The 288,358-nt window shown below is 41.3% G+C and overlaps 1 long non-coding RNA gene across 1 annotated transcript; it reads left to right on the forward strand.

The window, feature by feature from the left end:
- The first annotated feature begins 103,341 nt into the window (after positions 1–103,341).
- On the forward strand, positions 103,342–106,667 carry LOC310706427. The gene is made up of 3 exons (XR_014525871.1): positions 103,342–103,480; positions 104,803–104,874; positions 106,574–106,667. It is a non-coding gene; the product is annotated as an uncharacterized lncRNA (long non-coding RNA).
- The last annotated feature ends 181,691 nt before the right edge of the window (positions 106,668–288,358 follow it).

A 288,358-nucleotide genomic window follows, 5' to 3' on the forward strand; every position in this document is an offset into this window, starting at 1 on the left:
GATACAGAGCTGGAGGAGTAGCTTGACAGTAAGAGGGGAAAACATTGAAGGAAGAAAAAGGAAAGAGGCAGAGACAGATAGGCCTGGCCAGATCCTGAGGTTGCCTCTCCAGTCCCCCAGTCCACACAACTTAGATTGCAACACACATGTTCTCCTTCTATGGAAGGAGAAGGGTCCTTTCTCCCTAAAGTGTGAGTGGGGGTGAGAGGCAGTCCCTCCTAATTTTCCTAGACCTCTCACCAAGGGTTGGACACTTGATGCTGCCTGCTATGCTTCTCAGCCCCCACAATTCACATGGCTTGGGGAGGAAGCCCTGCCTGTGAACTGGTGGGGTGGGAGAAGGCTGTTGAAGTGGGGGAAAGACCCTCTCTAAAAGGGTCTGAAAGGGGTACTTGTTCCCCACCTCACCCATTCATACAACCCAAAGAGAGTTCATGCAATGGGATAGATAAAGAGACACGCCGTCCCCACTTTCTCCCTAAAGGGTGCTGCCCCTGATCCTTTCCCCCCTCTCCCATCACCCTTCACATGATCCTGGTTAGAAGCACATATTAAGTCCAGTCAAAGGTGACTATGGGGTGCGGTGCTCATCTCACTTTTAGGCCAAGGGAACCAGTGTTTGTCCACAGACAGCTTTCTGTGTCATGTGGCCAGCATGACTAAACTGCTTCTGGCACAATGGGATGAGTGCCAGAGAGCATGGAAATGCTGTTTACCTTCCCACCGCTGTAGTACCTATTTATCTACTTGCACTGGTATGCGTTCGAACTTCTAGGTTGGCAGAAGCTGGTTTCATATATAGAGAGGGGGGATCTCTTAAAGTATTGTAAACAGAAGAGATATCGCCCCCCGGTGTTAACTGGATGATCCGTTTGGTTGGAAACTTTATCTTATACGTCAAAGCACTAATTCAGTTATGAATAAAAGATTCTGGCCTTCCACTTATTAGAGAACTTTAAAGCATCTGCTTTGAGCAGTTCTTAGAAGCGACAATGTACATTGCTTTAAAAACCCGCTTAGATAAGGTGCCCTCTTTCTTAGAAAATGTGGTTTAGGGAAAGGAAAAAGCAAACCTTTTGAAACCTGTCACTGATGGCATATGTCAGCTTGATATCCATGGTCAAAAATCAAAGTCCCATTGGATGAAGGGAAAAGTCACTTACCTCACAATTTTCCTGAGTGACAAAAAAAAAAAGATGGCATCTTCTCTTTCAAGGTTCTGCTTTGATGCTTCTCCCTAGAAAACAGCAATTGAAAAGATTATTTTACTGCCAGTACTAAATAATGGAGTGTTCTTTGGCATTCAAAGGTCTAAAGCTCCCTGTGGTACAAATGACATTTGTACAGCAAGTTAAACTGCTTCGACAATAGAGTCTGGAGGAAACATAAAATGGATAGATTTATGACACAATTTTAACCCTACATTAACAGATTTTCTGACAGATTCATCTGCTGGAACACCAATGATGCAAACACCTGTTGAGTCCTGATGAAGGCTAAGGTGATCCTCAGCTCCCATATGTATGTAGTGTTGTAGCATAATGTGAAAAGACAACTAGCCAGCAGTTCATTTACTGAAGGTGTGGAACCTTTGAGATGCAAATGAGATAATGACTGGAAAGTATATAAGAGCACTTAATGAGGATCAAGGTTAGGATGAACTTGTATAGTGTTTTCTCTCCAGATTTAATGCACTGTTTCAACTCAAGTAGAGGTAATGCAAGACAAATTATAACAATCAAGGATACAAAAACATTTCCACTATTGATTATGTAGGTTGCCAAGATGGGCTTTGTGGGAATCCATGTGAAATGAGCTACTACCTGAAAGTAGAGCAGAACTCAGAGCGTTGGAAGGGTCTTGAAAGTCATCGAGTCCAGCCTCCTTGCTCAGTGAAGGACCTGAATTGCAGGCTGCAAGTGCAGCATCCCTCACATATAGATGCCCAGTCTCTGCTTAAATCATACCCCCCATGAATGGCAGCCCACTACCTCTCAAGGCAATTCGTTTCACTGTTAAGCAGTTCATGATGTTAGTGGTTTCTCCTAATGCTTCTCCAAAATCTGCCCGCTGTTTCTGTACATGGTTCCTGTCCTGCTCTCTGGACCAACAGATAACAAGTTTGTTCTGTTTTCTACATGACAACCCTTCAGATGTACCAGATACACTGATCTGGATTGGGATATGTAAATACAGATGATGGAAAACTATTCATAGGGTCGCTCATGTTTTGCAAGCTTCCCCAGGCCATCCCGGTACAACAAACCACACTCCTTGACCTAATATTGGATCCTGTGTGGCCACTGTATGGAGCACCTTTAGCTCTCCAGATGTTCCTGAACTACAGCTCCAATCTCTCATGGTCATTGACCATGCTTGCTAGGGCTGGTGTGAGTTGTAGTTCAGGAACATCTGGAGGGCCAAAGATTCCCCATTCCTGCTATGGAGGAAGAGAGATGCATCATATACCTTGGGATGGTTGAGGAAGTCATTCTTCAAGAATTCAGATATGCACTTTTTGGACAAAAGGAAAAAAAACTGAGCTTGAACAAAATGCTGTATCCTTCACATTCAAAATTAAACCAAACTTAAAAAGGGGAAAAAACCCTCACAGATTTTTTTTAAAAAAATACTAAGTAAATTGTATACCTTTTCTTCTTCTTCTTCTTCTTCTTCTTCTTCTTCTTCTTCTTCTTCTTCTTCTCCTTCTCCTTCTCCTTCTCCTTCTCCTTCTCCTTCTCCTTCTCCCTCTCCTCCTCCTCCTCCTCCTCCTCCTCCTCCTCCTCCTCCTCCTCCTCCTCCTCCTCCTCCTCCTTCTTCTTTACATTTTTTTGCCTTCATCATACATGATTCCAGGTTAATTTATTTGTATTATTAGCAGTTTTGGTACCACTGCAGTAGCCTGATCTGTCTATCCATACATCTCTGTGCTGGTTCAAATAATTCACATGGCTACGCTATTAACAGCAAGGTGGGGGGAAGCCCATGACGGCACTCTTATTTTGTCTTTATTGTTTCCCCCTCCATGGGTAAGAGCAGCTTGAAGGAAGGGCAGTTTGGATTGGTTCAGTAATAAAAAATAGTAGGAAAATTACTGTTTTCATAAGGAATAATGCATAAGTTCAAATAGCTCTAGTTTTTCTTCCAAGACAAGTGCTTCATTAGCTTAAAATATACTGCATTATCACTCATTTATATTACCCTTAAAATGAAAAGTAGGCAAGCTTTCTCAAAACCATTCTAATTTAAACCTATTCCGCTTCCTTAACCCATAAGCAAATAAAATAAACCACTTGGGCTGGATAGATTTCTACTTGCTGTTTTCCTTCTGCAACCCTCATATAATTTGTTAACTTTTGACATTCATGCTGTATCCCAAGCACCAGGGGGAATTGTCAGTAACTGGGGGAGCACCTTGCCTAAAGCAGAAGTGCATAAGCTCCTAGCCATCATGGCTATGTTTTACCCCAACTGCTGGAGGCAGTGTGCATCTGCATAGCAGTTTCTGGTCTTCCTATGTGGAGTGAGTGCTGTTGCTCTCTGGAACTGCCTGTGGGTTTCTCATAGGCATTTGTTTAGTCACTGTTAGAACAGGATGTTGCGTACCTACGGGACCGCCTCTCCTGGTATGCCCCACGGAGAGCCTCAAGGTCCATAAATAGCAACACCCTAGTGGTCCCGGGCCCTAAGGAAGTTAGATTAGCTTCAGCCAGAGCCAGGGCCTTTTCAACACTGGCTCCAGCCTGGTGGAACGCTCTGCCTCATGAGACCAGGGCCCTGCAGGATCTGATTTTTTTCCGCAGGGCCTGTAAGACAGAGTTGTTCTGCCTGGCCTTTGGCTTGGAGCCAATTTGATTCCCTCCCCCTCTTTCTTTTTTCTTTTCCTTTCTCCTCCTGCGATGAGGCTACATTTTAATATTTTAATGTTTCAATATTTTAATGTTGTATTTTAATTTTGTTTTTAAGTTGTATTCATTCAACTTTGTTTTATTATTGCTTGTTAGCCGCCCTGAGCCCAGCCTTGGCTGGGGAGGGCGGGGTATAAATAAAAATTATTATTATTATTAGATGGGCTTTTGGCCTGAACCAACAAGGTTTTTCCTTTTCCCCCCAATGCTTTTTATTAGTTTTCAAACTTAACACACACACACACACACACACACACACACACACACACACACTGTATTAACTAAAATACTAAAACAACAACAACATAAACATAAACATAAACAAAACCATATTCTTAATTCCTTATTTTCCTTAATAGACTTCCGTCTTCCTCAAAGGCTTTTCTTATGTCCTTATGGATTCCGGATGCTATATGCTTTCACACCCTCCTTTCTTGGGTTGTGGTTTCATCAGATTGAAACTACTTTCTCCTCTTTGTACAAAGAACAAACAAACACACTGGGCTGCATTCTGATTATGTTGTGAGTTCATTACAGTTCACAGCCAACAGTGGTTTAATTTATTTTGCTCTGTTCAAAGTCAAGTACAGTAACCATTATAAAGGTAGTTTTAAGCCAGGAAGCTCTGTGTAACATGACTTGGGAAGAACAAATAATCAGTAATTACCTTCCCGGCTCTCAGAAGCTACGGTTTCTTATCAACAACCAGTCTAGAGTGATCTAACAAAAGACACAATAGTGTCATATCCATGGAATTAAACTTTCAAGAGGAAAACACACATCCTGCTCACTAATGGGTGCTCCTTTATCAGAAAACCAGTCATGGCTGGTGCAGGGACTGAAAGTGGTCCTTTATAATACTTTATCTGGCCCTCAGGACTGTCCACCTCTCCTCAGGCCACATCCCTCATGGACCCTGCTCTACACCCTTCTCAAGTGCTTTTGCCTAGCTGAAATGTGCCTTCCTTCTTGCCTTGATGGAAAGAGGCATGCATGCAAAGAACCTTCTGACTTTGGTATGGTTGAAATGTAGCCTTGTGTAGAAAAGGAAGTGTCACATCCATTATACCACCCACTTTTTCCTCTGGTCCCATTCAGTACTAATATAGTGTACTTACTTCTTATTATTTTCAAAATGTGGTACCCTGCTGGTGCATAGACAAGCATGTGGCACCTCACAGCTGCACAGCTGCCCCCCCCCCCGGTATTCTCTTGTGGGTCTCGTATCCTGCTTGCATCACCACCAAGTCACCAATAGCTCTTCCACGATTCCAATACCACCAGCTTTAAAAGGCCACTGCCCAACTGCACCTCAATGAGATGATTGTGAACTGGGTGGTATGGAAGGAATCACGGGGCTTATATAATCCTTCCAAACCTCTGCCCCCCACCCACTCATCCTGGCTGGCATGGGTTCGATGGCATGACTTCACATTGCAAGGTCCACATGTCCAGACATAGGAACCAATTTCTAGGGGCCAAGGGGTCTTTGCCTCCCAATAAAATATTTGAGGGTCCCCCTCCTCCAAGTTGACGGACGTTTCCTTTCAAATGATGTGCATGCACTGTGTTATATGATCGATTATGTGGGCCAGGGCTTACCTGCCCCCCTTCAATATTTGATTCACGTTGGCACCCTTGTGTTGAAACACTATCAAGGCTGAGTGAAGATGCAGCAAAAGGGAAATTCGGAAATAAAATGCCACCCACTCACCCACGCCCGGTGCTAACTGCAAGCAACATTTCAGGTGAGGGTGCCAAAAAGTTGTGACATTGAGCAAAGCTCTTTTTATGCCAGGCATCCCACTGCACAAAGCACAATGCACAGCAAAGGCTTCAGGAAAATCATCAGAACATCTGCTGGAGCAACTGCTTAGAGTACCAGAGTTTTAAATGTACAGGAAATTTATGGGAAAGCCTCTGTGACATTCATAAACGAGCTGATGGCACCACGAAGGCACCTAGTTCTCCAGTCGTACAGTCAAGGAGGTAGAGTGAACATCGTGAATGTAGATGCAGGGAGGACCATCTGGGCTAGTAATTCACCTTTTTGATTGTATCCGGATGATCACCCATAAAGACATTTCTGAATAACAATGGAAGGCAAGTTGTCACATTTCTTTCCCCCTGAATACATCTCACGTTGAAAGGCCCTTTAAGGCTGTCGGTTTGTTTCAGCCAGAAACTCAAATTCTGCCAGATATCATATGAATATGATATCAGTAAAAACAATGTTCTGAACATATCATTACTTTTTCTCTCAAGGCAGATGCTGTTTCCCCAACATGCCACCCAGCAGTTGCTGCTGCAGTAAATCCAACCTTCTCTTGGAAACACACACAGCAGCCATAAAGTGGTATTTGGATGAGATCTGATCGGGATATCAAATGATCTTACACTTAATTAACCTGGGCTGTGTACACGCCATACATTTAATGCACATACCCCCGAAAGAATCACGGGAACTGTAGTTTACCCCCACAGAGCTACACTTCCCACCACCTTAAAAAAAACTTCTGTTGTTCAAGATTCTTTAGGATGAAATATGCTTTAAATGCACATTAAATATGTGGTATATATGCACTCCAACCTAGGAAGGAAAACCCTCTCTCCCTTCCTCGCACACACAAAACAGCCTGTGATTCATTCCTCTTAGAGGAGTCACTGGACACTCATTATTAATAGGAGAGGAAGAGGGGAGTGCATACATCCAAGGACAGCTTGTTGGTTTTTTTTAACCAGATGGTTGCTGGCAGGGATGACTCACAAATACCTGCTGTATTATGGGACACTGTCAACCTAGGTGACATTGCAGAGCCCTTGACAATTATTTCTTGAGAAGGATCTGTCATCCTAATAAGTTTCTCTAATATGAATTCAATTAAAATACACATAAATATTTCTCTTTGTCGTTTCTTCTTGGAAAGCAGAGATGAATGAGTAAAATTTAGGAGAGGGGAAAGGAAGACTCTCTCTTTTTGCCCATCAGACTTTGCTTTGTCTTTCAAAACCAACTCTGCTATAATCACCCATTTGCATATGCCCATGCTGAATATTGAGTGGGCAAGAGCAATGGGGAGTGTGTCATCAGAGACAGGTTGTTTTACTGCACATAAATGACATCTTTCTGGGGAATAATTCATCAGTGAAGCTGTCCAAAAGCACGTGTGCTTCACAGAAAATGGCCACCTCAAAAAGTGTTATTTCATTCATGGCTGCTCCATGTGTTGAATCAGTTTAGTGGTATTTGGTTGTTTAAATGTTTCCATGAAGTATTCTAGCTTGTGGCATGAGAAGCCACATGGTAGCAGCCAACTCAGTGAGAAATTACTACCTGCAAGTGGTTTGCCATGTTGTCTATTCACCTTTGACAATGCAGTATCAAGTGGTGGCCTTTTAAATTGAAACTATCAGTGAAGTGCTCTGATGGATTTTCATATTTTTTTTCTTGAGGACTCTTCTGATGAAGCTCTTTGTTACAAGCAGTGGATTAAGGCTTTGCTAAACATTCACCCTAGTGCTGAAATCAGTCCTTGAGCTTCTCTAAAGAGATATTGTCTTGCAAACAAGGCTTCTATTTTCATCTCATTCTCAGATTGTTTTAGAATTTCTTCAGAATGTTGATGGAGTTGGGGATGATTTTGCTTTGTTGCCGTAATGGGGCCAAGGGTGGTGGCTGTCTGTGGGCTGTATTTCTTTCCACTAAATATTCCTCTAGCACTCTATAGCTGCTTTGGCTGCACCATCTCCTCATCTGAGAAAACCTCATGTGAGGAGCTAGGTCACAACGTCTTCCCCTGAGTTTCAACTTGGTTACCAAATGTGTGAGATGATTTTGTTTTTAAGAGAAATTCTTCCTATTTACCTTAAAAAAAATTATTTCCACACTGATTTGGTTAAAACAAAAATTCCATCTTTTTAAACAACAACAAACAGCTTTCACACAGTGAGCAGCAGCCCTGCCTTCCTTTACTTAAATGAAGCCTAGCTAAGGATGTAATAAACTTTTCAGGAAAATGAGCACACAGTAAGGCTGCAGACTGCAAATTTCTAGATTGATCTGTGAAGTAAAAGGAAGGACATTGACAGATACCCACTGGGTAAGGTAGGCACTAGAAAACTCTGCACTACTCCCTTGAGAATTTGCCTAAAATATCATCTCCCCTTTGATAATTTTTGAATGCACTTTCTTGTCTCATTAACTGATGCAGAATGCCCCCAAATGTGAGAGAATTCTTTAGGCATCGTTTTGCTGATTGCAAAAGTTGCATTTTGGAGAGAGTAAAGGTAATCATTTACCTGTACAATCACATTCTTTCAATACTATTGGGACAGTCGTATGCAACCCTACTTTCAATATTGTCCGCACCTGCAAAAGTTCTAGGGTGGCCATGCTGCTTCCAGTCAGTACCTATCCTGCAACTTCACATAACATGACATGTTCATGCCAAGTGATCCTGACATGGAAGAAGTCTGAGGTCACCTTGCTGAAAGCCTTTTAAGACGTCACAATTTGAGAACTGCTAGAAGGAAGGAAGGGAGATTGTGCTTGAAGATAAAATCGTCACCAGGCCTGTTAGTGTAGCTAAGCTCCCATATAGCTCCCAGCCCCCCAACCCCGACACAACAAGGGATGCTGGTGAGAAAAGTAGGGTTAAACTACTTGACACAGTCAGATTCAGCTCAATGCATGACAAAAATTGCTAGCTCTATAGAAAGACTGGCTGGGATGTATTTTTAATCTGTTTATTCCAGCTCAGTTTGCATGCCTGTTCCAAAGGTAAAAAAGACAGGAAAGTACTGTGAAATTACTATGACTAAAATAAAAATGTGACCACAAGCCCCATCACATGGCTACAATGCATTAATTTTTTTACAAGGATAGGAGATAGAGTTCAAATTATTATTATTATTATTATTATTATTATTATTATTATTATTATTATAGCATAAGGAGAGGAAAATGAGAGATCTAATGCTGAAAAGTGAATTATGTTGGTTATTATGTGCTATAAATAAATTTGTTTGGTTACAAAGAATTCTCTGGAGCCTTAGATGTAAAATATGGGACTAAACACACTCTCCAGTCAGGGAGAGCCCCAACAGTAGGTTTTATTTTTCTTTAAAAAAATATAGGGAATATAGGGTGTTAGACCTTTTAAATATCTTATTCTGACTCTTACAGCACTTCTCCTTTCTGCCCCCCTTTTACAGTGAACAGACCACACAGTGTGATAAGTTTAAATGCCTTTTACTTACAAACTGTCCTGCATCTTTCCATACAGCAGAAAGGAAAACACAGGTAGAAATCTTGGGATACAAAATATGGTAGATAAAGTTTCTAAACACACGGTTTGTGCCTGGAGCTCCTGGTCCAGAATTCCATTACACACAGAGTGGTAATGGTAGACTGAGTGAACAAAGATACTCCTCTTCCTTCTTCACCAGAGGATTCTTGACCTAGACAAGTTTAACAACAACAGCTTACTTTGTGGTCTTAACCCCTTAATGCATTAACTAGAGCTACACATGCTAGCTATACGAGGCTGCAATTTATCCCCCAAAGCATGAAGAAATTTTACTGAGCTATGAGGTTTCCAGCATCAAACTGCCAACTCTATGATTAAGACCTAATTACTGTTGTTTCTAGGTCAGATCTGAATCGGCAAAAAACCCTCCAATGCACTCTTGTGGCCTGGTTGTGTGATACCATCCCTTTTGTCGCAGACATAAAGTTCCTGAAATTTATGCTCTGTGTGATAGCAACATACTGTGAGAGGTAGCCTCTGAGAGGCACTGTTTCACTGTATTTAAAGTGTGTGCTCTCTATGTTTCCATAGAGGTTTCTCTGTTCAAGAGCAAGTCACTTGCCAGAAAAATCCAGCTCCTGCAGCCCTGCCTTCTTAAGTCCTTTTGAGCTTTTATGAGCATTAAAGCAAGCCTCATACTGATAACAAAGGTTAAGGCAATCATCTCTTTTCCTTTACAGATAAGGACTTGAAAACTGCCTTTGCAATCTCTCTCTCTTCTGCGCCACACAGAGAGGTATTTGCTGCCGACTGCCATTTTTCTTAGTCTAAGCGGCATTTATCAAATGAGAACATATGTATATAGTAGGTAAGCAAACATTTGCTACACTTTGAAGAAGGGTTTCTCTTGTTTCAGTGCCGGCATGCGTGGACAAAACAAACATTCACCCTCCCACCCCCCACAATATTTTCATCTTTGCTCCCCCCCCCCTTTAACGCTTCATAAGGGAACTCAATCATTCTGATTTCCCTTGAACTGTAAAACAAGCAATTTCTTAATTATATTCTTTTGTGCCTGCTCTTTCTCCCCTGCAGAGGAAAGAAGGTAATTACAGGCATTTTTTAAAGATGGCACAAGTAGTTCTGTGGCAATTATTTTACAACAGCAGAGGGAATTTGTGAACACCTCCCTTCTATTACACCAATTAGAAAGCAGCTTTCTGCGCTTTTACAAAGCTGAAATAGGTCTCATACTGCCCAACATGGGACAATCATAGGGCAATTTCAGCCGACTGATATGTAGGCTATGTATATTTAGCAAATGTGAATTAATTATTGCATAAATGACTCAACTTTCCTTGGCTTAGATGTGGATCTCACTGTCTTTTTGACCTTGGACAACGACCTATACCTAGAGACGAGACAGATAAGAGAAAGTGCATAGATTAATACCCTCTTGCAGCTAACAGTGCAATCCAATTAATGTCTATTCAACAGTAAGCTCAGCGGGGTTCACTGCGCTCATGTTAGTGAATAAAGGACTGCAGCCTTTGACCTCAGCACACCTACCTAAGATCAAGCCTGTTGAACTCAGTGGCTCTTACTTAAGAACAGGCATGCATATGATTGTCATGGTAAAGATATAAAATTTCTAAATACTTGAAATCGGGGTGGAGAGAGAAAGGGAGTGCTTGTACCTTGTTTAAAAAAAGAAAATGACTTCTGTAGAAATAAGAAGTGTACCATTTGTTTATAAAAATGTATGCCATGCCACTTAACTGTAAAATGGCCTCAAGGGAGCTTAGAATAATAAAAGTTGATAATTGAATGAACACCGTACAAACCAACAGGACTGAGAAGTAAAACCATCAATCTGAAAACACAGAGACATACACACAGCAGATAAAAGGTCATTAGAAGATCTCATAGAAAAGAGAGAACAGAGACTATAACCTAGGGTGCATGCCTATAAGTACATTAACAGAGAGTCTCTTCAGGGAAATATTTGGAGCAGTATGGAAGAAGTGTGGAAGCAGCTATCTAAAGGTAAAGGTAAAGGGACCCCTGATCATTAGGTCCAGTTGTGGCCGACTGTGGGGTTGTGGCGCTCATCTCGCTTTATTGGCCAAGGGAGCTGGCATACAGCTTCCGGGTCATGTGGCCAGCATGACTAAGCCGCTTCTGGCGAGCCAGAGCAGCACATGGAAATGCCGTTTACCTGCCCGCCGGAGTGGTACCTATTAATCTACTTGCACTTTTTGGGGTGCTTTCGAACTGCTAGGTTGGCAGGGACTGAGCAACGGGTGCTCACCCCAACATGGGGATTCGAACCGCCAACCTTCTGATTGGTAAACCCTAGGCTCTGTGGTTTAACCCACAGCACCATCCGCGTCCACCTATCTAAAGAGGATTGGGCAAAAACAAAAACTAAAACAAAAACTAAAGCAGATTGCCATATTTTGAAGAGCAAAAAAGAGGGCACATTTGCCAACTTCTACTTCTATGGATCTCTGTGACAACTCTCATCATAAAAAAGAGGACATGCCCTGGAAAAAGAGGACACATGGCAACCCCAGAGACCATTAAATGGCCCATAACTCAGCAAATCACACAAAAATATGTAAAAGCACCTAGCACCCATTAATCAGATAATGGGAGGTTATTTGTAATGACTATGAAAGCTTTAATTGATTAATCACACTAATTAATCAATTAAAATGTGCAGCTCTATAATTTACAATGCTCATTTTGAACTAGACATTTAATTATCTTGAAATGAAGGACAAACATTTCTTAATACTACTGTGAAGAGGAAGTTTCAGGCAGGTAGGCGGTGTTGCCAAAAACTATGGCATGGATTTCTAGGGTGCAATGTCATATTTATTTATTTATTCGTTTGTTTTATATAAAGTATTTATCTACTGCTTATTATGTCAAAGTGTACATGGGGCTTCAGCCTAAATGTTAAGTGCAAAGGACACTTGGCTGTCTTTTAAACAAGGGTAGTAGATCACTTTGGTATACTTTCATAGGCTGATTGGACTGGTTTTAGCCTATCATTGGGTGGAATTCCAGAGGACCTCCAACCCTGGGGAAAGGACTTCTTGAGAGACACAGGAACTTCCATCAAAAGGGAGAGCTTAGAGGTTCCCATGCATATGTGGAAGTAGCACCACATTTTTCTGAATCTCTCCAACTTAATTAATTTTCTCTTTCCCCCCTCTCCTAGGGTACTGGAGGGCAAAAAGCTACAAATGGAAAATGGGACTAAAGTAGATTTTTAAAAGTCTGAACCAGGCAACTGACCCCACTGAAAATTGCCATCCAATCACTGTGCATGGAAAACTGAAGACAGAATCGCTTTCACTGTGTGGTGAGAACGAGAAAGGAATCGCTTTCATCTTAGGTCTTAAGATTGTGATATCTCTGCTGAGTCTCCATTGATAAAAGGCAAAGCAAGAGACTGTGGCATTAGCCTGAGTTTTTATCATTCACAGGTACAATCACAGTTTAATCAGTGCTGAAGAAAGATGCTGTGTTGGGAAATGCAAAGACTTCAGCATGGAGATGATCAAGGCTTTTATTTAGAACTCAAGAAAATAAGTCAGTTGTCACTTGCCTATCAGGCAGCTTTCACTTCCATTCTCCTTATCTACAGATGGAAACAGAGAAATCAGTATTTCCAAGAGCAACAGGGACATTTCTGTTAGAAGCTAAAACGGTCTGATGATATTGCACAAAGGAGCCAGATTTTATCATGTAATCATGCGGAATGAGTATTCTTCCTTTTGCTGCCATTTCATTCCAAAGCCCTTGGTTCGCTTTGAGAATAAAACAGAAAAACTCATGTGCTTAATCAGTACAGTATTGCAAGACTATTAAATGGCAGAACATGTGTGCATGTGCATGCATGTATGAAATGATCGGCACATGGATATATATATTGATACAGAGAGCATAATAACAAATAACAATAATATACACAGTAGCATTATGTGCTTTATAAATAATAATTGTTGTTATTTATGGTAAGGGTTATTTTCGAAAGAGGAGTGCACCTCAAACCCATTGACTATATATGACTAAATTAGCAGTTATGCAGCACTGCTAAATTGCGAATACTTTCTTCACTGGAACACTTATCTATGCATTATCAGAACAATGCAATTCATTGTATGTATATGCCAAATTCTATGAATATTTTGCATGAAAGAAAAATCCAAAAAAAGATTCTGAGGGCCTTTCCAGGATATACCGGTTTTGTGAGATTCCTAGCACCAAAATAAATATATATCACATTTTACACTTACAGCCTTATTAGATGCATGTTTATTCTGAAGTAAGTCCCACTAAGTTCACCTGGGGTTTAACCCTGAGTAAGTGTGCATAGGAACTGCCACCCTGTGCATGTTTATTTAGAAATAAGCTCTACAATATTCAATGCTGCTTACAGATAAGCATACATAGGATTGCCTCGTAAGTCCATCTATTACTTATCCATAGAACAATTAGTCAGAGTTTCCTTCTGGTGACCTCTCCCCTGGGCAGTCATCTAGGTATTTCCCTTTGGAATTGCATCTGAGTTCTTGATATAGATTCATGGTCTTCTAGGTTGCAGTGGCTTATTTTGCTGCATGCAAAGAACAATTCTGTGGTTCAGAAGCAGACCTTCACCCCCCCTTAATTTAACATATTGCTTTCATTGTCATGGCACATTATAGAATAGTGGCACATAGACTGGGTTGGGTTTTTGTGGAAAAATAAATATGGGCTGTGAATGCTTTATGAAGTTTCTGAGTTCTGAGATGTGTATCTGAGCTCCAAAGCTGAGCCTGAAGTAATTAAATAAGCGATGAGCTAACCATTCATTTGAATAAAGAGTGGATCTCATGTAATTTTGTTTGCAATTTTGGCTGTTATTGGCACTGATACCAGAACTGCTTCTGCATCAGAGGTGGAGGCAGCAGGGCAGGCCGGCTTGATGCAGGGCTGCCATCTTTCAGGCTTCCACCACCTATCTAATGGCAGAGCCGGCTCTGCTTTAAAATTTCATAATTTGCAAAATGTCTTATACATGGTTATTCCATACCCTCCAACATTTCTCTGGTGAAAATAGGAATGTCCTAGTCCATAATAATAATAACAACACTAATAATTTATTATTTATACCCCATTCATCTGACTGGGTTGCCCCAGCCACTCTGGGCATCTTCCAACATATATAGAAACAGAACTAAACATTAAAAAACTTCCTTATACAGCGCAGCCTTCAGATGTCTTCTAAAGGTTGTATAGTTACTTATCTCCTTGGCTCAGGAGTCGCATAGCTCCATACCCTCCAACATTTCTCTGATGAAAATGGGGACATCCTAAGGAAAAGCGGGACTTTATGGGAGCTAATCAGAAACCAGGATGGCTATTGTAAATCCAGGACTGTCCCTGGAAAATAGGGACATTGGAGGGTCTGTTATTCAGCAGTACGCAGATAACAGATTTCTCTCACATGTCGGATGCTGTTGTCAGGTTGGCACAGATGCTGCAATCAGTTGCCAGTAAAACACTTGGATCGAAAGGCACCTCTGGAGGATTTAGGTCACTCCAGTTCAGTTCCTCCCATCAAACTGTTCTGCTGCTCTGAAACTCCCTGATTGTACCCACCACCCGCCACCCCCGCCTCCAGGTACCAACTCCTTCTTTGTCTTTGACATGTAGTTGTCTGGGAAACGCTCATCCTCTCTAACTTGGAACTGCTGTGCTAAGAAATATCACTTGGCAGAGATAGTTGTTAAATGCTTCACAGGCTTTATTAGGAGATGCACTTCCTTTTTGATGCAATCTTCAACTCTTTTACTCGCCTTCACATAAATTATATTTTAGCCATACCTCTCTTTTTTTTGGGGGGGGGGGACACACATCCCCACATGAAACCTCTTGAAGCCGTGCTCTTTTTTTGGACAGGCTAAGCAACGGCGCAATTGCTGAAATTTGGAGAAGATGAAGAAAAACCATGCACCCTGTCTTTGCTAATGTATCGAGCAAATTGTCACTTTACCAGGCACTCCTGAGCTCCTGTCATGGAAAGCGAGTTTGCTCTCCACAGGGGTGCAGGAAAACATGAATGCATCCAAGTTCCTCAAGGTTGAACTTTTGACACCACCTAATTTCTCTCTTGCTATAAATGTGAGAGAAAGCAGATACAGACAGTGAGGATAAGAGCTGGTAGAGTGCTATAGATTTGCTTTCCTTGGGAAAGTGGTCTCAACTATAGTCTGCTGCCCTGGCATATCATCAGGGATGCGGACTTAGAAAAAATATTGGGGGGGCCCGGGAAAGCTCATGAATAATAAATAAGCTCATGAATATGCAAATAAAGTGGCTCCGGCCCTAAATAGGGCAAGCCACGCCCCCCCAGCCAGCCGATTGGCTGGCTGGGAGGTGTGGCCAGTCGGGATTCCCCTGTTCTCGCGGGATTTCCGGCCGGGGCTCTCCGATTAGGGCGCGCGCCTGGCTGGCTGGCGAAGGAGCAGGTGGGGAGGAGGCGGGGGACGGCGGCGGCGCTCTGCTGGAAGGGCGCTCGCCCGAGATTATTGGGGGGGCTGAGCCCCCCACAAAATTTTTTGAGGGGGCTCGAGCCCCCTCAAGCCCCATGGAGTCGGCGCCTATGCATATCATTGTAGAAAGTATAACAAAGGGGGAAAGGATTACCTCCCATTTGGTCCTTTCAAAGATTTTGCTCTAAAAATAGAGCTTTTGGGGCCTGGTGCTTAGAAGAAGGAGGGAAAAGGCTGAATGATGAACCAAGGCAGATCTTCTGCATGTGTAATAAGAGCATTATATTTGTGATGGAAATGTTTCCTCTGATCTGAAGCAATATCTGCTCTGCGTATTCTGTTTGCCAAGGGGTAACTTTCAGACCCAGGCATCGTCTATGTATATTTGATATTGAATAATTTATCTAGAGCAAATCATAAAACCATCCCACTCTGCAGCACTTTGGGGGAGGCAGGTGGTTGAAATGACACTTAGCAAACAGAAAAAAAAATTCCAAATCGGCCTTTTCTCCTCACTTGCCTGATGACATGGATCAAAAGTGAATTGTGGTGGGGACCCCAAAACAAACCTTGAAGCTTAAGCAAATGTCATTTAATTGTTCTCTTTAAGACACAACGGCAAGCCCTTGCTGTATTTCAAACACATTTTGTGATGTATTCGATTATAAGGGTGTTTGATAATACGTGGGGTGCAAGTAAGGTGAATGAAGGGTATGGAGTTCTGCATAGCACACTTCCACAATCTGATGCCTTCTAGATGTTTTAAACTACAACTCCCATAATCCCTGATGATTTGCAATGCTGGCTGTAGCTGATGGGAGTTGTAGTACAAAACATCAGAATGATGACAGTTTGCGGAAAGGTGCTTAAAGATTGGGGGACAGGCAGGGTTCATGTGAGTAGGGACTGAATATATGGCCATGATTTGTGACTATAAGAAGGATTTTGAGTTCATGGGGGATGCAACTATTAGGATTCCTGCTCTGTGTTTGCAGTTATGAGATTGTTGTCTATCACATGATGGTGTATGTTTTCATTCCACAGTGTGGGAAGTTATGGAGACAGGATGTTTTTACTACTGTGTTCCATGAAGTGGAGCTATTGTCCTTTGTTCTTTCTCTCTTTGCTGTCTAATGAGAAAGAGGAAGGAGCTAAGTCAGAATGCTCCAAGTGTATTATATGTAAATAAATGTAGATTAGCCAAAATGCTGTGCTACTGAGTTTTGTTACGCAAACTGCCAATACTCTGCAGAACCCTAAGTGTGCTGATGCTTCTTGGTATCAGTCACTGTGATGTTTGGGCAGAAGAAAGCGTTTCAAGCTCCTGAATGATCAAGCAGGAGGGAGAGAACATACCAGTTGGGCATGTGTCTCTACCAGGGTCCTACATAAGAGTAGAACAATCCTAACAGCAACTTCAGTCTTTCAGTGCATAGAAACATATGTGGAGGGGCAGGGTTTGGCTCTAGGAATAAATCTGAATTGTTTTAAGGGAGAGAGCCATACCGGAAATCCAATTTTTCTGCTGGGAGTTATGTTAATAAAAGAAAAAAGTCTACAGGTTGGCTAACAGGCTGATATTCATCATTGGTAAATTTTATACATGAGCTAATCCTAAAATGGTTCCTTTCCCAAAATGTTCCCTAGTTTCACCAACTCAGGTGCATTTTCCTGTCTCTTCTGTTATCTTCAGGACACATTTGCATTGTCACTGATCTCCCATAAAAATGAGGCCATTTCTGTGGGAGAAATTTTCTGATGCGGTTGAGTTGGAATAAAGGTTTGGGTCATTGGTGTCCTTAGTGAGGAACTGATCTTGCACCCATTTTTATGGTATTCCCAATTCCCAGCCTCTTTTTTTTTTTGCTTTCCCCTGTGGATATAGAATGATAGTATCATAGATGAATGAGTTCTAATGGCTTAGACAGGAGAAAGAAGAAAAACTAATACAACCAGTGAGTAGGGTATTTCCACAGTTTGAAAATAATGAATGTAGGACAAAGCAAACAGAATGGAACTGGGAAGACTGGTCTGAAGGGGACTAAACCACCCCCTTCTTCCTTGGCACCAGCCAGCAGTCACCAGTGAGGTGGGGTTGGGAAAAAGCTCACACCTGAAGTTGTGGCCCTAATTTCAGTCTTTGTACAGGGATGCATCTAATAAAAACACGAGAAGAGCCCTTCTGGATCAGACTAATGGCCCATCTAGTTCTCATGGTGGCCAATCAGATGCCTGTGAGAAGCCTGGTAAGCTCAGGCTCATCAACACTTTTGCCTCCTGCAGTTTCCAGGAACTGGTATTCAAAAGCATAGTATCTGGTGTTGTGGAGAAAGAGGTTATACCAGTTTTTGACCCTTTACTTCCTCTCACTCAATTAATGATCTGGGAGAAGAAAACATATCAAGGGGCACTTCATTAGTTTAAAAATAAACCTGTGTTTTGCTTTTCTCCCTTTGTCCATGAAGCTTGAAATGAACTGCAACTAGCTGTATTTTGGGCTCGCTGCCCGCACATATTTTATTGTTGCTCTATACAGTATAATTGTGTAATCACATGGATAGATTTAATTACATTTGCTGATTTAAAACTAAACATTAAAAATTGTATCCAGTTACGTGAAGATTGCTCAGGAGAAAAAATAATTCAGGTGAATATTGAACCACACACATTATTGGCTCCAATGGGCTTAAGTTAGAAAGAGAGGCTAAGGGAGTTGTAATGTGAATTCTATCGATGATGTACAACATTTGGAAAATCATAATAAATGAAGATGCATATCTAGTCCAGCTGGACCCTGGAATATGATCTATAAAGGAAACTACCTAGATAAAGGCCCACAGAATCTATTATGCACTGGCAAGAGCTGTTTATGTTCACAACCGTGGCACTTGAGAAAGTAGCATTCTCTAGACCAGTGGTTCTCAAACTTTTTGTCCTTACAGATAATTTGAAAATTTTGAAGACCTCAGCAGACCAATCAGTGATCTCTTTGTTGTTGTTGTTTCCAGGTCAATGCAGATACATGTCATAGTTTTATGACAGTAATGCTGCCTTTCTAATGTAAAAGATGTGCACAAAGAGCCATCTCCCCAGCTCAATGGTAGAACATATATTATGCATGCAGCCTTCGGGCTCAGTCCTTTGCATTTCCTGAGATTCAAGGAAGCTTCTTCCAAACAAAGTACTGGGTTACGCAAACCAAGGAGGCCAGTATAATTCTACTTCCCACTATAACGCAGCTTCCTCTGTTCACCTCTAATAACTTTTCATTTAGCCCATTAATATTTCTACATACTTAGAGCAGACCCACGGAAATAAATGTATTTAAGTCACTAATGTTGGATGCCACCCATTTATTTTAGGGGGTTTAATGCTATATACAATGGATCCCCAAATGCAACATTATGCACATAGTATTACATAGTATTACTATGTGCTTAAGGGTTGCCATATGTCCTCTTTTTCCAGGACACGTCCTCTTTTTCATGGAAGTAGAAATTGGCATATTTGTCCTCTTTTTTTGCTCTTCAAAATATGGCAATCCTAAGTAAGAAATTAGGTAACTAAGGACTATTGTATAGTCCTTAGTACAATACTATTGTATTGTAATTATTGTATATTTACACAATATATTTTGGTACACTGGTAACTAAATTTGAAAGCAAAAATGTTTAAATGAAAAAATGTATCCCTTCTTGATGAAGACATGTGGGCTGGCTTTTGCTTTCAGTTTTGGCCACACTATGACATGTCTGAGCAGAGCAAAAAACTCATTACCAGACAGCTGTAGCCTAGCTATATAGAACACCATCCCGCATAAGCCTTTGACTGCATAAACCCACGATGAGCATTCTGTATGGTGTTTTATTCTCATGCTGTAACTTCATTCAATAAAAACAGGACTAAAAACAAAAGTACTCATTTAGGAAACAGCTGCTGCTTAGCTTTCTGGTTGCCTGACCTGCTGCCTTCATCGTGTTTCCAAAAATTGAAAGCAATGGTTGGCTGCCATAGGATGCCATGGAACCAAAAGGTGCCACACTGGAGTCTTTGAAATAGCCCCCCAAAATGATATTGGGAACGCAGAAGTATTGAGTCATGTTTAGTAGTTCATTGCTTGCCAACTAATGCAGGAAGGCATCAACAGACAGAATGAACCAAACACCTGATCCACTGTGCTGAAGGTGGTTTGGATAGAGTGGAAGTGTCCCTTTGCCCCCAACACCAGGGAACCCTCATGGCAAGCAAAACTTAATGCACCTGCCCTAGTGGTGGCAGAAGCTACTATTGGAGGTAATAGTGAAAGTTACTGCTGGCAGCATCCCCAGAAATTCTTGGAATGGGGCATTTTGGGAATGAGTTGGGCTTGGCTGGAACAGAAGCCACTGGATCCTGAATTGGTCCTGCTGACATCACATAGTGGCAATGGGCTCAATCCAGGCCTCTTAGATGGAACAGCCTGGGAAGCTGGCACAGCTAAGGGGATTTTCCCCTACTACTCCCATCTTCTGATCTGGCCAGTTCAGGTGGTAGGTCTGTGGATGTGGCAACAACTGCCTTGCTCTATTCAGTGCTGATGGCTAGGGTGAGGATTGCAGACTGCGCATTGCTATATATGTCTTCTCTATAATACAGAATGCTGATTTAATAAGAGTTTTGTCCAAACAGAGGTGGGGAACTTCAAGCCTAGGAGCAGAATGTGACCCTCCAAGCACTTCTGTGTGGCCCACAGGACCCTGCCCATTCTTGGTCACATTATTCACAGCCCCAGCTTTGCTTTCTCCTGTCAGGAAAGTGTACTTCAACTGTGATAGAGGGTGGTACTCAAATTGTATTCAAAGCAGTCCCATTGAAATTAATAGTCCAAACCTAGTCATGTTCATTAATTCAGTGGGTCTAATCTGAGGAAAACTCAGTCATGGTGACTGGAGCAATGTAGGTTGTAGTCCAAAACATCAGGCTAGGGATGTCTGGTTTACAGTTTTAAAATTACAACTGTATGGTGTAATAGGCCAGTGCACTCATGTTTAATGTAAGGGAGTTGTGTTTCGTTCCACAAACCATGCTGGCCCTTTAATAAGCCATCATTTTTAATCATGCAGTTGGGTGAAGTTAATATATGTTGTGCTTAGAGAATCATTTTTCTCAGTTACAGATTACCTCCCATTACCTGACTTTCAGAGTGTAGTTGATTACTTTAAGGAAGTCAAAGTTAGCTTAAACAATTATAAACAATGTAACCCGAGGTACAGTGGTACCTCGGGTTACATACGCTTCAGGTTACATATGCTTCAGGTTACAGACTCCACTAACCCAGAAATAGTGCTTCAGGTTAAGAACTTTGCTTCAGGATAAGAACAGAAATCGTGCTCCGGCAGCGCAGCGGCAGCAGGAGGCCCCATTAGCTAAAGTGGTGCTTCAGGTTAAGAACAGTTTCAGGTTAAGAACGGACCTCCGGAACGAATTAAGTACTTAACCCGAGGTACCAATGTATATCATAAACCATAAATATATATCATATTTTCTCAATCTGTTCAGGATGGTTGCTACCTGGGGCTATATCCAACACTGCAGCTGTGCTGGTCCAGGGCTCTTGTCTGCGTGTAGCAGAACTTCTTTCACACTTCCAACACTCACCCCATCCTAGACACCCTTAAAATCAGCTTCAGAGGGTTGGGGGATTTTGGGGGAATACAGCGGGAGGAGATGCAATAGAAGTTCCATTCTGCTATTGGAACCCCACTTCCACAGTTTTGGAGACAAACCCTGGTCTTTTTGCAATCGAAATGTATATCTCGTGGGATCCGTTAAAGAATCTCCAATTTATTTTCTTCCTAAGAAAGGAGCTGATATTTGGACCAAAACCTTAAAATAGGCCACTGTATCAAATGACTACTTCTCTTACCCTAGAGAGACTTGTAAGTGGGCATTTTCGGCCTATTAATACAAAGAAGGTCACAATCGTCTCCTCTTGTGTGGCTTCCATTTCTGTCTCTTCACTTCACTGACCTTGCATCCTGAGCTGGTTTTTGCCTCCACCTAAAAGCCACAACACGCATGACATTCCAATTCGCTATCCCTACACGCCTAGCTTCCGAGCGTGTTTGTTTTTGCCGTTCTTCTTTCCTAGCTACAAATATGATTGGAACAATGCTGTCTAATAGGGTATTCTGAGGATGAGAAGTGACAGTCAATATCGTATGACACCTTGACTGATGCTCATACCGTCAGGTAAACTGGCTAAAGCAGCAAATAATAAGAAGCTGAAACAAGGCATCTACTGGGTACCATAAGATAAAATGTCGGGCTCCATTGCCTGAAGCCATACACGTAGCATAGCTGCCCATATGAAATTGCTCTTCAGTTGGTAGTAATGTGACTCAATCATCAGCCTTTGCAGTGAGCTTAAGTACACAATATACACTGTTATTTTTACTGTCTATTGAAAAGAACATCAAAAACACAGTGATGGGGTTACAAGGTAGTAAACAGGCAGTGGGCTGTTGTTGTTGTCGTTTTACTGGCATGAACAAGGATGTAAATTTGTTTTGTCAAGCACTGCCAACATACACTCACTAACGTATCTTAATGCACATGTCCTTCACTGATAGGAAATTTGGCCTGGTGCACTTGCTTTGCAATTCAGCTTCCTCAAAGCAAACATTATTTAATCTTGATGCCAAGCAGCAGCACAAAACCAGTGGCTTATTTCCCTTCCTTAGGTCTTATGATGTCTAATGTAAGTGAAGCTAAAGTCAACAAGCCCTAAGTGAAAGAGGAATGAAATCCTTCATTTATATGCACACCATATTGAATTTTCTTGGTCCCTTGATCTTTCTGAAGTCATATCACAATTTAGCCTCAAAAAATGATGTGCAGAAACAGTTTGAAATAATCAGAGCAGACTGTGTGTGTGTGTGTGTGCGCGCGCGCGCAAATAGTATTCCATCTAGATGTACAGCTCAATATAAATCTTAATCCAGCCTCCCCCAAGATGGTCCTCTCCAGTAGTTTTGGATTACAGCTTCCACCAGCTCCAGCCAGCATAGCCAATGGTGAGGGATGATAACAATAATGATAATAATTTATTATTTATACCCCGCCCATCTGCCTGGGTTTCCCCAGCCACTCTGGGTGGCTCCCAATCAAGTGTTTAAAACAATACAGCATTAAATATTAAAAACTTCCCTAAACAGGGCTGCCTTCAGATGCCTTTTAAAAAGAGAATAGCTGTTTATTTCCTTGGCAACTGATGGGAGGGCGTTCCACAGGGTGGGGCGCCACTGCCGAGAAGGCCCCTCTGTCTGGTTCCCTGTAACCTCACTTCTCACAATGAGGGAACCGCCAGAAGGCCCTCGGCGCTGGATCTCAGTGTATGGGCTGAATGATGGGGGTGGAGACGCTCCTTCAGATATACTGGACCGAGGCCGTTTAGGGCTTTAAAGGTCAGCACCAACACTTTGAATTGTGCTCGGAAACTATGAGAGTTTTAGGCCAATGCATTTGAAGGGCAACAGGTTGGAGAAGACTTGCCATACAGATAGCATTAGCTTATTGAATCTGTTTGTGGACACTTTCACAAACTGAAGGAAAATAATGTGACTTATATACCATTTGAAGTTTCTTGAATTTGGAAATAGACATATAGATGGACCCTGACATCCAGGCTGATATGCACCAATTTTGCAATGCACAAAATTTGATGCTAGGACAGATTACAAAACTAAAACAATAAAACTATATAATCAAAATGACAATAGCACATGTATTCTCTCTTCTTTTGGATTTCTTGTCATCTAGAATGGCAATGAAATCTAATGCATGTCCTTTCAAAAGTAAGTCCCAGAAAGTTCTGTGAAATTGACTCCAGTGCAATTTGTATAGGATTGCCATTCCAATTTTGATTTATTGTAATCTATACATATCTAATACAAGAGGTTTATCCTAATACAAAGTATAATCATTATTCTCAGGCACTGGGACTACAGTTGCAATAAGAGGGCTATTCTGAACTAATTAGTTGGTCATGCAAATCCATTTGGCAATGAATGTGCTTTTTTGTAACCCAGTCGTGTCTGGCAAGATATTCTGTACTAGATGAGATAAAACAGCCAACTGCTACATGGTAGGTTGTTCCTGATTCCTCTTGGCATTTCTACAAGTGTCTGTGGTCTTTGTTATACAATCACAAATAAAACCTTCAGTTCCGGCTTTAAGCCAACATGCTTTGGAACAATTCACAGGCGGTGCTGCATCCCCATTTCTTCCATTAACAATTTCTGTATCTGCGGATTTCCATGTTTCAATTCTTTCTTTATTGATACTGAGGCTGTCTGAAATGATTCATCAATGAAGTTTAGAAGAGGTGATGTCTGATCAGTTTTCATCAGTGTTTCAATCAGATACCTTGAAGAAGTTCTGGAGTTCTTATCTTTGCAGAAGAACTTCTCCATGCAGCAGATAGTTAGACTATGGGAATTTGCAAGTGCTGCATGTAGTGATAGCCAGCGACTTGGATGGCTTTAAAGGGTCTGTGTGGACAAATCCATCAATGACTATCAGTCTTCATGGCTATTTATTTTCATAGTTATATCCCAATTTCTTTTATGATAGAACCCAAGGCATCTGACATGGGGTTCACAGGCAGTCTGCCGACTAAGCACTGACCAGACCCAGACCTGTTTAGCTCCAAGGCCAAAGTAGTGGCCATGCATACTGCCAGACTAAAAGGTAAAGGTAAAGGACCCCTGGATGGTTAAGTCCAAAGGCAACTATGGGGTTATGGCGCTCATCTCGCTTTTAGGCCGAGGGAGCAGGCGTTTGTCCACAGACAGCTTTCTGGGTCATGTGGCCAGCATGACTAAACTGCTTCTGGTGCAACAGAACACTGTAACAGAAACCAGAGCACACGGAAATGCTGGTTACCTTCCTGCTGCAGCAGTACCTATTTATCTACTTGCACTGGCATGCTTTCAAACTGCTAGGTTGGCAGAAGCTGGGACAGAGCAACAGGAGCTCACACCGTCATGGGGATTTGAACCGCCAACCTGATTAGTAAGCCCAAGAGGCTCAGTGGTTTAGTCCACAGTGCCACCCGTGTCCCATTTGTACTGTCAGATACAAGGCATCAGTTAAGGAGGTGCAAGGAAATAACCACTCGCTCCTCACTGGGTGACACCATCCTGGTTCCAGGCTCCAGATCAATGATCAATGCCTTTCCTCAGATTTTATTATGTGGACCATATCGGTGCAAGACTGCCAACCTGCAGATCACATCTCATTAGTATATTGATAATTTAGTCACAATTAGTCAATGGAAACCATCCTCCACATGGATCCACTGGCTTCATTGATATCCAGTACAGCATGTACAGACTACTCATGATCAGAGCATGTGTGGCCTGCAAGTGTGGCCCAGAGAAGGAGTAGAAGGAAGAGGAGAGCCATCAGATCTCTGCATAGGAACTGGACACAAGGCTGCCACTGATTCTAATCGGCAGACACATTGCAGTGTCCCAGGATTGCAGCAGTTCACAGCATGGAGAACAGTTCCACTGAGTCTTATGAGAATGCTGACTGATTCCTCCCGATGCAGCTTTGTTGGCTGCATGCAGAAGAGAGCATGGATCATTCTCCTCCTGGTCCCAGTAAGCAGGAATGTAGGAAGTTGCCTTATATTGCCATGGCCATTGGTCCATCTAGCTCTGTATTATCTACACAATCCCATTTTTCAGCTGGACACTGAGGTCTAGGTCTAAAGGCCTTCTGGTGGTTTTCTCACTGAGAAGTGAAGTTACAGGGAACCAGGCAGAGGGTCTTCTCAGTACCGGCGCCTGCCCTGTGGAACGCCCTCCCATCAGATGTCAAGGAAATAAACAACTATCTGACTTTCAGAAGACATCTGAAAGCAGCTTTGTATCAGGAAGTTTTGAATGTTTGACATTTTTAATATGTTTTATATGTGTTGGAAGAGGCCAAGAGTGGTTGGGGGCAACCTAGCCAGATGGGTGGGGTATATATAACATCATCATCATCATCATCATCATCATCATCATCATCATCATCATTTAACTGATTGTCAGCAGCTGTCTGGTATTTCAGACAAATAACATTTCCAGCCCTATCTGGAGATTCCAGGGACTTAACCTGGGGTTTTCTGCAAGCTAGACCAATACTTTGGCCCTTCCCCGGGAATACCACAAATAAAAACATTTTGTTAAATAGAAGCTATTGGCACCCTTTCTAAAACCATGTATTTGTGGGGAATTGCCAACTATTGTTATAGTTAATTACAATTAAATATGAAGGGAAAGCATTATGCCCTCTGGATCATTCATCGCCCATATGCATTATCATGGTTGAATGTGATGCTGCAAAAGGCCAAAAACTAGCTACTCTCATTTCTGGAAACGATTTGATGCTTTGGACAGTGAGTGGTGCTGCTGTACATGAAATCAAATAACAGTGCATAGAAAAAAATGAAAGAGGGAAGGGAAAACCCTATTCACAAATGAATGTCCCTTTCCCCATGTTGGGCATGTGTTTGAAACCGGCAGTGGTGCATAAACAGCTTGCATATCAAGCAGGCAAAAGGTACTTTTCAAAACCCTGCTGGCAAGGAAAGCAAAAAGAAATTAGCATTTTTGTTTGCATACCTTCAAAGTCGTAAGTAATCCACTAGAGACATCCTTATTCTCAGCATTTCTCATGTTAATCCATAATGGAGTCAAACTCTTAAACATCAGCTGGGAGATCTTAATTAAAACCACCAGCTTATAGTTTTATCTGGCAGCAAATGTATTGCAAAAATAAATATATATATATATAGCAATAGTAGTGTTTATCATTTCTAGTACTTTTTGTATTAAACTGTTTCCTTTCCTCTCCAGGCACATGTTACTTATTCTTTGGATTTGGACATTTTTAGGACAGTTTAGGACCTCATACATGATCATCCACTATCTCTCTCTCCCAGAACAGAATCTCTTGCATGCCAATCATAGAATTGTATTAAATTTATCAGTTGCTTCATCTTGCCCAGGACACCCCAAAGTGACTTAGAACCAAACAGATGGACAATAAACCTCAGATAGGTACAACAAAACCTAGAGGAAAGAGAAATGCATTAAAAATATACCATCCACTTCTAAAAGGCCACAAATAGTTAGAGGCCAAAGACCTGATTAGAGAGGAAAGTTTTTGCCAGGCACCTAAAGATATATAATGATGGTTCCAGGTGAGCCTCTCCACAATTGCACAAATGGGGAGCCACTGCAGAAAAGACCTGTCCTCTTGTTGCCACCCTCTGGACCTCTTCTGGAAGGGGCAGATGAAGAAAGGTAAGTGTCAGGAGTGCGTGCAGGAGCCAGGCCCTGTGACTGGCAGGGCCTCGCAAGACTGGGGCCTTCCTGAGTTTGGCCTGGAAGGGCAAGGCACGGCCGCACAGGTGAGGCTTGACAGAAGACTTGTAGCACCTGGTAGCAAGGACCGGGAGGGGTATATAAGACCAGCATTTCCCTCTGGCTCTTTGCCACAGCAACACGCTGCCCACCTAGCTGTGCTTTGGCTTCCTGACTCTTGGTATCCTGACTCCTGGGTTCCTGACCCTCCGACTCTTGGCTTCCTGACTCCTGGTTTCCTGACCCTCGGACTCTTGGCTTCCTGACTCCTGGATTGCTGACCCTGGACGGCTGCTTCCTGCTTCCTGACCTTTACCCCAGTCCCGATGTACCAAGCTGCGACTCCAACTGCCTGTAACCCAGAACGTGACAGTAAGGGTATCCTGTTAAAAGGATCTGGGAGGTGTGGCTCCTGTCCGATGCCCAAACGGGGGCTAGGGCCATACCACTCCTCCCATAGGGACTACTTAGGGAACGCCCCGATTTGATGTAGGTCATAGGGTGTCCCCCTGCTGGCTTCACCTTTAGAAACACTCCCAGCGGAAGGGCGGGAGTGACATATGCAGTTTCTTACCACAATACCAATGGCCAAACCTTCACATCTGTAAAGTTGTGGCCTTATTTGATCCCAAACCAATATGCCGTGTGTTGTCTAGTTGTTTGCACCTAGGGAACAGGGTGGTCATGGGACCTCGATACGCAAGTTTGAGTAAAGCAGGAGTGGGGAGACGCAGAAGAAAATGATAGTTTTCAACAACAGCTGTGATTTGAATAAAACGTGGATTGGGATGCACAGAGAAAATGATGGTTTTGAACGACAGCAGACATTGCACAAAAGCAGGGATGGGAAAAACAGAGAGGGGAAAGCAGTAATTTTAAACAATGGCAGAGATTTGGGTAGAGTGATCAGGGAGTGATATGTGTGGGGTGGGGAGGCAGTTTAAAACAAGGTTTGAGGACAGTGGGAAGGGAGTAGAGAAAATCTCTGTTGTGTTAGCTTTTTGATTTTAAGTCAATTGTTGATGCCTCACTCAGAACTGATTCTCTTTCAGTTCCTTTCAGTCCCTTCAGGCTTCAACCCTGTTCTTCCTTTCCTGAGAGTATGTCCAGCCGAACTCAGTAAATGCTCTCTTTTTTGGACTTGAAGGAGGTATGATGAAAGCTGCTTAGCTTTTCAAGAAAGAGAATAGTGAATGTTTTTATTTTTTATTGCACATCTCTCTTGCAGACTATTAATCTATATGTTCTGTATAATATGTAATAAAAATACATGGCAGTATATGTATTAATATACAACAGCATGCAAAATACCATATAAGATTAAATATATAATTAATTTCCTATGCTGGTGTTATAAAGATGTAAATAAATGTTGATGTCACACACACACACACACACACACACACACACGAAGAATGAGTGGATGATTAGAAGGACAAATTATCCATCCATTTCTTAACTATTAAAACTTTTCCCAATATCTATTCAAACAATATTTTGGCTTTGTAAGTGTGTATAATATAGTTTATATCCTGTCCTGGAATCTTTAGTTGTTTCTTTATAAAATGTTAAACTAAAAATAATAATCTTGAAGCAATTTATAAAAAGGGTAAAATATTTATTTAAAAATGCATATAAAATCAACAAAATTTAAAAACAATGATAAGTAATAACATTATGAAAGCCGCAGATAAACCAGATTGCTTCAATAGAGTTAAAATATCCCTCTCCTTGAGATGGAAGGGTTAAACAAAATACATTTCTTAGGCACTGTAGAAACTGTGCTGCTTGAATGAACAGAATGAATCAGAACAAATATTTTATAGTTAAGTGTAAAGAAATGGCCAGAGTTGACTGTTTAGCTGCTGACTCATCCAGGAATAAATTAAAGTTGGAGGAAATTGGTTACTGAAGAGACAAACCTTAATTGTTTTTCATTATAGGGTCTTGTGTAATGTTTTATTTGTTTATGGAGTTACATTTTATAAAGCCAGGCTTGAAAAAAAAGTTGGCATAGTTTGAAACGGGGACAAACAACCTTATAGAAAAGGGGATTAAATCATACAAATTTTATTCCCATTGAAAATGTGGAACTGCAAGAACTAGGTTTTCCCCAAAATCATTTTATTTTACTTTTTTAATGCCCATTTTCACTAAACTGTGGTTAAACTATTTAACACTGGTGTTATAGTAGCATAGCAACAATGAAAGGGATAGAAAAGCTACTATGATATTGGTGTCTGGTAAGGAGCACTCGTTAGACAAGATCAAAAACCACAAACCCTTAAAAAATAACATTTCCCTTTCCTCCAAGACCCAGACTTCTTCCTTTATCTTTCCCCTGGTTTTTCGTCCTTAACTTGAAGTGCAGTCCTGAGAGCTCAGACCACAGAGAAAAGGAAAAAGGAAAATAACCCAAGAATGAACTGCAACAAAGGATGAGGGAAGTTTGATTCAGTTCATTTTTAAAGGGAAATCTATCAAATTTGCACTTTCTGAAACAACTTAATAACTGAAACACAGCTATTCTTTTACATTCACACTCATCCAAAATTTGTGATGTAGTTCTCCAACCAACCAGTGCTCAGATCAACAGTTCAGCACAAGAAGGATAGTCTAGGAAGATGGTGGTTCTTCTCTAGCCACCCTTCCCATGTAGGTACAGTCGTAGCTTGGATCTCGAACGCCTTGGCTCCCGAACAAATCGGCTCCTGAACTATTGAAACCCGGAAGTGAATGTTCTGGTTTCTGAAAGTTCTTTTGGAAGCCAAATGTCCGACAGGGCTTCTGCGGCTTCCGATTGACTGAAGGAACTTCCTGCAGCCAATCAAAAGCCATGCTTTGGTTTCTGACCGTTTTGGAAGTGGAATGGACTTCTGGAACGGATTCCGTTTGACTTCCAAGGTTCAACTGTATATCAGTCAGCATAAACTGCAAGCTTAGCTCCATCCCAACACTTCTAACATAGCATTGTGTTGTTAATTATGACTAAGGTTACATGGATTGTGGACAATTTATTGTCACACTGTTTCTATTCTGGAGACCTAATAAAATTAATAGTAGCAGTAGGGATCAGTTTTCTTTCTTTCTTTCTTTCTTTCTTTCTTTCTTTCTTTCTTTCTTTCTTTCGTGTCAAGGGATATATTTAAATAAAATATCAATTTCAAATAGTCTCTACTCTGGGTTTTTTATTATTATTACATTACTAGGTTATTTTCTGTATCTTTCTCTGTAATTTCAATGTACTTTACTCTTGTTGAAAATTAGGCTATTACCTCTAAAGAGATTTCCATTATGCTTGTCGTCAGATGAACCTGAAATGCAAGGATTGAGATACCAAGATAAGAGCAGAATCAACAGCTAAATTCTTCTCCAAGTAAAGCAAAAGTTTACATAATTTATACATTCACAATATTTTTGGCATATAAGTTATTATGGCTTTTCCACCACTGCTAGGATTTCATACCTTTATTTATTTTTTAATGTCAGCATTCCATATCGTTGTAAAATATACAATGCAATATAATTGCCTGTGAAGGTCACAGCAGCATTTCAATAATGCCATGAAGAGAATGTTGCCCTGGAATCAGATAAAACAATAACACACATTCGGAAAAGGAAAGTCTCTCAAGGTGAATTAAGGTTATAAGAAAACGAATTCATACTGTAGCTATTGTATCCCTCTTATGGTACAAGATACAGGCTGTTGTTGTTGGGTTTTGTTGTTTTGCGAGTCTACAAGATGCACTGTTGTTGCATAATATTTTGCTATTTTTTATTTAACAATAAAAAGAAGATACTTGAAATTCCATATTGTCTCCATTGCTATCCTTGTACTGAAGTTCAAACAAGTCATTTTCTTTGCTTTTGGACTAGTGGTACCATAGAATCAAATAATCTTAGAGTTGGAATGGACCCCAAGGAATGCAGGAATCTCAGCTAAAGCATCCATGACAGATGGCCACTCCCTTCAATATACCTATATTTCAAATTTATTAAAAGAAAAAAGAGAGTGTGTGAGAGAGAGTGATTGTGAGAGAGAAGCAGGTGCCATAACTTTCCAACAATTTGACTTTACCCTGAAGGTGCCCTCTTTCATTGTCTTCTTTTCATATAGATTTTTTTATTTTTTCAGATTTTTTTTTACAAATCAAATAATTAAATTATTTCATGAGTTGACTTGCCACCCTCGCCTCCCCAGTGTTTTTACTCAAACCTTTTCTACTTTATTTATCTTTATTTATTACAAAAAAGTTTCTCTTACAATTGCTTTGTCATTTTTCTTCCACTGCTTTTTATCTCGAATCCTGCCCATGGTTTTATTTGACTATGATATCACTATTTCATTGTCTTCTGAGACTGATGGATGCCAACCACAAGTAATAAGTCCATGGGAATCATGGCAGCCCCAAAGTCTTAAGCCAGTCCAGATAAGGGGACCTCAGCATATATGTTAACAGTCCCTCCACCCCCCCAAAAAAAACCTAGCAAAATGAGGGTCTTCAACATAACCACTTCCACATGTTCAGGCAGGAAGACTGTTGAGCAGCAGGGTGGGTATATGTGAGTTCATATGCATGCATGTTTCCCCTCCCTTCAGAAAGTTGTCTGGGAATTCTCATATTCTGTTACTCTATATGTGCATATTTTCAGTCTGTACCCTTTCTGGAGCAAGTCTAGGCAGTAACAGGTGGGCTCCTAGAATGGGATAATCTGATTTGCCTGCTAAGCTTCACCCTGTCCCTCCCCTCCCCTCCCCTATTTGCATAACACCATCTTGGTCGTGCTGAGCATGAGCAAAGCACCATAGGCTATTATGCATATGACATAGGCTTCCTTGTACTCTGTTTATCTTGATGCTCCCTAGCCTTAATTGCTTTCTTATTGCAGCAAAACGTTGCCTTGCAGCTCGGCAAAATTTCTCATCAGTTCTGACCTTCACAGCAGCCCAGTTCTCTCCTTTCAGTATTAGCCGTTTTAGCTTGTATAAGTAGAAAATTGCTGTAGGGTCCAGTTTACTTAGGAATATATCTATTGACAAACACACAAGCAAAGTCTTTTATCAGCAGTGATCCTTTTATTGTGAAATGGTGCTATGCGGCTGCAGGGACTGGTGTTTTAGTGACCCCTTTCATCCCATCTTAAAAACCATTTTATATCCCTCCCTCCCCATTAGCAAATAGTAGTAAAGGTAATGCGTGTTGACATCTCCAAGTCTTCATCTTACCTATTAAGACAGAAAGCAGTAGTGTTATTGATCTCTCTCTCTCTCTCTCTCTCTCTCTCTGTGTGTGTGTGTGTGTGAAGACATATCACACCCTTGGGGCTTCTTTTCTAATTTATAGCTAAACTCTCGACACAATCACACAATCAAAATAAAATATTTAACGTCAAATTCCTGGATGCTAATCTGCCCTGAACAGCTTCTAAGCCAATTGCAGGATCATCAGATGCTGCGCAACCCTGTACAAAATGTATCTGTGAACTTTGTACACATCTATTAACAAAGCAACAAGAAGTTTTGACTGCATATAGAGCCACCTTAGAATTCTTAAAATCCACAGAAAATGTCAGTGTAGTATTTCACATCAGGAGTAGGAGCCTCAGGCCTAGTGGCTGAATGTGGCCTCATGACCTTTCTGCCTGTCCCTCTGGAATCTCTCCAAGGCACATCCCCCAGCAGAACTTCTTGAACCCCCTTGTTCATACCTGCAATGTGTCTTGGAACTCTGCTCTTGTCTCTTGCTTGCTTCCGGGGTGCTGCAGGGGCCACCACAACTATGATGCAGAATAGAAGGTGAGATGTGTGTGTGCTCTGGATTTTGGTGTCACACAGGGCGCCACTGCTACAATCCTTCCTCAAACAGGCTTTGGTAGTGACTAGCTATGGTCAAGGGGACATTTACAATTGAGGCTGACCTACAGATTGAGGTTGAATACTGACAAGACAGAAGTACTGTTTTGGGGAAACAGGGGGCAGGCTGGTGTGGAGGACTCCCTGGTCCTGAATGGGGTAACTGTGCCCTTGAAGGACAAGCTGTGCAGCCTGGGAGTCATTTTGGACTCACAGCTGTCCATGGAGGCGCAGATCAATTCTATATGTAGGGCAGCTGTCTACCAGCTCCATCTGGTATGCCAGCTGAGACCCTACTTGCCCACAGACTGTCTCGCCAGAGTGGTACATGCTCTGGTTAACTCCTGCTTGGATTACTGCAATGCACTCTATGTGCGGCTACCTTTGAAGGTGACCTGGAAACTACAACTAATCCAGAATCCAGCGAGACTGGTGACTGGGAGTGGCTGCCGAGACCATGTGATACCAGTCCTGAAAGACCTACATTAGCTCCCAGTACTTTTCCGAGCACAATTCAAAGTGTTGGTGCTGACCTTTAAAGCCCTAAACTGCCTTGGCCCAGTATACCTGAAGGAGCTTCTCTACTTCTCTACCCCCATCGTTTATCCCAGACACTCAGGTCCAGCTCCACGGTCCTTCTGGCAGTTCCCTCACTGCAAGAAGTGAGGTTACAGGGAACCAGGCAGAGGGCCTTCTCAGTAGTGGTGCCCACCCTGTGGAACGTTCTCCCATCAGTTGTCAAGGAAATAAACAACTATCTGACTTTTAGAAGACATCTGAAGGCAGCCCTGTTTAGAGAAGTTTTTAATGTTTGATTCTATTTTTCATATTCTGTTGGGAGCCGCCCAGAGTGGCTGGGGAAACCCAGGCAAATGGACGGGGTATAAATAATAAATTATGATTACTACTGCTACTACTACTACGGCAAATGGAGCACTGTCCCACCAACCTCGGTCTGCCCTCATCCAGCCCCCAGCTTCCCGCCTTCTTCAAACCAGTGAGGGGATTGCTCTGAATGTCATTGGCTCTGGCTCCACTTACTGTTGGTCCTCCTGCTTTGCACCCTACCAGCCCCAATCAGTAGCAGCCATCATGTGGGACATATAATTTGCCATTATCCAAATTTGGTGTCCTAGAGAGTCCAAGAATGATGTGTGTGAGGGAGAAAGGATGTGAGACAGTTCTGTCTCGTGACTTTTCCTTTGAGGTGTGTGGGCAACATTTGAATAGCATCAAAGTGAAACATATGCATTAGTAACCTTGCCTCAGTAGACAGCTAAAAGGTTTGTGAAAATAACAGGGGCTAATCTGATTTCTAAAAAGCTTCCTCTCGGTGGGTATTGGGAGTTTCCTGCTCTTCCTATCCAAACTGAATTTAGAAAAATGGCTTTCATTGTCCTACAGATTACATTTCCTTTCCAAATGAAATCTTGTGGAAAAGGATTTGATTTACTAGGTGAAGGATGGGATGTCATTTGTAATTCTTACGGTCCTACTGGCAGCTTTATAGGCAATAATAATTGAAACTGTAGATAGTCTTATGCTGATGTTGTAAAGCTGGACAAAGCAGTGCAGAAGAGGAAATAACATATCTCACTGCACTTGATCTAATCTTTGGAAGCTTGATGTAAATAAATATAGCAGCTACATTAACCATACCAGTGTAACTTGATTATACAAGATAACTTGATTTGTTCCACAGATTACCTGTTGGACATCCAATGCATGGGTGACAATGGCTTGAACCATACATTGAAAGGATTTGTGCTGTACTATGTTCTCCAAAACTGAAATATCTGGTATAGCATTAAGCAACTTCTCTCTATACTGAACTTCCTCTTGTTTGAAAAATGTACCATAACCCTGTAACCTTCAGGTTACTCCTTCAGGTATACAGGCTGAGGCCATTTAGGACTTTAAAGGTCAACTATTGTCATACACAATAACAGCCTTTCCTTGCTGCTGTTTTTCTTTCCACCTTAACCAGTGTATAGATATATGGAATTTGCTTCAACTTTTTGTTTGTAATCATACAAAATCAGTTGCTAGTTTTGCATTTCCATTGGAGAACACTGCATCTTGGACTACTCTTAAGATTGATGTTTTGCCCCTGTTTCATAGTAGGAGTAGTGCCACACAAAAACTCAGTGATTCTTTGCAGAGGAGGAAAGGTTCTACATACATTTCCCACGACCTTGACTACTACATGAGTAGACAATATCCCCATTGTCTTTTCTGTTTCCAATGTGAAGTAAGAAAAAGACAAGTGTCAAAACAGTGACATGTCTACCTGGATTATCAGAGTTTGTGCCATTGATACAGTTTCTAAGGACTTTCTGAATCTGACACTTCACTATATTTACCAGATATCTCCTGCCCATGCCTCTGTGCCTACTGCTTTTACCTTATCTTCTTCTGCTTTCTATCACACATTCAAAACAAAGGTGAGAAGATAGGGTCGGGACTCACAAAGTTAAGAATCACTGATGTAAGATACATTGATTTCAACAAATCAATGCATAATGATGAAACATTCACCATTTTCCAATGATCATCTACTGAGGCATCAAGTGATTCAGAGGTGAGTACACGCGTTTATGAGGAAAGACAGAATCCAATCTACTGTTGTAAAATTCAATGTGGAGTTGCTGACATGCTCAATACAACATAAAACACCTTCACTCACTCATATAAAAAAGATAATGAAACAAAGAGGGAACAAAATACAATACCAATCTCTTATACTGAAAGTAATTGTAGAGTTCATTTCCACCACAGTTAAAGAAATAGTCTAGCTAATCAGCTCATGGGCCCTGTGTGGATGTTCATCCCTTACGAGGTGTGACTTTGGAGGAAAAGCAGTCTTTCGATGACCTCATTAAATATGTGGTGAATTCATAATGGAATCACTTTGAGGTAAGGTGGTAAGTCAAATATACGTCAAAACATTCAAATATAATGAAGTGTTCTTGAAAATATATGGAATCTTGGGGAAATTATGGAATCTGGGCTGCACTGGGATTTGGTGAGTTCCACTCTTGGTCTCTTGTTTGTGAGACAACACAGCTGAATTTCTCCTTTTCATAATTTAGCAAGAAAACCACGGATTATATAAATCAGTACCTGTACCTGGAAGCAGTAATAGCAGGAATGAGAGCTAAGAAATTGACAGGTGTGCTCTTAGTAGACAAATGTTGGTACTTGAAACTTCACATTTAGGCTATTGTCATGTGCTTTGCATTGGACATTCCTTGAGGATGGGCCAGAGATTGCTGCTAGTGCAGAAGACTATCATCAGATTTTTGACCTGTGCACATAGTCACAATATACTTGTTCTGCAGAATATGTAGTAATGGCTGCCCAAATCAGACAGAATGTCTTCCACCAAACCCATCTATCCAGTCTTTAAGTAGAGGCAATGAGACCATCATTGTGGTCCATGCAAGAAATGAGCATGGGCGCCTATAATAGGTCCCCCCGCCATGGCAGTTCCAAAACTGGAACCATTTCTCCACTGAGGTGTATCTTGCCTCAGCACTATATTTCATTTAGGTTTATTTTGTATGTAGCTTGTACTGATGTTTTAGCTGGTTTTATACATATGTATTGCTCTGTTTTAATAAGTTGCACATTGCCCTGTGACCATATGGTGAATCTAAATAAGTAAATAATATAGCCTACTGGACCCAACTGAAAGTGTTACTACTGACCTTTAGAGCCCTTTATGACCTTAAATTCAGTTATTTGTTGAAACACCTCCTTTCATATCAACTGATCTGGAATTACTGTGTGCGTGAGAGGAGACTTTTCATCCCACTGAAATTCTCTCCACCTGGAAATGCAGGTGATGACAATTTTGCTGGGCTTCCATCATCAAGTTAAAAACATTTTCGTTCTTTCTGGACCTGAAACAAATTGATAGATTTTTCCCCCCTGTAATTTTTAAAAATTAATTATTGGTTTCAAGTATTGCATTTTATTTGGCAAATAAATAAATAAAATACTGTTAGTTGATCAGAAGGACACATTCGACCTCCACTCTCACAGCTCAGTTTTTGGAGAGACTTACTTCAGGACAGCAATCATAAATGATCCTCATAACATTTGTATGACATTTTACAATTTTAGCTTTGAGGTACTTTCTCCCAAAAGGTATGCAATGTTAAGTATTTGTAGCATCACTCTATTGTTCACTTCTTTTTTCCATTGTATTCTTTTATCCCCTTTTATTGTTCTGCTTGTCCTTTTTGAGATTTTCAACTGCTTTCTACTTTTCAACTGCTTTTCTACTCTACTTATGTAACAAAACAAAATTGGAAAAAAAAATACTTGATGGGAAGTTGAGCATGAGCTGGGAGAACAGGAGAATCTGACAATGTTCCCTAATTCCCTATTTAGAAACTCCTCCACCAGATTAGTTTCTGCATCTTAAACACTTTTTTGAAAAAAATATTGAAGGAGGGAGTAGGTGGTATTTAAGATTTTGAACACTGGCATTGTTTAACAACATGACCAGCCAATTTGGTGTGCAATGCACGCTATCATAGTTAGCAGCTGTTGTGTAAGTGGCAGAAATTAAACAAGTGGGTGAGTGTAAATTATCCAGTCACATCAAGAAACGAGGTCAGGGTTGAGGTTAATAAAATGAAGAAATGTATGAAGCTTGCATCCAAAATTAAACTTGCTAATTACCAGACTACCCGAGCATTTCCTACCACAATAATTAAGAAAATTTAATAGGGAACAAATTTCCCAGGGTGAATGTGTGATTGTTCCTGCTGACATAAACATTAATGGAAGTGACAACCCTACTGGACTACGTCCTGGTTTTGTGGCCAATGTGCCAACCAGATGCTTTTTGGCTCAAGTGACATAGCAGGATGCACGGTGCGGCTAGCACCTGAACTGTGCCAAAACAGATTGCACACTTGCCACATCCTCTTTCTGGCTATGCAATCTACCTTAAGGTTGTTAGCTCTCTGTGCATCCTGGCACCTGCTGCCCCCATGACCCCCTTGGGAGTCAGATGGGAAGGAAACTTAAAGGGCCATCTTTGCCATTAGCATTAAACCCACAATAGAACAATTCAGTCGGTTTCTAGCTGCCATCCTCTACTGAATTCAGCAGAACTCTACAAAAGCTTTACTAAAAGGCCCAAAGCAGGGAGGAAATAAAGTAGGGTATTCAGAATTCCTATGGATTAAACCACACTAACTGTGCAATACACGCAGTTGGATTTGGCAACAAAAAATGTATTCTGCAAAACAGTATTGCAGTCGCTTGAAATATACAAGAAAAGTTTGTTCTAACTGCTGATTTGCTCTAATAAAGCCAAGCAGCTTTTCTTATGGGTAGCTGAGGATCTCTATTTGGCATCAGTAGTTGAGTTGGACGCCAGCAGCTTAATGTTTTTACCCTCCTGGCAAACAAGTAGCATAGATTTTGTCATGGAGACTTACTGGCTAAACCCCAGCACAGGTATTGATTAAGCATTAATTGGCCATTACCCAGTGCTTTTTTTCTGGGGGGGACGCAGGGGGTATGCATACCCCTAAACATTTTGTGAATCTTTGTACTTTTGTCCCTTTACTGTATTTATTTCCCCCGATTTGAACTAAAAATGGTAATTTTCTTGAGTCAAAATGAGAGTACCCCAAACATTTTTATTTTTATTTTAGAAAAAAGGACTGCCATTACCTGTGAAGGGAATGCAGTGACCCCACCAGCTTCGGGATTTCAGCAGTGGTGGGAGGAAAAGTCAACCTTGACTAGGACAGAAGAACAACATGGAGGCATAATGGGGTATTGGGAGTTAACAAAAGGTCAAACTTAATTTTAGATGTTTTCTGTCATGGGCAGGTTATCTTTGGGATGTCTCTCCTCTTTCTGCTTTGATATCTTGCATCTGGAAGTGGCTAACACCATTATCATTCGAGACTCACTTCTGAAGGATGCCACTGTACCACGGAAGGCTACTTTTTGAAGGGTCTGCATCTTGCTGTATCTTGAACAGCAGTTATGAAATGTTACTTCCTCTTAGCGTGACTTTAACTTTTGTCACTGTGGTGATGTACAGATGGCCATCAGATGAAGCAAAAGTGATGGCAGCTGGCATGCTAATGTCAGAAAAGCCTGACTCCAAATATGACCGCTTGTAACAGAAGTATTTGGATTATTATGCATTTACTGTGCAAAGTGATGGCAAGGAGGGAAAACAAGCTATTTTGCCACCTTTAACTTAATAGCATGATTAACATGAAGTGCCTTCATCTGCAGCAAAACTTTCCACTTACTATGACCAATTTCTGTTTTGCCTCTCATAAAATGTTTGCAAGTCTGCTTCCCTTGGCAAAAGGAGAAAGATCAGGTGAATAATGCTGTCTTCTCAACTTGGATGGCATTTTTAATGCCTTGATAGGAGATCAGTGGCTGGTGCATCCATTGAAGTTTAGATGAAATAAAAACTTTCCGCTAGTAAAAGTGAAGACACTTGCTTTAGTTAGGATTATAGTTATACAAACTATACTGCAGTTGCTCACAAGAGTTACACACAAAGTAATTGGCTTAACACATGAATGCATAAAAATGCATCTATTTGCAATAGTAACATACATAATGCGTTAAGTGAGGGGAAACTGCTTTGCACAAATGGGTACATTAAGCAAACTTGCATACAAACATACACATTTGCACTAAAAAGCTGAAAATTTTTCAGGAGAACTTTTTATATCACATACTGATATGGAAATGTAAAGAACAAAATTTAAGATCGGAAGAATGAGAACCTAAGAGAAACCAAAATTGGCAGATTTGCCCATACCTCAAACTAAGTGATGTTTTTGTTTTAAGTTTTTCATCCATCTTCACTTGAGCTGAAACACAACCCTCTCCCTCACTCTTATCCTACCCAAATTATAACACATGGGTATACTTGCCAAGACTAGAGCAATGTAAACTGATCTCTTTCAAGGAGATACAATAACAGTACAGTGGTACCTCGGGTTACAGACGCTTCAGATTACAGACACTTCAGGTTACAGAAACTTCAGGTTACAGACTCCGCTAACCCAGAAATAGTACCTTGGGTTAAGAACTTTGCTTCAGGATGAGAACAGAAATTGCACGGTGGCAACGGGAGGCCCCATTAGCTAAAGTAGTACCTCAGGTTAAGAACAGTTTCAGGTTAAGAACGGACCTCCAGAACGAATTAAGTTCTTAGCCCGAGATACTACTGTACTATGTTAAACATGCTGGCTGCACTGTGTCCTGTGAACTGGGTCAATTGAACTTTAGTCTTCATCGTTTATAAATCCGCATAGTTACTGTATCCCAAAGAGCTAAAAAAGAAGAAGTGCTTTCAGCTGCATCTTCTGCCTACCTGAAGATGAGGTAGAAGCTTTCTGAAGGCTGGATTGGGATCTCCCACCCCTTCAGATGCCACCTGAGAGGGCAGCAAGTTAGCTGAAGGGCTGCAGGGCAGGCCACATGGCACACCTTTCTAGCCCCTCAGAATTTGCTGCTTGAGACAGCCGCCTCACTCTGCCTTATGGCATGGCTGTTCCTGTGGCAACCTATACCTTCTACGCAACTGTTAAAGATGCAGGAGCCCTGTCGTCTTCTGGATCTGACCACTCCATGTCCACCAACAGCAGGGTTTAGGATAATCCACAAACCATAGCAGACCACACATATATAGCCTTGTAGGAAAGGATGCAAATCTTGCTACTTGGCCTGCTGCTTTCATGATAGTGATCAGACTTGGAACGCTTTCCCCTACAACTGTACACCTGTCATGTTTTTTAAGTCTTCTTAACTTTGTGTTCTAACTAACCCTTCACCTATCTTAAGAAATGTGGGTCCTTAAGTCAAATAGCAATCAACCAGTATATAGAACTTGGGTAAAAAAAGGAATCAGTTCCTTGACATTTGCTGACCAGTCTCACTGGACCTTTATGCATACCTTGCTAAAGATTTTCTGATTCCAAAGATACAGAAAACAAATATTAATGTTGTGAGGCAATATTAAGATTAGCAGGGTGGAACAAAAGCATGTGGAAATCCTCCCATTTCTTCTTTATTCCATTTCTGAGTATCCCAACCTTTTTTCCCTGGATTCTACTACAGAGATACTTTGATTTAATCATTCACATTAGCTGGACTAATTATAATTTCAGTCCCTGACAACCCCAGGCCTCTGTCTAGAATTACCTTGAAGTGTTATTTGTTCAGAGCTTTTAGTATTCACATGATGCTGCTTCATTTCTGCCAAAACCCTGAGATTTAATAGCTATAATGCCTTTTATCTGACTTCCACTTTCTTTCAATAAAGAAACTGAAGTAGCGTATACTTTGAGATGTATAAACCTATCCTAATGGATAACATCTGAATGGCAGAGCTCTAGACCTTATCAAAACTGGGGACTGTGTGATAAAAAGCCCATTGGACATATTAGTCTGTCAAATTTTTGGTTTGATGTCAAAATATAGCTTGACTTAACTAATTATTGTCAGCAAGATTTTGGCCATTAAAATGCCAAGTTATTGAATTTTATATTAATTGCAAAATAACATAAAGGCCTTTAATATTCACAGGGAGCAAAGATACAAATAGCTACCTTCCGCAGAAAGACTGGCACCATGGAAGCAATTTAATACAATCAGACTTAGCTGCACGAAGCCTCTACTATGTGAAACTTCAAACTGAACGGAGGCCCTAAAATGACTCACAGAACATTTGGTCTGCTCCAGATCCAGGGCTTTTTCCACACATCTTCTTGTCCAGTGCCTTCTTCTGTATTCATATCTCATAATCCAGCATCACAAAGTCTTGTAAGAACCACCCATCCCTAAAACATACAGAGCCTTAGAAAACATCCTTTGGCATTTGAGTTCCAGAGCTGGGTAAGCCATCAGACTCCTTGCACAACACGATAAGACAGAAGGGGACAACATTTCATTAAAGATTTCATGCTGGTGAACCACGACAGGACATAGTGCCATTCAGTATCACTCCAAGCAATAAAATATATTGGAGCTACAGTACACTTCACTTAACCATATAAACAGCTGTCTGACTCTGCCCTAAATTACACACAGTTGTTTAAATTGAACACACCAGCAGCTAAGGAATGAGTCTGTTCTTTGTTTACAGCTGTCATTCTTTTTTCTGGGGGAGGGGAGGGAATGAGTTTGCCCTAGCATGTTTAGGAGGAGAGGATAAATCCATCTATGCATCCTAACTTCAGAACAGAACTCATCTACATACAATCCTTGCATTTCTAGGAAGAGACGCAAAAGAGGAGCGCTACTGCCAGTTACTGTTGACAGTACAGAGTGAGATGCACTTGACTTAGAATCCGATGCACCCTTATTTAGGAGTAGGTCTAATTGTCTTGTCTTTCCTCCATCGATTTTATTAAAGTTTGAAAAAAGATATACTCAATACTCAATATATCAAATATCCAATATCTTTTTTAGAAAATAAAAAATAAGGTAAAAGGTAAAAGACCCCTGGATGGTTTAAGCCCAGTCAAAGGTGACTATGGGGTTGCGGCGCTCAACTTGCTTTCAGGCTGAGGGAGCCGGTGTTTGTCCACATACAGTTTTCTGGGTCATGTGGCCAGTGTGACTAAACCACTACTGGCTCACGGAGGACTGTGACGAGTGCCAGAGCGCACGGAAATTCCATTTACCTTCCCGCCACAGTGGTACCTATGTATCTACTTGCACTGGCATGCTTTTGAACTGCTGGGTTGGCAGGAGTTGGGACAGAGCAAAGGGAGCTCACCCCATTGTGGGGATTCGAACCACTGACCTTCCAATCAGCAAGCCCAAGAGGCTCAGAGGTTTAGACCACAGTGCCACCTGTGTCCTAATAAACTAATAAAACTAACTAAACTAATAAACTAACTAAACTAATAAACTAACTAAACAAATCTATATAAAAACACAAACCAATAAAGGAAGAGAAAAAAAGGACAAGGAAAAAACACCTTGAAACTTCTGGTTCTTAGTCTGTCAGCTATATACAGGAGTAAGTCTGATTAAGCTTAGTTGGACTTACCTCAGTGAACCACCACTGAAGCATTTCACCAAAACTCCCAAGTTACTGTTACTAGTTAACAAGACAGAGCTGGTAAAAAACACTCCCAGCCATAGAAGATACTTGAGCCTCTAGTGACAGACATGTTGCCAAGAGTACCTACAAGCCTCCCACCTGCTCCTTTAAAAGGAGTACAGCCCCATCCAGAATGGGTAGCTTGGCTATTTCATGAAGAAAAGAACCATCCGTCCAAAGAGCCTCCATTTCCCCAGGATGCAAGCATTGTTTATTGGCCCTCAACCAGTCCACCTCTGCATTCAGACACCATTGCAGAACTTTTTACAGCCTCTCCTGGTTGAGATGTTATGGAGAAATGGAGCTTCATGTCATCAGTGTACTGATTCACAAGATATATAGAATCACAGACTTGGAAGGGACCCTGAGGGTCATCTAGTCCAACTCTCTGCAGTGCAGGAATATGCAGCTGTCCCTTAGAGGGATTGAACCAGCAACCATGGCATTATCAGTGCCATGCTCCAAACAACTGAGCTATCCAGTACTGAACAAGCTAGTCATTTATTTCCTTTAGGAAAAAATAGTTACTCTGTTTTCATGTATAAGTTACTTTAAGAATCCCAAGGGCTACTTTAGGTAAGACAAGGCTTTGGAGTACCATACCTATGACATTGAAAATTGGTTTCTCTGAACATCTTATATTTATTTGTCTTTATTTTATTCATTTAAGAGAATTTACACCCTACCTGCTAACCAAAGTTCGCGAGCTGCCTTGCAGTATATTATTGTTATTGGCTTTTATTAGCATAAGTTTAAACAACAAAATCATAGCATCATACAAAGTCATCCAAATACATTAATAATCTGAACACATACAATATATAAAAGACTCGATAGCCACCCCTGAGTAAATCAGGCAACTTTAGATTTAGCTTTAAAAGATTTAGCTTTAAAAATCTCAGCTGAAACAATCTTGCATTAGATAGCATCATACTTCCATGTGTAATCTTCTTTTGAATCTCGCCTCAGTTTTAGAAGGGGTTTGCAATGCTGTGTGGAGCGTGTACAGGGGTACTATTTGAGGTATGCTAGCTCCTAAAGGACCTTGGGCATGTGGAAATAGTTTGAACTTAGCCCATATATCTAAGAAACTGTTGGCAATGTGTAGACTATGTAAATAAGCATTATTTTAGTCCCCTTCATCATTTTTAATAAACCAGCCTGGAAAAATCAGATAGATCTCAGCGTAAACCTTGCAAAATGATTTAAGGTCAACAAAAAATGAAATATGGAACATGGTGAAATGTCATTGTACTGTAAGAAAAGTTGTAGACTACCTAAGTAAAATGAAATGTCTTTTAAAAATGTGGGAAGTAGTTGAGATTAGCAATCAGCTTTGTAAGTAAAAGTGATTAAGTAAAATAATAAAATAAAATCCCAACACTGATATTAATCAAAATTAAATATATTCAGTTTAGCAAAGAGAAGAGAGTAAAGTTATTAATCTCAAATTTGTTTTTAATCTTTGCTATATTTATTTTCCGATAGGATCATAGTTTAATTTACTTTCATTGGTATATCAGTTTAGACACACTTTCTGAATAATGATTGGGGGTCACACCACTGCTTCCCCCTCTCCTTTATATGAAAGATGGAATTAGACCATTAATTTTCAAATTCACTTCTTAATCCAATTAATCTAATATTAAACAAGTATGAGTTGTTAAGCTGTCTGTTTCTCTACATTTCATTAGAATTATTTTTGTGTAAATGTTTATATTTGCTGGGGGGTTTTATGTTTCTACTCCAGAGAGGTTAATGCTTTGGAATCTAAGTAATAAATTGTCATAATCCTATCAGAGTGGATATTAGAGGTTTGCTGCTCCCTACCTCCCCCCCCCCCTGAAATGAAGACTCACAAACAAGAAAGTTGGAGTAAATGGCCAAAACCTTTATTAACAAAGCAAAATGATCTACAGAAGAGAATGGAATACCCATAGGTCGGATTTTGGCAGAGAACAGGGGAATGCCAAAATCTTTGCTCTCCAGATTTTGGCAACAGCACCCTAGCTCTAACCCAGACACCATATTTAAGGAAAGGCTTTCATTGCAACCCTCCACAAAGGAGAGCTTAGTTTGCCCACCCTGCACCTGCTGCCCAGCATTCATCAGGGTGAGCCCTCAGGTCCCAAGACTATCGGACCAAGCAAACCACAAGAACAGGGTGGCAATGCAAGATGGGTGGTCAGAAAGCCTTCCCAAGAGGTACCTCAGGGTGCTTAACCTAATTGCTTGTCAGCTCACCTGAAATTCAGAGTTGCAACAGGTAGGCATCCAATTTACACATCCTAGATCAGAACTGTACACTGTAGGCAAAATAATAATAATACACAAAGACCAATCATGGATGTCCCCCAAATGGTTAGTCAATCTCGGGTGGCATCTGGCTAATCCTACGCTGCCACAGGAAGAAGCTAGACTCTCTTTTTATGGGACACAGCTGCCCATCTCCCATTGGCCACTGAAGATATCTTTCCCATCTACAACTCAGGACTTTTGTTGACATCACAGTTTGACTTAAAGAGGGGTGAAATCTCCCCAGATCACCCTGATTTGCCTTCCTATTCAGGCCCAGCACAGAGCCACTGCAAACTTCTAATATTTACTGCTCAGACCATTCAAACACAGCATGTAGATGGGATGACGACAATGGAACAACGACTATCATAGCAAATTCTTTCAGCAAATAATCTTAAGCAACAATCAACATTCATATTGTCGGCCTCAAGCATCTGTCAAAAATGTGTGCAAGAAATGCAAATCCATGCAATTAAAACAATTGCTATGCATTCTAAAGAGCCAGTTAAACTTTTAATGCATGTTTGTTTTTGTCTGTGATTTTATGAGTCTGTGACAGAGCTAACTATGCTAGCAGCCCTGTGTAGGTGTAAGAAGCCCAGGGCTAACAATGGAGTGTCACAACAAAAACAGATTCACTGTAGACTAGGAGTCTTTAGGGATGCTTGTGGGACTTATTCTTTTGTGAATTTAGATGCAAACTGACTTGATCTGCACATCCTAAACTCGTCCACACTTTTGCTTGTCCTGTGCCTAGAAACATGGGTCTGAGCAGTTTTCTATTTGCCCCACCCCTTTCCCAGGGAAAAACCACTCTTTAGCATTGAATTGGAGGAAGTTTCAATCTGTGCAAAACACAACTGATGTTTGCTCCAATCCAATGATAAAGATCAGGTTTCCCCGGAGTCTCAGTGAGTCCTTACATATGGATCAAGTTGTAATTATCCTTAAGAATTTACACCTCTCCAAATTCTGCAATACAGTCATTGGCTCAAAAAACATGCCTAAATGTGGGGTTAAAAAAATGTTTTAAAATACCGTATTTTTTGCTCTATAAGACTCATTTTTCCCCTCCTAAAAAGTAAGGGGAAATGTGTATGCATCTTATGGAGCGAATGCAGGCTGCACAACTATCCCAGAAGCCAGAACAGCAAGAGGGACTGCTGCTTTCGCTGAGCAGAGATCCCTCTTATTGTTCTGGCCTCTGAGATTCAGAATACTTTTTTCTTGTTTTCCTCCTCCAAAAACTAGATGCGTCTTATGGTCCGGTGCATCTTATGGAGCGAAAAACATGGTACTTCTTTTTTCATGTGGTAGATTACTGTGGAACAGGGGTTAAACAAACTTATGAATGAATGATTGCATGCAAAACTAACATGGACCAGAAAAAGACTGATCTATCCATACATATTCCTCCTGTCATTTCATAAATTACCTTCCACCTCTTCTCCTGTCATTCCCTACACCATTCATTTTTTCTCTGCTCTGAATGCAAACCCCATACATACAATTCATTGGGTCATATTTTGGAGTTAGTTCTACTGAAATGAGAGGGTTTTCTGAGTAAACATGTATGGGACCGCGCTGCACAATGAGTAGGTAGGTGCATCACAAACATATCGGATATGTAGCTTACTGCTACAGTTCTCCCTCCACTGAAAATAAGCACAACAGTCAGTGATTCACATTCAGAATTCCCTATTCTTTCCCCTTATTCTTTTAGAATAAAAATGGGTTAATATGCTTACTGCCATAAACAAACTCCAGTTCATGTAGGGTTAACCCACTCACCAGCTCAGCACTTTAGCTTTTAAACAAAACCACACAAAAAAATCAATCAAGGGAAGATGAAGTACAAATAAAGCTTCTTATGAGTAGCTTTCAAGTACAAAGTGCCTCCTATGACATGGCCCTTACTCCTTAACCACCCTACAGTAAATGATTTGCTAAATGGGCTGCTGTATGTATTTAAGGCTTGATAGGTCAAATGTTAATTAACTGTTTATTGAAAGAGACTCGAGAAGATTAGATGGTGTCACTTTGGAATGTATCATCATCTGTGTCAGTACTCACAAATTTTCTAGAGGAAATAACACCATTATAAGCACTTATTTATCTGACAATCACAACATGGCTAATTCACAGAAGGGACAATGGAGCGGGGAGAGGTAGGGAGACATTCAGCCTGGAAAAGAACTGCCTATTAGCTAATGAAAATCATTAGACAAAGAGTCAGGCCTCTGAAGTGGGGCCTGTTTGTCTTTTGTTTTCTGAAGAGGCAACATTGGAACACTCCAAGAAAGGAGGGCTTTTTTTTGTCCTGCCTGATGAGGAGGAAGCTTTGGTGATGCTGTCAGTTCTGATGAAGGGGAATCAAGGCTTTCACCTTCAGAGCTAAGAATGAGATGAATAGGCAGTGATAGCAAGAATAAATGAGGAGCCAATACAGTTGGACAAACACTTGTCCTGAAAGGCCTGACAGAAGCTATTAGTATTCACCCTGCGGTTCTCATTTCCACACTCGCCGACTGAGTGAGCATTGAAGGCGAATGTAACAAGCTATTGATGCAGCTTCGGTGGTATTGGTAGCCCTGGCTGTACGTTGTGTGTTATGGATTACCATTGTGATAGCTCTGATGTGAATCCCGATAAAATGTGTGATGAAAAATAACTCATCGGCCTGTAAGAATCACCTGCTCCCTGTATTAAATGGACACCGCCCCAGCCCTGCTGTCAAGTACATCCCATTGAAATAAATAATGGACAAATTAGGCTGTTTGATATTGCTTTCGCAAAGATCTCCTCCTCCATTTCACATCATAATCCATTATCCATATGATATTGTGTGTGTGTGTGGGGGGGTGAATTTGGAGGACTGCTTTTTTTTTTAATGGGCCTTAAGTTTAGTGGAGTTGCAGAAGCTAGGGCCATTTTCCTGAGGTAATATTTACCTCATAAGAAATCTCTATAGTTCTGCAGGACTATGGACGCGGGTGGCGCTGTGGGTAAAACCTCAGCGCCTAGGACTTGACGATCGCATGGTCGGTGGTTCGAATCCCCGCGGCGGGGTGCGCTCCCATCGTTCGGTCCCAGCGCCTGCCAACCTAGCAGTTGGAAAGCACCCCCGGGTGCAAGTAGATAAATAAGGACCGCTTACCAGCGGGAAGGTAAACAGTGTTCTGTGTGCTGCGCTGGCTCACCAGATGCAGCTTCGTCACGCTGGCCACGTGATCCGGAAGTGTCTCCGGACAGCGCTGGCCCCCGGCCTCTTGAGTGAGATGAGCGCACAACCCTAGAGTCTGTCAAGACTGGCCCGTATGGGCAGGGGCACCTTTACCTTTACATTTAGAGTGCAGTATTTCCTTGTCCAACTGCATTTGAACAAACTCTTTTTCTACTGTTATCTTTAATTTACAATTGGATAATAGAAAGGCACAAGATCTACACGGGGCTGCCCTTGAAGGCAACTCCGAAACTTTAACCAGTCCAAAATACAGCATGTAGATTACTAGCTGGGGATTCCTTTTGAAATCATATAAACCCTGTTTTAAAATACAGCAATGAGATACAGCAATTGATAGCTGCCTTTTGGGCTCTGATAATTCACCACAGGTCTGGATACTGGAGGTACGGAAGAGTGATTGACAGGCCCAAAGAATTGGATATGTAGCTTACTGCTCCAGAAATGTTCTCCCTCCACTGAAAATAGGCAACTAAGAAATGGATTCACCAATCCCTATTTGCTGTTCAAAAGATACCTTCATTGGATCCATTAAGAAATCAGTGAGAATGTAAAATAATAATAATATTTTTCGCGTTGAGAATGAAATTCCAATAGCAATTCTTGTCAAAGTTGCTTAGCTGGAGATGAGAAAGTTTCTAATACGTTTTCTTTAACCAAAATAGCAGGAAACTTATTAAGACATAGCACAACTTGGGTAACAGATTCAGAGAACCTACACAAAGGGTAATTGTTTCCATATTTCCCCTTTCCTATAACTGAAGTGTACACTAGTGTTTCGAACCCTGTAGCAGTACTGAGCATAAAGAGAACTGTGCCATCCTTGGACTAATGGAATTCGAAAGTCTTCCTGTAGGAGCAACTTCCTTTCATGTTCTATTAGTCTTGCAGCATGTTGGGCTAGCTGGTGTTTTCTAATGTGATTTGAAGGTCACTAATAGGATAAGACGTGTCTGTTCTATGACTATTAGGAATACTAATGCAGAACATTAGTGATATGACATGATGGGAAATTGACAACATTGTACACAATGCTCCTAAGTCTGTACTTCACAGGACTTCCTCTGCAAAGGAAGATTGGAAGGCAGAACAGAAAGACACAACAATTTATTTCCCAGTCCACTACCTTTCATCATCTCTCTCTCTTTTCCCCAAAAGAAAAGATAGCTGAATAGTCAGTTTTATTACCATCTCCTTTTCTTAATGATTTTCATATGATCCTGAAAAAGCACATTGTAAGACTGCAATGCACAGGAATTAGGAATGTGACATTAACAAATGTCTGCTGTTCAATTTTTTATTTTTAAAACTCAGTGGGAATGCCTAATCCCCACTGCCTTTCAATGGCCACTATGGGTTGTATGCAATATAGCCCTAAGGCAAATGTTATCCTCCATCCCTGTCATCACCATTTGTCCCCTAAATCTGTCCTGGGGTTGCCCACAAACCTTCAGAACATATTAGAGGATAGAAAGGGAGGAAGAGAGGGAAACTCGTATTGCACTAGTGATAACTGTTGTGCTAGCACAACTATTCAGCTGCATACTGCCCTATGTGATTCAAATTTTAAGGAGAGTCTTCGTATCAGTGGCACATATTCTTGACCACTTGTACTGAGCCAGTCATCTACAGTGAGTAGGTCTCAATCCTTATGAGCCTGCATGAATATTCCACCATACAAGAGTATTACTATCTTCCAAATGATGGGAATAATATCTGAATCGGGCATTAAGCTCTCTGTACGTTCTCTGTCCTGAGTTGTCAGATTTCCAGAGAGAAAAACAGTATTTCCCCTCTGACTGTTGGAGGAATGCTGCAAAGAGGAAGCATTTTTTAAAAAATAACTTGTATGGCATTTAACACGGAGACTTGCATTCATAGTTTCACATGTTAAAATTCTGTGGTGTAGTTGATATTTGTAAGCCTATATTTCTATATTTTGATCTGGTGAGAACTATATAGGGCTGCATACTGCTGCAGGGAGAATTAGTCTGCCTCACACACACACACACACACACACACACACACACACACTATATAATTTGTTGAAAAATGAGGAAGCAAGAGAGACTGTATTAAATTGTTATGAGAATTTAAAGCTTATTGTTTTGCTGAAATTGCTTTTTCTTTTATGGCAGTTTGAAGTTGAAGAAATCTTTCCCTTGGCTATGAAGTCAAAGTGGCAACGTGTTCAGCTCATCTTTTCTTAATGCTGAAAAAGAAAAGAAAGGAATGCATTGGTTCATATGTCATAATGATTTTTAAAAATAGCATTATTTTGACATCCTTCTGGCTATGAAGCCCATGCTTACAGGCAATGACATTTTTTAAGCATACCAAAGCCCTGTTCAGGTTTTATCATCAAGGTAACACATGTGGACAGAGCATAAATAAGGTGTTAGCTTTGCCCCTTGTCATCATTCATCTCCAGTGAGAGCCAGTGTGGTGTAGTGGTTAGGAGCGGTAGACTCGTAATCTGGTGAACCGGGTTCGTGTCTCTGCTCCTCCACATGCAGCTGCTGGATGACCTTGGGCTAGTCACACTTCTTTGAAGTCTCTTGGCCCCACTCACCTCACAGAGTGTTTGTTGTGGGGGAGGAAGGGAAAGGAGAATGTTAGCCGCTTTGAGACTCCTTCGGGTAGGTTGGCCAATTGGTGTTAAAGAAGGATAGAACTTTCTTTATGTATGCCACAACAGCAGCAAGAATACTTATCGCAAAACACTGGAAGACACAAGATTTACCCACTCTGGAAGAATGGCAGATGAAGGTGATGGACTATATGGAACTGGTGGAAATTACTGGCAGAATCCGAGACCAGGGAGAAGAGTCGGTGGAAGAAGATTGGAAGAAATTTAAAAACTATTTACAGAAACACTGCAAAATTAATGAATGTTAGAATGATGTTGGATTGAAGTTAAGTGGTTTTTAGTAGCAATGTTATAAAGGAATATGTAAAAATGGATTGTTAATAGGTGATAATTTAAAGTTATAATATATTAAGATGGAAGATTAAGATAAAACCAAAGAGGGAAAGGAATTGCTGAATTAACTAATTGAACTGGAATACAAAAAAGGGAGGTGTGAGGAGGCCAGGGAAACAAGCAAATGAAAGATAAGATATGGAAAGACTGATTTGTTTTTAACTATTTTTACTTTGCATTTTCATTTTTGTTTCTTCTTTCTTTTTTTACTTTTCTTTTTTTTTTGCTTATTTTTGTAATATGTCAAAACTTTAATAAATATTTTTTTAAAAAAAAGAGAGACTCCTTCGGGTAGTGATAAAGCAGGATATCAAATCCAAACTCTTCTTCTTCCTTGTTCAAATCATGGAGAGAGCCTCTTGTATTATGATAGCTGCCTATGCAATGTAGAATCCTGAAGGGAAGTGTGCTCCCCACCTTTCCCCACCCCAAGTGTTTTCTTAGCATGCACTAATAACATCTGAGGAGGGTGATATTGTATACAAAATCTGGACTACAACAGGGCACAGGTCTATGGACACAGGTCCAACAAGATCAAGACTCTCTCTAGCAGTGGCTTCTAGAAAGCTCGCAAGCAGATGGTCATAAAGATAGACATTCTGTGGTTCTGTAGCCATGTAGCCAAACAGGTAACCCCTATGCCCAATTTAGAATGTGCCTTTCTGTATTGTATGCTTTTCTCTGTACTTCTGTTCCTCTGATTCTATTGCTTTTCAGTTAACCAAAGCAGCGTAAGTAAATAGAGCACATAGCACTTGTAGGTCCCCAGTAACAGAGTTTAGGTATGCATACCAGTATCAAGGAGAGGCTAGGGCAGAGTCAATTACATGACCAGAGTCAGCTGGAAAGATGAATGAAGAAGACACCCTAATAAGGTTTAGGGAGTTTTAGGTAGAAAAAAGCTCCAACTATGAGGTGTCCAATTGGAAGGCCATGGGCTATTCATGTGTTGCTGTAACCAATAATATTGCAGAAATAATATGGGCATGAGGGCAACATGTATTCAGATATAAATAATAGATAGATAGATAGATAGATAGATAGATAGATAGATAGATAGATAGTTGTGTGGCGAGCCCCCCCCCCCCAGAAATAAAGACACAAGACACCAGAGTTTAAGGTTAATGGGTCAAATTAGGCCACAACTTTATTGATTACAGGAATTGAGGGGTATTGGCTTAGGCCTTGGTCCTATCAGCTAACCAGCTTCAGCCCGCTTGGATGAACACCGGCAAGGGTTAACCACCAGTAGGGGGAGTCTTGCTGATGCACGTCAACTGGGAGCTCCCCCGGGGTCACCCATCGGGGGCATGCCGTAGGCCCACACCTCCATAGGATTAGGATGAGGCCACGCCCCCCTGGAATCCTTTACCGGACTACCCTTCGATTTGGGGGGAAGGTGATGGCACTTCCTCCCCTCTTTTAATCTGCATAAAAATACCCCTACCATGGCTTTCTACTGATTAGGGAAAAGCGTATTTTTCAGATGTTCTGGAACTCAGGGGCAAACATTCTTTGAAGCATGGAAGCTGAAACTCATAGGCACTGAAAGCCTCATTTCCCAAATCTGACCAACTCTTTTCAAAGCTATGCCACACCTCCTCCTCCTCCTCCTCCTCTTCTTCTTCCTCCTCCTCCAGAATATTCAGGTCCACTCCATACATGCCAGTTACATACAAGATACTTCTCCATTGTGCTGTACCATATGACTGAAGTACATGAACAAAAAGTGCAACCAGTTTGGTGGGGCATGATTGTGTGATTCTTTCTGACCAAATCAGCACCAAATCCTACCAACAGGGTGGTTCAGAGGTTTTATGCACACTAGGAAAAGTGGTCAAGGGAGCTTTTGGACTTGAGAGCATCTCACTGGCAACACTTGCCCCCACTGGCGGAGGAATGGGGCGGGGGGAGTGCACCGCCCCCAGCACCATCGGGGAGGGGGTACCATCGTGGCTGCCCCCCAGGCATGCGCTGCACCCCCCCCCCCACTGCACCAGGCGCCATGCCCCCAGGACACATGCCATGCCCCCGAGATGCATGCCAGCCACACCCCCACTTGCTCCCTGCCCCCGGTGCTGGAGCACGCAGCTTCACCACTGTTTGCCTTAAAAATATGATGGCCTTTCACTAATTTCTATGTCCAGAACTTAACTATTATATGACTCTGGGTAATGTCAGTATACCACATCCCTTGCTGGAGGCATCTGGAGTACCAGATGCTAGGAATCACAGACAGGGAGAATGCTGTTGGACCGATGCTCTCATGCTTCCCATGGGCATATGGTTGGCCATTTCCTTTTAGTAGCTACTTGATTCATTGTACCACTTCCTCCCCTATAAAGTTTCATACCAATCATCACCATCCCAGGAAAAAAACAACAATATTGAGCACACAGAAAAACCCTGGTGCCTGCTTTTTTTTCTAATCTAATATATCAGCATTGATGCCATAAATATGCAGTTTGTCATCTTGCATTAAAAATGAATGACTTTTACAAATGATAGAATAGTGTGCGTATTTTTTTTCCTAGCAGAAAAGTGAAAGAGATGTGTCTGCAATTTTTACCCCTGCAGACTTAGTCTGCCCCAGTTGTAATGTAGTTAATATGATTTGCAAGTACAATTTTCTTAAAAGTCCTTGTCAATCATATCTGAAAAAATGCACAGACATGAATATAAGTGCAGTTTTTGACAGCAGGATTTTAACTGTTTCCAGGAACTAAGTATATACGCCAACAAATTAGTCCAGGGAAATAACTAATCTGTAGCTATGCATGCATCAAATTATATCATTTGATATGCATAATTCTCCTCTTCTCCCAGGACTTTGGCTAATTAAACAATTTGTGGTCTTTTAAACTGGTATGTGTGTGTGTGTTATTTTTGTTATTATGGTATGTATTTTTGTGTTTTTATATTGTAAATCGCCCTGTGGTCTTTGGATGAAGGGTAGTATGGAAATTTAATAAATAATAATAGTAATAATAATAAATTCAAATTATGCTTAACCAATGCACACAACTACCCACACCTTAGATACAGCTATGCATAATCAAAGTTCCTGTCCCTGGAAATTTTAGAGACCTTTCCACTTAGAGTACCCATGCTTTGATGAAAGACTATAGAACATGCAGTGATTCAGTCACTCTGATTCATTCAGTTATCCTTTTGGACTCAGTCCTAAAGTACTAATTAAATGGGATTTGGAGGACCGAGTGACCAAATTTGCCTTTAAAGGCTACAATTAGAGCATTATTGTTGGAGTACCACCAAGAATTAGTATTTATTTCAAACCAAGGTTATGATTGTTGGCCAAAAATTTCTCTCTGCTAGAAGGGTTTTTGTTATATTTGTTGCTTCATGCTTCATGAGAGCTAATATAAGAAGAGATGGTCTCCTGAAAGTTGGATCTCTCTCACTGGGGTTGGGAATTGATTCAAACTGCATTTAAAGAGCAACCTATGCAACTTGCACTTTTCAGAACAATGTGTGATTTGAAACAAAGACATCCTGCAAAATTTGCACTTTTCTGAATTTTGCAAAGCATTTCTCCAGTCAAGTCGTATGTGCAAAAAATGCATATCCTAGAGCAGTTATGGCCAAACTTGGCCCTCTAGCTGTTTTGGGACAACAACTCCCATCATCCCTAGCTAACAGGAACAGTGGTCAGGGATGATGGGAATTGTAGTCCCAAAACAGCTGGAGGGCCAAGTTTGGCCATCACTGTCCACAAGGACTTCCTTGCCAATGGATGCAGAAATGTGGAGAACTAAACTTCAGGCTGGAAAAAAACCTAATTGAAATTGACAGATTTGCCAACCTGTACTCTCTGCTATGCAGTATTTACAGAGAAATGATGGAAATGTTTGTAAGCATCAGGAGGCATGTGAACAGCATCTGAACTGAAGTGCCAACATGGAATTTAACATGGATGTAGATTCCTCTGTAGAAAGTAGTCTAAGATCTCTCGGCTTTGCTGCCATCTTAGACTTCCTTCTGGCATTTCTGTCAATGTTTTTGTTTAACCTTCTGTGAAATTGAAGAAACCTCATCATAGCACTGAAAGCAAAGTGAATATTATTTCTATAAAGGGGGGGGGGGCTCTTGTTGAAATTCAGCAAATTGAGACTTTAGTAATAACCACTCTTCCTAAATGGAAAAAAGCCTCTTTTGTGGAATGACTTCTTACCTCTCATATTATAGAGAAAGGCTTTGAGTGGAATGGTTTCATTCTGAGAGGATTTGGGGTTCCTGTGTGATACTTCACTTGATTCATCTTTGCCTAACAATTTAAGTGAAGGGCACAGGGACTCTGTATCCACTTCCCTAGCTAAAGACATCCCTGTTCTAACAAAGGAATCAGATAGAAAGACAGCACAGAAGGTACACGCTGATTGCTGTAGATTTTCAGAAATGAGAACATTGCTGTACAGTGAGTCATTTGCATGCCCTGAAAACAGGTTGTTCCAAGTGTAAGGGGGGGGGGGATATCAAGGCAGTTGCTTTTCATCTCCAATATGGAGTAAGGTTTTTTCTTTTTTGCAAAAGCACTCAGTATATTTCTAGCCTCCAAAAGCCAGCTCCCTTGAATTGGTTATTAAAGGAGTGCTGCTGAGCTCTGTAAACAGATTCATCAGGACTGCTGCAGTGTATGGTGCAGGTGTCAGCAAGTATTAGAGATAACATGTGCCAAAATGAGACTTTCTGGCAGTGTGGAAGGTGCCACATTTATACTTGAAAACTGTTTTTAAAGATTTTTTTTTAATAGAAACCCCTAACTTTTCCAAGCTTTTCTAAATTGACTTGGGGTCTGAATGTGACCACATACGATGTTGTCAAATAAGAAAAAAATAACATCTTTATGCAGATACTACTTGGGGTATAATCCTTTGGAAGGATCTCCTGCCTTTATTATGGACACTATGTTCTCACACAGCACCCATTAATTCCAGTGGGCCTTGTGCAGGAACAGTGAATATAGTGTGGGGGCTAAGACAATAGGCTATGAGAGATTAGCATTTGGGCAAGGTTGTGTTTCTTCTGCTCTCAGTCACTCAACCCTTCCGTATGGGTCCCCCAAAGGTTTCTTAGTCCCTGGGGTGGAAAAGCAATCTTTCAGAGCATCAGAAGTTAATCCCCATTATCTGCTTTCCACTGCAGATAATGCAATAACCAAGATATACGGCTTGGTTATCGTTAATCACCACATAATTATCTCTTTCAATGAGCTGTTGACAGGAGACCTCTAGGTCACCATGATTCCCCCCAGGAAGTCCACCAGCATTCAAATATTGATAAAAGTGCTATGGCTACCAGCACAAAATGGCTGCTAGGGGCAGCAAGAAGAGTGTGTGTGTGTGTGTGTGTGTGTGTGAAGTTTCCACTGAAACTTGTATTCTTTATAACTTTGGGATGTTTCCAGTGAAGCGCTTCATAAATGAAATGGATTAAATAATACAGGGGGTAAAATTGCTGGTGAGCCTTACATCAAGCTTTTGTAAAGCTTACAGAAATAGCATATGAAGTTCTCGGAATACTCAGAAGATGCTATGTGAAAGCTAAGTTGCAGTAGTAATTATAAAATATTTCTGTGATTTTTAGGCCTTTGGTTTTCAAGCAACTATCACAGTAGTGCTGACAATGGTTATTAGAGACGAGGTTTCTGCTGTTTTTGTAGACCTTTAAAAACGGGAAAGCAGCGACTTAAAAATATTTCTTTCAAGTCCTCTGTTCTCCTCAAATTAATAAGCATGAGAGTGCTTTGCTTGTAGAACAGTATGTGCTGTTAGTGTTAAAAAATAAATAAGCAGAAATAAATTCTTCAGTGTTCCTGTTCATATGCATGTTCATAGATACATTGTTCTGTTCCACATAATTAACAGAATTTGCCATTTAACCAAACATGCAGAAGCTCTTATTAGCCCCAAACAATTTACATGCTTTTCTTCTGACTACTGCTCCAGTAATGAGCCCACAATTCTCATATCAGAACTAGAACAACCTGGCACAGTATACGAAATCGTGGCAAGCCCCAGGATTCCTTTAACAAAATTACCTTCAGCGCAATAGGAGGGGCAGGCACAGCCTATCCTGACCCCTCCACCACCAGCATATTATAAGCAATGCCTAACCTTACAACCTTACAAGTTGTGACGAATTGCTGAGTAGTAGGCAAAAACCAAATGGCACAGCCAATCACCAAATGGCAAAATTCCTACTAGGCCCCTGCGCCAAGGCAGACGACCCCATGACAGGCAAAGCAAGGTCAACTGGAAAAGAGGGCGGGCAGGTGGGTGATCTGATGCACTCTGCAAAGAGAAAGAGAAACCAGAGTGCACCAATATTTAAAGACTATGGTCCCACCCACCCAATTTGCAACATACAATTTGCCCCAGCAACCCGGTTATCTAATCACAATGCCAGGCAACAACTATTAACCTGCCTGGCAACAAGAGGCCTGGCCCGGTGGCCCACACCGCAACACGTGCTCTCATTTATTGGAGAACACGCTTTGCCTACATTTCCTTTGCTCTGTTGAGTCTTCAGAAACCTCATTTGTATTGCTGCATTGGCAAATAGCAGATGGCCATCAAGTTAGTTTTGCCGTTGCACTCCCACTTTACTATTAGTTTCAGGACACATCTGTAACATCTGGAAAAGAAGATGACAGAGAAGGAACTTGGGACTTTGAATATTTTACAAGATGCCACAACCCTGAAGGTATGAGAACTTTGCCGTTTCCGAGAGAGAGAGAGTGAGAGAGAGAGTGAGAGAGAGAGAATTATGGGGCCCCTTCCTCCAGTTTCAAAGATCCAGGTGACATCTTGGTAATAAATTAAAATGATATTAAAAATAAATGATTTGTGATCTTTAGGCCTCTAGCTGGAGGTAGTAAAAAAAAAAAGTGTGTTGTGCAGCTGTCTTAATAAACTTCAAACACCTGCCATATGTGCAGATGTCAACACATAAATATCATGAACATTAATAATACCTTCAAACAAGAGCAAAGCAACCAAAATAATCAAAGTTATTTTTATAGCACCTTTTCTCTCTGAAAACACCTACTGAGTTATTTTTTTTTGGGGGGGGGGGACTTTTTTCTATTGCATTTATTCCAGTCTTGGAGGGGGAAAAACCCTGTATGCTGTTAGTTAATTGAGTACAAAAATTGCAATTTACACGTTTCATAAACTTTAGAATAAAGAATTTCACTGTAGGCTTCTGGGAAATGGTGGAAAAAATAACTAGTCCAGGGGTGGACTTCAGGCTTCTCAGAACTAGTTTGTTTATTGATTTAATCAGGACCCCAGGAGCTACCAATGAGAGCCAGATGCAAAAGACATATTGCTAGTGCTCATGGACAGGGTGCCTCTGAGCACATTCTGAGCCCAAGAAATTGTTTTCAGTACCAGAAATGAGAACAAGGTCATTTCATACCAAAGTCCAGTCCTAGGGCCAGATTCAACTAAATAGCTACACTAGTGGGAGCCAGTGCACAGAGCTCCCTTAGTGCATTGGGGATTCCCTTAATTCCTGCCCCCTGGTGCCTGCCTTCTAAATCAGCTCCAGGAGGTCTGAAGAACCCACAGAAGAAGGGATATAGTTCTACCAGGCGACCGTTAATGCAGTGCTTGTGCTGACAGAGTAATCTTCTTAGCACTACTTTGAATTCAACCCCTACTTAGCTTTCATTAATATAGGTGGGAAAAGGCATTTCCTTTTTGCTATAGTTAAACAATTGTGAGCCTGAAACCCTTGCTGATCTGCAAATTGCAGATACCGATCTAGGTAGGGACACGGGTGGCGCTGTGGGTTAAACCACAGAGCCTAGGGCTTGCCGATCAGAAAGTTGGCGGTTCAAATCCCCGCGACTGGGTGAGCTCCCGTTGCTCGGTCCCTGCTCCTGCCAACCTAGCAGTTCGAAAGCCCATCAAACTGCAAGTAGATAAATAGGTATCACTCCAGTGGGAAGGTAAACAGCGTTTCCGTGCACTGCTCTGGTTCGCCAGAAGCGGCTTAGTCATGCTGGCCACATAACCCAGAAGCTGTACGCTGGCTCCCTCGGCCAGTAATGCAAGATGAGCGCCACAACCCCAGAGTCAACCACGACTTGACCTAATGGTCAGGGGTCCCTTTATCTTTACCAATCTAGGTGCTGCTCACCCCTGGACTAGGCCACCAGTTATCCTTCTCCTAGCTGTTCATGCATTTGCTCACATTCACTCATATCTCTCACTCCTTTCTCCTCCTTTCCTTCCTGTACCATTTCTGCCAAAGAGAGGCTAGGATAAGAGAGTCCTTGACACTGCTAGGCCTACCACTAGGTGATCTGGCTTGGCTGTCCAGTGCAACATCATTTGCTGATTTTTTTTTTTGTTATGTGCAGCAGTTTTACTCAACTGTCACCTGGAAAGAGATCTCCAACCCCCCCCCCCAGCTTCAGCTTTCTTAGTGCATTTGCTTGGGAAGAGCAGAAGAGCTGATATTAACATGAGGGTGAAGAAGAATTTGCAAAGGCAGTCAAGGGATTGAAGACCCAGATCAGAGAACCAGCCTCCCTGCCACCTTGCCCCCCCCCCAATTCCCAGAAAGCAGCAGAAACCCAGCAGCTAAGAGGTCAGGTAAGCACAACTGCCCCCCTCACAATCCACTACTGCCTAGAAGTAGGGCTACCATACGTTCGGTGGGAATTTCTGAAAGGTGGTGCTTTGTCCTGTATCTTAGGCAACCCTACTAGAAGGTGAGAAGCTAGCCATATTGGTGGATTCCAAATTCCTACACTTAGTTAAAGCCATCTTCCTTGATGGGCAGACCTTACAGATAAAAAGCATTACCAGCACAATTAAGGACAGGTGCCATTCTCCTTGTCTTAGCTTACACACACACACACACACACACACACACACACACACACACACACACACAATAAAACATCTTGGATGAAAAGGTCAAAATCAGGAAGGAATAGACATCAATACTTCATTAATTCATTCCCACAGCAAGCAGCAGATAGACAGGGCACAGAGATTTAGCTCAAAACAAAAGCCTCTCTGTTACAGGGGCTTCGCTTTCTTCCCTTGGCTTCTTTTCCTTATAATTGTGGAACACTCACTCCTTGAGGCTGCAGCACAGAGGAGCAACACTCTCCTAATTATTGCTGGACAAACATTATTTAGCCCTTCTTGGGCCACTATGGTTGTACTTCTGCTTGCCTCGACACTGTAAATCGTAATGTCCTGTGGACTGTCGTCCTGAAAGTCGGCTGCCCAGATAAATTTGTGCACATCCTTTGGCTCCTCCATGATAATATAATAGCAACAATCACAGATAGCAATGACTCTCAAAGTGAACCATTCACAGTGAGACCAGCTGTTAAACAGGGATGTGTTTTCAGCCCAACTCTATTTATTATTTTCATGGCCATGATCCTACACATTGTCAAAGGGAAACTCCCCACCAGGGTAGAAATCATATATTGAACAGATGGAAAGCTCTTTAACTTGAGTAGGCTGAAAGCAAAGAGCAAGGTTACCAAAACTTCTGTCCTAGAGCTTCAATATTCTGATGACACCATAGTGTGCGCACACTCAGAGGATGACCTCCAAACCATCTAAATTGCTTTGCAGAAGCTTACGAAAAGCTTGGCCTATTGTTCAACATCCCAAAAAGCAAAGTGCTGCACCAACAAGCACAAAGCAACCCCTCTGCAGTGCCTCGAGTCCAGCTTAATGGTGTAACATTGGAAAATGTCAATCACTTCTCTACCTGGGCAGCTATCTGTTCACAAGGGCCAACATTGATGCCAAAATCTAGCATCGCCTGAGCTCTGTGCAGCTTTCTCCTGAATGAAGTGCAGAGTGTTTGAGGACCAGGACATTTGCAGGGAAACAAAAATGCTTGTTTACAAAGCTATTGTACTACCAACCTTACTGTACGCTTGTGAAACATGGACGACTTATAAACACCATCTCCATCTCCTCGAAAAATTCCATCAGCAGTGTCTCCAAAATGTTTTACAGATCACTTGGGAAGACAGTGCGAGTGCTCCAACTGGTGAACAGCCTTTACCAAAGGCGCCTGAACTCAGGACAAAAGGGACAAATGTGCTAAGAGGAAGGCACATTTGGCAAACTCTCATTTTGATCAGCTCCCACCTGGAAACCTATGTCCCTACTGTGGAAGGATGTGTGGATCCAGAATTGGCCTCCACAGTCACTTACAGACTCTCTATTAAGACCGTGTTCATGGAAGACAATCATACTCAGCTACGAGTGATCACCAAAGAAGAAGAAGACTTCTGCTTGCTTCCATCTAAGTGGATACAATGTGGTCAGTGTTCTCTAAGGTCTGTCAAAGAATACTTCCTGGTGTGTGGCTTTTACTGTCACTGCAGTATTGTGATTTCATAACCTGAATGGGCAATAAGGATCTCCACCCCGAAAGCAGAAGAGAGGGCTGTTACACATACTGATTTAAAATCTAGTCAACTCTTTTGTGTGGACTTCAAGTGATAATTATTATGCAACAGAACCCGAACAGTGAAGTTACAAAAGTGATTTCCAGCATCACCCTATGTTTATATATAAGCTAGCTTATTGTTTGTAAAGTCACTTGCTTTTATGCTTAACAGTTTTTATCTACAGAGTACAGAATACAGAGACCACTGAGGAAGAGCAAGATTGAAACACATTTGGGTCCTATGATACTTTGTGATTTATAATCTGTTGTTAACATTTTGTCAGTTTGTGCTGTTTGTGTTTGGATTCTTTTGCTTTGGAAATAAGTAGATATATATGGTCTGCTTTTAATTCCATCAGAATTAAGTCCAGTTTTGTTCCATAGATGATATTTAGAGGTCAAGGAGCATAGGATTGTAGCCTCAAAATTGTTAGGGCAATTTGGAAGCAATTTTGCATGAAATGATTTGCTTGTTTAACACAGTTTGCTTTTAGCTTCAGTGAAAGAATCTGATGCATCTTGTCAAGGCCCAAGACTACCTTCTTCCCACACTTTTCTTTCTTACACAGAAAACTTTGAATTAAAGCCATGTTTTTCCTTCTTGATGGAAGCTTTGAAGTCAAGTAATATATACATCCCTGCTCTTCTTTTCCCAAATGAATATTCTCTGTTGCCATCTTTGTAGCATGCCACCTGATGAAGCTGTTAAAGTTAATAAAGTTCAAGAAGCAACTCCTTTGGCCCTTGACAGCTACTGTCAAATGAGTTACATTTCTTTAAAAACAAAAAAAGTACACTGAATTATGGAGAATGTTTGAATCAGGTTCACTCCAGCAAAGCTAAAGGGGGAGCCTGTGCATCATAATTTGCTTTTTGAGATGCCTCTATTTTCAGTTGCTGTCACATATGCATAACTGTTATTGGAAGTCTGTAATAATGACTGGAACCTCTCCACCACAATTATTGATTCAAATTATTGTTTCAGGGGTGGAGAATGTTGAACTTCCCATGACTGCTTTCTTAGCATCTGGCCAAAATTGCACAGTGGCTAAGGAGACCCATGTATGCCAAAAAAAAATTGTGTGGATGCCACAAATCAAGGCCAAAGTATGTAAGAAGGAGTTGGCAATCTGTGACCCTTACAACACCCATCATCCCTGATCATTGGCTATGCTGGCTGGAGGTGATGGAAGTTGTAGTCTGACAGTGTCTGGAGTGACATAGGTTTCCAACCTTTGATAGAAAATAACCTTTCAGAACCTATGCTGCTCCTTGTACCTTGGAGCTATCTTGTAGGCCACAGAGCCAGGAAGAAAATAGCAGTAAAATATACAACAGGGAGGCAGGAATGCTGACCTACCCTCCTCCTAATGAATTAGGAACCAGATCAGAGTCCAGGGACGTACAGTGATGTTTGATGGCTCTCCGGGCAAACTAACTTAAGATACTTGCTCCATTTGGAAACACATCTCTCAATTTTAAAGATCCCACTTGACTGTGCAATACATGCACATATTTGTATGTGGCATTCAAAGGCTGGATAAGTATTCTTGCTAGCAATCCAAATTGGTGATTACTTTTGATTTGTATATATAAAAGCTGGCTTATTGTTTGTAAAGTCACACTTTTATGCCTAACAGTTTTTATCTACATAGTACAGAGACCGCTGAGGAAGACCAAGGTTGAAACACATTGGGGTCCTATGATACTTTGTGATTTATAATCTGTTCATATTGTTCATATTTTGTCAGTATACGCTGTTTGTGTTTGGGTAGTTTTGTTTTGGAAATAAGTAGAGATATACGGTTTGCTTTTAATTCCATCAGATTGTTTTTATATGCCAAAAGTATGTAGTATATTAGTTTGTAAGGGTTACTTTTTATTGTTGATCCTAATGGAGAAAGAAGAGCTTTGGGTAAAGCAGAACATCACACATCACAAACATATCTTGTAGACTATATTTGATATAACACAGTTGGGCTGTATTTAGAGTCAATCCACTGGGTTAAGAATTGTATCTGCTCTGGAGTCAATCCACTGGGTTAAGAATTGTATCTGAATTTAGAATTTAGAAACTTGGAGAACTCTAATTTCTGACGGTGCATGACTAAGCAACTGAATCTGAGAGTGAAGTATTTTTGCTCATGGAGCAAGTCCATGTTGAAGAAAACTCACATGTGCAGAAATCAACTACTAATATCTAAGGGGGGAGGAGAGGAGAGGAGAGGGATGGAGAAGAGCCTTTCTAAGAGAATTTAAATAAAGCTCTTCTCAGCTCTTGTCAGTTTCTTCCATGTGATGTGTAAAACAAGGTTAAGGTTAAGAGTGGCAGCCTAGGGGAGGAAAACACAGAGGGAGGAACTGGATGAGTTCAAAGTCTCATTCCTCTGCAAATTTCTTTGCAACACGGGCCCTGTTTGTGGTGCTATTTTTAAATCTGAAACATCAAACCCTTCTTTCCATTAGCAAGTTATAGGACACTGACATTCTAATGCCTCCAAAGTTCATTATGCACTTGGAAAGTGACTGCCTCGTGTAAAATATTGTCGCCACAGAACATTTCTGGGATTTTCAAGTGCCCTTGCTGAGTTCCATCCTCATTAAACTACCCAGTGTGTGTTCTCAGCTGGACAGCATCTTTATAACTTCCAAGTAAGTCAAGTGGAGCCCTTGCCGGGCACAAAATGCAGCAGATGCAAGGAAGGAAAGAAATGAAGGCTTGCTTGTTACAAATAAACAAAAGATCAAATCCCTCAAACCAGTCCCTGAAGCGATAACCTCCAAGTTGAAATGCTTGTGATGTCTATTTTGGTTTCTCATTTTTCCAGTGTTAAGTTTTTCCACATCAGGTTGCATTTACACACAGATCATACATACATACATACATACATGCATGCATGCATAATTTTAGTTGTATGTCATCTTTCCACAGTTGAAGCCATGCTCAAGCTGGCTTACAACATGAAAAAATACATAACATAACAAAAGTAGTCATAAACAATAAATAAAGCATGGGGAAAATATACAACCAAACTAAACAATTGTCACATAAATTACAACAAGATCTAAAATTAAGATGCAAAAAAGCAACAGCAACAACAGTAACACTGTCCAACCATCTCGTCCTCTGTCGTCCCCTTCTCCTTGTGCCCTCCATCTTTCCCAACATCAGGGTCTTTTCCAGGGAGTCTTCTCTTCTCATGAGGTGGCCAAAGTATTGGAGCCTCAGCTTCAGGCTCTGTCCTTCCAGTGAGCACTCAGAGCTAATTTCCTTAAGAATGGATGTGTTTGATCTTCTTGCAGTCCATGGGACTCTCAAGAGTCTCCTCCAGCACCATAATTCAAAAGCATCAATTCTTCGGCGATCAGCCTTCTTTATGGTCCAGCTCTCACTTCCATACATCACTACTGGGAAAACCATGGCTTTAACTATACGGACCTTTGTTGGCAAGGTCATCTCTCTGTTTTTTAAGATACATACTACTTTCTTACAACAAAATACTTAGGTTAGTAATTCATCCATTTGTTTATCCACTGCATGATTGTGTGGTTATGGAGATGCTTTGTGTGCCTTATTTTAACAGATCTTGGACCACTGTGTCCAAATGTCGGTATTTATAATCTGTGCATCAGATTCAGCCAAGTCCTGAGCCAAATCAGTTCTTTTTGGAGAGACTCGGGTGTCAAACAAATGGGGTTCAGACAGCCATGGACTGCTATGGGTTGGGTTGGATGAAACCAGAGTGATCCATGTCTGTCAGTGGGCAGGACATCTGTCAGGAAACAGAGGTAGGGAAGGCAAGAAAATCTTCCTTTCTGTATGATGTCTTCACCCCCGGATAGCATTATTAGATGACCCTACAGGGTGTGGGTGATTCATCCTAGGTTTCTCACACCCTGGAGTTCCTCTTTTGCTCAATAGCTGAGCAGTGAGAGTGATTTTATTGTGTGTAGGATTGTTCTTCTCTTGGCTATATGTTTAATTAAGCTTTAAAGTCCTTAGGAAACATTAGCTGCACTCCCGAACCTATTCAGGAATAGATCCAGGGTTAGGTGATTCACAAGGATGATCCCAAGGTGTGCCATCCTGATCAGAGCCATGGGGTGGGTAAATGGTTTGGTTCAGTATAAATAGAGCAATGCTGGCTCACAGTTGCAGGTTGTCCTAAGCCTGATCTCCACTGCCCCACCCTAATAGTTGCCCAGGCGAAGAAAGTAGGTGATCTGAATGGAATATTCAGACTTTCACATATCTCAATTCTTTTTTAGTTAAATTGATGCTAATAAAGATAAGAGCAACTCTTATATTGGTGAAACTTCTTTTAAACCAAACAAGCTGTTTTGCATATGCATCCAAGTGACAAATGGGAGTCTGCAGATTTGTGATAGTCAAGAAAAGGTCTGATGCTAAAAAGTAACACAAAATGGGTAGGATTGCCCTATGCATGCAAGTTGTATGAATTTACACCAGATCCTTCCCTCTCTCTCAGCTCCGTATTGTATTTCAGGAGTAGTTTGGGGAACATAGGAGCCAACTTCTAGGGGCTGAGGTCCCTTTGCCACCCCCAATGAAATATTTGAGGGGGCTACCACCCCAAAAAGTTGATAGGCATTGCCATTCAAATGGTATGTGTGTGTCACATCTTGTGCTAAATTATGTGGGCTGGGGCTTTCCTGTCCCCCAAATATTTTATTCAAGTTGGCATCCCTGTTTGGAAGGTGAAGTGCCTCGGGGAGCTGTAATGGGTAAGAGGACCAAAAAGCTTCCACAAGCTTCCTTCCATTTGTGGTACATGGGAATGCAACTTAATTAAAGTATCAAGGTAATGTAACTCATAGATAAAGAGGTCAAATCTGTAAAATCTATATTTCATTGTGGGTGTGGTCAGGAAATACTGCATCCCCAAGTACAGCTGCTGGATACATCAGGTTGCTAAAAAAAAGAAGAAGAAAATTCACACTGTACAGTCTAATCCTAAACACATCAATGGTTCAATCGGACTTGCTCCCTAGGAGGTGATTTTTTGAATTAATGATGGGTGGTAGAGTTCCTCACATTGGCACCACTCTGTCCAAAATACCCATTGTGGGCTGATGGGAGATTATGACTGCCTGCCATCTGTTAATCCTGCTGTGCTGTGGGCTCCAAGCCACAATAATTCCTGCCTACTTTGGCTTGGTCATGAAGCCAGCTTGAAGGCAACTCAGGAATGCAGTATGCTCTGGAAGCAACTGGATAAATGGGTCTTTACCATGAGTGTCCACTTGTTTGGGTTTTAGTCTTGCTTTAAATGCATTTGTTGTTTTCATATTTTAAACCTTTTCAAAATTTTCTTACATGTAAATTGGCTTGAGATGCTGATTTAGAAGGTATAGAAGTCTACATACTGGCGTATGAAGGGGGAGCAAGGGAGCACACCACCCCGGGCACCATTTGGGGAAAGGGTGCCATCATGGCCACACACATCCTGGGACGCGTGCCGCACGCTGTGCAAACCCAGACACGCACCATGCCCCCGCGCCGCCCGCCATGCCCCCACAGGTGACACACTACATCCCAGGACATGTGCCACGCCACGTCTGTTCTCCACTCCATGTTGCTCTGCCACTGAGTCTACAACAAAGATTTTAACAATAATAATACATTTGCTGAAAGCTTTTCTATACTTTTGGGCTTATGTAGATAATGGAAAAAACATCTTCTGCAATAGGTGATGATATGTGATTTTAAATTTGTATGTGGTCCTTACTGGAGAGAGAGAGAGAGAGAGAAGTAGGGAGAGGGGGAAGAGAGATTTGTTTTCATATTTCACAATTCCATATTCATGAAATTGTGGTATACAAGTATTTTATGAACAGATTATAAAATAAAACTTTAATGGCAAGGTCTACACTTGCACCAGTCTCATTGAAAATGAATGAGAGCTTATCCCAGCCCCTCTAATGTAAAAAATTCTAAGGATCTCACTGATTTGTAATCCTGCTAATCAAATTCTAATTAATTCCCCTTTACCTGTGTAGCAATAACTTCCTGACTTACATGACAATTAAGGAGTCGGTTAGCATAACTGACTCTCTGCTGCTGCATGGCAAGATGGGGCTGCTATTTTCAGCAACCCAGGGAGCAATGATTACATCAGGTGCTGACAGTAAGAGCACATAATTAGCTCAATGAGGATGACACAGAGGCTGTGTTTCTGAGGTTCATTAATTAATATAGTGAAATACATTCCTGGTTCTAAGTGTCGTTAAAAACCTCCTGGATCTGATACTCAGGACACCGTGACATTCCTGTTAAGGTCGTTGCAGGATTTGTCTAAGAATACCTGGTGAAATTTATATGCAAAAGAAGGCGAACGTATTCCACAGCATGGGGAGAGCTGTGTTAAATGTTTTAACGAGACCTAAATGTATGTGCAAGACCTTTGTCTCAAAGGATGGTAACAGTGGCAGCGTTCTGTTTAATGTTTCCAGCACATAACTGCCAATGTTTTATCACTGGAAGAAGTCTCATGGCACTTACTTCTCCAAAAGAAACAAGAAAGGCAGAGCTCATCTGTTGCCATAGTGTTGTGGCCTCCAATGAGTGCAGAAGGGGAAAAAATATTTCAGACTGAGGGCTGCATTCTGAGGGCCATGTGCTGGTGGTGGGTGGGATGAGAGGAAATTTTTGGCAGATCAGTTGATGTGACTGTGACTGGCCCAAGGTCACCCAGTGAGCTTCATGGCTAAGTGGGAATTTGAACCCTGGCTTCTGAGGTTCCAGTCCAACACTCTAATCACTGCACCACATTGGAACAGATTCTTTTTGCGTGTTGAGTCCCACAATTGCCACCCCCCAATAATTCACACTTCACACATCAATTTTTGTTTAGGTTTTTGGCATAATTTTGGCCACAACTTTATTCAATACAAAAATGTGAGTGGTTGCTTAGGCATTGGTTATGACTATCTGTCCATGCCCTCAGGGACAGAGCTGGCATTTCCGGACACCAGCGGAAGCCAGAGGCATTCCGGACACCAGCGGAAGCCTTAGTGGGAAACAAGTATTGGGTGAGAATGAAGCTGGGCATCAGTCCCTCACTTCTCACCCTCATATTCCTTTGGGGCTTGCACGGCCCAAGTCCGATGCCAGGGACAAGGACGAAATAATGGCAAGCCCCTGGATTCCTTTAACGGAATTCCCTTCGCATCATTTGGAGGGGCAGGCACTTACCCCTCCAAGCACCACTTTAACCAATGCCTAACTGCCAACCTTACAAGTTGTGACGATTTGCTACGCAGTAGGCGAAAACCAAATGGCACCAGCCAATCCGCCAGATGGCAAAATTCCTACTGTGCCCCCGCACCAAGGCAGACGACACCATAACAGGCATAGCAAGGTCAAGCGATCCAGAGAACCCCCCTATTAAAGGGAGGGAGGGCGGGTGATCCGAAGCATAACGGCCAAGAGGAATTCCAACCTCTGGCCCCTTATATTTATAGACTCTAACCCCTCCTCTGAATTTGGCAACATACAAAACTCCCCAGCAACCCAATCTTAACCCTTTAGAAGGCTTGGGTTCTCTCCAAATCTGCCTAGTCATGGCAGGGTGGCATGTTTCCCCAACCGCAACACGTGCTCTCTGGCTAGGGAGAACACGCTTTGTAAAAAAACAAACAAAAAAACTCCCCCTCCCTTAATTTACAAATATATATATATAGTTTGCATCTAGGACGTTCTCCAAGTATGTAGGAATATTGGGCACTTAGGCAGGTAGAATCAGCTTCACAAATATAAGATGGGTGGCACAGGATCTAGCAGTCTTGGTAGACCACAAATCAACAGTGTGATGCAGTGGCAAAAAAAAGCAGCTAATGCTATTCTAGCCTGCCTCAAGAGAAGTATAGCATCCTGATCAAGGGACATAATAGTACCACTCTACTTTGGTCAGACCACAACTGGAATATTGTGTCCAGTTCTGGGCATTACTATTTAAGGAGTATATTGACAAGGTAGATCATGTTCAGAGGTAGACAACCAAGAAGATAAAGGGTCTTGAAACCAAGCCATATGAGGAACAGTTGAGGGGATTGAGTATGTCAAAGCCTGATCAAAAGGGGGAGGAGATACGATAACCATCTTCAAATATCTAAAGGACTGTTACATGGCGGATGGAGCAAGCTTGTTTTCTCCTGCTCTGAAGGCCAGGACCCAAGTCAATGGATTCAAGTTACAAGAAAGGAGCTTCTGACTAAGCATCAGGAAGAACTTTCTGATAGTAAGATATGACAGTGGAACATATTCTCTAGGGAGGTAGTGGACTCTAATTCCTTGGAGATTTTAAAGCTGAGTTTGGATGGGCATCTGTCATGTACGATATAACTAAGTTTCCTGCATTGCAGGAAGTTGTATTAAATGGTCCTGGGGGCCCTTCCAACTCTACAATTCTATGATTCTATGTTTCTATTATTCAATCTCCTAAATCCATTGTGAGAGGGGAAATATATATCATGTGCATCTATGTTTTATTGTAGGCATAGGCAGACTCGGCCATCCAGATGTTTTGGGACAACAATTCCCATCATCCCTGACCACTGGTCCTGTTAGCTAGAGATCATGGTAGTTGTAGGCCAAAAACATCTGGAGGGGTGAGTTTGCCTATTCCTGTTTTATTGGATCTATTCCTTGCCCATACACTAATGTTATGGGACACACCTTGCTGCCTCCTGCCTTCAGACTCGTCACTGTATAATCTAGAAAGCCAAAGGTTGTTATTGTATTGTCTAATCCATTAGAAATGGTGGGAGGTTCCTGTTTCAGTTAAAAGGGTTGTCTCAGATGACATTCCATTCCCTTCTCAGTTTACAATCCAGCAATTCAAGGCAGAAGTGAAAGGTATCTAAGTTACAAAGTGACTGGTTAAAACCCATTCCCAGTCAATCAGCATTACCTTACTCTTATCACCCACAATTTGTTTTTGTGGGCTAGCAATTTCCATGATACGAAACGAAGGAGATGGTTTGCATTTCTCATACCCCCAAACCTAGCATTATCTTCCCTGATAGAAAAAATACATAATATCAGCAAATTGAAATGGCCTTCTTTGCATGTCAGATCTTACGCTGATCACAAACACAGTCTCCATAGTGATTAATGAATAGCATTGTGGTCATAGTGGGAAGGGTTGCCTTGCTTTGAATAGAAATGAGTCACTACAGATCTTTCTCCCTTCACTAATCTGCCTCCAAGCAACCTTATTTATTCTGACCTTCATATTTTGACTTGACTTAGAAAGTCAAATGTAGCTCAAATGCAACTTTAGTTCATCCTTATCTGAAATGCAACCTGACTCATAAAATATAATAATAATTAAGGACTTGAATGAAGATGGTATTTCCTGTTGTCAGAAGAATGACAGAAGGCAATGCTAAAGTAATCCATAATTAATTCTATAGCTGAATAACATATTTCCGCTAAAAGCAAAGTAGCCTAAATAAGGATCTGTTTCCTGGAGAGCAAACAGCTTTCTAAATTTACATCCTATGGGCTTGGGGGGGAAATGTATTAGATAGAAATGGAAAAGTATTTGTATTCTCATGAAGTAATAAATGATGTGTCATCATTAATAGCCACAGGAAATGGTTGGCAACTCAAGCAGAATAAGAAAAAGCAGTGACAACCTGTCACTGCCTAATGAAGCTGAGAGATTAAAGGTATTCAATCATAGCATTTATACCAGTACATCGGGATTCTCTTTATTAAAAAGGCATTGCTCTAATGATGCATTGAAAGGTTTTCTCTGTAATTATAGATTGTTTTACTGATCACAATAAGATTGCAAAGGTGCTAATGGAGGATTCACATATAGCACAGGTAATATAGTACATTGGATTTCTAGGCACGGTAAATCAATTATCCGTACAATATGTGTAGATGTGCTAAGGTATAGGGAAACATTCCCTGTGTTGACCTTAAACCAATTTCCATGCTCTACAATGTATGTATCAGAGTGTGTGCATCAGAATAGGAGGGAAGGCTTGTTGCGTCAGGCGGACCTTTGGTAAAGGGCTAAGTTGATAGTTCAGGACAATGGTTAGCAGTCTTAAAAGCTGAGGCAGAGAAAAGCAAGTTGTCTCAGCAGTATTGTGGTCCAAGATGACCGCCCACCCACAGTGCTTCAAGTGGTCAGTGCTTTTTTCTGTGGTCACTTTATCTAGGCAGGGGGCTTTCAGCTACAGGGACATATTTGAGTGAAGTTCTTCAGGTGTTTCCTTAGTCCTCTGCAGGGTCTGTGGTCCAGCCATTTGGAATCTGGTGGCAGAGTGTCTTCTTGGGGTTCTGGGGACCAGATGCAGGTGCCGATGTCAGCAGATCCACTTGGAAAGGACTGTGAAGTGGCTCCATCTCCTCTTCTGTTGCAGAAGGACTCTCCATCTGCAGATCCCTGGTTGGGGACCATGACAATTTTATTAAGAAAAGCAAGAATAGGAGCTGATAGGTGGAGAGATTTCATAATATCTATTTATGCCCATCATTAAGATCTTTCAAATGTGGAAATACTGTGTTTGCTTTTATTACACTATATATTAGATTCATTGTTTGACCAATACGGTGAACCTCTATTTATAAAAACATTAAAATTTCAATTACTAAAACACATTAGGATGTTCACTTTAGGCATAGAGTCCCTAGAGGCATAGAGAGTTATTCTGTCTAGCATTCACTACATTCATCTCAACATTTGTTTCCAGCATGCAGTGATTTGCATGTTATAAGTGCACATCTTAACATGGAAATCCAACCCATTTCTCAATGTCATCTTTTCTACCAAGTGCAAATGCAATGCTTCTCCACCCTTCCCCACCCCAAATACAACTTGTGCCAGCCATTCACACTGCAATTATCCAAGCAGTCAAAAACTCAGTGATCTATTGGCTTTATTCTGGTTGGGATAAAATGTAAATCTGCATAATAGCTGTCATTTTCAGCTTCAGAACCCTGACTGTAAAATGCAGATTGATTTCTAACCCTCCATCTCTTTAGTATGTAACATAATGTGTTTGGCTTGCTTTGGCTTCGACGAAGGAGCTGCTGCTAAAGATATAGCATTGTCTCAGCAAACTGGGCATCCTGTTTCCTTTTTTTAAAAAGAGAAATGCCTTGTTTGCTTAGCTGTGGAAATGCATTCATCTAGCAAAACTTAACACAATTTGAGGTTCTGAAACAGAACAGCCACATCTTCCCACTGCCAGCTTTAGAGGTATGCAGAGTGACAACAACACTTCAATACTCCATGCTTACCCAGAGCTACACTGCTGTAGTGTTGCCACATGCCAGGTAAACAGAGCTTCTGATCTGCACCCCAGTCACATTCACACAAAGGCTTAAGACCAAAGTGGTTCCTGTAGATAAGGTCATTGGAAGACCGGCAGGACAATCCAAACCCTGACTAGGAAGCAGCAGGCTGTGATGGATCAGCAGAGCTACTGCGGTATCCACAGCTCCATTGTCCTTGCTGGCTTGGGTGCAGAAGGTGGTAGTGGGGACAGGCAAAGAACCAGTGTAGTGTAGTGGTTAAGAGCGGTAATCTTGTAATCTGGGGAACCAGGTTCGTGTCTCCGCTCCTCCACATGCAGCTGCTGGGTGACCTTGGCTAGTCACACTTCTTTGAAGTCTCTCAGCCCCACTCACCTCACAGAGTGTTTGTTGTGGGGGAGGAAGGGAAAGGAGAATGTTAACCACTTTGAGACTCCTTATAGGGAGTGAAAGGCGGGATATCAAATCCAAACTCCTCCTCCTCCTCCTCCTCCTCCTCCTCCTCCTCCTCCTCCTCCTCCTCCTCTTCTTCTTCTTCTTCTTCTTCTTCTTCTTCTTCTTCTTCTTCGTACTATGCCAGCCTGCAATTGATGCAGCAATCAGCCCCTTTCAATCCCCAGCCCCTGGAACATGTTTTGGGGTGCTCTGCAGTTTACTGATGATGGGGATCCCCTGCCCCTACATGTTTGTGGGGTGCAACAGGGATCTCTGCAGTGGCAGAGCAATGCTAGAATCACCCCATGGGCAGAGGCCAGTTGGACTGGACACCCTTGCCAAATCCAAAGGCACAAAGAGAATTTGGATTGCAAGTTTACACAGAACATGCAGTTTGTACCAGTTTACTTCTGGGTGCAAAAGCAGCGACACACCTGCTTCCCCCCACCTGACCCACCCCAACACATCCAGTTTATCTGCAAAATGCTGAAATAACCTGTTTATAAACTGGTTTTTAATTTTGACTTTTACTGACAATTTCAGTGTGTATCTTATATTCTTTGTAAACTGCTTAGAGGTTTTTATTTACAATTACGTGGTGTAATAAAGCAATAAAAAAATACATAAACAAGAGAATAATAAACTGTTCTCGCAGGTCAACCTGCGACAGTGTAAAAAATCCTGAAGCTTGTCTTGCTGCTCTGTCAGCTTCAGGGTAATTTATAATGCTTTACTACTTCATGGACAGGTGAGTAGAGTTAAATATCAGAGGTACTATGTAGGGGTTGAAAGGATGGTGAATGAGTTGTTCTGCAGTCCTGCTCCAGTCACTTTGGTGACATATTATCAAGGCTGTCCCATAATCTCATTGTTGGAGCATCCTAGGTTCAATCTCAAGCATCTCCAAGTAGGTATGGGGAAAATTCCTGTCTGAAATCCTGCAGAGCCACTACCAATCAGTATAGACAATGTTGAGTTAGATGGACCAACATTCTGACTCAATATAAAGCAGCTTCAATGTTCCTGTAAGCAAATCAGGATCTGGGAAATGGAAGTCAGGAGCAAAAAGCAACCAGTATCAGAGGTCAAACCAGAAGGCAGAAATGGAGAACAAGCTATAAGAGTCAAGACTGAGAAAGAAACTTAGGACATGTCCGATAGCACCACCAATAAGCAAGCCCAGAAGCACAAGACATACTAGTGTTTATTGCTCAAAGAAATGCCAGTGGGCATCTTAGGCGACTGTAGCCAGGCTAGGTAGGTTTCCTAAAAGACTGTGGTTATGTGGCTTACCACAAGGTAACAGTTAACAGTTCCTGGCCCAATGATACATGTTGCTATGCCTCCACATTATCGTGGGCTCAAAACACAATCCCATAACAATGTTAAAAACGTACCTGTGCACTCAAGCCTTTTATTGTGGTTTATTGTGGTTAAATGTCAGATACTCACAAATGACGTCCTTGGGTTATTAGTTACATTTTTTGTTATATTACTGTGATTTTGCTGTTTCATCATTTTAATTTGTTTACCCCCTTGAGATTGATTGCTGTATAAATACTTCTATAAAATAAATGATAATTGGGAAGCATTATCTGCTGCACTGCCAAGGAAATTCTTGCACCCTGTTTTTCAGTCTAATCTGATGCATAGAGGCTTATTGGATGCAATTTGATTGCCTTGTCACTAAACGTATAAAGACAACAGGTAGCCATTAACATCGTTTGGGGGAATGGATCTAATTGTCAGCAGAAAATAAAATAGAGAGCGGGATATTTTAATTAAATCTATTATGAAATGTCTTATCTCTGAAACATTTATATAAATTTGTTTTATGTTTAGACAGGCTTAGACACATTATCCTCCAGAGGTTACAGTGAATCCTGTATTCTATGTTGATGCACATTAAAAAGACTTAATGTGTCACACAATCAATTCTTTATTTGTAATGCCAATACCAAATACAGGGGATTAGGCCTAGACATGATTTCCTTGAAACAGTGGATCATCCAAATTGGATTTTATATAAACTGTAGAAAACAAGATAAAAGACAATGAAATGGCTGCTAATGCCCCATGTAATATTGACACTGGTGAACCATTCTGTATCCTTCACGTATTATTGTGTTGTTCACAGAGATAAAGTAGTTCAATCTGAGTATAATGCTCACATCATCTGGAAAATAATGTTAACGACAAAATAGATACTTCCAAGGAGATAGGGAGATACAGACAGCTGTTGTCAGACTCAGGCTGGGTTTTGTGTTGGTGTGTATAAATTTAGGGCTGGAGGCTGTAGAGAAGAAAAGGGAGCTGTAACTATTGCATTCCAAGATGTAACTTTCTGTTGACAAAATAATGGCAGAAGGTCAATCTCTGGTCTAGCTGACTCAGTTTTTTCAATCACAATGGCCAGCATTGCTCACTCTATTCCCCTTTTCACCAGAAGAAGCTCTGGGGCTTGACCACACACTATCTCAAGTAGATCAGCAAACTAGGTTCCAACCTAAGACCATGATGCTCTCAGGTAAATCTATGGACTCAGACAGTAGTTGTCTACAAGACCTTCAGTGAACGTGGACACTTGAAAAAGCAGGGCCAGTCCTATCATTAGGCAGAGTGAGGCAGATTAGTCAATTGGTGGATGTTGGGGAGTCTGGAACAGGAGTGAGATGGTGGACGACAGTATTTCTTGTGCCATGAGGCTGATTCTGTGCTACCCTGCTGCCCTCAGGAGTGATGGGGCATCCTGCTTAAACAAACCTGTAAGCACCTCTTGTGGTACTTTAGGACATGACAAGCTTGTCATTTTACTTTCTTACAGGTTTATGCCCTCATTCACCCTCAGGAAGGGGTGAACTTGCAACGTCTGTTTTCTCTTTCAGGTAAGATAATGCAAACCTTCCATCCTTTGGAGTCGTAACAATAAAAATGATGCTTCCCATCACTAAGAAAATAACAACAACAACAACCTGTAAGAAAGGTCTGCTATATAAAGATCTGGTGGAAAAACAGATTTGCTTCTAACAATATTGTACCCCACAATTTGCACAATTTGCTTCAGTCATTTTCTTACGTTTGTTTAGTTGACTACATGCTTTATGATAATATTTGCACGGAGTGGATATGTTCACTGTAATTATTTGAGAGACTTTTATATGTATTTATATAACCTGCTTCTAAAAGCCTAATGAGAAGCATGTTTACACAGTCCAGATTCTAGAAGAATATTCAGGTTATACAAATGCTACTGCCTGCTTGCTTATAGAAAGCAGACAACACAATGAAATTCAACTTAAAAGTAGTCCCCAAGTTTCAAAACTCTAATATTATGTATTAAAAATGATTGTTTCATTTTTCAGGTTTTCATTTTGCAGGATTCTTAGATATTTTAGTTCTAATACTTTGCAGGGAACATATAAAAAGTACCTGGTGCTTTTAAAATTCAAAGAGTGATAGGCAGATAGCCTGGAAAGATTACATATAACATATTCTGAGATTGAAAGTGTTTCAGACTCCATTTTCTTTTTTATAGTTGTCTACTCTGGCATCAATCCTGATAAATTGACTTTAAATGTATCAGATGAATCCATGCAAATGTAAATGTGAAGTCAAAATTAGATTTTTGTTATGCAGAGGTGTCCTGTTTGAGCCTGAATAATATTACTGTAGGATCTGTCTGCAGCTCTAGCATTTGGGCTGTGATCCTATGCACAGTTATATGGGAGTAAGCTCCACTGAACACATTTCTGAATGAACATACATAGGATTGCATGGTAAGTGTTTTATGAGCACAATCTCATCTGCGGATCCTACGAAATTTAGTGGAGCTAAACCCCAAGTATAGAATCATAGAACTGTAGCACTGGAAGGGACCCTGAGGGTCATCTAGTCCAAATCTAGTAATTTAAAGTTTAGGTTAGGATTTTCAAGTAGTCTTTTTCAACATCCTGCTGTTATTTGATAACATTCTGCAAAACCACAGGATATGCCAAAATGTTTCCTGGACTCAATGGCCCTTGTGGTCTATTCCAACTCTATGATTCTATTCTATGAAAAGAAAAATGCCTTACACAACGAATAATCACTAGTGTGTGTTACAGGGCTAGGAGTGTGATCAAGCTAATATGGTCTTATAAAGTGCTTGGTGAACTTGTCAATAAAAATCCTGGTTCAGTTTTGTACTAAATTTTTGAGGTGTTCACCAGCCAGAAGTCCATCTGAGTTTGCTTTGTCCTCCTGGCCTCAAAATAATGGCTATAGCTTCCTCATCCCTTTAAACAGAAGTGGCTAAAATTTGCAGGCATGCCATCACTTACCTGGGACTAACCCCCACAGGCCTCAGGAGGACTTCCCTTTGACTAGAAGTATATAGGGCTGTGCAGCCAGAGTTTTCTTTCTCCTTTTATGAGCAACATTTGAGAAACTTGCTAACCTAAGGTACTGTAGACAGGCGCATACATAAAAAGGGAATTAATTTCAAAGTATAAGTAAGTATCATGTATGGTTCAGAGTGAAGCGGGTGACCCTCAGGGCCCTCTAAGACTTCTCAAAACACAAGGCCTGGTGAAAACAAAGAACTCCATGTTTAAGATTCCATTAAGCTTTCACCTTGAAAGCTGAAATTCTCTTTTATCAAGAAATATACCATTCTGTTCTTTATACTCCCTTCTAACCCCATTGTGTGCTTAATTATAGCAAATTAACATTCCGGTTTCTTTGTGTGCAAGAAACAGACAGTAATACATCGCAGACAATAGAAATATTCTCTCTCCCATTTCTGAAGCGTCTTCTTTTCTTATTCCAATCTTTCCTCCCTGCAGCCTTTTAATACTACAGGGCATCCTACATTGCATGTGGGATGCTATTATCAAGGTCAAAAGATAGCTGAAGGAATTTATCACAATGCTGCAGAGGGGATGTGAATCCTGGCAAGACTTTCCTATTTTCTTGCTCTATTGTTAAAATGCAATTTGCATGCTGGCAACATAACTCAGAGAAAATGATACTTAACTCATATTCTATGGTAAAAAAAAATCTCTGGAGATGAAAGAAAAAGAAGTAAAGGGAGCTAAATAGACACAAAGGCTGCAATCCTATACACATTTACCCTGGAGCAAGTTCCACTGAACTCAGTGGGACTGACTTCTGAGTAGACAAGTGTGGGACTGCACACTCTCAAGCAGAAGGGCAAGGTGAAAAGGACATCTATTAACTCAAAGCATTGTTTTAAATGATTATTCAAGTAAAAACTCAGGGCTGTGTTTATTTAAGCATGTGACAAACAGAGAAGATGACGGATGGTGGATAACCAAACTCTGGAGTAGCTGCAAACCAATTATTTGTATTGTAAATGTCAGAATAATTAAAATATCAATTAATGCTTTTCTAGTTGAGACAGTCCATCTGTAGTTCATCCATTACATAAGGCACATGTAGTGTCTGTGCTTTGTGTGTAACACAAAGATTTATGTGCACTTTGGAGGAATTATTTGGGACATGTACGCTCAGAAAAAAAGCCAAAATGTTACCAAGGTAACCCAAATTCTGCAGTACAAAAGAAGGATGAGACTTCTATTTATATGTATTTAGAATGTGGGTGTAAAGCAGTTTCACAAAATTGATTCTGCATATTCATGACTTCCCCCTCAACTATATGCACACATACAGAGAGAGACATCAGGCTGTGGTGACTGGTAAACGCAAACTGTTACCCACTATGATTGGAAAAAGAAACTTTGGTCTGCAAGAACTCTAAAGAAAATACAATTATAGTTTGACCCCAGCAATCTTCTGCTATCTAGAACTCCCAAAGTGTGGGGTTCCTGTGTATCATATCAAAATTCAAATAATGTTATCTTCTTCACAGGTGTTGAATAGACTCATCAATTCTGTCTTATTAGTCATATAGATATTTACTATGTACTTACACATAAATTGATTTATGTATTCTATAGTATACGTATAGTACAGTATACGTATACGTTGCGTAACAGAGATTTCTTTCTGCTTCACTTTGCTTGCCAAATGGTGGCACATTAGATTTGTCATCCAAGAGCACCATGAATTCCTTTGTGAATCTCATTCCTGCTTGGAAACCTGGCGATGGATCGCTAAACCTTGGCTAATGTTGTAGAATTGCAGCCTTAAACGCATATGCCAGCTTTTCCCATCCAGGTGCCCTTAAGACGTTTTTGGATTGTAACTCCAAACCAGCAAGACCAATGGTCAGGGATGATGGGAGTTGTAGTCCAACAGCTTCTGGAAGACCACAGCCTCCCCACCCATTTGTTGTTGTTTAGTTGTTTAGTCATGTCCGACTCTTCGTCACCTCATGGACCAGAGCATGCCAGGCACTCCTGTCTTCCACTGCCCCCGCAATTTGGTCAAACTCATGTTAGTAGCTTCAAGAACACTGTCCAACCATCTTGTCCTCTGTTGTCCCCTTCTCCTTGTGCCCTCAATCTTTCCCAGCATCAGGGTCTTTTCCAGGGAGTCTTCTCTTCTCATGAGGTGGCCAAAGTACTAGAGCCTCAGCTTCAGGATCTGTACTTCTAGTGAGCTCTCAGGGCTGATTTCCTTAAGAATGGATAGGTTTGATCTTCCTGCAGTCCATGGGACTCTCAGGGGTCTCCTCCAGCACCATAATTCAAAAGCATCAATTCTTCAGCGATCAGCCTTCTTTATGGTCCAGCTCTCACTTCCATACATCACTACTGGGAAAACCATAGCTTTAACTATACAGACCTTTTCTGGGAAAGTGATGTCTCTGCTTTTTAAGATGTTGTCTAGGTTTGTCATTCCTTTTCCCCCAAGAAGCAGGCATCTTTTAATTTTGTGACTGCTGTCACCATCTGCAGTGGTCATGGAGCTCAAGAAAGTAAAATCTCTCACTGCCTCCATTTCTTCCCCTTCTATTTGCCAGGAGGTGATGGGACCAGTGGCAATGATCTTAGGTTTTTTTTGATGTTGAGCTTCAGACCATATTTTGTGCTCTCTTCTTTCACCCTCATTAAAAGGTTCTTTAATTCCTCCTCACTTTCTGCCATCAGAGTTGTGTCATCTGCATATCTGAGGTTGTTGATATTTCTTCCGGCAATATCCCCACCATCATAGTCTACATTTTTCCATAGCCGTGAAAAAAAAATCTTACCTCATGTAAAGCAGACTTTACCTAACAGAGCCGGTCTTCTTGCGGAATACTGTTGTATGCTCCCCTCTCCTCTGTCACCCCTGTAGGTCCATCTACCTGCTCCAGAGTCAGGAGGCATTGTGGGATTGTGCCTCCTGCCCTTGGCTGGATCCGATGAGGGGGCAATTGTCTCAGGGCTTTCCTGATTGGTGAGATCCCTAGATGGGCCTTCACACTTGGCAGGGAAGTCAGATTGCAGCCTGCCCACAAATTAGCCAATATGCTGGCTTCAATGGGCACTGTAAAGGGATAATGGTCATGACATATGCTTACCCCTTTCTTCCTGCACAGTTATTCCAACAAATCCTCCTCCTCCCCAAGGCTGTATGACATGGGAGGGACACTTCCATATTGTCTCTTACAGGGAACTGTCCATGAGAGCAGCAAGGGAAGAAACCCCACCTTTGGGCAGTTTTTGCCCTAGCAAAAGCAGACAGAATCTCTCCAAGGTTAAGCACTTCCAAGCCTGACTGATATTAACAAGAAAAAACTGAGCATTTGTTCAACTCTCCCATAGAAACCAGTATGAGGTTAAATGTTCTTTTGTTATTGGATTGTGCCTGTTATTTTCAAAGCTTAAGCATAAATACAAGGGAACAGCATCTGCATAAAGAGTTTGAATGCTGGTTCGAAAAGAGAAATCCAAAGATGAAAATGCACTACTTCTGTACATTTAACTGGGGTGACTCATGCTCACTCAAGATAATGGCCTGAGATAGGAAAATAACCCCATTTTTTGCTCATGCATTACCCTTTTGATAATATGAACATTATTGTTAGTTCATGGATAATAGAGATATCTACTTGCCTTGCCCTCTTGTTGGGGAAATTTCAATGAAGAAACCACAGGATAAAAATGAAAAAGCAATAGCCGATGGTAATAGCATCCCATTTTACTAAAGCAGAAAAGTTACATTACACACACACACACACACACACACACACACCTGCTGCCATAATCTCCTTCCTTCACCTCAAACCAAATGACTTTTTTAAGCCTTACATTTCTTCAAGGGAACTGATTGCCTCAATGTGTCTTCTGAACAAATGATTATGATCAGAGTCCCATGTAATTCAGAAGCTGCTTCCAAAGCTTAATCTAATAACTTCTGATTAAGTACTTCCTGCCGGTAAGCCTACTTCTGAAGTAATGTGGCCCTCATTTCGTCGGACAATTAAACACATGCCACACCAACATTGTGGCACTGGGGCAAGTGTGATTCCATCACATTCAAAATGATTTGTGATTTTTTTTTGTACCTTGCCATGTGCCAGAGGAAACAATGACTAGCATAAGGCAGGGAAGACCAAAATGTTTGCTCTGAACCAATTCTTACTCATTGAGGTAGTTGATTCTAAGACATAATCCATGTTTCACCAACACTTTCACTTGTGAGGAGATGAACAAAGGTTTTCATAGCTTAATAAACCTTTAATATAACATCTCTTTTCTAATGTTGTATGTGAAGGATGGGGAACTTGTCACCCTCCAGTTGTTGTCCCATGATCACTGGCCATTAGTCATGCTGGCAAGGGCTGATGGGAGTTGTAGTCCAAATGTCTCTAAAGAGTGCTTGGTTGTGGAAGAATGGTATATGCTTTTAAGGCTGCAATTCTACATCACTAGCCAAGAGGGTTAAGCAATCCATCGGTAGGTTTATAGGCAGAAAAGCTCATGGTGCTGTTGGGTGACAAATCCAATGTGTCATCCTTTGGCAAGCAAAGTGAAACAGAAACAAATCTTTATCATGAAACATTAGTATACTATAGATTGTATAAAACAATTTATGTGTAGCCTAAGTACATAGTAAATATCTTTATGATTAATAACAAAGAGTCTATGAAACTACTTAACAGCTGTGAAGATAAAACTATTGAATTTTGATGTGATGCTATCAAGATATAGCTGGAGAATTAGGACATGCTATATGGAAAAGTGAAGGAAAGTCAAGGCAGTAAATTTTTCAGCTTGGCTAAATCTCACAAGAAGATTCCCAGACTTATAGAACCTTCCCAGTGATGTGCTATGCACACGTCAGCAACAGCATTGCAAGTCTTTGGGAGCCACATTTAGAATCATAGAACTGTAAAGATAGAATGGACTGTGAGGGTCATAATTTCAGTGGGATGCAACAACAGGTAAATATGCTTAATATAAACAATCACGGGGATTGACACAAAGTCCTCAAAGCTGCATGCTTGTGAGTACAACAGCGTGTGAGGATTTCTCCTTTTCCCTTGAGCAAGCAGATGATCAATGCAGGAGGGAAGGGTTTTGTTTTGTTTTTTAAAAAGTCACATCTTCCTACATAAGTAGAAAGCAGAAAGGTTTCATGAGTATGCAGGGATTGAAGCAGTCAGCTGCTGTACTCACAGATCCTGGATCAGGGTGCCATCTGCCCATAGAAGCTGTTCTGGAGAATGCTGGCTATTTCCCCAACCCCATTTCTCAGCAGTCTCTTGTTCGTAATATGAAGGTGTTCCCTGCTTCCAAGCCTGCTTCCACACATTGATTGGCCATGGATGGATCAGGGCCAGCATGCATTTTAAATCTTTCACATCCATTCCAAAAATTGTAGTATAGCATCAATCTGGCTGTGAATAAAATGCCAATAGTCATGATATCGAAAGAGGCAAATCTCATTCCAGTTCCTCTTAAGAGCAATCTGCTGGAAGGGATGATGCATAAAAAGGAACAGGAGGGATAGGGTTGACTTATGGCTAAACCACAAAGTAGGTTTATGTATTTGTTAAAATATGGGAACAGGCTGCAGTTCTGTAACTCAGGTTTTGCCAACATTGTTCTTCGCAGATTATGGCGGATCGAACTCCCATGAATCCCAGCCAGCATGACCAAGGGATGATGGAAGTTGCAGTCCAACATCATCTGGTGGGCACCACATTGTCTCCCTCTGTAAGACAATGTAAGAATGTAAAGTTAGCAGAAAATAAGCTCTGGATCTAAAGTAAATTATGAATGGTCATATCCATTTAAATGGAAAAGGTTCAAAAATGAAACTGAAATACTGTATGGTTGGCAACTCATCCAATCATATTCATAATTTCCTAAACCTGTTTATGTCTTGGCAGTATGATCTCAGCCAAACAAAAACAAAAAACAATCGACATCAATGGTACTGTGTCTAGAGTTATCAGATATCTATTCAGTTGTGTATAATAAAATGTAGAGTTCTTTCCAAGTTATCTCCATATTAGGTTTGGCAGTATTACAAATCAAGGTAATATAGCATTGGCATCAATCAGATGAATTATGTCTTTCTTTATAGAAATGTGCAGGTGATTTATAAGCGGACAAGACCATTTTAGATCACTCAAATATCAAAGTCAACCCCCGATGTTATTAAAATGTTGGATTTGTCTTTGATCATTTTATAGGTTTCCTCTGATACATGATCACTAAAACTTTCAAGTCTGCTTTGTTGAAGGCATTCTTTATATATTGGTGATGATTTCCTTATCAATTGTCACCAATAAACAAATTGTGTAAACAGTATACTATAAAAAGTATAGTGGTCTAGCAATGTCCCCATTTATGCAATGAAAAGATTGCTCACAGGGTTTTGCCTCAATACTCCCTGAATGACTGGCTTGAATGGGAAAAGTTCAGGGCAGCCAGTGAAGAGGGGCAATTCCATGCACCTGCCCTCCTGACAGTGGATTCACTACCTCTTACGGGAGAGGAGTTGGGGCCAAGGCAATGGGAATAATAATATTGTGTGGATGCACCAACAGAGCCAATCCACTGTCAGAACACCTGGTGCTTGACTTTGCCCCTCCTGGCCAGTTGCTATGGCTTCAAGGAAAGAAGGAGCTGAATTGAGCTTGGCTCTCGGCTGTGATGTCAGAGAGGACCCTACACTTCCCTCTCCTCCACTCTCCACTCAGCAGATATGTAGAATGGTTGTGAATATAGGAAAACTGCAGGAAGGGAGGAGAAGAAGAAGAAGAAGAGTTTGGATTTGATATTCCGTCTTTCACTCCCTTTAAGGAGTCTCAAAGCGGCTAACATTCTCCTTTCCCTTCCTCCCCCACAACAAACACTCTGTGAGGTGAGTGGGGCTGAGAGACTTCAAAGAAGTGTGACTGGCCCAAGGTCACCCAGCAGCTTCATGTGGAGGAGCGGAGACGCAAACCCGGTTCCCCAGATTACGAGACTACCGCTCTTAACCACTACACCACACAGGAGCCGAAAGAAGCTGGATTTGGTGCCAATCCGGTGGAGTGGGCCCTGCTCCCCTTCTTCCCTAGCCTCCTTCTCCTCCAGTGTTGTATCACCTCCTACTCTCCATTATTTTCAGTGCAGCAATTAATGCATTGCCTTTTCTTGTTCATACTTCTATTTTAATAGCGCATCCTCTGTTTTTATTTAATCTCACCTTTTCATACATTGTACAACATCAAACGCTGAAAACAGCATGCCTGAGCAAACAAGCCGGCAGTAGAGTTGCTCTTTTATTCCCTTCTTTATCATTCAATATAATCCTCTGCATACAGATTAACTTTGTTTGCACAACATTTAGTTTTGCTCTACCTGCTTGGAAGAGGAAGCACTAAATGCTTCAACAAATGGATTACAAGGTCATGTCGTTTCAAGCAGCTTTTTTAAGTACCTCACCACTATCTGCTGAAAAGTCTGCATTGGAACGTTGGACTGTAGAATGAGAAGATGTTTTCATAGCTCGCTCACTGCTCTGGGATGCATGATAGATGTACAGAGCCATTGTTTCATAGGCTTGCAAGTCCTTGTGAGACCATGCACAAGGTTGCTTGGAATTCCCCTATAATAGTATAACCCCACCTTACAAGATTGTTGTAAAGAAACTGTTCAAGAAAGGCCTCATATACGTATCCATGGCATTGGGAAGCAATGTTTGTATACACTCAAATTATTTCTGATTCACGGTCTGATTCAAATCTGTTAAACCTGAAGGTCTCTTCCCCATTGACTCCATTAGCTATATTGAGAAATCTAAAACTTGCCAACCCCCACAGAAATGGATGAAATTTGCAGGCAAGGGAGGGGCCCCCCAAGCGATTAAGCCTGCTAGGCTTCATGAAGATCTATCCAGGGGTTTTCATGAAGGAAACTTAAATGATGTTGTTTGTGTCTGCTCAGCTAAATAGTTTAAGAATCCTCCCTGGTAACCCTCCTTAAGTTTGGAAAATCCCCTTTCAGACTTTTATCTCAAAATGCAAGCGTGGTGGCAATGTTGTGCTATTTCCTCACTACACCAGTATGTTTATTTTATAACAACATTTCAGTCTGTAGGAAGCAATTTTCTTTAGATTTATTCTTTTTAAAAATATTGCTTCAAAAACATTTAAACGTTTTAATTCATCATAAAGCTTATGGCTGCAATTCCACGGAGAAAACATATATGCTATCAGAAATGAAGTAGAAAGGCTACAATACAAACCACATTTACCAAGGGGGTAAGCCCCACTGAATACAGTGAGACTTACCTCCAAGGAAACGTTGTTGTTGTTGATCTTGTTAGTAGGAGGAGGAGGAGGAGGGGGAGGAGTATTCATTATATTTGTTACTCAGCCTTCATCATTTGTCCCAGTGTGGTTGGCCATAATTTGAAAATACAGGTAGAATTCAAAGCAATGGTTGTCTAATTGAACAATCTCCCTTCTCCATACAAATCCAGTGTGCTCTGCTTTTGATGTGCTTGACCTCCCCAGATCTGATTTAGGGGTATTTGGAGGGAGGTGGGAAAGTCCCATTGCACTAAAAGGATTGTCCTGCTAGCACAACTATTTAGTTGAATCTGGTCCATAAGATTAAAATCAATTGGAATCAATTGGAATTATTTGACTACAAAAATATGCACACATCAAAAACTTTCTGATATCTCTCTTTACATAAGTTGCAATAGCTAGCTGACTATTTTAAATTTTATGACATGGCAATTCTTTGTGTCATCTGTTTGTTAAAAATTAGTTTCTCCCCATGGAGTATTTTTAATTAAGTATTTTTTGTGACTGGTAATATGTGTGTGTGCATTTTTATTAAACAATATTTATTATTAGAATGGTTATACTGCAGTCCATGCTTATCTCTGAGTACTTACTAATATTCTTTATCAGGTCCTTTTAGCTGAGAGAGAAGGGATTTTTTATATATAGCTTAGAGTGGCCTGTTTATTGGAGTCTGCTTTTGTAAAGGGCTTCCTAATCCTCTCTTACTGTCTTTAAATCCTAGGTGCATTTGCATTGGAATAAAACACCCAGACCAAGTGTATATAGAGTCTGGAAACTGCTATAGCTAGAAAATTACGGTGCACAGGATAGTCTCAAAATAAATAGTAGATTAGCTTTACAGTGTCTCACACTTCTTGCTGTGTTATGCCAGAAGTGTAATGTGCATATACCATCTGGTATATGTCGCTGTGCACACTGGAAGAGAAGGGAGATGTCTTTTCCAGAGCTGCACGTACTAGAGGACCATCAGAGTTCTGGGGGCTTGCAGGCACCCCTAGGGCATTTTCCAACAGATGAGGCACATGAATAATGGTGAAAGTAAAACCCTTTGACAGGCTTCTGATTAAAAAGAGAAAGTGGGTAGTAATAGTGTAAAAAGTGCAACATACAGGATAACCTACATTGATGCTTTCGGGCTGCATAGTAAAAATAGGCTCACCAAGCAAGCACCCCCAAAATCACATCAGAGGTGAATTTAGGGGAGCATGACTGGTTCAGTCATAGTGGGCATGGAGCCTCAGCAGCACTGTAGGGTTCAGCTATTATATGGAATGGAGTGTGAGAGGCAGGGGGCGCCAAATTTTGGGCGCCGTTTAAATTTGAGACCACACATTTTGAAAGCCCATTGTTTCAAAGAGTTTGTTTCAAATAGTGCTGGCTTCATTGTTTCCTGTCCATGTCCTCCAGCCAATTAGGTCTAGGCAAATCAGAAACAACAACATGTTGTGGAATATGCAGAAATGGTGAAACTTACTGAAGAATAAGAAATCAAGATATCAAATTTTTTATAAAAGAATGGAAATGGTTTATTGAATATTTATAGATAAATTGTAAACAGATAAGAACATTAGCAGGATTATTGCAATAACCTGCCATTTTATAAGAATATATAGAATCATAGAATCATAGAGTTGGAAGAGACCACAAGGGCCATCGAGTCCAACCCCCTGCCAAGCAGGAAACACCATCAGAGCACTCCTGACATATGGTTGTCAAGCCTCTGCTTAAAGACATCCAAAGAAGGAGACGCCACCACACTCCTTGGCAGCAAATTCCACTGTCAAACAGCTCTTACTGTCAGGAAGTTCTTCCTAATGTTTAGGTGGAATCTTCTTTCTTGTGGTTTGGATCCATTGCTCCATGTCCGCTTCTCTGGAGCAGCAGAAAACAACCTTTCTCCCTCCTCTATATGACATCCTTTTATATATTTGAACATGGCTATCATATCACCCCTTAACCTCCTCTTCTCCAGGCTAAACATGCCCAGCTCCCTTAGCCGTTCCTCATAAGGCATCATTTCCAGGCCTTTGACCATTTTGGTTGCCCTCCTCTGGACACATTCCAGTTTGTCAGTGTCCTTCTTTATCGGAGAAGACTGAGGCAAAGAAGGCATTGAGGTGTTCAGCCCTTTCTGTGTCCCCTGTTTGCATTTCACCATCTTCTCCTCTGAGTGACCCCACTGTTTCTTTGTTCTTCCTTTTGCTACGGACATACCCATAAAAGCCTTTTTTGTTGCCTTTAACCTCTATAGCAAGCCTGAGTTCATTCTGTGCTTCAGCTTTTCTGACTTTGTGTCTACATGTGCTGGCTATTTGTTTGAATTCCTCTTTGGTGGTTCCCCCCCTTTTCCATTTTTTGTACACATCCTTTTTTAATCTTAACTCAGTTAAAAGTTCTTTAGATAGCCACCCTGGCTTCTTTAGGCACCTTCCATGTTTCCGTCTCATTGGTATTGCCTGACGTTGTGCTTTTACTATCTCCCTCTTAACAAACTCCCAGCCATCATGAACTCCCTTTCCTTTTAGTATTACTGTCCATGGGATCTCACCCAGCACTTCCCTAAGTTTTGTGAAGTCGGCTTTCTTAAAGTCAAGAAATTGAGTCCTAGTATGCTTGGCTGCTCCTTTCCGCTGTATAGTAAACGTCAGAAGAGCATGATCACTCGCGCCTAATGATCCTTCCACTTCTACCCCACTAACCAGGTCATCAACATTGGTTAGGACCAGATCTAAAATGGCTGTTCCTCTTGTTGCTTCTCCCACTTTCTGGACAATGAAGTTGTCTGCAAGGCCAGTGAGGAATCTGTTTGACCTTATGCTCTTGGCTGAGTTTGACATCCAACAAATATCCGGGCAATTGAAGTCCCCCATTACTACTATCTCCCTTCCTTTTGCATGCTTGGCCATCTGTTCCAGGAAGGCATCATCTATGTCCTCCGTTTGGCTTGGGGATCTATAGTAAACTCCCACAATGAGGTCTCTGTTATTCTTCTCTCCCTTAATTTTGACCCAAATGCTCTCACTTTGGCTTTGAGGTTCTAAATCTTGGATCTCTTCACAGGTATACACATCCCTGACATATAACACCACTCCTCCTCCTTTCTTGTCTGGTCTGTTTCTCTGAAATAGATTGTATCCCTCCATCATTACATTCCAATCGTGGGACTTATCCCACCAGGTTTCAGTGATGCCTATTATGTCATATTTAGTTTGCTGTACCAAGAGCTCAAGCTCATCTTGTTTCTTTCCCATGCTTTGCGCATTAGTGTACAGACATTGAAGTCCATTAATCATTCCCCCGTGTCTCTTATTTAAGGATTTTTCCTCCCACCACTAGGTCTGTGTGCTGTTTGCTCCATTTGGTCTATGACATTTGGATGATCATCTTCATCAATTGATAGACTCCTACCTTCAGGAGCACTGTCTCCCACCCCCACATTAGTCAATTTAAAGCCCTCCTGATGAGGTTTCTGAGATTTTTGGCAAAAACATTTCTCCCAACCGTTGTGAGGTACAGCCCATCACTTGCCAGAAGTCCATCTTCAAGAAACTGCAGTCCGTGATCTAAGAATCCAAACCGTTCCTGTTTACACCATTTGCGAAGCCAGCTGTTCACTTCTACTATTTTTTCCTCTCTCCCTGGGCCACGTCGTTCAACTGGGAGGACAGATGAGATGACAATTTGTGCATTTAATTGCTTCAATTTCCTGCCCAGAGCCTCATAGTCTCTTTTGATCTTCTGGAGGCTATTGCTTGCAGTGTCATTGGTTCCCACATGAACCAAGAGGAAGGGGTATTTGTCAGTGGGTTTTATGATTCCTTGCAGTCATTCAGTTACATCTTAGCCCCAAGGAGACAGCACACCTCCCGAGACATCTTGTCAGGCCCACAGATCACTGCTTCTGTTCCCCTCAGTAGGGAATCCCCTATCACCACTACACGCCTCCTTTTAGGTTTGGTCGGGGTTCTTCCGTGAGCTGTCCGTTCCAAGGTCGCCTGCACATTCCCTGAGGACTGCCTTTGCTGCTCGTCTTCATATACCTGATCGACTGTAATGAGGGAGAGATCCTCAAATGGAGTCTGTTCTTTGTCTTCCATGCTAGGGGAGAGGACTTCGAAGCGATTGTGTATTTCTAAACAATCAGAGCGAACCCTGGGCCTCCTACTTCTTTGAGTCACATTTCTCCATATATATATTTAAAGTAGATGAATAAATGAACAAATTAAGTTAATTTGGATATGCAGAAGATATTAAAAATAAATTTAAGGAACTGCAGAAAGAGGGGGAAGGAAGCCAAGTTTCAAAATGTTAAAATGATTGTAAAATTAAAGGTAAAGGTAAAGGTACCCCTGCCCGAACGGGCCAGTCTTGACAGACTCTGGGGTTTGTGCGCCCATCTCACATCTATAGGCCGGGGGCCAGCGCTGTCCGGAGACACTTCCGGGTCACGTGGCCAGCGTGACAAAGCTGCATCTGGCGAGCCAGCGCAGCACACGGAACGCCGTTTACCTTCCCGCTGGTAAGCGGTACCTATTTATCTACTTGCACCCGGGGGTGCTTTCGAACTGCTAGGTTGGCAGGCGCTGGGACCGAGCAGCGGGAGCGCACCCCGCCGCGGGGATTCGAACCGCCGACCTTTCGATCGGCAAGCCCTAGGCGCTGAGGCTTTTACCCACAGCGCCACCCGCGTCCCTTATTGTAAAATTAGTGAAATGTATAAACCTGAAAAGCATAAATAAAAAAGAAACTACAATGTGTATCAGAGCTGCACACATCTGTGAAGTAACGAAGCTTATACATATTTAAAGGGGAACTTCTAGGGAGGATAGAGTTACTAACCAGGACAGTCTGGGAATTCCTGCCATCCAGGACAACAGAGAAGTACCCAGGACAATTAAAAAAAAAACCAACCATTTTTTTCTTACTTAAAAAAGAGTTTTTAGCATTTTAAAGTAAAATGTCATCACCAGGTCAAGTGAATTGAGGACATTCACATGTTTGCTTGGTAGAGAACTCTGAATTATTTTTCTATCTGACAATATTTCAGACAAGGTCTATATTATTGCTCAGGATCTTTTCACATCTTGCAAAACAATTGGCCATTCAAGCAGGCAGGAAGTGATGAGAAGCTCAAGAGAAGCTCAAACTGTGAGCAACAAGCTGCTTAGGCCTTTCATTTCCAAATATTAAATAGAATATAAATTGGGGGGGGGTGACCAGCATCGCTCCAGATGTTGTTGGAGTATAACTCCCATCAACCTCAACCAGCATGGCCAATGACCAGTGATGATGGGAATTGCAGTCCAATGATATTTGGAAATTCATGGGTTAGCTGCCCTGATCTATAACCTAAATAATAGAAGCTGTTCTGCTGAGATGCTAGGCCAGTTTAGGGTATTTGAGTTTTCTCTATGTGGAATAGCTTCAAGGATGAGACCTTGTGAAGGGAATAAATCTGGCACAACCCATCCACAAACACTGACATCAATTTGTGGAAGGAAGGCAGCTGAAAAAATGGACTGCATCATTTATTCCTATTAGCATTTGGGACTCATATCTAAACATCTGCTCTCTTATTGGCCTTGTATTGGAAATATGGGTACTGAAGAATAATTTCTGCTAAAATATAATAAGTTAATATTTCAGAGCATAGCCCAATTCACACTGACAATTGTGACCGTTTCTAATAAAATATGCTGGATCTCTTCTTGCTAAAATGGCAGAAATAGATCATGTATACTGTCTTGCAATTAAATTCAAAGTTAGTTCAATCTGCTATTATATCATGGGAAACTTGCCCTTAAAACTTCCCGGTTTCTGAAAAGAAAACTGCTGCAGCCATCTTCGCTAATGCAGCCCTCATCGAGCAATTTACAGGTGTCAGCATTTTAACTGATGAGTCACGAGCTTTCAACTTTCAGCCGAAAACATTAACATCTGATAGATGTGTAAGAAATTGCTCTCGCTGTACTTGCCTCATTATTTAAAAATAGACTTGAAAAGACTCATCTCCCAATGGGGATGTATCTCATGAACTTCTGAAAGCCTTGGTATTGCTCCCCAAAGCCCAACTTAATATACAGATATTTTCCATTTAATTTTCCCCCAATTATAATTATTACCCCCCTTTTTTCTTGTGTAATTTTAAAAGTAATAAGTATCCATGAAACCCATAAAACTGATTAACATGAAATGGAAAACAAGGGTGGATATTCAACACTGTACAATAACAAATCAGTAGTTCTGTGTGGACAGATCTAAAGCAATCTGGAAAGACATGCCCATACACCTAGCAGATCATAATACTGTACAGTGGTACCTCGGGTTAAGTACTTAATTTGTTCCGGAGGTCTGTTCTTAACCTGAAACTGTTCTTAACCTGAAGCACCACTTTAGCTAATGGGGCCTCCCGCTACCGCCGCACCGCCACTGCGCAATTTCTTTTCTCATCCTGACGCAAAGTTCTTAACCTGAAGCACTATTTCTGGGTTAGCGGAGTGTGTAACCTGAAGCGTATGTAACTTGAAGCGTATGTAACCCGAGGTACCACTGTATTCTCTAAGACTCATAGTCTGTGTAGGTGGTTAACTGTTTTTCTGCCTGCTCCAGAGATTTACCACATCTTTCTTTCTGCAGCCAAACTAAGCATGATATCAGTTTGAAGAAACAATGTATTCTCTGTAGTCTGCAATGGTTGCTGTGGTTATTCCACCGGATGTTCCCAGTACAGTAGAATTCTTTCCAAGAAGGCAGAAACTGATGGTGAAGGAAGATTTTTTTTATTTGTTTGTTTCCTTTTTTAGGAGAGCATGACAGCCATGCATGTAAATAGGTGTATGTGTGTGGCTGAGCTAGAACTAGGCATGGACTAGATTGTTGAACAGAATCAGCTTATATTTGACCATTTATAAAGGTTGTCTTAAGGTTCATCCACACATTTCATCTTACAACAAAACAAACCCCTCAAACCTAGTCGTTAAGTCAATGACGTGGTTAAGACAATGAGATATAAGCCAGAAAATGCCTTGTTTATATTTCACTCTGCAAAATGCTTGGTTGTTTTCAGCACAGCAGTTCCCACTATTAAAGGGTCAAGTCTGCTTTAAGAAATGGATCATCGGCTTGTCATTTATGGGAGAGAAGTGTCACTCCAAAGAGAAACACAACAAACAAATCTGCCCTGGTGAGGTTCTTATCCTACTTTCACTGTTTTGGATTCCACACAGTTCACTTTTTTTTTTTTTTTTTGGATTTCAGCCAACACATTATAAAGCACTAAACTTATATACATTGGTATTTTAAAACACTTTTATGTGGGTTACAAAGCGCTAAATTTATAGATGCCCGTGCAGCAACATGTAGCCTCTTGGTGTGCGCTATAAAATAAAATAAAAACAATGATCATGAGCGTTATTAAGGGCAAGTTTACGCAATAATGGCTTGCTATTAAATTATGCCTATCATTCACTCATGGCTTAGTTTCCTGGAAAAAGGCACCATCACATGATATGATTTAAGCTTGACTTGAAATATTACATGATTAAAATACAGATAAATATAAAGCTGATTTACAAGGCAGGAGCAGAGAAATGGATCTGGCTTATGAGCTGGAACCTGACCTCTCGCAACCCAAGGGGCATGAACACCATGAGGAAGAGAAACACACACATGCAGAGACTGAATCACATGAGAACCACTTTTTATAATTTCATCTGATTTCCCAACGATCTATGTGAACACCAGAACAGAACCAATTGCCTGGGTTTTCCAGCTGAGGTTGGCATCATCCCCTGGCAGGTTGCTGATTGGGTGGGAAAGACTGACCTGGTCATCTCCACCATAGTCACATGGTGACTACCATGGACAGTTCCTCCCTTGTGGCTGAGTATATGCATAGATGTGTGCATTTGGTATGAGTGACCTGCTTTTCATGACCACTTGGGTGTATTTCTCTCAGGACTATCCATGTTGTTCATGATAAACCCTGACAAATCTTGAACTTACTGTGTATTTGAGACTCATTCTTTTGCTTGTCTGTTTTACAATTCCACTCAACTTGTTTGGAAAGACTAATCTCTTTTACTTGCCTGGCTGCAAAGAACTCAAGAGACTATTTGCATTTTGCTTTTCTTTTTTTTACTTATAGCCTTCAGCTGTTGATGCTGGTGAATGCTTGGTAATTTCACTTTTGCCTGCAGTTTCCCAGCTGCTTAATGTAGATATCCAAGAGAGTGCCCATGAAACAAAGGCAGGTTAAACTTAATTGTAAAAACAATCAAATTACTCTTCACTTGCGGATCTTTCCATCAGCTGTGGTTTGAGGGTAAGAAAAGAAGCATTTCTAAGCTCAAGGCCACTGAATCACCTAGTTCAACATCTTATAAACTAAATTCCACCATACAGGTGTCTTCAGAAGGTTCAGTAACCGAACATGTCAGTAACCCATTGTGTGTGTGTGTAGCTGAGTTAGAACTGGGCAGGGACTAGCTTGCTGAACAGAAAAGGCTCATAGCAAAAGAATATAAGACAAGCCTGCTGGATCAGGCCAGTGCTCCATCTTAGACCAGTATCTTGTTCTCAGAGGCTGACCAGATGCTTTTGGGAAACCTGCAAGCTGGACATGTGAGCAACAGCACTCTGCCTACTTCTGGTTCCTAGCAGCTCATATGATAGTAGTAGAATCAGAATGAACTTGGCTATTTTTTAAAGCTATCATTAAGGCTGCTCTACAAGTTTAGTCCAATAGCTTAAAAAAAACCTAAAAACAACAACAACTAGTGCAGTGGTTTGGACAATGAGCTGTGAGCCAGGAAATGCCTAGTATAGATCTCACTCTGCAAAAGCCCTTTAGGAGGCCTTAGGAAAACGGCTATAAGCTTCAGAGTATGCCACTCCCATCAATCTTGGATTACACTGTCTTGATTTACAAGAATGTGGCCAGGCTTATTGAGATACACTTTGTGAATCTGTTTAGCACTTTGGAAATTTATTATAGAAGGAAAATGCTATATATTTCTCACACATCTATTATTGCATCCAGAAAGTAGATCTCAGGTTTCCTACAGGTGAACCATGGCATGAACATCTGTTTGTTTTCCCAATAACATTAATACAGAACTTCCAGTGGACTCCACATCTCTATTCCTTACAAGTAGATATCACTCACAGTGGGGTTTTTTAATTTTTAAATTGTGCAGCACAGAAGCTGGCTGATCAGCTCAACAACCTCCCCACAGCTCCTTCATTATCTTCTCACCAGGCAGCTGGCACAGGCTTCTCAAGTGCTCTCTGAGCTGGTTCACCACTGCTTCCAGCTGGACAGAATCATCCACTTATCTTGTTGAGAACAGTCCCTGTTCCACTGGGACTTCACCCTGCCAATACTTACAGATTCAGTCTTATTGCAGTTTGCCCAGATAGCTGTCTTTTGCCATGATTAAAGGGACATGAAACTAGTCAAGGTTTAGCAAACAAACAAAATCAAAGAGCTGCATGCATTTTAAGAAATGCTATTGAGTTAATAGGATAAACTGAAGAGACCTGCTGTAGATGCCTCATTACTGAATGAGAACGGGTGCCCTAGCCTTTTGGAGCTGAAGAGCTAACACGTAGAATTGCTTAACAGTGTCCTCAAGGAATAAAAGCTGTAATATGCAAAATTTCAAAACACAGTATTTAATACAGTGCCTCACTTTGTTTTTTATTAAAACACATTCCTCTTACTATTTCTAACTAGCAGCCTTATCCTTGGTGTTGCTTGGGAATTCTAAAAATAAAATAAAATGAAACCAGTGCAGTTTTTAAATTAGTGGCTAAAATGAAATGTTCAGTCTACCATCTTGGTTCAAACTGGTGCCCGGTTCTGTCCAAACACAGATTAAAAACCTGGTGCTTAATCCCAGAAACCATCATGCAAGATATGGTTACAATACATTAGGAGGTGTCCAATTGCATAGTGAACAAACAATTTTCCAAATTACATAGTAGATGCAATATTGTCCATTAGGAGCAAACTGGAACTATGGGAGAACAACAAATCTTGCTTAAATTACTTGAGAGCTAGTTTGGCCATCCTCAGTCAGACTTACTGAACAAAAATCTGATCACCTGTGATTGGGAGCCACTCAATCCTTGCGCTTAATACATCATTTCAGGTTGCATGAAGGTCCTGTTTGGCAAGGCAAGCCCTGCATTGCAGTAGGGTGAAGCGATGTGCTTCAGGAGGCAGTGCCTGAATAGTTTAGCGGGGCCATTAAAAGGGCCTTTCCACACACTACACAGGCACAAGCTGTCTCTGCAAGTGTTTGTGTGAAGGAATGTGCAGTTCAGTTATTGCATGCACAGACTTCACCCTTCTCAAACATGACATGCAAGTCACTGCTTGGGTGTAGAGCTGAACTACTGATGTACACAGGAAGATAGATTGTGCACTCCTTCAATGTTATATGTATACATCCCTAAAGCGTTGGCCCTAGCAGTGAAAAGGGGGGCATCAGTCACCCAAATGGGATGCCACAGCCCTTAACTATGCAGGTGTTAAATCCCAGTCTTCCACACCTATAACTAGTGCAAGGGAGGAAATAGAAGCAGATATACATTTCAGCATGTATTTTTAAATCCTTTGACTGAAACCCAGAATCCTTTTACCAGCTTAGAACACTGATAGTAATTCTATTACCACCGCAATAGCCACCCCTTTCTAATTCTCTAGACACAATTACTGTGCATCATGCAGAGTGAATACAAATCAGCAGAAGAAATAACCACTCCAAAAAAGCGAAAGGAATCACGGATGGGAAAGTTCCTGCAGGGGATGCTCTTGTACTCTTTAACTTTAGCCAAACAAGTTTGAAAAAGAAAAAGAAAAGTGAAAGGAAACAAGGGGGAAACACCTATAAGAGTTCTATATATGATTTATTTTTATTTTTTTTACTTCTGCCCTTGGCAATTTATACAAAGACAATTAAAATTTTAATTAACACAGTTATCAGTATTTTTAACTGCACACAGCTAGTTGCCATTATAAAGATGGCAATCAAGAGTTATATGAAGTAAGGGGTTGATTGTGCTTCAATACGACAATAAGAGTTGTGATAAGGTTGCAAATTGCAAAGGAGCTCTCGCTCCTAAATGGAAAGATAGTTTTATTAAGCAACTTGGTCACCCTTTTCACCCAGCTGCACTGATGAATGAGCATGCTCCACAATGCAAACTCAACAGTGAACCTGAATGGAATTGCAAAGGCTAGGAATGGGAATTGCAGCAGTAGCCTTGACCTCCTAGGAATCAGCTTAACTGTTTTTGGCTAATTTATGAGGTCAAAACATTATTTACCTGTACATATTCATTTATTTTGGACACTCTTGAGACATGTTTCAGCCAGATGCTAAAAATTAGGTAGCAAAATATGAGAATGAAACGGTAAACAATGCCATTGGTTAAAAGCAAAGCCAGATAACAAGATAGAAAATCCATTTTTTAAAAGTCGTTTAGGGCCTTCTCGGTAATGGCAACAAAGGCCTGACATCTAGTTTGAGGAAGGGAGGGTTCTTTTTCATAGATAGATAGATAGATAGATAGATGGATGGATAGATAGATGATAGATAGATAGATAGATAGATAGATAGATAGATAGATAGATAGATAGATAGATAAGATAGATAGATAGATAGATCTGCTTTATATGTTTAGTTTGGACTCACAGAAGACTCACAGAAAAAAATGGAACTATTTATAACTAGATTATTCCATTCCTACTTTCGAGAGTGGCCTATAATATATGGTTACCAGATTTTTTAAAATGAATCCAGGGAGACTTTTCAACTTTAGTAGGAATGATAGGATTTTGTATGGGGACTGATTTGTAAATCTAGGGACTGTCCCTGGGAAACGGGGACATCTGGTAACCTACTACTACTGATGTATTTATACCATGCCCCTCTGGCTGGGTTTCCTTTGTCACTCTTGGCGGCTCCCAACAGAATTAAAAGCACAATAAAACATCAGACATTAAAAACTCCCCTAAACATAGAATCATAGAATCATAGAGTTGGAATAGACCACAAGGGCCGTCGAGTCCAACCCCCTGCCAAGCAGGAAACACCATCAGAGCACTCCTGACATATGGTTGTCAAGCCTCTGCTTAAAGACCTCCAAAGAAGGAGACGCCACCACACTCCTTGGCAGCAAATTCCACTGTCAAACAGCTCTTACTGTCAGGAAGTTCTTCCTAATGTTTAGGTGGAATCTTCTTTCTTGTAGTTTGGATCCATTGCTCCGTGGCCGCTTCTCTGGAGCAGCAGAAAACAACCTTTCTCCCTCCTCTATATGACATCCTTTTATATATTTGAACATGGCTATCATATCACCCCTTAACCTCCTCTTCTCCAGGCTAAACATGCCCAGCTCCCTTAGCCGTTCCTCATAAGGCATCGTTTCCAGGCCTTTGACCATTTTGGTTGCCCTCCTCTGGACACGTTCCAGTTTGTCAGTGTTCTTCTTGAACTGTGGTGCCCAGAACTGGACACAGTACTCCAGGTGAGGTCTGACCAGAGCAGAATACAGTGGCACTATTACTTCCCTTGATCTAGATGCTATACTCCTATTGATGCAGCCCAGAATTGCATTGGCTTTTTTAGCTGCCGCATCACACTGTTGGCTCATGTCAAGTTTGTGGTCAACCAAGACTCCTAGATCCTTTTCACATGTACTGCTCTCAAGCCAGGTGTCACCCATCTTGTATTTGTGCCTCTCATTTTTTTTTGCCCAAGTGCAATACTTTACATGGCTTTACATGGCCGCCTTCAGATGTATTCTAAAAGTCAGATAGTTGTTTATTTCCTTGACACCTGATGGAAGGGCGTTCCACAGGGAGGGCGTCACTACTGAGAAAGCCCGCTGCCCTTGCAGCAAATACAATTCAGTATATGAAAGGTGGGGAACAAGGTTTTCAGTGGCTACTAAGCATGATCTATCTGGTTAGAGAGCTGGCAGTTTCATACATGTGGCATGTCTTTCACACATGCTGGAAGCCACCCCGAATCCAGAATTTCAACAACCTCTCCCACCCCCGTTCTCATCTCCATTCTGCTCAATGCAGCACCACTGCTGATAGGAAGCCCCTGCTCCCATTTCCTACCCCACCCCACGACAGGGCGATGTCAAGTCACAGCTCCATAGTTTCCACGTCTCAGACAAAATACATGGGAGTCTTATAAATGGGAATCTTTATCTGAACTGGTATCTGTACTGGATCTGAAATTATTTTACACATGTGCTGTTATTCTTTTAATCCACACACCCACCCCCGTATCTCTGTGTATATACATAGCTATTTTAATTTTATATATGTTTCTATCAATCATTTCAGGCACACAGGTGGCGCTAGGACTTGCCAATCAAAAGGTTGGTGGTTCGAATCCCCATGACGGGGTGAGCTCTCATTGCTCAGTCCCTGCTCCTGCCAACCTAGCAGTTGCAGTTCGAAAGCACATCAAAGTGCAAGTAGGTAAATAGGTACCGCTTCAGTGGGAAGGTAAACGTCGTTTCCGTGCGCTGCTCTGGTTCGCCTGAAACGGCTTAGTCATGCTGGTCACATGACCTGGAAGCTGTACACCGGCTCCCTCGGTCAATAAAGTGAGATGAGCACCGCAACCCCAGAGTCGGTCACAACTGGACCTAATGGTCAGGGGTACCTTTACCTTATCAATCATTTCAGGATATATCACTGGAAATGATTCATAAATGAAAATAATAATAGACCACAGTCCTAAGCACACTTCAAAGGGTGAAAGCCCCATTGAACACTGTGGGAGTGACTTCAAAGTCAACATTCAAAGAGAAAAAAATCATAATATTTTGGTTAAAGCTTCACATTAGATATGTATATAAAGTGAAATCAGGTGGAATGTATCTCAATAGCAAACATGTAGCTTGCAGGTAATATAGAACATACAGAAAATAGTCCATTCCCTTCATGGTCTGCTCTCATAGTCCTTGGCAAGACTAGTCAAAGAGGGAAGGATGTTGCTTTCTCCAGCAGGCTCCCTGGAAACATTTTAAATGGGGAAGAGTGGCTTGTAATTTTCCGCTATGACTGTAAAAGGAAGGGAGCATGCTTGAAAATATCTCAACACATGCACTCAGATCCTGTGCTAAACTAAAGCAAACGCATAAGCTGCATTAGGCAAACTTACAAAGCTGCAATCCTAAGCATACTGACGAGGAGGCAAGCTCTATTAAACTCAGTGGGACTCGCTTCCAAGATGAAATTATGTATATTGTAAGCAATTTCCTTCTGATGGGGCACATTTTGAAAATTGATTAGCTCTTTAAAAACAACCACATTTCATCATAGGGATTTTCATACACACACACAAAAGACTGCACTTAGATATGAAGATCATTAAAGTAAATGATTTTTCCTTCTTTTGCATTCCAGCAATGTCTATACAGAAAAAAATTAAATTTAACCCATAGACTAAAATAATCAAGTTAACCCAGTCACCTGGTCGAGAGATCAACAAATCCTCAGAAATAATGACATACTGTGTGTGTGTGTATATATATATATATATATTAGAAACCTGCTGCCAAATAATTGTCCAGTTAGTTCAAATGAGTGATGGGAAAATTCTTCTTAGCTTGGCTTTCAATTTGTTTGCTGTTCTCAAGCTTTCCTAGTTAAACCTCTCTTGTTTGAAGTTGAGTGTTGTTTCAAAAAATTAATAGTAATCTGTGCTTTCCCCCTTCTCTTCCTATTTGCCATGCCACCCCTGCAAAAAAAGTTGGGCTGCATATACATGATACATTTGAAGTACAGGAGGCTCCTCAAAGAACCTTGGGAGTTTGTTAAAATGCTAGAAATTTTAGCTCTGGTAAGAGTAAATTACAGTTCCCAGGATAATTTGAGAGGCCTTATGTGCTTTAAATGGGGTGCAGGTGGTGCTGTGGGTTAAACCACAGAGCCTAGGGCTTGCCAATCAGAAGATCAGCGGTTCGAATCCCCGCGACGGGGTGAGCTCCGATTGCTCGGTCCCAGCTCCTGCCCACCTACCAGTTCAAAAGCATGAAGTGCAAGTAGATAAATAGGTACCGCTCCGACGGGAAGGTAAACAGTGTTTCCGTACACTGCTCTGGTTTGCCAGAAGCGGCTTAGTCATGCTAGCCACATGACCTGGAAGCTGTCTGTGGACAAACGCCAGCTCCCTCGGCCAATAAAGCGAGATGAGCACTGCAACCCCAGAGCTGGTCATGACTGGACCTAATGGTCAGGGATCCCTTTACCTTTACCTTTTGTGCTTTAAATGCATGTTGTACTACCTCTTGAAAGGGGAGGTAAACAGGAGCCTAGAAGATGTGTAGGTACTGGTCTTGGAGGAAGTACACAGCCACCATGACTAGTTTCAATTGATAGCCCAGTATTGGACAGTGTGTTGAGGTGATGACATCTGACATGTAGACAACTGAGTTGCTGTTGAATACCAGGAAGGTATGGGGCAGAGGGAGGCAGGGATGCTAGCATGGTGCAAGCACACTGGCAGAGCTAATCTGACTGTGAGTGTTTCAGTCCTGGTGCCAAGCGTATATAGCCTGAGATATAATGCTAGTTGTTGGCATAGGAAAAATCAACCCTATGCCTGATACGTAGCCCCAAGATAATCAAGAAAGAGAGAAATGTTTTGAGTTGAGAACCAGTTTGAGTGAAAACTCAGCATATTTGGGAACTGCCTTCTGAACCTTTGACAGAGCATGACAAAAAGGAAACCTTGATTCAACTGTATAAACGATTGTGATACCGTATATGAATATTTAGGTAGTGTTTTAGAAATTAAGCATACACACATACACACCTGTGAAACACTGCACCAAAGTCAGTGTGAGATGTACAATCTCACTCTTTTACAGTGTTTTATCCATGTGCTTGTGCACTTTCATAATGCACTGTAGGCGAAAATGAACCAAAAGCTGTGGCAGAATGCGCGGGCTGAAGTTGGAGAATTGCTTTTACAATTCAGAAGCAATGAAACTCAGGGTTGAATGAAGCGCACAAGCATTAAAGGAATGGACTGATGGAAATCCACTCACGCCTAGATTTGTGATCCTCAGAGATAACTTTAGATGCATAGAATATTTCAGCTTCCATCAGCATGAGATATCGTAAAGTTTTTATGTACAATAGGATAACATTTCAGTGATTCCTCTTCAGTCATTCCTCTTCAGCTGATCTCCTAGAGAGAGAAAACACATTGTACTTTATGTAGTTGTTTTGATCGTGGCAGTTTTGGAGGGTCCTTTCAGATTTATTTTCACATTGAACTTTGTCTTCCCTGGCAATCTAGGTTTTCTCGTTTGTTGATTTGTTTTACAATCTCCGCTGATATTCTTTATTATTTCCTGTGTGTCGAATTACTGCGTCATAAATATTTAGAATGTGGCCATACTCGGTAAAGCAATCTTTGCATTGCTTTTGTTTAGGCTCTTATTTTTACCCAAGAGCTAAAATATTTAGCTCATAAGAAACACTGCTTGCTGATTTAATGATAGCACAATAATTTGTGTCACCAAATGCTGCCTGGTTTTTTAAATTCATGGCCCTTTAGCTTTTGTTTCTCCCTATATTCTGAGGTATGTTTGTGTGTGTGTGTTTAAAAATATGCTACCAAGGCCAAATCTCCTTTCTATTTTGTGCCTCATTTCAATTGATGTTCACGACCTGTCTTTCCTTACAGGGTGTGTGTTGATTGCATGAGTTTATCAAAGCATCCCTGCTGCTTAATGTAATAATAGCTTTGATATGAAATTATTGAGAGATCAACTATAATAGCTCAGACTCCAGGTTAAATGCTATAATTATTCTCTTCGCAGTGTTTTCCTCTCATGTTTTGAAAATCCCTGTGAGCATATTGTATGATTCTTTTTAATGTCCTATATAGTAGAGAATACATCTTCAATGCTGGCTTCCAAGCAAGAGCAAAGAGAAGAGGGTAAGACAAAAAGGGCTTCTGGCCACGTTCCCCACATTCTAATCCCTTCCTTTAATGCAAGTTCTTTGGTAGATAAAGGGCAAGACTTCTGGCAGGTTTCATTATTAGGTCTTTGCCATTTCTAGCTCTATTGTTTCAGAATTGGAATTGGATGCTTTGTTTATCTTAGAAGAATGTAAGCCATCCAAAGGGAAGTTCATTAACAGTGCCCTCTAAATAACTCATTCTGTTCAACTGTTGAACTTGTTCCAAGAAAAGTCACAATCAGAAGACTCTGCAGTGGTGTTTGGCAAATAGTGGCAATTGAAGATGCAGATTCTTTTCATAGCATCTATGAAAGACAGACAATGATGAGAGCTACATTAAAGACAATTTGTATCCACCAGCTGCAGTGTTGCACCTGAAATTTTGGCTTGGCTTTAGGGAAACAAAGTCCACCCCTTGCTTAGGGACAAGGGAGAAATGCATTTAGTTTGCATTTTAATTGTAATGCAAACTTCCCAGATTTCCACTTCCTGAACCAATATGTGAACTGAAATTTTCCCTGTGAAATTTTTCCTGAATGTTGTGATGCAGTTCTCCAACTAAAGAATGCATACAAAAATGGAAATATTAGTGAAATAATGTACAAAACACACATTCTGTTAAGGAATATTGCTTGCAAAAATGCTTATACCAGACAAAATTGTGCACACAATGTGCATATTAAGGGAAATCTGCATGAAAGTAAATATGAATTTTTGAGTGGACCTTTTTTGGGGGGGAGATTGCAGTGGGCTGAGCGGAATTTGAAATTGGGAAAATAGAAATTGGCAGATTTGTCCATCTCTGTCCCTTGCATTGCCAAAACCCTCTCCACCCCCTTTACCTTAATGTTTATTTCTTTGGGAGCTACTCCTAGATCTCAAGTAACATAAGAAACAGTCCTGAAGAATAACAACAGATTTGAGGTATATGAAATTCCAGCTTATTATGACTCAGTGGATCCATCTATGTGGCATTCAGTGAAGCAGAAGCAAGACACCTCACGATCTTATCCTGCCACAAATTCTGCTTAGTCCTTGACCCAGATGCAAGACAGCTCTTTATTTCTGGATTTTTTGCATATGTTTGCAATTTTTGAAGTTTGGAGTGGGTTTTGAATACACTCTGAAGGCAGTTTGTGGATACTTTTTCTTCAAGTAAAGGTTTTGAAAAGCAATTGAAGAACTGGAAAGTGAAGGAACTGAATGCTTAACTAGATGAGAAACCTTTTGCACAATGGCAGCTGGGACCCAAGCACAATCAGTTTTAACCTTTTGCTTCTTGCTTCAATCCAATAGGAGTCTATCTGTTATTAGAGGAAAACTTCTATATGGTGCAAATGGCAGCTTTTCTTCCAACAAAAATAGCAGGTAAGGAGGGCCTAATCCATCTCAGAATTACAACAGCAAGCAAAAGTGTTAAAGTCTCAAAGGCCAGGATCCTCAACATCTTCTATTTACTTTTGAAAAGCCATTCAAACAGCTGCTAATTGCATAGACTTCAGCTCCCCTAACTTGGCCCTGGAATGCATAGCATTATTGATTTCAGCTCAAGAGGTTTTTTAAAATTAATGATCCATATTTTCAAAATAGGTTTTAGCTGCTTAAGATGATGTAAGGTTCATTCAGTTTAAGGCTCACGTTCATTTTCCACCCATAAAAGAGGCATAGATATAGATAATATTATGTCTTTTATGGAAGGGGGTGAATGTGAGCCTTAAATCAAATGACCCTGAGATCATTCTTCCATTTCCTGATCTTTCTAGAGCAGGGATGAGGAGCCTGTTGCCCTCTGGATGTTGCTGTATGACAACTCCCATCATCTCTTACCATTGATCATGTTGGCTGGAGCTAATGGAAATTGGAGTCCAATGAGATATGGAAGGCCCATTCTCGCTGATTCCCCACTCCTGTTCTAGAGAGTGCCTCAGTTGTATTGCATCCAGGCTGCTGTCTTGGAGATCTCTTAGAAAATTGATTTTCATTATGTTAAGGGGGCCAGGTGTTGAAAAATATATTGAAACAAAATATCCTTATTTAGTAAAACAATTGTGGAAGATTGCTGGAGAATTAATATCAAGTTGTATCCAGTGTCACAGGCCTGATTGGATAGTGCAGTTTACAGGGGGAGGAGACAATGGCAAATTTCTGTTGTGCAAGCAGAATCCATTCCGCACGCAGAGAGACCTAGAAGCATAGCAAATGTAGTTTCCAATTGCTTCTTGGTTCAATGCATATCCCAGTGTTCCTAGTAGCAATAGATTTTCCCAAGCATCTAATGACTGATAAGGCCTTCATTCTGAGACCTTCGCAATACAGTGGTACCTCAGGTTAAGAACTTAATTCATTCTGGAGGTCTGTTCTTAACCTGCAACTGTTCTTAACCTGAGGTACCACTTTAGCTAATGGGGCCTCCTGCTGCTGCCGCGCCGCCAGAGCACGATTTCTGTTCTCATCCTGAAGCAAAGTTCTTAACCCAAGGTACTATTTCTGGGTTAGTGGAGTCTGTAACCTTAAGCGTCTGTAACCCGAGGTACCACTGTACAGAAATCTCCCCTGCTCTTTTCCTTCCTCAAAAGGGTGAGTTTGGAAAAGAGAAGAATGGTGACGTGGAGAGATAGGAAGGCTCTAATTTGTTCAGGGCCCAATTCAGAAGGGATTTGGATGATGGACCCTTCAGTCTACTTATTTAAATCCTCTCAAACTCAGACCAGTACCTTCACAAATTTCAGTATTTCCCCTCTAATATTGTTACGAGTTTGTGAGTGCCAGACCCCTTCAATCCCTGGATCCAAAATATAACCCAGGTTTGCTTCCTTATGAGGTAATCACCTGGGTGATGGGCCATTATGAGGACAAAGGAAAGGAGGCTCTGTGTGAGATGGCAAATGGGTGACTTGCAGAAGGACAAAGGCAGTTTGGAGCAGAGTTTTGGGGGCTGTGTTGTGAACTAGAATAAAAGTAGCAAGCTGGAGAGAGTGTCAGAGTTTGGTTTCTGTTTGACTCCAAGGCTGTGACTATGGGAAAAGACTTCTTTGGGGAGTTGATGCTGTGAACCCTTCCATTGCAGGCTCAGGTTGTATATATGCATAAATAAGCCATATATCATGAAGACACCACAGTCTCCACTGTGCCTAATTCACAAAAGGAAATATGAGCCCCAGGTAAGTAGAATCTCACACAGCTCAAAGATTGGGATGTGTGGAACAATATGTTTCCAGTGTTCAGACTGCCCTGAAAGTCAGGTGTTCAGACCTAATTCCATCCAACTACACATCCACATGCTTTGAAATAAATGTCCATGCTAATTTAAAAATCATTCCTACTAACATTGCTCCTGCCACTGATGCAGAATTCTAAGGACAAGCACAATTATGAAAATATGTATTAAACCTCCTTTATTAATGACTTCTAATACATATTCTTCCAGCAAGGACCTGTTCACTATGTATGTTGTTTAGTCATGACTATAAGCACTAATTATCATTCACCCAGATGTTGTTGTTTTTTGTCCTTTGTCAGTAAAATTGAATACAATGTATAATTTTGAAGTGCTGAATTTTTAAAGTAAGAAATGGTAATTAGGAAATGTGAGAAATTAATTCATGTTGTTTATAATTAAAGTAAAAAATGTTAACTTGTATAATGCAGTCTAACCTGCTTGTTCACAAACAGAACAATAATGTTGGCAACTGATATGTAGATACAACAAATGCATTATACTAATTTCTAAAGTACTTTAGTTTTATTTTGATAGAACATTAGAACATCTCAGCCCAGATAGACTTACTTGGAAATAATTTTATGTTTTTTGGTTTATGCAGTCCTCAGCACACACCTTTGTGAGAGTCTGATTATACAAAATACGGGAGACTGAAATGGATTGTCGATATTCCTTCTGGCATTCCTTCTGTGCTTTTAATTGCTGCACAACAAGCAGAAATTTAGCAGGCAGCACTTTCTGGCACAGAAAGGTAGAATCCTGCTAAACGTAAGCTGTTTCAGAAAAATCTGAGGCCCCTATTATCCAATGGCCTGCATTCTTAAAGCCTGGAGAAGAGATGATTAAGAGGCAATATGATAGCTATTTTCAACTACTTGGAGAGCTCTCATAGAACACATTTGCTCTGTGTTCTAAAGGATAAGACATGAGTCAAGAGCAGGGGTCAGCAAACTTTTTCAGCAGGGGGCCGATCAACTATCCCTCAGACCTTGTGGGGGGCCAGACTATATGGGGGGGATGAACGAATTCCTATGCCCCACAAATAACCCAGAGATGCATTTTTTTTTAAAAAAGCACACATTCTACTCATGTAAAAACACGCTGATTCCTGGACCGTCCGCGGGCTGGATTTAGAAGGTGATTGGGCCGGATCTGGCCCCCAGGCCTTAGTTTGCCCACCCATGGTTCAAATGACAAATACAAACAAACCAAAATTTTGGTTAAACATTAGGAGGGACATTCTGTTTGAAGTCTGCCTCAGAAGGTGGTGGATTCTCCTTTGTTGGAGATCTTTAAGCAGAGGCTGGATGGACACCTATCAGGGATGCTGCAGCAGTGGATATCTTGCATTTGCATAGGGTTGAACTGGGTGACTTTTAAGGTCCCTTCAGACCCCATAATTCTAGAGGAAACACTCTACACTTGAGCTGTCACTTCATATTGTACATACAGCATGAATCCTCTTCTGGATGACAATGGATACTCCTGCCATCATGCACTCTGGAATTTATTTTCCCCAGTTCACTGGTGCCTGTAGAACCCCTGAGAACTATGTATCACACCCAATGGCTAATAGCAGTCTGCCTACCTACCTGCCGGGCAGCCAGCCTGCCTGCCTTCCGCTCTTTGATATTTATTTGACAGATAGCAATACAATGCAACATATTATACATAATATATAATGCAAACATACGTTTAAAAACCAGCACAGAACATCTAAATTTATTTTCTTTAAATGTCCACGCAGTCAATTTATGTTGGTCAGTAACATTCTAAGAATCTGCAGTAACATGCAATCAATTCCAGGCTAATCGATATAATACAGTCTGCTGCTGAAATGATTTGTGATCTGATAAATACAGTCTAGCATTCTGGTTAGGCTTTTAGCCCAGAGGTATTGAGCTCCTTCTTAGTTGCCACATCACTTATTTTAGCATACAGAGTGCCTGATTTTTAAGCTGTTTACTCAGAGATTTAGGTACAGTTGAATATCTTTTATGTTTTTTCCACTGTGGTTTTCTAAAACTTAATTTAAAGTATATGGATTTATATGATGAGCTGTGTGGAACCCTACACAGAGACAGGATGGTGTACTCAGCATGTTCCATGAAATCTATCTTCAACCTACTGGGTCTCAGGAGTTTATATTGGTGCATTACTATATGTTTAGAGGGAATCTTTTAATGATAATTAAATTTGACTTACATGCTGAAGACATGCTGAAGAAATACTGTTATCGTTAATCCTACCATGGGTTTTGCTCTTCTATTAAATTCGTTTTAGGATTCTTGATTACAATATCAATGTGGGGAGGAAGGGGAGAGATAGGGAATGTGGCCAACATTTTAAAGTGTGGTTCATTATCAGCATATAGATGGAGTGAGAACATCTCCACATCCTGAGTCAGCAGGAAAGGATAATTTAAGGAAGATAACGTGTCAAAATGTGTCTCTTGGCCTTTTTTACACCAGATTTATGGAGCAACCATAATCCACGATAAAAAGTCACATCCATGCCAAGTAATATAGAGGATAATTCTAAGTGCCCAGTAGAGTAAGTGCAATTATCTTTCAAACTGAATCAGTGCAATGTTGGGACAGCCTGTAACACAGAGATGTCAATCCATTGCACTGATTAGATTTACACACCACATTCATTTTATCTGTAGTTTGCCCCCCAAAAGAGGGATCAGGAAGGGAAGAAGGTAGATATGACACATTTCAATCTTTTGCGTGTGGGGGGCGGCGGTGATCATTCAAGAAATGAATAGTCATGTTCTTCTATTGCATAGGGACCTTCAATAGCTTGGTTTCCTTATGAGAGAGAGAGAGAGAGAGAGAGAGAGAGAATGAAATAGGGGGTTGTATGCACCTTCAGAAAATTATACTGTGATGGTTGAAATGTTGAGGGTTGCATCCAATTATCTTCTACTCATAGAACATTCATTAAAGCTAACAAACCTAAGTTAGCTATGTCTATTAATTATTCTGTGTGTAACTAAGATTTCAAGCAATGCTGATGGTTTGACAGAACAAGTTTTTGATAAGTTAGTTTTTTCCCTTTTGAATGTAATGCCCCTCAGCAATGGTCTAAAATAAGGATTTCATAATGCAGCAGGTCAATAAAATTTATCCCAAAGCCCAACATCTATAATCATATATTTCTTTAAGATCAGTTCACAGTTCATGTCAGAATTTACATGACATATAGCTCATGATATGCAATGCACATAATTTGTGACTGATTGTGGCTTCCTAGGGCATGCATTGTACATTGCAACCACTTTCTAACCGTTTTAAGTGCCAATATGCTGGAAGCTATGGTCATAAGTGTACTTCATAGTGCAATCTTATATGTTTCTACACAGAAGTAGGCCCCACTGAGCTTACTGCCGGATAAGTGAACTTTGAATCCATGTTCTTGGTTTGAGTAGAGCTGTAGGATCAACATTATACATAAAAAGCACACCTGCAGTTCATGTACAGTAGCAGCCTCCATCGAGGAATGTCATCATGTATGAAGCAGCTTGTCACAGTTTGTCTCTATGGTGTGGTTCCTTACTTCAGGTTCTGCCTGGTGGATTCTTACATCCCCATTGAGCCAAGGACCTTTCTCATCACAGGGTCTCCCTTCAGCAGGCAGCCCCTGTTGATACTTTTCTATTTCTCTGGTTCCTCACTGCATCTGCAGTCCCTGAGTTTCTTCTGAACCTGCCCTTGAGGCTTTTCCTATAAGAAATCATCCCCCACCGCGCACCTTTCTTCTGTGAGTTGCGAGATCTTGAAAAACCCTTTCTCCCTTTTGCCTAATCTCCATTCTGTGGTGCTTCTCCTGCCTCACTTTTCCACTCACAATGGCCACCATTTTTTGAGCTGTGAGATGCGTGAGAGTTGTGGTGACCCACTTTTGGCCCAGACCTGTTTCTGTCTGGCCAGGCTGAAAGCAGGATGCCACAGAGGCCAGCACAACGCACCCTGCTCAGTTCCTCACACGACTCTTCTCAAGATGACCCGATATTTCTCATTTGAGTTGCAGTGGCTAAATCCCTATGGCTGTTTTAGCTTTTGATCTTCCTCCCCTCTTTTGAGTTGTTTGAGCGTAATTACTTTAAGTAGGTAGGGGTTTCCCCCTCCTTGCACTTCATATATTAATATCATTAATCATTAGCACCTTTAAATTCACTCTGCATTGCTTTAATAAATGTTAAATTATGAATGTGGACAAAGAAATTACACCTAGGTGATTTTAAAGCACAGCCAGGAAAATAATAGAGTCTCTAGTGAGCTTTCGAGAAATGAGATTAGTCTTGGAGATATGTACCTAAAAGATGGGTTATTAATGAAGTATGGATGAAAGCCAGAAATGGCCAGGAAATATTCATAATGTTTTGTCTGAGTGGCTAAAGCATCGTCACATATCTCATTCTCTCCTTTCTTCATATTAGGGAAAGGTACTTTTCAAAAAAGTGCATATTAGGCAAATTCACTTTTAAATGTGTATATTTTAAGAGAACTTTGCGTTAAAATGCTGAAGAATTTCCATGAGGATTTAAACTTGCATGCGCGCGCACACACACACACACACACTGATGATGAAATATGAAGACCTTAACTTAGGACCGGGAAAAAAATGAGAAATTGAGAGAAACTGAAATTGACAGATTTGTACAATGCATTCTTCGTGTTATTATTACTAATATATGCATTTGTATGCACACTTAACTCCAGTATATATGTTTGTGTACATCTAACTTTGCCATAGAACTGCACTGCAAAATTTGGAGAAGTGCAAATTTTCAGAGAAAGCTGTGTTTCAGTTCACATATTGCTTCTTCACCAGGTGCAAATTTGGTAGGTTCACCATGAAATGTGAATGGAAAAAATATATATTTTCCCCGTCCTTACCCGCACCCCAGTAAAAGCGGGTGACCGTCCTTTAGCAATATACTGGAGATGAAAAGCCAAAAACACATAGCCAGCCACACTTAAAACACAGCCTGTGAAAGCCTTTCCTCACATATTTGCCATGTCTTCCTTACTGCAAGCACAGCCCCATCTGTTAATAAGCAGGCATTAGCGGAAAGCTGAAAGTTAAACAGTCATTCTGAGTTAAACAAATTCACAGCGTTTGAATGTTTGATTCACAATGCGAATGTCAGTCCTTGGCTGCGGCTTCATCTCCTTAATGTTTTGTTTTAAATTGAAATTGATCCTCTTTGTTCAAAGATTGTAATTTGAAACACCTTACAAGCAATTAGCCTGCAATGAATCTATTTTCAAAATGTGCCCAGCCTAGGCAATATTTATTAACGTGCGCTCTCTCTGGCCCCTTGTTATCGCAGGCGACAGATGATGCAACCCTAACTGTAGCTCAGCGGCACATTGCATGAAGCATTGGAGGTCTGATAACACATTAAACTCTACCATTAGGGGGGCCTTCTTCCTCTTCAGCGTTTCTGCCGGCTCTGCTGAGAAAATTGTTAGTGGCTGGCTGCATTTCCCCCTTCTACTTTTGCACTCCATTGTGCTCATTATGTCACACAGGGCTTAAAACTCCTAACTGCTCAGGCTGGCTCATGAGGGTAGCTGATTTATTACACAGTCTCTCCCTCCCCTGAACAATTATTCACAGATGGGTAAGTCCATTACGGGAGGGGAGGGGCTGAGAACATGCCGCTATTTTAAAAGTAGGGTATCATTTCTCAGCGTGAGAAACGTCCCAACAAAAGAAAATGCCATTATAAATCTTACATTTCATTTGTCATTATAAATCTTACATTTCATTTCAATCACGCTCTTGACTAATAACAGGGGCTATTTTGCAGCCACTGTGTTATTAGGGATGTTTATATCATTTAGAAGGCTTGCTGTCGGGAGCCATAGCTAAGGATCAATTCTTTCAAAATACACACACACCGCACAAGAAAGTGTCCTGATGATTTTAAAGTATTTTTAAACACTGTCATTATACCCTTTCATAAATCAAACATTGAGAGGGGGTGATCAGAAAACACACCAATCTTTGACTGCCTGCCTGCCTTGCCTTGCCTTGCCTTGCCATTTCTCCCTTTGGGGTATGGCGAGAAATAGCCAGCTAGGAAGGTATCCTTTATCCTTCCCATAAATATCAGCTAAGAAAGGGATGAGTGACTTCTGGATGAAAGCCACAACACAAAAGCCATATGTTATTCTCTCTTCAGATTAATCACCTGCTTTGTGGGGAAAGGCCTTAGAAGGCTGTTCTTGGAATAAGAACACTTCTAATATATCAAGTCAGGGCATTGTTTAAATGAAAAGGGGGGATGAAAGCATTTTCTCAAAGACATCTCTCCCCAAACCTCATGCTTTATTTTTTGGGACTGATTTGGTGCATCTGAGGTCTAATGCTCAAGCTTGCTTTGGACAGTGGTTAAAAATAAATAAATTGATATTTACATATGGCTAATATTTTTGGAATGGGGTGTTATCTCTCTTCCTCCCCTCCTATTATGAAATCCAAGTGATTTACAGTGTGGTTAATTTGTGATTTCCTCATAGGCAAATCAGGGTACTCACGATTTAAAAAATGGGGTTGGAGTGATATTATCATATCACGGTTGGGTTTACACCAACTTTGTGAATTATCTGACAGTGGCAGCAATGCCCTCCTGCTACCAGTGTTGCTGCTGCGTACTTGGGCTTGGGGTGAGTCTGGACAATGCAGTTGCGCTGATGACAGTGCCAAATTGGTGGTAGCACTCCTGCTGATGCAACCATGTGGCTTCAACATTATTGGTGTTCTGCCCCATCTCAATCTAGGTAAGCAGCCAAAAAGTTGCTAGGGTTGCTTTGCAGCTCAGCCCCATCACATGCACCTCAACTAGGTATGAAAGATTCTGTCAATTTCAGTTCTCTCAGTTTCTCATTTCCCACCCTTAATTTCAGTACTTCACAATTCTTCACGAAAGTTCGTTTTAGCATGAATTTTGCCTACTAAAAGCATTTTGCTGTGAACCTTTGACTATTGTACATGCTGGTCCTGCTTTACAAACATTCACTATGTGGAAATTCACTTATCCGAACATGAGGGATTAGTATCCAAAGCTTGCCATACACATTGCAGAGTCAGATACGCAAATAAATAGCAGTTTTTACTTCCTTGTTTGCCTTTTGCAAGTGATCAAACAAATCAGATAGATTTTTTTCTGGGTTTTCCTGTGGCTTTGTTTTGTTTTGTTTGTTTTGGGGGGTTAAAATTCCATGGGAAACAATGGAAATTGTAGACTCATTATTGCAAACCCTTGCCTAACAAACAATTTCCAGGGAAAATGTTGTAATGGTAAGTGGGACTTTGCATGTACATATTTTTGCAAGTAAATTCCCCTGATATAATGTATGTTTGTATTTTGACCCCCAATGATATATTTGTTTGTATGCACACTTTTCTGCAATTTGTGCATTTTTGTAGACATTGGTTGTATAACAGCATCACAAAATTCAGAAAAGTGTGAATTTTGAAGGATGGTTGTGTTTCAGTTCCCATATTGATTTAGAAAATATGAATTAGGTAGGCTCACCTTTAAATGCAAACTGAATCAATTCCCCCCCCCTCCATCCCTATCCACCGCTGTTATCAGACTATTTAAAATCTTTAATTTCCCACTTTAAATCTCTGGTACATATATTTTGCTGCAGGAGACTAACACAGTTACTCCTCTTGATATAATTATAGATGTTCTTAACTGGATGTACTTGTATTTCTCTCAACAATGTTGTCTCTTCATTGAGACCCACTTTAAATAAATAGAAACGAATCTGGAAGTAGTTCAGAGCCATTGTAATATAGTGGTCAATGTATCAGACTAGCACTTGGAAGTCTACTGTTCAAATCCTCATTCAGTCACAATGCTTACAGGGTGACCTTGGGCCAGTCACCAACTCTCAGCTGGGCCGACTTCACAGGATTGTTGTGAGGATAATACAAAGAGGGTGAAACCCATTTGAGCTTCTTGGAGAAAAGGGAAGATACACAGAAGGGGGTGGCATATATATATATTTATATATATAAAGCAAGCATGCCATGTTAGTGCTGGAAGCAAAGCTGAAGATAAAAATCAAGTAGGCTTGTGTTCTGTGCATTTTCTCAAATAAACCTACGCAGACACATATTTCACTCCTCAGTCCTATCCGCCCTTCATAGCTTTCTTTCCATGCATTTCACTGTGTAGGTTTTATCTCACCCTTCATGAATAGAAATACTCAACCTCCAAATTCAAGTGTAATCCATCTGTGAAAGAAAGATTCCAAACCTAGAACAGTTGCCAACATTCCCCCCCCCTAATCTGCCAGCCTCTCCAAGTATAGCATCATTCATTCATAGTGGAGCAAGAGCTTCAGCTGTTTCACTTAGTTGCCTTGCTCAGATAAATTTATACAGATGACTGAGGCAGAAAATTCTACATGCCCCAGTACACAAGCAGCTCTCGTGAACACACATGGCTCTCTCAGAATTTAATTCCTGTTGAGCACCCAGAAAGTTCACAACCCTTGAAATATAACTGAGAGCTCCTGTTCTTGGTGGTGTGGGGGGGAGGGAATCACCTGTGGAAAACATAAAGGAAGAAAAGGACCAGGAATTGAATTAGGACACAATCCTCATGGAAGGTATAAATAAGATGTTTTAAAGTTCCCGTGAAATCAGGTTGCTGCCACTGATGTCATTACAGTGGTACCTCGGGTTAAGTACTTAATTCGTTTCGGAGGTCTGTACTTAACCTGAAACTGTTCTTAACCTGAAGACCACTTTAGCTAACGCCGCCACACCGCCAGAGCACAATTTCTGTTCTCATCTTGAAGCAAAGTTCTTAACCCGAGGTAATATTTCTGGGTTAGCGGAGTCTGTAACCTGAAGCGTATGTAACCTGAAGCACATGTAACCCGAGGTACCACTGTACACATCTTAGTTAAAGTGATAATCTTCCTGTTTAACACAACTATTGCTTAAATTTGTTCTGGGAAATAAGTGTCCTCTGATTTTTCTGCTCATATGTAATTCTACTGCAAATTATTTCAACCCAGTTTTAGCAGCAAAAATAGCTGGGTGGGGGGATGAGGAATGCACTGGGTTAAAATAGGCGACAACACTTTGGGGATAATTTTAACGATCTACAATGAACAAAGGAGCTAATTCATTAAACATCAACCAATCACTGTCTCAGTGTGGGTACCTAAGGGATCCACCCCATATCTCTAGACCTTTTGGGAAAGATTGGTTTGGGACCCCAGAGTAGCTGTCGCTGTACATAAAGCCCTTTCTACCAAAATTATAATGTATTGGGAAATTTCTGTGTGGGCAAATCTGGAGAAGCCAAACAAGTGGAGGCCTTATCCCACCCATAAGCTTTCTGCTGTTGGTGTCCCTTCTCCTTATGGCCATGTCCCAAAGGACTCACCATTTCCCCATGTCTTCTCTCTCCCCATCTAGCACTGAGCCTGATGCTACTACTGCCCATCTTCAGTTGCCTGTACCCATCACAGCCTGTCTGCACCCTAAGATCTACATCCACTTTTGTGCTGCATACATTTAAATTTGATTTTGGGATGGGAAGAATTCTAACAGAGGCATTTTTTCAGATAAAATCATTCCCTCTGTTGGCCTGTCAGTCACACTGGGGCTTCCCCTCCACTCTCCAGTCTGTCAGTTTCCTTAACCTTGGGGGCATAGGATTTGCTCTTGGAAAGCACGTAGATTGAAGTGTGTTGGTGAAATCGTTCCTTCTGATTACATGCTAGATTTGTCAGTTGTGAAGGAGCTCCTGCCCCCCCCTTCCTGATGTTAGTGATTTCCTTAAGGAAAAGACATATATTTCAATAGTGCAAATCTGCCCTTCCACCCAGATTGCAGAGATGCCACAAGGCTTTTTAGAGATCCCTGTTTTGATTTGTGGTTGATCATACATACCCTGTTATGCTTCCTGGAAGCCCAGAATTACCCCAAAGCACCTTGCTTCTCCTTGAGGATTCATCCAAATCTGATGCACACCCCTAGTATGTATAATTAGGTGTCCACAAGTACATCCATGGTATACTTAAAGCAATCTCATAAATGTCCATTCAGAAGCAAGTCCCATTGAATTTTTGCAGGAAAATGAGCATAGGACAGCAGCCTAAGCAATTGTAGTCAATGAGTTTATTTCTTTTGTGAGCATGTTGCATTATGTGTGTTTTTGTTGGATCCTGAATTTAAAAAAAATCAAATTCCATGAAATAAGAAAATAAATGTTCTTTCTATCACCCTTCCTTGAAATAGTCCACAAGCCATAGGAAACTTCAGTGTGTGTGTTTGTGTGTGTATCACTAAAGTGCCTATGCCAGATCAATAATTAAATCTATATATGGTCATAAATTTTAATTGGAATTGAAACTCTGGGTAGGTTTCCCAGAACTGATAATGAGTTCATTGCTTATGAGATCCCTAGTTTACCTCTTGGCTGTCGTGTAACTTTTCCAATAAATTACGTCTTGATAATCAGATCAAATATATATATATATATATATATATATATATATATATATATATGGCAATCAAAATAATCTTTTCTTCCAGCAGTAAAGCAATAGCTCTGAATCTCAGCAGCTTTCCTAGACACAAACACTGATGGATGGAAAAAGAAGAGACAAGTGCACTGAAATGATTTCCAAAGTGTGGGTTGGATTCTAATAAAACCAAGAACAACAACTGTGGAGAGAAAGAGATAGATGTTCAGCTTAATAGCATGATTTCAGTATCTGACGTTTAACCAATTATTGTTGGACTATCCACCATGATAGCTTCAATTCCTGAAAGGTACAATTGTAAGGAGAATGAAAAACTGGTTACAGGACACATTTTGAAATTGCTGCTTTAGGAAGAGTTGTATCTTTGAACTATAGAGTATGTGTACAAGTAAGTGGGGGAAATGATTGGGCCTTGTAACTGCCATTAGAATTGCATGCAGAAAAGTTATTTTACAAAAAAATTGAAATAAAATAACCAACCCAAATGCAGCACATTACAGCTCAACCCTATGTGTGTCTACTAATTTCTGATGATTTGAATGGAACTTCCTTCCTGGTAATACAGCCTTCATTTCTGTATTATATGTCATCTAAATAGGATTGCTTATACTGTTTCCCCTTGATTTTTTAGTTGGTTAATCATCATTATTCTCAAGGCTTTTTTTCCCAGCCGGAACTCACTGGAACTCAGTTCCGGCACCTCTCAGGTGGGCGCCATTGCCATTATAAGAGAACAAGGGAAGCGTTCATGGTGAGTGCTAGAAAAATAGCACTGATGATAATACTAATATTAATGCATCCCACATGCTAATCAGCCCTCTGTACCACTCAGTCAGCCCTAACAGAAAAGTATAGCTGTATGGCAAAAGAAATCCCTCTGACGTCATTCCATGGCTTAATTTCACCAGTATAGATTCCTGGATTTGACCTTCCTAGTACAGTGGTACCTTGGGTTACAAATGCTTCAGGTTACAGACTCCACTAACCCAGAAATAGTACCTCGGGTTAAGAACTTTGCTTCAGGATGAGAACAGAAATCGCGTGGCGGTGGCGCATCGGTAGTGGGTGGACCCACTGTTAAGAACAGTTTCAGGTTAAGAACGGACCTCCAGAATGAATTAAGTTCTTAACCCGAGGTAACACTGTATACCAGCATTCTGGCTGTGAAATTAGTTCCATTTTATTTACTTTACTTAAACCTGCTAGCTTGATTCTGCTTGAGATTAGTATTAGTTATTAATTCTTAAAAATATTAGTTTGTATGTCATCAAAATATGGAAAAATTGTCTGACTAGCAAGCTTTAAAATTCCAGCTAACTACAGTCTGATTATGATTTTTTTGTCGCCCACATGCTCTGCCTTCTGAGAGCTCTGCTCACTCAAGCAAATAAATGAAACTGAAGTAGGAACTGAAGTGTAAATTCAGCTTTGAGCTTTCTTGTGGCTGAATAATGCCTTTGAGCTGAACAGGTGGAACCCACAAGTTAGTACAAGCAGCTTGAAGCATCTCAGTCCTACCTTTTTGTTCAACTCCTAACTAGATTTTAAAGGTTTTGACGTTATGCAAAAACAAAACCTGATTTCATTTGTGCTTCTTTTTGTGGAGGCATTGATCGCGTGTAAAAGATCCAAAGGTAACAACAACTACAAGAATGCACTCCTACTTTAAGTAATTATTTGCAAACCTTGTCTAATTTTGTCCTTAAAAATGCAAGAACACAATCTCAGATGCAATGGCAACACATGGAACAGTGTCAGGTATATGTTGCAGTATGGTATGTCTGACTGTTTCATATTCTTTCTCCAAAGTCAAATTTATGACTTGCTATTGACTAGAATAATCTTTTCCAATGTCAGAAAGTGGAATATGAATAATGGAGCAATGATTGTAGAAATGTATTTTGCATGAAAGATAATGTGATGTGGCAGAAAAAGTAGTTGATTGGATTGGAAGACAGATGGCGCAGCATAACAAATCTCTCATTGTCCAAGCTTACGTAAGAATTTCAGATTTAGCCTCATTCAAATATAAACCAGAGATAACTTTTCCTAAATTGTTGGAAAGGTGAGGCATCAGTTGCTGAGCTTCTCATTCAATGCATGCAGTAACAATATGAAATAATCTGAGCCATCTTAAACTGAATCAGAACATCAGTCCATCTGCTTTTTGACACTGAACTGTGAGGGAAAATTTGAAATTCTGAAATTTGCAACAGAACAGTCATTATTAAGTCAAACCACCGCAAGAATTTCAAGGAATCTGTTGAAATGTTAATGAAATTTAAAGGCATTCCAACAAGACTTGTGAGGATTCTACCTGTGTAATCAAGTCAAAACAACTTGACTCTAGCTACATTGGGCTACAGTGGAATTTCTAGGACTGAGGTACTTATGCAAGAAAAGCAACACAAACCAGTGGTGAGTAAAGCCACAAATAAATCTCAGACAAATCCATCAATTTAAGAGTAAGGAAAACCCAAAATGCTTTGTTTTAAAGCAATGTTTGGTTTCCCTTCCTCTTGTATTTTGGGTAAGGATGAGTAATGATGAGACGAAGGTGCATGAGGCCACCAGTTTGCTGAACCTAAGTTGGTTTGGGTCAGATCAGTGCCTGCATAGGAGACCTCCCGGGAACCACATGCATGCTGTATTGAGTTCCATGATGGAAGAAAGATGGGATACATAAGAAAATAAAAATAATAACTATGGATGGGTGTGGGGCATGTTTCATTCATTGACTGAGGGCTTAGGTCGATCTAGTCCATATTGAATGGGAGTACTTTAAAACAAAGTATGAGGGAGTTGGAATTTGATCAGAGAACTCACTTCTGAAAGTTGTGAGAAGGGTTTCACCAGACCTCTATTCTGACTGGCAATGGTTCTCCGAGGTCGGAGAGGTTTTCCTTGCCATGTACCATAAAATCTCAATAACTGGAGGATGATCCTGGGACAATATGGACATGCAACACCCAGTACTGGTGTGTGGGGCAGGGGACTACTTGGTTAGCCTACTTCCTAATGCCAGGACCACTGCTGGTTACTGCAAGGAAGAGGGTTAGGTTGGTGCAGTGTAGGAGCAGCAGGGGGTGTCAAATTGTCTGTCTTTGTGTTTGTACTGCCCTGATGCTTCCTTCTCTCAGTAAGCCCATCATTCAGAAGCCAGGTAAGCAGCACAGTGCCACCCCACTCTGCTCCACTGACCACTACTGGCAACTCATAGATTCTCTCACTGAACTGTGGTGTAGCCCTCATCTGAACCATAGAGAAGCATGATTGGATTTCTATATGGTGACATTTATTTGGAAAGAACAGGGACATGGAAGCCAAGATCTGTGAAAGCAGCGTTCGTGGTGGAGAGTAAACGGTTACAGATGAAATTACCTACCCCTGGAGGAATATTGTGGTGCAGTGCTTTCTCTAAGTTGTGCCATTTCAGACTACAGAGAAGAGGGTCATGTGTTTAGATGTGGGAGCAGCTTACTGGAGGAGGGTAAATGAATCTGCAGTCATGTGGGAAGATGACAGAGACTGAATTGTAGTATTTCTGAATGTGCATTGTGGCTAGAAATCTTCTATTTCCCTATGAATTTACTTTATACTGCCTAAATCCCTTTCCTTTTGTAAGTCTTGGCTTCCATCTCTTTGCTTCTCTCCCTGCCCCATTCTTAAATGTAAACAGGAGGGACTCAGTGAGAGAGAGAGAGCCAGTCTCTGGGCTTGAATGGAGGGTCCATGCCATGGCTCAGTGGGAGGCCACATGTTTTGTATGCATCAAGTTCCAGATTCAGTTCCCCTGAATGCGCTCTCTCTCTCTCTCTCTCTCTCTCTCTCTCTCTCTCTCACACACACACACACACACACACACACAGAGAGAGAGAGAGAGAGAGAGAGAGAGAGAGAGAGAGAAATAAAATCAGAGCACACATGGACCTCTGGATCAGAGCCAGACATTATCTGTCTGTGCTCCAACTCTGACTTTTTATTCATTTCCCATGCACATATTTGATTTCCCTTCTTTCTGCTTTTTTGCTTTCAAAAGTAGATTCGGAAAACATAGCCTGCCGCAACAGATCTCTTCCAAGCTGGAAATCTTGCCATTAATGTCTGGCATCTAAGCTGGAAGCATTAGCATTTCTGTATTCATCAACTTTTTAAAGAGCAAAGGCTCAAACAAATCCACAAAGTTCTTCTGAAACATCGCCAGTTAAATGAATCTGCGTCTTTCATCTGCAAGCTTCATTAATAAAACCTCTCGTGGTTCAAACTACACATGATGCTCAGAACGTCAAAAATAGTCAGTACCTCCCCTGCCCTCTGTGATCTCCCACTCCAAACTGGCCACAAAAGATGGTGAGTTTTTGAATACACTTATTTCCCACATGAGTGGGCAAAGAATATCACATATCCCTTGTATAAAAGGCTACTTTGGATTTCAAAAACATTCATGTATGTAGTTTTGACTCACAGATGACCTTTCAAGAGCAGTTAGCTGGTACAGGAGCCAAAATGAAGTAGCCATTTGTGGTCTTCCAACTGTTATTGGACTTCAACTCCTATCAGCCCCAGCCAGAATGGGCCATTGTCATGGACAATGTGAGCTATATTCCAACAGCATCTGGAGGGCCCAGGATCCACAACTCAGGCAACAGACCTTGGGCAATAGCAGAACCTTGATAAGTGCTAAGGCAGTTGGAAAACCATGCACACTGATGGTGTGGCATAAATAACTAACCTAAAAGCAAAACTGGAGATTTAATGGATAAATGGCTATTATAGTGCTATAATAGGCTTTGAAAACTTTAACTTACTAACCAATCAACTTCCAGACTAATGAAAATGTTTATTGGCATATGCTTAACTCAGGTTTTTGGGTTTTTGCCTATTTTGTTTTTCAGGGAAGGGATTTCAGAGAAATAAATACATTGTAAATAAATTCACCGAAACTGGTGTCATTTTGCTGAATCTACATTTGCACCTGAAATCAATAGACATATCTCTTCCAAGTTCCAACCAATACATTTCTATTTTTATATTAAAACGTTTTCTTTCAAATACATATTTTATGGAATCCAATACCTTTATTGTCAAAACTAATGCATTTTAATCCATATCAATACATTTATTCCAAACCCGAGTCTTTTACAGCAGGAGTATTTGCCCATCCATTGCATATTTATTTTTCACAACAGATTGTATATTTTGGGGCCAAGGGCAACACACCATATTACTATGAATAGATATCAGGCACTTTGATAACTTTCTGTATACATTGGTGGAAATTGTATTTTGCTTTTTTGGAAGCCATCATGCTTTGCATTAAATTGGGGTGTCATGACTGCAGTGAAGATCTTGCTGTTCAAACTTCTACTGAAAGCACAACCACATCACTATGTTCTGTACACCTTAAGATCCATGACAAAAAAGGGGAAAGCACCATGAAGAACAATAAAATTGCAAGTGGCATGGATGGAGGAAATAGTTCTGAGTCTTTGAAGACAGGAATTTCAATTTGAGCTGATCACTGGCCTCCACTATCTGCTATCTAAGAGGCAGGTGGAATCTGATGGCCTATATATTTTTTTTCTTAGAACAGGCAAGTGGAATATAAAAAAATAAAAAATTGATTGGCTGATGCAATCTATGTATTGATATGAGATCATACCATATGCTTGAATTAATATAAATTACATATGAAAGTTAATACATATAGTATTCAACTAAATGCTACAAAAAGCAAATCAATTGAAATTAATGAACCCGAGTTAGTAATGTGAATGACCTTCAGTGGATTTACTCTCCATAAGACTAGTACTGACTACCATCCTGTACCCTGATTCACTTCAATGTTACCAGTCCTAAGGGATCAACTTAGTGCTAAGGCAATCATTCCATCAATGTTTCTGCTTGCCAGACAGAACAATCCTCCCTCCTTCTCCTGCCATGCTATCCCTGGGGTTCTTACAACTTGCCTCCTGAGCCAATGTGGAGGATGCAGGGAGCATGTGGGGAAGAAGAGGGGAAAGCCTGCTTTGCACAGGCTTCTGCTCATGGGTCCCATTAATTAAATCCAGCCCTCGATTTCTATTTTTTTTAAATAGATATTTATTGAGAATTTTCCATTTTAATACATTAAAAAACAAAAAAAAGAAAAAAAGAAAAAAAGAAAACATATACAGTTTACAATCCTTATTTTTCTATAACATATTTCCCTGACTTCCCCACACCTCCCCTTCTTATATTCCAATTCAAATTGTTAATTCAACAAGTTCTTATCCCCAATTTTTAACCTTTTAATATTTAGTTCAATTTAAAAAACCAGTTTTACAACGTCAAAATTTATACATCAGTGCTCATTCTTCCAGCCCTCCATTTCTATACCCTGTATTAGTTCAATGCTGTAATAATGAGATCCTATGCATGCTTACCTGGGAGTAAACATAATGGGACTTCCATCATAATCAGCATCCATAGAATCATACAGTGAGAATTTCAAGATTAGATGTAGGCAAGGCTCATTGTGAAGATTATGCAAGAATTTGGCCCCTGACTTTTCAGTGATAGCAACCTGCCTGAAGGCAGAATTTACGCCTCAGTGCCTGTGAGATCAAAAATTCCCCTCTCATTGGTTCACCATATGTGAATATACAGAGCAGTTTATAATAGTACTAGTACATCTTTCTCCTTTAGGAATAGATATAGAAATTAGCAGTGCCCAGACTTTTTCGCACAAGCATATGTCATGCTGATATTATTGAGCACAAACAGAACACTTAATAAAGTATTATATTGTTAACAAACTGAAAAATCTGTAAGGGAAATATTCCAAACTAAATAACACAATTGCAAACACAGACACAAACACAAATCTGGAATACATCCCTCACCTACTTCATTGCCACTGGTCTTGGCTCCTGTGTGATATTTTCCCATGGTTAAGAACATAATAATAACATTGTTGGATCAGACCAAAGGTCCATTTAGTTCCACATCTTGTGCTCATAGTTGCCAGCCAAATGCTTAGGGAAAGAGCACAAACAGGACCTGAGCACAACTCCCCACTCAAGATTCCCAACAATTGGTATTTCAGAGTCATATTGCAGTGCAGGGAGAACATGTAGTGAAGGGAGAATATGGCTGCTCTTGCTATGCGCACCCTGGCCCTCACTTGACTATTTGATAGGCCTCAGCTCTATGGACTGTCAGCTGGCCCTGGAATTCAGATTCACTACCAGTCAAAGTTCAATCTGCGTGTTTCCTACCCTTGCTTTGAACTCCCGTGCTTATGCTCCTCTCACAGTCAGCTGTGTTATCAGCCTGCATACATCTCCCTGCCAAGCTTTATGCCTTGTGACAGAGTTGTAACTTTAAAGATGCTTTAGAGGACTCCTTATTTTTCCCAAAGAATAAAAAAGTAGTAATAAGGGAAAGTGGCATAGCAATATAAAAGCAAAAGCTTGTCTGTGGGGCATGTGTCAGTACTAGAAGAAAGCGTGGCTGCAGTGACTTGGCACTCCGATTATATTGTTTGTGAAGAGACTTTTCTGAATTGCTTACTCCAAAGGATAATCTTTATCTGTCAGGAGCCAGTGTTGTAAAACAGAAAACAGGGGCAGTTGACAAAAGAAACGGATTACTACCTGGAACACCGCTTGACCTTTCAAAAGCATACACACAAGCTCAGACATTGTTTGCGGAGTGATGTGGTACAATACTTCAACTTTCCATTTTCCCAAAAAGATGCAGTTAGCTAATTACATAATATTAGAGTAGTGTGAGAGGGGAAACCTTTGCCATGATTTTCAGGGATATTTCCTCCATGCTGAAAGGTGACATCTCATGCTTCTGTTGCTTGTACACAAAGGCAGAGATGCAATTTCCCCTCACCCTGAAGTGGACATGTAGGAGAGGGGTGGCATTGCATCCTGGTTGGGGCTTCAAGTGTGTTGCCACTGGGAAGTGGGGCCAAGAATGGATATACAGGGGTACCTCAGGTTACATACGCTTCAGGTTACATATGCTTCAGGTTACAGACTCTGCTAACCCAGAAATATTACCTCAGGTTAAGAGCTTTGCTTCAAGATGAGAACAGAAATCGTGCTCCGGCGGCGCAGCAGCAGCAGGAGGCCCCACTAGCTAAAGTGGTGCTTCAGGTTAAAAGAGTTTCAGGTTAAGTTCAGACCTCCAGAACGAATTAAGTACTTAACCTGAGGTACCACTGTAAAAACCAAACCTACCCTTTATTTACCCTCTTTGACGCATTTTTCCCCAGCTCCTATCCACCTGCTGTCAAGTAGATAACAAAGCAAGTGCATCCAATTGTTTCTTTGCCAAGTAGGGGTTTTTTTTTGGGGGGGGGGTTAACATGTTGACTAGCTTGAGATGGGAAAACAGAGTTGTTGTTCTTTGCCAACTCTACACTGATCCTTAGAGGAATCAGCGCTTTTCCTGAATGGTGCCAACCCTTTGGAGCAGCTAGTCTGCCTTCCTCTTTCCACTCCTGTGAAGTTTGGATTTAACACAATGGTATGAACTTTGCCATAAACAAGTTTCTGGAAAGCTTAAGTAGGGTTGCCATATTTCAAGAAGTAAAAATCTGGACCCAAAAAGTGGGAAGATTTCAAAATCCAGACATTTCCCCCTGGACACTAATTCCATCATTGGAAAATCTACTCGTATGGCAACCCTAGTTTAAGGCTGAAGTCCTAATCTCACTCTTTATTTTCATATTCATCCTATGCATAAATTGTGGGATGTGTTTTAAAAATGCCTGTACGGTTACATATTTTTGTTGCAGGCTTTCCCTTTGCACAGTGCATGGAGGCAGAGATAGTCGGGGTCAAATCTGAGCTGGTTTCAAAATCCTTACTGTTGTGAGACCAGAATATTTGAAGGATCACCTCTTCCCATGTCAACCTGCCCATCATTTGTGGTCGTCTTTGGAGGCTGCTTGGCGTCATACCACCAGGGAAGGTGCAATTGGTTCTGAAGGACCAAAGCCTCTTCAGAGGCAGCACCTGGATTATGAAACTCCCAAAGGTTAGACTAGCTTCTCCTCTGTCGTTCTTTAGGGGGGCAATTGAGATGTTTTTGCTGTGAGAGGCATTTAATGTGCTTTGATTTTTATCAGTTATTATTTGTTTTATTGGGGTTTGAGTGTCCTGGGGTTTGAGTGTAAATTGTTTTGGGGGTCTCTTTTTTGAGCTAAAAGGGAGTATAGAATGCCTTATAAATAGAATAGTAAATACATATTTGTGGAAGTCTAGCTGGCTGTAGAAAAATCAGAGAAAAGCTAAATAGGAGAGACTGGTGGATTAAGTAGATAATGTGAAATCATCTCCTTCCAAAGTTTGTGTAAAATGTGCCCAAATATTCTTTAGACAAGTCAGTTCTTCCAGGTTGATTCAGCCACACAGCTGGTTCAAACTGCAACGACTGTGTTCATTTTTCTTCCCCTGCTGTGAATCCTCTCACTGCCAGTTCAGCATAGCTAGGTAATTCTCAAACAGCTGTCATGGATAGTCTTTTAAATTAAAGATCTATCACTTGACAAGATTATTGAAAAAATGAACAGTAAAAGACAGCTGCATTCCTCTCAAATGTGAACAACATAGAGGAGAATTAAATGCACATAACCCACAGTGCTGCATAATGTAAATCACTCGAACATTTGTATCATTTTGCAGAATGCAAAGACTTTTGGACTTTTGCTACCAGTTGCACAATACACACATAGCTGTGATGGGTTTTGTCAGAGAGATGGGACTCGGCTATACAGCTACAAATAAAACATTTTGTGTGTGTTTTAAGTGCAATATGCAATGTGACACTAGATGATGATGGTGAGCCTTATGGAAAATTCAATATATTTTTTAAAAAACGCTTTTAAAAAAAGCATTTTCAGAACAGTTTTTATATGTGTGTAGATTCCAGCATGGAGAAGGTGATTGACTGTTTGCTGGAAATGGTATGTCAACAAACTATGTGATCAAATTGTGGTCTTTCCCACTGCACCCCCTTTTTGAGATGTATGTATGATGCAAAATAAACATATCTGCATAAAGGCCTCCATGTGGAGTGTCCACATTGCATGTTATGTTATGAGGATAATAATAACCAAAATGTATATATTAATTGATTGTAAAAAGAACACACCTCTATGTTGTTTACAAGAATATATAATAAAACATTAAAATCCTAGATAAAACAAGTTTAAAATATTTAAAAATATTTAAATTGACAGTAGCTAAAAAAATAAAACACAGAGACATGAACCACGCACTCACAGTGCCTCTGTCTTGCCAAGATTCAAGGTCAGCTTATTTTCCCTTTTCCATCCTACCACTGCATCCAGACACTGGTTCAGGGACTCCACAGCCTCTCCTGATCCAGATTTTATGGAGAAATAGAGCTGAGGGTCATCAACATACTGATGGTAGCTTATTCCCAGAGCTCCCACTGTCTTTTTAATGTCGGTATTAATTAAATAGCATTGGGTATAGACCACTTTGAGTTTAGAATCATAGAATTGTAGAGCTCAAATGGATCCCAAGGATCATTTAGTCCAACCGCTGTAATGCAGGAATCTCAACTAGGTCATGCTTTTTAAAAAAAATATGAAGCAGTATATCTTGGAATTTGATTGATCTGACGTGACTCCCGCTAATTGATTTAAGGTCCTCAATTAGCGATTTATGGCCGCCCGGCACACTTCCGCTCGCAGCTCTCAGTCACGTCTCAGCAGAGTTTCACACAGCGGTGTAACCTGTCACGCAGCTCGGCTCAGCTTCCAGACAAACACACACGTACAGGTTTGTCTATTTACAGCTGTTTATTCCAACAGATCTCAGGAAAATCCAGGACTGCTTGCAGCCATTATAGGACTGCTCCTTTCCCCTCACAACATAGAGTGAGACTGACAAACTCCTCCCAAGCTCCTCCCAAGCTTCCAAAACTGACGTCAGAATGGTGTGGCATCATGGGAACAACTTAACCTGTTAAGTTCCAACCCCAACACCCCCCTTTGCCGCCCATTCTGACAAGACCCTTTTGAGTTCAACACCTTCCCCTTTGCCTTGTGCCCCTTCCCGGCATCTTTCCCAGGCACCTGTTGAACCCCTTCAACACTCCCAGAATCACACTGTGCGAATTTTGCCCACGCACATGTTGCCTGGTATCTTTCAGGTGGAATGCCCTTTGTTGTGCGACTAGACCTTCTGGGCACAAACTCAGATGTTACTTTTCAAACTTGCCTTTGGAACTTTCTGCCCCCCCGACTTGCTCACTAGCACTCCTTGAGGCTAAATCATCAGGAACAGGGGCTCCAGCCATCTCTAGGCTTTCAGCTTCCATCTGCCCTTGGCCTCCTGCTGAGCCTTCACACAGACGTTTCAGCACACTCCAGGCCTCACACGCAGATTCAACGCTCTCCAGGTGATGCTGCAAATTAGCATGCACACCTGCCCGCAACATGCAGACCTCAGCTTTCTCCCTCTGCATTTTCTCCTCCAGAGAAGCAGATTGCGACTTTCCTGCATCTCTGTCCACCAGTTGCACTGGTTCCCTCTGGGAAATGTCCCAAACTTCCGTGGCTATGAACCACGCTCTCACCCTTCTTGCCCAGGTATTCCACGCTTGGGCGGTGAGTTCCTCAAGCTGTTCAAACGGAGCTTGAAACACCTCCTGGCCATCTGCCATGTTCTCCCGGGGCCCAGCGTACTCACGTAAACAAACAGCCGCTCTCCAGCTCCCGGTCTAGCAGATCAGCTGCCTCTCTCAACTTCAGGCAGAACTCCAAGCTGGCTTCAGCATCGTCGTCAGCTTGCCTTCAAACGTTAGGCACAGCTCCAAGCTCTCTGCAGCCTTCAGTACAGCGTCTTTCAGCTTGCTTGCTTCAGATTCCGGCCTCCCGTTCTCCTGCCGTGCTTCTCTGCTCTGCACCGCAGATCAAAGCTTTCGGCAGCCTCTCGTGACAGTTTTACGATCGATGATTTAGGTTACCCATAACCTCTTGGAATTTGATTGATCTGACGTGACTCCCGCTAATTGATTTAAGGTCCTCAATTAGCGATTTATGGCCGCCCGGCACACTTCCGCTCGCAGCTCTCAGTCACGTCTCAGCAGAGTTTCACACAGCGGTGTAACCTGTCACGCAGCTCGGCTCAGCTTCCAGACAAACATACACGCACAGGTTTGTCTATTTACAGCTGTTTATTCCAACAGATCTCAGGAAAATCCAGGACTGCTTGCAGCCATTATAGGACTGCTCCTTTCCCCTCACAACATAGAGTGAGACTGACAAACTCCTCCCAAGCTCCTCCCAAGCTTCCAAAACTGACGTCAGAATGGTGTGGCATCATGGGAACAACTTAACCTGTTAAGTTCCAACCCCAACAGTATATACATTTGATCTGATCTGATGATCTGATCTGATGATATAATATCTAGTGCTATTGTAACATAACCACCAGGGGCCTGAGGAGCACTAAACCAATGCTTATCTCTGGACTCCATAGGGAGGGCCAGAACCACTATAACACAGTACTCCCAATTTCCATTCCATGGAGCAGTTCCAGGAAGATATCATGGTTAATAGTATCAAAAGCCACAGATGATTATGATTAATTTTTTCTTTATGACTTGCGGGCCCCCAAAGCAGTGCACAACATATTCAAATAAAATTAAAACCAATGAAACATTATTAAAATTCAGCAATATAATTGTCAGCTAATACCATAATGCCAAGGGACAAAAATAACAGCCTCAGTTGCCATAAAAAGCACTCTGGGAAATTAGTATTTACTGATAATAATAATAATAATAATAATAATAATAAGAAGAAGAAGAAGAAGAAGAAGAAGAAGAAGAAGCAGCAGCAGCAGCAGCAGCAGCAGCAGCAGCAGCAGCAGCAGCAGCAGCCAAATGTATCTTCCAAGGGAATGAATTGCAGAACCTCCCGTTCCTGGATCTTCACCCCAGCTAAGCATGTAAGCTAAGCTCAACTGTGTTTTTAGATTCAGGACTATACTTCACAAAGCATAATACTCTTCTCTTTTGCCTATGGAAAATCTTGCACACATTTCCACATGGCACCTGAACATATATTTATTGCATGTGTCCAAAACCCCTTTTTGAGAAATCTCTTTAAGATTTATCTAGCAGCTCTCTTTGTAATAAGCCAAAGGCATGTTTTGCAACTCACCCTTTTCATGTTTGGGAGCTTTTCTTTAAAAGATTAGTTCAAAGCTCTGAAAATAAGTTTGTTTTGAGTCAGGAAATGAAATGATTTCACCATCTTCAACCGGATTTGGATCAACCCACATGCCAGCTGGATACACATTAAACTCATCTCCCCTCCTTGCCCCCCAGTCTTTTATAGATAGAAGCTTGAAGTTGCATTTCCAAGAATCCATGGCTAAAAACGAACAACTTTCCCCTGCTTCTGGATTTGCTTTTTCTACAGCACCATTTGTATTCTGACCATAACTGGGAGAGGTTTATACCACCGTACAAAGAGTGCCCAATTTATTTAACCCAAAGGTTCACTTTCAATAAATACCTATGCTTTAGAGACTCACAATTAACATTAGAGACCTGTTCCAGAGTACTTTATTCCTGGCTCGTTTCCACTGATTTTAATAGAAAGCAACCCTCTACACGCTTATTTGTAAATACCGTATTTTTCTGTGTATAAGACTAGGATGTTTTTTAAAAAAACCAAAAATATAGGTTTAAAATTGGGGCTCATCTCATACACGGGTAGTGCTGAGGGGCGTTTTCTTAATTTGGAGTCCCCCCAAATACACTGAAAAATACGGCAATTCCCAATGTGTTTAATGGGACTTACTCCTAAGAAAATGTGCATACTGTTGAAATCTTTGATTTCATGGTGCTCATGGTTATAATCCATACTTCTAAAATGTGCATGAATGTTTGGTAAGTTGAGAGGTTCCTTTCTCCTAGGGAAACCAGCCTTCATTTCCAGATGCTAGGTATATGAAATAAACAGGAACAGGTGTTGTGCACCTGAAAAATGGAGGAATTTAGAACCATAGAATTGCAGAGTTGGAAAGGACCATGAGGGTAATCTAGTCCAAGCCCCTGCAATGCAGGAATCTCAACTAAAGCATCCATGACAGAAGTGTGAAGGAGTCTTATGGGGCAACAATTTCCACAATTAAGGTGAGCTCACAGAGATATTCCTTTCTCTTAGCCACCAGCCAAGTTTGCGCCATATTCAGGGCACAGAGAAGGGTTTATCAGCCAGATCTGCCTGGTAGATGTGGAGCAGGTCCCTAAAGTATACTGGTGGTTAAAGGCAACCACCGACACTTTGAATTGTGTCTGGGAACTTCCTGGGAACTATTGCATCCCTTAAAGGGCAGTTGTAAACCTTGCTGCTGCACTCTGGTTTCCAATGGTTCCTCAAAGGAGACCATACTGCAATACAGTTATACCTTGGGTTACAGCCGCTTCAGGTTGAGTTTTTCAGGTTACACACCCACCAAAACCCGGAAGTACTGGAATGGGCTAAATCGTGCTTTGCGCATGCACAGAAGCGCCAAATTGCAACCTGCGCGTGCGCAGATGTGCTGCTGCGGGTTGCGAATGTGCATCCCGCATGGATCACATTCGCAACCTGAGCATCTACTGTAATCCAGTCCTGATGTAAGGCAAGTTTCACTATGTATAATCTGTGTGGTCACCAAAGGACTACCTGCAGTCAGATGTTATAATTAACATTTCTTCAGACAAAATTAGGTGTAGATAAATCTATCCTCCTTCACTAGCTAATTCCAGATTTTCTCCTTACCAGGAGCATTTCTGCCTTGCCTGGATCAAGTGTCAATTTTGAATGCTAGTGCTCAGGAATCATAGTCAGATATGGTTAATAAATGCCTTGAACAAATAAACATGGTAAGTTCTGTTCCTATGAAGTTCAACTGAGCACCCACCAAGATTCTAAAGAATTTTTAAAATTCTACATGGCGGGGGGGGGGGGGATGAAGTCTCTTTCACAGGGGAAGAAGTCTTTCAAGAAATCAGAAAACAAGTTTCGGCACGGTACCAGTGGAAACTTAAAAATTGCAACCCCCATCCGCTGGGAATCCAGGATCTGGCAATACATTATATCACCCCATAAGTAAGCAGAAGGAACCAAGGGGGGAAAAATGTCCTCAGTAGGTGAATTGTGTTTTTCTTACAGCAGGGCAGAGAATGCTGCAGATGGTAAGGGAAAAGATGCCAGGCCAAGCCTGCCAGACTTCTGGAATACTGAGCGCTGCTGTTGTTCAGAGAGGCCAATTAAATTCCAGCCTTGCAATCTATGCTGAGATCTTTCATAATGACTCTGAAGAAATACTGATGCCTTTTACATATGTTTTCTTCTATTGTTTGAATCAGCGGTGGGTACATGAATCTTCGCAGAAATGCCCATCTGGTACACAGGCATTTACATTCATATTTGCAAGCTAGATTGCTGTATTCCATAAAGATCTTGCCCATTTGTTATGAAGTGTGGAAAGGAGAGAGAGAGAGAGAGAGAGAGAGAGAGCGCGCGCAATGACCTGATGTTGGCTTCATTTCATCAGTATACATTCTGTACTGCCCAATTTTCAAGAGAATTCTTAGGCCGCACAAAATGCATTGAAGAGTCAAAGGTAGCTACTGATCTATTGCCATGACGTTTCACAATATGTGCCATGGGTGAATATTTACCATGCCAACTGCACCTATTTAAGAGGCACAATATATTTTTCCTCGTGAGACCTTCTTCTTCTATTTTAGAGGGTTTGAGAATGGATTCTCAGTTTGTATGTGCTGCTTTAATATCTTTGATCCTTTTAGTGCAGGCACAGGCAAACTTGGCCCTCCAGATGTTTTGGGACTACAACTCCCACCATCCCTAGCTAACAGGACCAGTGGTCAGGGATGATGAGAATTGTAGTCTCACAACATCCGGAGGGCTGAGTTTGCCTATGCCTGTATTAGTGCATATTGTTTGGAGCTGACATTTATTCTGCATCAGTCATCATGACTGATAGGGTTAATGTAAAGTATTTCCTTATAAATGAGAACCATCAGAGCCTAAAAATGTGCTCTTATTTCAGTGTGCCAGCTGGATCCTTAGCTTTTGAGAAAGGTCAGGATCCTGCTTATCTCAAAGTTTATTCTCTTTAAACAGCATACAAGTTAATTCCAAAATACACAAAGAATTGTGGGTCCAGCCCTTCTTTCCTTTGTGTGGCTTAAGTCTCTTCTGTTTCTTTGGCCATTTTCTCCAGTCTTTAGCTTGAATCAGATTTCCTTCCATTGTACTTGCATTCCTTTTATCTATCCTTAAACCACAGAGCCTAGGACTTGCTGATCAGAAGGTCGGCGGTTCGAATCCCTGCGACAGGGTGAGCTCCCATTGCTCGGTCCCTGCTCCTGGCCACCTAGCAGTTCAAAAGCACGTCAAAGTGCAAGTAGATAAATAGGTACCGCTCTGGCGGGAAGGTAAACGGCATTTCCGTGTGCTGCTCTGGTTTGCCAGAAGCGGCTTAGTCATGCTGGCCACATGACCCAGAAGCTGTATGCTGGCTCCCTCGGCCAATAAAGCGAGATTAGCGCCCCAACCCCAGAGTCGTCCATGATGGACCTAATGGTCAGGGGTCCCTTTACCTTTACCTTTTAGATCCAGGACTAACTCTTTTTCTAGAAAAAGAGTTCCTGGAACTCACCACAAACACCTCCCTTGTTCTCTTATAATGGCAATGGTGACCACCTGAGAGGTGCTGGAACTGGGTTCCAGTGAGTTCTGGCTAAAAAATAAAAAATGCCCTGCTTAGATTCTTAGTCCTGCCTCACTCCCAACCCAACAGTCATGCCTGCTTCTCTGAATGCTGCTTTTAATGCAGCCACAATACATGCCCAAAGTCTCCTATGACTCTCCTTCATTCCCTTTCTGGACCACCCATGTTTACAGCTGGATCAGTTTCAATCAAGATCAGCTTGCCTTGTTTGACCCTCTGCCTCACAGTTAGTATGGGTTATTTCCCATATTGAAAATGGGACACTGGGGGTGGAGATGTATCAGCATTTGCCCCCACTTCAAATTCCATCACTACACTGCCCAAATGAGGGTGCCATTACTGTGCGCTAGATATAGATTTGGTGTCTTGCTTTGACACCAGAATTAACAGCCATCTTATTATATACTGCATTTTTTTAAATGTGGAAATGCTGGCTGGGCCTTTTTTTAATGGCAACTCCTGTTGGGTAAACAAACAAAGCACCCCTCTAGCCCAGTCTCTCCTGTTTTTAATCGAGCATGAAGGCCAAAGCATCTGATGTAGAATATATCACTGGAGCAAGGGTAGCAAATCTATTTTGCCATGGGGTAGCAGAAACCATAAGTACACCACTGCTCCCAGGGGCATTCTTGAGATGAAAAGATGAATGCCCCCATTTCCCAGCTTTATTTCATTTCCCTTGCCAACCTCTTCTCCATTTCCAACTTTACAGATATTCCATAAACATTCCTGTTTTCTGTCAGCTTGCAGCAATTTCTCATTTTTTTAAAAAATAAAATAAAATGGAATGAATGCCATCAGGAAAATGACTGCTATGTGAGGAACGCAACAGATGCAGAGGAAAATTACTGGCAGGTCTTCACTATTCTTTTCATATTTCAAATTTACTTTGATTCTGTGAATTTTACTGTTTCTTGATTTCTGATAAAAATGCATAAAGTTTTTGATTAGTTTATCACATTGTGGAACCAAACAACCGAGTATGACAGAATTTAATTTTGTTGCCGATGAGCCATTCCCTTGATGCATTGGCTGGGATCACCCAATCAAAGGCTGGCTAAAGGTTAGGAAATGTGCCATTGTGTGTATGTCAGAAGACATTTTCATAGGAATATGAATAACTCATTCCGTTCAGTGATTTGAAAATGGTGTGTTTGTGTGGGAGGGAGAAAAAAGATTGAAACAGAGACCTTGCTCCATGCATCAAAGTTATTTTCAGCAAAGCCCTCTCTCCACTTTTCTGCACCACTGCTCCTTGTTATTAACTTTTTCTGTCTAATGAAAACAAACTTTCCAGGTTTAATTTAAACCTTGTCTGTTTCTTACAAACATGTAAAAGCTAGTCTGTGAATGCAGAAAATATAGAAAATGCATATATGAGAAATACCTGTGTGATCGTGATATGTCTCTCTCTCTCTCTCTCTCTCACACACACACACACACACACACACACACACACGCCATGGGTCAGCTAGGATCTAAAAGAGCTACTTAGACTCACAAAAGAGTTCAAAAGCTCTGTGATATTGGTGACCTTCATGCTATTGTACAATTATTTCTCAAATTCATTTTGGCTCCAAAAGATGTTTGCCGTTTGGATACAGAATGAGAAACAGGGGCTGCTGTTCAAGAACAATTTCTTAGGCTACAGTCCAGTGCACACTGACTCGGGAGTAAGTTCCATTGAACTTGGAGATACTGGCTTCTGAGTCAAAAAGCATAGGTTTGCCATGCTGTAAGATGCAATCTTAGGCTGGTCTGCACAAGCTGTTATCAAATAAACTTTTTTTGGGGGGGGGGCGCTTTAAAGGTATGCCATGTACACAGCCTCATTTCTGAGCAAATGTGCATAAGAGTTGGCTTAATGCTTCTTTGGATTGACAGAACCAGTTCCATGTTTATGTAGATCCAAGATGTCACTAACCTACAGTACACACAGTTAGGGGTCACAGTTTAAAGTTGCATATAGATCTCATGGACATAGAGAGCTTATTGTGGATATATGTATTTTCAGCCTTTCATCCCACATTTACTACAATTCCTGACCACAGTACAAAACAGGGTTTAGAGTATGCAGTTCAGACATCTTAATATGGATTTAAAGATGTTGCTGTCTGATTTTAAAACTTATTAATTTTTAGCGAATATAGATTTTCCCCATTTCATTGGAGAGGATTACACAATTTGAGTGATCCTAGTTGTCTTAAAACAAACAACAAACCATATATTGGATTATTTTCCTGAATACCAGAGATGCTTGTGTTCCCCTCCTCCCTCCTCCCTCCTTCTTCTTGATCCATAGAAATAATATGAAACCAGAGCCTATGAATAAAACAGGAGATTGATTTAACACAAGGATTATTTTTGGCATTCAGTATGTGTGAAGAGCATATTAATAGTAGCCACCCTTTTTATGATTGAAAGATAGGAATAATGAACTGGCATGGAGCCTTTGTAGTGCACAGCCAACATGCAGTCTCTTTGAAACCAATATATTGCAAGGGGAAGGAAATAAAATAACACCAACCACCAATAGCTAGAATTGAACAAGCCACAGTTTTAATATGGAAGATACCACAGCATGTGTGGTAGAACCGATTAAACCATTATGTTGAGTCACTCAGGTAGACTGGCATGCATTACTAGCTTCCCCAATGAACTCATCCTTACACTACTCATGGAAAATGACCCATTCTTTGTTCTGAAGTAGGTGTGAGGTGTGCAGAACATGCCTTGATGGGAGATGTCCCCGCTAACACCAGCACTGAATTGTAAGGTGACTTAGAGTGATTCAGGGGAAGCTCAGGTGTTCTTGAGTCAGAGTAACAAAGCATCTCAGCCAGGGATGTTGGAGAATTCTGAGGGAAATGGGAAGAAGCTAATGTTATCTTATTCATCTCATATTTGGGACAGAAGTCAATCCAATGAATATGGTTGCATGACACTTCAGAAATATTGCTTATCTATCATTTTAATGCAATCTAATATTTATCTCATTTGTTTCCCCGTTGAGTCACTTATGAAACATCTCAAATTCGAAACCTGGAACTGAGTAACAAGCCTTTACATGAAAGATCTGACCCATGCTGACTCTTCTGCCTAATGGAACTTAATCAGTAGGAGGAGAGCCGGCTCAGGTTTGCACCTTTCCCCTTTACAATACCCTAAGGTTGAATTTTTGTGAGCTGGCACTCAGGTATTACAACATGGTGATGGCAATGTTACTAGTGGGTAAATTACACAAAGTGGTATCTCTGCAGTCCTTCCTTACATGGGAGGTCATAGCTGTCAACTTTTCCCTTTTCTTGCGAGGAATCCTATTCGGAATATGGGAATTTCCCTTTAAAAAAGGGAAACGTTGATAGCTATGATTGGAGGTAGATGTTAGGGAATCAATTTACGGCACGGTATATTGCAAAAGAACTGTGTGTTTAAACATGATGGTTAATCTCCGTGTCAGTGGGGAAAGTAAAGTCTCGAAATGTTTCTTAACTTTTATCTTAACTTTGTTTACATTATAGTACTAAAAAAACCCAACACCCCAATAAAATATGAATTTTCCTTTAATTTCTTTTACAGTGTTGATTGTAAGCAATGTTGAAAGCAACACATGGAAGTGTGGATCGCCTCAGCACTCAGCTTCACCAAAAGAGGCTCAGAAGACAAAACAAGATTAGCTTAACTAGAATCATTTTAACTGGAGCTAATGGGAATAGAAAACAGCGATCCAGATTAGAAGAGACCTTAAATGTATATAAGGTCGATTTATTCAAGAGAAGCCAGACAGCACTACTGGGATGGGATGGCAATACTCACTAAGGGGTGGAAACATCAAAATATTTCATTTTCAAGAAGCACTTCAATTATATACATACTCATATATTTTTATATCAACACAATTCAACTAGTTTGAGCCTTTTTCTTCTTCAAAGTTTAGTCTGTACGCTGTGTTTGTGCACATACAGTTGGGCACAATTTCCCATAAAACAGAAGTTCTGTGGTTTCAGTTTATAAATTTGTAAGATAAGAATAAATGAAAAACCACAGCTAATTACAATGGGAGAGGAATTCACCTGGGGAAGGGGAGAGGGGGATAGTGAGCATTCATTCTTAAGCCATCTCTCCCTTTGCAAACTATGGTTTGTCAGGAACCACCACCACAGCAGTACCTTGGTTGCAGACTGCTAAACCCTACTTTCTTCACATCCTCCAGCTCTGCCAATTCATATATAATGTTTAAAATGCAGCAACGTTTCTGGTGGGGCCCTAATATTTCTCATCCTAATATATGGCTTCATATGAACTACCTAAACAGCCCCAACCTGGTCCCCGCTTTCTTTTGACCCATCTTGAGCATTTGTTTGCATAATATAGTGGAGCAGCAGGGCAGAGTAATTATGGCAATCAGTCTCTAAGCACATTAATCTGCACTAAACTGCAGGGAGTAAATGATGCAGAAAGAAACCCAACAGCGAAACATTTCTTTTGTTTGTGGCAGATCCCATACTGCGTTTAAATCGCACAAGACCAACCTGTAATTTATTTCATGGTTGCATGAATATTAGCAATTAAAATACATGACAAAAATATTTACGTTGCAGGGACTTATGAAGCATTTAGCTCGTTACCTAATAAACATGCTGCTGTAAACAATAAACAGTATGGACTATGGGCAGTTGAATTTGTGCTTGGTCTGTTGAGGTCAAGGACTTAAGTGTGCTGAACTACAGCTCCCATCATCCCTTGCCATTGGCCATGCTGCTTAGGGGTGATGGCAGTTGTAGTTCAGTAGCATCTGGAGGTTGCCCCCACCAGACTGAAACCAAGTGCATCACAAGTGCTACTACAGTGACTTAAGAAATGTGTGAAATGTTGCCAAAGGCTATGACTTAACACCTGGCTTTGACAAAGGGCTCCCGGCCACTTAGATACACGTATGAAATTGACTTATCCTGAAGCAGATATCTAGCCCAGTAACTGGCTACTCTGACTGGTGACGGAGGCAGAGATCTTTCCTGGTTTTGCTACCTAAACTTCTCCTAAACTGGAGGTGGCTGAGATTGAATCTTGTGGATTCCACAAATAACAATGGGCTACAGTCCCTCTCTATGAAGAGAAGCATATCATTTGCATGTTGCTGGGCATAAAACTTTAGAGAATTATGCTATGTCGCGATCAGCTATCAGTTACCACTCTACTAACTCTGGATTAAGCAGATGAGACCAATAGTGAGTCCAATAATCTTAAAAGTGGTTTCTGCACATGCTGTAGAGAGAAGTGAGGGGCAGATGGAGTTCATCAAGCTGGGAAGGCAGCCCTTGTAGGAGAAAGAAAACTCTGATCCTAAACCTCTGTTGTATTATGTGATATCTTTGGGAGAAGAAAGGGCTCAGGAGTAAACCCTACACAAATCTGGAGTGGAGTCCCTAAAACTGTTGGATGGCGCCTTGTACTGTTACATTTGGCAACTCCTGCAGCCAAACATATTACTCTGCTTTCCTCTGTACCATACCAGCGAGGCTGAGAGAGGGGTCTTGTTGCCTGGGCAGCCCAGGGCCTCCATACACCCTGCCCAGGCTTGCACCCAAAGAAGATTACTTCAATGCTACTAATGTAGCAGTTTGACTTCAACCCCAAAAGCGTACTCCATTGTCTCTCAAGATAGACAGATGCCAATAACAACAACAACAATACCTCTGAATGGCCAACTTTTACATTAGCTCTGGTCTACTATTATTGCTTAGGATCAGAGTTTATAAGTTATTCCTACTGCACACTCAAACTCTGTGGTTACTAAGTTTTCAGTTTCACCCCAGGCCTGCTTCCAGCACCTTTACAACTGTCCGGCATCAGACCTTCTCTTATCCTTGTTTCATACTGTATTTTCTTTTGTTTTATAAAGAAAAATTTCTTGGTTTTATCCATTACATGTGGACTCCACAACATTTCTGCTTCAGCCTCAGGCCTTTTGACTGAATTATTTACTTTGGTTTTTGGACACATTGCCATGAAAAGCTCCTGGGCTCAACGTATTTGTAGTCCAGCATTTTCCTCCACTGTGGGGGTGTTAGGCAGATATGGGACAAAGCATTCTTTGAAGATGGGATGAGTCTTGGGTGTGGAGAATTTTAAGAAATTTAACTTCTTGCCTTTAAGTATGTGGTCAAGTGGTTTTTCTCCCTTTATGTTTTCTGCCCACTCCCTTCCTTGCTATCACTTCATCAGTCTGGAACAGAATGCCCCTTGGGGGGGGGGATTGGAGGGGGGATAACTATTCGCATATGCCAGTGGCTGTAGTTGTGAATAGTCAATTTCATTTGTTGTGAAAATGTCTGGGTTTAAATGTTATTACAACCATAAACTGAAAATATTGCCATGCTCTCCAGATATGTATTATAGATCTAAAGCAATCTATTTTGGGCATATATATTTTTATGAACCATCCTTCTGATTTTTAGAGATTACCAGATTTCCCAGTAATGCAAATTCAATTGTGACACATTAAAATGTCAATGTCACTCCTTTATTTTATGCGCTAAAGCCATTAGCAGCGGAGAACACTATGCCTGCTTCATCCAATTCCATCCCGTGGGTTGGATGTGATGGTAGACCTATTGAATTTAATAGAATTAATGAGTTATTTAAGCCTGTTGATTTCAATGGGTGTACTCTGAGTATGACTTTGTCAGCCGCAACCTTCTGAGACATCATCTTCTTTTGATTCTTCACTTCTTTTCCTTTTCCAAAATTAACCTGCAGGAATAGATTAACTTTGTATGTGTCACATCAAAATTGTGTCACAAGTAATTTGTTAAAGAGCACGGCTAAATGCTTTTAGGGACACTTTACTACATGCTTTAAGTTATATATCAATATGTGTTATATCAGAATTAGATGTAGCAGAAACCTTACCTGGGAAAAAAATATGCTGCAGTGGCTTCCCTAAGGACACCATTGGTCTTTGATGAGGAAGACAGATTTGGAAAATTCTCTTTAAGACTCAGAAAGAATGGCTATTTGAAATTAAATATACGCACCCCATAGCTCTCTATTTCAACTTACATAAAAGCATATAGGCAGCTAATTTCCTTGGGGGAGTGGGTGTAGTCAAATGGCATCAATGAGATTTTGAAGGCCACTGAAGGTCTCCCATATAAGTTGCTGTATATAAGTTGTTCAGGGCTCCTGAAATAAGATGTGGGATATCATTGAATCAGCACCAAGGGTGCACCCAGCAGTAGACACATTTTAATCAACATATATGATGTGAGAAGAAACAAGTGAATTCAATGAACTGAAAAATTGTGTGAAAAATATACACACCCAGCATTCAGTGTTAAACTCAGAACCAAATGGAACAATTGAGATCTTCTGGCTAGGTATCTCACTTAGAATATCCTTGCTACGAGAAAGGAGAGATAAGCGGGATATTATATGTAAGCTCCATTGTCATAAGCAGCTACTATAAAATCAGCTCTTTAAAAAAGAAACAAGTGCGAAGCAGTGGGATACCAGTTTATTCTCTCATTTTTGTGGACAGAAAGCAAAGAACACAAAAGTAATATATTAAACAATGGTTGGTATGAAAAGCTCGTGTAGAAAGGGCTGTGTTAAAGTAGTGTTTCCTGCTGAGTCCTTAGCTTTTGCTAAAAAGCCACTAGCTAAATATTCCCGATTTTTCCCTACCAAGTACAAAACCAGTGACAAACTTGTGTACATGATTAACACAAAGGTGGATATCCTGTGGTCTTCCATATGCTTTTCGACTCCAACTCCCAACAGTTTTAACTATTGTGGCCAGTGGTGAGGGATTATGGGAATTATAGTCTAAAAGCATGCAGGTGGCCAAAATTTGGATGGTGCCTGTCTACATAGAAGGGAGAGATAAGTCACATTAATTCCTGCACGAAAGTGCTTTCCATATATACTTTTGTAACTTGTAAAAGCCCCATACTAAAATATGAAACTATTCTTAGTGATAAAAGAAACAACTTCATTTGTACTGGATGGGGAGGGATGGGTCTGGGCATAAGCAAGAAACCATTTTCATTTTATTTTGTTTACCTCAAAGTTATTAAAACATAAAAATCACTGTGCCCTTGACTTCCACTTTCTCCAAAAGTTTCTCCATATATTTTCTTTTCTTTTTGTGAGCCAAAATCAAATGCTATGCTCTGTTTAATTAAGATTTTAGATCGAACCCTTTGGAGAAAAGATTGTTAAAATGTATTATTAATTACCCATTGTTATTACAGCATGCAAATCTGTTGTACCCCATAAATAACAAATGAAGCTTCCTAGAAATAAAACAAAGGGTTGATTAAAATGAACTGTAATTGTTCTAATTGCACATTTTGGCCAATTAGCAAATAAATGTAGACTGGAGAGTGGGATAACCAGTCATTACAAGCTTATTTTTCAATTGAGAAGTTAGTTGTAAGCGAAGTTATTTTTCGTATTTCAGTGCCATTGTTCATCAAAACATAGTGTAACAGTGAAATATCAAGGCATTATTTTCAAGATGTCTTTGCATTTATCAAAGTGAAATAAGACAGTGAGTGCTATGAGGTTTTTGGTTCTGCCTTGCCAGCTTGAGTCACTATTTACTCCCCTAGAATTGTGTTACCAGACGTTCCCATTTCCTGGGGACAGTCCCCAGATTTGAGAATAAGTCTCCGGAAAAATTCCATCCCCGGAATGTCCCCAGATTTCATCTAATGTCCCTGGGAAATGCAGTGGCGGCAGTCTCAGCAGCCCGGAGCAGTGGCTCTGACTGGCTTCAGGAGCTGCTCAGAAGTCCCCATATGATGGTGGTGCAGGCTGCCTCCACCTTCCCTGACCCCAGCAACTAAGCTGTGAAGGGAAGCTTCACACTGCCTTTCGGAGCAGCTCCATCCCAACTCCTACTTGTGTGCAAGCAGGAGGGGGCAGGGATCTCTCAGTTAGGCAATGGGAAGCCTTGCTTCCCAGCTGCGGGAAGTAGGAATGGGATTGGGGCTGCTCCAATGGGAAGGGAGGCATTGCGCTGCCTGAGCCTCAGTGCTGCCACTCTTGGCCCTCCTTCTCTGCCTTCCATGCCTGACCCACTGCACACCGCTTCCCAACCACCACCGAAGAACCAACAACTCAGGGGCTGCCCAGGCTCATGGAGAAAGCAGATAGAAGCCTTGGAGAAAGGAGAAATGTGGCGGTTGAGGTCAAGGTGGCAGGCCGCCCTTCTGCCATCGCCATCTCTGCAGCATCAACGTCCCGAATGTTTGGTATTTATTTATTTAAAGCGTCCCTGGATTCATTGAAAAAAATCTGGTAACCTTACAATAGACTGCTTTCAGCACCTCAGCAACTCTGTAACATATCTGTGGCATAACCACCTGGCCTTCTGCATCTACCTTTGTGAGACATTACAAGATTAATGGCTATGCATCTGCCGAAGCTTACGTTAGGATATTTCCATTCCACCTTAAAAGGGAGCAGGCTTTGTGAGTCACAGAGTCTGCATATTTCCTGTTCACAGGAAGTTTATGCTTTGTCTTTGCTTTTGTTTCTCTCTCGGTGCCTGAACACTGAAGCAGGCAGTCATGTTTTTTTTCTTTGTTCTGACCAACGCAGAATAAAATTGTAAATAATGCTCTCCTGCGTGCATCTTTCACTGTGCATTATCTGCTGATAAGAGCGTGCATCAGCTCTGGAATGTGGCAAGCTATTTCTGGAGCTCGTGTCGCTAATTGCTGATACTTCCAGATGGATGTCTGGAATCGACGTGGGGCCATGATGGACTTTGTCTCCCTGGCAGTATCCCAACAGCTTCTTTCAATAGGTGATTACTACAGCAGGTGGTTCCTCAGTAGGGGCAGGGTCTGACTTCCGGAGGCGGCGCGTTCAGCAATGGCGGTCCTCTTCAGTTGTTGAAGAGGGGCTCCGCGGAAAAGGGTCGTGCGCTGCGGCACAGCGACGACCCATTAAGAGAAACCACGGGTAGAGTGAGCCCGTGGCCGTGGGGTTCGGCGGGCACCAGAAGCGACCTCAGAAACGCAGAAGAGACCCCGTAAGGGGTTTTGGAACGTGGAGGGGGTAGCGGTGCTGTGAATCCATCGCTCTTTCCGCGGAAGTGAAGCCGCGCGGCTGCTGCTGATCAGCGCTGACCTTTCTTCTTTGAACAACAGAATTGAAACAACTTACTCGTGAGTAAGAAATCTGAGGTTTATCTGAACCTAATTTGGCGAATTTTGGCTGAAAGCGGGAGACGCTAAAAAGGAAGTCAGTCTTCCGGCTCTGTTTAAAGTATCGAGCAAAGACCCTTTAAAGCGGAAGCGCTGAAAGGAACTTAAAAGAAGTTGGAATTTACTTTGCAAATTCGGCTTTGACTGGTTAAAAGCTAAAGAAAGGTTATAACAGTTCTATAAGTGAACAAAGACTGTGATTCCTCTTTCTATTTTCCTGTGGATTACAAACCCTGCTCTCAGTCTGTCTGGATACAAGTAACATCGGACTGCGGTAACTGTATATAAAATTATTAAGCTACACTGGGCTACTTTGTAAGTTGTGAAAAGGAACTGTTGCATGCACCTTGGTTAAGAACTTTTACTTTTTGCAGTTAAAGCTGAACGTGAAGGGTTCTCCCCCTGCTTTGGATTTTAGTTAACTTTTTCTTTCTTTTTTCTTGCTGTGGAAATTTAATGGTGGAAATTTTCTATCCTTCTCCCTAACTTCTGGGGAGCTCCCCCTGCTGGATTGTGGAATTATTAGTCTCTGAGAACTGCTATTGGACTTGGAATTTTTACGTCTGGATGTTTACTTTTTTTTGGATTGTCTTTCCCATGGGATTTACAATTTGACCTTGACACTTGGACAGCTGGGAATGAGTGGTGCAGCAAAAACAAGGGCTGGAAAGAAAGCAAAACAAACTGAACTTTTGCAATCAACTTTGCCTGTGCAGCTACGCAGATCATCTGTCCCAATTGTGACAGGTCTGCAAGAAGGACAATCCATACAGCCTGCTCTTGGAGAGATGGCTGCTGGAGGGTTAGATCCTGTCTCTAAAGAAATATTGGACCAACTGGCAGCATTAAATAAGAAAGCTGATGAACAAGCAGCTAGATTTGATGAACAAGCTGCTAAATTTGACCAGGTGACAGCTTCAATTAATAAATTGACAGACCAAGTCACTAAAAATACACAGGCAATAGGTAACATTGAAAAGACTACAACAGAAAATCGAAAATTGGTTGAGGAAGTAAATACAAAAGCAGACGAAAATAAAAAGAGGATAGAGGAATTAAGAGGGGAAGTTAGACCACTGAGTAGACAGGTTACTGAACAACAAGTGTACCTGTCCCTTGCAGAACTGAAAAATAGGGAAAACAATCTCAGGATTAGAAACATCCCAGAATCAGAAAAAGAGGACTTGAGTGGCTTTTTGACAACAGAAATATCCAAGTTCTGGGGTCTGGCAGAAGAGAAGGACTTTAAAATTGTCACCGCTTTCAGATTAGGAAGAGTGGCCAAGAAGGATAAACCAAGAGATTGCCTGATCATTTTGAGATCTAGGCAAGAAAAAGAGAACATACTCGGCCTACATTTTAAAAATTCATTGGTGATTCAGGGAAAAAAGGCAGAAATCTTCAGAGATATACCAAAACAGCTACTGGATTTAAGAGCCACATATAAAGACTTGGCAAGCTTATTGAGAAACAACACAATCCCTTACAGGTGGGAATTCCCTCAAGGACTATCTTTTACTTTGAAAGGGGAGAAGGTAAGGATCAGAACAGCAGAGGAGCAAGAAAAGTTCCTAAACGACCACGGGGAGGACCTACGGAAAGGAGTAGCAGGAGTCTGGCCACCTCCTTCGTTTGGGTTGAACCCGGTTCCACCTCCAGACAAAAACGACAAAGGAGACATCCCCACAGGCCAATAAACTAGTCCGAGATGTCTCTGCAGCTCCTTAGTTGGAACATTAATGGTGCGAATTCTCCCGAAAAAAGGAAAAAGATTTTTCATATTTTGAGAAAAGAACAACTAGACGTCATTTGCCTTCAAGAAACACACGTGTCTAGGCTCCATAGGAGAGTGTTAATTAACAAGAGACTAGGCCAAGAATTTATTTCATCAGACAAGGTTAAAAAAAGAGGAGTGGTGATTTATGCAAAGGAGACCCTAGCACCAAAGCTGACTTTTAAAGATGAACAAGGAAGAATTTTGGCGATTGAAATTCAATCACAAGGAGAAAAATTTCTGATTGTAGGAATATACGCACCAAATGATGGGAAATCGGAATTCTATAAGAAGCTGCATGAGATACTGTTGGACTATATTGACTATACCAACATCATTTTGATGGGTGATATGAATGGAGTTGTCTCTACACACATGGATAAGTCACAAAATCAGAATTTGACCAAAGATGGCAGGCTTCCAAAGACTTTCTTTGAACTTACAGACAATATGGATTTGATTGACATTTGGAGGACAAAGAACCCTCTAGGTCAGTGTTTCCCAACCTTGGGCCTCCAGCTGTTTTTGGACTACAACTCCCATCATCCCTAGCTAGCAAGACCAGTGGTCAGGGATGATGGGAATTGTAGTTCAAAAACAGCTGGAGGCCCAAGGTTGGGAAACACTGCTCTAGGTAAAGAAGGAACATTCTTTTCTGAGGCCCATCTATCGTGGACAAGAATCGACCAAATTTGGACATCTAGAGGACTGGCACCTAAGACAAAAAAAGTTGAGATCTGCCCCAAAACCTGCTCCGACCATAACGCCTTGAAAATAGACTTGAGACTTACACCAGCTGGATCCTTCAGATGGAGAATGAATGACTACTTGTTTAGAGATCAGGAGATTGTGAAGAAGGCCCAAAAAACGTTGAAAGATTACTTCGAAATAAATTTGAATACTTCGGTGGAAAAGAAAACAATCTGGGACACGAGTAAAGCTGTTATGAGAGGGTTCCTGATACAACAGAATACTATTAAGAAAAAACTCTGGGATGGTAAAAAGGACAAGATTTTGGAGAAGATAAGAGACGGAGAGAAAAAGTTGAGATTAAACCCAAAATCAAAAGAAGTCTTAAGAGAAATAAAATTCCATCAAGCACAATATGCGAAATTGATAAATCAAGAAGTCGAATGGAAAATTAAACAGATGAAACAAAGATCATTCGAATCTGCAAATAAATGTGGGAAGCTGCTGGCATGGCAGCTGAAAAAGAGACAAAAATTGAACTTTGTTACCAATCTGGAGGTTGAAGGAGAATGTATTCAGAAACCAGAAGATATTAGAAAGTGTTTCCAGAGATATTTTAAAAAACTGTTTACTCAAGGACCCCAAGTAGAGACTGAGATAAACAAATTTCTAAAAAGCTATGGCCTGCAAAAACTAACACAAGACAAGCAAACAGCCTTGAATTACAAAATAACACAACAGGAAATTGAAAGTGCCATTCAGAACATGCAATTAGGCAAATCCCCAGGCCCAGATGGACTTACCTCCAAATATTGTAAGACATTGAAGGAATATTTGGTCCAGCTATTAATGGAGGTATGTAACCAAATTATGGAAGGGAAGGGGGCACCCGAATCGTGGAAAGAGGCATTCATCACTTTGATACCAAAATTGGAATCTGAAAAGACTCAACTTAGGAACTACCGTCCCATCTCACGCCTAAATGTGGATTACAAAATTTTTGCTGACATTTTGGCAAATAGACTGAAAAAAGTTTTAAATGAAGTAATTCATAAGGACCAAGCAGGCTTTCTCCCTGGTAGGCACTTGTCTGACAACACTAGGAATATCATCGATGTTTTGGAGTTACTACAGACAAATTTGAACACGAAAGCAGCTTTGATTTTTATAGACGCCGAGAAAGCCTTTGATAATATATCTTGGAATTTTATGAAGAAAAATTTGGAAGGGATGGGAGTGGGAAGGGCGTTCCAAAATGGTATTGAAGCAATTTATTCAGAGCAAAAAGCTAAATTGATAGTAAACAATGTGGTGACAGAGGAGTTTAAAATTGAAAAAGGGACACGACAGGGGTGCCCCTTATCACCCTTGTTATTTATCTCTGTCCTGGAGGTGTTGCTGAACATGATTAGGAAGGACCAGCAGGTAGAAGGAATACAGGTCGGAGAAAAACAATATAAACTGAAGGCCTTTGCAGACGATTTGGTTTTGACACTACAGGAGCCAGAAGCTAGCACAAAAAGAGCTTTAGAACTAATCTCTGAGTTTGGTCGGGTGGCGGGATTCAAGTTAAACAAACAAAAAACTAAGGTTTTGGCAAAAAACTTGACACCTTCAGAAATAGATGGGTTTCAGAAGGAAACAGAATTAAATGTGGTTACAAAAGTGAAATACCTGGGGGTCAACCTGACTGGGAGAAATCTGAATTTGTTTAAAGATAATTATGAAAAATGTTGGTCGGAAATTAAAAAGGACTTAGAAATTTGGTCAAGATTGAAACTTTCCTTGTTAGGAAGAATTGCAGCAGTCAAGATGAATGTATTGCCAAGAATGTTGTTTCTGTTTCAAACCCTTCAGATCGTGGACAGAGTGGAATGTTTTGGAAAGTGGCAGAGGGACATTGCGAAGTTTGTCTGGCAGGGCAAAAAGCCCCGAATAAAATTTAAAATATTAACAGATGCAAAGGAAAGAGGGGGGTTTGCCCTGCCGGACTTAAGATTGTATTATGAAGCTGCATCCTTCTGCTGGATGAAGGATTGGTTTTTGTTAGAAAACACTGATGTCCTAGATCTGGAAGGGTTTAACAATGCTTTTGGGTGGCATGCATACCTGTGGTACGACAAGATAAAGTTTCATAAATTGTTTAAAAACCATATTGTCAGGAAAGCTCTATTCATTGTCTGGACTAAATACAAGGACTTACTTGAAAGTAAGACCCCGAGGTGGTTATCACCGACGGAGGCTAAGGCCATAAAACTACGTAACATGGAGAGTGGCTGGGTAAAATACTGCGAGATAATAGAAAGAGTTGGTGATACTTGGAGGTTGCAGAGTTTCGAAAAACTGAAAGGAAAGGTGCGAGACTGGTTTCACTATGCCCAAATTTCAGAGATCTTTAAAAAGGACAAAAAAATTGGTTTCCAGGTGGAAAAATCAAAATTAGAGACAGAGCTACTTGAACCTAAGACGAAAGTGCTTTCAAGGATGTATAACTTGTTGCTTAAATGGAATACTCAAGATGAGACAGTTAAATCAGCTATGATAAAATGGGCACAAGACATTGGGTACAACATTATGTCTGAAGACTGGGAAAGGTTATGGACCACCGGTATGAAATTCACGGCATGTAGTGCCTTAAAAGAAAACATTATGAAAATGGTATACAGGTGGTACATGACCCCAGTCAAACTTGCAAAGATATATCATCTGTCTGACAATAAATGTTGGAAATGTAAGGAGGCTGAAGGAACATTCTTTCACCTCTGGTGGACATGCCCGAGGGTGAAGGCTTTCTGGGAAATGATTTACAATGAGTTGAAAAAGGTGTTTAAGTACACCTTTCATAAGAAACCAGAGGCCTTCCTCTTGGGCATTGTAGGCCAGAGAGTGCCAAAAAAAGATAGAACTTTCTTTTTATATGCAACTACAGCAGCAAGAATCCTTATAGCTAAATACTGGAAGGCCCAGGAGTTACCCACACTGGAAGAATGGCATTCGCAGCTGATGGACTACATGGAATTAGCCGAAATGACCGGCAGAATCCGAGATCTGGGAGAAGAGGCAGTGGAAGAGGATTGGAAAAAATTTAAGGACTATCTACAAAAACACTATAAGTTATATGAATGTTGAGAATTTGCTAAGGTTTTGGGAAAAATATGCTTCGGTATTGAGATTTGTAAATGATGGAAATTAAGTTATGACTTTGAAAAGTATAAATTATAGATTATATAACTAAATGAAAGTACAAAAACACATAAAATAAGGTATCAATTTGCTGTTTATTTTTATTGTAAAGAAAGCAGGGGATGGAGGACGTGGGGAAGTCCAGTCGATTATGAAAATAGACTTGAAAAAGTGAATTCTTTTTTCTTTTTCTTTTTTTATAATTTCTTCTTTTTTCTGTAAAATCGCTTTTGTTGTCTTATTGACGATGTATTATGACCTTGGAAAAAAAGCAATAAAAAAAAATTATTAAAAAAAAAAAGTAGGGGCAGGGTCTGTAGATGGTTCCACCCATCAGAGTAGGTTTGGTAAATCCCTTTGGAGGATCCCCTCCTCCCTGCAGGAAAATGTTACATTGGACTTCCTATGACGGTCCATTTTCTGCAGGGGATGGAGGAGATTCTATTTCCCCATCTCGTCTACACACTAAACTGGCCTGAAATGTTCAGAAGTCCCTACTTTTGAGCTATGATTAGAGAGGGGTGACTATTACAATTGTGGTTTCTCTTTGTTTCTCTGTTCCCCAGTTCTCCACATTTGTATCTCTCTCTCTCTCTGTGTGTGTGTGTTCAAAGAAAAGATTTCATGAAAATTCATCAGTGCAAATTTCTCCTAAGGTACACATGTCTGTATGCAATTTTGCCTAATATAGACAATTTGGAAAGCAATTTCCTCTAACATAACACATTTTTGCATATTATTAACACAATGATAATGCATTTGAATGCACATTTTACCCAGGTCTAGGCATTTTTGCACACATTACTTTGCATTGCAAAATTCAGAGAAATCCACATTTCAAAGTAGGTTTGCTTCAGTTCACATATTGTTTTGGAAAGTATGAATTAAGTAGGTTTGTTGGGAAAGCCTGTCCCCATTTGCCTGTGCAACAGGGTTCAGTGGTAGATGCTTATGGAAACCAAATTTCATTTCAATGAACTATCTGGTAAATAGCCCTTCTCTTGAAGGTAGATAATCTCTGTAAATGTCTTTAGGAAGAAAACATGGACTTTCAGCACTATGACAGGGTGGAGGATACAAGGAACAGGAATGCATTTGATAACACATTTTTGAAGTCTGCAGCTTCTTGCACAACTTTTCATTTATATCTGCCAATGTGTTTTGACATTAACAACCTAATATGAACTTTTTACCTATGTCCCTCAAGTGGTTCAAGATATTTTTACTTGAACCGTTCACCAATCTTCTGGCCAATAGGAACATGGACCATTAGCTGCAAGCTTGAGCTTTTCTAAAAGCATGCCCTGCATATTTTTAACAAGAGGGTATTTTTGGACCCTGTGGTTCTCTAGAGGAATATGACCAGGATACAGAAGCTTTTAAGCCAGGTGAAACAGGATGTGAACTCTGAGAGCTTCCTGTAAAAAAACTCAGACTGACTACCCCTTAGAGTGCAGCTGTCTAGATAGGTTTACCGTTCTAATTTCAGTAACAGTTTGCACTAATGGTGCCTTGCACCTGTAATTAGGATCAGGTTTTTCGGCCATCATTTTAAAGAAATCCTGTGGGAAGATGAGATTGAAATATCACAACAACTTCTCCTGTCCTCAGAAATGACGTCTCCTCTGCCTCTATAATTTTTGTGCTGTTCTGTTTGTATGCAATAGCTTCTATTTTTTATGGGGCAAATCATTAACATATGATTGTCAGATTGTGAATCAGGATATAGAATTGTGATAATGGAATTGCTAATTTAATCAAAATCCTTGTTTTATGTAACTTCCATATTATTCATGTAGGCGAAAACCTGAATACTTAATTAATGACTCCAGCCCAGGTCTACTTGTAGCATCCAATAACTGTGATGCAGAATTGGAATGTACACATCTGTTATTAAGGTGGGATCCAGAAATTCAGTGCAAATTTATTTATTTAGGAAGATTTTTATACTGCTTGATCATCAGAAACAATTTACATTAAACCTTTACATAAAACAATTTAAAATATACAGTAAAAATACTCATAAAATCAAACCTTAAAAACAAGTTGACATAAAACTTATAAAAATGGAATAATCTGTTTTAAAAACAAATATAGTTAATAAAATTATTTGGTAAGATTGTATGTCTGGGGAGGCTTGCCTAAACAAAAAGTATGTTTTAACAGGCACCAAAAACAATGATGTTGGCAAACTTCCAGTAGGAAATATGCAGGTACATCATCATTAAAGCATCTTTCTACATGTGGCTCTTCCTTGCTGGACTGGTGCAAATGTGTTTGCAAATTATTGGTTTCCATACAAAGCTGCAAAATGACAGGCTGGTCAGTTTCCAGGTATGTGTGAGCACAGATCAAGAAGGGAAGGTAGGCTGCTCATAAAGTTGACAGTGTACATTTCAACATTTGCCCTTCATGAGTTTTTGTTTCAGTTGCTTGATTCCAGCCAAAAATGTCTCCTTCAACTAAAATCCTTGGAATAAAACAGCAGAAAGAAAGAATAAATAAATAACACATTTAAAGAAAACTTCAACTGTTAGGTGGGGGAGACACGCACACCTCAAATAATATACAATGACTGAAGGTTCAAAATGGAATGAACCTTCTGAGAATCAACATTCTATCATGCCTAACAGAAGCTTTCCACATTATGAGATTTCCGAGGCAAATAAATGAAATATTTGAAGAAGTAGCCATGAAGTAAAAGAAGAACAAAACAAACCCTTGGAAAAGGTCAGGCATCCAATGTATGCTGAAGAATACAGATTGCAAAATCTGTCAAGAGCCTAGGACACAATCTAAATGAGAGATTAGAAGGAGCAATATAGGTGATAAAAGTCAGAGTGTATACCGAGGAAGATTTCTTGTATACAGGTGGAGAAAATGCGTAATAAAAAAGTAATCGAAAAGAGATGGATTGAGACACACAGAAGTGACGAGCCAATAAAAGGAAGGCTTTGCATTTACTAGTTATGAAAAAGTAACCTGAGTGGCTGGGATCATCAGAAATGGTGAGATTATGGCATAGTGAATCCCAATTTTTGCAATAGCATTCATTTATTAAGCACCCTCCCCACAATTCACTGCAAGGGAAAGAAAATAAATCCATACATGGATTTATTGTATACAACCAAATAGTCCTGTTGGTTCAAGGACTTCTGTCTGTACAAGAGGACTTCCCAGATCTATTCTGTGGGTTCCCTCAACTGTCCTGAGTAGTTTGGGTGTGGGAAAGGGGAAGGGAAAGGAAATATTGTTGTACAGGTGGAAGTCTTTGCACTGAGAGGATGGCTTTATGGAATACAACCCACAATCTTAACTACAGTGGTCCCTCGCAAGACGAAATTAATTCGTTCTGCGAGTTTTTTCGTCTAGTGAATTTTTCGTCTTGCGAAGCATGAAATCCCATAGGAATGCATTGAAATTCAATTAATGCGTTCCTATGGTCAAAAAAAGTCCAAACAAAGCCAAATTTGGTACAACAAGAGTTTATTAAGTGCTCTTTAAAGTCACACATACTGTAAAGAGCATTTCAAAAACTGAAGGAACAATAAATTAAGTTTCTAAACATGACAGAAAAACATTTAAAAATCAACAAAGTGTACAGTACATTTTCTAAGACTCTGGGGGACAACTCGAAGAAGGTTCCTCTTCCACTCTTTGCTTCTTGCTGAAGAACCCCCTCCCCAACTGTTCCCCCAGCCGCCCACCACACAGAAATTCAAATCCAGAATTTTTTTTAAAAAACAGCAGAGTGGCCCAATGGTCACAGAAAATCATAAAAGTGCAGAAGAAAACCACACAAGCTTCCAGATTCTTGCAAACCCCTCCTCAACTGTTCCCCCAGCCACCCACCACACAGAAATTCAAATCCAGAATTTTTTTTAAAAAACAGCAGAGTGGCCCAATGGTCACAGAAAATCATAAAAATGCAGAAAAAAACCACACAAGCTTCCAGATTATTGCAAACCCCTCCCCAACACCAAGTCCTTGAATTCCAAACACCCCAACCCAAAATCCAACCCCCCCAAAAAAAAGTTTTAAAAGTTTAAAGGAAGTTTTGGAAAAGCTTCAAAAATCACCAAAGTCTTCAAAAACCTCAAAAAAGGCTACCACACCGCGTTCTATGAGTTGCTCCTCAAAGTCAAGTCGCAACTGTATTAACAGTGTTAAGAAAAAGGAAACAAACTTGCAAGACGTTTTCGTTTTTCGTCTTGTGAAGCTAGCCCATAGGGAAATTCGTCTTGCGAAGCAGCTCAAAAAACGGAAAACCCTTTCGTCTAGCAAGTTTTCCGTCTTGCGAGGCATTTGTCTTGCGGGGCACCACTGTATATTATGGACTCAAGTTGATAAGTATTTGGGAAGGTATCTATCAGTCTAAATACAGTGATACAATAACTGTGCATAATAAAAAGTATAGTTGTATCACTACAGCATAATACCACACACACACACACACACACACACACACTTAATAGTTTATTTAACATAAATTGGAATTTAAGTGAGCATAAAGCGAAACAATATGTCAAGTAAAAAATATGTAATAACTTCAACATCCAAAAGTAGGCCCAAAATTGATAGCATTTGTGCTGAGTACAATGTGTTCCATACTGGTGTCCCCCACTTAGGTGGGGTTTACGTTTCGGGTCCCTGCACGCATAAGTGAAATCACCTTAGGTGGGGAACACCCTCTAAAAAGCCTCCAAAAAGCCTGCTCTCCCTCTCTAATCCAGACCAAAATATCTAGAGGCCAGCTAGAGGCTGAAGGACGCACAGGAAAGTGGCTGCTGTAATGGGTCCACCCCACACATCAGCGGTTAGGCAGGGAAGACTGAGCAGCCTAAACAAAACTCCACTGAGCCTCAAGTGTCTTCAGGGCTTCCTCCACCTTCACTGACATCTTCTTCGGGCTCCAGGGAAGGCCTCCTCACAAGCCACAAGGACTTTTCAGCTCTCTCCTACCACTTCTCTCTGCCTGGTATGATCCTATTTATTTATTTGCTGGCACTGTGCATAGACAAGTTCACGTGTGCGCTGAATGTGCATAAGTGGGGGGGTGGGTGCCTGTATTTTATGACTCAGATATCAGAGTTCTTCTGGAAGCAACTGCCTTTTGAAGGCTCTCAAGGCTAGATGATGGGGCAAGGAAGGTGGAAACAATTGTCCTATGACGAGAAATACAACATCTCTTTTCCCTCAGTGTCAGGCGTGGTCATCAGGTTTGGCCCCCATTGCAGTCCTGCTTCCCACAGTGCAACAGTGATGTTTACCATCTGTGAAAAAGCATAGCTGTGTACTTGATGTAGTGTTGCAAAGAACATTTACAGACTGGCTCTCACAGACAAGGAGTCCACATGTGTAGCAGATTATCCATTTCTCCGCGGCAAGAACACAGGGGCATATTGCCCTGCTTAGGAGGGCTTGCAGTTTTCAAGTCATCCTCTAGATACACCTATGGCACATGGTGGGCAATATTACCTGCTTTTATGTCTTAAGCAAATTCCTCACATTGGGACATTTTGGTTCCTTGCTCATTACTATATGTGGGGGGGGGGGAGAGTAAAGTTTGACATTACATTGCTTGTTAAGAGCTTCCTTTGCTTTTAACAGAACAATGGAGGCTGTCTTTGAAAGCCAGATTAAAAGAGACTCAAAAATAATTGCTGACTCAAAAATGCTATTCATTTCCCCATTTCTGGGAAAAGCATACTTAGCATTGATTTTTACACACACACACACACACACACACACACACACACACACACACACACTTCCCTACAATTACTATGATAAAGAAACAGAACTGTATGCAACAACAGAAATTTGTGGCTTAAAAATTGTTTCCTCACTGAGCAGAAATTTGGCCTTAAATGTTTTTGTTTTCTGGAAAAAACACCAGAGTTTTCTTTCTTTGCTCTTCATAGAATTGGGAAGAAGAAAACAAATTTATTAAACCTTTTCTTGCTTCCCAGGAGTTAACAGTTGGTTTTGGCACTCTTCTTATCCATTCTGCTTTCTAACATAATACATGCTGCCTCTTCCTGATATAACTTTTATCTCTGGCCACAAGAGGGTCTGCCGTTTTGACCACGCATTGGATCAGTCACTGTTCAGCTCATGAAAGCCTCCCAAATCAGACCCTAATAGTCCACAACAATCATTTTTTGAGCCCATATACGGAACTCCACTGCTGCAGTCTATATGGCAGCCTATTACAATTGTGGTACATAATGTGAAAAAGATCCCAACAAATGGTATAAGTACTTGGCAGAGCAAGTAAAAAAGAAGACACTCCAGAAGGGCCTCTTACAAAATGAGCATCTGTGCTGGCTGGGTGAAAATATACCCCACGTTTGATATTTTGAAGGGAATATTCTAGACTATCAGGAAGGGGTCCAAAGAGAGTTCAGTCCCCATTCCCCCCTCAAATATCTACAAGTCTATACAAATACACAGAGAGATCTTGCAAAATGTGAAGGTTTTACTTCTCCTGCACAGTCTTAAAAGGCCTTAAAAAAATAATAATAGGAAGGCTGTTTAAAATTATTGGTAATATGTTACTTGCAGAATGATAGCTACCTCTTGGAAATAATATCTTTTAGGAATAATTAAAAATGGAGTAATAAAAAGTGTATTAAGGAGATATATAAGCTGACATAGTAAAAACAGAACAGATCCTTTGAAGAGAAACACACACACACGTTGCAAGTGAAACCTAGAGTATGGAACTGTTCTGCGGTTTTGAGGTTGCTTGAGTGGTGTTCTAGGGATCAAGAATCCTAACATTCACACACCCACCCAAGCTGCATCCACTGCCAGCTCTCTGATGAGTAAGTGCAAGGTACACGTTTTCAAACACTTATTTGTTACATTCACACTTTATATTTTTTGGCATGCACTTAGATCAACTGATAAAAAAGTGATGAGGCCTAAATATGATAAAAAGTACAGGCAACAAGAAAACCCAGTTAAATCATGTGACATTCAAGTGGCACCTTCTACCTATTGCTACAATTTTCAGAATGGCTGGAACAATTATATCCTCATTTTTTTTTTTGAAATTATGGTAAACCAACCATTCTTTGTATAATGTGCAAGGATCGAAATTTAAGTCTAAAAAGAATCTGTAATTTGAGACAGCCCTCTAAAACCTGCTGCTGCAGACTATTCCCACTGAGACAGTGTCAGGTTGCCGCTAACTGAACAAACCGTTCGGTTTTCAAGGACATTTAAAATGCAAGTCCACAACAATGTATGTAAAAATGACTCCATGATCTGGGAAAATTCTTTGTTATCTTGCTGTATGGGAACATATACCATTTGCAAATATGGGCAGTATGGAGGCCATATGAAGCACATATCTGATTCTTAGATATCAGGCTGGTTCACATATGATGAGGACAGAACCAGGTACCGACTTGTAAGTGCAAATGAGATGCCATAGACCAACACAGAGAACAACATCCAGTTGGTGTTCCTAGTACCACAATTCCAACAGGAGGTGCTCACTAATGGTGGTGCAGGAGGAAGGGGAGATCTTTGCCCATTCCCTTGTACCCCCAGCAACAACCAGTGCTCCTCAAAATCTGTTATAGTGGGAACCCAACATTGTAGGGCTTAGCTTCTTGACTTCTTTCCTTAATGGCCACAAAACGGTATATTTAACAGTGTCTCTCTCTCCACTGTGGAGTGGAAGATATTAAGGGTTTAAATTTTTCAGGTTCCTCCTCCTTCCATGTTGACCTACTGCTCTGAACAGAGGAAACTACATCCAGCAATCTCAGTACTGTAGGAAAGAATCCTTCCAAGCATGTCATTTCCATTTCTGGGTCTTGAATGGCAAGCTGTATCTCTATAGAAAGATGTCTCCTTCCTTCTCTTTTGAATCTTTTCCCTCATATGTAATTGTAATTACATGTTCCAGGCTTGCATCACAACACTGGAAACAAATTCAAGGGCTTAACACACGTAAACCCCTGATGTTGTTGGAGTTCCAGTTCCATTATCCCCAACCATTGGCTCTGCTGGCTGGGGCTGATGGGAGATGAGATCTGACAACTTCAGGACACCTCTGGCTTAAATAAGCCCTGGATAGGTTAAAGTAGTAACCAGTTAGAGATGTAAAGAAAACTGTAGAAACGGGGAAGAATAACCATCCATGTTTCTTTGCTTAGATACATAGATCTAAACCAGGCTTCCTCAACCTCAGCCCTCCAGATGTTTTGAGACTACAATTCCCAGCATCCCTGACCACTGGTCCTGCAAGCTAGGGATCATGGGATTTGTAGGCCAAAAACATCTGGACGGCCAAGGTTGAGGAAGTCTGATCTAAACTATGCATTACCATAATCTCAAAAAATCTGAAATATCCTGAACCACATCTACTAAAGAATTTTACAACAGACTTTCTTATTTTAAGCATTAGTTGTGTAGCTTCAGAAAAGCAATAGGAAAGAAAAGGCTTTTATGAAAGATCTGGTTTCTATATGCTGATGTCATCCTAGGCTGGGTAAATCTTTGGTCTAAGGCAGATCACTGAGCCATTTCTTGTGTTATGAGTACGTGTCCATCAGTCTCCACAGGCACATTCAATCCCTTGAAAAGCACATTTCCCCCCAGCCACACAAAAGCTAAAGACTGCCCTATTAAGCCTCAGCAGAGGGTCACCACAGAGATGATACCTCATTCAATTTCCACCAAAGGTTCCATATTAGAGATGTGAATTGGCTACATTAAGTTACTGCACATGGTTTAGCAAAAGTGATTGAACATTAAACAGTACAGAAATGGTCACATTGACATTTTAAAGCTTTACTCAAATCCATGTGTTTCTTAAATTCACATTTTCTGAAACCCTTGCTGGTTTGTGTCATTTCTAATTGTTTGAATAGTTGTATCCTACTCTTCTGTTCAGAATAGATTGACAGGGTGGCTTACAACAAAGATTAAAACACACCATCCCAAACATGCAAGTTAAAAACAACAAGCAGATAAAACAGAACATTCCTGCCATCTAATTCTGTTATAGATTGGCTTTGAAGTTTGTAAAGTTCAGCTAAGGATAGATACAAAAATTGTATGTTATCAGACACTTGCTGTTAACAATTAGGATGTAATCCTATACACATTTCCTGGGAATAAGTGCATTTGAATTCAACAGGGCTTAGTTCTCAATAGATGTGTATGTGCACTATTAGCTGATTAACTAATCAATTTAAAACATTTTAAACATTTTGAGTGATTGCCTAGGTGCCTATGACAATTCATGAGCAGAATTCTCCCCTTCCCAAGAATACATGTATTTGTTTGAAAAAAGAAAACTGATGACGCAGTTGCAATCTTTGAAGGGACACTCTTCCTCTTGTAGACTAAAGGAAATGACTCTGTTAAGATGGCAACATCTGAATGCCTCACTTATAAACAAAGAGAAGGGCCACCCCCCCTTCAGAACTATTGTATTCTTCAGCTGCAGATTTATTCACAGCACACCTATTTTTCTTCTCCACAGGATACTCTCCCCCCCTTATTATTTTTTGACATTGTTTGCCGAGGGAGATGCTGAATGTGCAGAGTGGAAAAGTCACAAGCCTACTTTTCCAGTCGACACACAAATATCCCTCACTGATCCTGAGGGACAGTCACCCAACGCCCCTTCCCCCACAATAGTGACCAGTGTCCTCAAGACTTAGCAAAGCACTGTAGGGGAGGTTTCCCCAAATCATTTCCCCAAAGATGGCTTGCCACACATTTCACACACATTGATGTGACTGCTGCTTTGTTACCTAGCACTCTCAGCCATAGTCTGTATTCAACACATGGACCAATGATGCAGGGACTGCATAACACCACAAAGAGAGATATCTGGGGACATTGTTTGGTCAATTAGGTTCTAAGTACTTTGCAGAAATGAGCAACAATTTCCCAATAACAGTGCTGGGGGGGGGGGACGGGACAGAAAAGTCAATACTCTTCCGTTTCCTCTGTAGAGTTATTTTATTTTTCTCTCTGTAGGTTTAATGGCCATGCTGGCCTGCTAAGAGTCAAGTTGTACTTTCAATGTACAGTCCAGGAGAGATGGTAGTAAGCAGACAGGATTTCCTTTAAAATGTCCCCGCTTTTCAAATCAGCACTGAAGCTAGTTGGGTTGGCTTGAAAGGTAGGATTGGAAAGGGAAAGGAGCCTGTTGCCATGCAAGATGGGGAGAAGTGCCAGTGAGAATGGGGTAGCAGTTCCATTTCCTACCCACCTTTACCTTGCACTCCTGTCACTTTGCAAGAGGTGGGGGGGGGAAAGAAAAAACAACACAGTGATTATCCAGGATCTTAGACTTGAGCATATACAACAATTACCAGTCAATGCAAGCTCGGATTTACAAAATTACAAAAGCATGATTAGCTGTCCAGGGCAATTTCAGACATTCAAACAAAGCACAATTCACATCTCAGATTTACATGTAAATGCAGCCAGTGAAGTTAAATGTCAGTATTTCAACAAACACCTGCTATATATCTAGTAATCATCCTGAACTAGTCAAGTTAATTCTCATAAACAGAAGGAGAAGGGTACTGATCCCTTCTAGATTAGGAATCATGCCTGTACCCTTACTTTTCTAATGGAAAAAATCACCCTTCCAAATGTAGCAAAGTGTACTTAACAAAATGTACCAGTGAAGCCACACTAATGGTTCTGGGAAACAAATAAGTAAACAGTGTCACGGAGCTGATGCTGTGTCCTTTTGATATGGGATTCCTCCCAGACACACCCCACATTGCTGCTTGAGGTGAAACGAAAAGAGCCAGCCTAACCTGCCAGTGCATCCCCTCCCACCATCACCATACTTCCCGCTGCCAATGTTGTCTGTGCACACCCTATCTGGTAGTGCAAATTTCAGGCGAATTGCACCCATTTTGTGTGTGATCTCACCCAAAATCAGCACCGATGGTGGTGCCACTTCTTTGCCAGTGGCAGAGGCAGTGTGGCAGATGTAGTGCCCATAGGAGTGCTGCCTCGGGGTCTTCTGCCACCTGAGGCAGCGGCCTCACCCTGTCTAATGACTGGTCCAGCTCGGATTCCTCCCCACTGACTTGACAAAACCATATAAACAGGGGACAGGTGAGCAAATTGGCAGCAAATGGTGCATCTGTTCTCTTAGGGACCATGAAGAATGCCTGAAGATTGTCTCTGACATATTATATATGCATACACACATAGTATGGCTTATGCAATTTTCAACAGGAGCAGAAAGTGTGCTGGGTTGGCGTCACTCACCTGACCACCTGACAGCTGAGTCACTGCTGTTTATAGGTAAGGTGAGGGTGGGGGAAGCAAGAACAGTGAGGTGGTAGTGGTGGTGGTGGTGGTGGTGGTTTTATTTCTATCCCACCCATCTGGCTAGGTTTTCCCAGCCACTCTGGGGCAAGGTTTAGCTGACCCACCGGTACATTTGCACTTCACAAACTGGCCCACCAACTTATCCCACTCTTTTCTGACAACTAGGAAACTTTTGCCACACAATAGGAAAAGATGGAAAATATGAGCACAGGTGCCCTTATTTACCACCTCAATGGAATTTCCCTGCGCCAGAAGCGGTATAGTCATGCTGGCCACATGACCCGGAAAGCTGTCTGTGGACAAACGTCGGCTCCCTTGGCCTGAAAAGCGAGATGAGCACCGCACCCCATAGCCACTTAGACTGGACTTAACCATCCAGGGGTCATTTACCTTTCTACCTTACCTATTTGCCACCTACAAATTATCTGAAAATCAAGTCTATCCAATCACATGTTTGGGCCTCAGCTGCCTGAATGGTTTTCTGCCCTTTGTGCATCTCCATTCAGGTCAGCAGCTTCTTCCAAAGGCAGCGGGTGGGGTAACTGAAAACACCTTTCCCTTGACATTACTCTGTTGATTATATCCTTATGTTTTACCTTAGTGGGGATTTTATCACATTTCAGAGACAGGTGGGGGCATTAAGTGCTTCATTCCAGCCTTTGCCAATCTGATGCTTTCCAGATATTTTGGACCACAGCTCCCATCTTTGCAGCCAGCAAGGCAAAACTGGCAGTGGCTCATGGGAGTTGCAGACCAAACCACCTGGAGGGCACCGGGCATACAGCAAATGTCACAAACACTCTTGTATTTAAAGAGGTCAGATTAAGTGGGGGGGATTAAACTTTGAGGAAGTTTGAGATCTATTTTAAGCTAAGCAGAATAGAAATCTCTTTTAAAAAAACTTTGCCAGTAGTTGTAAATTGTATTCCCCACCCCCGCCTTGGGAACTGTCAAGATAGCAGCTGAGTGATTTCCTCCAGGGGTGAAGCAGTGCTGGTATGCCACAGGGAAAAACAAAACAAGAATCTGGAGCAGTGGAGGAGGGGGAAAGAGGTACGTTTTTAAGCTACTGAGGCTATAAAGCTGTGGCAGTGACCTAACATGTCAACCTTTGCCTGTTAGTCATGAAGAAGTAGTCAGATGTGCCATTTCCCCCTCCCTTTCTTCACCCCTTTTGACAGATTGCACCTGAAACAAGACCGTCAGCCAAGGAAGGTAGTGTGTGTGCCTTGTCACTTCCTTGCTGGTTTATTATTAAGAGTGCTTGCTACGTAAGGAGACACCCCCCCCCCCCAATGTCAGTATTAGGATAGACATAGCCTTGGTTGAACTTGAGATCTGTGTATTTATCATAGAATCACTGAATCATAGACTAGGAGAGTTGGAAGGGACCCCGAGCATCATCAAGTCCAACCCTATGACAGGTGGCCATCCAACTTCTACTTAAAAGCCTCCATGGAAGAAGAGTCCACCACTTCCTGAGGGAGACCATTCCACTGCTGAACAGCTCTGTCAGAAACTTCTTCTATCACAGCCCAGAATCCCTAAATCCCATTCAGGTGCCCATATATGACTTAAAGGAGAAGGGAGGACATCAGGTTTGCATATCCTGGTTCCTCCCACCCCTAATTGCTGTTCTAGTTGCCCTACCTGAGCCAGAAGGCAACTGCCTGAAGCAGGGAGTCTGCATTCCTGGGGGTTCCCTGTACATTTTCAAACCCAGAATGGGAGACTAGACTGGCAGTGGGTGCAGAGCTACTACACTCATATAGTACATCTGCCTTGGATGTTCCTGGATATTGTTTTCACTGTTTGCATAGAGTGAATCCACTCTGACTTGTGGCTCGACCAAGAAATATTTTTAGGGGTGCCTAAGATTCCCACATGATGCCATTCTCAAAGGAAAATGCCGTCTTCCAGGAAAGCCCAGGTGCTGTTCTCATTCAAAAGACTTCCTTTTTTTTAAAGGGGGTCTCAACTAATCGCTCCACCAAGACTTGTGAATTACCCATCTCTCCCAAATTAATCTATATGTTCACAACAAAGTTCAAACTGCAGAAACAGGGTGAGTGGGGGAATTCAATTCAATTCACATTTAAATGCAAACTTACCTAATTCCCACTTTCTGGGAAAAAAATGAAAACCAGAATACAGCAATCCCTCAAAAGTCACACTTGTCTGAATTTTGCAATGCGGTTTTCCAACAAAGTAATGTGTACAAAAATGCACATATTAGGGTAAAGTGTGCATAAAAAAGCATACATTTATTGTCAGGGGTTCAGGAGCAGAGGCGAGGGCAAGGGAGGAAACAGAGAGCGAGGGGGAGGAGTCCGAAGAGAAAATGAGTGATGACGACGACCCGAGATCTCCGAGTCTTTCCAGTGAATCAGAAGATTCACAGAAAGGAGCGCCAGTGGCCAGAGCAAGGGGGGAGACTAGGGGAACACCCCAGGAAGAAGGGTCCAGAGGGGGTTCAGAGGACAGCAGTTGGAAATCGGGGCCAGCGTCCCCAACAGAGCGCAGTGGAGACGAAGGGCTCCAGGTATCGAGCTCTGGCAGCTCGCAGCAAGGGGGAGGACATGAGTCAGGAGTGGCCACACCTACATCGGGGAGCGAGGAAACGGTCAGGCGGAAAGTGGCAGGTTGGGCGCGCGCGCCAAGTTCAAATGCACAGGAAGGCGGCGCAGTAAGCAGCCCGGAAAGGGAGCCAGGTCCTAAAGCCCGACGCAAGGAGACAGAAGGGTCCGGGGGGTCAGCGTCAGAAGAGTCCAGGAAGGAAGAGACCCCGGGGGGCAGAGGGACCCAGAGAAGAACAGTCAGGCGGAAAAGGTGGAGTAAGGCTAGGGTATTAAGTTGGTGTACAGGGGGCGGAGACTCAGACGGAGCTTCGCCGGTCTAGCTCATAAGACGTAGAGTTGCACGCAGCAGCTTGGAAATGGAAACTGTAACTCAATAAAGACTTTTATAAAGTGAACGCTGGCTAGCGTGATCCTCTGTGAGCTGGGATCTGGGAGCAGCTCTGACATTTATGAAAATAGTATTTTAAAATACACTATATAAGGGGAAGTTGCTTTGCAAAAATGTGTAAATGAGGCAAAATTGCATTCAAAAATGTTTATTGGGATGAATTTGCAGATAAATTTTCATGAGGACCTTTTTATCTAAAAACAAACAAACATGCAAACTGTTGTGGAAATGTGGAGAACTGAAGTACAGATTGGAAATATATTGATTGATTGATTGATTGCATTTATATCCCACCTTTTCCTCCAACGATTTCAAGGTGATTTGCATGATTCTCCCCTTCCTCATTTCACCCCCCCCAACCACCCTGTGAGGTAGGTTAGGCTGAGAGGCAGTAACTGACCCAAGGTCACCCAGTGAGCTCTATAGCCAAGTGGGGATTTGGCTCTGGTCTCCCAGGTCCTTGGCTCATATTCTAAGCACTACACCACACTGGCTCACACTAGGTCCTCACATGAGGAACTGAGAGAAACCAAAATTGAAAGTTTCACTCATACCAGATGTGGTTTGGGGGTAATACAACCAGTTCAACTGCCACTGCAGGGAGCACCACAACAATGTTGTGGAATGGCATGTGAGACACAGGGAGTGCACAGGGAGCTGATGAAATCTGAGAGCCCCAAATCCGCCACAGCTCATACAAAATAGAATAGCCTCTCTTGCTTAGGCCTCCCTTGAAATCTCCTACCTCCTATGTCTGTCTTTTACAAGACTCAAGGTATTTCCATGAAAAATGAAAGGGGAAACAGGTGTTGTACACCCAAGGGGGTTTGTTTTCCTTAAGTTCCACATATTTTACCCTAATGCTCCATGAGAAACCCCTTTTGAAAAGAGAGATACATAACAGTTTGCACCTGCAGCAGCATAATTTGGGTGAGCCCATAGTCACTCTTTAAAGTCTTGCCAAAGACTAGAGATGACCAGATGAGGAAATGGTGAGAACTCAGATCAGCTTTGCACAGAACAAATATCATTTGTCCATGGTTTGTTTATGTACTGATATCAAGCTATCTGCCATATAGGTTTTGTGTGGATGGTCAAGTTTAAGCTCAATAGGATCCCAAACTACTAATACTGTACTTAAAGGAATATCTGCTAACAGTTCTTCCATTTAATATATTTGATCAGAAAGATGGATAGATAGCATTTGTGTTGGAGTGGTATAATCATCATAACTGTTCATCTGATGTAGCAAATAAAAATGAAACACATTCAGGAGAAAGGTTTAAATAAATATGTTGGAATTATAGCATTTCAATGGGGGGAATGCAACTTGTCCTGTTTATGACTTAATCTTGTTCTTCTTCACTGGTTTGAATAAGGAAATGGGAAACAGTATGATTATTAGTTACCCCTTTTTGACCTCTTTTTCTCATTCTTGAGCACTTATCATGCAAATAAGATTCTGAAGTATTATTTCATCTGTTTATCTAATCAGATGGATATGTTTAGATGCAATTTTCAACTCTCCGGTGTTTCTGGTGGGGGTTTTTTTGGTTTTGACTGAATGAATTCTAAACTCTATTAGTACTTTTCAAACTGTGAGACAAAAATCATTCCTTTATTGCTTTCTGTAATGCACCAAACCCATCTTGTAACTGAAATTTATATGGAAATCTCTTGCATTTCTCATTATGCTCAAAACATTTTGTAACATGGCTTCTTGATAATATTTTTAAGCTTGAGAAAAAGCTTCAGCATCTAACAAACTCAACAAAATGTTCTCTGAGCCGTACATTAAAATGATCAGATGCAGATAGATTGGATTCATTGAATGTATGATGTGTTTATATGAGATGTTGAACTGGGTAAGTATAAAATATAAGCCCTGTTCTATGAAATTCTGAAGTAAGAATATATACTGAATCTAGAAATCAAAATGCCACAATGCTTAAAAACAGAAAGCTTCAGTTGACAGGGCATTGATATTACTGTTTTAAGGATGGATAAAATGAGGGAAACCTTTCTGCCTGTTCTGAAGATTGTGTCCAATAGTGTGAATGGAAGACAAGTCTATGTATTAGATATGTCATATGGGCCTGCTGTGTGAGAGAGAATCACCCAAAATTGGGTGGAGAAAACCTGCGCTCTGTTGGTGCAAGATTCCTCCTCCTCATTTGGAAATGATCCCCATTTTCCACTGCAGACTCATATGACACAGCCCACACTATATAGTAGGTCAGTCTAGTTTCTTCAATAGCCTTCAGTTGCATCTCAAGCTTGGGGACCATATGTGACCTGTCTATCTGACCCCTGAAATTCTCCCCAGCCACACCCCCTTACTGTCCCTGACTTACATCCTCACTGAGTGTTTTTGCCTTGCTAGAATGTGTTCTTGAACTCTGATTATGCTTCTTGCTTGCATGGATGAAGGACAGAGCAGGATGCCAGCGCCATGCTGAGCTCCCCAAACCTCCCTTCTTGGTAACTAGCAATGGTGCTAAGCCCCTGGAAACCCAAGTGAATCATGCTGGCCTGCCTGCATTGCCCCAATGACTGCTGCTGCCTAGTAGGGTGTTCAGAAGCATGTGACCATTAAGCTGAAAAAGTTTTCCCATCTCTGCCTAGAAGAAGAAGAAGAAGAAGAAGAAGAAGAAGAAGAAGAGGAGGAGGAGTTTGGATTTGATATCCCGCTTTATCCCTACCCGAAGGAGTCTCAAAGCGGCTCACAATCTCCTTTCCCTTCCTCCCCCACAACAAACACTCTGTGAGGTGAGTGGGGCTGAGAGACTTCAAATAAGTGTGACTAGCCCAAGGTCACCCAGCAGCTGCATGTGGAGCAGTGGAGACGCGAACCTCGTTCCCCAGATTACGAGTCTATCGCTCTTAACCACCACACCACACTGGCTCTCACATCTTTTCAACCATTGCCTCATCTTTTCATCTACACTTCCACCAACTCCCATCCCTCCCCACTGTGCACAATATTGCTATCATCGTATACATAAAAAAAACTCATAACAGTTAGCTTCTTATTAAGGGGGAGATTATATTTTTGTGCATTTCATCCTTGGATTTTAAAATTATCTGCCGAAGGGGCATTCATTAAGTATTAATTTCAAATTACCACATGGGTAGCAAAGTGTACAAATCTATGAGAGAGCAGGAGATCCCCTGTCAAACTAGGAAACTTGGGATATTAGAAAGTTATCATCAGTTACTGCTAGGCAAAAAATAAATCTCTACGGTACACAACAATCCAGTCCATCAGGATCAAACAGAAGGCATGTTCCTGGGCCTGTCTGCACTGTTTAAAATCACTACAGAATGTTCACTCTTTGTATCGTTTACCTAAACAACATATGAGCAGGAATGAATATATTGTTCCATGAGGGCAGGGAACAATGACTTAACTATAATAAATATGACAATTAAACCAGGCACATTTCCTTCAGTTATATTGGACTTTAAAAGGAAGATTCTTGTGCAATTTTGCTTCCAAGGGAATACATACCGTACACTGATACACATGTCTGAATGGGGCAATATATGTTCTCAGGCACTGATAACATATCACTGGGAAATACAGATAACATAAGGCTGCTTTCTGGCAGTGCATTTGTCAGGATTGTGGGTGATGACACCTCTTTTGTTAAGGCTGTAGAAGCCCAACACAAGCACCTAGCATACCTTGCCTCCTGTTGCCAGAATGACTGAATCACACTTTTATTAGCACTTTCATTTCAGCTCTCCAATGTAGACTATCTACTGTTTGATGGTTCCCATAAGTAATAATGAAAGCTCATCTATAAATTAATGCAAGAAGTTCTGTCTTAATAAAAATTGAATAATATAGCTGTTTCTGATCTTATTAATTTTCTTTCATTAAGCCAAGAATTTAAGCTGTAGTACAAAAAAATAAATTACACTGAATAAATGAGTCTAATGTCAAAAATTAGAAAATTAGCAAGGAAAAAAAATTAAGTGAGAAATCCGAAAGCTAGATGCGGCGATGGGTATTTTTAGCAAAAGTAATGGAGAAGAGCGGCTATTAGCGGCATGGTCATTCTTTGGGCTAATTCTATTCATTATCCAATATGTCTCTGGTTCAGGCAGATGCCAAGCTCCCACTGAGGCATCTTGGGACCACATGGGGGCAGTCACTGAGATCACAGCTCAACACCTCATGCAGCAACTCCACATGAGGGCTATTCATGGCTCATGTGGTAGTGACAGGAATCTCATTTTGGGAATGAATAACCTCCCCTATTTGGCAGTGCTGATTCTCACAAACCATGCCTCTAAATAAGCCTTCCACTATTGACCATGCTGGCTGGAGATGATGAACATTGTAGCAAAATTCCTGTGTGTGTGTGTGTGTGTACTGACCTACATATAATCTTATGCACACATTTAGGGCACATTCAAATGTAGGATCTATTGCCATCTGAATACAGTCTTAACCAGTGGGTTTTTTTCTGGGGATACTCAAGGTTTGCAGAATTGTCATCTTTTTTCTAGAAGAAAAGCACTGGCCTTAATCTCCCTGATCCTTGCCACTTCCAAGTAATGACCTTTATATTTTAACACTTCAGTTCTTTCACTTCAGTCCTTTTGATGATGACAGAGAAATCAGTCTTCTCCTTCTCCACTGACTAGTCTGTGGCTGCCATTTCCTGACAGCACCACTGAGCCAGATCACTGAGCCAGAATGAAGTCGCTCCCTACCTTCAGTTGGGGGTGATTTTGCTCCAGCCCAAAGAAGAAAGGCTCACTGGTCACCTTCAGAGGACAGGCAACTTCTCTTCTTCCACATAAGTCATACTTGCCAGCACTTTCATTTGGTTTGGCACAGATCTTCCTTGTTATATTTTAATACATATAACCTTTCATCATATCTCTGCCAAGTCTTCATTCCTGGTGTGGGGCAAACCCAGTGTGTAGTCTGAAGCACAAATGTTGAGATTTAGGGGGCTCAGCTGGGAAACAGAAACCCCCTGATGACAACTAGTATTGGTAATTGCTTAGTAATTCATGGAACCAAGACATGAACATGACATGTCCTACCACTGTGATGGCAAATTAAATTAGATGTAAGATATCAGACAGCACAGACAGATCCACCGTTAAGAAACAAAAGAATGAAGTCTTCTGCATTTCCAAGGGCCTTTTTGTCCACAACATTTTGAGCAAAGGACTTCTGCCCTTCAGCAGATGGTGGACGCAACCCAGGAGCTAGGTAAGTTCCAGAGGCCCTATGGTACATGTTGGCAGAGCATCAGCAACATCCAGTACACAATTAGTTTGTAGTTTTTCCAGACGAGAAGGGAGAACCCTAAGCTGTGGTAGTGAGGATGATGATCAGAAATGGGCTGGCAGCACTTATTCCCAATGCTTATTCGAGTAGGATTTGAGAAAGAAAGATGCTTCATCGCTGGCCACAAATGATGAGAGCACAAAGAATGAAGATCAAGCCAAAAGAACATCTGGCTTGCTGGATAGAGCCTCTTGTGACAGCAGTGATTGCAGTTTAGGTAGGTTATTTATCTCAATGCTGCCATACACTGTCCATAAAAACAATACACTCTATGTTCCTCTTCTTACAGCAATTCTGTGTACAGGCCAACATTTCCTACATCATAGCTACATTTGCAGCAGATTCCATTATGTATTAATGAACTAGCACCAACTTTTTTTTTTTTAATTTCAGATATACTTAATTGTCCTTAAACGAAATCAAATAAATAAATACAGAAATACAGAAATATAAGACTGGCAGTAATGATTAACTAGAAGGATGCGCACTGTAGTGAGTTTTCATTTTCCCCCTTCAGATTTCAGATACTCCTGTGAATGTCTGCCATTTGTGGGGCTATGCAGATATGTGCACAAGCCAGTTGTTTTTGAGCAGAATGAGGACTCTTCCTATACAGCAGGATTGTAATAGAAATGAATGAAGCTAGAATCAGAATGCATTTTAAGACTCATTAATTTTGAGTGCTATTACATATCAGGGTCGTTTCTGTGTTGAATCACCAATGAATGTCCTCCTCTGATGCAGAGCAAGAGCACTAGAGTGTGAAAGTCAAAAACACATTTTGGAAGAAGCAATATTCAGATTGTTGAAACAGAAAAGTAATACTCTGATTAGCCAATGTTGTCCTTTTATTCTTTCTGTCTTAAATCAATGTTTTCTTGTTAGTTAGATACGTACAGTGAAATCTAATGCATGCTTACTCAGGAGAAAGTCCCAAGGTGTTTAGTAAGGTTTGCAGTTAAGTACCCAGGTTTATGACTGTTCAGTGCAATCTAAGATATGTCTACTCAAATGTCGCACTGAAATCAATGGGGCTTCTTCCCATGGAAGTGTGCAAAGGAATGCAGCTATGGTGTTGTATCCAAATAAGTCCTGGTCAAAGTAAACCAGTTGAAATCAAAGGACTTGTGTTAGTAATGTCCACTGAATTCAATGGGTATGACTTAGCTGGATATAGCCCAGAAGCATGACATGAGGGCAATAGCCCCTTCCCACTGTTGTTCTCCAGGGATATAGTAATCATTATGACTGATAGCTTTAAAGGGTGATTAGCCTATGAGTGGCTATCATAGGCTATACACAGTTGGGATTAGGTCTCATTGGACTCAGCTGGACAATATAGGATTCTGCTGTAAATTGGTGGCCAGCACCACCTCTTGTGGTAGTGAACTCCATACTTTTAAAGCTCTGATGTGTAAAGAAGTGAGCTCTGCTTGCTGGAGCTATTCTTGCAGTAGGATAAACTCTGAGACTCGTATGCCCATGTTGATATGGGCATACTTGGTCTGGCTTGGAAAGCTAGTGCCAATGGGAATTGGGCCTCTTAATGGGGACTGGGCCTTTTCTGGTAGCACAGCATCCTGCCTATACCATCTATTTTTGCAGGATGGATAATCCGGGATATGCAAATTAGCCAGACACATTGGAGGGGCTGAGTAGGGATTTTAAAGTGCTTTCTGATTGGACTCAGGTACTCCTATCTATCTGTCATCTATCTATCTATCTATCTATCTCTCTATCTATCTATCATCTATCTATCTATCTATCTATCTATCTATCTATCTATCTATCTATCATCTATCTATCATCTATCTATCTATCTTCTATTTTGCCTACTTCATACTGTTGTTCACTAGGTTGGATAATTGATTGGCTAATTTGTTGTCACAACTGACAGGATTGTCAAGGGCACCAGCATGCTGAAGACATGTTTTGCCCAGCCTACCCCCTTGTTGCTTACTGGCCTTGTGATATTCACCCCTCTGAATGATTGACAGTTGGGATGCAGGAGATGCAATTCTCGAAGCCCGTTCCTCCATTTTGCATTTAAGGTGAATGCAAAATGCAAGGGCTATGAAGGTTACGGATAGGGTAACAGTCCAAGGTGAGGTGGAGTTGCCCTGGTAAAGGAATTCCTCATATCACTTTCACCAAGTTAGGCTGCTTATTTATTGTAATATAGGATGGATTTTTTTAAAAAAAATCTTGCAGATCTGTACATGTAATAAAGTTGCAGTCTTAACTCCATATATGTATCATACAATCATTCTGGGTTTCAGGGGCATCTAATTCATTTTGTTTATTCTGAAATCTCCCATGTGAAGAGCTCCAAAAGAGTCTTCAGCTGATCCTACAATGTCTTCATTTCAAGACAGGTCAAAATGCATGATAGAATATGCATCTCCATTCTTGGGGATATTTAATTAAGTAGGGCATTCTATTGATCCTGTTGTCAATACAAAGGGTAACAAAATTATCAAGTCAGCTCTAAAGAAATTCAGACTACTGCTGCCTGTCAATTTTTACCTTTCGAGACTATTTTGCAATATGCCACAGCTCAATAAACATAGTTCTGATGGAACTTTCCCTATTAAGACTCTCCTGTGAATATCTACAGGAACTGGAAACTGAAACAGCACAGAAATCTGTTGAGTTTACAAGCTCAAAACATCTTCATTGTCCTTAAGAGTTGCTCTTCATTAGGATCCAGAACAATCAAGTAAGGATTTTGTACACAGCTTTTCATTTTGCTTTTTAACTTTTTTAAGAATTCCTCTGCAACCAGTTTTAAAAAATAATTTCAGGAACTGCCTAAACTTATAGTTTGAAGGTTTAGTGCCCAAGTAGATTTCCCCCTTTTTCTAGTCCAGAGTTTACCTTGACACATTTTTGCACTAATCTGCATTGTTTTTTTCTTTTTAAAAGCTATCATGAAAATCCATCACCATTCTTGCTATGCATTTTAACTTAAAGAATAGCTTTATTATTCTTGTATTGTTCTAGCTTTTATGCTTATTTCTCCATCCAGTCCTTATGAAATCCTATATTTTCCTCTTTTGTCTTATTGAGCAAGTTGCCCGGAGACCAAAGGTGATAGGCTTCCATCCTGGGCTTTGGCATCAATTAATCAGGGAATGTTCTATTTTATCAAATAAACCTCTTTTCACTGATTTTCAGACAGGTTTTCTAAAAGAAAGGACAATTCATCATTTCTATCCTATCATATGGCAGTGGATGGGTGTGCAAATCAGGTGTGTAATCCATCTTTTGTCCTTTTCAGTCCCCCCACTGAGGATAGCAACAGTTTCTTAACCCCTTTCATTTTGCTAACTTGACACTGGTGATCAACAGACAGCTCCAATTTTGAAAGCAACAGAGAATATTCATATCTCTTTGGAATATTAGATCAAGAAAATTAGAAAACTTGCATTTCCCCCAGAGGCTTAAATGCATTTATTTACAAATATACATGTGTATAATTAATCCTAACTACTATTAACTTATGCAAATATGGATTAACTTCTCATCCATCTACAGGCAGATTTCGATCAATCTTCATCTTTATCTAAGAGTACTGATTTAAGAGATACAACATTTATCTTGATTAGTGCTGCTGTCTTGTAAAATACAAAACAAACATACTTTTAAATACTTTAAAAAATAAAGTCACATTTTCATAAAGTAAAGGTAAAGGTACCCCTGCCCGTACGGGCCAGTCGTGACCAACTCTGGGGTTGCGTGCTCATCTCGCTTAAGAGGCCAGGAGCCAGCGCTGTCCGAAGACACTTCCGGGTCACGTGGCCAGCGTGACGAAGCTGCTCTGGTGAGCCAGCACCAGCGCAGTGCACGGAAACGCCGTTTACCTTCCCGCTATAAAGCGGTACCTATTTATCTACTTGCACTTTGATGTGCTTTTGAACTGCTAGGTGGGCAGGAGCTGGGACCGAACGACGGGAGCTCACCACGCCGCGGGGATTCGAACCGCTGACCATACGATTGGCAGGTCCTAGGCACTGAGGTTTTACCCACAGCGCCACCCACGTCCCTCACATTTTCATACTAACATCATATTTGCCTTTTTTGTTGTCAAACTGTTAGCCTTAAAAAACACACCATGTACGTCTCCCATAGTGTGGGAAGAGCCGGGGGGGCATAGCCCCGGGTACATGATATTGACAGGTTGCGAGCCAGGTACCCCATGCAGGGATTCCTGCCCTGACTGTCACCAGGGGCTTTTTGGCCCCAAAGCCTGGTCTGGCCTTGCTGCTGTGCCCCAGCCCCCTCTCTAAATGGCCGCCCAGCCAACATTGTGGAGATGCTTCTGCCAAGGGCCGTGTTGGCTCCCCTCTGCATGGGCAGGTGGGCAGCTCAGTGCAGCAGAGTCCCATGAAAACTCTGTGTCCCACACCCATCCACCTAGGGCAGCTATGGTTGTGCTGGCATGGCGGGTTTTGTTTACCATCCACGCCCAGGCCCTGGTCCCACTTGGTACATGCACATACGCACATGCCCCGGGCACCAGTGAAGGATGCAACTCCACTGTCTCCTTCCAAACTTTAGAGCACAGCTGATGAATTGGAGCTTAGGAGTTAAGGGCAGGGAGTGCCAAAGGCCACTATATGAGGGAACTTGTGTAAGTCTGGAAACCTGGACTGCACTGTGTCAGGAGCTGCTTTCTAGAACTCTGAAGCCATGACCCTATGTACAGCTATCCTATGTGGTCAACCACCACACTACAGGTTACAATATCTCCCTGAGCAGTGAAAGAATTCTAGGTACTGAAGTGGCTCTGCACAGTGAACCTAGTCACTGGCTTACCTAAACACGGAGGGGTATCAAGACTTCCTGTTCAGACTAGGAATTTGCTTGAGCAACTGTTTGTTGCCTTTCCCGATTCTGGCTCTTGGCTTGTTCCAACTCTTGGCCTGTCCTCCGAGTCTTGAGCTTCACTTCCTCATTTCTGATGCCTGGTGTAATTCCTGGTTTCCAACTCACATTTAACAGCTGTTTAGCTGTTTGTGATTCAGTGTGACAACTTCCTATAACCACTGACAGAGGATATGAGGCTCCAGTTAATACTGAGAATGCACTTTGCCATGGTTAGCGCTTCAAATAACCAATTCCTAATCCCAAAAAGCCTTTCAAAATGAAACTAAGGAAGTAATTCCCAGTCCAAAACCGGTGCCCAGTTTAATGGCCAACTGTCCAGGCATCAAACCTACTTCCTGTAAGACTGTTCCTTACAATAGTTATCCCATCACTAAACCATCAAAATCTATTATGTGTCCAGAAATCAAGCCAACCTTTCCTGCACAAAACATTGAACTATTTGAAAAGAGGAAAACAATCAATAGTAAAATCTTACACACACACTGACCATAATCTAAATAAAATTATTATCTAAAAATGATTGGGACCATAGGGACAGGATAAATTAAATCTCAAACATAAATAAATAGGAACGTATAATGTAGAGGTTGGTTATTGGGGGTGGGGGGTGGAGAAGGGAGTTCCTAATGAAGAAACACTTGTGTTTCAAAGGCTCCAGTCAATTATTTGGTCTAAATCCTCTCTTCTTTCACACACATACATTCAGGCAGAACAACTGACATTTTAGTTCATTGTGCACAGCAAAATACTGTAATGTTTACCCATTTCTGGAAAGCTGTGCAGACTATATGCCAAAGCACAGTCAATTGGCATTAGCTTAGAAAGTCTGTACTGCATCAGTGCATTTTAGCTCTATTTCACCCATTATGGTGCAGAGATTGCTCACTGTGTTCCCAGGGATCTTTTGTATGAAAGAGCTATCGTCCTCTCTGCCAAAATGGCTCTGCTCTGTGAGATTAGCTTTAATTAAAGTGAACCACAAGACCCTGCACAATGCTCCAACAAGATAGCCGAATCCTATTGAATAGCAACGTACAAGGATAAAGCTAGAGGATATAACGTATAAAAGACAGTTGCTTTAGTGTTCTACCCAATTAGAGCACTCTGAGTGAGCTCTTGCAGTGAGTCACTGCGTCAGCATGGTGAATGCCTTTAGTCCACTGGTATTCCTTGAAAAATGCCTGCACAAAAAAATAGGCCGTTCCTTGTCATGGCTGAGGAGAGAAGTGGCTGGATGTGAAAGGGCAAATGTTTCATACATATATTCTTTTTAAATCTTTAACAGCAACACAGTTCTTGCCTAATTTAAGAAGGTGGGGATGAGGGGAATATAGAACTGGACGTGACTTGAAGATCAGGATTTGGACTCCTCAGCAGGGAAATCCCTGGCCTCGGCTCAACTTAAATCAGAGTCCATTTCAGAGCAAAGCAGAATGCGTCTGAGAGCCTACAGTGGATTACTATTTCCCATGGAAATATGGTGCAATCCAGAGCAATTAACTCTCAAGTCAGACAGCAAGCCTAATGTAAGTCTACTCAGAGGTAAATCTCACTGAGTTCAGTAGGGCTTCCTCTGAAGCAAGTGTGCACAGGGCTGCAGCTTTACAGCTCAGGCTTAGATAAGTCTGCTCAGAAGCACATCCCATGGTGTGTTTAAGACTTACATTTGAAATCAGTCAGTATGTAGAACACGGAGAAGAATTTTGTGGCAAATGTTTGACAATATTGTTGAGTGTTTTTCAACAGGAGGATAGACAGCTTCACCCATCCTTTAGTATGGCAGTAGTTCCCAGCAACAGGTATTCAGAGGCTTATGGTCTACACGGTGGGTGCAGAACAAAGCCATTGTGGCTAGACTAGTTTGTATAAGAAACCATTTGCTATCCCAGGACATCTCTAACAGCTGCCTTGTTTGGACAAAAGACTAGCTATGCCTCCTCCTTTAGCAGGAGATACAACCACAAATAGTCTTTCAAGGTCCCAGACGGAGACTTGCATCGAGAACCACTATGAGGAGGGAAAACTAGAATTAAATCCTGTGAGGATCTGCATGAATACAGAAGTTTAAATAACCTTTTCTGCAATGCTCCCTTTCCCCGGATGAAAATTAGTAACTTGGAAAAATAAAGTGTGAACACTACTGCTGACAAAATAAACTGTAAAAGTATTAAATAGAGGTCATTTTCTAATCAGGTAGCTCTTTTCCCTTCTTTGGTTCTGGTGGGTAATAAAATATATAGTCTGCTTCCATTGCTTTGCTTGCAAGTACAGTACATGCTCTGCATATGTAATACCTATTCTTCTTTCTCCTTTAACCATAAAATGCAAAGGAGTTTTTAAAAGCAATTTCCGTGATAGTAGTTTTCCTTTACCAAGGCCTCCACGGGCTTTGTAGTTTCCAAGGTTTGTAGTTTACCAAGGCCTCCACAGGCTTTGTAGTTTCATATATTTGAGTTGGTTAGAAAGTTGGGGGGAGAGGAATTGGCCATTCCTGGGGGTTAAGTTGAACCCTTCCATTTCATATGATTACGGAGCCAATCATTATGTACACTTAGTTGGGAGTAAGTCACATTGAGCTCAGTGGCACTTACTTCTGAGTAAGACTGTATAGGATTGTGCTGTTAGTGGAGTGTTGTGACAAAACACAGTGCTACAAATCTTCTCACATACTCCAAAGTCCCATTGAAATCAATGGGTACTGGAGAGCGAGTGCCAAGGAAGGCTACCATGAATTGACTCAGTGGTGTGTAAATGTCATCCAAGAGTTATTTATAGCAAATGTAATTGCATTTTGTATGCTCTGTGTGTCACATAAATATCATAGCTCAGGGCAAATGGTGCTTTTATACTGTGAATATTAACAAAATGATGCATTTCCCCCCCTTAGACACAAACTATGTTCACATAAAGAGGTGCTTGTTACTACCAAGCAGGTTTCTGCTAAACATCCCCCTGGGCCAAACTGAAGCATCCGTTTCTAAGATGAATGTTGTGTTCATTTCCATGGAAAGATTCTGCTTTAAAAAATGGATGGCACAACAATGTTGGCCTTGAATCGAAGCTCTAATGCACCTGCCTTCTTTTCAGCCATCATAACCAATTCTTGCTTGTGTGTGAAGATAATTATCCATAACCTTGGACAGTGCCAGAGCCCGGCTATTTTGTGCCCTAGGCAAGGCTAACTACTTTCACTGCAAAGCCCCCCCCCCAAAAAAAATGCTAACTTCAATTTTCGAAACAGATGTCTTGTAGGAAAAATGAAGAGCACAAAAGATGAAACTGCTAAATTTATTTTAAATTGCAATAATAAGTGATGCAACCATATTTGATTATCTTTCTCAAATATAAAAGAAAATGTTTACACATACAAATCATTTCAAATAATTTTGTGAATTGTAGTGTTAAAATTTAAGTCACTAAAAAGTTTCAATTTTTAGCAGTTTGTTAACTTCCTTTGCAAATTTTCTCACCAATTCCTTCAGGCCAAGTGTTGATGCTTGGGCATGTTCAGTTGAACAACATCATCATCAACAACAACTATATGGCCGGTATGTCATCTATCAGCAGAGATTTTCCTGTCAGTCACTTTGGGAATATACTTAACTGGAAAATGACTAATAAATTTATTGAATAAATAGTAAATGATACTTGTTTTATCACACATCTAGCAATAGTGTGAAGAAAATGTTACGATGGTATCATATCATCCTGGTACTTACTTGCACAGTAAATAGCAGAACTATGGAATTTGCCACCACAAAATGTAAAGAGTTCCCCTTATGTTGGCCACTGTGAGAACTGAATGCTAGACTAATGGGCCTTTGGTCTGATTCATCTGGACTCTTCTTATGTTTGTATTTGAAATGTAGAATCTTTGTATGGTCTTTTATACAGCTAATCTGGAACATGTGGAATTATTTTCATTTCTTCGACCCTTCTGAAGGAACACACAATGCACCAAATTTCTCTTTCCTAGGCCAATGTCCCGGCAGCAATTGTTGCCCCTATTCCATATGCAACAGACTGAGCTAGATGATGGCATTTTTGGATTGAATGGCTTGATAGCAGCAATCAAGAGACATTACAGCCTGTCGTAGGTTTATGCATCTGAATAGGGGTTTCATATACCTGAGATGCCTTTGGTAAACAAATCTCAGAAAGGGAGAATTGTGGCTAGGGCTTAGAAGACTATCCATTGGGAGACACCCGTACAAAGCAAGCAACAGCGCTGCACACCTGAGCAAAAGAGAATTGTTGATGAATATGAATAATGTATTGAGAAATGAAAGAACCGAAGTAAACCATTTGTCATGCTAGAAAGCTGAACAAAGTTACCAAGCTGCATCCCTAGACTCTGGGATCCTTATTCAGTTTTGTCAGTGTTTCCGCGTACTCTGGTTGTTTACTTTGGAGCCCGGTCAAAACAACTTTCACGCCACTGTTATCTTGCCCCCAGTCATATAGAAGATACAATTGTGAAACACACAGTTCCAATGAGTATTGGAGTTTGAATGACTAAAAGAACTCCAGCTTAGTCTGATCCACCGAGCACAGCTGCAAGATCTTTCCTTGTTCTGCAATGGCTGTAGCTAAAAGAACTGCATTTACATGTGAGCATCAACTGTCAGGAAACCTGTATTTACCATTTATATCAAGAATGGTATTGCAGAGATCTGTTATGATAGCACTGGTGTTTGCTAGTGTCTCTGCAGCTCTGCTCAGTTGACTAAGGCAGGGGGTAGTCAATGCATCAAGGGGGTGGGGTATGGTTTTGTTTCCCATACATTCCCTGGGCTTTCATTGCAGAGTGTGTAAGCATATGTTTAGGGGAGGCAGTTGTGGGGGGAAGACATCAATTGGTGGCAGTGGTAAAGTTTTCAAGAATAAAGGTCTGGCTTACTTATTTCATTTCACTCTCATGGTGCAAGTCACAGACTGTGCTGTCACAATAGGCATGTTTGGTTGTGGTTGTTTGGTTGTGGTATCTTCTGATTCCTCAGATGCTGATTTACGGAAAAGTGAAGGGCATTAGGCTGTTGATTCAGAAAGGGGTTCCTCTCAATACCGTGAATCACTGTTTGTGGTCCAAGTCCAACATCAAGTCCTTTTCCTCAAGAGGTCTTTGAATGTATCCCAAAAGACTGTGCTTTTGGCTAGATTGTAGCATGTAGTAGAACCTCTTAGGCCACAGCTGCAGTATACATTTAAAGACCTTTAACCACCATGGCTTCTCATGAAGGAACCTGGGAACTGTAGCTTTTTAAGGGTACTGTGAGTTGTTAGGAGACTCCTATTCCCTTCACAGAACTATAAGTCCCAGGGACCAGAATTGAAGGTCTTAGGCAAGTATATCCAGTTTGCCACACATGCACTTTAAAACATACAAGAACAAAATAGCAGCACAAGTTGAATTAAGCCACCCAAGTGATTCTGCGTGTGAGAAATTAGAAAAATTTAAGTGACACTATGCCAAAGAAACCTAGTCATATAGTGTTAGACATAACTGGCATCAGACTTAAAATGGGTCACCATTCCTATGCACGTGCAGTAATAGCACACTCACCCAGGGTGATAGGTGCCTAGTATGTTCATACTCTATGAAACTCCAATTTCAATATGGCATGTATTCTCAATTTATATTTAATCTGCATGAGAGAAATATCAATTTTGTAGAAGGCCTTATTCAGGTGTAAAAAAAAAAGGATTAGGCAGCAGCTTACAATTGTGGAGATGTGCATTTTCCCTCATCTCTCTCCTTAGGATACATCTCTTTCTTCACCATATTAATTACAAAATAGCTACCAGCATCACATCACTCTAAAAGCTTTGCCGCTAGATGCATAATAAGAGTTGGAAGTTAACAGTTAAACACAATGATTTGCCACCTCTACACATTCTGCGTGTGACCATCTCCACTGTCCTCTTTTTAGCCACCCAGTGTTTGTTTGTACTCTCACGCCTTATCTAAGTGCACAAGAGGACACTGCAGAAACAACAGGAACACAAGTGCAGTACAAACAACATTATGCTCTGCTCTAACCAAGACGATGAAGCTAAATTTCAAACATTGTCACAGGAAATCATCTGCCTCATAAATGGGTAATAAGCAGCACCAACAAAGCCATTGTGTATGCAGTACATCTGCTTGCTTGTTCTGCAGGTATTTTCAAACTAACAAGGCTGCTATGCCAACAAGGATGTTATTTACTTTTAGATTCCCAGTATTTCTTGTCTCTTTAGAAAGTTTTTTTTAATGAAGTAAAAGTGATAGTATAATAAATAAAACATATAACCCAAATCAGAGCTGCATGCAATCTACGAACTCAGAGCTGTGTGCAGTTTGTTTTAGTTAAGAACATGAGAAAAGCCTGCTGGATCAGGCCAATGGCCCATCTAGTCTAGCATCCTGTTCTCACAGTGGCCAACGAGATGCCTACAGGAAGCCCACAAGGAAGACCCAAACACAAGAGCACTCTATCTTCCTGTGGTTTCCAGCAAATGGTATTCAGAAACATGACTGTGGAAGCACAGCACAGCAATCATGGCTAGTAGCTATTAATATGTCAATGAATTTGTCCATTCCTCTTTTAAAGCCGTCCAGGTTGGGCCATCACTGCCAGTTCGTTTCCCAACTCATCACCATACTCATATGCCATCCCATGGTTGGGATGCCACTTGCTGAACCCATTCCCAAAATTCCATGTGTCAATTAAGTCATGTGCATAGATACTGCCCACATGATCTGTAGCCTGCAAAGCTGCAAGGGGGAGAGACTGGCTTGGGTATATAAGGCATATTGAATGAGTGGGAAGGTATTTCTGTCAAATTCTTCTGATTTCCCCCATCCTACTGTAGCCCCATACCCCATTCCAAGCTATTTAAAAGCATCCCTTTTGGGGGGAGGGCAGGGAGCTATAGTGGGAAGCTATAGTGGGGAGCTATAGTGGGAAGATAGATCTATGGAAGTCACACTGTCTGGGCAGAGTTCTACTCAGTCGTCTCTGGATCCAACCCCATATGTAGTGCTTGTAGGCATGTAGGCTGTGTCCAAAGTACCCAATCAATATAAAGGGCAGGGGAAGGGGATGGGAGTCAGTGAGTATAACCCCTCTCCCCTTTTCCACAGTGATAGTACATCAATAGGTCGTCTGAGCACTCCAACTGCCCTTATGAGATGAGGACAAATAGCTAAAATTAGGAAAATGCTCAAGTACTGAGAGTCTCTCTCTTATTTCACCATTATATTATCCAGCTTCCAGAGCTAGATAGAGGCCATGGGAGCAGTGAGAAGAAAATTGCTGCTACCGCTCCAAAAAGATCGTCGTTGGTACACAGCCTACATTGCAGTGATGTAAAATCCATGCAGCAGAGCCAACACAGTCCTTTTGCTTATGCCAGAATTAAAAACTAGAGCTATGCAAATCCCCCCACTAGATTTTAATCATTCTCCATCAATTAATGAGAAAAGAAATTGTATTTGAAAGTCACCAAAAGGGAGAATAAATTTTGGTGAAATTTATTGGCTGTGATGAGCTGGGGGTTTGTTGCACTCACCTTACTTTTGAGGTGGCCAATGAGGCTGTGGTTGTCTTTTCTTCCATTCTACTAACCATCTCTCTTGTGGCCTGCATTCTGTGGCCTTTCTGGGTGCCCTTGATTCCTGAAAGCCAAATGATGTCCTCAAACTGGGCTTTCCTGTAAGCAAGGGGATGTTGGGAAGCAGTGTACCATTCCCCTGGTAGCTGTCCATTGCTATTTTATTTTTAAAAAGAAAGCCCTTTACTGCTTTTAAATAAATCAATGTGGAAAGTTGTTGGCGGCATGTGTGTGTGTGCGTAATCAAATGGAAGTATTTCCCTTAAAAACAAAATCAGTGACTGCAGTGATCAATTAGTTTCTCAGGCTTTTTGTGCTTCAGTCAAAGCCTAGGAGAAGACTTTGTTAGGTAACTCCTCCCATGAAGCTTTTTTCAGATTGGGAAGCATGGGCAGCTGGGGAGGCTGCAGAAGAGTGGGGACATGTTGAATGGACCAGGAACAACACACACTATCTTCACACCCACTGAAATTCTAAAGAATAAGAATGGGGAAGAAAAATTGAATCCTTTTTTCTAAGTTGAAGTATCTTTTGTGAAACTGAAAGCTTCGGTGCAGCACTATTAAAACTGTGCAGTAAAGTAAAAAAGCACACTGATTTCCTTCTTGTTGTATGCCTATTAAACTGATCTGTATTATCTCTTCTTCATTTTCATGTTATTATGTCCTGCCATGATACTGTGGCTTCCCATCATAGGCTTAAATTTCTGATATTATTACAGAAATATGCTGACTAAATCTCACCACATTGTGAAAGTTGTATGTTGCAGAGTAGTAGGCAAGGGGTCAAGAGATTAACACAGGAAAAATGTAAAACTATAGTATGTAAAGTACAATCACAATTTATGTTTCATTCAGGACTCCGTATACTCTATTTTTATATTTTTGTTTGCCTTTCTGCTCAGCAAATGACTCCTTCTGGGATTCTCATTAGATTGCTTTGTTAATGGTGCAGAAGCTATTTTTATAGGACAAACAGCTAGGGGGCAGCTTTGTTTTCAAATGGAATTGTAATTTTCTTTCTGGGTGGGATATAGACACATTAAACAAAATGTGTTGATTCAACAGCCCATAGTATGCTTCAACACAGAATTAACAAAACAGAGACACCCTAGCCAAGGGGAAAATATCTATCAATAGGAGGAGGCTTTAACACACATCACTAGCTTGAGGAAGAAATGACATAAATTGGATATATATCCAATGATAAATAACTTCCATTTGCACTGCATTGCTTTTCATGGAACATAAATTTAAATGCATATTGGGGGTGCATGTCTCCCTTCCACTTTGTAATATACCTACAGTGCAATGCTGGGCATGTTTATTTGGAAGTCAGGGCCAAACTGAATCGTGTGACTGTAATTTGTTGTGGGGAGTGGGGGTGGGGAATTCCCAGTGCTGAGATCACAGAGAGTAGAAATATGACCCCCCCCAACCTCAACCAGATAACAGTCTAGGAGTATAAACTTATGCATGTCTACTCAGAAGTGAGTCCCATTGAGCTAAATGGTGCTTCCTCCCAGGTCATTGGATCATAGCCTTAAGCTTCAAACTGTTGGTTCAAGGCAGTGTGTGTGTTCTCTGTTTAACTTTATATAGAGAGAAATGTTCTAACATGCCTTCGATGAATTCCTGCAGTTTCCATATTTGAATTAATTGCTGGACATGGGGTTTTGGAATCCAGCATCAGTTTTAAAGATTAATGCATTTTAAGTGAAGCAACCCAACAGCATTAGTTTGGATGTAAACCAAGTACAGACTCTATTTAGAAAAAGGGAAGGAAGAATAGACAAAGAATCAATGGAATTGCACCAGGCTATTTAGTTTGAGTTGCAAGCTGAAAAATGTACACAACTACAGTACTATGAACTGTACAAGTTAATTTGTATAGTTCCTTAAAGGCTTCGAACTATAAAGTTTATAAGCATTCTATGTAACTTGTAAAGCACTTGGTGATAGCATGAACTTGCTTCTGATAAAGTTGATGTTGCTTTTACTGGCAATTTCTTACATTGACCTGAATCGTAAGATAAATTATCACAAGGAAGTTCCTGGAAGGAATGTTTCCCATCTCCTCTTCACTCCTGTGGTGACTTTTGACCTCCCTTAAGATGATAGCTGGCTTAATTAGGCCCACGGGATGGAGAGTTCTCCTCCACTGCTATATAGAGGACTCTTGAACAATGTGGGCTAGAACATGGGGTGCTTCTGGGAAGAGGAGAAGGCAGCACCAATTTGTTCCTCAAACTTCCTTCAATTAAATTTTCTTAGAGTCCAAGCCTGATTTCTTGCATCACCCAGAAGTTGTCAAACCCATCACATATTGTTTGGTAGAACTTTTCAACCTTCTAGAGATGGCCAGGAGGAAGGAATAGAAAATGTTACTTCATTTCCTTAAAAGACCTTACTTTAGGATTATGGTATGTTTTTAGCACACACTGTTGGCCTGCCAAAGCTACACTTAAGCATTTTTCAGCCTCATTCAGCTCCCTCACTTGGGGGCTGGGCACTGAGAACTGTACAGCACCCACTTTTCCAAAAGATGAGCCAGGAAGAGTTATAGGTAACTCTTGTGTCAGTCAGAGATGTATAAGCCTTCTAGGCCTTCTGATTCTGTTTTATATAAACATATAGAGGGGGTTAGAGGAAATGAGCATGCTAGTTCCATCATTCTTGGCACCCTTCACAAGTTGGAGGGATCACTGTCTGAAGTGGGAAACTGTACATCCTGTACAGATGTAGGTTCCCCATACATTTTAGAATCGTGGTGTCCCAGGGTTCTAAAATGCATGGGGAACCAATATGAGTACAGAAAGTTTTCCATTTTGCACATTCATGCTATGCTAGCACAACAGCCCTTCACTGGCAGTCAGAGAATACTTGAAACTGGGCCATTGTCTTTATGTTATTCCACCCCACGCATTTCAATGCGAAGCAAATGCAAAGCAAATTGGTGTGTGTATAGTTAATTATGCATCATTTGTGGACTGAAAGCAACATCAATTTCCTCTTTCTGTCAGGATTCTCCACCATTCCTATCCTCACCCCTGCACCCTTGCTTGCATGTTTACTGAAAAAAGAACACCCAAAGAGGTTTAGGTAAGGTTGCAGTCCTGTGTGCCAAAGGTTGTTGAGGTTTTTTTAAACAAAGCCCACAGTTGTCAAGCTTTTCCCCTCAAAAAAATGCCAAAGAAACGTGATTTTGTGATTGACATGCAGGACAAAGCAGCACCCCGGACGTCACTTCCAGAAATATGGCAGCCCTAACAGTGAAACTTACTTCTGAGTCAACATGCAGAGCGTTGTGCAATCTTATGCAGGTCTATTCAGAAGTAAACTCCACAGAGTTCATTGAGAATAGGACTGCACTGTTAAATGCGATGTTTTAGAGAAAAACAGAGGGTGTTTTTTTATTTAAAAAGAACAAAAAACATGACAATGTAAAGAGAGCATTGCTTGGAAGAACAACCAACATTTGCCTATGACAAACAAAACCAGTGTTGAAACCTTTAAGAAATGGCTCTTTTGGTTGGGGAAGCTACTGCTTCCAAGAAAAAAGACTTTAAAAAATATCTCTTTGAGTACATTCACCTTACAGATGCGGAAACGTTTTGTCAGATGGTTCACTGTATCTGATGTCAAAGCCAAGACAGTTCTGTGGTTATAATGACTCTGGCAACAAATCTGAACTGCCCTTTAAAAAGAGCACGTCATGCCATAAGAAGGTCACCCTAACTCTAAATATCTCTCTACTTGCTATTTAATATTGAGCAGACAGAGAGTGGGGAAGCTTAAGAAAACTGGGTGTATAAGTAACATTCTCTGAACGATGACACAGAGGACAAAACATTAATGGCAACTTTTAATAGTGAAAACTTTAGAAAGCTGTCTTATACTGTCAAGAGTATTTGTCCATGTAGCTCAGCAATATCTAACTGGCAAAATGCTCTTTGTTCCTCACCTGTAAATGTCACATTTGTTGGTTCTGTTTTTGTTTACACCTTTCATTGCAAGATAGAACTCATAAGACTCCTGGACAGACTCCCTTCCAGGGACTGGCAAGACACAGATCTACTTCAGCAAGGCTGCTGTATTATTGTGTGCCTTCAGACTGTGCTCTGGAACTTCCAAATATTCACAATCCATAAGCAGGCTAATCTGCATGGAAAACAGGGGTGTAGGAAGACAATGTTTCACTCTCCCCTGTTTGCATGCCACACTGTTTCTATGTCACTGTCGTTTATTTCCAGCACAAAACTTTCTTATTTGTCTTGCTATCTGCTGTGGCAAAATCGCATAACTCACATAATAATTGTGAAATATTGTTCCATAGTATAGTCTTTTGTCTATAATGGATAGTAAAACGTTTAAGGAACAATATTTCACAATTATGAGTTATGCAAAAAACTATGCGACTCCTACATGGAACATAATCTTCAGTTATAGCTGAAAGAGGGGGCATCAAAATGGGTGGAGAATGATGGCAAAATAACCATTGCGTTCAACCTCCCCTGGTTTTCTGATGTCATTAAATAGCTACCTTGACTGACAACAAAGTGACATGATATCATCACTTTTGCTATGTGATTCCTGACTGGCTGGATCACATGGCCTTTTTTATTTTTATAAACAAAACACCTAAGCATCTGTGGAGAAAACAGGGTTGAGTCTGCTCGGGAGGTTAAGACTGTTAGTATTATGTATTGCTGTTGCTAATTTGTGTTTTCATTTTGCTTCAAATGCTGTTTTGTTTTATTTTGTGTTGGAAACTGCTTTGGGGCCGCATCCATGGTGAAAAGCAGCCTACATTTTTTATAAATAAATATTTAGGGCTTTTTCATGCAAAATATATGCATCATTGGAAATCCTAACTAACAAATATACAAAACAAAAAAAATCCTTCCAGTAGCACCTTAAAGACCAACTAAGTTAGTTCTTGGTATATTATACCAAGAACTAACTTAGTTGGTCTTTAAGGTGCTACTGGAAGGAATTTTTTTGTTTTGACTATGGCAGACCAACACGGCTACCTATCTGTAACAAATATACAGTAAGGGATAAATGATATTTCATCTGTTTTTGTTTCTTAAAAATAAAATAAAAAATGTTTTAAGCATACACTTTCTTTATCCAGGGCTATAAATAGTGTTTAGAGTTTGATTCTTCAGTTTAGTAATCTATATCTTGTCACTCTCTATAAGCCTGTTTAGACTCTGCTGCAATAGAATTTAGAGAAAAATAAAGGAATATCCAATTCAGGCTGCTCAGGGAGATGAAATGTTCTGAGTGTGTCATTTACTTTCCAATTCTCATTCAAAGATCTGATTCTTATGTAAAGTCGTGCAGTTTAATTAAAACTACATTTAAAGTTGACTGAGGGAAACTGAGCAACCTCCTGTTGTGTGAATACTTAGCAACACATTGCAATTGCCATATTTTTAATTAACGCAATCAGCCATTTCTTGTATCCTTAGATAATCTGTAGTAATAAAGCTTCTTCTTCTTTTTTTAAAAAAAGTCCCTAACTTCACTTGTTAATGGCACAAGAAACATTCATGTAAACATTAAGCTATATGCTTTATAACCATAACCATAAATATAGACCCTTGCACTGCTCACAAAATAGTCACAGAAAGCCAACACTGCGTTAGTTTTTAGTTCTGCTTGGAATTCAATCAGGAGATTGTTGCCCAGACAGGTGCATGTTTGTGGCTTATGAGTCCGGTGGAATTTTTGCTCAGCTTTGCAGTGAGCAAAGGTGGTGGTGGTTGTGGCATGGCAGAGTCCCACCACCATGCCATGTATCTCAATCCAGGTGCTGCTGGCCAGTGGCAACATAATCCCACTCCTACTGGTCGTTGAAATTTGAATTTGCCAGCCTGCAGATTGGCCAATAGCAGGAGGACTCAGAGGTGGGAGTTGCTGTGGGCGGGGCTGACTGGAGACTCTACCTGAGCATGGTCTGCTCAGGAGTGCAGCTCTCCTTCCATCATAAGAGAAAATATACTTTTCAGAGTTTTTTCTTCCTTTTCATGGAAGGGAAGCTGCAATGTAGCATGGGCTCCTGTCTTACTTAACTTGTATATGTAGCCCAAATCTTGTGAGTAGCAGACTCTTCAGCAGCTCTTTGCTGAAACGTATATCCAGGCCTTACAGGAAAATAGGAAAGATAATATGGATCAGTATTTCACAACTCTTTAATCTATCCCATCAGTTCTTCAGAATCCAGTCATTTTGTGTGCTGAAAGGAATCTCTGTCTTCTGCAATATTGCTGTAGGCTAGGCATTAGATTAACTGCTACACAAAATAATGAGACTTCAGTACAGAACTTTCTCAGTGGTTGTTGTTTTTACAAAAAGCAAATATCAAAGAGGATTGCTAGGTAATTTTGACCTCTTGACTTGATGCTGACCAGGTCCAGTCCATGCATAGATGTTACCTTTCTCATCCCTATCAAAATGTGTCTGTTATTCAGCCTTGCTTTAAATACAACCAGGGCTTCAGAAATCTTTGGTATCTTACCATTTTTTAGCCTGTGATATATTTTGTATCTATAAAAATAGCTCTGTTCTTCATTTAAAATTCGGTTCTGGAAATTCTGCATGACCTTGACAAAGAGCTGAAGTATCTTGCTAAGAACTTTGGCAAAAGCTTTACATCTACCGTGATTTCAACTGTTGGCTCATATGTAAGAGAAGGTGCATGGGGGGATATTCTTAACATTTCCCCTCAGGATTCAAGATGACCTTTACAGATTGGAGAACTGGGCCAAAGCTAACAAAATGAATTTCAAACAGAACAAATGTAAGGTTCTGCACTTAGACAGGAAGAACCAGCTGCACAAATATAGGACAGAGGACACCTGGCTTGTCAGTAGTACACATGAAAATGATCTAGGGGTCTTAGTAGACCACAAGTTGAACATGAGTCAACATTGTGATGCAGTAGCAAAAAAGCTAATGCTATTCTAGGCTGCATCAACAGAAGTATAGTGTCCAGATCAAGGGAGGTAATAATCCCACTGTACTCTGCCTTGGTCAGACCATGCATAGAATACTGTGCCCATTTCTGGGCACCACAGTTTAAGAAGGATATTGACAAGCTGGAATGAATTCAGAGGAGTGTGAACAAGCTGTCAGTTTACATGCAGATGCCAAACATCTGATATTGCTTTGCACCATCCTAATGGAAGCCCCCGACCCATTTCATGCAGTTACAGAATAGAGTAGTACTATTACTTCCTTTGGACACTATGCGGCCTCCCAGGTGAACTCACTTCTGGTGCCAGAGCCCAGTTGCAGGTGTGGAATGTGGGACTAAGAACTTAAGTTTCACCCTGTTGCCTATGCAACTTCTGAGCTCTTTAAATCAGGGGTAGCCAACATGCTACCCTCCAGGTGCTAGGGACCACATCTCCAATCATCCCCAGACAACATGGTAAATGATCAAGGGTGATGAGAGTTGTAGTATGTAGTTTGATTAGTCCTGTCTTAAATTATCGAGCTGCCCTTCCTTTTCCACATTAAGACAAGGATACAGAATTCTCACATATTCTCATGAGAGTAACTTTCTGGTGATGTGCCGCTCATAAATATTAGCAAACCAAAGCCCTTTGTCTGGATTACATGAATTAAAATGGAAACAAAATCAATGAGGAGATGTTCAACGCAATTTATTTATGACATATGGCAATTGCCTTCATTTGTTCTACAGATTAGAATCAAATGACTATAAATCAAGCCTTGATCCAACTAACTATGCCATATGCATAAACCTAACATGTAAGGCATATCCAGAAGGTACTCTTTCCAAGTTAACCACCACAGTCATGGAAAGAATTGCTGGCAGCTACAGCTGGATTCACCCATGAACAGCCCAATCCACTGATGGCACAGTATATAGCAGGCCACAAATTACAAGTTATCAGAACAACTGGATAAATCTTAAAGAAAACAAGTCTCTCTTCTTTAGCTTATCCTGGGTCTCCCCTTTGCTTTGTGTTTAGCATGTTGTGTTCAAGGCACTTTATCTTCAACTATACCTATATTCAAATTTCCTACCTTGAAGGATCTTCATGAATTCAATTATACATATTGGAGAGGATTCTGAGTCTTTCATTAGAGGAAACATACAGTTAATATGGGCACTGGCCAAACTTGCTAGGCTTCACTGTTGTCATTTGAAATGTGTGGACATCCGCCCCATTTGAACATATCTGTTTGTTCATTAAAATTATATACCACCCTTTCCTCCAAGGACCTCCAAGGTGGCATACATGATTCTCCCCTTCCCATCTTATCTCCACAACAACCCTGTGAAGTAGAACCTGAGAATTTCCAAGCCATGTGTGGTGCTCCTTCCTATTCTAACTAAGGGTTCCAAGGATCTTCAGAAACCTAGGGTGTCCCTTTCCAGAAAAGGGAATCCCTTACTCTGCGGGTATTAGGGCTCTTATCATTTTATCCCCTCTGTACATGGATTTGTTTTATTTTGTTTGTTATGGTATTCCCACAGATGACTACAGGTTCTTTGCAGCATAGGGCCCTTATCTATCCCCACCTTTTCTCCTATACCACCTTTGCCCACCACTGATGTGGTTTGCCCCAGATTTACATCTACTTTTCTTCCCTTCTGCTATCTTCTTTAGGCGAGGGTTTCCATTTCCCCATCTCTGCACTACTTCTCCTTTCTGCAGTTCATTCACTACCCGCACTGGCATTCTTATTTCCTTCATCAACCTGTCCACCTTCTGCCTTCCTGATGCATCTGTTTTGCCCTGGACTTGTCCCATTACTCTGCTCTGTCACTGTAAATCACAACCTGTCATCTCTGTTTGTTTGTTTCCCTGCTTGGGACCCCTCACTGATGCTCTGCCAGCTGCATATTTATTCTCTGGCTGGCTAAGCATATCTGTTTATCCCACAATCTCACCCCATACAGCGCCTTCTGGCCCATCTGACTCAACTTCCAGATGGATCATGGAACTGACTGACTGTCAGCAGAGATGCTGAACCAGCCACTACTGACACCCCCATGGTTTACTAAGGTCATAGCCTCTCTCTCCCCTGCCTCCCACAAGCTAGACCTGGTCAGGCAGCCATGAAAGATTCTGGTAGGTCTCTCTGGAAGTACTTGTTGATGTTAAATTTGTAACACTTTGCTTTCCAGCACTTCTCTGTATTTTCCTGGGTACCTTAAAAACCATATACCCTGCTCAATATTTCTAAATCAATTTATCCTCTGCCAAATATTTGCATTCTATAAGTATAATGCAAGTTCATTTCATCATGTAAGTTCACATGTTGTCCTGGGCAGGGCTACTGGATTTTCTTCATTGCCTTCTGTGACCATAGAATGCAATCCAGAACACACCCAACACTCTTCCAATTGCACACCTCAAGGGAAAGGTTGACAAGATGGGAAAGCTGTCATGCAAAGAAGCTTATCCTTCATCTATGATCTTCGTAATGAGGAGGCCCTAATTATCATCTGAAGCAGCTGTGGATTTCACAGAAGACAGTTTTGAAAATACTGCTTTGGTGCTATCACTGATTTCACCAGGACAGCATACTTTTGTGATCCTCTCTGGTACCACGTCTCTGTTTGCTTCTTTTCATTGGCAAATGTCATTGTAGAAAGATGGATCTGAAAGTATCATGACCATTATAATAATATGTCACAATCCTTGGAGCATGGCTTACTTACTTCTCTGCCAGTGTTTGCAGAATGTGACACATTTACCGCGGCTGTGCTCGCCTCGCCCATCTGCCAATTGTGTGCTTAGGATAGCTGCATTTCAGGCATCAACATCAGCTGTAATGTCAATACTCATGTCCCATCAAAGAAGGCCAGACTGCTGTAGGAAAATAGATAAATAGGTCAAGGCATGACATTTCTACTGGGAAATGTACTTTTAATCTAGACCCTTGCAAATTGCATTTAAATGCATGCACAAAAAAACTATCTGAAGTACTGAACCCGAGACCCAATAGGCAAAATAGGGCTTTGCACATTAAAATCTCATTACATAGAAGGGTGTCTATGTAGAGCTTGTAGTACAATAAACCAAATTATTTCCACCATGAAATTTTCTATAAAGCCCTATGCTAGTACTATGTGTCAGTGGTCAATGGTCTCCATTTAGTTGTCTCCAGGAGCTCACAAAGCACACTAACAGGGATTATCATACAAAACATACCTAGCTCCTTCAACCGTTCCTTATAAGGCTTGGTTCCAGACCCTTGATCGTCTTGGTTTCCCTCCTCTGCACACATTCCAGCTTGTCAACATCCTTCTTAAATTGTAACAACCAGAACTGGACACAGTAATTGCGTGGACAGGCGGAGTCCCCAGATCCCGAGCGGTCCCCGAGCGGTCGTGGAATAACGACTCAAGACAACGTGCTATGGGATTAAATTGGCCACAACTTTATTAAATTTCAAATGTGGGTAGACCTTAGCTCAGGCATTGGGCGTTCTCCCTCCCCAGTCCCCAGCCGGGGACCTAGGGAGCATCAGGGTTATCCAGTGTGTGGGGGGGGGATGGGCTGGCTCTGGAGAACATATGTTCAAGCAGAGATAGCCGCCCCCGTTACGCCGCCGTCGTAGGGGAGAGCAATGATGACCTTTCGGCGTACGGTCAAAGCCTCCCTTCAGAAACCCCTTTAACGGGGAACCCTGGTATTGCCGCCGCAAACAGGAAGATGGACTAAAGGATTCCGCCCAAGGCCTGATACCGCCAAAGTTGTGACGTTTTGCTATGGGAAAAGCGAAACCTGCCAATGCAGGGAAATTCCTTTCCAGCCCTTTAACAGTGACCTTAACGTAGCAGCGCCCGCATACCTGTGAAGAAAAGTTAACCTGCAAAACCTGTGAAGAAAAGTTAACCTGCAAAATAAGACATTATCTGAGGGTGGGTAGGGTGGGAGAAGCTCTGGAGCCAAGTGAGGATTCCCAGGTAAGATCCTCCCTCTATTGTGTGGGCAGGTAATCCCTCCCCTACCTGGCCTGGTCTCCTTGGCAATGCTTCCCCCAGGTGGGATGGGACAACTGACTGAGGTAGGCGGAGACCTCCAGGTATCCCACCTGAGGGAAGGCAAAGTCAAGCCTATGCTGATGGAGCCGCTCCAGATCCAGGGGCTGCGCGCGTCCACGCAAAGGGCGCCCCCCGTTTTAAGAGGGGAGTGGTCATTCCTTCATCCAAAACATTTACAAAGATGTTGAACAACAATGGGCCCAGGACAGAACTCTGTGGCATCTGGTGCATATATGCTCAAGTGACAATCATCCAATTTGACCCAATCCAAAGGCTAACAGTAGCTCTAACAGCAATCACTATACCTTGCATTACGGAAAATCAAGGCATCCCAGTATTGCCACAGAGAGTGCAGGTACTAACAAAGGGATGATAGGGAATCTTCCAGGGGCCACATGTTAGTGGAGGGTGGGGGCAAGAAGCAAAAAGCAACCATAATGGGCAGGCCTAGCAGCAAAAACAGGCAGAGCAATAGATGTGCCTCTCACCTTTCTGTAGGAGACTACCTTCCAGTTAGATGTTTATCTCAAGGAACACACAGAGAGATAGCCAAGATGCATTGTCACAATTCAAGGATACAGGCAAAAGTTCCCCAAAAGGAAGGCAAGTGACTGCCATCTCCTAGTGTGATGGAGTGGGCAGTGGGCATGGACTGGGAGAGCCCCAGAAAGGCCTGGGTGGCCTTATTCAGCCACAGAGGCTGGTATTCCCCACTCTCCTGATCTCTTTTCTGCTTTGTGATGAAGAACTTATAAACAACTGACTGCAGCACATTCTGATCATTAACCAAACTGTAATAAGCAGGTATCCTGTAAGATCTGTGTGACCGAACACAGAAGCAGCAGCTCTACAAGTCTTTGAGTTCCACAGGGGAGCTTGGAGCAGGACCCGGATGCAACACAAAACTCATCTGAAGCCATTTTCTCTACCAGCTCTCTGCAGCTCCCTTGAAGATAGGAGAGAAGCAGGAGCAGAATTGTCTTCTACCACTCTTGTGGCCTGGATGTTATTTTAAGATCAGCCAGGGAAGTAAGAATGAAAGCAAGTCGCTGTGGTCCCCATGCCACTCTATTCAGTTCCCGCAGAGTTCAATTAAACTATTCTGAACCTTCAACCTCAGGTCAAACTCACAAAAGCCTTTTAAGTTCTGTGAAACTAGAACTCGACTTTGTACCTCTGAACTTGCAAGCTTTTTAAAATTCCTTTTCATACACTGCACTAACATCGCACCATTGTGCTCCTTGCGAAGAACACTAGATAGAAGAAGAACACCAGATAGAAGAACCACATGGGGTTAAGTTGCTTGGGTATGTTTTCCCCAACACAGTCTGCACAGTAGTTGCACAAGAAACTGCCACCAGCTTCTCCTTTGCCCTTGCCAAATACTTCTTTTTCCATTTTGTTGAAGAATAAGAGAAGCACAAGCTATCAATTTTCCACAGGTACTGAGCAAACTGCCTCTAAATTGTTCTTTTAATAACTTCTTGAGGGAGAACGCTTTGGCCTTTCAGTCAAGGATACTTCTAATTGTGTTGGATTTAGTTGACATTTTCCTAGGATCTCGGGAAGTGATGAGAAAACTAAATTTGACAATAAACTCAAATTTTTGACATTCATGCGGTCTCTAGTGAAGCTAGAATAGCAGCGCTGTTCAGGAACAACAGGTTCCCTGGGATTCACAATTGTGTACCTCTCCATGAGAGGAGAGGGGGGAGGACTGATTCACACACCGCAATTCTGTTCATAAAATGCATTTCACGCATCTCTACTTACACACACTTTCCGACAATGAGATTAATTTTTGAGTTCCCCAAATGACTGAAGTTTAGTGCTCCATGCTAGCTGGCCTCCTTCCACACCCTGTAAAAGAATCGTAGGAAGCTGCCTCATATTGAGACAGACCATTCATCCATCTTGCTCCATATTATCTACACTAATGGGCAATGGTGCTCCACAATTTCAAGCAATAATATTACCCAGCCCTACCTGGAGATGCTGGGGAATGAAACTGGGACCTTCTGCATGAAAAGCCGGTTTCTGTGGCCTTTCCTTGCTCTCCCCACCTATGCAATTGCACTCATGTCCTACTTGTGGGCATTTGATTGGCCATTGTGAAAACAGGATGAGATGAGCCTCTTCTTATGGTCTTGCTGTCTCTCTGTCTAACTGGCCTCATGGGGCTGTTCTGAGGATGAAAGAGAGAAGCAGAACCATTTACACTACCTTGCACTCCTTGAAGGAAAGGTGGGATATAAATGTGCTGTTCAATAAGACTCCTTGAATACCCTGCAGAAGAAGACAGACTATGGTCAGATGCAGAGTTCTTTTCTTCCGTGTCACTAGCAAAATAGGAGCTCAGGTTCTTATCAATGATTTGGGCGGAGGCCTAAAATCTTTGGGGGTTTTTCTTGAAGATCTGTAACTTATTCTATGCAATTCAATAAAGAGTTCTCCACTGCACCCCCACCACACAGATCCATGAATGGGGACAAGCCCACGCCAGTAATGACCCATGGTGCAACAGGGTCCTTGGGGGAGGAATTTGCCCCACCCCTCTCTTTCCTTGATATTTATGCTATTTTCCCACCACCTACTTTCTCAATGCAGCTCAGTAGACTGCAACTCAGAAATGTATCTCTTTTTTTAATGCACAGGTACAGGTCTAAGGCAAATTCTGTGGCTTGTGCTCATGCCTTAACTTTAGCTGATGGCCGACAAGTAATGGTATCTGCTATCTGAAAGGTTAACAGTTGGCATGCCATGGTATTATGAAGAAATCCAGATAAGTACCATGAAAGGGTCTAGTTTCCTTTTGAGTTAGAGAGCACCAGGAACATATTTGTCACTTAGTTGGTCTTTAAGGTGCTACTGGAAGGAATTTTTTTTATTTTGCCTATGGCAGACCAACACGGCTACCTATCTATATTTGTCACTGTAATTTTTGAAATGCGTTTACACATATGCAAACAAAGCATAATAGAGTAGCCTATCAACAGGTAACAAATCCATTAGCCCATTGTCAGATTCCCAGAGAGACAATCTGTTTGCAAAGACACAAGACTGGGCAACACACACAGCTCCCGTCTCTCCTTGTCTCATTTTCTTTTATTGAAATTGCAAAAGGATTTAATTAGTTGGGTGGCCTGCAAGAGGGGTGGGGGCAAGGCAGGAGCAGTTCCTCACAACTAGCAAGGAGCTATACCATGTCTAAGAAATGCAGTGGTTGAAGATACAGATAGGTAGCCGTGTTGGTCTGCCATAGTCAAAATAAAAAATTCCTTCCAGTAGCACCTTAAAGACCAACTAAGTTAGTTCTTGGTATGAGCTTCCGTGTGCATGCACACTTCTTCAGATACACAGTGGTTGAAGATGTATCAGTTGGGATATGTCCCTTTTCCAAACTCTGCTGCATACTGTATTCTTAAAGCTAGAAAGAGAAAGAGAGAAAGCTGCAGAAATATAGAGAACTGCCTTATGCCAGGTCGTACTATTTCCCCACCCAGTCTTATATTGTCTACCCTGATGGCCAGTGGTTCCCTGGGGTCTCAGGCAGAGGTCTTTCATATCACCTGCTAGTTAATCTTTGTGGATGGAGATGACAGGGCTTGAACCTGGGAGCTGCTGCATGCAGAGCATGTGCTAAACCAGCAAGGGTTTAGCCCTTTCCAAGATATCAGGAGATCCCCAGTGACCAGAAGAACCTCTATAGTCAATAGCTCTCACTGATGAAACATGATGGAACACAGACCGAATAATTCTGGCCTATTAGCAAGACATCAGTCTAAGCCATTATAATGCCAACATCTGTAACACTGTTTTGTATTTGACAGCAGTTGATATCCCACATCTTCCTTTCCATCTAGTTCATCAACAGAGAGCAGATGTGTGCAACATCCTTGCCTTGGCAAACAGTGTAGTCTCTTTAATTCAAATGCACTGTATTGTCATATAAAGACATTGCTTTAGAACTTTCCTTAGGAAATTATCCGGCGTGTGTTCTGAAATGTCTTTCTGGGTTATTACCCATTATATTGCACATATAAATTGCCCAACTACACAAAGCCCCACAGCCCACAGATGAAATATTTATAGAATACTCTAGCTGATGTCTGAAAACTGCCAAAGAGTAACAGATGTATTTCTCCCCACTCCCCAGTAATTTTGTATGCCTCGCTCTTTGACATAGTGTGAAGAAAGCATAAAGTGCATCCAAGGCAATTCTAACTTTTCATTTAAAGTGGGATAGGAGGAGGCCAGATGAGTTGGTATTGATTCATTCATCTCATAAAGTATTGACAAAACAATTTTTATTTGAACTTTTCCCAGCCTCTTGTCTATGCTTTGGGCAACAAAGATCCCCCTTAGTCTCTCCAATCCCTTGCCCCCTTCAAGACACAAGAAAATTATTTTTAGCTAAAATCTACCAGAAACTGTGATTACACAAAACTGAAAGGAAAATAAAGTGTCAAGCCTTGCCTGAAACTCATCAATAACATTATTTATATTAGGAAAGTGGTCCAGAGGATATAATCTCCAAACTGCTAAGTCTGGTGTACACCACAGGGGCAGCCCTTGTTTTGTTATCTAGTTTCTACACACACACGCTACTACAAAAAACAGTGTGTGTGTGTGTGTGTGTGTGTTACTACAACATGCAATGCACACCCCTCCTGCTCTCTGCCATCTACGTATAGAGAGATGCATATGAAGGGAATATTTCTATAGGAAAGAAGCAAAACCAGAGAAGAGCGAGCTCCCTCAAATTTATCTTAGATTAACAGAAATCACTCAAATTCACCATCCAAATTCGTCTGAGAAAAACTGGAAGAACTCAGGTAATTTGATGAGGCAAGCCATAGGCTAAGAAAAATTAACTGCCTTTCACTGCAGACTCTCTTGTCCTCAAAAGCTGCCCCCCACTGCCCCAAAACTCTCTTCTCCTTACATTCCTTTAACTTTAATTTCTGGCTATGAAAGAAGCAGGAATGGGAGCTGGAAGGACTTAAATATTCTCATGGTCTCCATACCCCATCATACCACAGCAGCACCTGAGAGAACAAATATCTAGGACTTGATGAAATCCACCTAAATACGGTAAACACACACACTCATTCTATGGGAGATCTGGAAAATTACAGACTGCTTAGCTTAACATCCGTTCCTTGCAAACTGGTGAAAAGCATTGCAACGTAAGCAAATGTAAAGTGATTCACAGTAGAGCAAATAATCCTAACTTCACATAGACACTAATAGGGTCTGAACTAGCAGTGTCCTGGAAAGTCACTCTTTCCAGGAAATAAATTTTGGGGTCATGGTGGATAAAAATAATTTCTGCATCAGCAGCGTGGAGGCATAAGTGAGAAGTGGTTCCGGAATATTAGACGTGCACATAGAGATGACCCCATTCAACAAGCAGAGCCTTCTCTGCCTCAGACTGCGCTAATCTATAATGTCGTGTGCTTCCATTTCAAATTAGATTTAAAGAAAGTTCTGCTCATATGGAAAAATGGTCCAATTGTACTCATATTGACGTGGGATGGTTATGAAATGTTCATTTAACTCAAAATGTAAACCAAGAGAGTAACATTTCTCTTCCTTTTTATCTACAGCAGTTGACACAAATGTCACTCTCGTTCCTGTGAAAACATTGTTTGAGATTTCATAATGAAAAGGTCAGATCATGCTATCATAGACTACACGAAAAGAGCAGAAACAAACACTAATTAAGAGAAGCCAGACTGCTAAATAAAAGCAGCATCACTTCTTGGCACATCCAGAAAGAGTCAACCTGACATTAACAATGCCTGACCAGGAGTAAACCTGGCAGGGGTGGAATCTACCCAAATATAAAAACCGTTCTGCAAATGCTTTTTTTTAAAGTGTTTTTAAAAATACATTGAATTTTCCATAAGGCTCACCATTTCCATCTAGTGTCACATTGTATATTGCACTTAAAACACACTCAATACGTTTTATTTGCAGTTGTATAGCTGAGTCCAGGGTTCAACAGGTGTAAGTGTGCTCTGCAGGGTTGGCTAATTTGTGGCCCTTCAAATGTTGTATTGCAGCTTCCATCTTCCTGGACTATTGACCATGCTGGCTGGGAGTGATCTGGATAGTCACAGGTCAGCCATCCCTGGTTTATAGAATTGCAGCCTCAGTAGGCACATATACAATTACACTTTTAGTCTTTTCTTTAAGTGAAAAAGAGAGAGACTTCAAACAGATGCTTTCTATATAGTTTCTTTGGCATCTAAGGAAAGGCCATCTGACTTAATCATTCATGCTTCATCCCATTGAAACTAACATAGGCCATTAACCTCTAATTTGTAACATTTTAAAAACCAGAGCCCTACAGAACCTGAACTAGTTTCCATAGTTGCTGCTTGTGTGAACTTGACCTAGAATCAGTAAAGCAGCACATGTCAAGGAAGCCTAACCTTTGATTAGCCAGAACATTTTCTGACCATTTGTTTCACTGTGAAAAATGGTGGAAAAAGAAAAAAGAAAAAAGTTATTGTTCCATCGGGGCAGTTGCTGTTGGATTACAGTGGTACCTCGTGTTAAGTACTTAATTCCTTCCGGAGGTCCGTTCTTAACCTGAAACTGTTCTTAACCTGAAGCACCACTTTAGCTAATGGGGCCTCCAGCTTCCGCCACGCCACTGGAGCACAATTTCTGTTCTTATCCTGAAGTAAAGTTATTAACCTAAAGCACTATTTCTGGGTTAGCGAAGTCTGTAACCTGAAGCGTATGTAACATGAAGCGTATGTAACCCGATGTACCACTGTATTTGCACGGTCAAATAAGAGCTCAGTTCTGGAAAATAAAAATAGTCTAAAACATCTTGAGAAGCTGCTTTCCAGAGTTGGTTCTCACCCAATTCCATATAGCACAGTGCAGGAAAACACTCAGGCATAGCAGCCTTTGTATGTGTAGTATACTTTAACTGAGCTTAGGCTGCTCTCGCCTTAATTCTTGACCATCCAGATTCTGTATGAAAGAAAAACTGCTGGTATTCCTGAAGACACAGAGCATAGCTTTGGGGACGGGGGAGGGGGGGGGCTTTTTCACAGTTTCCAAAACTTTAATTGAATTCAGATCAGAGCCCCAGTTTTCAACACCATAGAACATTTGAATAAACATTTTGCTACCAAAAATCTTGAGGGCAGGTTCAATCAGCTGCCGTCCTTTATTGTAATAGAAAGTCATCAGTGCCCCTGTGGTTTTCTGTGCTTTGACTTTCATTGCCTCCATATGACATTTCCAAGATAGGATTTCACTAAAGAGAACACCCAGGTATCTAAATGAGCTAGTTATTTATACCTTGAACTATGGTTGCACAAAAGCATAACTGTGGGCATAGGGTAAATCATACACAGGCTTTCCTATTCACCAGGCGATCATTGCAGGAGAAAGACAAGATGGTGGAGATACGGCTACAAGCACAGCCTAATTCCACCATCTATATGGCCATTCCCTACACATGAGTAATACATGAACAGGGCTTGGAGTTTGAGACTCAGAAAAAGGTATCATTCAATACTCAGAATATTGTAACACTAAAAACACAAAAGACCTTACAGCTGTAGTCAGAACACACATAGTGTGTGTGTGTGTGTGCGCGCGCGCGGACGCACATACTTGCACCCACACATGCAGATGTGTGGAAAATCAGAATTCACAGGCTCACAGTGTATATTTTTCAATCAGGGCAAGTCCACTTCCCTCCCAGATTGTGAATGGCAGATGAGTTAATGAGAAAATCAAACACTAGATCAGTTAGCTGTCCTGTCTTGTCTCCACATACTTCAGGTGAACTATCCGCCTTTTTTGTTTTTTAAATGCAGCATGTACATTCAAATGATTGCACATGCTTTACCTTATTACAACAGTTTTACAAACCACAATTTTTTAAAGTTTTAAAAAAATAATGCCCAAGAAATAATGGAAGAAATATCCAAGGGATTTCTCAGTTTGAGCCAGTCTGTTGCTACTGAACACATCTGAACAGGAATAATTGATTTTCCCTGAGATTAATCCTAAAATAATAAAAATAATTAATTAAATATGGTGGCTGAACTTTCAAAGCAGATTCACCTCTTAAATTGCATATATCTGGATGCACACAAAGCAAAGCTTAAGCAGAAATCAACAATGCAGTAATTTTTCTCGTAGTTAGTATAAAGAGGAGAAGACAGAGTCTTGTTTTTGTTTTTGTTTTGTATTTTTTAAAAAACTTTAAAATGTGTTGCATTATAAATATACTGTACGTTCATACCAGATCCCACAAAGTGCCTTTAAAATGTTTTCTGTTTTACAATAGGAGTGTAAAATGAACATTGTGTTCAACCCTGTAAATATAGGTAAATATGTGTGAAAATGTAATGGTGTTTGATATTCAGGCTACTAACGTTTAAGGCAACAAAAAACAAACCAGACAAAATATGTTACTTTTTTTCCCTCCAGAGACACTACTTTTACACCAGGGGTAGCCAACTCCCAAGAGATTGCAATCTACTCACAGAGTTAAAAACTGGCAGTGATCTACCCCCTTTTTGTGGGTTCAGGTCAAAGTTTTTGAGCTTTTTTTAGGGAAGAGGAAGGCCTTTTTTGGGGGGGGGAGCTAAAGTTGTTGAGCTTCTTTGGGGGGAATCAACCACAGTTGTCCAGTGATCTACTTGGTAGATCACAATCTACTTGTTGGACGTGCCTGTTTTATACTATATAGCCTGCAAAAGGAGCTCTAGGAAAAATGGTATCTGCAGTGTACAAAATGCTATTAAAATCATTTTGCAATCTAAATTCCTAACGCCATCTCACATTAACTCTCAAAAGATTATAACATTCTGGCTGCGAATTTTACATTAAATGTCAAATATAATTGGACACAGAGGAGGAAAATAAAGGAACATGTGACAATCCTAGGAGAACATTTGACATCTCCACTGACACTATGTATGTGGCCAACTGGCAACAGTATCTAATACATCTTACAAAGGAAATTTAGCTGCTTTGAAATCAATTTGAAAACACCCGACAGAGGACAATTATGCAATGTTATACTTTAGTGCACACTGACAGGTTAAACTTTTGAAAAAGGCAAGAGAGATTGCTTGGCAAGGGGGGTGGGGAGGTACCTTAATAACATTGCTTCTGTCAAGAAGGTGAGAGTTTTGTTCTCCTTGAAGAATTAAGACTGTAAAAGGTGCACGGACCCCCCTTTTCTTACGATATTGTAAGGAAGCTGTGATTGGAACAACCCAGGAAGTGTACTCCAAAGTCTTGGATTTTTAAACAAAAGAAATACACAACGAAAAGGAACAACCTAACACTTTTGTGTGTTGGGACTGCAACAAATGGTAAAAAGGGGTTCTTACTAGAGTCTAAGTTGATGATTCTGAGGCCTTACACTGCTTTGGCGTTTGAAGCCTGTGACATCCAAATAGACAAAGGTGAAGAATCCTGGCTCCAAGGCTTCACAACTGCTTTAGAGTTGTTCAACTGCCAATAAGGCAGGTTTTTATGGTAGACATTTTGTAACCTCTCTTAAATTCTCCATAAATAAAAAACGAGAAGGGTGTGTACAGAAAGGCATAGTTCTGCAAGTTCGTTTACCTCTTAGCTGGTGTACGGCGTTGCAGCCAGTCAGCCAAGCCTCAACAGTTTTCTGAAGAAGGGGGAGATATGCTGCCTTCCCCAATGTGTCACAGCTGGCTGCGTTATCCATGCTGGGGATAGCTGGCTCACTCTTCCTTGCCTTTTCGCCAACCCTGAGTTCCAACTGGGGGTGCCTTTACGTGGCCTCTCCTTCTACATCCTATTACAGTGCTTTGGGGAGGGACTATGGATGTAAGAAAGCAGCAATTTCTATTGCAACCTGTATTTGTCACAATTGGCAACATTTCCATTCTGCTGTCACGACTTCCACCCAAGACTATCTAGTGGCAGTGAAGGTAGCAAAGAAGGCAAACTTGGCTGCCTCCATTGCACCCTAATTGTGCCACCCAACAACACTTTTCTGGGTTGTGCAGGGCCTTTTACAATCTGTCCTGAAGTGTCAGTACCCGTATCAAGCTTTCTTTTGGTCACAGACCAGCATAAGATAAAAAAAGGAGGACACATAAACAGAACAAATAAGACTTAAATCAGGTAAGGGATAAAAACTAGTAGCTAAAAGATGATTATATCATAAAGGTAAAGGTAAAGGGACCCCTGACCATTAGGTCCAGTCATGACCAACTCGGGGGTTGCGGCGCTCATCTCGCTTTATTGGCCGAGGGAGCCAGCATACAGCTTTCGGGTCATGTGGCCAGCATGACTAAGCCGCTTCTGGTGAACCATGGGAGCGCACGGATATGCTGTTTACCTTCCCGCTGGAGTGGTACTTATTTATCTACTTGCACTTTGAGGTGCTTTCGAACTGCTAGGTTGGCAGGAGCAGGGACCGAGCAACGGGAGCTCATCCTGTCACGGGGATTCAAACCACCGACTTTCTGATCGGCAAGTCCTCGATTATATCATACATAACTTCAAAAGATAGCAACTAGGACAAACAGTTAAAAGTGACTAAAAGGGAGTGAGCGTGAAGGAGCATAGGTTTTGCATTTTGGGCCTAGTTTGTGGTGCAAACCATCCTTTGTCAAAAATGCATCATGGTAGTGCAAAATGTAGCAACTGAGTATGTTACATATGGGTTTTCATCTTGAAGTAGCAGGGAGCTATAGAGTTGTTCTGTATGACCTGTCCTGAAGTAGGTAAGTAGGTGGCACAACTGAGGCTAGCTTGTTGTGCCTTGTTTGCAAAGTGCTTTGAGGATTAGCTCATTTGCATCCTCCGGGACCTTGACTCCATTGCTACAGCAGATGAATCAGGACATTGCCTAGTTCTGTTATTTTGGATGAGTTTCTGTTAATAAGGCTTGAGGATGTGGACAAGGTGCTTGGATCAGTCAGTGCTCTGGATTCTTGCCCCTCTTGGCTAGTACAAACTAGCAGGCAGGGAGGTGATTGCTTGCTGAGCCAGGGAGGTGATTAATGGCTTCTTGTGAGGGTGAGTGATCCCTGCCTGCTTGAAGGAGGCAGGGGTAAAAACACTACAGTGGTACCTCGGGTTACAGATACTTCAGGTCACAGACTCCGCTAAGCCAGAAATAGTACCTCAGGTTAAGAACTTTGCTTCAGGATGAGAACAGAAATCGTGTTCCAGCGGCACAGCAGCAGCAGGAGGCCCCATTAGCTAAAGTGGTGCTTCAGGTTAAGAACAGTTTCAGGTTAAGAACGGACCTCCGGAACGAATTAAGTTCTTAAACCGAGGTACCACTGTATTTATTTTTGTGTTTTGTATTGTAAACCACTCTGTGATCTTTGGATGAAGTGTGGTATAGAAATTTAATTACTACTAATTATAAATTTTGCTACCATATCTGAAAGAGGCTGCCACAATTGTGATTTTCAACCAATTCTCCTAAAAAAGAAAACTGCTATAGGTGTTTGTCAGCTTTCCCTTTGCAATCAATAGGAAGAACAACCAATGCGGTGAGTCAAGCCTCTGCCTCAGATCTGAAGTGAAGCACAATAATGTTACCTTGAGCCAGTGCCAGATTTATGTATAGGCTAAGAAGGATGAAGCCTGGGGCCTCTAAATCTAGGGAGCCTCACCAGCCCTCCTGCTCCCCAGTGGGCAGTCTCCCCTCTTATATATTATTTCAAATGCATTAGTTGTAGACAGGATCCATCTCCAGGATAACAAGACTGCATCATCTCTTGGTGCTACAGCATGAACTATAGACTGCTAGTGGAAATTTCCTGCTAACTGAAGTACTAAATATCAAGGTAATGCTAATAATATGATTGCAGGCAAAGGCTGAATGCAATTTCTAATTATTTTCTTTAAGCCACAAAAATGTCATTTTTCAGCCCTTATAATGAAGAACTTTGGGATGTGCAAAGTGCAATGCAAATTGTCCTACGTGAAGCAAATGAATTTATAGTTTTGCTGGTGCTGTGCCAATCTTTAGACCAAATCAAATTTCAGGGAGAAACAAGGGTTTGCAAAAGAGACAAAATGATTCCATCCTACATCCCTTGCATGTGCACATGTTTATCTCCTTAAAAATTGCTTACTACCAAATGTTTTCCTATGTATGGGCAGGCAAGGATTTAGCCAATGCTGGTAGCAGCACGTCCCCACAGCAAACTGGAATGAGTGCTTTATTACATTTTGAATGTTGATTATAATTTCCTTCCTTGTGTGGGTAACAAGGGGTAAAAAAAACCCAGTATCCTAGCTAAGGCTGCCTAAGGAAGAAAGACCACATAGAGTAGCCAGAAGATCAGACAAAGACAGTGCTTAAGATGGAGGTAAAGTTCTGAGCTATAGACTAATGAGCATAATTATTGTTTAGGTTTCTTTGCTACTAAATCAACCAGTTTGTGTGTTACAGCTAGTGAAGTGACTACATATTTTCCAGCAGATGGCAAATGTAACATGGAACCTCTGGAACCAGAAGAAGGGAAGCTCAGCCTTTCTCAACCTTGAGTCTCCAGGTGTTCTTGGACTGCATCTTTCACCATCATTCACCACTGGTCCTGCCAGATAGAGATGATGAGGTTTGTAGTCCAACAACATCTGGGGAACCAAGGTTGAGAGAGGCTGGTTTAGCTGGATCAGCCAAAAGCTCATCTAAACCAGCATTCTTTTCTCACAGTGTCCTACCAAAGAGAACCTGAGTGCAATAGCACTTGCTCCACCTGAGATCCCCAGAAGTTGGTATTCAGAGGCAGTAGCAACAGAGCATGCAGGGCTGCCTAAGGTTAGCCCAAAGGTAACAACTTCAGTACTAATTGATGGTTATCTGAGACACCTGAGATTGCCAGTATAGTAAGAACAATATCTATTTTCCTGGGCTTACCTGATATGTGCAATTGCCAATTTCTTGAGGTTTTCCTGATTGTATCGGCGGGACCATGAAAATGCCTCAGCCCCACTCCCAAAATTCATCCCATGAGTTCTCTACCTCTTTGAGCTACTTCATTGTCCTCTCCCACCACCAAGGAGCTTCATAAGTGGTGTTACTTCACAATGCATTTTTTGTTGTTTGGTGTAGTTTCAGTGTCTTTGTAAATTGTTATTATTTGCTTTGTTTTATTATGCCTTTTTTTAAAAAAAAAAAATATTCGGTCCTGGACTACTTTGAGCAGTATTTTTACATGAGTCAGCTCTGTATAAATTTACATTTAAATAAAACACCAAAACAACAGATTCCATGCAGGGGACACATTTCAGTCTGCTTAATCATGCCAATGAATGATGTTAAAAATAGAAATCACCTTTCTTTACTGAGGCAAGGAGGAAGCTACTGAAAGCTTTGGGATGATTAAGTTGTTTTTCCTGGAGCATGTCCACAGGACTGCCATATGGCGAATGCAGGCAGTGTGGCAGAAAACTACAGTTATTTGGAATTGTTTACTTATGCTTGGCAACTATTTACTGTTGCTTTCTCAGGCTAACCCTGGAATGAACTCGGCTCTATGCACTCGAGATTTCTTTGACTTACCTGTGCTAGCTCTTTCATACAACTAAATCACCTACTTGTAGACATCTGCTCTTAGCTCCAACTGTCCTGCTGCGGACATCAAATGCCTCCAAGTGGAAAAGGAAACAGGCTCTTCACATGGAGATAATGTTTCTCTAGTGACAGATCAGTTCGCCACAGTGATCAAAATCCATCTGTACTGAGTAATGATGGATTCATCATTGTGCTACAAATATTGTCCTCAGAAGAGATCGTGCGAAGGAGAATATATTATGGTTACGCATCACCACTATCTCCACGAGTGGTGCAAGATACCAGAGGTTGCAGGCTTGTGTTCTCTTTTGGGACCAGGAGGCACAACAGAAACTGTGATGGCTTTATGATATATGGCTTTATTTATACATATATACAACCTGCACCTAGATAGAGGTATTGCAGAGCATTCAAATCCTATGAGGGTCTGGCTTCCCCATTAAGGACAGCACTGGATTTAATGGACAGCAAAAAGCCACCTCTGTGTCTCTTAGTTCCAGCCTTTCATTCCCAGTTCACATTGAGTTCTGCCTCTCCTTCTCCTTCTTACTGCTAACTGACTCCAAGGATCTCCCCCAGACTACATCACTCCAAGTTGAAACTCTAAACCTGGCCTTTGCCTTTGCCTATTAGCACCCTGCTTAATAATAATAATAATAATAATAATAATAATAATAATAATTTATTATTTATATCCCGCCCATCTGGCTGGGCCTCCCCAGCCACTCTGGGCGGCTTCCATAGAAACCAGAAATACAGTAAAATATCACACGTTAAAAACTTCCCTGAATAGGGCTGCCTTAAGATGTCTTCTGAATGTCAGGTAGTTGTTTATCGCTTTGACATCTGCTGGAAGGGCAGGTAGGGCGGGCGCCACTACCGAGAAGGCCATCTGCCTGGTTCCCTGTAGCTTTGCTTCTCACAATGAGGGAACCGCCAGAAGGCCCTCGGCGCTGGACCTCAGCGTCTGGGCAGAATGATGGGGGTGGAGACGCTCCTTCAGGTATACTGGGCCAAGGCCGTTTAGGGCTTTAAAGGTCAGCACCAACACTTTGAATTGTGCTCGGAAACGTACTGGGAGCCAATGTAGGTCTTTCAAGACCGGTGTTATATGGTCTCGGTGGCCGCCCCCAGTCACCAGTCACTTTCCTGGCAGTCTTGTCATCTGAAGGTTTCGTTGATGGGCCATCACTAAGCTTTGTCTCCTGCTAATGGTCACAGATTCTGGTTTATCTGGAATGAGACAAACCATGAGCCCAGGTTAGATGTAGCACTTAAATCGAAGTGCAAACTAAGCCAGATCTGGTATTTCAATTATTCAGGTTTCTCGTTGTCTAGGACTTTACACACCAATGTGAGCACCAGGAATAGGGCCCAGAAATGAACTGGAAACCAGTGCATTTGTATCAAAACAGGGGTTATATGAGTTTTAAATGAAACCCCAGACAGTAATCTGTCATAGGGGAAAATCTCCAACAAGGTAATACTACTGAGTATGCCATTCAAGCAAAAGGTCTGCATAATATATACAGAAATATGTTCAGGCCTTCAACTGATTCTAACATTAAAACATTTCTGCAAATGGCCTGGATCCAGAAGAAAACATGCGACATCCTGAATTTTGTGAAGGCACTCTAGATTTGATCAGCAAAACATACAATCCAAAACCACAGATATGCCAGAATTAGAGATACGCATGCTTTTTCCCCCTCCTTTCATTTTCCCCCAAGGCTCATGACATGCTTTTTCTATCAGCTGCATTTTCAAACGAGTGTTGTAATATCTGCTTCACATTTATCTGTAAGTGAAAATCTCAGTCTTCTTTCAAAGTATTGCACTTTTAGCTACCTTTTAATAGCCAGTAAATACTTTTAGCTGGAGATAATAGTGATTTTGTAGGAGTCTTGTCTTGAGGCAGGTGTAGCCAACATCCATATAATGTTGTTCTACCACAAAACTCACCAGCCCCAGACAACACAATCAATGGTCAGGGATGATAGAAGCTGTGGTCCACGGTATTTGGAAAGCCCCATGTTGTCTATGTCATAACCTCTACTTGGACTTAAATGTTGCATTGCATTTTGGGGTGGGGAGGTATAAAAGTCCAAATAATGTGCAATGAAATTAATACATGCTGTCATCAAAAGTCTTGTTAAGTATGCATTAGCCATACACAGAATTCAAACATCATTATAGGAACATTTTTAAATTGCAGAAAAAGCTATTAAATAGTGCTGAAAATAACCCACTAAGCATGTGTTGTTTGCATCTGGAACCTGACAAATGTAGCAAACTGAAGGCCACCTTGCAAAAAGTAATTTGACACAGTGGAACAAATCATTTTGTTTAATTTAAGTTGCAATGCAAATTCAGAATGCTATGGTTGCTTGGCACTGGGTCAATTAATTAATCAAATGCTGCATTAGTGGGTAGAATAAACCACTGAAACAGAATTGAATATTGATTAGCATTTCCCCCCTTTTAAATAGAAACTCATTACTTGGGCAGGTCCTGCTGAAACAAATAATTTTTGTTTAAAATTTCAAGGTAAAATCAAAATAAAATGATCCCACCATTCATTTTTAATTTTTCAGAGCCCTTGAGATTTGAATGTGCTCACATAGTTCCTCTGAGTTACTAAACAAAAGCTGGACTCATTTTCAGCTTAGGTTTTTGAGTTGATGGCTGCCATCTTCTAGGGCCAGGGTAGTCAATGTGGTGCCCTCCAGATGTTCTTGGACTCCATATCCCATCACCCCCAGCTAGCATGGCCAATGGTTAAGAATGATGATAGCTGTAGTCCATCATTAGGAATGCACTATGTTGAATCCCTGTCCTAGGACAATCCTAATGACAACAGTTTCAGACAAAGTTACTGCACAATTTAACATTGGCAATGGCCAGTGGCTCAGAGGGCTTATTGAAATTAATGAACATGAGTAACTTAAGTCTCTTGATTTCAATGGGTCTACCATGAGTTTATTTGGTTACAGCCCATGTTTCACTGAAACAATATTGCATGCTATTTGATGCAATGCCTCTCCATGACTTTTATTCTATGCTACTAACATCAGAAGACTGGGAGATGGTGCCTCTAAAACCAGAAAGCTAAAGACTTCTGTCTCAGGGTTAGGGGAAGCCAACAAGAAACCCTACTAAACACTGCAATATTTGTTAAACCTATTTTGAAACCTGGGAAATGTTCCAGCATGTAGATCAATACATTTAAACAAGTGAGCATTCTACAGAGTAAAACGAATTAACTGGAACCAGCAACTTCTGAAACAAGAATAGCTTCACTGAAACCAAGCACTATTCGAACATGGAACACTTAATGTAAATAATGCATAATTCAATTCAAAAAAATTGGATGGTCCGATCTAAACCTTCAAATGCACTTTGTTAGCATCAGCAAATTTATAGGTAGTTCAGAGAAAGAGTCATTCAATTGGCTTAGCCTTTGTGATTCCATTAATTCACGGAGAAAGATCAAAACAAAGAGAAAGGGCTCTCGTACTGCTGGGGTACGAATCCTAGACCATGTTAGAATGTAATCTTATGCATGGCTACTCAAAGTAAGCACCATCAAGTTCAATGGGACTTCTGGGTAAGTGGGCATAGGCCTTAGTGTTTCAGATTGTGAATCTGCATCACCTTTGTAATACAGATTGTGCCTTAGCTCAAGAACTTGCCTTGCATTGTAGTATTTGATTTTCCCCTTCTGCCTGACAAAAAATGCTCTCCTCAAAGGTGATGGAAGGATACTATGTATAGGCCCCATTCCTTGTTCTCATAAAAAAAAAATCTAACCGGATCTCATAAACCCTACTCTCGTAAGATTTTTGACATGATGTGCCTAAGAGTCCTGCAACCTCTCATGAGAGTATCAGATACCTACCTTCTTCCACCCCTGTGCAAAATCCGTCTCCCACCACAGACTCACATTGGACTGGGCAAGGGAGCCTGCCTCTTAAATGATGCATCTATCTGTCATGTTTGCATGTCCCATATGCAGTTTATTAGCATTGACATCTGTCAGCCCCATCTCCATTCCCAGTGGACATTACTGTTTTTCTTTGTTTTTACTTTCTTTTGCGATACAGAATATAATGATCAAAAGGTGGATAAGATGCCTCACTCATTGTGTGTTCTCTTTAAAAAAGCATGCGGAAATCACAAAAGCATATCCACAAATTCATGTGTCTTTTGGAAAGTCATAAGTGACCCAAAGACCTGTCTCACAAATGTGACAATTGACACGTGTTGACATATCCTTGAACGCTCCTCTAAGCTGTCCCTTTTCTCTAACATAGTGGATTTGACTTAACCCAAACTGCAAAACACACATACATACACATCTGAGGGAATGGCATTTTCTTGCTCAGAAACCCAGCCAAGTGTGCACAGGTAGACTGTTCTCTGGGCATTTGTTTGCTATTTGTAAACAATTCGCAAACAAGAAAGTGTGGTCAATGGGCCAAATGAATTGCTCTTTGTGAATTGTTTGCTCAGCTGTCCTTACCAATCTTTTCTTTTCATCCACAAATCCATTTTAAAGCAAAAGCAGCATTGGCCGGGCCATTTTCCACAACAAATGGACATGACCAAGCATTTCCTTGTCAACGGGGAATTGGCTAGATGCGTTTTAGAGCATAAATATCAATTCTCCAAGCAGAGGGGGGATTTTATGCCTTACTCTTAAGCCTCCACCACAGGCTGATATCAGAGGCAGAGACTAGACTAGATGGACCTGTTCTGTTCCCTAAATCTTATGTCCGACACTGTTTTAAGAGGCTGATAGTAAGAGACCCACCAGTCTATTTTTCTTTCAAGCTCTCACTCTGTTCAAGGACATCCAACAGCTGAGATTGCTATGCTACTTCAGTACTTTTAGAGGCTCATGTCAAATTCATCATTGGATTCAAGACTCCCATGGTAATACCATGGAATGTATTTTTAGCACAGCATCCAAGAGCAATAAAGGTTTAAGGACATCCAAACAGAAATAAAAAAGCCTTTTAAAAGCCTGAGTATTTCTCTCTCTTTCTTCCAGGTTTGCACTTCTTTGACAACAATAGCCGCAACCATTAATTCATTTGATTCATTCAAGTTGATCTGAAAACCACTTAAAACCTGTAGTATTACTTTGTTTTTTATTTCATGTGACGCAAGGTATTTTTAGCTAGTATCCTGTCCTTTTGAGCATCCAAGTTATTTTTCATCCATTTAAATACAGTAGGGAATATTTTTGACACTTATTTGACGTTATGGTGTTATAGATTTGGGTGGGTGAGCCCCTCTAAACCCTAGAAATTAATAATTGGTAGAATTTTGATTACTTGGGATGTGAAGGGAGAAATACAAGCTGCAGAGGAATTCTGGGGCTAGCTTATGAAAAAAACACGACCTGGCCAAGCTGGGGCATTGAGAAACAATAGAGTGCCATTGAGTGCCATTGGCAATGCAAGAGAACTGTCACCCCCCCTGTCCCCCGTCCTGAGGTGTAAACAGAGACAGGGGGTTGGAAGGTTGCCAGGGTAACGGTGTGTTTGAGGTGACAGGAAAAGGGAGTCTGGTAGCAGAGCAATGCACATACTGTACACCTGTGGGCAGGGCACGCCACCCATGGTGGTGGCATGGCAAGTGTCCCAGAGGGGTGGCATGGCGAGCACAGGGGCAACAGTACCCATGGCGAACATCCCAGGGGCTGGTGCAGCGAGCACAGGTTTGGCAGCGCCCATGGCGAGCACCTGGGGAATGTGGTGAACATGGGGGCAGCACCGGCCACGTCAAGCGTCCCAGGGGGTGGGGCGGTGATGTCATCCCCCTCAGGGATGACACCTGGGTCTGACCACACCCCCTTCCTGCGCCAGTGTCTGATAGCAAGGGGTTCTGGAAAGGAGAAGGAGGAAGGTTGTCTGGGATCCATCTTTAGGCAGGCTGGCTGCAGAGCTAACTGGAAGTGATACCTTGGACTTTAGGGCTGCACTGCTGTGGGGTAGAAGCCCCTTTTGAAATGACCATTCTTTAAGAGGTGAACTCCCTCCATGCAGACTGAAGGTGTAAATAGGAGAATAAAACAAATAAAATAAAAACAACAGTATCTGCTGTGTCTCAATTCTCCAAATGAACACAGATCCTGGGCAAGTACCTGGAACCCCATGGGGTTTTGCCACCGCTCAGCAGAGAGAGTAGAAGGCACTCAACTTTTGTAACAACATATAATTTTACAAGTACAGCACTATTCAAGAAGAATAAATATCATGGCCTTTGCAGGATAGAAAACCTGCTTTTATGTAGATCGGAGGTGACTGACCGGTGGCTCTCCAGATGTTATGAGACTATAGCTCCCTCACCTCTGGCCTAGCTGTATGGGGTTGATGGGCACTGTGGTCCAGCAGGATCTGGTTGCCTACAGGTTAGCCATCCCAGATACTGACCCCAACAATTGACACTGACCTCCTTCAGCTCACTACGTTCAAATATTATCTTACTTATGAAGCAGTCAATTGACTTGATACTACTCACTTGAATTAATAATATTGATATTTCCTGCTGCCATTGACAAATGATATTTGCCCATATTACTATTCAAAATGCAGGCTTTTATATCACTATACCAGTGACTCAATAGTTATCAACCTGTTTGCCAGCTCACACAAACACTTCAAAGCTACATGGTTTTAAGGGATAAGTTATGTTATATCATTCTAATTTTAAGAATCATATCCCTGAGTTCAAGATGATCTGGTTGTCCTCTTGGCCAAGGAACAGAACAGCAGAAAACTTGGGGACTCAGCCGGTCAGATGCAAATGGTCTGATATTATTTCAACATTTCAGATTATTAATGTACGGAGTTTTGTTTAAGAACAGTTTGGTTGATACCATTTAGTAGCACCAGTTTACATGGCAACGATGTGGTAGATATGGAATAGTTATGAGGGGGTTGTGTTTTTTTATGAAGATGCGTTTGGAAGCATTATCTGATTTTATAATTGCTTGGTATAGCATCAAGACTCTCCTTGGCAAAGAATTTAATTTCCACCCAATAATCAAAATTCTGCTTCAGAATTCTGGTTTTCCAGTGTTCTACGTAGGGGAAACACATGGGGAGTCCATACAAGCAGGGCTCCGTACCACTTGCTCATCTCTGCTTCTGCCTCCTCCACCCAATGCTCCAGTGCTAATTGTGCCAAGAAAGGAAAGCTGGACTAAAGGTAAGTTAAAATGATGGGGGATAAGAATTAGACTATTTATTTATTTATTTATCACTTCCTAGAAAACATTCCATAGCAATTTAACAGTAAAAAACATATATATATATAAAAGCCATTTAAAGTCCAACACACGATCAGTTTAAGATAAAAAATTCAAATTGTGCCTCATTTTCAGCCAGCACAGTTCTTTTCAGCAGCTGTGGAACATGAAGGCTGTGGCCCGCCTCAGTAAGCAGTTGAGCCTTTGCATTTTGAACCACCTGAAGCTTCTGGGCGAACTCTCAGGGACAGCACCAGGATTTACTCTTGAACAGACATGTACAGGATTGTGCTGTCACAGTACAGGGAAGAATTTTCTACAAAATATCAAATTTACATTGCAGTTTTAAACCCCCTGACATAAGGAAGCGGGGTGGGGGGGGGGAGCTCAATTTCTGAGCTGATATGCAGAGGATAGCACTGTTAACACAAAAAGCCAGCATATTATTTCACCTTTACCCTACTAAGCTAAACTAACAAAATTAGTGAAATGATATATTTTGATTCAGAAGAAGAAGAAGAAGAAGAAGAAGAAGAAGAAGAAGAATTTGGATTTGATATCCCGCTTTATCACTACCCAAAGGAGTCTCAAAGCGGCTAACAATCTCCTTTCCCTCCCTCCTCCACAACAAACACTCTGTGAGGTGAGTGAGGCTGAGAGACTTCAGAGAAGTGTGACTAGCCCAAGGTCACCCAGCAGCTGCATGTGGAGGAGTGGGGAAGTCAACCCGGTTCCCCAGATTATGAGTCCACCGCTCTGAACCACGACACCACACTGGCTCCTACAAGAGCAGTAGAAGGGGGAAAACATTTTCAGGAATCCTTAAAATCACAGAATCATAGAGCTGGAAGGGTCATCTAGCTCAATACCCTACAGTGCAGGAATCCTTTGCCCAATGTGGGGTTCAATATGCAGTCTTTACTATTGTATTCAAGTTCTGTTACACTTTCAGCCCTGAAATGGAGATCTCCTACAGCTGTCAAATACATCAAAAAGAGATAGAAGAAAACATGTTTACTGTTCAGGCAGAGGTTATTTTTAAGGGGGAAATAGAGTATAATTTAAATGGATGATGATTAAACAGGAGCAACCACCCTAAAGCTGTTACAATAGTTGAAATGAAAAAGAAAGGTATTAATCAGAACTTTCTCAGGTAGAATAATGCCAAATTGCCTCTATATAACACATAAGATGAGTGGGTTTGCGCCCAAAAGAAAATTACATATTAAAAGGGGGGTGTATTCAGATTTTCACTCAGTGGGCAGAACAAAGATTTAAATGTTTATAATTGAATAAACAAATAAGTTGTCATAGCAAAAAGAAAAGAAAGATTTTCATCACTTCAGAGCTAACGGCAACACATTCTGTTATTTTGAAGTACATTGCAATACACTGGTTGAAGTATATGCATCACTAAGATGGTTTGCAAAGGATTTCAATATTTTATTTACAATGAAGATACAATAGTCAGTCGATGGGATAGGATGCACATAATTGTATCTTGGTGGGAATATTTTAATTTTCTGTTGTTTATGTGAAATGGTGGTTATGTGAGGTAAGCTAAAATAAATGTATTACAAAAAGGCCCCTCCTGATTAGGTCTGGAATACTATGGCGTATTATTACAGATATATTATATAAATATTATTACAGGCACAGGATGTGTGGATAGCTTAGATGTGAGTGAAAGAATTTGGAAAATGGAAGAAGCAAATGGTAGAGTGGAATAATAGGTGAAGAAAGATATTAGTTAATAGTGACGAAAGAATTGCGTAGACACCAAGAATGGATGTAAAAATGAAAACAGAAAGAATTGGGTGAACAAAAGAATGTGAGAGATGGAGGATGAAGGAGGGGAAGGAGGAAATGAATGAATAATACTATAGAAAAATAATACGGAAGAATAAATGTTTTGCAAGGAGAAATGAGTGGGAGGGAGGGATTAATGAAGGCATGAGAATGAATAGAATAACTAAACAGATGAAATGAAAGTGACAAATGAGATAAATGGTTCAGGCAGGAGAGGGAATGAATGAATGAATGAATGAATGAATGGGAAAGCACCTGAAAGGGGAACCCCCTCATTCCCAGTCTCTTGAGATTCACACAGTTGAACATGCACCCCCTTTCTAAGCCCTGATATTGCTATTGCTTTGGCAGGGGGTGTTTTGTTCAGTTGACATATTTCCCAATTCAAGTGCACATGGTCCCTTTCCCCAAGGTTTGATAAGGAACTGGCATCCCTTTTAGAGCCTGCCCACATTAATGGAAATATTCAACCTTATTTTTTGGCATGTCAAAAACTTCTCCGTTTCTAGAGGAAAACAGAGAAGAGAAGCCACACACACTACCTGGGATGATTTCCAATCCACATGATACTGTAACAGGCCAATGCTACAGGATCTTAAGTGTGATACTGTGTTTGCATAAGCCTACTGATATTTGTGGGTTTAGATCTGCATAAATCTGCTAAATCTGCAATAATGTATTTGAGTCTGACAGGTGATTAACCTGTGGTCATCAAGATGCTGCTGGACTACAACTCCCATCATCCCTTGCCATTGTTCATACTGACTGAGTTGGGTGGAATTTGGAGTCCAGCGATATCTAGAGGGTCACAGACTTCCCTGCATTGGGCTAATGAATAACAACTTGCATTTGATTATCATAGAGTCAACAACTGACTTGTTTCTTCAGATGCCTTCCCCAAACCTATATTTCAGGGAAATATATCTGATGGGGTGTCTGGGTTTTGTACTGGAATCAAGCATATTTTGGGCAACTTGGTCAAAATACATTTCCACCTTATTTTCCTTTGAGTTTCTCTGAGTTTGTAGTGGATTCCCCATCTGCTGCTGAAGAGGCAGTTCAGTTTACAAAAATCCATCAAAATATTCAGGAGAAAGATTATTCTGCATCATCTCCTATATCTTTTATTGGGATTAATAACTGACCAGTATTGGAGATATCCTGATTGCAACTAAATTTTCACCTTGAAAGATTTTCATTCAGTTGCTTTCAGTTGCAATAATCATGTTTGTTTGTTTGTTTGTTTGTTTGTTTGTTTGTTTGTTTGTTTCACTGAGGTTAGGACACTCCTTTAATTGTTTATTCATTGTGACCTCTAGTTATGCCATCGGCTGGGTGAGGACTGCAGGGCCTGCTCCCTTCCAGGGCCTTTTCCAACTGGCCCAGGGGGCGTGGCCCAGGCCCTTTCTCCCGGCTATAAAGGGACTCCTGCTGCAGGGAAGCCTTGGACCATCGGCTGGGTGAGGACTGCAGGGCCTGCTCCCTTCCAGGGCCTTTTCCAACTGGCCCAGGGGGCGTGGCCCAGGCCCTTTCTCCCGGCTATAAAGGGACTCCTGCTGCAGGGAAGCCTCGGACCATCGGCTGGGTGAGGACTGCAGGGCCTGCTCCCTTCCAGGGCCTTTTCCAACTGGCCCAGGGGGCGTGGCCCAGGCCCTTTCTCCCGGCTATAAAGGGACTCCTGCTGCAGGGAAGCCTCGGACCATCGGCTGGGTGAGGACTGCAGGGCCTGCTCCCTTCCAGGGCCTTTTCCAACTGGCCCAGGGGGCATGGCCCAGGCCCTTTCTCCCGGCTATAAAGGGACTCCTGCTGCAGGGAAGCCTCGGACCATCGGCTGGGTGAGGACTGCAGGGCCTGCTCCCTTCCAGGGCCTTTTCCAACTGGCCCAGGGGGCGTGGCCCAGGCCCTTTCTCCCAGCTATAAAGGGACTCCTGCTGCAGGGAAGCCTCGGGCCATCGGCTGGGTGAGGACTGCAGGGCCTGCTCCCTTCCAGGGCCTTTTCCAACTGGCCCAGGGGGCGTGGCCCAGGCCCTTTCTCCCGGCTATAAAGGGACTCCTGCTGCAGGGAAGCCTCGGACCATCGGCTGGGTGAGGACTGCAGGGCCTGCTCCCTTCCAGGGCCTTTTCCAACTGGCCCAGGGGGCGTGGCCCAGGCCCTTTCTCCCGGCTATAAAGGGACTCCTGCTGCAGGGAAGCCTCGGACCATCGGCTGGGTGAGGACTGCAGGGCCTGCTCCCTTCCAGGGCCTTTTCCAACTGGCCCAGGGGGCGTGGCCCAGGCCCTTTCTCCCAGCTATAAAGGGACTCCTGCTGCAGGGAAGCCTCGGGCCATCGGCTGGGTGAGGACTGCAGGGCCTGCTCCCTTCCAGGGCCTTTTCCAACTGGCCCAGGGGGCGTGGCCCAGGCCCTTTCTCCCAGCTATAAAGGGACTCCTGCTGCAGGGAAGCCTCGGACCATCGGCTGGGTGAGGACTGCAGGGCCTGCTCCCTTCCAGGGCCTTTTCCAACTGGCCCAGGGGGCGTGGCCCAGGCCCTTATTTGGAACAAACTTTTGGGGAAGCTGGGAAGTGTTCTGCAATTGCTTCCCTGTTCCAATGTGTTTTAAAATGTCCTCAAGCAGTCGGTGGCAATTTAAATTTGTATTTCTTTTTTTCCTTTTTTCTCTTGCTGGGGGTGGGTGGGTGTAATGGATATTTGGTTGGGGATTAATTTTAGTGTAATTGTTCTGGTTTTGTTTTCTGTTGTTTTATTGGTTCTGTATAGTTTGTGTTTTGTTTTTAAGGGGTGGGATCAGGGCTGCCTGGGAGTGAGGCCCCAGCCAACACGATGGCTGGGACAAGTTCCACAGGGGGGGAAGCACTGGGACATCCGATCTCGGTGATCATGGGCAGGAGGCGGAGTTACGCTAAGACCAGACCATGTCATTACCGAGGAGGCAGGTTTAGTCGTTGTTTGAAGACTATCCCTGCCTCCGGGTCTGGCCTTGACCAGATGGATACTGGAATCAACAGGGGAAACCCACATGACCTGAAGGTGTTGCTGTGTAATGCCAGGTCAATGGTGAATAAAACCACTGCCATCCACGACCTGATTGTGGATGGAGGATTTGACCTGGCTTGTGTGACAGAGACCTGGTTGGATGAGACAGATGGGCCCGTCCTTGCTGCCGCTTGCCCACCAGGTTTCTCTTACGCACAGCAACCCAGGTCATGTGGGCGGGGAGGGGGGGTTGCAGTGATTTTTAGGAAGTCATTAGTCTGCACCAGGCGTCCTACTGGGAAGACCCAGTTTTCTGAGTGCATGTTCTGGAAGTTGGGCAATAGGGGCAGTACAGGATTCCTTTTGGTGTACCGACCTCCCCGCTGCACCAAGGATTCCCTGTCCGAGCTGCTTCAGGTCGTGGCGGATGTTCTCCTGGAGACACCTAGTTTGGTTGTCCTAGGGGATTTTAACATCCACGCCGACATGACCTTACAAGGGGCCGCTCGGGACTTCGTGGAAAGCATGGCCTCCATGGGGCTGTCCCTGAATAAGTTGGGCCCAACTCATAGTCATGGACATGCCTTAGACCTGGTATTCACCTCTAGCGACGTGGGTGATCTGACACTAAGTAAAAATGAAACCAAAGAAGTGCCATGGTCAGATCACTTCCTGGTGCAACTGGACTTCTCCGCGACCCTTCCCCTCTTCAGGGAGGTGGGACCAATTCGGATGGTCCGCCCCCGCCACTTAATGGATCCAAATGGTTTCCAGAGAGTGGTAGGGGATGCTTTATCCCATGTTGATGGCCTTTCAGCTGATTCCCTGGTGGCCCACTGGAATGCGGAGTTAACCAGGGCTATCGACTGTCTGGCTCCGAAGCGCCCTCTCCGATTGCATGGAGCCCGGACAGCCCCGTGGTTTTCTTCGGAGCTGAGGGCGATGAAACAATCGCTGAGACGGCTAGAGCGTCGGTGGCAGAAAACTCACTCCGAATCTGACCGGACACAGGTTAGAGCTCAACGTCGAGCCTACCAAGTGGCGATAGCGACGGCGAAGAAGACTTTCTTCACCGCCTCTATTGCATCTGCAGAAAATAGTAGCAGGAGACTCTTTCAGGTGGTCCGCAATTTAACGGAACCACCTTTACCATCGGGGCCTTGTAAAGACCCCAAGATCTCCTGCAACGATTTTGCAAAGTTTTTTGCAGATAAAATCACTCATATTCGGAAGGAGCTAGACACCACCGTGGGAGCAGGGCTGGGGCGGGAGAGTGCTGGAGCCCTGTCTGGTCAAGTTGCATGGAATCAATTTCAATCCGTTACCCCCGAGGATGTGGACAGGCTGCTTGGACGAGTGAAACCAACCACCTGTCTCCTTGATCCTTGCCCATCCTGGCTTATAAAAGCTAGCCGGGAAGGGCTGGGCGATGGGCTCTGCGGGGTGGTGAATGCTTCCCTCTGTGAGGGAACATTCCCAGATCCGCTGAAAGAGGCGGTCATTAAACCGCTTCTTAAAAAACCATCTTTAGACCCGGCCAGTATGGCCAACTATCGCCCAGTCTCAAATCTTCCATTCTTGGGCAAGGTGATTGAGCGTGTGGTTGCTGAACAACTCCAGGCACGCCTGGAGGATGCGGACCATTTGGATCCCTTCCAATCAGGGTTCAGGCCTCATCATGGGACTGAAACTGCCTTGGTCGCACTGGTTGATGATCTCCGGCGAGCTAGGGACAAAGGTGAGAGTTGTTTCCTAGTTCTGCTGGATCTCTCAGCGGCCTTTGATACAATCGACCATAACATCCTTCTGGACCGTCTAGAGGGGTTGGGAGCTGGGGGCACTGTTATACAGTGGTTTCGCTCCTTTCTCCTGGGCCGTGTTCAGAAAGTGGTGGTGGGGGATGAGTGTTCAGACCCTTGGGCCCTCACTTGTGGGGTGCCTCAGGGTTCCGTCCTCTCCCCCATGCTTTTTAACATCTATATGAAGCCGCTGGGAGAGATCATCAGGGGGTTTGGACTGGGTGTCCATCAATATGCAGATGATACCCAGCTCTACCTTTCTTTCAAATCAGAACCAGTGAAGGCGGTGAAGGTCCTGTGTGAGTGCCTGGAGGCAGTTGGAGGATGGATGGCGGCTAATGGATTGAAGTTGAATCCTGACAAGACAGAAGTACTGTTTTTGGGGGACAGGGGGCGGGCTGGTGTGGAGGACTCCCTGGTCCTGAATGGGGTAACTGTGCCCCTGAAGGACCAGGTGCGTAGCCTGGGAGTCATTTTGGACTCACAGCTGTCCATGGAGGCACAGGTCAATTCTGTATCCAGGGCAGCTGTTTACCAACTCCACCTGGTACGCAGGCTGAGACCCTACCTGCCCGCTGACTGTCTGGCCAGAGTGGTGCATGCTCTAGTTATCTCCCGCTTGGACTACTGCAATGCGCTCTACGTGGGGCTACCTTTGAAGGTGACTCGGAAACTACAGCTAATCCAGAATGCGGCAGCTAGACTGGTGACTGGGGGCGGCCGCCGAGACCACATAACACCGGTCTTGAAAGACCTACATTGGCTCCCAGTACGTTTCCGAGCACAATTCAAAGTGTTGGTGTTGACCTTTAAAGCCCTAAACGGCTTCGGCCCAGTATACCTGAAGGAGCGTCTCCACCCCCATCGTTCTGCCCGGACACTGAGGTCCAGCGCCGAGGGCCTTCTGGCGGTTCCCTCATTGCGAGAAGTGAAGCTACAGGGAACCAGGCAGAGGGCCTTTTCGGTGTTGGCGCCCGCCCTGTGGAATGCCCTCCCATCGGATGTCAAGGTGATGGACAACTACCTGACATTCAGAAAACATCTTAAGGCGGCCCTATTCAGGGAAGCTTTTAATGTATGATATTTTAGTGTTTTTTGGTTTCTGTGGAAGCCGCCCAGAGTGGCTGGGGAAACCCAGCCAGATGGGCGGGGTACAAATAATAAATTATTATTATTATTATTATTATGCTTCCTGGATGATGTCCATACTTGGTCAACTGGTGGGGGGGACTGCTCAGTTACACAATTACAAGCTGTTAATAGAACATTCTTCATTACTATTTGAAGTCATTCCACTTGTCATCTTAGGTGTTCACGTTTTTTGACTCACAGTTTTAAATTCAGTAACAGTCTTGCAGTGAATATTAACTGTTGCACAGTTAATTGTGTGAACTACTGTTCTTCTTTCATGACAAGTATGATGACTGGTACTATGGTTGGCAGGATATGTGTGGAAAGAAGAATTGTTTATTGCTGTGACCCTTGAAGAGATGTCACTGCCAGTGAAGTCTGGACCACCCAGTATGAGTGGTAGATGGCAACTTTTGCTTACTCCACAGTTACTCCCAAGAGCAGTGCATTTTCTATTCAAGTGAATGGTAACTATTCACCTAACAGTGGGACTTGCAATGTGGAAAGCTTCTGTACACCAAAGAGAGCCATTGTGTTGCCCTTTAGATGTTGTTGGACTACATTTCCCATCATGCCTGATCATAGGTGAGGCTACCTGAAGCTGATGGGAGTTGGAGTCCAACAATACCTGAGGGCACTACATTTCCTGCTCTGCTCATGATCTTCGTATTGGATCACAGGATATGATTTGTGGCTTGGGGTTGAAGCTCCGTCCGCCATCTTATTTGTGGGTGAATGGGTGCCCTCACACACACTGTCTGTGCGGCAATGTGGGCAGCACAGAACATCTGAGCACAATTAGGCCCGGATCATTCCTAGTTCCTTCTCCTTTTTGGCTGTTGCATATTGAAAGTTCTGAATGAGTTAAATCTAAACAGGAAGAAACCTTCCATTTTCCAGTCATTTTCCTATTTGCTTAGAGAAGCTACTGTATGAAAGTGACTTTCCTTAGCTAATGAACTATTCCTAATGATATGCATGTGTCAATATCTTGTTAAGATTGATCTAATGGTTTGTTTTTATAATTGAATTTTACTTAATCACTGATCCAATTCACTGACATTTTCTTAGCTTATTAACTGTTTAAGCTACAAACATTAAGTTGAATTTATGCAACAAAATTCTTTTCTTTTTGTTTTTTTAAAGATCTCAACCAAAACGGTAGCTGCTAAAATGTTCTAGTTGCAGATGTACCAAACAGAGCTGTGAAATCCCTAAAGCTAATTTATTAAAGCAGCAAATCTCTCTTTCTTTTAAATGCAGGATAGCTAGGTACTATCTTTAGAATTATCAAGGCATATCCCAAGGCCTGATGTCACAAATACTTAATTGCCCTCTGGACCCCATGCATAGGAAGATTGCTCTAGACAGCTGTCTGTTAATCATGCTGTAGGAGGGATGAAATTAATGATTATGGGGTGGCACCATAACACAAATTTTCTTTAGAATTGTCCTGCTATCTAAATTATTTTATTAGGCTTACAGCCTTTGTAGGAGGGTGTATAACTGATGTGTGTTATTCTTTCGCTCTCAGACAAAAATGAACTGTTAGCTTCAAATGAAATTTTTATTCCGCCGTATGTTAGGAGACCCAGGCTTCATGTTAAAAACATCTCTTCGTAGTTGAAGATTGTCTTTTGGAGGTGAGATTTAGAAACAAGTCTAACTGTGCAGTACAAATCCTTCCTTAAAACAGTGGTAGTACAGAAATTGTGTTCTTCTGGCTGATTACCAGCAAGAACAAAGAACAGTCGTAAAGATCCCCACAATGCAGGAGACAACTGACTTCAATGTAATTCTAAGATAAATTGGTCTCCACAGTGTGCAGTGCATTGTACCTGAAGCGACTTCTCCTTCCAATAAAGCAGCTAAATTCTTCCCTCCAATTGCAAAACCAAATAAAAAACCCTGTTCTATTACTATTGTATTGTGATAGCTTTTGTTCGGCTGAATATGTTTTTTTTTAGAAGATGCTCAGCCCTATAATAGGAAGTTCTAGTAATAAATTCATTGAGATAAGGAAACATAAGATTGATTTTTTAGAAAAGTGATGAGAACATGCCATTTTGACTCTCAGTATTCTCCCCTCATCTGCAAAAGGTTGTATCCAGCATTAGTCAAACTCAAAGTATACCCATTGAAATGAATAGACCTGAGTAACATAGTTCTATTCTGCATATAACTCGGTTGGATACAACCCATATTGAATAAATTTATATGTAGGAAAAAATGACAGAACACCAAATATATGCATAAGTTCTCAATACATACTGTCTGATAATGCCCATGTTTTTATTTATTTATTTTAGGCAAAAGGAGAACTATTTCCATAAAATACAATATAAACCTCCACTATTCATAATTTCTACATCAATTTTCAGGTCAAAAATACTCCTTTTGGGGAAGCCAATGTTATTTGCCCAGGCAGGCATGTGACCTATGAGAGCAGCAAAATAACCAGACTATACAATGGTGGTGGGATAAAATCAGACCAAAACTTTATTGACAGCAGCAGGGAGGTTAAGGGTTGGCATGGCATTGGGTCCCAGGATCAGTTCATCATTCCATAAGTCCCATGTGGATGTAATGGATCTGCCCCAAACCCATTACTTGGGCGTCGGACACTGTTGAACCTTGTGGCGCAAGCCAAGCAGGCAAGTTCTCATGGGGTGACCAGGGTACAGATTTCTGCCAGGCAGATACCCTGGGGTGCCATAGTCAATCCTCCCCCTCAGGCACCTTATGGGCCCCCTTATACTATGTTAATCCTGTCGAATGCCATTTCCCCCCTCATACAAACAACGCTCTTCTGCCTAACAAAGGAAGGTCATAATTTCACTGAGGGTGGGAGTCCAGTAACATATGGAGAGCACCACATTGACTCCCCATGAAATATACAGTCACTTGTGGATTATGTTGATAATTCACAGGTTCACAGTTTTGGGGTTCTCCTTAATCTGGCTCAGTGACTATAAATACCTTTCACTAGTTATGGCTGATATGCCCTTTCCTTGAAAACTCAACCCTGAAAATCATTCATGCTGCAGTGACCTAAAGATTGAATCAGTGTCATGAGCTGTAAGTGGAGGTGTCCTTGAAAATAAGATGGAAACTTCAACTGGTGTAAAACGTTACCATCAGATTATTAGTTAGGAGTGGCCATTCAGAACGTATTAGTCCAGAACTGTTCAATCTTACACTGCTTGGTTGCTCATTTGCAAGGTCAATTTAAGGTACTAGTTCTTACCTTTACAGTCCTAAAGATCAGAGTCCTTTAAGTATCATTCCCTCTCATATATCCCACTTACAGTGGTGCCCCGCAAGACGAATGCCTCGCAAGACGAAAAACTCGCTAGACGAAAGGGTTTTGCATTTTTTGAGCTGCTTCGCAAGACGAATTTCCCTATGGGCTTGCTTCGGAAGACGAAAACGTCTTGCAAGTTTGTTTCCTTTTTCTTAAAACCGTTAATACCCAGGGTGCATTGCTTGAAGAGGTGCAGTTGCGACTTGACTTCGAGGAGTAACTCATAGCACGTGGTGTGGTAGCCTTTTTTGAGGTTTTTGAAGACTTTGGTGAGTTTTGAAGCTTTTCCAAAACTTCTTTTGCAGCCATTTGGTAAGTTAAACTTTTAAAACTTTTTTGGGGTTTTTTTGGATTTTGGGTTGGGGTGTTTGGAATTCAAGGACTTGGTGTTGGGGGGGGTTTGCAAGAATCTGGAAGCTTGTGTGTGTTTTTTCTGCATTTTTTCTGATTTTTTGTGACCATTGGGCCACTCTGCTTTTTTTTTAAAAAAAAAAAAAATCTGGATTTGAATTTCTGTGTGGTGGGTGGCTGGGGGAACAGTTGGGGAGGGGTTTGCAACAGTTGGGGAGGGGCTGGGGGAACAGTTGGGGGTTTGCAATTTCTGTGTGGTGGGTGGCTGGGGGAATAGTTGAGGTTTTTGAAGACTTTGGTGATTTTTGAAGCTTTTCCAAAACTTCTTTTGCAGCCATTTGGTAAGTTAAACTTTTAAAACTTTTTGGGGGTTTTTGGATTTTGGGTTGGGGTGTTTGGAATTCAAGGACTTGGTTCTGGGTTTGAATTTCTGTGTGGTGGGTGGCTGGGTGCTTTTGAATTTTTTGGATGTGAAGCACTGGTTTTTTTTTGAGGGGGGGGTTGCGGAGGTAGGAGCTGTGCTGCCATGGGACCCAAGAAGACTGCTGCTGCAGAGGCTGGCGAGGGGAAGAAGGAGAAGGTTATGCTGGAAATGAAGAAGGAGATCATCCGGAAGCACGATGGTGGAATGCGTGTGACACACCTCGCCAGGGAGTACGGGAGGAATCCATCGACCATCGGGACCATCCTGAAGATGAGGGAGAAGATCCTTGCGACTGATGCAGCCAAGGGAGTCACCAGGATCGTGAAGAACTGCCCAGCTGTTCTGGAGGAGGTGGAGAAGTTGCTGCACATCTGGTTAGAAGAGAAGCAGAGTGCAGGGGACACAGTGACTGAGGCCGTCATTTGTAAGAAGGCCAAGGCCTTGCACGCAGACCTCGTCCGGGAACAGCCAGGAACCTCAGGCGAGCCAGAAGTCTTGAAGGCAAGCAGAGGCTGGTTTGACCGGTTCAAGACAAGATCTGGAATCCACAGTGTGGTCAGGCATGGAGAGGCAGCAACTGAGGAACGGCTGTCCTCCAAAGAACTGAGGGACATTTGCCTGAAGTGGAAGGATGTGCAGGCTTTTGCACAGCGGCACCACCCTGACAAGCACGTGGCACATGACCTTGTGAACACTTTTGATACGAGGGTCATGTCGCCTTTCAGGGAGGTGCTGAAAAGGCAGATGAAGCAGCAGACCATGGACAGGTTCTTCATCAAGAAGCAAAGAGTGGAAGAGGAACCTTCTTCGAGTTGTCCCCCAGAATCTTGTCCCCCAGTACAAAATGTACTGTACACTTTGTTGATTTTTAAATGTTTTTCTGTCATGTTTAGAAATTTAATTTATTGTTCCTTCAATTTTTGAAATGCTCTTTACAGTATGTGTGACTTTAAAGAGCACTTAATAAACTCTTGTTGTACCAAATTTGGCTTTGTTTGGACTTTTTTTGACCATAGGAACGCATTAATTGAATTTCAATGCATTCCTATGGGATTTCGTGCTTCGCAAGATGAAAAATTCGCTAGACGAAAAAAACTCACGGAACGAATTAATTTCGTCTTGCGAGGCACCACTGTATATACCTCCTCTCGCAAGTTCCATTTAATTTCTGAGAACCTATTTTGTGTATCTGCGTTGACATGGAGGTCAACAGTTATCCACTAGATCAGGGGCAGGAAGCCTCTGACACTCCAGAAGGTCCATGACCATTGCCCAGTAGGTATTGATAGGCTAATAGATGTTTAAGTTTAACAATATATGGAGGTCCAAAAGTTCCCCATTCCTGCCCTAAGTCTAGTGGCATAAATTCTGGAGGATGCCTTCTGCAGGGAGGCACACTCCTGAGTTCAGCACTGAACACCTTGTCCAAAAAATATATATCTTTTTTTAAAGGCCTTTGGAATAAACTGATTTCTATGTTGTTACCTTCCTGTGACTACAAATAGGGGTTATCTGCTTAAAAAATAAGCAAACAAAAAACCTTACTCAACTGTTATTTTAATTGACTGTGGGCGGAGCAATTCCCCTGTGAGAAAAGGTCACAGCCTTTGCAACTTTTTTATTTTACAGAAAAGGTGAGTAAGAGGTGTTGGAGGAATAATAAAAGTTGGAGGCAGTATGCTTCTGAATATCATTGCTGAAAACTGCAGGAGGGGTGTGGTCAGATCCTGCATATGTCCTTTTCATAGGCATCTGATTGGCCACTGTTAGAGCAGGATGGTGGACCAGGTGGATAACTGACCTGATCCTGCAGGCTATTTGTATTTTTCACATGACAAAGCTGTATAAAATTGCATGTAGTGCACCATTCAAAATAACTGCTGTTAAGCTCCAAAGATATTTCCATTATGTATTAATCTGTTGCATTGGATAACAATATAAGTAATACTAGCTTTCATCAATTTTCTTCCTCTTAAATCCCTTAAAGGATTTTTGTTTACTCTTTGGGAGATATGAATAAAGCAGAGGAAATGCAGATGGACAAGTATCTAACCATGTTGGCAGATACTATAAGAAAACACTGAGTTGCATGGAAACAGCAGGTTGAAGAGGAGAACGTGGAAATAGGCAAAGATGAAAGGTTAGCTACATGAAGTTTAATATACAAATGAATATAAATCCTATGCTCATCCTTTCGCTTAATATTTTTATACGATAGGCAGCAATCCAATAATGAAGCAAATGATACTCAGCAGGCTGTTCAAGGCAGCAATAATTTACATAGTTAATTTTAACTTAGTGAAATTATGCATTTAGGCACCAGTTTAAAGACTTCTGGTATCATAATATCAGTCCATCTTTATCCAATATCCATGAGAGTTTGTAGTTTGATGTTTATTGTTTTAATGCCTTCCCCCCAATTGGCTGCTTTGAGTTTATTCAAAGGTACAGTCATCTGGCTATATACATTTGAAATAAAACTAAAGAAATAAATATGAGGAGGCAAAACTTTAGCTTTAAATGAAAGCTAAGATTCTGGGAATTCTTTGGCAGTTATTGGATTCCATATAGCATTCTGCACAGATGGCCATGCAGTCCTCATCAATAATGGACCATTAAAGTTTGTTTGCAGATTATTTCAAATGCACAGTGTACAATCTCTGTCAAAATTGGGAAGATATTAGACATGGGCTGCTCAGATACACACACAATATTTACAAGACCAAGTGATAATAATGGTGGTGGTGATAAGCATAACCAAAAGGGAAGAATGAGGAACAATTAAAAAACAAGTTGTGCTCTGTTTCAGTCCTGTGTTGTCATAATCTTGTGTTAATTTGCATCCTTGAATGTGTTCCTAGGTTTGTTGAGAAGTTTGACTGCAGGCTGAAGCAGATTATGATATTAAAATGTTAAAATTCACCTCATTACCCAGCACACTCACTTCAATTATTCATCTCATTAACCTGAGGCTAAAGATGCTGTATGTGATAGCCGCTTCTCAAGAGGTTAATCTCTGTGGATCTCTTTCAAGGTTAAATACTTAGAACAGGCACTCTTGTAACAATACAGTTTGGAGCTTTTTCATAGAGTCTTTTAGTATATAACTGAATGGGAGAATAAATAAACTACATGATCCCCAAATCTGCTCCCCCTCCCTTTTAAAAAGAAACCCCTTTCAATTTATCTGTTGATTAACTGAGGAACAAAAATGATTTATATACTGCTTTTTTTATTTCTTAACTTTTCTGAAATGGTATTACACATGAAAGAGTCCCATAGTTAATCATGCCATTGGTCCCTGAAGCCCAGTATTATCTGCTCTGACTGGTGTGGCTACCTGAGCCACCATCAGTAGTATTTCAGCAGACCTGCTTCCTTAGGTCCCTATCCATGCAAATTAAGTCCTCAACCACTGAGCTATGAACTGTCTGCAGTTGAGGGATGCACGTAGCACTTCTAGCCACACAGTTCCAGTATTTATCTATGATTTGAAGACCTATTAGCCGTGGGGAATGGCCACATGTAACTAATCAAGGCCTGTGCTGCTACTCTAAATTCAAGGTAACTGAAGTCTTAAAAGTGAAAAGTCAAGAATATCAACCAAGGGAAATCACTTTTCCTTGGAGCAATGCGGGTCGGACAGCCAAGCCACTAATCTCCTGACATCAGCATAGCTGCTTCTTACCTGGAGAGGGATGAAGAGGTCTTTTCAGTGCAAACCTGCCACTGCCCCAACCTCACCACTGCCCACCCTCTCCTACTCCAGTTAAGCAGCAGTGATGTCAGCATTGAAGAAGAAGAAGAGTTTGGATTTGATATCCTGCTTTATCACTATCCGAAGGAGTCTCAAAGCGGCTAACATTCTCCTTTCCCTTCCTTCCCCACAGCAAACACTCTGTGAGGTGAGTGGGGCTGAGAGACTTCAAAGAAGTGTGACTAGCCCAAGGTCACCCAGCAGCTGCATGTGGAGGAGCGGAGACACGAACAAGGTTCACCAGATTACGAGTCTACGCCACACTGGAAGGAGGGTCCGCCCCCCCGACACATTGCCTGCCACTTCACTAGGCTAGGAAAAAGAATGAATGGCCTTTACCTTCAGGAGGCCAGTTTTGTCACATGAAAACTAGTCTTCAAACTGTGAATGATGTTGACTTCCCATGTGATCTACATTATTTGACTTGTATAGAAAGGAGACTTCGTAGCAGCTTCTACATTGCTGATGCTATTGTCAGGCGGCAGAGGAACCAACCCCCACGGTAGGTTGCCAGGAACGGATAAGACAAGGAAAAGTCATTACCATCTGCTTGGGAATGCAGCCTCTTGGAATAATGACATTGTCCCGAGTAAATCTCCACCCCCTTCTCTTCCACTTATTCATTAGTCAGCAGCACCACCCCTTGTACAGTTGCCGCTTAGGGCCATCTCTCTCTGAGCCCTTTGCTCTCCTACTTTTACTCTCCTACTTTTAAGGCTCACCAGGTTCTAGAATGCTTTCTAGTGATAACATGTCAGCTGGCTACTCCAGCTCTGCCCCTTCCTCCTCTCCCATCCCAACTTTCCCCCTCATCTTCCTCTGACCTGTGACCTCCCTCAAACCCCTGTTGTAATTCTGAACTGTCTTCTTCTCTGGAAGGGTCAGGCTGGGGAGGTGGTCTGCACCATTCCTCCTCTGCCCATTCCCTGACAATTATGAGTAAATAAAGCTATTGGGTTCCAGTGCCTATCATCTCCAGCTATCATGATCAATGGTCCAAGATGATGAGAGTTGTAGTTCAGCTGCTTTGAGTAGGCCACAGGTTTTCACCTCCCCTGCTTAAAGATACATTATACCTAACATGTTTGAAATATCATGGCACTCACAATTCTAAGGAACTGTAGGGATGGAAACACTCCCCTCTATCTGATTTGGCAAAGGGTCATCAGGTGGAAGTATTTTTAGAAATAATAATAAAAATGTCCTAATGTTAAATTCACAATCTAGACAAGCTTGGACCCCAGATCAGGCAATTATGAATCTGGACATCATCACTGATAAAATAAATGATATTGGATATGTCTGAGGGAAATGAGTGTTGTACCCAATGTTAGTAGAGTAGACATTGGTCTTCAGCTGGTGAGTTGGGACCCGCTAGTGTGTCATAGCTTGGTCCAGATGTGCCATAACAAGAGCACTATCACAAGGTAAGTATGTGGTAAAAAATTAAGAAATTCATCCCCAAATTCATGTTTCACTTAAAAGTAGGTTTTGGGTCTGAAAAGGTTGAAAATACCTGGAGTACACCACATGAAATTAATAGACATGACTAAGCTAGGCTTATTAATTCCAGTGGGTCTACTCTGAGTGTAGTTTAGCTGGATACATCCTTGAGGAATTAGAATGTAGAACACGATAAGTTTTCAGACTGCACATTCATCCATAGAAAAAAGTCAACTTTATTCTGAAAGTGATCATCTTTTATTCTATATCTTGGGAAACTGTTCTCAGTTTAGTCTTGAATGAATTATACATTGTTATGAACAAAATGATGGCCTAATTATTTTTATGTAATATTAGTGTTTCAAGAGTTGCAGAAGCAGCAGCACTTTAAAATATTGCTTGAGGGCTTTTAAAAAAATACCTATTTTATGAAATCATCAAAATCTGAAGGGCTGTTTAAAAATTCATTTTGGAAGGATGTGCACGTGGGATGGTCTCCTTTTGTTCCGAAGTCAGTTTAAGCTCAAAGAAGTAGAGAAAGCTAAAAGTGATACTGCCTAAAGGCTGTGAACAGAGGTATTCTGCTATACCATTTGCATAGCATTTGTGTCACATTTGTAACATTAATTAAGTGCTTTAGAATAAATTTGAATGCATGTTCCATTCATTTCTAGCATCAGAACATCAGTATGTGTTATAAACTCTGGTGGGAAGGGAAGGTCTTAGGAAGAAGAGATGGAACCAAGTTGCTTGTCAATTAATTCTACGGGGATAAAGTTCCAATCAAGCGCTCAGAAAGCAGACTTAAATCTGCAATCTGAAAAGTAAAGATTTATATTTTTCCCTTATTGACTTGTCACAGGTTTGCATCAAGATTACCATAGAGCAATACTATACACACTGTTCTACCATTGTACGACTGTAGGCAGTAATTTATATTCCCTTCCCAATCCACATTTCAGACACATCAGAGTTTGAGCTGGGAGTTCTGTGGACATCAGCCCCAAGCTGTTTGCACCATCAGAGTTACAAGTTGGAGAATGAAACTGAAGCGGAATGACAAGCCATGCTCACTACAGAATCCTACTCCTGGGAAAACAGATGATAACAGAGAAACAATCCTGTGCCCAGTGGTGTAGCGTTGGTTGTTGGTACCCAGGGCAGGCATATGTGGCATGTGCCAGGCTGGTGGGGGCACCAGCCCAGCCCTTGCCATCACTGGAGTGACCCCATCCCCACCCAAGCAGCCCTTGGTGGGTGGAGAGTAACACTGGGCTGGGCTACGCTAAGGTCACCTGCGTGGAGGCACCTGGCTCGCATCTCCAAGAAAACTGTGCACCAGAGGCCATGGCCCCCCTGGTACCCCACACACCACAGCCCTGCCTGTTCCTCTCCTTGCTGTAAATCTGCTGCACTCCCTCAGTCTGACAGCTGGTCAGTGAGCTAGGCCACCAAAAATTCTATCTGTCTGACCCCAGGCTCTTGCCAACTTTTGGATCTATATATAGACAGAAGGTAGATGGATATTTGCTGACTGATCTCTGAGTGTTTCTGCTTTCCAAATGCAGTGGACACACCTTCATTGCTTTTTTTTAAAGCAAAGGTTGGATGGTCATTTGTTACAGATGCTTAAGTAGAGATTTCTGCATAGCAGGAGGTTGAACCAGATGACCCTCAGTATCTCTTCCAACTCTACAATTTTATAATTATATGATTCTATGAATCTTCCCACTTAACTTAGGCAGCTGAAATAAAGAAAACTAAACACTAATGGCCTTTTGGGTGAAAGAACTATGATCTCAGTTGACATCTGCTAGAGAAAACAATTTCCTGGGCTCAGGTGGTGCTCAGAATGTACAGCCTGTTCTTTATTACTAACTGTATGTCTTTTGCTGACGACTTTGGCTGGTAGATCTTCCCTCGCCAAAGAGGTTTCTTTAAAAAAAAAAATGCCTTCACATCATTGGAGCCATTAGGTATTTAGTTTTCTAGGAGTCTCTGTTGTTTTCTTTCTGCTTTCTCCTTTCGGTTGCCAAGTGGCCTAGAAAAAGAAACTGGCATGCAATTTGCTATAGATCAAAGAACTATATACAGGTCAGCTCCACCTGACAATTAAACTACAATTTTCATATTTTCCAACTCCTATTTCAACCTACATCCAGTCGCATTTGGAAATGCAATGCAGCATACAACTCTCATTATTCCCCCAAATTGTCAGATTCAACAGAGTTTTATTATGATTAGTCTAGTATAATGAACTCTGCATATGAACAGAGATTAGTACATCATGTTTTCAGCCTGTGACATTGCAAATATTTTTTTGCTGTGCTCTGATGTGTCCTGGCTCAAAGGAAGCAAGCATCATTAACTTTTGATTGTTGTTTCAGACACTTATATTCTTTGAATTTTTTAAGAAATTGTGTTTTGGATAATGAACAATTTCACTGATTCTTTGGGAGAAGAAAACTGCATGGAACTGAAATTAAGATTTTCTCACATTTTAATTGTGCAGAAAATATTTTTTCTTTTTCTTTTTAGAGAGAATGAGACAATGACACTCTAAAACAGCAAGGTTAAAAATGGCAGCCCTACCAAGTTCAAATTTTACCAGTCGCCACTAGTTGTAACCAGTGAAACTGTGGATATTTAAAACCCATTTTAGCATGTTTGTGCCCTCCTAATCATACCCAGCACCATGGTATAGGGAGAAAAGGCATTTCATAACTTATATGTTATATGAACTTTACTTGTCCACTTTGGGAAACTTTTCCTAGGACAGAAAGATTTGACCTGAAAATTCATTGTCAGCTGTGCGATTTTCTTTCTTTGTAATGTGATTTGAAAGAAGAGTGCCATCGCAGCACAGTAGGCAACTCATGTGAAGGTAATATTGGTTGCTTCTTTCTGACATTAGAACGCTCTGCCTGGCACTCATGTACAATCCCTTGGGCACATTATTCAGCACATTCTGTCCCTGTACTGACAGGCTTCAGGGAAAGTGCAACATCTGTCATCCATGGGTTTCTTCAACGTAAGTTGCCTCCTAAAGTGTGAAAGTACCCATAATCTTGCTACATGTGATTTGTCGAAAATGGAAAAAGTTAGAATGACATGAGGATAATTTCTAAGGTTTAAAACTGCCAGACTTTTAATATGCTGCGCAAGTAGAACCTAATTCTGGTAGATATGTATTTTCCTGCTCCACTTAACTCCTCAAAAAACCAGAGCCCTCTACTTTCCCTATTCATTATCCCTTCCATTTGTCTCTGTCTCCAACTCTTATATGCACAATCAGCTGTACAGCACATGGTTAACTAGCAGGGAGTTAACTGCCAAGGAGTGTTTAGAATCAATCACGTTGGTCCACCATCTTGATTCCTGGCATCCAAGAATCAACAAATACTTCCACCCCCTCCCCCCACCTCAGGAACCCTCATGCTGAATTTGGCAACAATATCTCAGGAGGCAACCAAAGCTATGCTAAAAAAATGGCGCAGTCATTCCCTAAGTCACATTTTGGTCTGCTGTCTTGTTTCAAAATGGCACCCAGTCTCCAAACAGTGTTGAAGTTTGCTGCCACACCTCAGGAATGTCATGTTTTGTGACAATATCTTGAAGGGGGGGTAAATTTATGCCAAAAAACGGGCAAACTCATGCCAAGGTAACATTTTGGTCTGCCATCTTGATTCAAAATGGTGTCCAGTGTTCAAACATTGACAAAAAACGCTGCCCCACCTTAGCAATATCTTAAGAGGGATCTGAACCTATGCCCCAAAATAAGCAATGTCACACCCTAATCATTGCACCACATCATATCACATTTTAGATGGCAATATGTGTTCTATTTTTTTTTTTAAGAAATCATGCTTAAAAGGATTTTTTTTGGGGGGGGCCCCAGAGTTTTCTCAACCAGTAGATCCATCCTTCATAGAACTGCAACTGGATTCTTGGAAAACAATTTACTGTCCTCAAAGTCTGGAAACATTTGCAGCTAAAACATATAACACAACAATCAAATACTCAGCAGATCTGCCTTCCTCTCCGGTGGTTTTCTTTTAGATCTGGTAGTTTTTTCAGGAAAACTACAGCAGCTGTTTGTTCTTTGGCTATTAAATGAAATATCAATAAATCTTGGACAAAATAAAGAATCTGGAAGAGGAGCTTCACATTGGCATGTCAGATTATTTATGGGATGACATACTTTCTAATCCTGCCAAAGCTATTGTGGATTTGTCCAATGGTTGAATGTTGCCCAGTTGCTCACAGCCAAGAACACAAAATTATAAGCCTAACACTTTTCGCGTCGTATGCAGAAGGATTGCCTGTGTCAAGCAATAATAAGTAGGAAGGGTGTTGTTTTTGTCAGAAGGTAACACTTTCAACAGGTGCATCGCAATGTACATTCTGTGTCATGATTCACTCAGATAAAACTGAAGATCAATACAATTTAAATTACAAAATAGGCCTTGCACAGGCATTATTTAAGCGGCTACAGTTCTCTGCAGCTTAGATTCTTTATACACACAGCATTTATTTCGGTAATAGGGCATTGGACTTGGAGGGATATTAAGGAGAAACCCTGTCACGTTTGTGAAACTTGTATGTCTGGATTTGGGATGGGACATTCAGTGCATACTTAGAACTAGTTTTGACTGTAGAGTTTCCTATTTTAAGTCTTACGAATGGTTTTATTTCACAACGAAACTTGATATACTCATTATGGCAAGGGTCGGAACACTTTTTCAACATGAGGGCCACATCGTTCTTCTTGGTCAACTCTCTGGGAGCCACATGATAACAGTGGGCGTAGCCAATACAAAAGTGGACAAAGACAAAGTGGGTGTGGCCATAATGATATAATTAATAACCTGCTAGCTCAGGCCAATGGTCTATCTAGTCCAGCAACTCGTTCTCACAGTGGCCAAACAGATGCATGTGGGAAATCTACAAGCAGGACCAGAACATCAGATTACTTTCCTCCTATAGGTTCTAGGTATTCAGAAACATCATTGCCTCAGGCAATGGAGACAGAGCATGGCTATTAGGGGAAATAGTCATTGCTTGTCTTATGTGCATGAATTTGTCTAATCCTTATTTAAAGCCATTAATTTCAGTGGGTTTGATGGGGCTTTCTCCAATAAGTACGCAGATGATTATTAAATTTAGTTCAAAAAGACAGTTACTAATCTAGAAAGAAAATGGCAAATCTGCCTGTGTTACACCGAGTGTCAGCTTTTCTGCACCCAGATGTGTATTTCCTGAGAGCCAGTGTGGTGTAGTGGTTGAGAGCGATAGACTCGTAAACTGGGGAACCGGTTTGTTGTGGGGGAGGAAGGGAAAGGAGATTGCTGGCCGCTTTGAGACTCCTTAGGGTAGTGATAAAGCGGGATATCAAATCCAAAGTCGTCGTCGTCGTCGTTGTCGTCTTCTTCTTCTTCTTCTTCTTTTAATTAACCTTTTACATAGCATACATATGGAGCCAATTCAAGGCACATTTTGTTAGGCAATGTTGACCCTCAATCTCCTGAATTCCAAATAATATCCTTAAACCAGAACAGAATTTGATCTGTAACAACAACAACAACAACATTTCTCTTATCCTTTATGAATCACTGGGTTAAATCTGAATCTTTGTTTTTGATTTTCATGGATATCTTGAAAAACCTACATTGGCTCTCAGTATGTTTCTGAGCACAATTAAAAGTGTTGGTGCTGACCTTTCAAGCCCTAAATGGCCTCGGTTCTGTATACCTGAAGGAGCATCTCCACTCCCATCATTCTGCCCAGACACTGAGGTCCAGCTCTGAGGGCCTTCTGGTAGTTCCCTCACTGCAAGAAGTGAGGTTACAGGAAACCAGGCAGAGGGCCTTCTCAGTAGTGGCGCCTGCCCTGTGGAACGCCCTCCCATCAGATGTCAATGAAATAAACAACTATATGACATTTAGAAGACATCTGAAGGCAGCCCTGTTTAGGGAAGTTTTAAATTACTGATGTTTTAATGTATTTTTAACCTTCTCTTGGAAGCCCCCTAGAGTGGCTGGGGAAACCTAGCCAGATGGGCGGGGTAGAAACAATTTATTATTATTATTATTATTATTATTATTATTATTATTATTATTAATCTTTTGAATGAGCTCTTTTTAATTAAAGTCTTAAATCTAAATTAAGTAGCTTGCAACCATTTTGCTATTATCCATCTTTTCACATTTCCCGCTTTTTCTCCCCCCTCCTTTTTTCTCATTAAGAAATAGGATAATGTTAGATAAGTAAAGGTGAATAATTTTACAAACATTAGATTCCTCCCCTCTGCAATTAAACATGCCAATGCCATAAAGAGAGCAGTGAATAGGTGCTAGTGTTCTAATAAGGTAGCTTATTCATTTTCTAATAAGGTATACAGCTCTGGCTGCAATCCTATATCCATTTACCCAGGAATAAGCCCTGCTGGGCTTAATGGGGCTTACTTCAGACGTTTATAGGATTGCACTGCTCTAGTAACAATGGCCTGTGCCAAAAATATTCAGCTTTTGATATTTGCTTAAAAGCAGCACACTCAATGCAACCAAACAAATTTCTGAGAAAATAAATACTTACCAGCATGAGTACCTGTTGTTTTGATGTCAGTAGCAGCTGCTGAGGTAGCAAAGATCTGACATAGGCATCGCTGCAGCTTACATGGATGGGCCTGGGTAGCAGGAAGTTTGGGGTGCGTGGTATCTCCACTCAGTCTCAATCTGGCTCCTTCCATATTCTGTCTTAGCCCTTTGCAGGTAAGCTGCAGTGAGACCAGAGTCAGAAAGCAGCTCCAAGGCTCTGCCCCACAACACTAGACAATACTACTGGATGATGTTCAATATCCTTTTGCCACCTTGCTTTTCCCAGTCATAAGAATTCTCAGGCTCATTGTCCTATATCAAATTGGCTTTGGCAACCTTTGTTGTTTTCATTAATGAATGTGCCTAAATGTTGATGATACCATCAGCAAAACCGTGTGGGTTGCCATCGATGAGATGATTAAAATGACAGCATGGATGGAGAAGGCTAGAGATCAGAAGGCTGAAGAAGTAAAACAGTTCTGAGAAGTATAGCACCAAAGGAAGTTCAGCAATCCTTTCCAGTTGCTGCACAGTAACTGCATGGAGTGGGCAGTGGGACCATCGCCATTGGCTTCACCCCAACACTGCATTAGCCTGGAGGTCTGAAAGGAGAACATTTTCATCTGCATCTATATATGCGCAGGCATTCCTTTCAGACCTTCCAATTAATGTGGGAGACAGCAATGTCAGAGGCCAATGGATACTGTCTCATCCCCCCTCTATGCTTTTGCCACAGTGACTGAAATGGGCTACAGATTGAACAAGTGCCAACAATTTGTATACAAAAACAAGCCTCAAACAAGTTTTACCTGAATCCTAAATGGAAGCCTGATTAAATGAAATTTGCCCATGATCTTGTTATGTTTTATACTGTGTCTTGTTTGTTTGTTAGCTGCTAAATCTACCAAGTCATAAATCTATTGTTTATGGTACTATCCTTTTTATAAATATCAGTGATATCGAGATTTCAATTTGGAACTTATTTTCTGCTCCTTGCACTCCTGTGGTGTGAAGTTTGGACAAAAGACACTTTCTTCCCTTCAAAAAACATTGAAATTCAGACTTTGCTGACTCTAGGAAGTCTTTTTCTAGACAAGCAGTTTGGGATTCTTGTATCTCCTTCCTCCCCCATTTACTCTCCCTTGCTGTGCAAACAAATGGAAAGCATTCTTTACATTGCATTTGCTGGAACAAACCATGTACAAGCCCCTTTAGAATAGATTCTTCTTTTTTTGTTCTGAACAATGTGTTTGATGAAAGACTGAAGCTCTCTCTCTCTCCTCACACACAAATAGTTGGGCTTCTTTTGAAATCTGACCATGTTTATGTTCTCGTTCCCAAATGAAGTGTATTTGTTTGGCAGGAAGAATGTTCCAAGATTTACATGTAAAAAAGTATTCTCCTGTGATACAGTGGCCACTATTGGAGAGAACAAAGGAAGGAAATGAATTGAGATTCCTTTTCCAGTACTCAGTTAGTTATCATCTTATGTGTAGAAATTCTCCTTCTGATCTTTTTAAAACAATAGTTGAAGGCAACATCCTGGATGTATTTGAAAAGTCGATTCCATAACCTACAAGTACGATGCACAAGATTTAAGACAATATTATGTGTTGAATGCACATATATGCAACAATCCCAACCATGACTTCTTTCTTTCCCTTGTAAGGTTCTGGATACATATTGAGAGAATACCTACCTGCTTCTGAAACCCTGAGTAGCTGGTGAAGTGATTAGCAGAGAAGACATACAACTGCGAAACAATGGGCAGTTAAAGGTTAGGCATGCCTTCTCCATACTAAATGTTGGCCTCTTGGTGTGGCTTGTTGGGAAACTGTGTACGTGCAGCTATTCACACAGAGTCAATTAAGGTCTGGCAGACAGTCAGAAGGCAATCTGAAGGAGTAAGTCTGCCTGGTGATAACAGAGGCATGGAGACAGCTCCCTGACTGGTCAAGCTCTCCCAAGGGAGTGATAATTAATGGCCTACTAACTGGTAGTTCAGAGGTTCAGTGGTTCAGTGTGTCAGTGTAGGAGTTGTGAGTCGTGTCAGAGAGAGCTAGCAAAAGATCCGTGTTCTGTTCCTGTAAATAGTCCACTGTATATAATAAACACCTAACTATAAGTTCCTGGTTCCTGCTTTGTCTATCCTGTCTGCAGCCAAGTTGCCAATTGCTTCCGTGGATTCTGCGTGTACTCTGCTAGGTCTGGCTAAGGCCTTGCAACTAGTCAGAAAGTTGTGAAACACCAAATAGGTTTTGCCAATTCTTAAATTATTTATTAATTATTAAAATACATGAAATACTAAAACAACAGCCATTCATCCATGATCCCAGGTAGCTGGTTTTTTGCTTGCTTGCTTTTTTTTTTACAATTTAGTCACAATGGCTTCAAAAACTCTAATTCAAATCCAAGCATAGGTGTCCACCCAAGGGCAGCTTTTAAGGATCTGTTTCAAGAGACTACACAACAGAAAGTTTCTCTTTTCTTAAATTGCATTTTTCACAGTCTTCGCTATACAATTCACCCAACATCCTTGGACTTTCTCTCTCTTTTATTTAGGGATGGCAATGGGAGCTATGGCTATTCCTCCAGGTCTTCTCTCCCATTAGCTGTCAAGTCAGCTAAAAATTACCCCATTGTGGGATACACAAATGGATGGAATTCTTTGTCACATCAGTTTAGCCAGTACAATACAAACCTTTCATTAAAAATGCTGACCTTTTCTTTAGCTTCCTCTGACCTTGCAGAAGGAAAGCTAATGCAAAGTCACATTCAATTTTTTCCCTACACAACTGATCTTTATTTGTTAATAGAGGCTTTCAAACTTCTATTGTGCAGTGTTACAGGACCAACCCCTTTTCTGGCCTAGGACTGCTACATCTCCCCCAAAAGAAAGAATCCATCTATTGATCATTTCCGTATCAATTTAAAATGTGCCCTTTTTCGACAAGTTGGCCAGGCTTCATTCAAAGGCAGCAGAAATTTAGTTTTTTGAATACCAACCAGCTGCACAGTACTAATAGCACCTTTCAAGAAATGTTGATCTTTTGTAATGTGGGTATCCTAGTGAGCTCTTGGACAAATTCGTGATCAGAGACCTGATTGTCCAGATAGGTCAGGGGATGCCAACCTTTTTGGACCTGTGGGTCCAGTTTTGAAGAGAGTATTGTGGGCATCAGTCACAACATAAGTGATAATCTCTCCTTGCCCCATACTGGTCCTATGGCACACCTGAACTACTCCTTTTGGGGGAGTTAGGCTGCCATAAGTCCCACCAGCTTAAGTTCTGTCCTAGCTAGGATGAGGGATTTATGCCAAATACAAATCCACCAATCCCAACACTCTCACACAATGGATTTTGGTTTTGGGTTGTGCTGTAAGTCTCTGCCATTCATATATAGGAAAATAACAGAAGCAGCAATGTAGGTTGTGGCTGTCAACCTTAGCAGGTTTCATATTTGACGTACAAAATATTTATTGATTTAAAATTGTTTATATGCCTGGGCAGGTGTGTATTCATTACCAATCCCCTAAAAACAACAAATGCCAGCTGTGCATTTAAAATTCTGAAAAACGTCTACCGGAACACACCTGAAGTGGCAACAATATTTTCCCCCCATGAATGAAAAAGTGTGTTTCCCATCAATCAGCCAATTCACGCTTTACCATGGCAAAGTGTGTTTATCATGTATAAAATGTCTCCCCCCCCCCCCCGCAGGAAGCAATAAAGTGCCTTGGTTCCTAACATGGGATCTCTCCCTCCTCACCTCAATAATATGGCTGGTGCAAAGTCTGTTATGTTTTCGACAACTTCTGAAAACTGATCTGTTTATTCCAGCTTTTGTTGATCACTGTCTAATTTACTATGGTTCTGCTATATTCATTTTCTTCTAATATATTGCTTGATGTATTTTATTGGAGTTGTATTGGTTTTATTGATTTTCATTCTTACTGCTGTAAACTCCCCTGGAATTCTTATAACAGGTGGCATAAATATATTGCAAATATATTTTTTTTAAAAAGAATAATTGCAAATAAATATTGCAAATATGTTGTTGGAGGGATGAGATGCAACATAAGGGGTGGAACTAAAAGTGCATTCAATAGTGGCAAGTGCTGCAACAGTATATGTGTCTCTGTGTGTGCTTGGAGAACAGTTCTTTCAACTGCAGTCCAAGAGGCCATATTCCAGTGGTGGCCAAACTCAGCTCTTCAGCTATTTTGGGACTACATTTCCCATCATCCCTGGCCACTGGTCTTGTTAGCTAGGGAGGATGGGAGTTGTAGTCCCAAAACAGCTGGAGGGCTGAGTTTGGCCACCACTGCATATTCTAACTCAAGTTTGGCCTACTTTCCATCAAAACCACATTCTCATTGCCCAGTAATACAGGGAATATAGGATGATTATTGTGTATTGAAGCTCTGGAGCCAAGTGAGGATTCCTAGGTAAGATCCTCCCTCTATTGTGTGGGCAGGTAATCCCTCCCCTACCTGGCCTGGTCTCCTTGGCAACGCTTCCCCAGGTGGGATTGGACAACTGACTGAGGTAGGCGGAGACCTCCAGGTATCCCACCTGAGGGAAGGCAAAGCCAAGCCTATGCTGTTGGGGCCGCTCCAGATCTAGGGGCTGCACGCGTCCACGCAAAGGCCGCCCCCCATTTTAAGCGGGGAGCGGTCATTGTTTTGGTCCATTTCAGCACCACTTTGAGAGCAATTTTGGCCAGGAATTGATACTGAAAAAGCCAAAAGGTACACAATAGACTGGCATTTCCATGCCCCCCCAGTGCCCATTCATATGGAAAAAAGGGGGTACACCTCCAAAGCTCCTGCCTCATATAGGCTCTATGGGATAATTCTCTTTCTTGCAGAAGGGATGCCCTGTAGCTGAGTGAAAGGGGACTTCCTCTATGATGTGCCTCTGTCCTGGGCATGGAGAGTAGACCAGCTAGTGAGAAACAATGTGTACTACATAACTCAACACCCAGCTGCTCCCTTCCATTCAAAATACCGTATTTTTTCATGGATAAGACTAGGGTTTTTCCCTAAAAAATAATGTCAAAAATCCGTCTTATACACGGATAGTGCCAAAGGTGGACTGGTGATAGGTTGTTGTCCCCAAAATAGGGGAGGGGGGTCTTATACATTGGGGCATCTTATAGACAGAAAAATGCGGTAAATTGCAGGATGGGGTGTAGTTTGAGGGACAAATATTTGGGAGAGAAATAGTTTCCTAATAAACCACAGTGTAACAATCAATCATTTTGTCTTCATTAGCATGCATTTCTTCAGCCTGGAGAGAAGAAACAATCTCTCAGCCCCCTTGCCAAACTATTGAAAGGTCCTAGAAGCTTGACTGTGCTCACAGTGAAAGATTTTGTCCTCCTAATCCTAATAATATAAATTCAAAGAAAAAAGCTTCCTGTATGGGGAAAAACAACAACAATAATCATTTAGTTGTAAAGTATCCAGAATCTGAGTAGTTATGGCAATGCTCACTGACACTATTATGGTTTGAATACTGCATCAGATTTAAATACATACTGTGTGTCTGATTGTAAGACTAGTATGATGAATTCAGTGCACGTATCAGTTTCATGATAGGTGTAGTGAGAAGAAACGATTCCTTTGGTATCCAGATAAAACTTCCTAAGAGTCTGTGTGTAGCAATGCAAGGAGCTCAAAGTGGAGATGAGAGAGAAATTTGGTTCAGTGAAATGGACAGATTCATCCATTCCTAGCTCAAACTATATATAGCTGGTTGGAATGTAAAGATTTACAGCTCTCCCTTTGATTGTAAATTGCCCACGTAGCATGGATGAGTACTTAGAATGTAAAATAATCAATGTTTGACAAGTTAAGTCAAAAGAATGTGAATCTTTATGAAAAATAGAGGGGGTGGCAAACAAATACACCTCAGGGTCTAAATTATAACTGTGAAATATAGGAGTCTGCATGGAGACTCTTAAAATATGGAACATCAATGTTGAAGCCATGCTTGGGGAAATATATTGCTTCCTGGTTTCCTTACAGGATTTTAAGCAGTTCCCCTTATAAAACAACACAAATAATAAGTGGTGTAGCAATATATTCTGAAGTGTCAGCACCGAGCCTGGGAGAGAAGGTTGAGTAACAGACTTGGCTCCTCTAGGAAGTGATGTAAGAGCCCAAACCAGTTTGCTTCCATCTTCCTTCATCTTGCACAATATATTTGAAAGTTACCTTTTTTGTTATGCACAGTTCATAAAAGAAAGAAACACAGGTACCCTAAGTTAGCATCTTAACTTTCCTTGCATTTGTCTACTGTAATGGAAATGACCATTGTTTTACTTAATTATTCATGTAAAGCCATTTCCACCAGACATATGTACAGCAAATCAAGTATAAAAAACACCAATATTCAGAATTTATGTTTAATTAGAGTTCAAAACTTTACGATCAATAAAATATTATTTTCCCCTTCAGGCAGAGTTGTTAAGTGTGAACCATGCTGTGATCCTTGGATGAAGGGTGATATATCAGTTTAGTAAAAATAAATAAATAAATGGGGAATTCTGATTAGGCCAAAATCAGGCAAGACATAAAAGAGTAGGCAGTCTGAGGAATGATATCTACAGACCTGAAATACCTTGTGTGATCGTACGGGGGGGGGGGGGGAGAGAAACAGCCTGACATTTTATATACTGTATATTTTTACCATTCACTGCTATTGCCATAGACACTTTCCCTTTAATCTTGCTTCAATAAATAAAATGTGTTGTAGATGAAAGACTTGCATTGAATTCCTTTCACCATTTTTATCTTGACTCGTAATGCCATTTTAATGGGAACTCTGTACTTTGGAATAAATTGTCCTCCTATCTCATGCTGCAGTGTGTTCTCTATAGACTTGGGCTGAAAATCTTTCACCATTTTGATAGCACTTTAGCTTTTTCAGTATCATTTCAAGATAATGGAGAATAACTCTTAAAAAGCTCAAGAGAAATTTACATTGTAGTTCAAAGGTTAATGAATAAAAGTCATTTGTTTTGTCAGTGTATCAACTGAATATATCTTTAATGATAACATTCATTTTACTAAATTTTTGTAGGGCAGTTCTTAGTATCCCCCATGCTATTTTTCTTGCTATATATTGAGAAAACAGTTTAAACAATTTCACAGACTGCTTAAAAAGTGGTTGCAGGATGTCTCAATAAGAATTTGTGAAACATCAAAACCGCATGATGTAGGACTTATAATGCTTGATTTAACATTTCCTCTGGAACACCATAATTTAAGTTATCTTTTATAGGAAGAGAAGGGCAATCTGGAAAATCATGGAAAATTGGACAACAATGCCTGTTGATCATAAGGATAGCTTGTATTCATCTTAAGGCAGCACGGAGGCTTTCCCATTCTTTTGTCAGAAGTTGGACCTCTTATGTGGATGAAAAGCCTTTATTCTGGAACTTTAGAGGCCATCAATTAAGCAAGTGTACTACCTGATCTCAGTCGAACCCATCATAGAATAGATGCATCCTAGTTATTAGGGGAGAAGAAGGGTAAGGCACATAGATTCCAAGGACTGGAGAATAGGACACAAGTGTTATAGAAAAACAACTATGTTTTGGATTCTACACACACACACACACACACACACACACACCACACACACACACATATATGAGAATAGGACTCAAGCAGGAACAAAGCACTAAAGCATGAGGGGAAACAGCATCTATTTAGGACTCCAGAGTTTTACATTGCCAAACAACTCACTTAGCAATCACAACTCTGACTTTGGCTAAAAAACACTTGACAGGTGGCAGCAGCGAGGCTGTTTCATTTTACAGAATTTGCTTAGAAGGGAACCTGAACATTTTGCTGCCTAACTTTCTAGGAGGACTAGAGACTTCTTTTTTTTTAAGGAAAGCTGCGGGATTTGGGACCCTGCTGCAGGTGCCAATGAAGGCCTTTGTGGGCACCCTGGTGACTGCTAGTCTACTTTGCCACTGCACCTTTCCCACCTTGCTGGATATGGGAATCTTCTCCCATTCACCTCTTCCCCTTTGGCAGCTATTTAGCTTATGAAAAGCTGCGCTTACAGAAGGCCAGTGTGAACTTAACCTTTTGGAGAAGGGGCCAACAGCATTAGCTATGTAGATTATTTCTGGGTTAAAAAAATAAAAATAAATAAATCCATGTAATTCTGAAGACATCACAGAGTGTTCTGTGTTTTTTAAATAGTGGAGAATAATTGCTGTCAACTAATATAAAGTGCTTTTATTTGGAAACAAGCATTACAAAGAGTGTCCCTCAAAAGACAAGTCCATAAATATTATCAACTGCTTAAATTGTCAACACAACGTCACTTGCTTACTGATGTAGAAAAACTGTAAACATGTTTTGATGGATTACGGATTAACTGGCACTGCTAACTCGAAACTACCAGGAACTGGCAATTAGCTATTACTTTACAGCAGCCATTTAATTAATTAGTGTGTTTGTGTTTCAAAGATTTACCAAGTTTATTGTTCATTTACTTTACACTTTCTGCTTAGATAACCTACATTTATACAACTCTCTCTAAAATGTTTTAAATGGTACGGAACCCATCAAGGTTTTCATAAATTCCTTAGGGGGCTTTAGCATCTTAGTTTTTACCACAGTGCTTAGCTCAGTTCAAAATTGGGGAATTAGCTCAGTTCAAAATTGGGAAAATAGTTAATTTTTCTCCCAAGCTGAACCATGCTCTCAATGACTTCATCAGAAGCAGCATGGGATTAAATTGACTCTCCCCACCAAACTCATGATCTCCCTATCCTCAGGGGATAAATTTGTTTCACTTCACATTGAAAGGCAAATCTGTTTAATTCACACTTCCTGAAACAACAGATGAAGTGAAATGCTGTTATACTTCAAAATTCACACTTCTCTGAATTTTACAATGCAATGCTCCAACTATGCAGCGTGTACAAAAATGCATATACTAGGTAAAGTGCATGTAAAACTAATATATTAGTGAAAACAACATGCAGAAATGTGTTATGTTAGGGAAATTTGCTTGCAAAAGTGTGTATATTAGGCAAAGTTGCATAAAAAGAAGTGCATATAAGGAAAATTTCACACTAGCATGCTGGTGAAGTTTCGTGATTTTCTTGAAAAAAAGAATTTATAAACTGATTTGGAAATGCGGAAAACTGAATTTAAGACCAGAAAAATGAGAAAGCGATAATGCCAATAATCTATCCCTACCCTGATCTTCTGCAAGCAGAATCCTTTCTTGCTATCCCAGCATTGCTAAATAAATGCAGAACAGGCACTTCCTTGCTCTACCTCACCATTGCTAGTCAGCATCGAGTGGAATAAAGCCTCAAGTGCCCTTTCCAAAATGCCCTTAGGCTGGTTGGCCATAAGGGGTGATCAATAAAGTGTCACTTCACCAAGGAGGTGCCCTCCGAGTCTTCTCCAGGATATTCTGAAATCCACCTTCCTTACCTAACAAGACAATTGGCCAAACCAAAGTAAGCATGACCTTCCTGAATCTACAGTATAAAGGAGGTGAAAAATTAATTAGTCCAAAGGCAATTAGAAGCACAACCCCAAAATTCCTAGTTGCCCCCATAAGGGTGATCCAGCGAATTACACACTGTACTTGAGGGGTGGGTCAATATGTAGCAAACAAAACAGGTGGATGGGAACATCTCAGATAGGACACTTCCCCTCTCAAGTGGCCCAAAAGGCCACATGCAACTTAGAAGTTGATGTGGCCTATAAGACACATCCCCATTATGACCTCAAGGGGACAAGGGAAATCTGCCCACTCTCTAATGTGGAGGAACAGCATTTCATTGCTATTCTTTAATAAAATGAATACTGTGATTCAAATTTATATCAGATAGATCAGCACAATTAGCTTAATTCAAATGATAATGAATAATTATTTCCACTTTACCTGACCTACATAAGTAATGAAGTTTACTGCTTTCGAACTTGCAGACAAAATCTGGAGTCTTCCTACCTACCTACCTGCTTGTTTGCTTGCTTACTTACTTACTTACTTATTTATTTAATCCATGCACTGCTGTGACTGATATAAAAGGAATTAAAGAGCAAATGAAACATAGCCAGAGGTCTTCAAGGTCAGGTACTGAATTTATGTATTTTTGTGGGTCAATTGCTGCAAATGTTACAATTTGGGGGATTGAGGGAATACATGCCAGGTCTGTGGGTTTGTCAAATTGGAAAATAGGGTGCCATTTTTCCATTTTAAGGGGATTATTTTCTCCTCTTTCTGCTGTCAAACAATCCCATGCTGTGATCTATAGACCTCTGAAGGTCTGCAAGGTACATGGTGGCGCTTAATAAAGTCATCTTCCTTTCCAAAATTCTTTTCAGCACCAGGCTCTTAAATACAAAGGAACATAAGCAATTCTAAAGGTAATATCCCGTTCTCAGCAGATGGTTATTTATTCAACCAGCTGTCAGGAAACAATATGAACCAGCATAGTAATCTGGAAGGTTATAGTCAACACTGCCATTTTCCTGAGTCAAGAGGCAAGATTTAAGAATTCCATTGATGGATTCATATTATTGGCTTTCAGTTCATGTTCCACTGAAATACCATGATCTACTGCTACAGAATTTGAGTATGTCAATAGACTGTTACAGCTGTATGTAACAGCTGTAATTGTCACACTAGACAATCTCCATGAAACAGTTTCTTGAGCAAAACCTCTTAGAAGGCTTCATAATTTACCATCTGACTCCAAGGCAAGAAATCCTTTTTAAAGGTAATTCTACAGAAATAGAGTTGAAAGAGTATTGTCTGAAGGTATTACATTAAACTTCTTTATCATCTTGAGTGAATCATCCCTTTTGTTTAGCCAAAAGCTGTATTTCTGTGCATTCGATTCAATCAAGTCTTGGCCCTTCTTTGCTGCTTACTGAAATGTGTCAAGGATGGTGCTAAGATGATGTAGAAATTTACCTTTATATGTTTGTAAAGTAGGGATGGCACTGAATTTTGGAATGGAGAAATTTGGAAATAAACTCCCTCAGATTGGAAAAGCTGTACCAGTTGCACGTCGAGGTCCCCAAGACACCCCCCCCCAAAGAAAAACACAATTGACACTTAATTTTTGTTTAAGGTTTTTGGCATAATTTTGGCCACAACTTTATTCAAATTACAGCAATGTGATTGGTTGCTTAGGCATTGGTAGCACTAACTGACCCTGCACGGGGACAGCTCTGACATTCGCACCCCCTGCAAAGTCAGCAAAGGTAAGTCACATGGGAGAGAGACAGGACTGGGAACCATGCCTCACCTCTCCCCAGAATGCTCCCAGGGGCTTGTGTGGCCCTAGCCCCTTGCCAGGGGGTTTCAGATAAAAGCATGAGGACCCCCTGGGTTCCTTTAATGGAAAACCCTTGAAGCAGCAGCAGCAGCATTTTGGAGGGGCAGGCACAGCCGAATTCATACCCCTCCACCGACCAATTCCAAGACCAATGCCTAACCGCAAACCTTACAAGTTGTGACAATTTGCTACGCAGTAGGCAAAAACCAGGTGGCACACACTAATCAGCCAAATGGACAAAATTCCTACCAGGCCCCTGCCCCAAAGCAGACGACCCCATGACAGGCATAGCAAGGTCAAGCAAACAGCCTAAAATTAGGGAAGGGTGATCCGAAGTAAGCAGTGAAAAGAGGAAGTTCCTCGCTGCGAGCATTGTATTTAACAAATAGGGCTGTCAATCAACAAATGACAACATCTAGATTTCCCCAGTAACAGCCCGTCCCTGCTTAAAGGATGGCCAAACCATTTGCCTAGTAACAGTGAGGTGTCTTGTCAGCCCCGCCCGCAACCTGTGCTCTCCATGAGGGAGAACACACTTTACCTGCGCTCTCCATGAGGGACAACACGCTTTAAAGATGGAAAAAGCCATCTTTAATTTTTGATGATATATGGCTTGATGGATTTAGCATGGAGAGATTGAAACTATAGACCCCAGGATTCCCAGTGCTGATGAAGACTTCCAAACATGCTTCTAAACTTACACTCACTCACCACAAAAACAGCAATCAATCAATCAATCAATCAATCAATCAATATTAAAAATGAGCCTCCCATTGCTCCCAAATTTCCATCCCACTGGGAATAGTGGAGATTTGGCAGGGATCTCTCAAATGGAGCCAGTTACTTTAAGCCAGGCATCCCTAACCTGCATCCCTCCAGATGTTTTGGCCTACAGCTCCCATGATCCCTAGCTAACAGGACCAGTGGTCAGGGATGATGGGCATTATAGTCCAAAACATCTGGAGGGCCGAAGGTTGGGGATGCTGCTTTAAGCTTTAAGACAGCTCTCATAAAAAGTCCAGCATCACTCCCTTCAATTCTCAGAGAAAGCTTAGAAGACTTGGTCTGCAATAAATAGTACTGGGGAAAGGTACCCATGTTTTAGAGTTAGCCAGGATAGTCTCTTAATGGATGCTTTTAACCATGTCCATTTTTCTACCTGTTAACATTTTACCGTTTTGAGTCAAATACAAGACACTTGCACTATGCAAGGTCATTTATAATATTAATTTTCAGAAGATACTGCTAGGGGAATCCAGATTATTCTCATTTTACAGATGAGTAATCCATGCTATATGTAAGAGTGGTTGCCTGTGAATTTAAGGCTGGGGAGTGATTTTTAGTCAGGTGGAATTTTAATGTTATTAGATCACAGAGAGTCAAACATTATAATTGTTTTAATAACTAAAGAAACAAAGCCATAAAACACACAGGCTCTCTGTCATCTGGGAAGGGTACGTGTGGATAGAATCATGTACAGAATCATGAGTCATGTATTTAGTACACCATCTCCAAGCTCCGTTTTTTTAATAATAAAAAAGCATTAACAGCAGCTTGTTTCATGTGCCACTGTGGCATATGAAACAAACTTCTATTATTCAATGTCTGCCCATCATAGGAGCATTATAAGGCTGATCCAGAGATGCATCAGGAGGATGTATTACTACTGATACAGTTGAGTATCCCTTTCCCTTACCCAAATAAAGTCATATGCTAAGTTGGGATGGGAAATAAATTTGGTTCAGATGCCAATATAATGTGAACCAACCTAATTTTGATATCTCAAAACAATACACGAACAAAAAACCATGCAAAAACAAAATCAGAACAGCTATTCTTTAAAATGCGCACTGCATATTAAGGGAAGCATGTATTAGAGAAAATAATATACCGAAAATCAATAATCATTTGTCAGTGTGCATGAAGCAGAGGACCACTAAGCATTCATTGCTCAGTGCAGGTTCTCTTTCCCACCAAATCCAAATTTACATAGACAGAAGGCTTATGACTGGTGGGGGAGTGGGGGGAACTTCTCCTCAGGAATCCTGTCCTAAAAGACTTTCCAAAAAAGAAAGGTTGTATAGATCTTTACACATGTCCACTGATGAGTGTTGATGACCATAGCCATCACCTCCCTCATAAATGGAACATGCAGTTGGACTTTGTTTAATGCAGCAATGGAGAGCCTGCTGCCTTTTAAATGTTGTTGGATTACAACTTCCCTTTTTAAAAACCCTTATCACACTTTTTAGGGATGATGGAAGTTGGAATCTAACAATATCTGGACAGCTGTCTGTTCTCTATCCCTGGCTTAGCAGATGAGAGGAAACGAATGTGAATAAAGGCCTTAGAGGTTAAAAGTGTACCTTAACTTCACTCACTCACACTTTTTTTTTGCAGCTTCTTAAGTGTTTCTCATATCAGATGGAAACTCACTGATGAAGTGCAACTGTGTGGAAAATGTGGTTTCCTCATTTGAAAATTGCTGGGGGCAAAGCCATTCCTGGATTTATGTAGTTTTGCTCCAAAACCAAATACCTGTCTCCTTTAGTTAGACACCATATAACTCACTGCACACAAACATCTTGTAATATTTTTAAGTCATACTTCGGAGATTCTGAGCTTTGTCAAGTCTTTAAAAAGTGGCAATAATTCTTATTCCTCTTTAAAAAGCGGATCTCTCTCTTATGCCTGCTTTCCAACAACAGCCGATGTTACCAGTTGTTCCTTTGTGTGACATGCATAAATTATGTAAGTTTTCAATGTCTAAAATTTTAACTTCAAACTAAGATGGCATATATTGAACTTCTGTTGTTTTAATCAATCCTGCATGGCAGTACTGCACTAGCAATATGTTTCAAACTGAAATACAGAAAGGTCGAGTGAATAATGAAATTAAATTAATCCATTAAAACAAATACTGGGCAGACATTTGTTTTATGACAACATGGAGCTCAGATTTATGCACTATGATTGTCACAAGCCCCACTGAACTCACATGAATCATTCCAGGTTTGTAGATACTACCTTTGCTACAAAACTTTGAAGGTAGTGCTCATGGAGCTCTCTTGCAACACTTCAATCCCATAGGAACTCAGTGTGGGCCGTATGAACATACTTTTATCTGCATTATTATTATTTATTACATGTTGGGTCCTCCATCATGGAGGGCACGTGTTGCAGTGAGATCACCAGAAACTGCCTCCCTGTTGTGGGACGGGACCTTTTGAATGGCCACAATGCCCCATTGATTGCCCCTCTGTTGCTGGGGCAGAAATTTGGTCAGTTGGGTTGGCTATTGGCTCCTGAGGGGCTACTTAAGCTGCTGCATGTCACTGGAGAGTTTCACTTTTGCGACGTGCAGTGGATCACCCACCCTCCTCTCCCTATATTTAGGGTTGTTCTTATGGCCTTGCTATGCCTGTCTAGGGGTCGTCTGTTTTGGAGCAGGGGCCCGGTAGGAATTTTGCCATTTGGCTGATTGGTTGGTGCCACTTGGTTTTTGCCTACCGTGTAACAAATCGTCACAACTTTGTAAGGTTAGCGGTTAGGTATTTGGTTCAATGTTTTGGGGAGGGGATGTGGTTGGCTGTGCCTGCCCCTCCATTACTGCTGCTAGAGAATTCTGTTAAAGGAATCTAGGGGCTTGCCTTGCTTTTCTCCAAACCCTGTCAAGGGGTTAAGGCCACACCAGAGCCCCTGGGAGTATCTGGGGTGAGCTGTGAGATCAAAGGAGTTCTCGCTCCCCCAGGATGCTTTCCCTTACTGACATATGGTGGTGCCCAGTGTCAGTCCTGTTCCTGCCACCATGCTGGTTCAGGTAGTCTGGAACCAAGGCCTAAGTAACCACTCACATGCTGTAATGAATAAAGTTGTGGCCAAAATTTAATGCCAAAAACCTTAAACTAAAATCTGTGTCTATTGTGTCTTTACTCGGGGGTGGTTTTGGGGAGTTTTCACACACAATTGTTAGTTGCTTATACAAAAAAGGTCTCAAAGTGACTTAACAAGATAAGTTGCTTGCATGCAGATGAAATAGTAGGACAAAAGATTATTTGCTTCATTTCTTATGTACTGGTTACACAGCATTTAAAGGAGAGGAGGTGAAAGCTGAAAATTCTGTGCAAAGACATTCTTGTTATTGAAGTTAGAATTTGTATAGGGCTGTAAAAGCTTTCCTTCCCCGCCTCCAAAGAAAGAAGCCAAAATTATTGGGGGGCTGAAGGAACTCCACTGTTAGGAAAAGTTTGGGGCATTTTAGTTCAGAAAGATCTGAACTTAATAGACATTTCGAAAATGTTCCAGGGTATGATGAAATTGGAGAGCTTTTCTCCCTCTCTGATAACACTAGAATCTGGAGTCCCCCAATGCATCTGAATGGTTAGAAATTCAAGAGAGACAAAAGCATATAGTGCACACAATGCATGGCCAAACTTAAAGATTCACTACCAGGAGAAGGGACGGCCACTATCTTATAGAACTCTATATGGGGATTAGAGTAATGTATGAAGGTTTTGGCTGCCAAGAGGTACTAGTTATTATGGCTATATGAAACCTGTCAGATCCTGAATGTCAGTCACTGGGAAACAAAAGGAGGAGGGGGCTATGACTTGTAGGCTTCCCATTGGTCTGTCGCTATGAGATAAAGGATATGGAACTAGATAGACTTGACCCCCCCCCATCCCACCCGGATTTTTCAATGTGTTCATATAGGGAAGTGTCATTTGTGGACAAGATCCCATGTATATACAAAGTTACAGTACAGAAAAAAGATGAAAGACTAGTTTCCAATGAATTGTGTAGATTCACATAAAATTAGCACGTAATAGAGTACATACTGTGGATGCAAAAGATCCCAGGTTTCCTCCTTGGCACCTCCAGGTAGGAGTAGGAAGACCCTACTCCCATCTGAAACCCTGGAGATCCAGTATGAATCAGTGTAAACAGTACTGAGCTTGATGCACCAATGATCAGACTCGGCATACAGTACCACCCTATGCCCACTGGAATTGCTCTGCTTTTCTTCTTTGAATAGCTGGCCCTGATGCCATATTGCAAACTACTTTAGATGTTCCTCTCAATTTCAATAGCAGTTATGGCATGATGGGGGAGGACTGCTGTTGACGGGAAAATAAGTCTGAAGCCCCTTTTGAGCTCACAGAAGTAGTTTCATGGTTCATTGGATTCTGGCCAAAGTAAACAACCTGAGATGAATTCCCCCACTCCACCCCCAAAACCGGTCCAGCTGCAATTTGGTTCAAATCGAGCTGTGCTCCATTCTGACAATGAAATCAATAAGGGATTGCTGGCATACAGCTTCGCGAATGAGGTCCTGCACTAACCTCAATGAGCAGTGCTGACCTGGAGCAGTGCTCAGAACAGCGCTATTTGAGAGTGTTTCATGTGCTTTTTTAGCAGTTTCCTATGGCTGGTGATTGATGTGCCTACAGCCACTTGCAGCCAAAATATTTCATAAATATTGCTTCATTCCCTCTCACATGTATTAATTTAGGTCAAAAGGTCACATCTGGTGTGCCACTGTTCTATTCTTCTTTGGTGGGATGGGAGTATAGGTTCTGCCCTGGAGAAGTTTTCTATGCATTCTTTTGTAGCCTTCACAAAACTGTTGGGTAATTTCACCTCCTCCCTCTGGAAAATATTCCACAAATCACATTTTACGGCCTGCAAACAGAACTTACTTTGGGAAAGGGGGGATTTCCATACAGCCCTTCTATTCTTTTGACCAGGGAGAGAGGAAGAACATTCCAAACATCTAAGCATCGGGGTCGGGGGGAGAAGTCTCACCCTAAATAGAACAATATATCTTCAATCCTAGCTTTTGTTAGCCTTATAATGGAAAGAGGGCATTTGATTGGTTTTTGCTTCCATATTCTGTGGCAAGTAAGAATCAAGTAGCGTGCAAGGGCTTGTAGTGTTTAATTTGGCTCCTGATACAAGAAATAAGAAAATGTGAAAACAAGGGACAGAAGGAGGTGAAAAAGAACAATTATCAGTAATAGAACAGGAAGAGGCATCCATCTCCTATGCCACAGCTTTTTAGAGTTCTTTCAGTCTCAATAGTGAAAGCAGGGGTCTTTATTGTAGGCAGAGCACTGCAAAGGGCGGCGAGGGGGGGAATCCACCATGGACACTATTTTCGGCTCAGCTTTGATTCTGCAAATTAGAAAGAAGAAAGGAAAGACCAACTTATTTTCTGAATAAAGCAGCAGCTTCGTTGTTTCCAAAACATCATTCTGAACATAATAATGTTTGCTGTACAACAAAGAATGACAAATTATAGTACGGACTGATAGATTCATTGGCAAAAGCTTTTGTAGCTTAGTGTTCACTTCATGATAAGATGCATGAAATTACACACACTGACCTGTCTCATTTGTTGTCCTTTTTTTGGTAGGGGGGGAGGGCAGGTGACTTCTCCTATCCATGCATAAATGGACCAACAAATACTATGTATCACTCCTCGTGTTTTGTACACGTGGTCTGCTTATAATGCATTGTGCTCCTGGTGGTAAATCCATAAGGAAAATGGCTCCGTAACAGAAGTGTTGGTGAGAACATGGCAATATAGAAAGAAGGTATGAAAATTGGCAGACAGATGCAGGCAAAAGACGTAGAGCAGAGCAAGATGGTGGAGCTAATTTCTCACACTCCCCCCCCCATCTGTCCAAGGATAAAAGGATGAGTACAGATTCTCCAAGTGTCCCTATTTTTCAAGGACAATTCTGGATTTACAAAAGCCGTTCCAACTTCTGATTTGGTCCTGGAATGTCCTGCTTTTCCTTAGGATATCCTTTTCTTCATTGGAGAAATGTTGGAGAGTATGGAGCTATGTGATGCCCAAGCCAAGGAAATAAGTAACTATACAACCTTTAGAAGACATCTGAAGGCAGCCCTGTTAAGGAAAAGTTTTTTTAAAAAAATGTTTAGTGTTTTATTATGTTTTTATATATGTTGGAAGATGCTCAAAGTGGTTGGGGCGACCCAGTCAGGTGGGTAGGGTAGAAATAGTATTAGAATTATGGAATGGGGCATCTGTATTTTCATCAGAAAAATGTTGGAGGGTATGTGAACAAGAAGGTGGTTTGTACATGTATATGTACAAAAGACAGAGGTTTTCCTAAACTTTGCTGGTTGGCAAGCTAGGTGGTAAGTGAATGGGTAGGTAGGTGTGTGGCGACGCCTCTGTGCATTGGAATTTACCAGTAAAATTGCAGGCCTCTAGCAAGGCCTTTAAGATCCTGGAGAATTACCAAGCAATTTGGGCTGAGGTTAATAGAAATCTCTGTTTGTGGGATAAGCTTTTACAGGCAGAAAATAGTCCTGCTGTCTCAAAAGGATAGTTAATAGGCTTTTTCATAGTGCCTCCAATGAACTTTTTTTTTTTTACCTGGATAGTTTGAAAGGCTTGTCATGGTGATGGCTTTGTCTAGAGTACTGGTTAAATGCATGCTTCTTAAAATGGGGCAGCAGGGAACAAATATATGAATTAGAATCTAAATGACAAATGTAGTGTAACAAAACACAGACTTCAAAAAAAGCAAGTAAAAAAACTAAAAGCAACAAAAAAGGGTGAGCCTCACTTAGGCATATTAAAAGTCCTTTAGTGGTTTAAAAAGCTCTTCGCAGGGTAAAGCCATTAAGTTTGGCTGCAGGAGAGCCTCCTTGTAGAGAATGTTTTCTAAATGTAGTGCCACTCTTAAAAAGGCCCTTCCCTGTGCCTACCTGGTCTACCAGAGAAGGTCCTCAAAGGATGGTTTCAGAAAACCGACAAATTCAAGTGGGAGAAGATAGCCTGGGTCCCAAGACAATCTAGGTATGTGACATCAAAGAAAACCAGAGATATTAAATCCACTTTAGAAAACAACCATAATCTGCCTGTTCGAAACTACTTCCAACTCTAGTTGAGCTAGTCATCAGATCTACCTCACACAGAAACTTATTGGAATGTGAGATTGCAGAGTGACTCCCTTTTTTCCTCATTTTCTTGCTTGGCAAGCAGCACATCATCATCATCATCCATTGGCAGCTTTGTACTAGTAAAGAACACTTCTACTCACACAAAGCTAGGCACCCAATTGCCACTGACTGCGCTTACCCACCACATGGTAAAGGTAAAAGTAAAGGTAAAGGGACCCCTGACCATTAGGTCCAGTCATGACCGACTCTGGGGTTGCGGCACTCATCTTGCTTTATTGGCCGAGGGAGCCGACGTGCAGCTTCCGTCTGGGTCATGTGGCCAGCATGACTAAGCTGCTTCTGGCGAACCAGAGCAGCGCACGGAAGCGCCGTTTACCTTCCCGCTGGGGTGGTACCTATTTATCTACTTGCACTTTGAAGTGCTTTTGAATTGCTAGGTGGGCAGGAGCAGGGACATTTGTCTGCAGACAGTTTTTCCGGCTCATGTGGCCAGCATAACTAAGCCGCTTCTGGTGAAACCGGAGCAGCACACGGAAACGCTGTTTACCTTCCTGCTGGAGCGGTACCTATTTATCTACTTGCACTTTGATGTGCTTTCAAACTGCTAGGTTAGCAGGAGCAGGGACCGAGCAATGGGAGCACCCCATCACAGGGATTTGAACCGCCGACCTTCCTATCAGCAAGCCATAGGCTCTGTGGTTTAACCCCACAGCGCCACCCGCGTAGCATGCACTATATCACATAAAGTTCTGACTTGTTTCCCCAACCACCAGAAGCAGTTTTCCACAGAAGCCCAAGCTGGAGTAGGGATGGGCAAAAATCAGGGTTCCCACCTTGAGTGAGCATAAGTTTTCTGCACATGCAAAACTACCATGAATACCATACATTATTCTGATCTTCAGAAAGGAAGTGTGCTACATTTTTTAAAAAAACAACAACAACAACACACCACCCTATTCCTCCAGTATTCTTCCAGGTGACAGTCTGCAATGCAGTGCACTCACCTTTCATTCTGCCTGGAAATCCTCTCTTATATTGTAGTTGTTTTCCTTTTTGTTGTCTTGCAACCTGAGACCATATGATGAAGGATGGGTTTGACATCCTCTTATAAACACACACACACACAAAATCAAGTATGTAAATTTCAGTGGCGGTTAGCAATAACTGAGTGACGAAGTGCCATAAAGTTTACACTGGTGCAGTATATAAACATAGGGTTTTTGTATTTTCAGGTGGGGTTCTCATTCCGCTCTGGCTATGATGCCTGCTTCAGGTGCTCTGCTTTACGTTTATTTCTGCCGCTGTTCTGCTGATTGACCAAATCGAAAGATAAATGAAGTGTTAGAGGGACAGGAACAGCTGAGCCACCGGCTTCATTGCAGAGCCCTGGGACCGTCGTCAGCTTTTGATAAGACTGCCACAGCTTGTGACTGCATCTCATAACTGTTTCATAGTTATCACACACAATCAAAGGCAGAATGAAGGGATTCTGGGAAGGCTAGATAATGACCTTGGCAAGTGGCTAGGAACAGAACTGAGAAATTATTTACAGCACTTGCCTTGAAGGGATAATTTGGCAACGGTACTACAAAGCAGGTTTGAGAGGGCAGCGCTGAAATTAGCAAAAGACTTTTAAATATTAAAATCCTTTAAAAATAACTGCAGGTAGAAGACAAGGAGAACAACCTCTGGGACCTATTTTCCACTTCACTGGTGGACGGCTTGCAATCTGAAATTCTGGGTTTAATAACAAAAGACATCTTATTAAATTACACTGGGGAAAAGTCTGCTGCTTCGTGCAGGTGTCAGATTGGCACAGGTCCTAACACCTACTGTAGCTGCACATGTTATTCTGGCATGCCAGCCAATACTTTGGGACAAATGACATGCAAGCATTATCTCCCTGAAACCTGCTGAGCTTTTAAAAAATTAAATATAATATTGGTGAGAAGAGTCTGAAAATGGGAAGATAAAAAGTCCCCCTTTACCCATATTTAAGTATGGGGTGAGACAAGTTTTGAAAACCAGAATACTGGATGATAAAGTACAACAGTCTTGACCTTTCCAAGGTTGTAAGTGAGAAAAGACAAGAGTATTCACTGTCACTAGGAATAGAGGGATCTGCCAGTTTGGGATCTCTGTTTCCCCTTTCCCCCACAACCTTAAATTCAATTCTCCACTTTTCTACAACAATTAGCTTTTTAAAATAAATAAAATAAAAGGTCCTCATGAAAATTCATCAGCATTTTTGTGCAAATCTGTCCCGCTAAACCTAATTTTTGTATGCAGTTTTTACTAATGTACATATTTTTGCAAATAACCCCCCCATACAACGCATTTCTGTATGTTACCTTCAGTATATACAATATATGCATTTTTGCATATATTCCCCTAATAAATGCATTTTGGCATTACCAAATTCAGCTAAATGCAAATTCCAAAGAATATTTGCATTTTGGCTCACATATTGTTGTGGAAGTGTGAATTTGCTAGATTCATCTTTAATGTGAAGTGAAGTGAATTTCTCCACTGTCATCAAAAGTTAGGGAATCTAATAAAATCATGATGTCAAAGTCCTTCCAGGACCCCACACCTCAGATTCCATTCCTGACAAGCTGGAAGTTGCTCTGCCATATATCCTAAATCAGGCAAGCCTTCTTAAATTTGGCAATGCCCTTTCACCTGTTTCACAGCCACCTTCCCTATACACACACAGAAAAATCTTGCCAAGGCTCTTCAGCTGTGTTTCTGATGTTCTGCACTGCATGCCCTATCAGGAAATGATTTTGTTGTTTTGTCATGATGTGACCCAGAAGTAAAGGCAGCAAGCTGAAAATCCGGAGGCACAGAGCAATGGCTGATTTCTGTTTGAATCCAAGGCTACAGCTATGGGAGAAACAAGACCCTTTGGGGGAGTTATGATGTGAACCATTCCACTGTAGGCTCAGTTTGTATATATGTCTAAACAAACCATATACCCTAAAGCAGGGGTGTCTAACTCAAATTCATCGGGGGCCGCATCAGCAGTTTGGTCACCCTCAAAGGGCCGGTTGTATCTGTAGGACTTACAGTACAGGAGAGAAGGGTTCAGGCAGCCGTTGGATCTGTCACATCACAGGATGGCATGCGCTCAATAGAAAAACAAGTGGAGGTTTCCTGAATGCATGTAAAGTGGAGGTTTCCTGTGTAGAACGGCCGGCGCCGCTAGAGGGCAGACGTTCTCTGGCTTATAGGCTGCCGCGCATGCGCTGAAAAGCGGCTTTCTTGTGTCAAAAAAAAAAAAGGAAGAATAAAAGGTGAAGGCTGGCGGCCGGCGGCGGCTACACGGGCCACATGACGAGGTCTGGCGGGCCGGATTCGGCCCGCGGGCCTTGTGTTTGACACCCGTGCCCTAAAGGTACCACAGTCCTCGCTGTGCTTCATTTCCAAAAGGAAGCACAAACCTTGGGTAAGTGCTCAGAGATTGGGGTGGCATTCAACAATACACAATAGCCCTCCTACTTTTCAGTTCAGTAGGTGATGGTAGCTACTGAGAGTTGAACTATTTTAGGGTAGATTTAATCCTATTGGTAAAACTTAAGAAACCAGACAACCCATCTATGCCGCTTTGCCTAGCGATACTTGCCCTTAAGTTCCAGGATAAGGAGCGACAGGTAAGTACTCTACAAGGAGCAAATGCCTAGGGCCTGATTCAAAAGAAAGTTATACGTGATAAAGAGAAGAACTGTTAGTTTTTCCTGTGCTCAATTTTTGTTTTTACTGCAACAATTCCTTATGCTGACAAAGCAGCCCACTGTTCTTTTTCAAGCCTTCTTTATTGTTTCATTATTCTTATTATTTTTTAAAAAAAGTTTTTTATACAAGAAGTAAAAAACATCCAGGAAGGAAATAAAACGAAGTCATCTGAACTGCTGAGGTTAAAACAACGGACAAAGCTCTAGATACCTATTTTGTTCTCCTCTTCAGACACATCATCTTTTTGTGATTTTACCTTGAGTACGTAACAGGTTAGGAAGCTGCCTTGCTACACATTATATAAGGAAAATCCCATGCACACATTTTAGTCAAATTAATGCTTATTGGGTGCTAGGAAGCTGCAACAGATTTTCAAAAACAAGCAGACGTTCAGAACATCCAACAGATATGTTAGACGCAGTGGAGGGTGGTCCCTTTGGCCGAGTGGCACATTGCCCCATCAACCCTACTCTGTCTTCAGCCAGACTCCACTGTCTTCCCTCTTACAGTGGTACCTTGGTTTAAGAACAGCTTAGTTTATGAACAACTTGGATTAAAAACGCTGCAAACCCGGAAGTAGGTGCTTTGGTTTGTGAGCTTTGCCTTGGAAGCAGAACATGTTCCTCTTCCTGTAGAGTGTGTTCCATTTGTAAACTGATTCCCCGCTGCTATGGGATAGCACACCTTGGTTTAAGAACACTTTGGTTTAAGAACGGACTTCCGGAATGGATTTAGTTCGTAAACCAAAGTACCACTGCACTTGTAGCCAGTCCAGGGGATCACACTGTGTGCCAGCTTCCTTCTCCTTAGTCTCTCCTGCCCTTGTGGAACTCATCAGGGAGGAGACAAAACTAGAAATAGGTGTCATTGGCTTTGGTTCTACCTGCCTCCCTGCTTCCTGCCCTACAAGTCCCAATGGTTGAACACTGCACAGAGTCCTCAACCAGGGTTTTCCCCTCCCCAATGTGAAAATATGGAGGACACTGATCTTTGCAGAGTTGACTGAACAGTCTAGTTCCCTGCCAGTTGTGCACGTGTTTTTATGTTGAATGTGTGTTTGTGCGCATTCACACACAAACACACACACATACCCCTCCCCAAATTTCCAGTTGTGTGCTGCAGCGCACAGTCAATTCCTTGTGTAATTCACTGACACAGGATGTAATGGTGAGAGTGGTTAAAGGGCTGGACTAGGAATAGAAAGACTGAAGTTCAAATTCCCACTCAGTCATAAAGTGCACTGAGTGACCTTGGGACAAACACTGGGTGACCTCGGGACAAACACTCTCTTGTAGCCTAACCTATTTAAGAGGGTTATTGTAAGGGCAGAGCCATGTATGCTGCCTTGATATCTTTGAAGGAAAGGCAGCATATAACAATAAATGAAAGTAATAAATGAAAAAGGTATTTGGACAAATGCATGCAGGAGCAGATTGATCATAGTAGGAGCCATGATAGCTAAAAAGAACCTTTGTGTGGAGTCAGTATGTACTGGGGATAAGTAACATGGGATGGCACACCAGTCATTATTAATTGACTTTTGGTGACCTTCTAGAGCATGGGAAGGGACCTGTAGTACTCCAAATAATGTTGGACTCCAACTCACATGCACTGCAGTCAGGCGTTGGTCCAAGAAACATCTAGAAGGTGACAGTTCTCCACCTCTGTTGTTGAGGTAACAGGCTGGCTACCATTGGATGGCATGTTGGAACTGATAGACCTTGGTCTGCCTGAGCAAAGCCAGTAATATGTTCATACCGCACTGAATTAGGAACTGAGAGAATGCCATGATAAAATGTCCCCTCGGATTATATTAATCTGCATTCAAGACAGACAGATAACTGCACATCATCTCTCTTGAAAGGCTTGACAAGAGATTGCAAGGCATCATGGCAAATAAGAGATCAGTGTGAAGGACAGAAATGTGATATCCGCGCAGAGAGTTTTGGTGGGGAGTCCTGCTGTCTGCTCCAGCCACTCTGGACTCTGTCCAAGTGCATATCTACAGCAAGTGACTTTGTAGCTCAAGCTGTAAAAGTGGCTGCCTGACCTCAGAGGTCAGCAGCTCAATGCCTAGTCTTGCAGCCTGTCGGAAGGTATTATCTGTAATGGAAGCTTCTCTGGGATTGGCACTGTGTCAGTGTAGCTCTTAAAGCTGAAGCTATGGATATTTTGATTCTCTCTCTCTCTTTCTCTGAGATGCTTCTTCATATGTTAAAATTTCCTAATCAGCTTTCAGTATAGGAAAAAGCTTACACAACACTGCAACCTTTGAAGCGGGGTGTAAGTGTTGTTGTTTTCATCGCAAGGAGACAAGCAGATCGGGCAGCCAATATGTGTTGTCATCAAGTCTTTCTGCAGCAGGCTAGTAGTATCTGATTGGGCAAACATGTCAACAGCCTGTGCAAGGGAGGATCAATACAGGAAAGGTGAAGGCAGCTGGAGGTATCCCTTCCAGCCTGCAAAAACCTGTCTACAAGAAGGGAGCGAGGGAACTGTGGAGATGGATTGAAAGAAGAATTTAAAGAAACAATTCAGCCAGAGGTGCCCTGAAATCAACAGCTATAGTTGGTCAGGTGTTATCTATGCCACAGAAAGATGCTGCACTATGTGGGACTTTGTCAGAAATTAAAATGGGGTCATTTATGTAGGGAGGGGTGATGGTGGAATCTGCTCCATACCAAGTCATAAAACTGCTCCATCAAGTCCAGTACTGTCTGAACTGACTGGCAGCGGTTCGCCAGAGTTTTTAGGCAGTAATTTTTCCCAGTCCCACCTGGGTATGTCAGGTATTGAACCGGGGACTTTTTGAATGCAAATCATATACTTAACCACTGAGCTATGGACCTTCCCTCAACCCTATATTATAACTGATCAAACAATGTGTGTAGAATAGTCCTTATATTTTTGTATGGCTGGAGAAATGTTTGCAGCAGTTCTCATTCATATCTACAGGAGTTCCTCCTTAAAACTGAAAGAGGAATAAGGGGTGAAAGATGGATTGCTAATAGCTTCTTGTTTGGTCGGAGCTCTTCCCTTAATGTACATGCAAGAAAGGTTCTGAAAGCACCATCTTGGCAGTGTTAAAAGCATCTTAAACTTCATATTTCACTCCCTAAAGGCAAAGACTAGAGTCAGATGGAAGGTGATTCATATATCAATATGTCTCCTAGACTGCATTGTGGAATCTTCAATTTCTCGCTACAGGTGGCCTCACAAGCTGTGCAAGACTTTAATAAGGGGAAGACCACCAGAGGCTATGTATCCATTTTCAGGCCTAACATCTGATTGTCTCCTCATACTCAGGAAACAAGGGCTCAGCTCTGAAATACAGATGGAGAAAATTGTTTAACTCAGAAAGACACTCAAGGAATTCAGGATAAACAAAGCCACAAACTGAAAATGCCTATGTCTCAGAATGTGCAAAAATAATAATAACACTGCACTGTTGCACTGAAGCAGGCTCCTGATAAAGATAAAGAAGGCCCGAATGGAAAGATAAAGGGCATTTTGTGCAGAGAATGGGCTCAGAAGCATACCATTCAAAAGCAGCACTGCTTGAATAAGCACAATTGTTTGCATTGTTCATGCAATTCATATGCTAGAGCTGAAATTTGTTGCAACTGTTATCACTATGAATAATGTTAACAAACAAAGTGAAAACTACTCCATGGGCAGATCCGTGCAGATGAAAATGGGTGTGAATAGCTCATACACATCATTTTCTCCCTTACGAGTCTGTGAATTGAATCTTCCCGAGTCCAGGGGCTGCATTACCCAGAGGTATGCATACAAATGCTAAGGCTATTTCATACTAGTTTAGCAAATCAGTGTTTTAAGAAGAAGAACAAAGTCTCCATACAAGTAGTAAGTATAAGTCTCTGTGTACGCCTTCAAAAATTACACACACACATAAGAACATGCACACCCAAGGTATCATTTGAATTATATTTTATTAAATTTCAACATTTTTAATATATACAGTTTTATATTTTCTCTAATTTTTATTGACTTCCCACCCCTTTTCCCATGAAGTCCCCCCCTTCTGCTGCACCTGTCTTCTATCAAATCAGAACCACAGTAATATAATCTAATAACTTCTGTCTCATAGCTCAAATCCTGCTCGTGAATTCAACATACAATAATATTTCTTTAAATAGTCCAAAAAAGGCATCTATTCTTCCATTTAAAAACCTTCATCATTAGATTTTTAAAAAACCTTGTAAAAAAATCGCTCTGTTGTCAAATGGCCATAATCCTTTGCATTTGGGATACCTAGAAATCTCAAAAGGTCCCAACAGTAACGCAATTCATGTGCAATTTCTTCTGAGACTGGCTGCTACCCTGTAGCCGCTTACCTGGGAGTAAGGTTCACTGAACCAAATGATTCATAATAGATATGTATGGGATTGTGCTACAACAGGGATAGGGAAACTGTGGTTCTCCAGATGTTTACAAACTTTTTTAAAAAATGTACCCCATCCTTTCAATGAATCTCAGAAGGCCACTGGACAAAATGTTATTTACTGCAGATAATATAACTGGTTTGCTACCACATTCTGCATTCGTTTGAACTTCTGGAACTGACATAACCTACTATCTTATTCTTGTCTTGCTTTCCTAGCAGAGAAATTATTCCTCTGGTTACTTGTACAGTCCTATTTTTATATATGCTTCAGGTAACTTTGAAACTCGCAGAGTCACACATCCTCAAAAGAGGGTCTTACAGCCTTGCTCCAAAATAAAATAATTGACTCCTAAACACTTTTTCCTTTTGTAGGACAAGTATTTAATCCAAGACATTATCACATTTGCATATCCAGGTTCAAAGGATACTGTGAGCCAGACAGGTCAACAGCTGGTTAGCAAGTACAATAAGGAAATAGGATATTTCATATTTTGAATTTTTTGTCCTGCCATACTCTTGTGTCCCACAGGATGCTTTAAAATATAACCTTATCTAATATTACAATCCTAGCTTTGCCTGGAAGTAAGTCCCATTGATCAAAGTGGAATTTATATCTGAGTAAATTTCTGAATAAGATTGTGCTGCAATTTTACCCTGACAGCAATTTTGTTTGGCAAAATCATATTAAGGTGCACAGTCCAGGTGAAGTATTTTGAATACAACTGTGGTTTGTGCCAGGTTTTCCTTTGTTTCTTAATTTGGTTTCTGACACTGCCTGTGATCGCAGAGACAACAGAGACTGTTTTCAATGTAAACCCATGTGAATACTATTTAATTTTCCCAGAATGCTTCAGATGCTTCTAGGCTAGAGACAGGGAACAAGTGACCCTCCAGATGAATGGGGAGCTAGAGTCCAAGATCTGACAGGCCACAAATACTCCCCGTCCAATTTCCAGTCATGTTTCAGCTGATACCACAAGAAATGGTGGCCCCCATGGTTAGCTACTTAAAAAAAAGATTATAGCTGCCATTCCTCCTCCCAATATGTCATGAAACAATGCACAATCCAAGTCTTTATGGGCAAACAATATGGCAACTGCTAAAGGAGGTAAGACCCCGATTACCCCCAAATGAGTGACAAATGCTTACAAATGAGATAATAAAAATGATCTCACCCATATCAGTTCATTACTCTTAGTGTTAGTTTCCTGAAGAGTAAAACTGAGTGCCATAGCCCCCATTCAGTTGAAAATTTCATCCATTATGAAATGGACGCATGTTCTTAATTCCCATTACAGTGACAAAGCAGAGACAAATCAGCTTCCCAAAATAGTTGTTGAAAATCTTCCCATTTTTAATGAAAATTGGAAGCATACAGTTGGTTTGCTCTGAGTTCTGCCACTTTCCCATCTAGCTTAATTTTGTCTGTACCTACCGGCAGTAGCTTTCCAGGGCTTCGGGATCTTTTCCCCAGTCCTAGCTGGAAATGCTGTGGATTGAACCTGAAACTTTCTCCACACAAAATATATGCTTTACCTCTGATCTACAGCCCTTCTACAGCCAGTGTGGTGTAGTGGTTAAGAGCGGTAGTCACGTAATCTGGGAAACCGGGTTCGTGTCTCCGCTCCTCCACATGCAGCTACTGGGTGACCTTGGGCCAGTCACACTTCTGTGAAGTCTCTCAGCCCCACTCACCTCACAGAGTGTTTGTTGTGGGGGAGGAAGGGAAAGGAGAATGTTAGCCGCTTTGAGACTCCTGAAGGGGAGTGAAAGGCGGGATATCAAATCCAAACTCTTCTCTTCTTCTTCTTCTTCTTCTTCTTCTTCTTCTTCTTCTTCTTCTTCTTCTTCTTCTTCTCCAAGTTAATTCACACCCATGAAGGCTGCAATCTTGTGAACACTTACCATAAAGTAAGTCTCTCTCAGAATATGGAAGCTTATTTCCAAATATATATTTTAAAAACTAGGCTATGCAGTTGTTTTGCTGATGAATCAGCTCATTAACTAGCACAAACCTACACACACACACTTGTATTTATAACTGCTGAGCTTATCTGTGTTAAAACATGCAAAGAAGTAGGCTGTATCATTACAGGTCCTAAAAATATTAGTCAGAGTTGTGAATGAGAATCTCATAAATGCAAAGAATCTGGTTTTTGTTACCAATTTCTAGCTTTAAAGCATTCCTTGACAGTGCATTAAAAAAACCCTATGAAATCTAAAGTGTGCTGTATTACCGCCTGCATCTGTAACTATGGTGCCATTTCTAAACATAGTAACTTGTTTTCCAAAGGCTTCTAGACCTTTTCACATGATTTCTTCCTGCCCTTGTTAATTTCTGCCCCCACTCCGCCCTGCCTCATTTAGTGTGCCTATCTATAACCGCTGCTACAGCTGTATTGTTCTTCCACTCTAAGAAGCACCTCTTATATTAGTTTCTTGCTTCTCACCTTCTTCTTGCAAATTAAAGACGATTTAATCTTTATCCTCCTGGTATGGCACTTTTACCTCATCTAGCTACCTCTCAGAGGCTTTTGAAAATGAATTCTAAAACTCCTTTTCCCTGGAGTTTATCTGGGGCTTCAGCTCCTATCAGTATCCTATGGGCGGGGTATAAATAATAAATTATTATTATTATTATTATTACTACTACTACTACTCCTCCATTTTGGTCTCTTTGCCAGTGATAATCATTTGACTGATTCAGCCCCTTTTATAGCCTAGGTGGATTTGGAAAGATTTATTCTTTGTTGTCCCTGTTTCCTTCAAGGAGGTTGCATCAAGAAGCAGCTGGCAGTAATCAGTTCAATTCGCTTGACTTGAAATGTTGTTACTTAATAATTTCACAGCCTGATCTTCAAGCTACCTGGGTAAATCATACCCCACTGAAATGAATGGGCAGATCACTTGGTGCATCAGAGCTGGAATCATTAAAGCATCACATATTTCAAGACCTCAGATTTTTCCTCAGACCTACATGTAGCAAGAGTTTAGCTCCCATTCTCACACACTGAAATGAATGAGGCACAAAAGTGCTCAACTTTGGGTGCATCATGCTGCTTAATAATACAGTTGTACCTTGGATCCTGAATGCCTTGGTACTCGGACGTTTTGGCTCCTGAACGCTGCAAACCCAGAAGTTAGTGCCCCGGTTTGCGAACGTTCTTTGGAACCTGAATGTCGGACGGGGCTTCCACAGCTTCCAATTGGATGCAGGACCTTCCTGCAGACAATCAGAAGCCACGCTTTGGTTTCCGAATGTTTTGGAGGTCGAACGGACTTCCGGAACGAATTCCGTTCGACTTCCGAGGTACGACTGTAATCTCTTTCATTTGAATTTAAATATATCCAGTTATTTACTCATGGCAGGTAGATCATGGTAGTCCATGGACTATCGGCATTGCGTTTTGAAAATTATACAGCAGAGAAGGTTGAAAGAAGAAAACTACCAGGTAAGGCATGACACTATGGTGCAATTATCAAGAATCTATGGAACATATAGCTAAAGCAGGAACAATACATAAGAAGAGCCCTGCCAGATTAGGCCAAAGCGTCATATAGATGATCTAGTCCAGCATGCTCTTCCCACAGCGGACAGCTGGATGCCAGTGGATAGACCACAAACAAGACCTGAGTATGATAGAATTCTCCACCTGTGGTTTAAGCAAGCCATCTTTGTGTTTCTATATAAAAATAATGTATCAATATTTACCTCTTTGGAACTAGCTAAGTTTTGTTGTTTGTCTTTTCTTGCTGCTGTATGGAAAAGCACATAAATCTGACCTTTGAAGAGTTTGTAAGTAAACCATTTTAACTTACCAAACATGTGGTCTCTTTCTATGCTAAGGGAAGTGGGGAACTTTGGAAGCAACTCAGAAGGGGTCTAACAGTCTGTATTTCCATGCTTTTCTTTGTTGTGTATTTCGTGATTTTAAATCTCTGCTAGGGCTCACTCATGGAGGGAAAAACTTACCCCAAATCTGAATCTAGGCATCCAGGGAATTCTCCTTTTTATACATCTTTCCTTACAAAACCAAATTAACCAACAAAATTTTGCACCAGATATGTGCACCATTTAAAAATTAATTGCAGGAATCAATTGTTACTATTGTTGTGACTATAGACAAGACAGAATTGTAAGTAATCAACTGACAACATAAACTCAGAGTAGCAAATACCATGGAGTTGCCAGTTAGGAGCTTCTCAATGACAGAATGTGTGTGTGTGTGCACATGCTACCCATCAAACTCAGTTCATGCTACAGGCTGAACCTTTTTGTAGCATCTGCAAGATTTCAGGTGATAATTTTTTTTTAATATGATATTTATTAAGGTTTCAAAGAAAAGAATTACATGAATTTTAAAAAAAGAAGAAAAAGAAAGACAAAACTAAAAATAAAAGAAAAAAATACAAAATACAAAAAAGATAAAAAACACTTAAAAAATACATCAGTCTTTCCATACCTTACATTCATTTCCTTGTTTCCCTGACCTCCTCACGCCTCCCTTTTTTGTATTCCAATTCAGTTAGTTAATTCAGCAATTTCTTTCCCTCTTTGTTTTTATCTTAGTCCTTTAATATAATATATTATAACTTTGGATTCTCACCTGTTAACAATCCATTTTTACATACACCTTTATAACATTGCTGCTTAAACCACTTAACTTCATTCTGACATCATTCTAACATTTATTAATTTTGCAATATTTCTGTAAATAGTCTTTAAATTTCTTCCAATCTTCTTCCACTGACTCTTCTCCCTGGTCTCGGATTCTGCCAGTCATTTCCGCCAATTCCATGTAGTCCATCACCTTCATCTGCCATTCTTCCAGACTGGGTAGATCTTGTGTCTTCCAATACTTTGCAATAAGTATTCTTGCTGCTGTTGTGGCGTACATAAAAAAAGTTCTGTCCTTCTTTGGCAACATTTGGCCGACCATGCCCAGGAGAAAGGCCTCTGGTTTCTTCAGAAAGGTATATTTAAACACCCTTTTCATTTCATTATAAATCATCTCCCAGAAAGCCTTAATCCTTGGGAACATCCACCAAAGGTGAAGGAATGTACCTTCAGTTTCATTACATTTCCAACATTTATTATCGGGCAAATGATAGATTTTTGCAAGCTTGACTGGTGTCATGTACCACCTGTATATCATTTTCATAATATTCTTTCTTAAGGCATTACATGCTGTGAATTTCATACCTGTGGTCCATAACTGTTCCCAGTCAGCCATCATTATGTTATGTCCAGATTTCAGGTGATAAATATACACTCTGATTAATGCATGAGGTAATCACAGATGACAATGGCATATGTTACATTTAAATATCCAGGAAGATCACTTTGACACATTTTAAAATGCAAATAATATTTTCCTTGTTTGCCAGTGTGCAGATAGAAGACCTTCCTCTCTGAAGTTAAGCAGTAGAGATCATGTACACCTCTAAGAAATCTATCAAAGATAATAATAATAGATCACAGATGTGGCTGAGATTAGGGTGGCCACCTGTTCCATTCATTAACCCTAACACTTTATATCAAGAGTTTTAAATACAAGAAGTGAGCCACATCACAGTACTTTGAAACATTGCACTTGCAATTGGGCTATTAGTATTGAAGATACCGCTCACTGTGCCATGTTTGTGGGACCGTGCCTTCAGAGACATTTTTTAGTGGAGGGGATTTTTCTCCCAATTGGAGAAGATTATTACCTTTAACTACAAGCTGGCTGAGGTTCATTTTTATTTCTATTTTTTACACCAAAAGCCTTGCTACTGCTTCAAGCAGCATTTGACTGTTCTTAGCAGCTTGTGACTAGGTTCCTGAGAGAAGCCAAGCAGATGTTGAAAGTGGTGGCAAGACTTTATATATTCAGTATTCAGTGGAACACTGAAGGCCTTTGTTATAATTTCAAGCAATCTTTTTAACTGAGTTATGATTTTATAGTTCTGTTGCATTTTTAGTCTTATTGTATTTAGAGATGACTGTAACGAAGAAGTATACAAACTGTTGAAGAAAAAAATATAAAAGTAAACAAATACTGTCTGTGCAGAGTTAGGCACACGAGGAGCTCTGTTTTAGAGGGGTTAGGTAGACCTAACTCTTCATTGGGTCAGAATGCTCTTGCTATTGAAGATAAGAGGCATATGAAATATATTTGAAATCCAATTTTACAGCTCTGACTTGACATCAGAAGTGGCAAGAAGTGGCTACCCTACCTGCAGCAAGTATCACAGGAAACAGAAGCAGTGTGCTTTGGCAAAGAGCTGGCTCTAATGCCTGATACTAATCAAGTCTGCTCAGTTATGGGCTCACACACTAGTACACAATAATGGAATTACTCAGGCCAATTATCTCTGATTTAGATTCAAGCAAATTATGGGACTCAAAGTATATGGAACGATATAATCTCAATTAGCAGAATACGATAAATGGCTGGAACCAACAGAAACCATTGATGTCTAACAGAAGAGCTCTTGATTAAATGTTATCCAATATGCCCTTGAAGGGCATCCAGTCTTATTCATGACCAAAAGGTACCAGTGGAAAGGAATAGCTTTGATTGTAGCTATTTCTTGTTACACAGATGAGAAGTGAGGTTTCATTTGTTTGTTGTTCTTTTGTTTACTGCTAAAAACACAAACAATACTTGCATATTTTATGCATATTATACGCATATTCACTATTAGTTTCCTGAACTAATCAAGGCATTAGCAGATAAATAGAAGAACACATTTAACTATATAAAGATAAAAAAGGTAAAGGTAAAGGACCCCTGACAGTAAAGTCTAGTCGCGAACGACTCTGGAGTTGCGGCGCTCATCTTGCTTTACTGGCCAAGGGAGCTGACATTTGTCCACAGACAGTTTTTCTGGGTCATGTGGCCAGCATGACTAAGCCGCTTCTGGTGAAACCGGAGCAGCACCCGGAAACACCGTTTACCTTCCTGCCAGAGCGGTACCTTTTTATCTACTTGCACTTTGATGTGCTTTCAAATTGCTAGGTTGGTAGGAGCAGGGACCGAGGTACGGGAGCTCACCCCGTCATGGGGATTCGAACCGCTGACCTTCCGATCAGCAACCCCTAGGCTCAGTAGTTTAGACCACAGTGCCACCCACATCCATCTATATAAAGATACTTACATATTAATAACTTATAAAATGATGTTGCAGAAATAAGAGTACCACATGGGGCTTAACTCTTTTATACATGTTAGATGTATAATACATGTGTTTTTTTATGTATGGTCGCTCATGGTTTGTTTATTTATTTAAAGTGCACAAGCAGTTCAGACATAAGGAGGTGTTTGACGCAAGAGGAGGTCTGATGCACGCATAGTCTGATCAGGTCAAAAGCACAAAATGATAGGAACAGAGTCGAGGATAGCCAAACAGGTGGTAATTCGGTTCTTTGATCAACATGAAAAATGATCATATTCAAAGGAGAGCGGAGTTCCTGTTCCTTTCATAGTTGCATAGAGGAAGGAATTTGGGTTGGATAGCTCAGTTGGAGAGCATGAGATTCTTAATCTCAGAGCAATGGGTTCAAGCCCCACGTTGGGCAAAAGATTCCTGCATTGCAGGGAGTTGGACTAGATGACCCTCGTAGTCCCATGCTACAGTTTTATTATTTTAGATGACGCTTGCAATGTCAAGCAGGAAAAGGGGGTGGGGACAACGACAACACCTCTTCTACAGGTACAGGAATCCTGCATTCCTTTACATCCGGTCACCATGAATCTTCACCTGCCATGAAAGAGAACCAAATAAGATCAATAGCAGTCAGCAAGGTAGTAATGCTCAGCTGACCTTCTGTCACCAATATCACTGCTGTTTACCGGGAGACAGATCAATGGAATAAGACTTACTGAATTTCTGAGCAATTGTTACCTGCAAAGCCAAGTGGGATAGGGGGACGCATTTCAACGACCCAGTTCTTATCCAGTACCACGTTCTGCTTGTGCTCCTGCATATTTGGACAGTTTTGTGCATCTTCTCAATCCATTCCATGCTCTGCTTATGTTTGCTCCAGGGTTCTGCTCCATTTTAGTATCTGACACAGTCCATTCTGTCCCTTAAAGCCTGTGTAATTTTTTTCCAAGGCCTTCTCTCATTGACTAATGAGCCCCACGGAGAGTCAATCACTCAAAGCATACAACCTCTCTTTTGCAGTATAAGCTTTTGTCTGTGTTTCAAACAAAGTTGGGCTTAGACTTGATATCCTTTTTGAGAGCACTTGGAGGACTCCTATTTGTCAGATAACAAACCCCTTGGTGATCAGCTTACTGTCTTATCTTAAAATATTTGCTTTTTTTCCAAAGAAAAGAAAAGGAAATAGCTAGCATGCCACCTGCTTTTGTAACTAGAATTGCGCTGAACCAGCAACATTGTTGTCTAGTCAAAACAGGGCACTCCTTTCATGCTCCCTGTGGCATTCCATGGCAATGAGAGAGCCAGTATGGTGTAGTCGTTAAGAGCGGTAGCCTCGTAATCTGGGGAACCGGGTTCGCATCTCCGCTCCTCCACATGCAGCTGCTGGGTGACCTTGGGCCAGTCACACTTCTCTGAAGTTTCTCAGCCTCACTCACCTCACAGAGTGTTTGTTGTGGGGGAGGAAGGGAAAGGAGAATGTTAGCCGCTTTGAGACTCCTTAAAGGGAGTGAAAGGAGTGATATCAAATCCAAACTCCTCTTCTTCCTCTTCTTCAATGGCAAATTGTTTGAGCATATATTGTGATACATGGCTTTGAGCAGTGTTTTTTTTTAAGAAAGAAAAAAGGTGCCAGGACTCAGCATGTAGTTGGTACAGTAAGTGTCACACTTTTAACATTTGAAGGGGGGAGGTGCCAGTACTGTATACCTCTTCTTCTTCTTCTTTGGTGATCACTTGTAGCCGAACAAAATAGTCTTCCGTAAACACGGTTTTAACAATGAGTCCGTAAGTGACTGTGGAGGCCAATTCTGGATCCACACGTCCTTCCACAGTGGAGACATTGGTTTCCGGGCGGGTGTTGATCATGGTGTGGATTTGCCAAGCGTGCCTTCCTCTTAGCATGCTTCTCCCTTGCGTCCTGTGTTCGAGTGTCTTCAAAGCCCATGACACCTTTGGTAAAGGCTGTTCTCCAGCTGGAGCACTCGCAGGCCAGTGTTTCCCAGTTGTCAGTGTTTACACTACATTTTTTAAGATTTGCATTGAGACAGTCTTTAAACCTCTTTTGTTGATCACCAGCATTACACTTTCCATTTTTAAGTTTGGAATAGAGTAGTTGCTTTGGAAGACAATCATCAGGCATCTGCACAACATGACCAGTCCAACGAAGTTGATGTTGAAGAATCATTGCTTCAACACTGGTGATCTTTGCTTCTTCCAGTACACTGATATTAGTTCGCTTGTCTTCCCAAGTGATGTGTAAAATTTTTCGGAGACATCATTGATGGAATCTTTTGAGGAGTTGGAGATGGCATTTATAAGTGGTCCATGTTTCACAAGCATATAGTAAGGTTGGTAGTACAATAGCTTTGTAAACAAGCATTTTGGTTTCCCTGCGAATGTCCTGGTCCTCAAACTCTGCAGTTCAATTGGGAGAAAGCCGCACTCACAGAGCTCAGGCGATGCTGGATTTTGGCATCAGTATTGACCCTTGTGGAAAGATAGCTGCCTAGGTAGGAGAAGTGAATGACATTTTCCAGCTTTACACCACTGAGTTGGATTTGTGGCGCTGCAGAGGGGTTGTTTTGTACTTGTTGGTGCAGCACTTTGGTTTTTTTGGATGTTGAGTGATAGGCCAAGCTTTTTGTAAACTTCTGCAAATATATTTAGGATCGTTTGGAGGTCATCCTCTGAGTGTGTGCACCCTACATTGTCATCAGCATACTGAAGTTCTATGACAGAAGTTACGGTAACCGTACTCTTTGCTTTCAACCTGCTCAGATTGAAGAACTTTCCATCTGTTCAATATATGATTTCTATTCCAGTGGGGAGTTTCCCTTCGACAAAGTGTAGGATCATGGCAATGAAAATAAAAACAACAACACTGGCTTTGGGGGACTTAATCTGAAAAGGAAGGGGTGAGAGAGAGACCACAATTCCATTTTGCAACTGAGACAATGAGACAATTTCCACCAGTACTGCTGACAGTTTTCTCCCGTAATGAATGCTTATTTTCAAGTCTCTTGTGTTTCAATTATTAATAATTTATTGCCATTGTGAAGAGAGTGCACCATTAAACAGAGGGGAGTACGAGATATATATATATATATCCCATGTAGCACAATAACTGCTGCCTTATCAATACACATATACAGCATAAGCATTCACAGAAGGGAGAAACACTTGCTTATTCTTTTCCTGATATTAGTGGCTTGCACTTAACCTTGAACTCCACGGCTTAACAGCCATAAAGTAAAAAGGGATGCTTCCAACTGCAAAGGCTGAAAAAAACTATGGCGCTGTGATAAATGTAATGGCTTGGAGCGCAACCCAGCCAAAAGTAAGCATTTGAAAGTTGTGGTCCTAATTATTCTTAATTTGGGCAAATGCATTGGAATGAATGGGATACCGTAGGCTTGCAATCTTACTCTTTCAGAAGGAGTCAGTGGGATTTCAATGTGCTTAATGTACTCTGGATCAAAACAATTTCTAAAACTGTTCATCTGTTCTAAAACTGTTCTTTCTTTTTTTCCGTATCGGTGCCATTCTCTTTGACATTCTGTTCACATCATAGATAGTGGGACTTTGGTAATTGGCTCATGGCAGCAGACATGAAGAGCCCAAAGATAGGTCCCTTAAACTTGCTGCCCTCTGCTCCCCATCACGGCTGCCTCCCAGAAGCAAGTTGGGTGAAATAACTTTTTATGGTTAAGATTGCCTTATGACATTGGGGGGGGGGGGATGAATAGAGAGACAGCTGGTTCCCATGCCTCTAACACTGACCTTCTATTGACCCAGGAGGAGGTGCCAGTAGAACATTGCAGCTGATTTCCCTGCTTCTGGATTATGAGTGGGGAAGGAGGGAGTCATTAAAGCCTAGTCCATCCCAGTTCTCAAAGGGAACAGGACTAAGATCACCACATCCCATTTCCAGGTGGATTTTTAATGCAGAATACATAGAAATCAACCCAGATATTGTATACAGATGCCCACAGCCCTAGCATCTGATGCTTGCTTTTGCATGCTTTCAAAGCTTAAATATTTATCATATTCAAAATGAAAGCTGTCTTTAGATTTCCATGTTTGTTAACGAATTAGATAATTCCACATTAAAATGCAAAAAAAAAAAATCGAAATTCTCCTTCTTCCCTAGCCATTACAGTGGTACCTCGAGTTACATACGCTTCAGGTTACATATACTTCAGTCTACAGACTCCGCTAACCCAGAAATAGTACCTCGTGTTAAGAACTATGCTTCAGGATGAGAACAGAAATCGTGCTCCGGCGGTGCGGCAGCAGCAGGAGGCCCCATTAGCTAAAGTGGTGCTTCAGGTTAAGAACAGTTTCAGGTTAAGTACGGTCCTCCAGAACGAATTAAGTACTTAACCTGAGGTACCACTGTATTGCTCTTCACATTGACGAACCCAATCTAAGCTTCCAGAAAAGAAAAGAAAAGAAAAGAAAAGAAAAGAAAAGAAAAGAAAAGAAAAGAAAGAAAGAAAAGAAAAGAAAAGAAACGAAAACTTTTCTGAACAGTTTGCTTTGGCAGAAAACATATGCATGCCATTACAGTGACACAATTAATGTAGCTGTTTTAATTTTCATTTTGCAAAACTCTCTCTATACGGTTCTGTGAACTGTGTAATTTACTCTCAAGTAGCAATCTTCTTTCTGCCTACAGGGGAGAGATGATAAGACACCCCCCATATACACACACAAAGTTTTTGACAAAATTTATGAAGGCGGGGAATCTTTTTTTTTTTAACAAACTGTTTCGATATTTTGTTAAAAAAAGAAGAGAGTGATCTGATCCTTTTATAGCTTCAGCATGCTTGGAAAAGAGCACCTGCAAAGCACACTGGACTGTAGATTGCTCTTCAATATGGAAATAAATGACCAAATGCTCCTTTTCTCTTTGTAAAGAAATGCTGGATGAAATTGCTTTCAAGATGTGCAAGTCTGAACAGCAAGAGGAAACCTGAACAATATTCTCAGCCAGTGCAAATCTCAAAAGCTAAGGTTATCATTTCAAAGCCTCTTGTCTCCTGTCTAATAGGAAATATTGAAATGGAATGCAATGTAAGGCAGTTGATATCCCAGGATGCAGGAGAACTAAATTCAATTCCCTGGCATGGAAAACTTGAAGTACATTGGTCAAGTGATTTATTGAAAACCCTGGGACAGCAGAAATAGTGTAATATCTGGAGAGGGAAGTGAGTGAGTGGGTGGATGGATGGGTGTAATACCTAGAGAGGAGAGGGAGAGGGAGGGAGGAGTGACATCAGAATTGCACCAGTGTGTATACAATGTGACCTGAACTGCCTAGAGATGGCGTGGGAAAAGCTAACTTCATGTGTGGTGGTAGTGGTGGTGGGGGGAGGGGAGGGTGAAGGCTGGTAAGTTGGGGGTCGCCAGGCACCCACAAAGAATTGTGGGTGTCTGAACCCTTAGGACCCCCTGGAGTTGGTGCCAGTGTGTGCTGTTCTTGTCCACTAATGGCAGATAAAGGTAAAGGTAAAGGGACCCCTGACCATTAGGTCCAGTCGTGACCGACTCTGGGGTTGCGGTGCTCGTCTTGCTTTATTGGCCAAGGGAGCCAGCGTACAGCTTCCGGGTCATGTGGCCAGCATGACTAAGCCACTTCTGGCAAACCAGAGCAGTGCATGGAAATGCCATTTACCTTCCCGCTGGAGTGGTACCTATTTATCTACTTGCACTTTGACGTGCTTTCGAACTGCTAGGTTGGCAGGAGCAGGGACCGAGCAACGGGAGCTCACCCCGTCGTGGGGATTCGAATTGCTGACCTTCTGATCGGCACGTCCTAGGCTCTGTGGTTTAACCCACAGTGCCACCTGTGTCCCACAAGGCACTAAAATTATCCATGCTACAAAGTCCCATTGATGTAGGCATGTGAAGAAATAACGTGTAAACTGATGGGAGCATGAAGTTTCCAAGCAGTGCTGAAGGAGCTAAACACTGTGCTTCCATTTACACATGCATTGCCACTGGGAGGCTGCCGTCTGATCATATGGTACTAACTTTCCATCAGCTGCAGTCACAGTACCACTGCCTGCCCATAGGGGGCTTTCGAACTGTGCCTCAATGTTCTTTGATGGATATAGCTCTATCAAAGTTATTGCCAGTGATCCAAGTTGTTGCATGCTTGAGTAATCGTGGCAGATAAAATCAGGTTACATTGCAGAGTTGGTAAGTGTGGTCAACAGCCAGGGGAAACTGCCAGCAGATCTGAGATGAAATGATATATGACATAATTGTCTGAAATATGCATAATATCTGATTATTATTATTTTAACAGCTCTAACATCCTTCTTCCAGAGATAGTTCCTGGGATCGCAGAATGTAGCAAGATGAAAAACTGAAAAAGGACACCTATATGTTTGCACACTTGCAATCCTTTGGACCATTCCTAGACAGCAAGTTCTATTGAAACCAATGGGTCTTTTGTGGCAGCAGACATGCTTCATACCTAGAATGCACTGGAACTGTAGCTTTCAATGCAGGAAAATATCTGCCTGCAATGCCAGGTAGATCCTTAGTAGATAATTCCTTAAGTGCTGCACAGAAACTTCAAAGCTCCTCTCCCTACTCACCACCTGCCTAGCTTTTGAGAAAACAGAACACTAAGAGAATGCAACACATTATTAGAATGTTGGGATGGGAATACTGAAAAATAAGGAAGGGCTAATTCACACATGGATGTAAATCATTTGGTTCCTCTGAGGATCTGTGAATATTCAGAATGTGAAATGACTGCCCTGAAAAAGCATCACGTTGAAGGAAGGTGAATGTTTTTGGTTTTTTAAAGCTCTCTCACATCTGCATATGACCTCATTACCAAGTGCAGTCATCAAGTGACAAACATATATGTATGGACTACCCTTGCTGTAACTCAGTTCTAATACCTTATGACTAAAGAGCTGCTGTATAACAAAAGAAGAACCCACCTGCATAGCATCTGAAATTTTCAACGTTTTTAGTACTTGACATCCAAAAATTTGAGATTAGTTCCCCAACCAATGATTGTGACATTTTTTGTTTTAAAACATGGAATTTTGCAAGAATCTAGTCTAGGTCCATCACAAGAACAACCACATAATGGCCCATCACAATGTGTATCCATCAAGGCAAATACTTTTTCCTAGTCTGAACTTGAATACCCATTCATATGGGAAATCCTGTCAGTTTCCCACTGCACAAACAGCAGTTGTAACATGGAAGCTGCAGTTAGGGCGATGCATAAATGCAAGGAATTGTAAACGAGTCCATGTAGTGTTGCATGGGCTGCCATCACTTTAATTAGAAAACTGTCCTTGGCATGTTATAGCAAATCTTTTCAGATGGTTCTCTGGAAGACAAGCTAGCTTGATCCAGGTGTTGATTTTTGAGGTCAACCTATCCCCATGGATGGATTAAATACTTCATGCTACATAAGCAGACACAACAATATGTACTGTTATGATGGATCCGAACTTTCCTGAAAAGAGAGAGAATGTTTATGTTGACATTCTAGTGCTGGAGATAATGTTGTGGATCATAGTTGTTGGACTACAACTTCTGTCATTCCTGACCATTGGTGAAGCTAGACAAGGATGGTGGGAGTTGTGGTCTAGAGACATGTAGCAGCCAAAGGTTGAAGAGCAGTCTTGTAGATCACATCATGATCTATAGAATGGCTCGTTCGACAGGGCTCTGGGCTTTAAAGTGTCTTTCAAACAGAAGCAGTTCCTCCCACCACCACCACATCCTGCCTCCAAGCAAAACTGTTTTTGAAACTTTAGATGATGCGAGATAGAGCATGGTGGGCTTCCTGAAGAAGAGGAAGAGATGATGCAGATGAATCTTTAAATTACAGGGGATAAGTCAGTACCTATTTCTAGGTGACAAGTAAATATGCTGCACTTTAAGCAACCGTTTGGAGCATGGGCAGTAGGCTGTTTGGTCTGTGGAGGAGCCATGGTATGTGAAAAGTCCCAAAGACCAGATAGAGAGACCTGGAGGGCCACATTAGAACCTCAGACGCAAGGTTCCCACCACTTACCACCTTGGGCTGCTGTTTTCACCCTTCTCTCTACACAAATTGTTGTGTGTGTTGTTGCATTATATTTGTATGTGCGATTATATTTGTATGTACGGTGAATCAACTTGGTCCATTACACATGCTTGTTCGTATAAAATGTACATGCATTGGATGATGGTGAAGAAATGTGCAGTCCCAGCCTTAGCCCCTTCAAACGCATCATCTAAAGTAAGGGGGACTCAATTTTAGCATTTGTTGGCATGGAGAAGAGCTCAGCCAAGCGCTATCGAGAGGGAATCTGTGACAGGGGAACAGCATCACAGCAGCCAGTTCTGCTCTCCCACCTACAGACACTCATTAGAATGACTGTAGAGGGACCTCACCTATATATGTGCACATTCCTGGATGCTTTTAGGCCAATAGCTGTCTGTCCCTGTGATGACACCTTCACCTCATAAAATAGGGCAGAGTTATGATTTCCATAGTGTATGTAGATAGGAGTGGTATGGGATTTAGAGATTATGACATGTCAACAATCCCTGGTGAGTGTACAGTTAAGCAGAGATTCAGCCAGTTTAATCCTTCAATCTCATATCTTCCCCTGCAGTGCACCACACTTGTGCCTAGTTTTTCCTAGTCTAATTCAATATACATTTACCTAGAAACAACCCCCACCGAGTTCAACTAACTAATACTCAGAGCAGACCCACTGAAATCAATGAACTTAGATTATTCATGACTAGCTGATATCCATTTATTTCAGTCAGTCTACTCTGCATGATTTAGTTGCATACAATCCACTGCATTCAGTAAAATTTGCTCCCAAGGAAGTGTCATAAGATTCCATCTGTACAATCTTATGCATGCTTGCTCAGAAGGAAGTCCTATGTTGTTTCATGAGCCTTGCTCACAGGGAAGATGCTTAGATTTCACCTGTTGACTCTTTTTTCCACCCTAAAATGGCAGGCGTAACTTGACTTTTATAAAAACAGACCTTGCAAAAATGCAGGCTGCTTTGAAATAACCGCACACATGGAATTGCTGCAAAGGGGATTAAAATATTTAGTGTGAAATGGATCTTATATTTGGCCATGCTGGCATATAAACGTTCTTTGTGCATAGTAACATCTATTACCCCAAAGAGCTCGTAGACATAGTTTGCCCCTTTTGGCCCTCACAGCATTTTCATGTCATAAATTTGATAGACAGATAGTGACTTGCCCCCCAGTGAGCTTCATGATTGAGCAGGGATGTGAATCTAGGCCTCAGTCGAACACAGCATATCCACTACACCACAGTGGACTGACTTTTCCTAAAAGTCTCTAGCTCCAAAAACAAAAGACCATCACCCCGACACACACACACACACACACACACACACACACACACACACACGAGTATTGTGAAACAGTTTATTAGTACAACAATACCAAAGTGACCCTTCAGGCTTCGCCACATCTGCTGTTCCTGCTATCTACAGAGCCTGGCAGAAAATTATACACATCTCTAAATGCTACTGTTGGAATATGCACTTCAGAAGAAAAAGAGAGAGAGAAAGCCTGAGCGCATCTGGATCGTACAGCTGGCAAGCAAATTGTGGATAGTTGAAGGGTGGCGAGAAAGAAATTGACCATTAGAAACAAAATTAGATCATAAAGGTTATATAAAAATTAAACATATGTCACTGTGTATTCAAATTAATCAGCTGGATGAAAGGAGGGAAATTACAGACCAAAGGCCCACTTTAAAACTCATTAAGACCAATAGAAAGATCTCCATTTGCTTCAAGTATGATTTATTTTGTCCATCTTCAGTGGATGCTGTTGATACAATAATGTGCACTAGCAATATGAGCATATCATATCATTAGCTATAAAGCAAGTCTTGAGGCTGTTATCTAGGGGAAAATAGGACAGGCATCTGAAATCTCTGTGACATCTGTTGAAATCCCCCTTTTTGAAAGTTTCAATTAAAGTGAAAACCTCACATTAGACACGAAATCTCACTAGAACAATTGCAGGCGTCACATCTTCCTGCCAATGGTACACATGGGACACAACAGCAAATTTGGGTTCCTCTCTGTGGTTACAAGAGGGCTTTGCTCCTCTTGCATTCCCTTGCCATTGCTGAAGCGTGAAGGCAGTCAGGCCTGACCCACCCATGCATCAAAAGGAGGCGAGGATGAATCCATAGGTGGTAGAATGAACATGATGGAAGCTGCTCTCAGATCCTCTTTGTGGGCTTCCCAAAGGCATCTGGTTGGCAACTGTGAGAACAGAAAGCTGGATTAGATGGGCCACAAGCTTGATCCAACAGGCTCTTTTTATATTCTTATGACGATACCCATCCACATTAACAATGGAATATGGTAGTGATAGATAACAATAGGGGAAGTGACCGAAGTGCTTTGATCTTTAACACTACTTCCTATGTATCTACTCAAAGGCAAATCTAATTGAATTCAAAATAAAAAAATTCCTTCCTGTAGCACCTTAAAGACCAACTAAGTTAGTTCTTGGTATAAGCTTTCGTGTGCATGCACACTTCTTCAGATACATGCACACGAAAGCTTATACCAAGAACTAACTTAGTTGGTCTTTAAGGTGCTACAGGAAGGAATTTTTTTATTTTGACTATGGCAGACCAACACGGCTACCCTAATTGAATTCAGTGGGACTTCTTTTTAGGAATGTCCCCATAACATGCAGCCATATTTCACCTTGGTATTGGTTTATACTTAGATTAAATAAATCTAGAGCTTCATTTCTTCAGGACCACCATACTGTCTTTTTTATTATGTAGTTAGTGGGAAGGAAGTTCTGAATGAAATCGGATTTCTTCTTGGACCCAAATCCTATGATATATCTTCAGATTCTCCTTCTGGAAATGAAATCTCTTTCAGTGAGCTGCTGTTCAGATTTTTATTATTATTAAAGAAAGAGTAATGTACTTTTTGAGGCAAACAATACAAAAGAATGAAATAATTATGAGTTAAAGAACAGGGAAATAGGTCAAATATATAAACCAGTTTATAGCTTAAGAACCTATGAGGGGGGCATCTCAAAATCCAGTCATATTGATAATCCCTTGAATTGTGTCAAGCTATCAAGCAAGCAAGCATCATGAGACCACTTAGCTGCTCTGCAATGCAAGTTAAACCAAGTGGAAACGTAAAAGATTTATAGCAACAAGATATCTTGGCCCAGACCCTTTTGAGCTTCATTTAATAAAGAGCCTGAGGAGAGGAAGCAAAACTGATCCTGAAGCAATCTTCTCAAGTCTTCAGGGCATTATTCATGTTATTTCAGCCTCAGAAGGCACTAAACAACTACGTTTGAAGCACAGACAAAGAAGAACCAATTATTCCGGCATGGCTTTCTTTCTAGTGAAATGTAGAATTCACTGTAGCACCTGTCAGTTGCTTTTCCCTCATGCAATTACAGTTGTGTGAGGGGGAGAGTGAGGCTAATACCAAATACCTCACCCTTCCACTAGGTCCCCTGCCAGCCCTGCATCCATGTCTTCCACATGCTGGCCCTGAAGTACAGAGCCTTTGAAAACAATGCATGAAGGCTCCTCTTCCAACATTTCTCCAATGAAAATAGGGACATCCCATTCCGTAATGATAATGTTACTGTTTATACCCCACACATCTTACTGGGTTGCCCCAGCCACTCTCGGCAGCTTCCAACATATATAAAAAATTAAACATTTAAAAACCTTCGGTATACATGATTGCTTTCAGATGGCTTGGGGGTCAGATAACGCCATACCCTCCAACATTTCTCCAATGAAAATAGGGACATCCTAAGGAAAAGTGGGACATTCCAGGATCATATCACAAACTGGGACAGATTCTCTAAATCAGGAGCGTCCTAGAAAATAGGGACACTTGGAGGGTCTGTGAATTTCCCCAGATTCTTGTGAGTAAGCTGACCAGACTGTCCCAACCCAATTTATCCCAGATTGGCCAGATTTGGTTCCGGCTTTGTCCAAATCCAGTGCACAGCTTTAATAGGAACTAGAAACTGCTGGATGTGGAAGTGATTTGTGCTTCTGCCTCTCTCCACTGACACTTATACACTCTCACTCACTCTCTAAAACTCTCTCACAATTTCTCTTGAAGTCTGTATCCCTCTGTTATGTTGCTTTTAACTACAAACCACAAGCATGCTTTCGCTATTCTAAGCCTCTCCTTTTACTTCCTCATACATTCCAAAGACATTTAATCAAGGACGAAATGCACCTGCATGAGAACATCCAGCTCTGTTGGTGAGAATGAAGAGTGCATAATATTGAACAACCTGGAAACAGAACTGGCAAAATTCAAACTGGCTGATGGATTTGCAGTTGGGACAATCTCTTCAGGACTGGGACAACAAGATTGGAAATTGAACTCTTTCCACAGATTTTGCCCTTGAATTCCATAGGTATGATACACATCCCGTGGTGTGTTTTTTGTTGTTGTTGTTTTACTGTGCAATGCAAAAAGGAATAGAACTGTGGGGGCAAACCTATTTTTTGATTGTCAATCTGAAGCAAGCACCAGTTCATCTGTTTGCCAAGTCTGAACAGGAGGCAAGCATTTTAATGATGTTTCCCTCTATTACTTATTTACATACTTTGATCAATAATCTCGTTAACAGGTCCCCAGTTAGTACATATGCAACTGTTGCTATTTAACAACACTGGGCGGATTTCTTTTCTTCTAATTTTATATTGCATTTTAATAGCACTGTTAAAAGGGAATTAAATCCATAAGAACCTACACCTGTTCACACCAAATACACAACTAGATTGCTATTTGATGAATACAACAATGTACTCTGAAATCCAATGTGTTTTTTTAAAAAAATATATACTTAGTTTTCTTTGTGCATAAATGTTATGAAGCATGACAGGTGTCCTATTATAATTTTGCATAGAAATCATTCTCTGGGGTGTGTGGGTTCATGTATTTGTATGTGTGAATGTGAATAAGTGTGTATGAGAGAGTGAGAGAGAAAACACACAGAGACATCAGGGCGTAACAGGGGAGAGGTGTAGTGTGGTATAACAGGGCGAGGAACAGAACCCCTGCATGAAATGGTCATCATCTGTACATGGGTGCTACAGTTTCTATATCATTTGGATAAAAGAAGTTACCAGTGCCCAAGGATGCAATCCTGAGGGTCAGTCTCATTAAATTCAATGACACTTTTACCTTTAGAAAGAAGGTAACATGTATTGTACTTGAATGTAGGGATGGGGAAGAAACTCAATTTTCTTTGCATTTTAATAAGAAACTACCCAGTTCAGACTTCTCAAACCACTATATGAACCGAAACACAGCTGGCCTTTGAAATTTACACTTATCTGAATTTTGTGACAGTTTTCCAACCAAACACTGTTTTTTAAAAAATACATTTATACACAGAAACTGTGCATAAAAATACATGAATGAAAGAACATACAAAACTACATTCTGCTCGAAATTTGCTCACAAAGATGTGCACCCTAGTCAAAAGTACATCTAAAAATGTGTTTATTAGGAGAGATCTGCAGTAAAGCACAGGTGAATTTTCATGATAATTTTTCTTTTTTATTTTTTTTTATAATAATTTTTATTACGTTTTTTCCAATTACAGATAGAGCAAAAAAAGGATAGAAAAGAAGATAAGAAAAGAAAAAGAAAAATGAAACCAGTTCAGCAACTTATTTCAACTTTCTATCGAACTTCCCCACACCTCCCGCACAGTGCATTCTTAACAATAAATTTGTCAACAAATTATAACCTTATTTCGTGTGTTCCTTTTGTTTTTTCAATTACAATTTAAGTTTAAATCGCTTATTTTCCATTTAGTCTGAAAAACAGAACATATTATCATTCTTAACCGTTTAAACTTTGATTCTTTCAATAATATTATCCAATTTCCTATATAATCCACTCTCATTGCTGGGGCTGACCCTCCAAGTCATGCGGCTTCTTAAAGTTCATATAACTTATAAAACTTTTGCAAATAGTCCTTAAATTTTTTCCAATCCTCCTCCATTGCTTCTTCTCCCAAGTCTCGGATCCTGGCAGTCATCTCGGCCAACTCCATGTAGTTCATCAATTGCGTCTGCCAGTCTTCCAGTGTGGGTAAATCTTGAGTCTTCCAATACTTAGCGATAAGAATTCTTGCTGCTGTGGTAGCATACATAAAAAACGTTCTATCCTTCTTTAACACCTTTTGGCCGACAATGCCCAAAAGGAAGGCCTCTGGTTTCTTAGGAAAGGTGTACTTAAACACCTTTTTTAACTCATTATAAATCATTTCCCAGAAGGCCTTCACTCTTGGACAGGTCCACCAAAGATGAAAGAATGTCCCTTCAGCCTCCCTGCATTTCCAACATTTATTATCAGACAGATGGTAAATCTTAGCAAGCTTGACTGGGGTCATGTACCACCTGTATACCATTTTCATAATGTTTTCTTTCAAGGCACTACATGCCGTAAACTTCATACCGGTGGTCCATAACCTTTCCCAGTCCTCAGACATGATATTATAGCCAATGTCTTGAGCCCATTTTATCATGGCTGATTTAACTGTCTCATCCTGAGTATTCCATTTAAGCAGCAAGTTATACATTCTCGATAATACCTTGGTCTTTGGTTCTAACAACTCTGTCTCAAGTTTCGATTTTTCCACCTGGAATCCTGTTTTTTTATCCTGTTTAAAAACCTCATTGATTTGGGCATAGTGAAACCAATCTTGCACCTTACCTTTTAGTTTTTCGAAACTCTGCAACCTCCAATTATCTCCGATATTTTCTATTATTTCCCAATATTTCGGCCAGCCGGCTTCCATATTGGGTTTTTTCCGAGCCTTGGCCTCTATTGGTGATAGCCACCTCGGAGTCTTACTTTCCAATAAGTCTTTGTATTTTTTCCAGACCAAAAATATTGCTTTTCTGACAATATGGTTTTTGAACATTCCAAATGTTTTTGCCTTGTCATACCACAAATACGCATGCCAACCTAACGAGTTGTTAAAGCCCTCCAGATCTAGGACATCAGTGTTTTCTAACAGAATCCAATCTTTCATCCAGCAGAAGGCGGCAGCTTCATAATATAACCTTAAGTCCGGCAGGGCAAACCCCCCTCTTTCTTTTGCATCGGTTAATATTTTAAATTTTATTCGGGGCTTTTTGCCCTGCCAAACAAATTTCGAGATATCCTTCTGCCACTTTCCAAAACATTCCACTCTGTCCACGATCTGCAAGGCTAGAAACAAAAACAACATCTTTGGCAAAACGTTCATTTTTATAGCTGCGATTCGGCCTAACAAGGATAATTTCAATCTTGACCAGATTTCTAGATCTTTTTTAACTTCTGACCAACATTTCTCATAGTTATCTTTAAACAAGTTCAAATTTTTAGAAGACAAGTTAACCCCCAGGTATTTCACTTTTTTAACAATGTTTAAGTCTGTTACCTTCTGGAACCCATCTGTTTCAGAAGATGTCAAATTTTCCCCTAGTACCTTGGTTTTTTGTTTATTTAACTTAAATCCCGCCACCCGACCAAATTCTTGAATCAATTCTAGAACTCTTTTTGTACTAGATTCTGGCTCCTGTAGTGTTAAAACCAAATCATCTGCAAATGCTTTCAGTTTATATTGTTTCGTTCCGACCCGTATCCCCTGTACCTGCCGATCCTTCCTAATCATATTCAGCAACACCTCCAGGACCGAGATAAATAATAGAGGGGATAGGGGGCACCCCTGTCGTGTTCCTTTTTCAATATGAAACTCTTCTGTCACCACATTGTTCACTATCAACTTGGCCTTTTGTTGTGAATAAATTGCTTCTATTCCATTCTCAAACCCCCGTCCCACTCCCATCCCTTCCAAATTTCTCTTCATAAACTTCCAAGAAATATTGTCAAAGGCCTTCTCTGCATCTATAAAGATCAGCACAGCTTTGGTGTTAATATTTGTTTGAAGCAGTTCCAAAATGTCAATAATGTTCCTGGTATTATCAAACAAATGCCTGCCTGGGAGAAAGCCTGCTTGGTCCTTATGGATTACTTCATTTAGTACTTTTTTAAATCTATTTGCCAAAATGTCTGCAAATATTTTATAATCCACATTCAGGAGTGAGATGGGACGGTAGTTCTTAAGTTGAGTCTTTTCAGTTTCCACTTTAGGAATCAATGTGATGAATGCTTCTTTCCACGTTTCTGGTGCCCTCCCTCCCCCCATAATCTGGTTGCAAACCTCCATTAATGGTTGTATCAAGTAGTCTTTTAATGTCCTATAATA

The sequence above is a fragment of the Podarcis liolepis genome (genome assembly GCF_965112155.1).
Source record: "Podarcis liolepis genome assembly, chromosome: 4".
Taxonomy (NCBI): Eukaryota; Metazoa; Chordata; class Lepidosauria; order Squamata; family Lacertidae; genus Podarcis; species Podarcis liolepis.